At 50.1% G+C, this 257313-nt stretch overlaps 2 protein-coding genes and 2 long non-coding RNA genes across 13 annotated transcripts; 1 reads left to right on the forward strand and 3 right to left on the reverse strand.

The window, feature by feature from the left end:
* Nucleotides 1-9472: 9472 nt before the first annotated feature.
* Glis1 (GLIS family zinc finger 1) lies at nucleotides 9473-217898 on the forward strand. Of its 8 annotated transcripts, none has more exons than XM_011240485.3 (11): nucleotides 9474-10143; nucleotides 18477-18774; nucleotides 146682-146850; nucleotides 150456-151338; nucleotides 197809-197970; nucleotides 202391-202489; nucleotides 205940-206072; nucleotides 210297-210453; nucleotides 214591-214763; nucleotides 215099-215266; nucleotides 217426-217898. In XM_011240485.3, exons 1-11 carry the CDS (start codon nucleotides 10141-10143, stop codon nucleotides 217581-217583), a joined length of 2403 nt encoding a protein of 800 aa, XP_011238787.2. In that variant the 5' UTR covers nucleotides 9474-10140; the 3' UTR covers nucleotides 217584-217898. The 8 variants fall into 8 exon arrangements, with proteins under 8 accessions (XP_017175624.1, XP_011238787.2, XP_006503035.1 ...); XM_006502972.3 differs by having other exon boundaries at nucleotides 9476-10143; nucleotides 202391-202501; XM_006502973.4 differs by lacking the exon at nucleotides 9474-10143 and adding an exon at nucleotides 17418-17531 and having other exon boundaries at nucleotides 202391-202501.
* Gm46866 (predicted gene, 46866) lies at nucleotides 16614-18092 on the reverse strand. Of its 2 annotated transcripts, none has more exons than XM_030253946.1 (2): nucleotides 17117-18092; nucleotides 16614-16918 (listed from the first exon to the last, which is right to left on the reverse strand). In XM_030253946.1, exon 1 carries the CDS (start codon nucleotides 17900-17902, stop codon nucleotides 17270-17272), a length of 633 nt encoding a protein of 210 aa, XP_030109806.1. In that variant the 5' UTR covers nucleotides 17903-18092; the 3' UTR covers nucleotides 16614-16918; nucleotides 17117-17269. The 2 variants fall into 2 exon arrangements, with proteins under 2 accessions (XP_030109806.1, XP_030109805.1); XM_030253945.1 differs by having other exon boundaries at nucleotides 17084-18092.
* On the reverse strand, nucleotides 177872-180192 carry 4930552P06Rik. 2 transcript variants are annotated; one of them, XR_376514.3, is made up of 3 exons: nucleotides 179792-180192; nucleotides 178444-178585; nucleotides 177872-178304 (listed from the first exon to the last, which is right to left on the reverse strand). It is a non-coding gene; the product is annotated as an RIKEN cDNA 4930552P06 gene (long non-coding RNA). The 2 variants fall into 2 exon arrangements; XR_001784387.2 differs by having other exon boundaries at nucleotides 180059-180186.
* On the reverse strand, nucleotides 207489-208872 carry Gm52673. Its single transcript, XR_003955092.1, has 3 exons — nucleotides 208329-208872; nucleotides 208121-208188; nucleotides 207489-207980 (listed from the first exon to the last, which is right to left on the reverse strand). It is a non-coding gene; the product is annotated as a predicted gene, 52673 (long non-coding RNA).
* Nucleotides 217899-257313: the final 39415 nt, after the last annotated feature.

Genomic DNA, 257313 nt, shown 5'->3' on the forward strand with positions numbered 1-257313 from the left:
CTTGAGCCATGAGCCGTACTGCCGCGGCTGCAGTCAGTACCTTTAGTAAGCCTTTATCTGCAATCCTGGAATGAAGGGATGGTTTGTTTGGATTGTCTTTGTCCGCTGCAGCTTCCCAGAGTGCTTCATCGCTAACTGGTATCCTCAGGCGTCCTGGTGCTGTGTTTGGAACAGCTGTGTGGCTGCTGCTTGCCATTGGGTGCTTAGGTCCCACCTGGCCTGCACCCACAGCTTTTACTGGATACTGATCCTGCTGGTAGCGTGGTTTTGGAAATCCTATGGGATATCAACTGGTGGAGAAATGACTGGGAAATGGCTGCTCAGTCACAAGCATTTCACTTGATGGCTTATTGAAGCCATGTTGACTCTTGATTGGTTTATTCTTTTGTCTCCGTTCATTGGTTCCCTCCTCACAAGTATCATTACTCCTGGCTACAAGACAGTTTCCACCCCCAAATGGTATAAAAACAGAAAAGTTGATCCTCTAGGCACAGCACGTGTCAGTGAGCCCAAGGATAGATCACATCTTGGTCCCCTGAAGAACTCAAGCACTGCCAGTTTCTGGTACTCTGCTTGCTTCTCTCGTCCTGCTGCCTGGCTTTCTCCTCCCTCAGCTGCCCTCTAGTTCCTGAGCTAACATGTAATGGAAACTGACCAGCTGCTCCTGAATGCCAGCCGAATTCCTAACGGAAGGCAATTGGTCCAAGTGGATCAAGTGTCTGATTATTCTTGAGGCAAGACCATAGGTCATGATCGGGCTAGTGTGGCTTCTGAGACGCCCACTACCTCCATTGATAAGAGCAAGGTGGAGACAGGGCCCAGAGATTCGGGATATGAGACAAAGTTTGGAACTCAGGGCCTTCAAAAAGTAACCTGTATGTCCTTTTGCAAAAGGATACCAAGGAAGACTGGAGTTGTCAAGCTGAATTAAACGATCTCTACCTGCACCCTCCAGGTTCCTGAAGAAGCGATCGTGAATCCTCTGGAGGAAAACTGATTCCCACAAGCAACAGTTCAAACACAGCATTCACTGTTCACAGTAACCAGGCACAGGAAGACGGAGTAAGAACCAACAAAATCAACAGGCTGTCAGAGGTGCAGAGGGCTTCCCAATGGAGCTGTCAGACATACCAAAGTAAATAAGATTCCTCAGTGAAATTAGAATTCAGGAGAGAACTGGAAACCATGGGAATACACAGAGTTCACAGAATTCATTTTTGTTCATACAAACAACATTTGAAAAAGCCACAGAAGTTCTAGGAAAACAACAAAAAACTAGTCCTGAACGGAGTTTACTAACCCAGAATTCCATATTCAACATTTTTTTTTTTTGAGACAAGTAGCTTAGGATAGCCTACAACTTTTTGTCTGCCTCCACCTCCCACTGCTGGGATTACAGGCATCTGAGACCATGGAGCACCTATGTGGTGCTAGGATTGAACCTAAGGCTTTGTGTGTGCTAGGCAAGCACTCTACAACTGAGCTGCATCTCCAGGACCCATACTCAGCATTTATCTTCAAGCATGGTGGTGTAAACACATTCCATACAAAACCAGAAGTTCTTACGTGAACTCACCTAGGAGGTAGCTTCCCCGCGCCCACACCTACCCCTCAGCCCCTGGAAAATGGGAAGATGGTGAAGGAAGCAGGAAAAGCTGAGGGAAGCTAAGCATGAGCGTTGACTTGAACACAGCATCTCCGCAGGCTTTGAGTATGTAGAGAAGTGGCCTGTACATACAAAGGTAAGTCAGCATTCCGGAGTGAAAATGCTCTCAGGGCTTCCTGCTGTCTGTAAGATAAGAGTCCTGCTGTGTAAGTCGGCTCTTCTCAAGCTCCTAAGTGCCTTGGACCTCAGCCTTTGCCACCGTGTCCAGTGTGGTAGGCTTTGATATATTACAAGATGTGCACTGTAATTTAAGGATAATCACTAAAAGAATATAAATGAGAAAGAATGAAATTAAAAGATCATAAAGCAACCATAATGCTTTTAGTCCCAGCACTCAGGGGACAGAGACAAGTGGGTCTCAGAGTTCAAGGCTAATCTGGTCTACAGAGTGAGTGCCAGGACAGTTGGGCTACACAGAGAAACCCTGACTCAAAAAGCAACAACAAAAACAAAAAGCAAAAACCAGAATTAAACAGTTTAAAATTCGGTTTGCTGTTAGCAAGACACCTGTAAAAAGTACGGGGCTAGATATGCTGGAGATAAAAGGCCAGGAAAAGATAGAAATGCCCCTTTATATATCCAAGTGTCATTAAATAATAATAATACACCTGGTAACAGCCCCAAAATACAAAAAATATTAGCAAAGATGAGTCAGCCTTGAGAGCCACAGTTTATCTCATTGGCTCAAGGGAAGATGGGTGTTCAGCACTGGCCTTAGGGATATGCAGCTTGGAACTGTGTGAGATACTTTACAGACCTACCCGAAAACGGCTGACCCATGCAGAAATTAAAACTCATAAAGTTGGAAGGAATGAAAAAATGAGATCTGACACTGAACAGGGCTTTTCAGTTCCATCAACTAGCACTTGCCCAAGAATATAAAGGGCTTTCCTCTCCAAAAGCCGTCTCCACAAGATGCTTGCAACAGAACTTCCCCAATACGCTCAAATGCGGGGTTTGAGTATGTAGCCCTGGCTGGCCTCAACTTGGTCAAGAAGACTAACCTTAGCTGGCAGTCATGGTCTTGCTTCTGGTCATGTGTGTCCTTCCTTCCTTCTCTCCCTTCCTTCCTTCCTTCCTTCCTTCCTTCCTTCCTTCCTTCCTTCCTTCCTTCCTTCCTTCCTTCTCTCCCTCCCTCCCTCCCTCCCTCCCTCCCTCCCTCCCTCCCTTCCCTCCCTCCCTTCCTTCCTTCCTTCTCTCCCTTCCTTCCTTCCTTCTCTCCCTTCCTTCCCTCCCTCCCTTCCTTCCTCCCTCCCTCCTTTCCTCCCCCTCTCCCTCTTTTTTTTTCTTTGTTGTTTCTCTGTGTAGCCCTGGCTGTTCTGGAACTTTGTAGACCAGGTTGACATCAAACTCAGATCCACCTGCCTCTGCATCCCAAGGGCTGGGATTACCAGCCACCATAAGGTGGTAAGCCACCATAAGATTAAGGTGGGTGCCACCATAGCCCAACCCTTATTTCTTGGAAACACCATTTCCCTTTTTAGTTGAGGCTAGCTTAGAAAGTGCCACCCTGGGGTTATAGGTGTGCCACACTGTGTCAACTAATCTTGCAGTGCCAATAGTCCTCCAAAGAGCAAGCTGCGTGACTGTGAAGGAAGGAAGCATTGAGACAAGGAAACACAAGCCATGCCTCTGTACACAGTTTCAAGAGAAGGTGACAGTTCATGGTCACAGAAGTCGGGATGGCGACAGGGGAGAGGCTGTGTGCTGACTTGGAAAGGAATGAGGCGACTTCTGAGCTTCTGGAATGTGTTGATTTGAATCATGTGAGTGAGTCGAGTATGTAAGGTTTCTATACTTTGATGTACATAGTGCCTCAAGGCGGGAAAATACGTGGAGTCTAACAAAATTACAAGGAAAAAGGTAATTAGAATAAGACACAATATCTTCCAGTTCTAGACAGGACTAGACTTTAGAAGTCAACATTTAGAATGTTTGCGTGGTGCAATTGGGAGAGGACCTGCTGTCCACACAAGGAGCGCCTGGAGAAGAATAGCCATTGGCATTCGTGTAGAATGTTCATACTGCTTCTAAAGCAAGTCTCAAGCAGTTTCTAAGGATCAAAATAACTTAAAAGTATGTCTCACCTGGTATGGTAAGCCTTTAACCCCAACACTCAGGAGGCAGAGGCAGACACATCTCTGAGTTCGAGGCTAACTTGGTCTACAGAGTGAGTTCTAGGACAGCCAGGGCTACACAGAGAAACCCTGTCTCAATAAATAAACAAACAAATTGAAGTATCTCCGTAAGGCAATCAAGGTAGATCCAAATGATAAGAGTTTTCCTTGTTTTGAAATTAGGAAAGATACTTTTAAATCACCCACAGCCCAAGAGGAAAATAATGGTAGATGTTAGAAAACTCCTTTTCAGTGAGTGATTATGTTGAAACATGCGAGATTTCTCTAAATGCATATATTAGAAAAGAAAGGCTTGACATGAATGGGTTATGTATGACTTCAAACACCTAGAGTAACCGTGCTCGCTGCAGCCTACCTCTGCAGTGCCGGAGCCACGGTCATCATGGGGCTTCTCTTCCGGTCTGTGAGTTCCTTGGGTTCAGGGACCGTGGCTAATTCATATCCCCAGTGCCTTTTTTACATGGTTGCTCCTTAATCAGACTTAAACTCGGCACTGTTAGGGATGTCGCTGACCCAAGGACTCAGACTCCGTGTTTCTGAACGTGAACACTTGGTGATAAGGAATCGAGTGAAGCTCATTGGGGCAAGGGGCACGGTCCGTTTTCCTGTTTGCTTAGGAGAAGGCAGAAGGTTGATTATGATAGGAAATTTCCATTTTAACACGGCCAGAAATTAACTAAAAAACAAACAAGCAAACAAAAGTATTAATACAGTGGATACCAAAAAGCACACTGTCCTGTGACGCAAGTTTACAGCTCCTGTTTGACCCCACACCTTAGGAGATGCGCGTGTGCTTTATATGTAAACATCTCAGCCAACGGACTCTGCCTGAAGAAAGGGGTCCCGACAGCTTCCTAGCGGGGTTTCTGGGCCCTGTGTTAAGGGGGTTGCGAGGCAGCGGCCTTTGTAGTGAGCTGTTCACTCCCGCTGAGTCAGACGCGCTCCCTGGGCTCTTCCTTCCTTGGGTAACGTTCCTAATGATGCATTCTGACGTTTTTTCACCGCTTTCTCCACATTTGTCACCACTTCTGCGCTTGGATCTTCATGCTGGAAAATCTGAGGCTTACATGGAAGATTGATTTTTAATGCCCCTTGTGTTGTTGTTTTTCTGCTATAACATTTGCATGCAATTATGGTATTTTAAAAATAGGAGACCATGGAGTTTGCAGGGGAAAAAAAAAAAGACCCTTCTGGGTGGATGAGCCAATGGGAAGGCTGGCCTTTAATTTTGTTAACATCGCAATTACATCGTGGTAACCCTTGTGAAGATTTCTGTCCCTTGTAATGCAACACCTGGTGTTTGTTCCAGCGACAAGGACTAGATCTTGGTAGACTCACCCCTTGCTCAATCTTGGGAAGAGGTGCTTGGGAAACTTGTTTCCACTGGCCAGCAGAGGTCACTATTTCAGAGTGGTCCGAGGGACAGTTTTCCATAGTCCACATGCCTCTTTTGTTTGCAAGAGTGAACTTTTTAAAAAAAATTCATTCTTTTTTTTTCTCCCTGATTCCCAAGTACTTTACAAAGTGAGTTATTCATAAACATTGTGTTGAAACGTAGAGCTGGCTTGAGAAGCCCTCTCTAGGCCACCGCTTACACAGTGAGAATAGTGACCACTTACTAAGCACCTACTACTGCCCGGCAGGCCTGTGCTCTGCCGGCTGCACGCACAGCTTTATGTATGCAGCCTGTCTGCCTTTCAGGCTTCTTGGGCCACTTTGGGCAAGCCGGTGGGGAGAAGTGAAATGATCTATGGTGTGGATCCATATACAGGGAGATCTGTGCTCAAAACTAAGTGCTTAACCATTATGGAATTATTTTTACCAAAGGAATATTTCAGTGGCTTCAAACAACAACCACACAGCTTGTATAAAGTATGTATATTCTTTTTTCACTTTAGAAACATTTATTTTTACCTATGGGCGTGTGTGTGCTTTTGGAAGGTAGAAGAGGGCATCATATCCCCTGGAGCTGGAGTTAAAAGCATTTGTGAATTGTCTGTTGTGAGAGCTGGGAATTGAAGTCAGTCAGGTTCACTGGAAGAGCAGTAAGTGCTTTTAAGCCCATCGCTTAAAAATCAAAATCAAAAACAAAAGCGCCTGGTGGTTAAAGGACCGTGTGCATGCTAGGTAAGCACTCTGTCACTGACTACGCCGCAGCCCTAGGTCTTACTTCTTATTTACTTTATTGTGCGTGTGTATGGGGGTATTTGTGTGGAGGCTAGAGGACAGCGGTGGCTGTCATCCTCGGGAACACGGTCCACTTCCTTTGTGATAGGGTTTCTCTTTGGCCTGGAGCTTACCAGTTATGCTGAGCTGGGTGAGTTGATGGCTACATAGCATTTTTATATGGATTTTGGGACTGGAACTCAGGTCCTCATGCTTGTAACACAAACACTTCACCAAAGAAGACATTCCTCCAGTTCACTTCTAATTGTCAGACGGAGTCTCATTAAAGTGCTGAGGCTGGCCTTGAATTGGCTCTGTAATTCAGGCTAGCCTTGAACTTGAATTTTTCTTGTCTCAGCCTGCACCACCGGGCCTGGTGTCTATGTGTCTGGTGTGTGTATAGTGTGTGGGTATATGTGTATGTGTGGTGCGTATGATGTGTATGTGGTGTGTGTGTATGCTTTGTGTATGTGTGTTATGTGTGCATGGTGTTTATAGTGTATATGTGTTTATATGTATGGTACATATGTGTGTGTGTATAGTGTGTGGGTGTATGTGTATGTGTAGTGTATATGATGTGTGTATGGTATGTGTATGTATGTGTGGTATGCATGGTGTGTGTGTGTGTGAGTGTGTGTGTGTGTGAGTGTGCAGGCCCGTGCATGTGAACAGGCGGAGGTCAGCAGACATGGTTCAGGGGTCATTCTCCTTGCACCATGATTTCCGGGGATTGAGCTAAGGTAGTCAAGCCTATGTGGCAAGTGCTTTTCTGAGCAGAGCCATTTTCTAGGCTTCTCTGGCCTGAGAAGTGTGCATTCTTGAAGCAAAACCATAGAAGTAGCTTGACTTTGTATTTTCTTTTCAGGATTTTAAGGATTATTTACTCAAGCTTCCTACTCAAAAAGAAATTATTTGTTGATGAAATGGAAAGACCAGTTTGCCCTAGTAGGCTTTATATGTTCATGTTGTAAAGTTAATAAGTGGATGTTCCTTGAAGCTAGAGAGACCTATGAGGACAGCTAGGTCACCATTGGGTAGCAAGTGGGCAGCTTGACCCTTTTCCTGGAAAAAAGTATTGTGTTTTGGTAGCTGCTAAAATAGTGCTTTGGATTTCAGACTCTCCCATATTGGCCTGGCACACTGCTGGTCATTAGTCTTCAGATCTTTTTGTGTTTTGTGTTGCTGTTAGCCATCAAAGTTATTCTTACAATATAAAATTATATTGTCTTAGTTTTTATTCCTCTGGTTTTTAAGAAAAGATCTTAGTCTGTAGCCCAGGCTGCCCCTGAACTTGCTGACGATCCTCCTGGCTCAGCCTCTGATGTTTCAGTTCTCAGGGAGAGAAATAGCAGATTTGGTCTCTTCTGGGGACCATTGACAAGAATTGCTAGTGGAATGGTTAATGGATGCAGGTGTGAAGGAGATGCAATTGTTAGTATTGACTCTAAGGATTTGTCCAGCTTGGCTGGTTGAAGGAACAGGTTTGTAGGGAGCAGGGTAGGGGGCTAAGTAGTTAGTCATCTTTGGTTGCATATTCCTGAAGCAACAGCAACAACAAAATGGTGGTGTCTAAGGAGCAGAAATCGCATGTTTCTTTCATTAAAAAAAAAATCGGGCTAGGCTATTGGTACTGTTATGGGATTCCCTGAGCTGTCCAGGATTCAGGCTCCTTCTAGGCAAGGAGGAGAGAGATGGAAGGATTAGTCTCCTTTCCTAAGCAGGCCTGAAAATACATATGCTTACACTCTTGTCTCATTGGCCATAGTGGAGTCACATGGCCATATTTGATGACAAGAGTCTGGGAAATGTCTTTTAGAGGTTGTATGCCATCCCTTAATATAGTTGTGTTTTATTACTTGAGAAGACGGAAGAACGAACAAGGTGGGCATCAGCTCTTCTTAGAATTCAGAAGTGAGTTCCTGTCTCATCTCTAGCACCGGCTAGCTTCGTGACCTTGAGCTGAGGTTCCCACTCCACTAAACCTCCATTTCCACAGCAAAATCAAGGAATTGGCATGAACAGCTCGGAAGATCACTTTTAACTGTAACATTATGAATAAGTCCTTGGGCTTTGTGTACAGAGGGCAGATACAGAGTTTAATAAAAGAGATAAGTGTTGGAGAGAAAGGTTTTGCAAGAAGATGTCTATCAAGCCATTGTGATGGCCTGTACCTGTAGTCCCAGTTATGGGGAGGCTATGACAGAAAGATCACTTGAACTCATGAGTTTGAAGCCACTCTGGGCAACATAGCAAGGACCTATGGGGGAGAAGAGTGGGGAGAAAGAAAAAGGTTTTTCTTTTTTTTTGAGACAGGGTTTCTCTGTGTAGCCCTGGCTGTCCTGGAACTCACTCAGTAGACCAGGCTGGCCTTGAACTCAGAAATCTGCCTGCCTCTGCCTCCCAAGTGCTGGGATTAAAGGCATGTGTCACCACAACCCAACAAAAAAAAAGTTTTTTTTCAAATGCTTTAAAGCTGGTTTTGTAATAGATTTTGTAATTTTGTAGTCAGACTTACTGTTGAATAGGGTTTCGTTCTTGTTTTGAGAATGCTTTGTGCGTGCAGAGAGGACTAAGATGTGCCTGAGAAAAGTGCATAGGCACGGCAGTGCTGTGCGCCCTACGGAGAGTAGATGCTCATTGAGTAACTAAGAAGAAAACTGAGCGGGCGTGACTCATCTGGTCTGCTCGCTCATAGAGGCCTGGGCGCAGCCTCAGTGACCTACTTTTTGACCTCATGAACCAGTTTGCTGTGTAGCTGCCATGTTACAGCAGTCTTGCCTCCCGGGGTGGTTTGGTTTAGTATCAGTAACACAGCGAAGGCGCACACAGGTTTGTAACATGACAGGAAGCAAGTATTCTTAGATGGCAGATGAGGATAGAGTCCCAGAAAGGAGTAAGGGCAGAGGTTGTGTGTGCTTGGCTTGGGGCAGGGATGGGAAAGCAGGGTGCATTGGGAAGTGGCCTTTAGGAGTCTTAGGGGTGGGGCAGCCAGTGGAAGTCATTCTAGGCCTGAGGATTTGAAGAGCCTGTTTCAGCGGGAGACAGGGCATGACACGGGAAGATCATAGTATGTTAGGGTCAAGCCTGTGTTGGCCTGAGCATTGGCCTGAGCGTTGGCCTGCTGCTTTCCAGCCCAAGTCTTTGGAGCTCATTTTGCCATTGCATTGGTGTCTGGATTGAAGGTCTATAGTTATCTGCAGTCGGCTGTGTGAAGGTAGCTGCCACAGGGGCAGGGCTGCACCCCCACGGGCCCCCTTCTCCTTTATAGGTAGCTCTGATGGTCCCTCGGAATTTTTCAAGCTGTCAAAACTTACTGTCTCTGTTAGCAGCATTTGATGTGCATTTTGCATTGTCTTGTTCTGTTTTCCCTGTGAACACAGTGGCTTGCTGAAAACCAATTAAACGTTCTATAGCAAAGCAGCAGCAAGTAATGAGCAGGAGGAAGGAATCTGACTTGGTAGCCTGTTGGTTATGACATCTCTGCTTCTGCAAACCGCTATTAGGGATGAAGAATGCTCTGGCCCACCCAGCCCCTCTTCCCCTCTCCCCCGTGGTCCAGCGTGTCAAGTTTGCATTCTAAACCTCGCCCGCTTCCCAGACCTGTCTCCCATCTCTCCCATCATCCGGTGCCCAGTCCTGGCTCCTCTTTGGCCCTTTGCCTACTCTTCCCACACCCACTCCTGCCTCTTTCTCTTGCCGTTTTCTACACGACAGCTGGGGCTACTATTTTCAGAACAGATCTGACGGTGTCTGTCTCCAGCCTACAGTCCTGTGCCTGTAGGACCTGGCCGGTTCCCCTCCCTCAGTGTCATGTGGTGTCCTGCTGCCCTTACTCCCCATTCCACTCACACCTCTGCTGCCTGGAAGGGATCTGACATGTCCCTGAGCCTCAGGGCCTGTGGACACATTCTCTATGGAACTTGTGAGCTCCACAGCCTGAGATTTTTATCCTCGGAGGTTCTAGCTTAGCCTTCGCCTCTATGGGGCGAAGACAGTCCTTTGCCCTTTAGATGGGGTTTCCCTCTCTGTCTCATATCTCCTCAGCATGGAACATTTCTCCCTCAGGTCTTGTTGTGATTAGCCATCCATTTGTATGACTATCTGAATACCTGTGTGCACCATCAGTTGGAAACACTGTCTATCTCTGGAACCTAGAATGATGCTTGGAGCATGGTAAGTGTCCAGACAAGGCTTGTCAGCATTGGGTGTCCTCCTCCACTGCTCTTTACCTTATTTCTTGAGGCAGGCTTTCTCACTGAACCTGGAGCTCACTAATTAGCTGGACTGTTGTTGGCTATCAGGCTTCTTCTGGGTTCCTCCCCTCTCTCCCTCTCTGCCCTGGAATTGTAGGTGTGTGTCATGCCTGGCTTCATATGTGGGTTCTGGGGAGCAGAAGTCATATGCTTATAAAAGTGTGGCGAGCACTTTGCCCATTCTGTTCCCTAGGCCATGCAGGCTTCTTTTCTGAGAGTCCATGGGATTTTCTGTATAGATAATCATGCGTGTCATCTGTCAATAGAGACTTTATTTCTTTTTCCTATTCAACTTGAATTCTTACGTTTTTCTTGGCCTTGCTGTACTTGCTAGAGCTCCCAGGATGCTGCTGAAGAATGCCCGTTCCTGATCTTAGGGGAAAGTAGATCGTCTTTACACTCAGTGCAGTGTTCATGTGTGATAGTGGCTGTAGTTTTGGTGGGTTTTGTTGTTTGTTTTGTTGAGTCCTTTTTAATCAGAAAGTTCCCTCTAGTCCTAAACTAGTTCTTAGTCTCTTATCATGTATACATACCTTTTATCTAAAACATCCTTGGTAGCATTTTATAACTGTGACTAATAAAGAGATGTTACAGTTTTCTCTCCCTCCTCCGCTCCCTGTGTATGTGTGAGTGTGTGTATGTGTGTGTAGGTCAAAATATCAGAGTCTTACTCTATTACAGATTTTTCCCCTCTGTGTGTATGTGTGTGTACAGGCATGTGTATCAATGTCTTCCCCTGTTACAGTTCTCCTCATGTATGTGTGTCAGGTCACTATCAATGTCTTCCTCTGTTGCTCTTCATTTTGTCTTTTCCGACAAGGTAGCTCACTGGAGCTGAAGCTGGGACTTACTGATCGTCTACACTAGCTGGTCTGCAAACTGCTGCCTCCCTGCCCCTGGGGTTTCTCCGGTCTCAGCCTCCCTAGCTTTGAGATCACAGGCCCATGCTGCCATGCCCAGCTTGTCCTGGAACTCACTTTGTAGACCAGGCTGGCCTCGAACTCAGAAATCTGCCTGCCTCTGCCTCCTGAGTGCTGGGATTAAAGGCGTGCGCCACCACGCCTGACATCCGTATTTTACTTTTAAGAGCATCTTTGGTGTTGGGGAGATGGCTCAGTGGGCAAAGCGCGTGCTATGCAGGCTTGAGGACCTTGGTCCAAATACCCAGAGCCCATGAGAATTCCTGATGCAGCAGCAAAAGTGTGTGCCAGTGCTGCCTATGGGCAGAGACCATGCACACACACACATCTTCATTAGACTCCAGAATGGTGGCAGTGGGAAGTGCCTTATTAATATTAACCAGCTCTCATTCTCTGGCTTGTTTATATTTTCTGCATTTGCAGGACGTCTCTGGCAGCCCTGTGAGGTCAGATATTGCCACTTCTCTTTGGCAGGGGTAGCGTTCAGGAACTAGAGATGGGCTTGTTCCTGTCCCGTCTAGCTGGCTTCACAGTCACAGCCACTACAGAATCCTTGCTCTGGGCCATGTCTGGTAACTGTCCACAGTGTGGTTAGTAATAGAAGCCCTGACTTTGAACTCAGGCACGTTTTATTTTAGTTTTTTTAAATTACATTTTCTTTTAAAGATTTATTTATTTATTTATTTATTTATTTATTTATTTATTTATTTATTTAATGTATGTGAGTACACTGTCGCTGTCTTCAGGCACACCAGAAAAGAGCATTAGATCCCATTACAGATAGTTGTGAGCCACCATGTGGTTGCTGGAAATTGAACACAGGACCTCTGGAAGAGCAGTCAGTGCTCTTAACCACTGAGCCATCTCTCCAGCCCATGTTTTTGTTGTTGTTGTTTGTTTGTTTTTTTGTTTTTCAAGACAGGGTTTGTCTGTGTAGCCCTGGCTGTCCTGGAACTCACTCTGTAGACCAGGTTGGCCTCGAACTCAGAAATCCGCCTGCTTCTGCCTCCCAAGTGCTGGGATTAAAGGTGTACGCCACCACTGCCTGGCTTGTCTCTCTTTCCTTACAAGGGGAGGTTTGTTTGAAATAGGGTCTCTCCATGTAGCCCAAATTTAATCAGATTTCTGGTCTTTCTGTCCCAGCCTTCCATGAGCTGGGGTTCAAGGCCCATACCACCACACCTACCGCCACACACACACCTGCCGCCATACACACCTGCCACCACACACACCTGCCACCACACACACCTGCCACCACACACACCTGCTGCCATACACACCTGTCACCATAGTTTTGTTTCTTTTTTGGCAGAGTTTCACTCTTTTATTTTGCTTTTTTGTTTGTTTGTTTTGTTTTGCCCAGGCTAGCCTTGAACTCCAGAACTCAAACAGTTCTTTTGTCTCAGCCATGCCCAACGGCTCTCAGCTCATCTTTTCACTATCCTCTGATGCAGAAATGTTTTAATTGGGGACGAGTCCAGTTTATCTAATTTTTGATTCAGCTGCTTATGTTTTTATTTTTTATTTTTATTTATTTTTTTTAAAGATTTATTTTTATTCATTATATGTGAGTACACCGTAGCTGTCTTCAGACACTCCAGAAGAGGGAGTCAGATCTCATTATGGATGGTTGTGAGCCACCATGTGGTTGCTGGGATTTGAACTCTGGACCTTTGGAAGAGCAGTCGGGTGCTCTTACCCACTGAGCCAGCCCCTGCTTATGTTTTTAGAGTCACATAAAAAATGCATGGTTGATTTCAAAGTAAATGCTTATCCCTGTTTACTTCCGTCTAATGGTTTTCATTCAGGGTGCCAGTCCATCCTGAATTACCGTTTGTAGATGGTTTGAGAAAGGGTTCACTCTCTGCTATCCTGTTAGCCTCCGAAGAGGGTAGTCTTTCTCCAACGAGTGACTGTGGCACACTTGCTGAACATCAACTGGCCACAGAGTTGGTTACTCTGAACTATGTGTGAGATCCAGCATGGGGCAAACAGCAGGGGCAGAGAGGAGAGGCCGAGTAAGCAGGGAGCGTTCATCTCCCAGGACTCCAGGGCAAGGGGCTGTAGACAGACCTTTTGTCCATCATCTTCTGACTGTAAGCTTGTACTCCTGGGCAGTGCCACAGAGGGGATAACACAGCTCTTACCGGAAGGAGAAGCACTCACTAGAAACGCAGTCACGAGCGAAACAGTAGTCTGTCCTTAATAATCCAGCGTGTGGATTCTTCTAGTCTGAGGACCGACAGGCTGCAGACTACCTCAGCCTTTGCAGAGTTCTCACTCAGACTGTTAAGCAAAAGATGGCATGGGGAGTACTGAGAGTCAAGCAAAGGCTGGGAGTGTGTGCATGGAAAATAGAGTCCTAGGCGGGACACTTGAGAAAGCCTTGTAGGGGATACAGTTGAAGTGGACACTTATGACTTATAAGTAGAAATGCGTAACGTGGATAAGAGGGGAGAGTGTTAGCTTGGGAGAAAAAACCCAGAGCTACAGTGGCATCCATATACATTCTAGGCTCTAGATGGGAACTGTTCGAGTTAGGCAGGCCTAAGGCTTAAACAATATTCTGATTAAAGACCACTGAGATGGCTCAGTGGGTGAAGGTGACAGCTGAGAAGCCTGACGACCTCCACACGGTGGAGAGAGAGCTGAGTCCCACGGGCTGTCCTCTGACCTCCACATGCCATGGATCCTCAAATAAATACGATCCTCACGGGTAGGGAGATGACTGAGTGGAAAGATAGATACATTTTGTATGCAGGTCTAGTCTATGTTCTGAGTTCAACCCACAAGGCCACAACAACAACAAAACCAAAAAACCAAAACAAACCAGGGACTTTTAAGAATTGCCCTCTGACCTCCATACATATGCCATGCATGGCACATGTGCACCTGTGATCCTTGAGGGGCCTGGGCTAATCTCGGTTTGTTTTTTTTTTTTAAAGATTTATTTATTTATTATATGGAAGTACATTGTAGCTGTCTTCAGACACTCCAGAAGAGGGAGTCAGATCTCGTTACAGATGGTTGTGAGCCACCATGTGGTTGCTGGGATTTGAACTCTGGACCTTCGGAAGAGCAGTCGGGTGCTCTTACCCACTGAGCCATCTCACCAGCCCATAATCTCGGGGTTTTTGTTTAGGTATTTGACAAGGGTCATTTGCCTGGAGGGTGGCACGGTAGTAAAGGACAAGAGAAGGGAAGGAACGTGGTGTTTGCACTGGCACACTGTGTCTGGGCCTGGCATATGAACTCGGCTAGTGTGAAAAGTGTATTTACCTGGGTTGTATAAATCTTTCTCTAATGAAATGGGGGCCACACATAGAAAGCTTTAAGAATCTCTGGTCTTGGGCTGTAGAGAATGTCTCAGCAGTTAAGAGCACTGACTATTCTTCCGAAGGTCCTGAGTTCAAATCTCAGTAACCATATGGTGGCTCACAACCATCCATTAAAAAAAAAAAAATCTCTGGTCTAGTCTGCTGAAGTGAGTAGTTAGTTTTGGTTTGCCCCTGTCTTGTTCTTTTTTTTTTTTTTTTTTTTTTTTTTTTTTTAAAGATTTATTTATTTATTATATGTAAGTACACTGTAGCTGTCTTCAGACACACCAGAAGAGGGAGTCAGATCTCGTTACGGATGGTTGTGAGCCACCATGTGGTTGCTGGGATTTGAACTCTGGACCTTCGGAAGAGCAGTCAGGTGCTCTTACCCACTGAGCCATCTCACCAGCCCCGTCTTGTTCTTTCTGACTAAAACATTAATGAGTTTTAATGTCAAAACTATGAAGAAAAAATATACCCCTTATTCAGTTAACCCTTGTGGGAAGCTAAAGAGACTATATCTTGTATAGAAACTACTAACTTTGTTAGATTGTTAGAAAGTCCTAATGTGTAGGAAAGTATAAAAATTAAAAGTACAGCCGGGCAGTGGTGGGCGCACGCCTTTAGTTCCAGCACTTGGGAGGCAGAGGCAGTCGGATTTCTGAGTTCGCCAGCCTGGTCTACAGAGTGAGTTCCAGGATAGCCAGGACTACAAAGAGAAACCCTGACTTAGAAGAAGAAGAAGAAGAAGGAGAAGGAGAGGGAGAGGGAGAGGGAGAGGGAGAGGGAGAGGGAGAGGGAGAGGGAGAGGGAGAGGGAGAGGGAGAGGGAGAGGGAGAAGGAAGGAGAGGGAGAAGGAGAAGGAGAAGGAGAAGGAGAAGGAGAAGGAGAAGAAGAGGAAGAAGAAAAGAAAAAAATTTAAAGTACAGGCTTCTTGTGTCTTCTCGACCCCTTGTCACTGGAAACGGGTCCTTTTCCTTCCTTCTAGGAAAACTGCACAAGCATACCAGGCTTGCACATTCACAAAATCATCCTGCTGCACACAGTGTTGGAGAGGCCCATTGAATGGAGAGTTCAGGCAGCTTACTACTTTGCCTGGCTACCTGCTGTAGCAGACCTGTGAACACTCACAAGGTCCCTAGTAGCTTCAAACACAAGGGCTGGTCAAAGGTAGCAAAGCAGTGAAGAATAAGTAAATGAGTTTGTTGCTGTTGGGAAATTTGGAGAGCTTTTGCCTGCTTGTCCTGTTATTTAAGTGACTCATTTGGCAACTGTTTCCAGTCTGAACTAAATGTACAGTGCTGTGTGTGTGTGTGTGTGTGTGAGTGCGCACATGCCGGGGAGAGCAGAGCAGAGCAGAGCGCTCAGCTCCTGGCCTTACAGACGGGCATAATAGCAAAGCTAGACCTTCCAGCTTTCTTGCTTCTTTGACGCATGAGGCAGAAACTAAGTAGGGCTATTTGTCTAAAGCCACAGACCTGTTGGCCAGAGCCAGGGTCCACACTTTAGAATTGAGGGTGGGGTGGGAGGGGGAGGTTCAAGTTCTGGGCGGGCAGTTGGTCAGTTTCCTCCTTTCTACTCATATCCACTCTGCCCTAAAGTGACAGTCCTCAATGACAAGTCTCCAGAAAGAGGCAAGGCCTCTGAGATGCCCATAACAGCTCATCGCCTGCACAGGTCGGCTGACACCTGCTCTTGGTAATAATGGGAGGAAGACACTGGCGTGGGAGTCGGAAGCCTGCGCTGCCACACCCTACCTACCTTGTTGCTTCTGGCCATGAATGTGGGGGTGGTGTTAAGTAAAATGTCAAGGTACTTCCAATTCCTTCTGCTGTTTCTAAGTCTCCAAACAAATAAGGTATAGGAAATTAAATCTTTTTTTAAAAAACTTTTTTTTTTCTTCCGAGACAGGGTTTCTCTGTATAGCCCTGGCTGTCCTGGAACTCACTTTGTAGACCAGGCTGGCCTCGAACTCAGAAATCCGCCTGCTGGGATTAAAGGCGTGTGCCAGCATGCCTGGCAAATCTTAACTTTTTGTGACTGGAAAAAAAAAATCTTTGTTTTGTTAAGATGCTGGGAAACTGCTTGGGTTGTCTTCCTGTGTGGAACCCCAGTCTGTGAACCAGGCCGGTTGCAGAAACACACTTCCACAGTTTAAGACTAAGGTCCTCTATTCTCAAACATTTTGTGCATAGTGGGAGATGTTGACAGCATGCAGAGACATTTTGGGGCTACCCTAGATCCTTCAGTAGACCCCAGAAAATCGGTCAGAGACATGAACGAACACCCCATTTTGCACGCTTCAGGGATGGGGGCTGACCCATTGCTTCTAGTCACTATGAAGCCTCATCAAGGGCTCTTCCTACAGTTGAGACCCTGCTGCCTGGAGCGCGGAGGACATGGCAAGGAATGGGTACAGGAGAACGCGGAGCTCCTCTCTCGTCTGGATGAACCCTTTCTAGAAAACAACACGAAAGTAAAGTGAGAAAGTGGGCTGAGGCCTGGGTTCAGATGACAAAGGCCAGCTTTGCTATGACTTGCAGTGAAATCTGTGCCACTTGAAGTGAGCTGGTTAGAGTCTGCAAAACCAAAACAACTTGTCAAGCACTTCTGTATTTGTTACCTCCGCTTAGCAGGTACCGCCATTCCCATTTACCCGGGAGAAAACGCGACCCGGGGAGGAGCAGAATCCCGCCGGGGAGCAGAGGAAGCCGGGTTGTGCTGGCTCTGCCTTCGGCTGGCCTCCTCCTCTGGCAGCCGCAGAGTCCGGCGGCGTCCCGGCAGCCGGCGTGCAGGGCTCCGGCCGCTGTCAAAACCTCAGCCTGGGCGCGCGCCGCCCCGCCCAGGCCCCCAGGCGAGCGGCACGCCCTCGAGCCGCCATTGGCTTGGTCCGGCAGCCCCCAAGAGTCGCGGCCCGAGCGGCTGTGGGCAGCAGCGGGCCGCCCCGCCCCCGGGGTGTCGCCCCGTAGGACGCGGCGGCCGTGGCGGTGGCGGCGGCGGCTGCGGGGGCTGCGGCGCCAGAGGAGGCGCGCCGTGCTGTGTGCCCCGCGAGCCGCTGCGCCCGCGGCGAGGTGAGAAGGGGCGCGGCCGGCGCCGGGGACCCAGTGGCGTCCGAATCCGGGAGCTCTGGGGTGGCGCGGGGCTCGCCGAGGGGCGAGGCGAATTTGGGGGCCCTGAGGCCTCGCTCTCGCGGGAATGATGCTGGAAATGATGCTGAGGCTCCGGCGTGAGACTTGCGGCTGCCGGCGGAGCGGAGTGTGAGCCGGTGAATGGGGTGTGTGGCATGGCTGGTCTCGGAGGGCGCATCGACGGGTCGCGAGTGTGCGTGCGAGCCGGCGTGCGTGGGCGACTCTGGCTGTGCGGGCTCCCGGGCGCCGGGGCTCCTGGATTTACGGCTCTCGAGTGCGCTTTGTGGGCTCGCGCAGTGGGCGTGCGCGCTCATCCTCAGCCCGGTGTCTGGCTAGTGGCGGGGCTCGCGGAAATTCTGCGTCTGCACCCGGCGGCGGTGCGTGTTCAGTGCCTGGGCTCTGCTCAGCCCGCCCCGGGGCACCTAGAGGTGCGCAGCCAGGGACCCATCTGAGTCTTTCCCTGCTCCCCTGTGACCCTGCTCTGGGAGTCAGGCTGCTGCCCTCTCCCTGTCCCTTTAGGGAATTCCGGACAGGAACTCCCATCCCATCCTAGTTTACTGCCCTCTCCCTGTCCCTTTAGGGAACTCCCATCCTATCCTTGGTCTTAGTTTTGCCATTCGTCTGAAGAGGGCTGACCCTGGGTGGAAGCGGATTAGGGTGGGAGGGCGCAGGGGATTCTCCGGAACGTGCGGGCCTAGGGCGACGGCAGCGAAAGCGGGACGACCACGGTGCGCGGGGTCAGGTGGCTCAGGGAATGGGGTCGGTGTGGTGACGCTAACTTTTTTTTTTTTTTTGAGATCAGGACTAAATAGAACGTGACTGCCCAAACTGTGATCTAGGGATGGAGTTTCCCGCTTTCTAAAGCTCGGTGCTTTCTTCCCTCCGCAGGAGCCTGGCGCGACCCCCAGCCGTGCGCCCCGCCCCGGCGCCATGCATTGCGAGGTGGCCGAGGCACTTTCGGACAAGAGGCCAAAGGAGGCCCCTGGTGCTCCTGGCCAGGGCCGCGGGCCTGTCAGCCTGGGAGCGCACATGGCCTTCAGGATTGCTGTGAGTGGTGGCGGCTGCGGGGACGGGAACCCGCTAGACCTGCTGCCTCGGCTACCGGTGCCACCACCACGTGCCCACGATCTCCTTCGGCCCCGGAGCCCTCGAGACTATGGTGTGTCCAAGACCGGCAGCGGGAAGGGTGAGTTCCACCGCACCAGTGTGCTGACCGCGGGCATGCTGAGGTCAGGTCTGTGGTACCGGTGTCTCTGCCACCGGCTCTGTAGGGATTCTAGAACTTCATGGAACTTCCTTAAGAGTTCCTTAATGTCTCAGTATCTCTGTAGTTGATTGGGACTCGCCTGTCAGTCTGAACTGATGCCTGGAAGCATCCAATTTAAACCAAATAGGCATGTTTGAGAAGGAGATGTGTATGTAGAAAGCTTACATTACATAATTTTGCTTCTATATGTTTCTGATGAAAGTCGTGTGAAATGTCAAAATTTTATTGTACATTAGTATCTAGTAATTTTTTCTAAGCAACGGAAGGCATATTTTGAACTATCACAGTCTCTCTAAGAAAGGAAGGAAGGAAGAAAGAAAGAAAAGACAAAACCAAATGGAGGATTTTAGTAGGACCTCTTCCTTAGGAACCTCAGTTTTCTCATCGGTCAAATTAGGAACTTATTATGCCAAATGATTTTTCTGACTCCTGACTTAAGTTCTTTTGAGCCTGTAATCTGGGTTGGGTCAAGTGTTGACTTAGAAGTGACTTTTCTGTGCTTGGTGAAGCCAAGGCAGGCCCAGAACCCGCTATGGGCAAATTCAGGGACAGGTGCTGGTAGACTCCTGAAGATATTCACCCAATCATAGTTAATTATTACCGACATGTTATTTATAGGTTTCATGTTAACAGATAATTAACCAGACATTAGAGATTGTTAAGGGATGTGCCGATCTGCCCGACCTGCCCTTTCGTTCCCCATTAGCCGAACCAGCAACTTTGGGGTTTGATCTCATCAGCTGCAGTACCTTTTTGGAATGAAAGCCAGTGTTTTGTAGTTGTAGACACCGCCAGCTCAGCACCTTAATCCAGCTTGCTTGCAGTTGCCAGCCTGGTTGGAAGACATAACTGTAGAGAGGTTTCTCTTCGGCTTTGTAGGAGAGAGGCGCTTCTTGTCTGCAGTCTCTTCTTGAATGTATTGAGTATTTTTGCTGGGATGCATATTTGAGGGAGAGAGAGAGCGAGCGAGCGAGCAGGAGGTTAGTAATGTTGGCTGCAGAGAGCTCCTCCGCTCCTGCGTTCCTTAAACAGTCCTTTCTCACAGTCATACCCATCTGCAGATCAAGGCTGCACCATCCTAGTGATGGTTGTCCCTCACATAAGTCTGTCTCCTTATCATTGGGAGCATTTCATTTGATACTTTGTATATTCCCTGTCTCTGTCCTTCTCAGCCTCAGTATGTTTTGTCCGCCCATTGACCCTATATAAAAGATCTTCACGTCAGGATGTCAGGGCTCCCTTTGGAAAGGACAGGGAAGGTAATCGATGGAAGAAGGAGATCCTTTCTTGGTACCTGAAGCTGGTCTTTCTGGTGACGGCCTCCCAGTGGCTTCTGAGTTGGTTTTCTTCACAGCTGTGAGGCTGTTGGGGGTGGAGTAGATGGCGCCCATTTGCAAGGTGAGAAAACTGAGAGGTCGCATCTGAGATCTGGAGCTCTGGCACAACTCGGGTTAGAGAGAGAGAGGGAAATCAGTCAGAGTCAGGCAAGGACGTCTGCGGGAAGAGCAGTTTTCTCCCAGTCTTCTCAGGCTGCCTTCTTAGAAACGTCATGGGTGAGAGGACACCTTCTCCGAGGCCTCCTCCCACCCAGAGAGTCCCCGGCTTCCCGGGCCTTTAAGAGTGTGTGCAGTCCAGCCCATCCACTCAGGCTTATTAGAAACAGACCAGGAGAGATGCCGACTGAAGCATATTTATTGTTGGAGCTGGAAAGATAAGACATCTAACTGCACTGGGTGGGACAGTTATTTCTCCCCTCTGAGCTCAGGCCTCCTCCTTCAGACTGACTTAGACTGAGATAGCCATGTGTTTGATGACCTCAGCCTCTGGATTCTCATTTGCATGGAGACGGTGATGATGCCCATCACAGGGCCCATAAAATGAGGTGGTGAGGATGCTATATAAACGGAGAAGGTCGCTTTTGTTAATACTTGCAGAGCACCGTGATAGCAACAAGCGGGATCGAAGCATAAGAAAGATTTAAAAATATTAAATGTGAAGGACTCTAATTCTGGTGCACTGGCTAGGAGAGGCCAAGAGGTGCTGTGCCTTGGGTCTTCGGTGGCCTCTGTTAGCCAGTGAATGGAGAGAAGACACCCATGCCTGGTGTGGAGTGAGGGTTTAAATGGTACATGCCTTCTGCCTTGAATTGACCTTAAGCACAGGAAGGGACTGAACTAATGAATATTTCCAGGTCTGCACTGGGAGGGACTAGGCATGGGGTGACATCATGGACTAACGTCGTCATCAGTCGTGATAAGAATCACTATCTGTTTATGACCAAGTCCCATTTATCCAGATTCCAAACAGCTGACAGGGCCAAATTGCCAAACCCTGCATTTTTAAAATTATTATTAAACACCTGACAGTCTTTTGTTAGTCCAGACAAGGAAAGAAGGAAATAGCTTGGCTTTCCTGGGCGGACAGCTTTATGGTCATGGCTGGTGGTGCTTACCCTGCCCAGGCCTTCACAGTGTTCAGAATGGATGTGTGTACATTTCCTTCATCTGTCTTTGCCTACCTCGTGGGCTCTTCCCAGGATGAGGTGGAATGTGTGTATTGGCCGGGCAGACACTGGCTCTCAGGAAACTGACTCCTTTTTATAGATTAGTGGTCGGAGGTTATAGGGTTTGTTCAAAGCTATGGGCAGTGACTGGAAGTTCCCGAGGCCTCTAGCCTCCAGATCTTTATGGTTCCGAAACTTGTACCATCTCCATGTGTTGCTTGAGTATGAGACCTGGCATTCATAAGTTGGGCCCTTCGAACATCCCCAGAGAACTGAACTGCATTTGTTTCTGGTATGTCTCTTGTCTTAAATGTTTGGAAACTGGTAATCGTCTCTCTGCCATGTCTAGAAGGCTTTGTAGTTTACCAGATGATTCCATCTGTCCAAACCAGTTCATGATGTTACTGTTTAACTCACAGCAAGTCAGTGGGCCTGGGCCCTTTCTACCACGCACCGTACACGACAAGCCGAAAGGGGAGGTTGACAATCGTCGAGGATGTGAACTCTGCCATTAGCAAAAAACAGTCCCCATAACATGGCTGTAAATTTCCAAAAGTAGTCAGTCTTGTAGCTTAAAAAGAAAACAAAAGAAAAGAGAAGAAAAAGAAAAAGAGAAGCCAGCCAGCTAGCAAGCAAGCAGTTGTAGGCTGTGTGCCTGATGTCGGGCTGCTGGTGTGGGCAAGACCTGATGGTTTCAGTGTGCTATCTGGGTGAGGTTGTTTCATCACAGCAGGAAGCTACTGCCATGTCCTGAGGGGGTCAGGAGAGGCTGGCACATCTGTAATAGAAAGGTAGAAGTGATTTCTAAAGCGTTTCCCCCCTCTGGGTCTGGTGGGCAATTTGCTTGCATTTCATCCATTTTAAAGTGCTGGTCCTGGGATCCGGAAATAATCAGATCCAAATTTTTTCAGTGCTTGAGGTTTCAAATAAGGGGGAGAAAAACCTGCTGGCCAAATGTCAGGCTCCCCGAGACAAAGAGAAACAAGTACCGTGGGGCACACAAGCGCGATAGGAACGCATCTGCAGTCACAAGAGTTACGGACCCAGCAGATCTCCTATAGCAGGAGAGGTAGCGGAAATGTTATTCCCAAAGATTCCCTTCAAATTTCGTGCAGCTAGAATTTCTTTCCCCTCTCTGCCTTCTCTGGAAGTCAACACTCGGTCGGCAGTCTGGAAAGGGAGCCATCGCTTAGGACTGTGCCTAGCTGGCCCGGGGGTCTCAGGATCCCCTTGGCTGCGTGACAGTGTGACAGGGTGTGTTGCTCATCTCCTGTGTTTCTCGTTTGCGTGAGAAGTAAAGTGAGCCCTCACGCTTATTTTTAATGTGTGTTAAAATCCCATTATGGACATAAGTGCGTGAATCATTTGAAAGCTATATTCTTATGTTCTTTCCTCTGAAGGTTGCATAATTATCATTTTCTTCGGTTTTATTTCATGGAGTTTGGCTAGCATCCTAGAGGAGAAGAGAAACTCAAGTTTGGAATAGGGGTTTCAGTCCTTTTTTGGTTGGGATTAGAAAGAAAAAACAACAAACAAGTAAACTTTATTTGGAAGTCGATCATCAGTAAGAGAATTTTCTCAGAAAATTTGAAGCTGATACAGGGGTACCCTCCCCCTTGCCCCCCCCCCACATACACACACCAAATAAATGATTACCTGTGGTTTGCTAATATTTTTATCCCCCGAGACTAGATTTTAATTGCAATTAATTTGGGCCTAAAGAATAGGTAGGGGCTAGTTTATTTCAGTGTGTAAAAGCACAAACTGTCCAGTTTAAGAAGAAATCAAGCAAACTGCAGTGGGGCTTTGAGAAGTTTGAGTCGCACAAAAAGCACAAACTGTAATTCTAGGCCAAGAAACAACCCCCTCCCCGCCCCAGGCTCGTGAGGTATCTTTACTGTCCCCCCAGTGCTCGTGATCCCAGCCGTTGGAAACGGAGGACTTGTTTATCAACAGCCGCTGCCCAAATTAATAGTTTACAATGAAAAAAAAAAAAAAAGCCTTCGTCTGTCCGGCATTGGAAGCAAAGTCCGGGCTCGGACAGCTGAGTTACTGAGTAAGGAGATCAGGAGAGGGGCTGTGCTGTGGCTGCTTTGGTCTCCCAAAGCCTTATTTACAAGAAACCGAAAGAAAACAGAGGCTGCTGCTGTGCTGGGTGGGGGTGGAAAGAGCGCAGCCCTAACCCAGGGGTCTCACGGTTTCCAGCCACTGCATGCATCTGTTTTCTTCTTTCCTGTCTTCCCCCTTAAACTCAAAAGCATTGTCCTTTGGAAGGTTCCGGCAGAGTGAGAGGATTGTGTTAGTGTTACAAGCTGTGCTTTTAAAGCTAGCGTTTTTTGAGTCAGATGTGTGGAGAGGAGTCCTCAGCTTGTGAACTGAAGGACGCGTTTCCTGTAGGGCCTGAGTTTGATTGGCGACTATGGTTGAACTGCCTAGAGCATACCCGTGCACCATAGTACAGCTTTGATGCACAGGGGTTGGGCTTTTTGCCTTGAGCCTCAGTTTCCCCTCTGTAGAATGGGAGCAGTTTGATTGGATGATCCATATCCCTTTTCTGCTCTGGATCCACATTACCTAAGCTGAGAGAGTTGGGAGGGTCCCAAGCGTCCAGCAAGTCTGTATTTATCTTTGTGCCAGGCTGGGGCTCTGACTGTTCCTTCGAAGTCCTGACTGTTGGAGGTGAATACGGAAGGAAAAGCGAAAGGGAGACCCACTAACCGTTATTGAGCACCTACTGTGTGTGCCAGGTCAGACATGGCATAGCTGTGTGAGTATATTTAATCACACCTGGCATCCCTGTGTGGAGAGTAAAGAAGCGGTCTCTAAGTTCTGCAGAATGGAGGGGTGCGCTAGGAAGTAGGACAGTGACTTGTCCAAGGTTGGGCAGGCAGTGAGCAGTGAGCCTGGCATTTGTGCCATGTTGTCTGAAAGCAAGGCCAGTATTTACCCATAAAGTGGGTCAGCTTTTATAACACTTGTGTCTATGGTTGGCTGAGGACCCCAGTGTCCCCCTTACTGAGTCTCAGCTATCATGCCAAAGTGGGAGACCGCTTGGTTACACATTACTCCCCATTCCCTGCCCCCCACTGCAACACTGAGAGGAGATGGGTTCCCTGTGTGATTTGTGTCCTCAGGAAGCTGGGGTCTTGTGAGGGCTCTTAGGCTGACCATGGAGGCCCCCTTCTCTGAAGCAGGAGCAAAACCCCACCCTCCCGCCCCACCCAGAGTTATTGCAGGTTACACCCTTGGCTGAGGCCATCTCCTGGTATGGAAGACTTCCTCACAGAGGCCAGTGGCTCAGGGATCTATGAAATAGTGATTTTGTTTTTAGCACCTGGTAAGATAAAGGTAGGCTTGTCACTGTGGGCACACCGGGGACCTATTGTCACTGTGGGCACACCGGGGACCTAACTGATCTGAGAATTTGTTTTAGAAGTGGATCCATCCTTTATGTCAAGAGATGAGCTGGTCATAAGAAGCCCAGAGGTCTCCTTCCAGGCTGATCTGGCCTTGTCCCATGTACCCAGAAGACTCTTAACGTTTGTACATTCTGAAGGAGTCACACTTAATTCTGGGAACCGGACTGCAGGAGCCTTCCTGGCCCCCGTGTTGACACTGGTTTTGAAAGGGACCGTGTGAAGCAGCATCAGAGATGTGGCCTGGGTTCTTCCCATTTGGGTCTTTCTAGCCACCACGTTACGTTTTTCTTAGACTCAGTTGCTTTTGTTTTTAAATAACAGGCTTGCAGGAAAATAGAGCTTTAGAAAGAAACCAAGGACCATGAGGCTGGCTTGAAAAAGACAGATCCCATTTGCTGTTTTAAGCTCTCGGGAGGGCTGGGATTGGGTTTACTTTGGACCGCTGCTGGACCATATGAATTACTGCTCTGAGCACTGGGTATTTAATACCTAGTAGAAGTTTGTATAAGAGCTGATGATGTATTTTGCCGACTTTTCCAACCCTGTAAATAAATTACACGTGCCGGCAGAGGCTGCCAGGATCCACTGTGTCAATTGAAGCTTAATTTTTATCCCAAACCACTTAATACGTCTGTCCTAGTGAGCGGAGTAAGCTACAGCAGCGGTGGCTCGTCCCCAGATGAAGGGACCAGCGTGGAGCTGGCGTCTGTGGGTTGGAGATTTTGCCATAGTTGTTGGTGATTAGGTGTTGTCCCTCACCCCCACCCCCACCCTGCTCTCCTCAAGGCAGACAATGATAATATGAATTTAAAAGTATTATAAAACGAAACTGGGTGGCTTCCACTCCGGAAGCCTGGCTCGCCTCCCTCTTCTAGAGGAAAGGGCTGAAATCGTGTCTTTCTATCTTAGCCCCGCTGAGCGTTTTATATCTCATTTGAGCGCAAAGACCAGGTAATACCACTGGCATCTCCACTGCGAAACAAAATAGGGGTTCTAATTTGGACGGACTATTAAATATTTCATGCTTCAACCAAACTCAATTCTTTTTTTCCTATAATAAGTTTAAATATTAATTCTCTGGAATGTCAGATGCCTAAAGCGAGGCACTTACTGATCCGCAGTTTCAAGTGTCTCGAGGAAGGGTTATGAAACAAGATATTTCACTGGGAGGGATGAGCGGCGTGTTTCAGAGATATCTGAGTTCAAGGCAGCAGTCTTCTGATTTACTTTTTAGAGGGAAAAGGTCATAAAATGAGTTGCTTTATGTGCTGACGGATTAAGTGGCTTAGGCTGAAATAACAGCAGGGACTTTACTGGCTTCCCCTGTTATATTTTAACAATGCTTTTTGGGGGAGGGGGCGGGTCATTTCCCCGCCTGCTTGTCTCCTCCTCTCCGGGCCCCCCCTCAGCCAGATGGCTTTAATTCCAACCAAATCCCATGCTGAGGCCAAATGATTGATCAAACAGTCATTTGTACTTACGTAGCGCTTTGTGAGAATATGTCCGCGCTGCAGCTTCTCCTGGGGCAGGCTCTTCGTGGGGCCTTCAGAGGGGTGCTTGGAGGGGTGGGGGTTCAGGGGTGAATGGAAAGCCGACATCCTGGACCGTGAATCCTCAGAACCGCTTTTTAAAAACTTTTCTAATAGTGCCAGGCCTAGGCAGCAGGGGTATCCTAAGTTTCCTAGGCGCAGGACCGTGCTTGCAGTTAGCCAGCGAGTGCCTGCTGATGGAAGGGCTGCCCGATGCGCTCTAGGTGTCTCCTAATTTTAAGCACTCTTATTAAGTTGGTTGGTGTTTTCCAGGAACAGCCACATAGGCACACGTCTGGGTAGGCACAGACTGTCTTGTGGTGCTTTAGCGATCTTGACCCGGCAGCTAGTGGGAGCCTTGCTAACCAGCTCAGGCACCGTCTCGAGCTAGTTTCTTGTCTGTACAGACGTTCTTATGTGCTCCTAGGCAGCTTTCCTCTGCTCTTCTTTTCTTATAAACTACAAACTCTGTTTTAAACTTGTTTGTATTTATTTCACATGCATTGGTATTTTTGCCTGCATGTGTACCTATCTGTGTGAGGGTGTTAGAACCCTTAGAGCTGGAGCTACAAATGGCTGTGATCTGCTATGTAGGCACTGGGTATTGAATCCAGGTCCCCTGGAAAAGGAGCCAGTGTTCTTAGCCACTGAGCTAACTCCTGCCAAGCGGTACACCAAAAGGCTTTCCACACTGAGCCATCTCTCCAGCCCCCCACAAACTTCTTTTTATTTATCATTGTATATCCTTAAATCATTTGGGGGAACAGGGGAGAAAACAGAGTTTTAAGATACTCACTTGTGTCCAGCCCTAAGTCTGACCTGAAGTGTTGTGAAGTGTGTGAGGTATCGGTTGAGGATGTGGGTGTGGAGCATGGTATGGAACAGGCTACCAGGTTCACACTGTGGCTTGGTGGCCTCAACACCCTTAGCCATAAACTGGGGGTAATGATAGTTAAACTTTCATCAGGCTGTGATGAGGGGTGAGGGCTAACATAAGTGCATGAAACCAGACTGGCTCCCAGTGAGTGCTCATTAATAGCCCTGGTTGTTGTCACTGCAGCTTCTGTGCTGCTGTAAATGGCATGGGGACCTCTGGGAAGAGCTTTACTCCCTTTTTGTCTACCATGCTGACCCGACCTAATCTTTCCTACCAGCTTAAGAGCCACCTCACTCTAGAAGTCTCTCTCTCCCGTCTTCTTTCTGCCTAGAACTGTTCATACTCTGTGGCAGTTACTACGTAGGTGAATTTGAGGACAGGGATGGAGTGTCATTGTCTCTTTTGTCACAGAAGCCCAAGCACAGACATGATTCAGGATGGGTGACCAAGAAATTGGGAAATGGTGACCCACTTGCTGCCCTCAAGGAGCCTTGAGCTGTGAGGGAGAATGTTTGATGCTCCTGTTTTCTGTCTCCAAGGATGGACACACAAAGGCTCTCTGTAAGAAAGATTTATTTTATCATTGATTCATGAATATGTGTATGTGAGTGTCGTGCCTTAGGAGGTCAGAAGAGGGCACCAGATCCCCTGAAGCAGGAGTTAGAGGAGGCTGTGACCTGCTATGTAGGTGCTGGGAACTGAACTCTAGTCCTCTGGAAGAACAGCCAGGGATCTTAACTAACCACTGAACCATTTTCCCAATCCCCAGCAAATGTGTAGTGCTCCCGTGAGGTGCTCCACACTGCTGTGCTCAACCATTTATTCCACTCTGTCTTTATTGGCGCAACTAAGAGGCTAACTGGGTTTGAATTCCAGCTACAGCAGAGTCTGGTTTGCTGGTATCTTGATTTTACAGAGGGGTGAGGAATGGTCAGGAAAAGCTGTCTTTTGTTGAGTTGGGTGTGTGTGGCATCAACTCAACTTGTCACAAGTCCTGGTTGTGAGTGGGTCCAGAGGTGCCAACCCCCACCCCTCCCATCCCCCGGTCTAATTGGCTGGGACTTGCTGTCTGGCTCCATCATCCTGCTGAACTTCTTGCTTCTTCCTTTCAAGTTTAAGGCACTCAATGCTCAGCCAGCCCCTCACAGGCCTGTGCAGCCTGCCTCTGTGGTCCTGTCAGGCTGGCATTTGTTCATTCCTGCTGAGAGCAAGCATCCTTGAAGCCATCGGTTTTCTCCATTTGCCTCTCGGAGAGTCGGGTGCCATCATCCCCATTCTACAGAGTGGGCAGCAGGCCTCAAGGGGCAAGTGACCTGAAGCGGTGGAGCGGTGGCTGCCATCTAACTTTCCTTTCTTCTACTCCTTCAGCCACAGCCTGATTCATTCATCATCTTTGAGTAACTTCCTCCTTTCAGCTGGGGTTAACCTGGACCTCCTTCATGTCCTAATCGGTCTTTGGTTCTTCCCTCCCAGGAAGAGGACATCTTGTAGAGCTCCTGGCTTTCTTTCCCAGGGTGCTCCTGACTCGATGGTGGGGTTGGTTCAGAGGATGGTGGTCATTTCCTCTCCAGTGAAGGGGTGTTTCCTGGGGAGTTCCTACGCAGATTTTCAGGGCCACATCTAGAGTGGTTTTGAGCTTCTAAGCTTTACTCGTTCATTGAATATCCACTGTTCAGATATCAGATCTAGCCCTGGACACAGTGGTGGACTAACAGAGCTCATAGCCTGGCAGGCAGGTGAACGGTGGATGAGGAGCTCACACGGGATCCCAGGCCTCCTGTGTGCACTCTCACCAGGGTCTCTCTCCTAAGCAGACTCTCCCGTTCTGCAGCTGCTATCAGCTGATGACCTCAGCCTTGACTTATTCAGTATGAAGTGGACATATGTGCTGGCTTTCCTAGGTGCAGTGGGATCAGGGTTCAAGAGATCAGTAGGGAAACGGGGCTTAGACCTTAGAGGGAGTTTTCCTGAAGACAACTTGGAACTTGAATCTGCAGAATAGCTCTCTGCAGGATGCTGGAGGTGGAGCCCACCTTGGACAGTCTATCCTGGATAGGGACTGTCCTTGCCTTTCTCCTGTAACTTCTCACTAGTTCCTGCTGTGTGAGCTGCTTTCAGAGGCTCTTGTTGCCATGCAACAAGGATACAGAAGAGCTGTTTGCCAGGGTGCTAGCCACTGTTTGATTTTGGCCAAGTGTGCGCTGTGACCTCTGGAGACCCTCCTCCTCACACCCAGCATTTTCAGCACTCCAGAGCCATCGTTACTGTGTGGGCACTGCCAGCCACTCCCGTCACTCCCTTAAAAAAATGGATTCTCTAATTGAATGTCATGAGTATCCCGTGAAGTACATTTATTCCTCCTTAAGAATAGTTACGGCCATGAATTCATTACACAGAGTTAACAACTCAATCTTTGAATTGTTGTAACTGCATTGCATGTACTCAGTAGGCACTGGGCGAGTGGCTACACCATGGATTGCCGAGTGAGCATGCTCTCATGGTTGCAGACAGTTCTGCTGGGCAGCACCGGGGTTGGGTTCTTGAGTTTTCTATCTCTTGTCTGCTTCCTGATGCCCTCTCCTACTTATGGTTTGCTTAGTGCCCTTGGCCTCTACTTTGGGGAACATTTCGGGGACATGCCAACTTAAGGGTGAGCAGCAGACTGGTTGCCAGGCCAGGCTCCTGTTGGGGTCACAGACGTGAGCCCTAGGGTCCGCCTGCTCTGCTCTCAGAGTCCACGGAACTAAAGTGAGGGGAGATCTGACCTGGCTTCCTGGAGAGGTGATGCTGAGTGGGCAGGTCCCGGTGGGTGGGAAGCAGCCCAGAGGATATGCTCATCTCTGCAAGCCTGTCCCCAGGTCAGGAACATGCACAGGGTGTGCTGGTCTCCACAGCCTGTCCCCAAGCCGAGAACGTGCACAGGGAGACCTGTGCAGCACCTAGCGGCGATGGGATCTGGTTTTATCCTTATTGTTTCCTGACTTCTACAAGTTACTTGGCCTTACTCCTAATCCTTATTTGGGAGGTGACTGGCCCTTTGAAGATAATTTAATTCATTAATCTTTATTTTTCTGCTCGTTTAAGTAATGCAGACAGTTTGGAAGCTGTAGAAAGAGATTAAATCATTCTTGGCTTATAATCACACTCCCTGCAAAGCCTATTGCTTACGGTTTGGTATATTTCTTTTCAGTTTTGTTCATATCTAATACATATTAATATGTATTATATTTGAGTTATATATCCTGAATATAGCCTTAAGCACTTATTTGTAAAGTTAACATTCTAACACAATCATTTCCGTGAGATTAAAATTCTTGGTAAACACCCAAAAACGTATTAAATTTCATTGGCTAGGTTATTTTCAATAGGTCACACATTAAAATGGTTTCAAATTCAGAAGACGCCTTTTAGTCCTTAGGGGTCCCAGGTCTCCTTTTTTCTTCACCTGTGTCTGATACCTTGTCGTCAAACTAGAGATGCTTGAGTTTGCCTAGCCTCTCAGAGATACTTTCTGTGTATGAAAACACACATGCATACGTGAGTTACGTATGCACAGCTGTTCACATCGCATGCTAGTAGAGAGGACGAAGCTGGAGTGCATGTCTTCCTGCACAGTCTTCACCTGAGTCGCTGGTATCTTCTCTGGGTGGGGTCTGCAGGGAGGCTGCTAGGCTACTGGGTAGTAACCCTGAGTAGATGGGACCCCTGGACGTTGCATCAGTTTTCACAGGCAGACAGTGCCTTCTCAGAGAACACATTGCCTGCATCCTCGCCTGGGCATCCAGCCCCCTTCCCTGATTTGAAGGTGAACCCGACAGCTGGCTATCTCTCTGATTTCGAGTGTGGTGGAGCCTGCATTGAGTGTTGGCTCATAGTTCCCGTCTCTCCTGCCGAATATTTCTCTCTCTAATTGCGCTTGCCCAACACACCTGGGGCTCTGAGTTCGAGCCCCAGTACCACCAAAATAAATCAATAAATAAGCCTGCTGACATTAAGCCTGGTCTTTAGGTTGCTCACGTCTTTGTGAGCCTGCTGTGTAAAGGAGTTCTTTGTGATGCTTTGAAATGCATTAAAAAAATCCTTTTTATAGTTGGATTGCCCAGATTTTCCATTTTCATCGGTCTGTTCTTTGCCACTCACCGGGTCCCTTTGTTTGCTGTTATTGCTATTTGCGGTAACTTGTTGTATTAATGTTTTAAAATAAAGATTTTATTTTTAGAAAAGGAATGCCAAAACATAGCCTTTAAAATAAGCCAAAGTGATAAAGAGAAGCTAGGTCTGCCAGCCACCCCCCAGAGAGGCAGCCTCCAGCCAGGGTGTCAGTGAGGTCTACCTCCAGGGGGCACCAGTTCTGCAAGCTTGTGTGACATGGTGGCTCCGCTTTGGATCCACTTAGTTATTTTCTAACATTTTCTTTCATACCTATCAGCTATAGTAGTAAAACTATCAACAGCGAGCCCTCCCGTAGTGATTCAGGGTATCCCACACACCATTCCTTTAATCCCGCCAGCAGTCCAGGGAGGTGTGTCTCTTTTTAGTCTGTGTATTTCACTAACCTGCAGGTGAAGTAACAGACCAGAGAGGGAAAGGCATCTTGTCCAGGGTTACAGGGCTGGCAACGGGTGCAGGGATGGTCTCTCTAACACAGAGTTGCCTGGAATGTTGTCCTCACTGCTCAAGTCCTGCCACAGCAGATGGCCGTTTAGTTCTCTTAAACCCAGTCGTCCAGCTGCACGGTCTTTACCTCCTCCCCGTTCTTGAGGCCCTGTGGTTGAACCAGTGTGCAAGTGTGACGAGAGGTTGTCTCTTTGGGTCTGTGATGACCCTAAGACAGCAGGCATGATGGGGGTGCTGGCTGCTATGTCCTGAAGCAGGACTCTGCTTTGAGAGTCTTGCTCAGCATGCACCCCAGAGGGGAGGAAGAGAGAGATGGAAGAGCCCAAGGAGGGGGTTTTCTCTGAAGAGCCGGGGTGTGTCTTTCTACTCATGCCAAGTGGCAGACGGGATTACCTCTTCACGAAGCTTAAGAGACCACACAGGGAACATGGCACGGCCAGAGGAACCGAGTGACAGGTGGTGGATTCATGAGTGACAGCAATGAGAAGGCAAGGCTCTGGTTGGGGCCACTGCCTGCTACCAAAGTGAGGAGATGACCTCTAGAGGTCCTTGTCAAGCCCACCTTGCCCCAAGTGTTTCTTGCCAGGCAGAAGAGGCGGAAGTGTCTCCTAGGACACCGAAGGGTAGTAGCTGTCTGCTGACCCCGGAACCCACAGAAGTGCCTTAGCGGCAGAGTGGATGCCGTCTCCTGTCTCGGAGACGACTCTGTCTGCTGCCCAGTGGACAGTCAGGGACCTGGAACAGTCCGTTCCCTGCCCGGCCTCATGGGAGGAAGATGGCTGTAAGTGGAGTTTGGAGTTGAGATTATTAATCTGGACGGGACATCTTAATTGCTAAACCGGAGGCCGTTCTTAGGACTGAAAGTCCTTGGGACTGAAAGATGTTCTGAGATCTGAGAGTGACCTGGAGTGTCCAGGGAACTCCCAAACTCTCGCAGCTACAGGGTAGGGAACAGGGTGAGTCTTCAGATGGAATGTAGAGAAGGAGTGGTGGGGAGGGGTGGGTGGGACAGTGACAGTGCCTCTTGAGCCTTCCTTCTCATTGGGACATGGTGACCAAGCAGTCAGGTCCTGCACCTCAGGAGCCTTTTCTTTCTGATGCGACCTTTCATTCTCTTCCCTGCCCCCTTTTTCTGTTTTATTTTGTTTCTTCATTTTGATTTCCTTGGTTTTCTCTCCTTCCCTAATTATTTCATCAGCCTGTCAGATGCCTGTCTGTGAGGTGCCAGCTAGCTCTCTCTCTCTCTCCTGTATCCCAACCTGGTTTGGAGGACCTCTCTGAGAATTTTTTCCCAGTCTTCCCTAAGCAGGATCTTTACACGTTGGCTCCTCATCTGTCATGTACCCTGGGAGATGAAGTGGAAAAGAGACTTTAGTGTAAGGATGCCGAGTGGGTCTCAGAACTTCCTTCGAAGACTGAAGAAGGAGGCTTGGTACCTCGAGCCCACTGCAGGCTGTCCAGTGGTGCACACTGCTGTGGGGGAGGGGCCAGCAGCTGATGCTCATCTTGGCCTGGGATCTAAGTGTGGTTTGGAGCTGTGCTCCTACAGCTGTGTTCTAATCAAAGTGTGCGTGGTGTGTGTGTGTGTGTGTGTGTGTGTGTGTGTGTGTGTGTGTGTGTGTGTGTGCCATCAGAGACCAGCTTGCAAGGAGCCAGTTCTCTTCCATCATGTGGGTTTCTGGGACCGACTTCAGATCATCAGACTTGGTGGGAAGCACCCACTGAACCATCATCTTACCTGCTCCTAACCATCGTGCTCGATCAGCGTGAGGTCTGTGCTGTGGGAGGTGGGAAAGCAAGGGTTGTTTGTCATTTGTGTTTTGTAGTTTTAGACAAGGTTTCACTGTGTAGGTCGGGCCAGCTTTGAGCTTGCAATCCTGCCTTCGGGTGCTGCCGTTACAGGCGTGTGTTATCGTGTCTGGCACAGTATTGTTAAATTTTTTTTTAAACTTAACAAATTTTCATTGAGCACCTGCTGTGAGGTACAAATACCTCACGCTGCAAAGACAACGAAGAACAGGCCATGGCCCTGTGCAAGGTTTCAGAGCTTTACATTCTACAGGGGAACATGTGCTCGTCAAATAAGCAGGTTAAATAGGAAGTTTTCCAAGTGGTCCACAGTAAAGAGAAAGCAAGGGATAGGCTTGGGGGCCGTTCTGTAGTGCGGTCAGGATAGGGAAGCTGACGTTGTTAGCTTCTCTGGGTCTTCAGCCTGCAGAAGTGTGCCTGTGTGTGCATGCGGGTGCTCCTTGGTGTGGGCTGGTAGGTGAAGAAAGGTCTTCAGATTCTAGACAGACAGACAGACAGACAGACAGACACACACACACAGGCCATTTTCATTGTGTTTTTCTTGGTTTAACTCCAAAGTTTGCTAGGCCATATTCTCCTCATATGTGTCTTAAAAGGCCTCACATTTGGTAGTGTTCGTGAGAGCTAACACGGACAGCAGTGAATTTGCCCGAATTAATTCATCCTCACAAACCCCAGAGGGAGGTGGTTCTAGTTGTTGTGATGGCCATTTGACAGATGAGGAAACGGAGACCTATGATGTTAAGTAACGTGGCCATGAAACCTGGGTTGTTTGGCTGCAGGGCTGATCCCGTGGATTTCAAGGATGCTCTGCTGTATCTTCAGTGCCTCATGCTGCTGTGATGCCTGGCTCTGATCTGATGCCCCTCCTCTATAAGTCCATCCAGTCTGGTTTTTACGTTTCTAAGTACTCTGTGTCTTTGGTTTGGGATCTCCCAATGGTGTGCTTTGGTGTGGGCTTTTCTTTAATTGGGCTGGGTACTTAGTAGGTTCTTTATTTCTGGATTGTCATGTCTTTCAATTTTAGTTGTCTTGTCCTTTTAAATTTTTTTTCCCCAATACTTTTACTCTGTTGTCATAGTCTGGAACTCTAACTAATTGTATATTTTGCTTTTTGTATTACTTTTAAAATTCTCCTCCCTAGCACCTACCTCTTTGTCTTTTAAATCCGTTTTCTGAGAATTTCCTAGACCTTGTCTCCCATTTTAATTTTTCACTTATTTCAATTTGCAAGATCACTCGGTTTGTCTCATGTGGCTCCCTTTTTATGTATTCCATTTGTTAATATATACAATATTTTGGGGTTTTATTAAACTACCTTTTACCCTATTCTCTGCCTTCCTGTTTCCGTTTGTGTAGTTTATGTTCACTGATCATCGTCTGGTCTCCTTCCAGGCTGAGGGCTTTCCTCATCTGCTCACGCTGCCTTCTGCCGGCGTGCCGATACAGGCTATCCTGACCCTCCACTTTGCAGCAATCATGGCTCTCTTGAGTCTCTGCGTCCTCCTTTCTCAGTACCCATCCTCGTAATCCCGTTTCTTAGACACCCTCCTCACCCTTAGTGCACTGCCACATTCATGGTCAGGCCCCTGCCCTAGTTAGAACCGACTGAGTGTGTCACACAGTGCCAAGGAAGCGACCCCAAATGACCCAGTCTCAGTGAGTGAGCTCAGGGCTGCAGGCATCGTCAAGGCCTGGCTTTTCTGCCTTTGTGCGGTCGGTCACTCCTTATCCCCAGCCCCAGCATCCTGTCCTCACAGACACCTCTCTTCTCTCACAGGCTCGCTGAAGGTCCCAGTCAGCACGCAGACATGTTAGGAACTGGCTGCTCCTTGTCGAGGTCCACTTACTGCCCACCGCCCCCTCTCCCCACCCTGGCCTGTCTATGCGGCTGAACCTAGCTGCACTAATCTCATTAGACCTAATGTCTAGGAAAGGCCCACTTAGGGTCACCAGGCAGCTTCCCAACCCTTTCTCACCGCTCAGGACCAGCAGCTCTTCTGAGTTCAGTTCTGACCCTAGGCACACACAGTTCTGTGTCTCCACCTTCTGGCTTGTGCGGCCCTGACACCTCTGTCCTGTCCTTACAGGATCTCCCTGCTGTGGCTGCCCGGGCTTCTCTGTGCTCCGTTCTGTTTCTAGCTTCAGGGATAGGTTGCTCTTACATTGTGATAGCACAGCATCTGTCTGTTTGGATTCCCGTGGCTGTGTTCTCCCCTGCTCTGCTGGCCTGCAAGGCAGACCTGAAGTCCATCTCTGTTGTCTGTCTTACTCTTCCTCTCTTGCCGCCCCTGTGCTGACATGGCCCTGCAGTTCCATGAGTCAGTTGGAGAGTCTGGCCTCTTGGCAGGACCTTTATGCGGCCTCCTCTGCTGCGTGCGCCTTCAGCTCCCCTTCCCACGGCTGACTCAGGCTTGTGTGTGTCACTTACTGGTGAGCCCCCCGCCCCCGCCCCCCGCCACACAGTCCTTTCCTATTTGCTTCATTGGCTTTCCACCACAGCCCTTGTCATGACTCAGTAGCTTGGTAGCTTGCTCATCCTTTACTCTCAGCGACGAGAACGCCACAAGCAGTTAGCCCTCGCAGGGCCCAGGGCAGAGTCTGCAGGAGTTGGCTATGGTCATCAGGTGGGTGGAGCCCAATGACAGCCCTCTGTTCCTCTTGGCTGTGACGGTGTTGTATGTCCATCTCTCTCCATCTCTACTGTCTCAGGCCAAGGCCATCATGTGTGAGGCTCGGCCACTGCTGCTAGGAATAGATGCATTTCTGATTAATCTTGTGTGTGCCTTAGTTAGCGTGGTGTAGGGGAAGGCTCTGGGGATAGCAGAGAGGGCAGAGCCAGACCTTCATGACCCTGGATTTTGATTCTTTTGAGGACTGGGGTGCTGTGTAAATACTATTGTGCTAATCTGTGTCTGTACTCCAGTGAGGCCTGGGCTACTACATACTGGGTAAGGAAGGACTTTTAGAGACACAGCTGTGAGCATAACCCGTGCTTCCCTTTGTGTGCAGCGCCCCTGGTGGAGATCCTAGGTGTTGCACCCAACGGTGCTCTCCTGTTCATAGAATTAGTGAACCTGCTTCCACCCAACCCCCACCCCATCTTGCTGCTGAAGAAGCTGGCTTCCTGAATGTCTTGCTGGCAGTGTTTGGCTGTTGTTTTTAGGCACAGCTCAGTCTCCTACCAGCTTCAGACCTTGTTTGTCTTCAGAGTGACAACAATAAAAAATCCAAATTGCTGTTTCCAGTCTATATTTTCTCACTAAGTAAATTTTTTTTTTTTTTGCATCTCTGAGAATTTTATGCAATACATTGGAGTCAAACCTCCTCTCAATCTCTACATATTCAGCTTTGTGTCCTAAAACAAAACAAAGCACCTATCCAGTTTAGTATACTCTTGGATGTCTGGTCACCCACTGGAGGGAGGGTGACCTACCAGGGGGCACAGTATTAAGGAAGTAGCTAGGCATCCTTGGCTAGGCATGGGGCTTCCTGCCTACCTTCCTTCTTCAGGCTGGATTTTTGTCTGGCTTCAGATTGTACAGGCCTTGTACATACAGCTGTTGAGGTCACATGTGTGGCTGTCCAACTGTGCCTGGAAACACTGCAGTCGTTCACCTCCCATCCCACGGTGACCCCTGAGCCTTTGGAGGACGGGTGTGATGTGGCTGTCCTGTTGAAGTCTGGATATTCTGTCGTCTCATTCTCTCCGTATCTCATTTGTCCTGAGTCGCTGTGTTAACCACTGTCTATGGAATGGAGACAGTTCTCTGAGGGGGACTGGAGGATGCACTAGTCTACTACAGGCATAAGGATAAGTCGTTGGAAGTCACTGTGACACTCTGGCTGTCTAGTAGGATGATAGTTGTAGGTTCTGCTCTGGAACCTAGGAGCTGTTTTGTCACAGGCCCTTGGTCCCAATAATGTTACCAGACATTGGTTTCTCTCCTTGTGGGGGGAGCTGTAAGTCCATCCAGAGAGTGGTTGGTTACTCCCTTGGTGTCCTTGCCACTATTGCTAGGCTGGCGGTCATTGTAGCTCTCAGGCTTCACAGCTGGGTAACTGTGACTTTGATGGTGACTTTTCTCCCCAGTGGCGTGCACAGCACCACCCAGCATCTCCCTGCACCATGAGACCAGCTTGGGTTCTCCATGTTTCATGATTTGGGTGTGTAGTGTCACAGCCGTGGGGTTTTACCCCTCAGTAATTTTTACCTTGATTAGATCTTAAACTGTGGGCTCACATTACTAAATGTGGGGGGTTACAAAAGACGGCAGTAGTAAGAGTTTCCTGAACATACAAATGACCAAAAATTAGTGCAGAATCTAACATGTAATGAGTCTGAGGTGTTTGGGTGGCACACACCTGTGCTGCCTTGCTGCTAAGCTCATAGCACATGTATTGGCACCGCTGCAACACCAGCGGATGCTGCCCGAGACACCTCAACTCAGATTTGAGACGGTTGTATGTTATAAAATGCGGAGTTTTGCTATGCGTGTAGTTTTGTTTTTGTTTTTTGCTTTTATAGAGGCAGGCATAGTGGTTTAATTATAGAAAACAAAGACTTTAATACTTTCCTACGGTCATTCCTTAGCCTGTACCCAGTTATACATCTCTCGAGTATACTGTGTTAGAATGCTTTTCAGAATTGCTGTGTAAGTTACTGACATGAGTTTTGATTAAAAAAAAAATCAGTAGATGAATTTTCGCTTGGGATTAGGACAGAATTTCCAACCATTTCCGAAATGGCCCTAAACATACTTCTGCCTTTTTGTACTATAGATTTGTGCAGCGTGGCCTTTTCAGCATGGCCTGTTATAAAATCAAAGTATAAATCAATTCTGGGACACGTTGAAGATGGTTATGTAGAAACTCCTTATAGAAAGACAGGCATATGCATCTCATGAGTATACAGACACACTTTCATCTTTGATAAATAGTAAGCTTATGTGTAAACCAGAGAATTGTTTTAAAATGAATTTCTTTATGATTTATTAACATTATATGTTTGGTTTGTTTTTTAATTTGTTTTTTCCTTTATTTTTATGTGCCTGCATGTATGTCTGTGCACCACATGTGTGCAACGCTCATGGAAGCATCAGATCCCCTGGGTGGGGCTGGTGTTATCGATGACTGTGAACCATCCTGTGGGTGCCGGGAATTGAACCTGGGTCCTCTGTAAGAGCAGCAAGTGCTCTTAACTACTGAGCCATCTCTCCAGCCCATTTATTAGTAAACGTTTTGGTTTGTGTCACTGTTTTATATCTCTTTGTGTCTGTGAGTGTGTAAAAATTTCTGAAGCAAAACCAAGTGGCAGATAGGTGAAGTGTGAGAATTCCTGCCGTAGGCAGTGAGCTGGGGAGGAGGGAGGAGGGACCTTAATTCCTCCTGGTCGTGTTCTCTAAGGCTCAGGTGGCTCAGGTGGCAGGCGTGTCATGCAGAGGCTTCAGGGCTTCCAGACCAGGTATCCTTTTGTGGGAAAATCTTCTTTCACGTGTCCACTGACGAGTCAAGAGCTTACTACTGCTGAGGCCCTGCTTTGTGGCAGGACTTATAAAGACCCTGCATCTCCAGCCTTCATAACTGGCAATCACCTGTCACAGTATTGGTGACAGTGAGCGATGTCTAAGCCCATGTTCTAACCAAGACCTTCAAGAGAGCAGGGCCCAGCCTAGGACCCAGCACGCAGGGCAGAGGGTCGGGGTCAGTGAGCAGACCCTAAACGAGTGCCTCTCAGCCTTCCTAACGCTGCGATCCTTTAACACAGTTCCTCATGTCATAGTGACCCCTCAACCATAAAATTACTTCCATTGCTACTCCATAACTATAATTTTGTTATTGTTATGAATAGTAATGTAAATATCTGGTATTCAGGATATCTGATACGTAACTTCTGTGGGGATGGGAGCCATTACCCCACGTGACTCAATCACTGGGATGTATCTCAAACCTGTGCACAGGACTAGGCAGTCAGATACAGGCCTGCCTCCTCCCCTGCCCAGGGCTTGGACCCTGCTGCATTGGGAGTGGCTTCATAAATTGTGTGTGTGTGTGTGTGTGTATGTGTGTGTATGTGTGTGTATGTGTGTGTATGTGTGTGTATGTGTATGTGTATGTGTGTCCACCATTACAGCAGAGCTTCCAGACACACCACTGGAGGGAAGGACAGATTCATGGCCTGGGAGGATGGGCTGCTGTGCTGGACACTGGAAAAAATTAGGTGTTGCCAGCAGAGGTATGGCTGACTGTGACTGGGGCAGGCTGGGAAGGAAAATTGTACTTTGTGCTTTGGCCTTGAATGACCCACTGGGGATGAGAAATGGAGTGGGACCCATCACTCAAGGCCACACTTTTTCATTCAATGAGGGGCACACTGAAGCACAGAGACCCCAAGAAACTACCTTAAGGCCACACAGCAAATCAGAGGGGAGCCTGCACTGAGAAAGCATTTTAAATGTCAGGTCTAGAACCAAGTGCCTCCCTCAAGCCAGTGAAGTCTTCATTTCCCAGTGGGGTTTCCATTAACTAGGAAACAAAGCCTCTAAGAGGTAAGAAGACGCCTAGCTGGGTCCTGTCCTTCTGCGTGCTTGACCACAAGTTCAGAACTCCAGCTGTGCTCCCTACCTGGAGGGTAGGCAGGGCCGTGTGAGCCTCTGCCCGGACCTGGAGGGATGCTCCCAGAGGAGAGTGAGCTAGAGAATGGCCTGGTTAGGCTGGCTTCAGGCAGAGTCCACTGGTGCTCACTAAGCCCTTCCATGGACTTGGATGGGAAGTCCTTCATTCCTTCCCTGATGAGTTTACATGAAGTTCTAGTCGATAGCCTGGAAGGTCCGTGCAGAGTCTGACTTTGTGTGTGTCATGCTGGATTGCAGAGGTGCTGGTGGGTGGCTGAGCCCTGAAACCACAAGTGTTTTCCTTTTGGCCTGTCTGTAATCGGGTGTGGGTAGTTTCCATGCTGGGGTGGGTGCAGCCCGAGAAACCCAGCATAAGGAAGCAGAGGGTGGCGGTTGTGTTGGGGCGGGGACTGACCAGCCTCTCCAGCCTGGCCACCGAGGCTGGCTCCGCCCCACATGTGATTCTGATTAGGGGCCTGTGTAAAAGTTACCTAAACACCACTCTAATTACTCTGTTTAGGAACATTCGCATGTGTGGGAGGGTGCCTGGCACTGGCTTCCCACATGTGCTGGGGGTCTGCGGGAGGCACCGTGTTTGCACGAGCGTGACAGGCACGGGCAGTGGGGAGCCCGTGGGACAAGTCAGGGAGTTCTTCCTTGGGTTCTAGAGTTCTGGCAAGCCCTGAGTAGGACTGGCTGCTCTGCTCGTCCTTGTTAGCTTGTTACCTCTTGCAGAAGCGAATGAACGTATGAACGAACGAATGAACGAATGAACGTTCATGTCCTCTGGGATTAGACCCTCACCTTTCCAATGGGTTCTGCATCTGCAGCAGCCCGTCTGTTTCACGGGCTTGCTGCGAAGGCGAGTGAGCTGGAGCTCTTCAGAGTCCGTGAGTGTGCTGTGAGGACCAGGGTATCCTACAGTTACCAGTGGCGCATACTCAGCTCACACTGGATGCAGAGTAAGGGCAGTGGGCTGCCTCAGTTATATTGCAGGGGATGCCTGCCTGCCACCCTAGGAAAAGAGCTGGTGTCTGGGAAGGGGCAGCAGAGTGCCCCCTGCCAGGTGGATTGCAGCTTTAGGGAAATGTACCGTCCGGCCTGATCTGCAGTCATTGGAGAGCACCTCCCACTTTTCTTTTGTCCAGGGACTCAAGGCTTTTCTCATCTGTACACCGGTGGGTCCTGTGTTTCTTTGTGTCTACCACCAGCCCCGCACCAGAGAGCCTGCCGTCCGTCCAGCCGCCTCCTCTTTTAACCTTGTGGCCCACACATCTGTGTCCCTACATGCTTGATACCCACTGTATTCACCCGCCTACCCAGCCGTTCTTCCACAGACTTTTTTTTCTAAGTTTAAGATTTATATATTTTATTTCATGTATAAGATTGTTTTGTTTGCATGAGTCTCTGTGTACCTTGTGCATGACCCGCCTTGTGCTCTGGACAGCTGTGGGCCTGTGGGTGCCAGAGATCAGACCTGGGTCCTCTGCAAGAGCAAGTGCTCTCGGCCACTGAACCATCTCTCTAGCTCCTGATCCACAGACTCGAGTCAGCATGTTACAGGCGCAGCTCTGATTTCATCTTAGAGCACACATTCGTGGCAGGAGTTGCCCCTATGTTGCGGCTCGAAGGTGACGCTCTCTGTCTGATGTGAAGGAGGACCTGCCAGCGCCTGGGCCGTCCTTTAATGATGAGTCAGGAGTGTAGTTCCAATGACTCAGGCCTCTGTACGCTTGCTTATCATTCATTCGCTCAGTTATCTGTGCTCCAGCTGCCTGACCTGCCTACTCCCGTGTTAAGTACCGATCTTGCCACCTGGCTACTGCCGATAGAGCTCCCACCAGCTCGCTCACCCTCACATCATTATCGTGGGGTTCAGGTGTGGGACACACGTCGGTTCTTGAACTTGATCTCAGAGACCCTTACCCTTCCATTCTCTGTTAGGCAGAAGCGTAAGGTGGGGCCCCAGTTCTTAGTCGTTCAGCCAATCCACCATGTTCCACGGTCACTGAGTGCCACTGTATGTTTGATGACCCTTCTCTGGCAAGGGGGGTGCTGTTATTCGACAGTTTTCAACATGGGCTGTATGTTCTGGTAGAGACAGAATAAACAACTAAAAAATGACCATCAGTGTAGTGAATGCCTCTGTGTGCTGTATGTGGAACAGGCTGCCTCAGGGGAGACCCAGGCTAGACTTGGGCAGAGGCAGGGTGCCTGGACTCTGAGCTGGGTTCTACTCTGGAATGCACCTTAGTGCCAAGTAGTATAGGCAGCCAGAGGGACAGCTGAGGAGGCCTTGCTGGGGAAGGAAAGCCAGCAATTGCCTCAGAGAATGGGCCGGGAAGAAAGTCGGGTCATAGTACTGGGGTCCTGTTAAAACATACATCTTGCCTTTTGTCCCTTGTTACACTCTGATGGCTGGGCACTGAGTGGTGGCCCTACTTCCAACCCACTGGGCAGTGCCTGTGCTGAGCTTTACCCCTGGTACCACATCAGAAACAGTTGTGTTACACAAGATACGATGTTTCCTGAACCACGATTCTGAGGTCTGGGAGTTTAATTAAAACAGGAGCCATACCTCTAGGTATGTTTGATGATAGCATTCTAGAATACACCACATGAGAAATGATCCCTGTAACAGCTCTCCTCCCCACTGCACCACACTGCCTCCAGCCTTTGCTGTCTACCCGAAGGTACGGGAAGAGCTTCCATGGGGCGGGTGGATTTGAGCATTGAAAAGCACCAGCTCGGTGCATGGACCCTATCTTTGTAGTCCTGAGTGGCAGAGCTGGGACGTGACTCTTAGACTCCCCGAGTCCCCAGACTTATCCCCTTTACCCTGTCTGCACTCCTGGACTCTTGGGGGGCTACAAAGGAAGGGAAATAACACCCAAGGATCTACTCCTGTACCCTGTACCCCCCACCCCCATTCTTAAGAAAGATGCCTCCAGAGCACGCCGGCCTTCTGCAGTGGGGGCAGCTGGGGACCGGTGAGCTAGGTGTGCTGTGATCTGACAGGCACAGCCAGGTAGGAAGTCTTCTGTTGAAGGGCTCCATGCTGGCACTCTGCAGACAGGCCGGCCTCCCTGTTAATTTTGAAGCCTTAGAATGTTCCCAAGGATCCCGCGGATTCCTGCTCATGAAACTGCGCAGGTCAGAGGCCACACGTGTTTTGCTTTTCTTACTTGAGGTATTATGTGTTCAAGGTAGATTTATGCTACAACCTTTGCTTATTGACTTGTTCTTTCCCCCGTGAACCTGATGGAACATGACAGACGATATTTACAAGGCACGTGTTTCCGATTAAATCATGTGAGACATTAAAGCCCGATAAATGAAAACCCCTTTGAAAGGCCAAGTTCAGAGGAGGAGGCCATCCCTGGCGGGGCCTTGAAGGTGGAATCGTCCCTTCAGCTGGCTGCAGAAAGTGCTGTGGAGGGCTGGCAGGCCCTTTGCCTGCATGGGGCCATTTGTCACTTTTTCCCAGCCAGTGACTATGGCTGCTTAAAACTCCGAGGAGCCCTGCTCCCTCTCACCTGCCTAGGGCGGCAGGAGGGACAAGATGCTCCTTGAGTACCTACTGTGTGCTGGGCTCTGTTGCCCGAGTGAGGGCTTTCCTGCAGTCTAGCAGGACAGCCCAGAAACTCTGAGGCTGCTGCTATCTAGTAGATGGAATAAGAGTGGAACCAGCCAAATGTGACCACAGTCCCCAGGATGCTCTGCTTTCACTGCCTGTGACCCTGGTCAAGTTTCTTAACCTCACCATCTTGGTCCCTTCCCCCGTGAAATGGGGACAGTAATATTGTCTCTTTAGGTATGCTCCATGGTACCCAGGCCCATGTAGTGTTCATTATTAAGATTATACTTTCTGCAGACACTAAAGGCAGGCAGTTATAGCTGCAATCTAGGCCTTTGGACCACAAAGTTTTTCTCAGTATTACCTAGGTGGTTCTGCCGGGTGATACAGGCCAGTCAGTGACTACCAAGTGTGGCTTGGCTGCCTGCTGCTCCAGGCTGTGGGGCTTCCCTCGTCCTTGTCAGACTGCCCTGGATGATGGGACATCTTGGTAGGCAGGGTTGCCTACTGGAGTCTTTCCATGGAGGTCAATTAAGGGATTTGAACAAATCTGCAAAGTGGAAACAGCTTGGGATTGAGGCTGCACTCCCTCCTTCTCTTTCTCCCCTCTGCCTGACTCCCTGTCTGTCACTGTGCCTTCAGGAGAAGTCTGCTCTCAGGAGGGCACTGACCACAGGGCTGCTATGGGCCTCATAGGCCGTAGGCCTCACCTTGGCTTCCCCTGGATGGCTGGTTGCAGAGGCCTACGAGCTACTGGAGTGTTTTCATTCTTACAGTTCCCGTTTTGGTTATTGGCAGCTTGGGGGCTGCTGTGTGGGAGCAGAGGGTGATGGAGAAGGGTAGGAGTCCTCCTGCCTCAGCCTCGCAGAGGAAGACCTTGCTTTGGAAACTGTGGAAGGGCCTTCATCTTCTCTCACCTGCCATTTTCCTGGAACCTGGGCATTCAGTTTCTAAAGAAACCAGCACAGATTGAGTGAGGTGTCTGTGAGGTGGTAGGCAGTGGCTGTGGAGTCAGCCTGCCTCGTGCGGGCTTTACCACTTGTGGCTGGGTTCCCTAGGCAGGTGGCACCTCTCCCCCTGGGATTTGTGTCCTGTTGCGATAAACAGCTGCGATGGAAATAAGACGCAGTTGGATGGAAGGTTCTGGATTGACACAGACACCATGTTAGGATCTGCTCATCTGCCCCGGGGTGAGCACAGCCTCGGAACAGACCCATGTAGCATGTCTCCTTCCTGTCCCCGTGCACCCGGTGCCCCTTTGGGCAAATTCTGGGGGCTGTGTGAGTTTGAATTCCAGGCGGTCACCTCCCTTCTATAGCCTCCCTTACTTTATCTACAACATTGAAAAAGTTGCCCTCTCTGCTTGGCATGAGTTGTCATGCAAGGAAGCCCCCGGAAACTGCAGATGTCATTGATGGGCATGCTTGCCGTGGGAGGTCACAGCAGGTCACAACATGCCCTTGACCCCCTTCATTCTGCGCCACTCCTGGAGTACCATGGGTCTGCTCCTGTATTCTCTTAGGGGTTCAGTGCTTCTGGGCTCCACAGAGCTTGGGCCTCACCCTATCCTTGGAGAGACCTTGTCTCTTGGACATGGAATGATCCATGAAGGCCCCTCAAGTTCCTTCTAACCTAGAGTCAGTTCTCCTCCTCCAACACCATCCATTGTGATCCACATATAGTGGGGTGTGGCTGTGTGGAAGGAGAAGGGGAGTCCCTTGAGCAAAGGCAAGAGACTGGCTTGACTTTCAGTGAACAAGTGAACAAGCCCTGGTGCTACATCCTGAAATGGAAACTTCAGGGTTCTTTGGAGAGGCAGTTGTCGGATGGTGTTTTGCTGGGGCATACATCTGAAGCAGAGTTTTCCTGAAGTGGACACAGATGAAAGAATAAGGCAGACTGGTGAAGGAACATTTAGCAGAAGCAGACACAGGAGGAAGGATGTTCTGCTAAAGCAAGCCTGTGAAAGGACATGTAACAACACGCATGTATCGGTCTGCCTTACATTGAGTAGTTGAGCTGCATTTGTCAGGACTCTGCAGACTTGGGCTAACCTGATGCACGTGCTGAGGCAAGACCTGTGTTGATGTTTAGAGGTATACATAGGACTCTACAGAGTGATGGAGGCTGAGCTAGGCTTGCTGGGACACTAGTTGTGCAAGGCTTGTGGGTCCCGAGTCTTTGGTGATCTTCGCTTTCCTGAGAGAGGGACAGCTGAGAACTTCTGGTGTTCCCACCAGTCCCTCCTGGCTGTCTCTGCTAGGTCCTGTCACTGCTGTTGCTAATCTGACTCTACCATACTGGACTGCTGGTGTATCTGTGAAGTGTTTGCAAGTGGATGGAGCTGCCACTGCCTCCTAACCTATGAACTGAACTGCTGATTTCCAGACAACACAGTCGGAAGTTGTTCCAAAGAACCTTTCTAAACAGGTCCACTCCCCCTGTATCCTTTCTTTCCCATTACCTCTGGTGGGTGGTAGGCTACAAGGGAGGTTAAAGCATTTAAGAACCATGGTTAAAAATAAAGTTTGAAAAAATTAAAGTTATAACATCTCTTGGTGAAGTTACTCTTCTTCTCTGTGCCTTAGTGTCTGCAACTGTAGAATGAGATTGATAACACCTGCCCTGCTCTGGCTACATAGTTCCTGCAGGGGCTAAAGGCTGTGTTTGCTGAGAGAGGGCAAGAACTAATTATAAGTGCTAGTTATTGGACAGGTTCTGTGGTGAGCATGGCGGGCCTGGGGGATTGCAGTGCCCTGCAGGGAGCAGACAGTTCCCCCAGCTGAGGAGGGGGTTTGTGAAGGCCACGTGTTGTCCTCAGTGCATAGCGTACCGAGGACCAAGGGGGAAGAACTTATTTCTGTATAAAGTAATGCTGATACTCGGGACAGGCTAAACAAATCCCCCTTATTGAAGAATGTCGCTTGGGGCTGGGCCTGATTAAAATTGGAAAATCTAAGCGGCTTAACTGTGTGGTTTTGGTCATGGGCGGATCAGGAGCTCTGCCTTGCTCTGTAGCTCCCTGGCTCTGGTCATGGACTCTGAGGCCACGGAGGGTCAGAGACAGTAATAGGCCCATTCAGCACCCTGTTTAGTTGGGAGGGGGCAGGGCTGGAAGGCCCCTCTGGCCAAGTAAAATTCAGAGCTCCTTGTTCAGAGCTCCGGTGACTTTGAGCTGGGAAGTAAGTGTTGGGGGATTGTAAAAGAATGTGTTCTGTGGACCCAATTTTTTTCTTAGGGTCTCCAGGTCCTGCCCCCTTGTTTGCTCAGAGGAAGGGCTTTTGGGCATCTCTGGTGCCTGGTACTCTGGGAGGTGTTTCTTGTCTATTCAGTGCTATCAATTTCCCTGTCACCTGGGCTGCATCCTGTGCCTGGACTAGTATAGAGTGTACTAGTACCCAGGGCAGAGCTGAGTACAGGCGGTTGTTTGGCGCATTTGTCTCCTGTAGGCTCCATAGGACAGGATGGGCACCGCTGCTTACATCCAACTGGCAGGGGTGCATAGAGGCAGTGTCTGTGGGGGTCCAGCAGGACATCTGCAGCTGGAGCTCCCACCACACTTGGGTGACAAGCCGTGGTGGCTTCTAGTGCCTCCATTCCCTCATGGTATCAGGTGGATAGCAACGCCACACTGGACAAGTCACATTTGGGTAGTTATGCCATTCAAACACTTGCAGATACCTAGGACAGTGGAAGGAGATACCTGTCCCTTGTCTAGGAGAGTCAGGTCAGCCATGGCTCTCCTCTGGTCCTACCCATCAGTGAAGACTGCTATACTCTTGCTAAAACCCAGATATATTCCTGACCTTGGCCCAGTGGTAGATTTATCCCATTTTCCAGTTGAGGACAGAGCCTCGGTGTCCCCTGGCTAGGTGGCCAGTGGGAGACAAGTGCATCTTAGAGTACGTGCCACAAGTCCCGTCTCAGGTCAGCCCTTGTCTGGATGGGGAGGGAGGGACTTGTGAGGTAACCACAGGGAGGCAAGGCGCTTCTAGGCTTCCTGACTGCTTCCCATAAACAGTAAGTGTTGACCATGTGGCTTGCATAGATGGTGGGCAGGTCAGGGCAGTCCTGGGAGGACGCCGGGCTCTCTGATGGCAGTGACAGCACACAGGGACACCAATATAAAGTCAGCTGTGTTTTTTGTAGTGCCTTTCCTGTCTGGTGGTTCCCAGCCAGGGCTCTGGGGCTGGACTGTAGAGCCTGAGCCTCCACTATCCTAGCCACTTGGATCCGTTTCAGTTTGTGCATCCCTATCGTAGGGGCAGTTACACAGCTTAGAGCAGACTTACCCCAACATCAGCTCTCAGTGAGGATGCTCCGAAGGAACGGAGGGGAGCAGGTTCTGGGAGACTCTAGCCCCAGTGGAAGAGAAGACAGTCTCAGATAGGAATTCTGATGCCCCTCAAGTGAGCTACCACTTCCTTCCACCCACCCACATGGCTCTGGGTGCATCCGTGGAAGGTGAGGAGAGCTGATAGGGGTGTGGAGAACCTGGACCGTGTTGCTCTCATGGTTGCATGTAAAATGTGCCGTTCCTCAGAAGTGCAGACGCAGTGACCTTTGGAGCTAGCAGCTACAGCCCTAGGTCCATACCCAGGAGGATGGAAGGTGTGTGTCACACAAACTGGCTCACAAGTACTAAGGGTCGTTGTGCCCACCATAGCCACTCTATGGAGACAGCCAAAATGTCTCTTGGCTGACCCACATATAAACAGAAGTGACCTGGTGGAATGTCAACTCAGCCGTAAAGGTCACGCAGTGCTGGTATCTGTGACAGTGCGGATGTATGAATGTACCTTGGAAATCTCCCACTGTGTGAAAGATGCCAAACAGATATGGGCGTCTAGCAGGAGTTCCACCTGCATGGAATGGTCTGAATGGATGTACGTACAGGGGCTGGGAGGAGGGCAGGAGGGGTGACTGCCAAAGGGGAAGGTTTCTTTAGGGTGCTAGGCAGATGGTGGTGATGGGCATCACCCTGACTATAGGGAAACCGCTAGAGTGCTCCTTCGAGGAGAGTCTTGAGATGAGCATTACAGTTCAATTAAAAACAAGGATGCTGGGTATGTAGCACAGGCCTGAAATCCCAGTACACAGGAGGCTGAAGCAGAAGGACCACTAGTTCCAGGACAGCCTGGGCTACATAATGAGACCTATCACAAATACCAGAAAAACGAAGTCCTCGGCTGAAGCTGTCCCCTGCCCCTTCCCACACCCTGGGACCACTGTCTCCCGTCTTTAGGCCTGCTCCAGAGTAGGACTGGACTTATGATCTTGCCTGCTTTTCTTTTCTTTCTTTTTAGATGGGGATGTTGCTGGAGAGCCCAGGCTGGCCTATAGGAACTTTAATCCTCCTGCCTCAACCTCTGTAGTACTGACTATAACCCAGCTCACCAGCTGGCTTCCTTCTTGACATGCTGTGGGCTAAGAAGCACTAGGCAGAGGGTCTGATGGGAAGAAAACGGAGGTAGAAAACAGGCGCAAGTGAGAAACTGGGGCCTGTGGCTAGCAGCTGAGAGGGGAGAAGGTGCAGGGGGGACATGGGGAGGGAAGGAGGGAGGGATGGAAGGAGGGAGAGAGGAGTAGGGCAGGAGGAAATGAGGGCAGGAAGGAGGGGTGAAGGCAATAGGAGGTGAGGGATGCTGGGGAGTAAGGAGTGTAGGGTTGAGACCCCGACTTCTCAGGCTGAGAGCCTTGTGCCCTAATAGTGCCCCAGATGGTTGGAATATTGCCTTACGTGGTCCCATGGCCCTGGCTGAGCATGTCACTTTGTGTCTTATGGTTTTACTGCTGTGAAGAGACCCCATGGCCAAGGCGTATCATAAAGGGAAACATTTAGTTGGAGCTAGCTTACAGTTTCAGAGATTCAGTCCATTACCCTCAGGGCAGGAAATGTGGTGGCACACAGGCAGACATGGTGCTGGAGGGGTAGCTGCGAGTTCTACATCTGGATCAGCAGACAGCAGGAAGAGAAAGAGTGAGCCACTTGGCTTGGTGTGTGCCCACTGAGCACCCCCCCCCCAATCTCCAGTGATGCACTTCCTCCAACAAGAGCACACTCACAATAATGCTATTCCCTGTAAGTCTGTGGGGGCCATTTTCATTCAGACCACCACACTGGGCTTTGTCCTCCCCGTTGGAGCAGCCTAGCTCAGAGTCCTGGCTTTCAGTCTAGAAGGCCTGGATTTGAATCCCAGCTTTTCCAACTAGTGACCTTTACTCGCTGCTCAGTCTCTGTATGTTAGCTCTCTTACCGTGTGGGTTGTAACAGGCATTCTCTGGGATGGCTTGTTTCCTTCTGCCTAGCCCCCAGTGAGACGGTATTCGAAGATGGAGCCTGAGGAGTTGATGAGGTTTGATGAGGTCCCAAGGATAGGTCCCGTAGTGTCTCTAGGAGAGACACCAGACAACCCACTTTCTGTGTCCTTGTTTCACAGACTTAGAGCAAGAAGGCAGCAGCTACAATCTAGAGGAAGGCCTGTAGCAGAAACCTGCCAGGCTGTACCTTTATCTTCAACTTCTCAACACCCAGATCCAGCTAAGCCCGTATCTGTGGTGTTTTATGACTCAGGCTGCACTGGGCAAGCAGGGTGCTCACTACAGCAGTGGAGGCACCTAGGCCAGCATAGCATATAGAACAAAGCTGGCATACCTGCTATATTACATGTGTGTGTGTGTCCATCCATCCGTCTGTCCGTCCGTATGTCCATCCATGTCTCCGTGGCTGTGATGGTCACCATGGGCCAATCACTTCTTTCTCTCAATTCATGTCCTCTGAAACCTGGGCTACAGTGCTGCCCACAGAGGCTGTGGCCGGTGTCAGATGCAAGGATCCAGGCTGAGGGGCTTTGAACCTGTTAGTTGCCATGTCTGGGAACCTTGAGGTTTTCATGGGGTTGGCATAGAGCAGCGTCAGTGTGTGGGACAGAGTATGGGAAGTTTAGTGAGAATCCTGGGCGAGCAGACTGGACTGGGGTGCCCTGGTTGAGACGCACTCCATGTGGCCTTCTAAGAAGGAGCAGTTTGGGCTGCAGGTCCCTGGTACCTCCACCAGGGTGGCAGCCGCTGAATCAGCATTTCCAGGCTTGGTCCTCAGTTCAGATGTGAGCAGTGGGTTGTCCCAGTCATGCTGAGAGGACAGGACTGACACCTGTGGTTGCAGCGGTGGCTAGCTTTGCCCCCTGAAAACCTTGGGTTACCGAGGAGGGCTCGTTTGCTCCTGCCCAGGCAGCACCCAGGATTTTCCAGATGGGAAAATCCCAGACTGGAACACTTGATTCATCTTCTGGACAGGAGGACTCTGCTGTGGCATTGTCCACGGCTGAGGTCGTGGGCCCCTCAGCTCAGACAGCTCACCAACACCAGTGCGTGGGAGAGCAAGCTTGGGAGAGCGCATGGGCTTTGCCGTGTGTCCTGTTTGTTTGCTGTCTGGTTTGGCCGGTATGTGGGCAGGGCAGCGAGGCCTTGGAATGTTGGCCTGGGTAGCACAGTGGCTTCGCTGGGGCGGAGAAGGGCAGACGTCAGAAATGCCTATAAAGCCTCGAGCCAGGAGGCTTCCAGACGTCAGAGGTTTGGTCACTAGAATAACTCAGTCCTGGCCCCTCCCTGTAGGCCTGCACTTAACAGAGGGTGTGGGCTGTAGTGATTAGAGCTACAGCTGAGCCCAGTTCATCGATGTAGGCCAGTTCTTAACCTCTCTGTTCCTCTGCTCTCTTTCCTGTGCGCTGTGACAGCAGTTGGAGGTGTCTGAGGGTGTTTCTGGGATGAACTAAGATGGAATGTGCCCCTGGATTTGCCACAGTGTCCGGTAGAGTCCGTCAGTACTCAGTACACCTTTGCTGGACAGGTGTGTGGTGTGGAAGACAGCCAGGCCTGACAGAAACCTGCTGCCGCTTCCCCGACTTGATGCTGTCCAGGGCGGCTCTCCTGCCATGCCCTCTGCTGAGGGTAGAGGAGATCGCGAGCCTGCCTCGGGAATAGTCACAGACTTGACTCAGGATTCAGGAACAGACAGCAGCTCCCTGGGGAAAGGCCTGCTAGGCTCACGTGGTAACACTGTGAAGCATGGTCGGGGTCCTGTGAGAGGCAGGAATTCTGGGGAGACTTAGAGAAGTCCTTGGATGCTACAGAGGAACACCCAGAGGATCCTGGGTGAGGTGGCGTGCCCACCACTGCCATTGCTGGCTCCCCTGCAGGTATTCCTCATCATCCTCAGGGTTCTGCTCTCCTGTTGCTCGGGTAACGTGCAGAAGGTCCATGTCCTGCTTCCTCTCGCTCCCTTCCTTATCTGGAGAGAAGGTGATGTCTAGGTCACCGATTGACCTATAAACTCAGCCTGCGAGTGGAGACATAACCCCCAGGAATGCTGAGCACTGTGAGGTTAAGTGGAGGGGTATCCACAGCAGAGCTATGGGTGGGATCAGGGTGCTCTGGTCCTGGCGTTGAGGCTGGCTCCAAAGGAGAGAGAGGGAACCTGGATGCAGGTGATTGAAGGGAGTGGGGCCTTGGACCATAGGTGGGATGGGGATTCCAGGGGTGGAGCCAGCATGAGCATAGGCACTGAGACGGGGGACTGTGAGGGGCAGAGCTCTGGCTGGCAGCACCTAAGGGTGCCAGGACAGAGACTGAGACGGGAGTGCTTGAGTCCCCAGGTCGTGGTACGACAAGGACGTTTGGGGACACACTTTGTAAGGTTGGTGTTCACACTCTAGTGCCTTGGAAGAGCCCGAAGGACATTTATCAGCATCCGGGAGTGGGGCGGCAGCAGGTTCTGTGCTTGCAGGAGGGTAACCCGCTACGGGAAACCATCGTAGAACTCCTCAAGCTTCTCCTGCCGTCCGTCACACAGGAGGCGGTAGCTCTCCCATCGATGCATTAAAACGTGGGTTTCAAGTGGGGAGCAGCGGTGTGTAATTCATTTCTCCTGGTGCTTGATCTGCGCTCCCAAGGGGAGAGAACAGGAAGGAATTAGTGAGCTCTATATTACAACTTAATTGCTTGAAGGAAAAATATTATTCTTTATTGTTAACCATTAGCCGCTTCCAGTTTTATTAAGCTCCAGGCTGCACGGAGCCTCTTGGAGCTGGCCGGCTCCTGAGGGCCAGGAAGCCCTCAGAACTGTCCCACCTCATAAACAGGCCTTGGATCTTACATCTCAGGCACCTGTACTTGGGTGCAGCATCCCTGCTGTGGGTTCTGCCCCAGTGGTCCCAGGAAAGGGGCTAGGCAGCCAGATCTTCTCTCGAGGTAGAGGATGCTGGTTCATGTTTTATAGTGTGTGTGTGTGTGTGTGTGTGTGTGTGTGTGTGTGTGTGTGTGTGTGTGTATGGGGGGGTGGGAGGGCAGTTTTCCTTCTAGGGTACTTGATAGTGCTAGCTGAATACCCTGGTATTTAGCCACACGTTTCTCTAGGCCACGGCTTCTCTTTGTTTCCACTCTAGACTTAAGCTCTTGTGTTCCAGAGTGCTGTTTGGAGGGCTAGCCCTGCCCTGCCATGCCCTGCTATGCCCTGCTGTGACCTGTTGGACCCTGCCACCTTCCTTGGATAAGCAGGCCCTGGGCTTCTCAGGGTGTAGGGTGTAGGGTAGAAACTCAATGAAAGTCCTTTCCTCTATTCATCTTCTTTCACTGCCGGCTCCACACCAGGTCCCTGTCCCAGTGAAGGCCCAGCTGAACCCATGAAGATGGTGTGATAATAAGCACAGTGCAGTGGCTGCTGTGTGCATCTTGGTCTGCCTGAGATGCTGGGACAGTAACACTGAGTAACCTGTGTGTGGTAACTCCTGTCATCCGAAGTCCAGGGTCTGAGGCCAAGGTGACACAGCCAGAAGCAGAGCTGGCCTGTCCGAATCCCTTGTCTGCCTGGGCTTTGTTCATGGGGTGCTCCTGCCCCTCTCATGTGCCCTTAATAGGCACTGTTAGGGGCTAGTCCCACTGGAGCTGTGTGGCTAGGCCAGCAGAGCTCTACCGAGCTGGGGACTGGGTGGGACCAATGGCTTACAGAAGGCAGTGTGGTGCTCTGAGCCTGAGCAGACGCAGCTCTGGTCACTGACTGTTCGCTGTCGTCATTCGTGTTCCTCCCTCTGCCCCATCTTGGTGACACTTACTGTGTGTGGAAGCACCAGACGTACCTGTCTCCCTCACTTGCCCATGCCATCCCCTGCCTAGAGTGCCCACTCTTCTTTGTTGGCTAACTCCTGAGGCCCGTTTCGTGGCCCCCAGAATGCCCTGGCCCTCATGCTTTAACCCCACTGAGCCTCTCAGGCTGCTCCGTGCCTGTGCTGTTGAGCCGCCTAGCCCTCTGCAGGCTAGGTAGCAGGCAATAAGTGTGTTTTTCAGAAGAGGAAACTGAAGCTCAAGGAGATGCCCGTTCCGCTGAGACCATGTCCCCAGCCTGTGGCTAGCCTGCAGCCAGCTGCCTCCTGTGGGGCTCATTTACTGACGGGATGGAAAGTTGTATCTGAGGTGGGGGTGAGAGGCTGCCATGGTCCTGACTGGGACATGGGTCCAGGATGGGGTAGGAGGGCTGGAAGACCATGCTACACTTGGTTTAGCTACTTGGTCTGGCATTACAGACTTCTCAGAACCATCCCAGTGGCTGGCCAGTCTGCCACATCAATAAATCAGGCAATTGATGGTGTCAGATATTTAATGGGAAGGATGGAGAGTGGGGTGCACACAGGCTTGCTGCCACTGCCCCCAGCTCAGGGGTGGGTAGCACCGCTCCCTCCAATGTGACTTTTTGGGGGGGGGGGGTTAGTCTATTTCTGCTCATTTTAGATAGGGAAGGCAGTGACAGAAAATGAAAGGATTCTATCCAAGCCTAGCGTGGTGAGCTGATGAGTTCACTGGGTCCTTTCAGAAGTATGAGTGGCTCAGAGGCAGCCTCAGGACAGAGAAGTCCATCCCAGCATGTGTGATGGCTCAGGAGAGCTGCACACGCGAGTTCCTGCTCTGCTTAACCCGAGGGAGGGGTTTAGAGAGTCTGAGAGTTTCTTCCTAGTGACCCTCCTGCCTCCAGAAGGGGACAGTTCAGACTAGGTGTAACAACTGTACCACATCACCACACAACCGCATATGATAAGCCTTGGGGGGCGCTGCTGTGGTGCCCCAGAATAACCCAATTTAGGTAACTTCTGCACCTTCAGAGGTGCAAGCCTGTGGGGGTGGGGTTGAGAACGGGATCTCGGCATGGGGTGGCGACAGCAGAGGCCTGGAAATCTGGTGCTTAGCCAGTGGTTGATTTGGTGCTAGCCAAGAAGCCAGTGGAGATTCTGGAACCTGAAAGGGACAGGGAACAGAAAGCCAAAGGGAGGGGGTAGGTTGGGATGGAAGGGAGCTGGGGAGTGTGTGCAGAGCAAGTCTGTAGGTGGTACGTGGTGAGAGATACTGGGCCTGAGCAACAGACAGCCCTGTACCTAATGGGTGCAGCTGGTGTTGAGATGGGAGGGAGGCTCTAGGCTACGAGGAGGTTCAGGGCCCTGGCCTCCATGGGAATGCGCATTTGGGGCAGGTTGTGAGTGACAGGAAAGGAGGGCAAGCAAGGATCCTCTCATTAGAGCCGTCTGGGGTATGAGACAGCCCCAGCAGCGAGAAGAACGAAGCCGAAGCCTCGGCAGAGCGTTCATGAGAATAGTGTGGATGGTGAGAGCGCCATGGTACAGCCAGGGGTAGAGTGCTGTGACAGGTCCCCAAACCCTCAGGAATTCCCTGTGGGCCCATGACGTGGCCTACTATCAGCGGTGAGCTCCTGAGGGCTGAGTTAACTTTTCTCTCGGTTCCTTGGCATCCAGTGCTGGCTGCGCAGGGTGAAGAACAGGTTAGCAATCCCCAGCAGGCTTAGCCAGGCAGGTTAGCCTCACCCACGGCTGGAAGCATCACTCACAAGGATCAGCCAGGGAGGGGTACCTGCTGGCATCATGCTGGAGAAGGGTGACTGGGGGGCCCTGGTGGGGCTTCAGCCGTTCTTATCTGAGACATGGCAGAGTCTACTCCAGAACCAGCTGTCTAGTGATCTCCATATCCTGGTGACCCCCAAATCCTGAGAGGAAGGTGGTACCTGAACACAGCAAACATCTCTAGCCTTAGCTTCTGTACCGGAAAGGATCATGATAGAAGAGTTAAGAGATGCCGTGCCAGAGACAGTCAGGCACATTCAGGTCTTCTGCGAGGCTGAGACTATGGGCCAGAAGTGGTGCGTTTGAATTCCTGAGCAAGATGGTGGAAGGAGACCTGCCCAGATGGGACAGACATTGGGACTTGTGCTTTCCACAGCAGCTGGAAGGAAGACTGTGTGCCTCTTTAACCAGGTCCTGTCTCTTTTGGGTGTTATGTCCTCATGACTGCCTCTTAACACAGATATATTTGTTTCCCCTTCTGGGCAGGGTACTTTCCCTAGGCTGTCAAGTTAGCAGGCAAAGGAGCAGGTCTGTTACAGACCCAGGCTCCAAGGCCTAGGCCTTTGTTCACCCTAGGGCCCACAGTGCCTCTCACCTACTTCCCAGCATCCCATGCAGGGCTGGCCTGAGGCTGCCGGGAGAGCCAAGAAGCAGAAGGCCCTTGAGCAGCGACGTCCTTGTCTGGAAAGGTCCTGTGTGTCTCTCAAAGCTCAGGTCAGACATTCCAACCTTGAATTCATCAGCGTCCCCATCCCTCTTTCCCAACCTATAATCCAGCCCAGTCTAGAACTCACAGCCCTCTCGCCTCCCGAGTGCTGGCTTTTGTCTTATGCATAATGGCACACCACACTTTCTTCCATCTCTTTTACCACAAAGTCACCCTGATCAGGTTCAGACATTTCTACTCTGTCCTCTGTTTTCTCCATCCCCTGGGTTGCCTCCCCCAAAGCTGAGTTTCCCAAGAAGAGGACTGAGTGGTTCACTCCTGTGCCCAGCACTGCCCACAGACCAGTGAGGTCCCCTTGCTGGGCTCAGAGGAGTTTCTTCTCTCCCACCTGCTTGTGTCTTGAAAACAAAGCCACCAGTCCACTTCCGGGGAGAGGCGTGGGAGCTGGGGCTGGTGGGAGGGGAAAGAAACTAAGAGAAAAAGGGCAGGATTTGGCTTGGCCGAGGGGTCTTGCATGGGCTCACGCTGCCATTTTTACCCATGTGAACTGAGCTGTAGGGCCCCACCTGAAGGACTCGCATGGGACAGTAGGAGCTAAGCAGGGTCAGCCTGGTGTGACAGTGACCCGGGGACATGTGAATAGAGCAGATGCAAAGGCCATTTGAGACAGGGTGTTTCTATACAAGTTGTGTTTGAAAGAGTCATGGCTGGGGGTCAGCAGAGAACAGCTCTTGGGCCAGCAGTAGCTTTGATGACACCTGGCTGCATGTCGAAGATGAACGGAGGGGCAAGATAGGGGTCCCAACAATGGACACTCATGGACAGGGCATGACTGGGTCCTGTTGGAGCCTGGACATGATGGATGGGACATGCACGGAGGTGAGGGGGTGACTTGTCAGACAGGAGGCCATAGCAGCCTTCTCAGAAAGGACTCACCGGAAGAGCAGGCAGCACACAGGCTCTGTGGGACCTCTCCAGGGATAATTTGGGCTTGGGTGGGATAGCCACCGATCAGATTGTAAGTCAGGTGTGGTATCGCAGAGAGCGCAGCAGATCAAAGCCAGGGCGATTGGGCGCTGATTAGACCCTGCGAGGAGGCCAGACTCATCACCGAGGAATGCACACAGGCCGGCCCACTGACGGGGATAATAACAGATCGTGCTGGCCGCAGACACCGCGGCGCTCAGGACGCAGTCCTCTGTGGCAGGGCAGCCACAAGGAATGGCATGTTTGCAGGCTGCCATGGGACGGGGACTCAAGGGTGGGTGGCAGCATGCAGGGTCAGCTGCATGGCCAGTGCCCTTGGTGGTCTCTGTTGGCCTCTTTGCAGCCTGTGAAGGGGGACTTCTCTGCCAGCTGCACCTTGGCAGAGGTTGGCCCAGTAGCACTTCATCCCTTGTCACTTCTATGTGCCTGCCTGCTCACGGCCTTCCTCTGCAGTGCTCCTGGCATGTTCTCTCCCAGGACTCTGCTCATCTCCTCCAGGAAGTCTCCTATGACCTCCCAGGCACTGTTTCTCCTGTGGGTCCCATGACCTGGTGCTCCCCATTGCGGCTTCTTCAGAGACAGTGGACCTTTCTGTGTGTCTTCTCGGGGCACAGAGCAGATGTCCAACTGGGTTCACAGATTTGGCCAGAGCCATGTCCCTGGAGCCACTATGCCAATGAAGAACAAACATGGGCTCAGATTGGCTTCCCGTTCTCAGAGAAACCCCAAGACTTCTGTGCAGAGAGGCCACCCAGGTGAGGAAAGACAGGTGACTCCCCATCTTGCTGGTATGCAGGCTGCATGCAGAGGCTTTGTGTAGAGGAAGAAGGACGAGGTACCTGGTGGATGAGTCTGGACTTGATCCTGAGGTCACTAGAGGCTCTTGATCTAGGGGACCATCAGAGAATGGACTGTCTGAGGGGGGCCCTGAAGGTTCTGGCTGGTATTTCTGGCTGGCAGAGGAAGAACTGTCAGCCCTGCTGTGATGTGACTTGTACCAGTTATGTCTTGCAGTGTGATGTGATGTTCTTCCATAGTGGTCCCCATCTGGGTCCCAATGGCTGCCTCTGATCTTCAGCCTTTTCAGCTCAGAGGTTAGGAGAGAGCAGGCTGTCCCCTGGGGTCTGCAGCTCTCCATAGGTTGGGCTAGCCTGAAATCAAGCCAAACCTCTGATTTACAAACACTGCAAACCCATCTGCCTCCATGTGTTGGCGCTTTGCTGGGTCTGGGATGCTGTGCAGCTCAGCTCTCTTGGAACAAGGCAAAATGAGCGACACTGTGAGGTCTGGGAGTGACTGCCATGACCCAGGAATGGTCTGTGAAGGGGTGGTTGCCACTGCTGTAGGACCCTAATTTAGGTCTGACCCCCGACCCCTTTCTCCAAACCTGCAGCCCTCAGCCCTTCTTGCCTTCTTGTTCTGTCACAGTCTTGCACCAGCAGGGGGACAATCAGAGTGATAGGTTTTGTTTTTGTTGTTTTTTTTTTTAAGATTTATTTATTATTATATGTAAGTACACCGTAGCTGTCTTCAGACACACCAGAAGAGGGCGTCAGATCTCATTACGGATGGTTGTGAGACATCATGTGGTTGCTGGGATTTGAAATCAGGACCTTCGGGAGAGCAGTCCGTGCTCTTAACCGCCGAGCCATCTCTCCAGCCCAAGAGTGATAGGTTTTAAGAAGCTTTTCAGGTACTTATTGCAGCCCTTCCCCTGCAAAGGGCGTCCAAGGAACTGGAAGCGCAGCAGGGAAAAGCTACGGAGACAGAGAAGCAGGGTGTGCTTCTGAGGGAGTGGCGGGAGGTGTAGACACGCCCCATGCTGGCCAGGACCTCCTGGAGCTGCAGTGGAGTCGGCCATCCTGGTATTCAGCTCTCCTCCAAGCCCATGAGTGTCCAGTGTGGGGAAAGGATTCCGCTGCAAGCCCTAGCAGAATAGCACTGTTTAGGAAACACGTCGTCATAAACTTGGCCACGACCCAGCCGGCTGGTGGGTTTCAGACCTGCATGCGACTGTACAAAGCTCCCATTCTGATCTAGATCCCGCCTGTGCTCAGAAGTCTCTGTAGCATCCTCAGCAACTGGCCACCCACTGTGAGCTAGAGAGGCTCTGGGAACTGGTACCAGCCTCCTTCCCAGGTCACTAATCAGGATTGTAACATGCCCTCCCCAGGCCTCAGACTCACACTCCCGGGCCTCAGACTCACACTCCTGTCCTTTGCCAGGTTCCTGCTGGGGTTGGCGGCTGGGACTGAGGGTGGCTCTCGATAGATTGGAGCTGGCGGACTTATAGGTATAACCCTTTTTCCCTATAAGAGGACTGCCGTAGGCATCTCCTTCATCCAGTCTAGAGAGGAGAATACAGAAGTCTCCTGTACAGTATAGAAGTGGGGCTGGGGACTGAACCAGGGTCCTTTGATGCTCCAGTCTCTGATGTGCAGAGGCTCTGGTCTGGAGACCACCTGCCTGACAGAGGGCATCCTTGGGTACCTAATGAGTATAACTCAGTGGTCATGGGTGAGCACCCAGGATGGGATGGGCTGCACGCCGCAATACTGAGTTTCCCTGCCTTTCTTCTCTGCTAAGGTACTGTTCCCTTCTGCCTCGGTCCTTTTCACTTAACCTGGAGTGTTCTCCCCTCCCCTGGCTTCAGCAGGCTTTGCTCACTTAATATGCACATGTCCTTGTGTCACTATGAACTGCAGGACCCGGCTATTCCCAGCTATCCTGGACTGAAACTGTGAGCCAAGATGTATCTTTGCCATCTTCATTTGTTTCTCTCAAGCATTGGGTCACAGCAGTGCAAGGGTGATAGTTAATAGTCTCTCACACATGTAGGTGCTAAGCTCAAGGCCTGTTGGGCCCATCATGAAAGGGGCAGCCCTTTCCTGGACTCAGTCTCCCCATCTGTAAAATGGTAGGTTTGTGGAGGGATCTTTTCTTTCCAGCTGTGGTAGCTCAGCCAGCTCTTGTTATGCCACTGAGAGAGATTCCGTGTCAGCGACAGTGTTCTGCCTCTTCCCCCCTCGCCTGGCCTCTGGGTCTGCCCTTATTTTCTAGGAACCAGGTCAGAGGGCAATGGTATATTCCAATGAGTGAGGCTAGTTACCCTGTGCCTATGGGGACCAGTACTTACGTCAGTTCCAGGGCCTTTGGCATCTCTAGTGAGCAGTATCCCCTGTGAGGACTTGTCCCGTGAGGCAGCCCGCAGGGCAGTCAAGGATGCGCAGTTTGTCTGGGTCTTGTATTGGAAAGGAGGTGACTAGCATAACCATCTAGCAGACGCTGTGCTTCTCCCGTCGGGTAGAAGGACAGGTCCCGGGTCCGTTCACAACGCCATTTGGCCCAGGGCTGATTCTGCTGATGCTGGCTGGCTGACTGAAGAATGAATATGAGTTGGGGTGCTGAGGGGCTGTAGAGGAGGCAGGAGATCCCCACCTTCACACAGGTGTCCACCTCGGCCTGGGGTGTCCTGCTGTCCAGGCCAGTTTATTCACGCAGCACAGCAATTTCAGATGCCCTTTCTTCTCAGAGACTGGTGGATCCTGGTTAAATTCGCGTGTTGAACAGCCACTGTGTGACTTGAATTAGTGTGTATAAACTCAACACAAGGTGGGAACAAAGGCTGACAGATACACGTGGGTGCCAGAGGCTCTGTGAAAGAGACAGGAAGACCTGCCCCTGCGGGACTTGGAGCCTCCACGGGGGAGGTAAACTCCACCCGAAGTTCCCTGTCCCTGTAGTGTTTGTGTGTATGTAGTATATGTGTGTGCAGGTGTATGTGCAGGTGTGTGCATGTGCTTGTAGAGGCCAGAGAACAACTTTTGCTGTCCACCACCACTACCCTCTCCTCCCCTTTCTCTTTCCCTCTTCCTTCTCCTCCTCCTCTTTCTCCTCCTCTGAAACCGTGTCTCTCAGTGGGCTAGAACTCACCAAGCCCATTGATCTGACTGACTCTACTTCTCCAAGGCTGGGATTATAGGCACACATGCCACCTTGCGTAGCTTGCTGGACCTCTCGCTCTCTGTACATGTGTGTGTGTGTGTTCTCCTCCATTGTTCTCCACCTTATTATTTGAGGCAGAGTTTCTCACTGAGCTTGGAGCTCACTGTTTCCTCCAGAGTGGCTGGCCAGGAAGCCCCTGCGCACCGCCAGTCTTTGTCCCCAAGTACTGGGCGGGTTGCCATGGTGTAGGCTTTTCTGTGGATGCTGGGATCTGAATGTAGTTGCTTAGGTTGCTCCCCAGGGAGCCATTGTTCCGTTCACACACCTGGCTTTATTCCATAGGTTCTGAGGATCACACACAGGTCCTGTGCTTGCAGGGCAGGCACTCTGTATCTCCCCAGTCCATATCTTAAATTCTAAGGTCACGTGTGTTCCACGCACTTGAAGCAGTGCGTGTGTGGAATGCCCAAGCTCCTCCAACCCTTCTCTAGTGCCCCCCACCCCCGCCCCCCACCCCCACCCCCTGGGAAGCAACCTTGCCCTGGAGGCTGGATATTTTTCAAGTCCAGCCCGTCCTGTCAGTGCAAGCTATGCCTGCTCTTTCCTGGCTGCTTGTGCTGGGTGGGACACAGCTTGCCCAGCTTGCATCCATGTCGCTTCTGCTTACAGCTTTGCATGAATTCCCCCGAGTCCCTGTCACAGGTCCTGGCCCTTCTCCTGGTTCCTGTCAGTATAGCATATTCACCTGCTGGCACTGTCCATGAGCAGCCAGGCACTGAGGGTGTTGCAACAGTCCAGTCGAGGAAGGAGGTCTTGCCCAGTCTTGGCTCACCGTGGCTGCACTCCTGGCTTTATGGTTCCAGGGGTGCCTTGTAATTTCAGCTTAGAAGCTCTGTGGAGCTGGGGCTGGGAGCCTCTGCCCAGGTATCAGTGTGGTCCATCCCAGACTTGGCAAGCACAGTGTGCTATGTCCTTGGTACAGATGATCTGGCCAGTGTCTGACATAGGTAGATGTGGTAGAGGGCAGTGGATGTGTGCGCCACCTTTGAGAAGCAGAGGAAATGTTCTCGTCATAGTGAATCAGCGTCCTCAAGTGGGTCTCATCCAGCCTCCTCAGAGAGCAGGGCTTCTGACTCCTCTCTGCTGCTGTGTTATGGGGAGTTAGTCTTCAGAGACATTCGAGTATCATCTGCCCATCCATTCATACCCATGTGACATGTCCTAGAGGTGTCTCATGCTGGCCCTGAGGTAGGGTTTGTGTGCTTGCCGCGTGACTGTCAGAGTCTTGTCTGGTACCAAGTGGGTAGCATTTCTGCTACTCCACTTGGTTCACAGTTCACAGGGGGCTTTTCCTTTCTGTAATGAGGAGGTTTTATTACCTCTGAGTTGGAGGGGAAGGCAGGGGCTTAGCTTCTTGTCCAAGGTGACACAGGTTCCTCTGAGCAGAGGTCTGGCTGTCCCATATTGTCACTGCAGTGTGGCATTGGTGTCAGCAAGTGGCAGGCTGGGTACTCGTGGGATGGACAGCACCCACTTCTTGCCAGAGACCCTGTATGTGTGGATAGAGCGGTCGATGTTTTCCAGTCTTTCTGGGCTCCGTGTCCTTATCTGTGGCATTGACATAATGCTCTTTGCTTACAAGGACATGGCTATTTGATATTTTTCTTTTAAATTAGCAGCAGAGACACATTAGACAACCTCTGAATGAAGTGGAAGCCTACGCCCCTTCCTCTCTCCATCCCTCCTTCCCCGATCCCTCCTTCCCTCTCTTTGGTAAGCTTGCTTCATACTAAGCTATGGGCTGGACACTGAGAACCCAGAGAACCCATGTGTTCCTGCTCTTGGGGCGTTCAGAGACAGAGGTGGTTAAGGAAACACATATTTTGCATCCCCATGTTCTGTAAGTACACGAGGCCCTTCCTCAGGCAGGGTTGCTTCTGGCAGGAGTGAGGGTAGAGATTGTCATCAATGAGGGTCCTCTCCCAGAAAAGATCAATGACTTGCGCTTGAGAGAGCCGTGGAATGTGTGGGCTGGTACCCTCTGCTGAGCAGCATGTCCAGCAGTTCGGACCTCTCTGCAGCCTGCTCTGCAGCAAAGGTGTGCTCAGGGCTGCCGTGAGGCAGCTGGCCAGTGTGCGGTGGCCTTCCCCGGGTGCATGTCTCAGGGTTAGACTCAGTGTGTGCTTCTGAAGTGCCGGTTCTTCCTGGGATGCCGTGCCTCTCGCCGCTCAGGATGAATAGGGCTGTGACTCCTGGTGCCCACATAAGAGAGTTGGGGCATCTGTGGTTCAGGGTGCAGGGATTCTGGGTCCTGGGGTCTTCATGAGTCGTTCTCCAGGTTTCCCCACCCCCAGGCTGCTGAGGCTCCTGCCCAAGCAGCAGATGCTGCAGTTCTGACATTTCCCCTCACATCTGCTTTCTCTCCTCCTTTCATCTGAAACCCAACCAGACTGTCTCAGTAAACAAACAGTAAATTCAACAATTCGGTCTTTTTGAAATGCCTTGTAGTTATTTTAAGGCTATTTGGAGATTTATTTTAAAATAAATAATTGTGGGCCCTGCTTCCAGGGTCATCCAGCTGTGGGGGCACCTGTGGCTGCTGCCTCTTGTCCATTCTGTGTCTCCCACCAGTGTCCTGCTGGCCTTCGGGGGAGATAAGGGGAGGTGGGCGATTACTCCTCCTACGTCCAAACTCCCGCTGCATCTGTGTCTCGACAGAGACAACTGCAAAGGCAAGAAACCCCGTGCCCTGAGGGGAAGACAGACTGGGAGGCAGAGTGGTCTAGTTTTCTTTCTGTTGCTGTGAAAAAACACTGTGACCAAAAGCAACCTGGGAGAGGAAAGGGTGTTTGGCATACAGTTGCATGTCACAGTTCATTGTTGAGGGAGATCTGGGCAGGGACTCAAGTAGGAGCTTGGAGCAGAAACCATGGGATAACACCATGCTGGCTCACGTGCAGGTTCATGCTTTGCAGAAACCATGGGATAACACCGTGCTGGCTCACTCGAAGGTTCATGCTTTGTTTGCTTTCTCATACAGCCAGAGGTCATCTGCCCAGGGACCGGTGCTGCGCATGCACAGTGAGCTGGGCCCTCCTACGTCATCTCACAGTCAAGACAATCCCTTACAGACATGCCCACAGGTCATCCTGATGTGGGACAACCCCTCAACTGAGACTCCTTTCTCACCTAACTCTAAGTTATGTCACGTTGATACTTAAAGTCAGCTAGGATGCGCCATCCCTTTATAACTCTATACACAAACACATCACTTTAAACTATCACCGTTCAACTCCTTATCCTCATCTTAGGTTAACAGATGGCTCAGCAGGTAAGAGCACCCGACTGCTCTTCCAAAGGTCCTGAGTTCAAATCCCATCAACCACATGGTGGCTCACAACCATCCGTAATGAGATCTGAGTCCCTCTTCTGGTGTGTCTGAAGACAGCTACAGTGTACTTACATATAATAAATAAATAAATAAAATACCAAAAACAAAACAAAACAAAAAACCAAAAAAAAAAAAAAACCCCAAAAACAACAAAAAAAAAAGCCCCACAAAAGTTTCACAGTCTTTAAGACTTTCAACTCTTTGGGTGTGAGGGTGAGCTGGCTTGTCATTGGTCACCCTTTTGATTGCCAAAACTGATTTGGCTGTTCTGATGGGTTCTTTTTCATATGAAGCTGCCCATTCTGTAGGAGGACAGCCTTCCCTGAATAGAAGACTGCCAAGAGTATGCAGGCATCTGTGGTCCCTGGGAGAACCTCCAAAACAAGTTCTCAAGACTTTCAACATTTTTAAAATCCAAGGTTTTGCAAGGTGAGGTGGTGCTCACCTTTAATCCCAGCACTCAGGAGGCAGAGGCAGGCAGATCTCTCAAGAGTTCAAGGCCAGCCTCCATAGTGAGTTCCAGGCCAGCTACAGCTACATGGTGAGATACTAGCTCAAACAAACAAACAAACAAACAAACAACCCCAAGTTACCCACTCAGATATCTTTAAAAACCAAAGTCTCTTAACTGTGGGCTCCTATGAAATAAGAAATAGGTCATATACTTACTCATTCTGAAAGGGAAGAACTGGGCATAAGATCAATAGATTAAAGAAAACAAACTCCAGGTGTAGATCTACATTCTTACCTTGGCATAGCATCTGGAACTCATGATCTTCTGGGCTCCAAAGGGCTTGCACAGTCACACTTTCTCAGCTCCTGTGTTGATAGCACACAGCTGATCTCAGGCATAAGCTTCATACTTGGCCCCGTTTTTGGCAAATGTCCCAGTCTCAGCATCTCCAATATCCTGGGGTCTCTACTCCAGTTGAGGCTGTATCTTTACCAATGGCCTTTCCTGGCATCTCTTCAGGGATTCTGAGCCTACCACAGAGTGCCAAGCCTCATCTTCTCTCCCTGACCCTGTCAATCCTGCGGTTTTTATGTCTTCAAAAAAAAAAGTACCATTAGAGAGACTCCCACACACTGCCAGGTTCAGCTGCCGGCTTGAGATGTAGCCTCCTCCTCGCCTGCCATGACAGTGTGCTGACCACGTCCCTGTCCCAGTGAAGCACAGATTTTACCTCAACGATGCTAATCTCTTATTAATCACACCTGATTATTGATCCCTAGTTGATCAGCACACACAGATTCTCAGTCTAAAATATCACACATGTTGTGCCTGCCCCAGTTCTGACAGGAGTCTTTTCTGTGTTCTCTCAACGTTCTTCCAAGCCTCCCTAAGAGTGGACCACTAGATAGGGCTGGAGAGATGGCTCAGTGGTTAAGAGCAATGCCTGCTCTTCCAGAGGTCATGAGTTCAATTCCCAGCAACCACACAGTGGCTCACAACCATCTGTAATGGGATCTGGTGCCCTCTTCTGGTGTCTGAAGACAGCAACAGTGTACTCACATACATTAAATAAATCTTTTAAAGGAAAGAAAAGAAAAGTGGCCCACAAAGCTCTGCCCACAGCACTCAGTGGCTTTCCCAGCCCAAAGTTCTAAATATTTCATAAAAAGTTTACGTCCGAGGCATAAAAGCCAGATAGTCATGTTCGCCATGATACAGTCCACTTGGCTGCACTCCTTTCTGCTGTACGTCCCTTGTGTTGCTGTGAGAAAACTCCGTGTGCAAAAGCACCGTAGGGGAGAAAAGGATTTATGTGGCTTGGACGTCTAGGCTGTAGTCCGTAGGGCAGGAGCTCACGGAGGACTTGACGTGGACCGTGATGGAGTAACACCGCAGTGCCGGCCCGCTTGCGGCCTCACGCTTAGCTGGCTTTCTTATCCTATCTGACCGTGGGATCGTGCCAGCCACAGTGAGCTGGGACCTTCTACACCAGTTAACAGTCAAGACAGGCTCCCACCGGCTTGCATGTAGGCCTGTGTGATTCGGATAATTCATCTGGGGCTCTCTTCTCAGGTAAGTCTAGGCCGTGTCAATTTGACAGTTAGAACTAAGTAGGACAGATGAGTTTCCTGGCTCCAGAAGGCTGGGAAAGGAACAACAGGGCTTGTTTTAGATTTGCTCCCAGGAGCAGGGCCACAGACCCACCCCACTGACAGAAAGAATCAGAAAGTTGGTTCCAAAGAGGCCAGATGGAGTCTTCTGACTGGGAGGGGTTTCTGGAGACCATCCCGTCCACAGTTTTCTCTCCACACTCCCTCTACAGCTGTCCTAGACCGAGGGGTTTCCTCCCCTCTTGTTCTGCTTCTGACTGACCTGTACCCATCCACTGAGGTCTCCCCTGAGCTCCGTGGCCCAGGAACCCGAAATTTCTAAGTTTCAGGAGAATTGCACCAAGGAAAGTCTGGGCTGGTGGTCCTACCCCCTCATTACATGTGACAGATTCTCCTCACAGACATGGACTAGAAAATACCCATGGGCTGAGGCCTGGCTTCCTTCCCAAAGCAGGCAAATTGAAATTGAAATTTCTGGGCCTCGGCTTCGCTGTGTGGTGGGATGGACAGCAGTGGCCCGTCTCCAGGTGGTAATTCCTAGGTTCTGAGAACTGGGAGCTGCTGTTTCTATCTGAAGACCCCTGGCCAACTGTCCACTGACAGGACCCTCTGTGCTGTGGGAATGCCTGTGTTTCTCCACCTCTGTGCATAGGCAGAACTGGGCTTCTGACCCTACACAGTCCACTCCATGTATTTCCCAAGGAGCTAGGGCCAGGAGCAGTGGAGGAGCCCCACACCATGGGGATGCTTTCTAAGTGCCAGGCACTTCAGAGATGTTTATTTCCCCCCACAGCTCTGGCACGAGGAGACCATTGTTCCCATTTCATACATGCGCTGCCTAAGGCTAGCTTGGAAGGAACATGGGGCAAGCACCAGAGGCCAGCTCCTCCCTTGAGCAAGGGGAAGACTGGGAACCTCGGGATGGACAGTTAGCACGGAGAGTTGTGGGAAGGGGGGAGCAGGGATGGCGTGAGAGCAAGCGAGAGACAAGGGTGCTCCTGGCGGGTGCCTAGGCCTGGGTCCAAACAGAGTGAGGCCCAGGCCTTGGGAGACGTCTGGTCTGGGTCCTTCTATTTATTTGCACATCACCAGATGTAAACTAATTTGTTTAGCAAGAAAAAAAACATTTTTATTGCCTTTAAACTGGGCTGTTTCCCTCTGGCTGTCCATCCTGCACTGGTAGACTGGCCAGGAAGCAGAACTTTTGGGAACAGTGTGAGGTGAGGTTGAGGCTGCGATGTCTTGTGTGGGGTGTTTGTCCGCAGCGGTTCCCTAGCAGCGCCTACTCTGCCGCAGCAGCCCGTGCATCCGCAGCCCAGGCATCTCTAGCAAGCTGCAGGCTGCGCTGTGTTCTCCTGTTCTCTTCTGGAGGCTCCTGCTTGGACTCCCAAGAGGAAGCCTGTTTGGTTCCTCCCGCTCTGCTTATTTTGACACGTGGCAGTGTCCATTGTTAACTATCCCACCATACCTCATAGACAAACCACAGTCTTAGGCGGACTGTCAACCCCTTGTGTGGAGCTCATTTCTGTCTGGGCTCCTGTTTGGTGCAGGGGAAAGTGAAAGGCGCCTTAAACACAGGAGGAAGGAGCACTCAGGTTTCAGGGTACTTACTGTGTATGCCAGCACTCAGGTTTTAGGGTGCTTACTGTGTATGCCAGCACTCAGGTTTCAGGATACTTACTGTGTATGCCAGCACTCAGGTTTCAGGGTACTTACTGTGTATGCCAGCACTCAGGTTTCAGGGTACTTACTGTGTATGCCAGCACTCAGGTTTCAGGGTACTTACTGTGTATGCCAGCACTCAGGTTTCAGGGTGCTTACTGTGTATGCCAGCACTCAGGTTTCAGGATACTTACTGTGTATGCCAGCACTCAGGTTTCAGGGTACTTACTGTGTATGCCAGCACTCAGGTTTCAGGGTGCTTACTGTGTATGCCTGCTGCTGGGTTAGGTCCTTGCTGTAGGTCGCGTCTTAATCTTTGGGACTGCAGGGTAGGGATCACCATTCTCGCTCTGCGGACAGTGCTCACAGAGCCCAAGAGTGGAGTGTGAAGGAAGGCTCGTTTGTGCAGAGCCCACTCCTCTCCCCTGCAAGTGCTCCAGAGCGAGCACCTGCACTTGGAGGGGTTCTCAGAGCTCTGGGTGGAGAAGGTGGAGGCAGGAAGATGCCTTGCCTGGGCCCTAGAGGGTGCTAGAGGGTGTGCTTTGAGCTTAGAGTGGGGGGGTTGAAGGAGAGGGAGGGTTGCTTCTGGCCCCAGGACCCAAACCTGGCCAACTGGAAGGGCAGTTCTGTGTCTAGAAAGGGGCCAGGTTCCTGCTTGATCCACCCAGTTTTCCCCTAAGGGATTGGTCTGTGACCAGGACAGTGCGTGAGCTTCTGCTCTGCTGGGTGTGGGGGCCTCTCTCAGTGAGTGAGTATCCTGGGAAGTACAGGGTGAGTAGGTCACAGTGGGACCAATGCAGGCTCTCTAGGGATGCTGTTGAGGCTGCCAGCTGGGGTGCAGTGCCGTGAGTGACATGCGTGGTGTAGGGAAGAGGGGTGAGAGAGGAAGAGAGGCGCAGAGAGATGGGGAGCTTCAAGGAAGCTGTGACCAGCGCTCAGCCTACACAGAGGAGACCCAGCTGGCACAGAGAAGCTCTTCTACTCAGGCTTGGACGGCTACTTGCCAGAGGGTAACTAGGAGTCTGGCTCCACCCAAGGGTCTTTTCCTATCCCTGTCCCTCAAGTGGAGCCACAAAGCTTGCAAGTGATGCTTGTGGTGTGGGGTGTCCCAGATTGCTTCTTCCTCTAGGCTCGATCTAAACCTCAGACCCCAAACCAGAGCAAATGGTGCTAATTTGCTGAATCCCAAACTGAACCCAGGGATTAATTTTTTGTACCTGAACCAAGTCTATGATTTCTTACTGGAAATAAAGAGAGAAGGTTCTATTTAATTTAAAGTCTAACCGCCTTTTCTCCTCTACGATTGCCCGGAGTTGCTTGGACAAGGTCCTGTTGGCTGTTGGCTCTGGGTGATTTTACAGGCTGGGGTGGGGATGGAGTGGGGAGATACAGTCCCCATTGAGAGCTTTTGAGGGCAGGTTTGGAGGAAAGGGTGGTAGACAGTGTCAGCTCAACAGAAGCAGCCAGGGGGCTGGATGGAGTCTGGGTCTTTCTGTTCCCTGCTTGTGTAGTAAGCTCTCTGGAGATGGGAGAGCTGGCCTGTTGCCTGGAGTGAGGGGAGTGGGGCGCAATGCTCTGGAGGTCTGTGCATGAGGTCAGCCACACAAGCTGATCTGGGTGATGCTACCTGCCGGCATGGCTTCGTTTTTCAATATCCTCTTAGGTTTCCCCGAAGACCAAAGGCAAATTAGGGTGTCCCTGCCGGCTGTGGGGCATCATGGTCCCCTTATTTGAGGCTGAACCAGGTACAAACCCAAGCCTCTGATATGGGGGGGGGGTAATGGGTGGGATACAGGCATCTATGTCCACTCATCCTGTCTCTCTGTGTGCTGCACGCAGGTCAGTAAACTTCTCTAAGCCTCATTGTAGGCGTGGGAAAGATGGCCTAGTGACTAAGGGTGCACTCATAGTGTTTCTCCAAAGGACCCAGGTTTGGTTCCTAGCACCCACATCGTGCAACTCACAAACACTTTAACTCCATGTCCAGGGACTTCCAGTGCCTTCTGGCATCAGCAGGCACCACATGTGTGTAGTGGACATAAACTCACACATCACACACACACATACATAAATAAAATAAAAATAAATGAATTTTTTAGAAATCCAGAGAAATAAGACCCTGAGGTACTGAATGTCTTGTCCTAGCTAGGATTAAGGCCACCGCATGGAGTAACATACAGAAGGTGCTCAGAGAGCAATGGTTGTGTGAGTGTGGGGATGAGAGCAGACTCAGGAAAGAGGCCATTTGGGGAATTTTAGCTTATTGAAGTTATGTAGACCCCACTTCTGACCCCAGTCCAGCAAAAGTGGGGGTGTTTGAAAACCAGCTGTTGCTTGGTTACAGGCTTTGTGCCTCTTCAGCCTGTGTGAGCTCCTGGCCTGACGCTAGCGAGCAGTACTGAGTTAGCAATACTAGGTCATCAGTACTGGGTTGGTAGTACCAAGTCAGTGATACTACATGCTGACCTATTACCATGGCCACAGTGAGGAGGGGTCTCAAAGTCTATCTGCTTCAACTCCCCCTGGCTCCTGGAAGCTTGGCTCTCCATATTCTGCTGGGATGACCTCAGGCCTCAGTCTTCCTTCTGTAAAATAGAGCTGTCAGGTCCCTTCTAGTGCTGTAGGGTTGTGAGCTGGCATCCTTTAATGGAGACAGCATTGACTCAGTCTCAGAGGGCTGTGCTGAAGCCCTAGGTTTTGCTTGTCTGCCTCTACTTGAGCCACTTGAGTCTTCCCTTGCACACCTCTTGGAAGAGTGGTTCTCAACCTTCCTAATGATGCAACCCTTTAATACAGTTCCTCATGCCGTGGGGACCCCCAACCATAAGGTTCTTTCATGGCTACTTCATAACTGTAAGTTTAATGTTATGAGTTGTTATATAAATATTTGATATGCAGGATATCTGATGTGCAGCCCCCACAAAGGGGCTGAGAACTACTGTCTTGGAGGTCATGGGCCTTTGTCCTGGACCTGGGCTGGGTATGCCATGATGTCCCCTCCGTGTTTCACAGGGTCACAGGACTCTGGGTCAGACAGGTACTATCTGTGCATGCCTTGGGAGCACAGTTACCTGGTTTCTGTCCCCAGAGACAGAACCTGAGGCACCAGGAAAGGAAATGACTCAGGGCTATGGTAGCTGCCAAGGGTTCTCACCTCCCAGGGCTGCAGGCTTGCTCACCCAGTTCCTGGGCCCTGTCTCCATTGAGCCTCACCATAGAGCAGGCAGGCCCTGAGAATTGTTCTTTTTGGCGGTTTCCAGGGGTGTGGAAGTGTTGGTTGTGACACACACTTCAGGTAGTGCTGGTCCAAGTCGCCCTGACCCAGGGACTGTGTAGTTTCTCTTCCCAGGGCTCCTTTCCTACGTCCCTGCTGAGTAGCAGGCCACAAAGGCTTCGGTGTAAGCTTTAGAGTGTCACTGTCCTGCGTGGCAGAGGGATGTGTAGGGTAGAAGGAGCTTTCTCTTTTTTTCTGGGAAAAATTAGGTCCATGTAGTTGGATTTCATCCTTCTAAATAAATGTCTGCTTGTGCAGTAAATGTTTATGTGTGCCACTCTATCCCAGCCCCTGAGCCAGGAGACAACTGAGAGGAAACCCAGTGTGTGTGTGTGTGTGTGTGTGTGTGTGTGTGTGTGTGTGTGTGGAGTGTAGGCTTCTGGGAGTGGTGGGTGTCCACAGGGAGGGGCCTTGGAAAGCTCCCTGGAGGTATGCCCGAGAGGCAGTCGGGGATTGACGCCAGGTTCCCACCTCTCTCTCTTGGCTGCTTGGCTCACTCTCTCCTGAGGCGTACTCAGAAGGGGCCGGCTTTCCTGAGACAGGCCATTGTCTTGGAGGTGGCCCTGATGCCACTCAGGCACTTTCAGAGCCATAGCATCCCAGCCCCATTGAAAGGTTGTCTAAGCCATGTCGGTGATATCACAAGAAGTATGGTGCGTCGGCCGTGGGCCGAGTTAAAAGCCGTAGAGCGACATGGTCCCAAGTGGAGCGTGTGATTAGGGAGACAGAGCTGATGCGGATCCAGGCAGAACCAGGCTTCCACGGCGTTGGCGCCAATCGGGCTTTATAGGCAGGCAGTGGCAGGGAACACACAGCACTTGCCAGCTTGGGTGATAAGGCTCTGGTGCTGGACTGGCACGCTGGGCTGTGTGCCTCAGCTGTGAGTGGGGACAGGGGAGGAGAACAGAACTGCTGCAGATCCACCCCCTCTTGCTGCCCTGGGTGCCCCGACCCACACTGAATCCAAGCTGCAGGGCTGCCTGGAGGGTCTGTAAGTTAAAGACTTTCATGTGACCCTAACACACCTACCAGGCCAGGAGGGTGTGATTTGACTTGGCGGAGTGCTGCCTGCTCAGCTAGAAACCTGCAGCTGAGCACCTGGCATTGCTTCTAGGCGCACGGCTAAGTAAATAGTCCAAGAAGGGGCATTCTGGGTATGAGGGGAGCAGGGTGGCTTTTCTGCAAGGGAACTACAAGCCAGGGAAAGCTTCCCAGAGAAGGTGACTTTCTTGAGAGAGGTATGGATGTGTAGGCATTCACAGGAATGTGAGAGAGCTCTGTGTAGCGGAGTGGGGCCAGACGGGCGCAGTGGTTCCATTCTGTGCATGGAGGATGGTGGGGCTTGGGCAGGTGGAGCATCTTAGCGCCAGGTGATGGAGGCCAGCTGTTCTAACTGCTCCAGCTGTTTCCCAAGACACCCGCACCCTCCCGGGAAGCTAAGGCAGCGCCTTCAGCTTCAGTCCACTTAGCAACTGGAGCAGTGAGGATGCCTGGTAGGTGCATTAGGGTGGCCCTCATGCCTCCTCCCTCCAACCCCTCCCATGTTCCTCTCCATCTCCCTCATATTCATGGTCTCCTTTTCATTATAATTACACACACACACGTATAAATACTACCTTCTGAGCCTGTTTAGTGTTCCTTGTGTGTATATGATTTCAGGGCTGACCACTTGGTATTGGATAACCAGTTCTGGGGCTCATCCCTGGGAAAGACTAGTTCTCCCATTTTTAGCAGTCCTGATTTGCCTGCAGTTGTCTAAGACGGGGCCACATGAGATCCCCCTTCCATGTTAGCGTGTTCATTGGCATTGCCATTATTCGGGCCTTGTTTAGGCTGCTACATTGTTGAGATCTAATGGGTGTAGCTTCCCGATCATTTGAAGGAGGCAACTATTCACAACAGACTTCCTCATCCGCTGGCTCTTACAGTCTCCACTCTTTCTTCTTCTGTGTTCTCTGAGGCTCAGGTGCCAGAGTTGTGTTGCAGATGTATGTATTGGGGCTGGGCATCCATGATCAGTCCATCTCTGTATTTTGCCCCGTTGTGGTTCTCTCTCATTTTCTCTCTGCTGCAGAGAGAAGCTTCTTTGCCGGTGGGGTGTGTGTGTGTGTGTGTGTGTGTGAGGGCTACACTTCTCTGTGGGTGTAATATTTAGACCATCGTTAGGAATTATACTGGTCTAGTGAAGAGGCAGCCATGGGTCCTCTTTTTAGATTCCATGACGTCACTAGCCCCGATAGTCGGTTAGGTTTCTAGTAGCAGGCATGATTTTCCCTCCTGAGCAGGCCGTGAGTCCACTTAGACGGCTGTTGGTTACCACCAAGCTGTGAAGGCCACTGTTGCACCTTTAGGGGTGCTGATCGGTGTTGTGGTTCATAGACATCATGGCCAGGTAGGACTGTTCGTTGCTTCCCTCCCTTGGCAACTTGCATAGCACTTGCTGGTTCTCTGAAAGCTAGTCCTTGGGGAGGAGGCTGGTCATTCTTCCTGTTGATGCAAAGGGTCCCCTTTCCAGGAGCATTAGCCAGGCCATCACTGGGTCTGTTCTCATTATGCAAGGTACCCAGGTCCCTTTCCAGATATGGCTTCATATGACCCAGCCAGCTCAGCGGGGCTCTGCAGGATAGGTTTTGCGCCTGGACATTTTTCTTCTGGTTAAAAGTATTTTGAGAGCTCATTACCGTGTCGACTCCACACGTAGTGAGCCCGTTGTCCTTCAGAGTCTTCTACTTGTTAGAAATATCTACAGCTGTAAAGAAAGGTTCGTGTAGTTTTAAACAATTCTCCGCTGGCGGCTGTCTAGCAATTCTGCAGTGACTAACTCAGAATGAGAAGCATTCTCTCACACGTTCCCCTCACAGAGATGACAGCAGCTTCCCCTGCGTCTGCTCCCTTTGGACACTGCCCACATTGCGTGCTTTATAGAGAGCTTGAGTCATTTGTAGACCTTGCTGGCCAGGTGATGTGTTGGGTGCCGGAGAGCAAAGATGATCACAGCACCTTGGAAACAACACTTGGTAAAAGAGTATGTGAACATGACTACTAGACCAAGTCGGGTTAGTGTACTGGGAGCCCCATGGAGACAGGAGCTTGCTAGGAGGGCTCAGAGGCCAGCATAGAGTGTGGTGCCCAGCATGGATCCAGGGATGGATGTGATTGGGGCAGCAAGGGAATGCAGAAAAGACAAACATGTACATATGAACAGGAAGGCTGGGATTAGGGAGGACTGGGCTTTCTGATAGAGGACCTAGAGCCCCCTGCCTATCCTGTTTAATATGTACAGTGGAATAGGGATGGATGTGGGGTTGCTGCGTGCAGCTGAATGAGGTGGGACTAGTATATACATATACATGTGATATAAACAAGGAGGCATGCTTGTTATATACAACTGAACAAGGAAGCAGGTCTAGCTTATCTCATTAGGAGGAGCAATCTTCAGGGCTTCACTGTCTGGGGGAGAAAGCTATGGTGGATATTTTCTGCGTATACTATCTACATTCACACATGGGCTCCCCCACCCAAGGGAGACTTTGCCATCCCTCTGATCCTCACCCTAGGGAGAAAGTTTTGCCACTCCCTTGGGGCTGAGGCATCCGAGTAGTCGGTGTGGCTGTACCCATGGCAACAGCGCACAGCTCAGGATTTCCTTCACTCTCCCTTGCTCCCCACGGTGGAGAATTCGGACATCACTGTGGGGCTTGAAACTTTTTCCTGCCAGATTTAATTTAGCTGATGGCCTAGGATGAGCTGAAAGGTATCTTCCGTTTAGAAAATTCAGATACGGGACCCTATAATCTTTTATTAACTCTCTACTGGGTGTTGAAATCTGGGTGTCAGGAAGTGATGAGGGAGACCCTCCCTGGCTTTAAGTAACCAACAGCCCTCCTCTCAAGACAGCATGGATGTCTGAGATGATTACATCAAGAGGTTATTGGGCTTACAAGGGGGACATTGGGTGTAGGTTTGTGGAGTTTTACTCTGGGAGGTCACTGTCCCATCTGCAAACCTTATGCAGAAGAAACTATTGTCTGACTGACTGCCTCCTCATTGAAGAGGTGAGTTCAGACTGATTCCTGCTGGCTGAACCTTTAAAAAAAAAAGAGATTTACTTATTGTTTTGTGTGTATGTGTGTGTGCACCCACACTCATTTATGTGCACCACATGTGTACACTGAACCCTTTGGTCAGAACTGGTTTATCTCCGAATCTGAAGGTCTGGTCCAGAAATGGGATTCCTGTCTGTGCTGAGGCTGCTTGGCCACTTCTATCTTAGGGCTGAGTCATTCGGTTAACAAATCAGACCAGTAATCTCCACATGTTGTCATGGAGCCTGTACAACATCAAGTGTCTGCCACAAATCAGACCAAATACTGTCAGCTGGCCCCACTGGGCCGAGAGCTGCCTGGTCATTGAGTCTTTGGTGGACAGACGGCTTCCTTCCCGAATCCATGCATGTGAAGTCTATTCTACTCACATAACAGATGACCCACTTGGGGCTAAGCTGGGGCTAGTTGCTGGCTGCTGCCTGGGATGTATCCAGCTTGCTTTCTGACAGCCTTAGCCCTCACACACTGCCTGGCATGGAGGAGATGCTCAGGTGGTATTTGTGAGATGAGGGACTAAGAAGAAACTAGTTCATCCTGCATACATGAGCAGAGGGGCCAGGCTATGGCCTAGCCTTATCAGGTAGAAAAGATGCCCCCCTTCCATCCACCTGCCTGCTGTTGAGCCCCTGCTGGAATCCTGATCCTGTGCTGTGAGATGGGTCCATAGAGGGGGCTCAGGTGATCACAGAGGGGCCATGAGGCTCTGTTTAGACTGCCCCTTCTTGAGGGTGCTCTGTCTGTGCACACCTCTCCACAGCCATGTTTCCAAGATAGAGACAAGTTCAGAACTCTAGTGAACATAGAAGAGACCTGGATGGAGGGCCCCAGCAGACCAAGGGAGATAGACTAGTTTAGCTAAAGGCCATCTGAGGGGACATCCAGGCACAATCCAGGGGCTTCCTAGTTTGCTCTGTGACCTTCAACAGTGTTTCTGAGGAATATCCATACAGTAGGAATATTAGGAAGGTCAGGTGGTTCTGGGTACCAACACCATGTGGGAGAAAATGAGCTATAACCTTCACAAATCACGAATAAGAAAATGTTCCATAGGCCAGTTTAATGGGAATATTTTCTTGTTTGTGGTTCCCTCTTTCCAAATGCCTCTAGGTTCCATCAGGTTGACATAAAACTAGCTTGCACCAGCAAATGAGCAAGGGTATAAGTGTTAACTACACAGCTTATACCTCCTTGATATGCAACAGCCCAAGAAGAAGCCCAGGGCCATCTTGGCTCAAGGTTGGTCCCCAGGTTTCAGAAGCACCTGGTGAGAAGGACAGAAGGGAAGGCTACAGTGTGGGGCATCAGGAGGGAACAGGGTCTAATCACTGGCCCTGAAGCTCCCTGCATGGCTGGAAGGCCCCCAGGTGGAAGGAGTTTGGGAGATGCCGCTAAGGGCATGGGGTATGCAGAACTGTTTCCTTGGCCCAGGGCCTCCCTAGGCTTAGGCCCTTTTTGAGTTTCAGAAGATTTGGGGGAAATATTCCAGGCTGGATCCTTCGAGAGGAACAGAGAGGTGGGAAGACGAGGTTGCAGAGGAGACAGGCTGGACCCTGAGGGGACCTGCACTATGTCCTGTGCCTAGGATCTTTGTCAGGCAGAGGGCTTGGGGATGTAAGTCAGCGTGGCTGTCATTGATGCAGAAATACAGCTTTCATCTCATATAGGAGAATAGGTTATTTAAAAATGAGTGACCATGTCCCTAAAACACAGATCCAAGTCTCCCTAAATTCTGTGTTCCAACATGGTAACTGAGTGATCGGATTTTATGGTAAGGGAACGAAGAAAGTCATGATTTAAGGCACTTTTAAAATACATTGGTGGTGGCGCTATTAGGCAGGTTAAGGCCAAGTGGGGGGAAAACTCCGTCATAGGCTTCCAATGTGGCTCCCTCAGCCTCTTGGTTGGTAGAAGCTAGTGGTCTTTATTCATTCCAAAAGGCTTTATGTGTTAGTCACAAGGACATTAGGTCAGACACAGAGATGGGCAAGGAGTGTCTATTAAAGGGTCTGGAGGTAGCTCAGGGCAGAACTGCAGCATCCCAATGTCTCCCGGCCATTGCAGTTATAATCAGTCTTGCAAAAGGTCCAGTGTCCAGTTGCACTGCTTTTGCTCAGACTGACCTGTCTCCGTATGAGCAAGTGCCCAGTTTATGGACTCAGTGTTAGCCTGTCTATGTGTCTGAGGCTTCAGACATGGCTTCAAACACTGAGTCCATGTAAGAAGCATTTGGAGTCTTGTGGGGGAAGAGCAGGCAAGCTGTAGAGATGGAGCAGAGCTGCTGTCAAGAGCGGTGTGTGAAGAGTGGCTGCTCTGTGAGTGCCCTGGATGGTGCCGGGGTAGAATGGACACCAGCAACCTGAAAGCCAGCTTTCTAGAAGGTCAGAGCTTAGCTTTCACATTCCCTGGCTGTGTAACCCCAAGCTGTCTTCTGTGAAATACTTAACCGAGAAGTAGCTGTTGGGGGTGTTGGAAGGAATAACTGTTAACCCCCTCCTCTCCCTAAGTTGTTCTGCCAGGCTCCTGTCCTGAGCGTGTCACCAGAATGAAGGGCCCTCATCGTACACGACCTCTCACCAGCAGAGGCTCAGTTGATCACACCCAGGCTCTTGACACACTAATTTGGTTTGTGTTCAGGACACATCGTTTCCCTCTCCGTGGTAGCATCTCTTTCCCCCACTGCCTACTCTTCAGCCTCTTTTTCACAGGGTCACAGGCTGCACGGCTGCCGTCCTTGTCTACAAGGCCCCTCCTAAGGATCTTTGTCATACACTCATCTTTACATATAATTTGCTTAATCGCCAATTTGTTTTTTCCTCCTTTGGCCTCACCTCTGAACTACAGACTTCTCTAGCAAATATCTCTAGCCTAACTCATTCCTAATCAAGCTGCCAGGCGCCCTAGCCCTGTCTCTCTGTTCCTGCTATTCCCTCATGGCCTTGTCTTTGCTCTTCTATGCCTTACATCTGACTCACCCTGAAGATTTGTTGGCTCTACCTTGACAATGAGGGCAGGGGTATGACTTGGCCGGGCCAGCATCATGCTCACTTGGGTAAGTTCCCTGTAATGTCTTGTTTAGTTTTCCCTCCTCCATCTTAGCTTCTCTGGGGCCGAGTCTAGTCACTCACAAACCCTTGCAGTGTGAGCCACACTGCAGTGGTTTGTAACTACTTGCTTGCAGTGGTGACAGTAACCATGCCTTTCATTGTGCCCTTTGACCTCATCTTGCAGCATCCACCCTGTCCTGCCGACTTGTCCTCAAACAATGCTTGGCTGGTTAATAAAGTGCTTGGCAGGCATCTTAGTTACTTTTCTATTGCTGTGGCAAAACATCATGACCACAGCCACACAAAAGAAAGCATTGTATTTGGGAATTCACAGTACAAGAGGGTTAGAAACCACGACCATCCGTGTGGCAGGGAGTGTGGCAGCGGGCATGAGACAACCACGAGGCTGGGAGAGCTAACTGGTAATGGCACGGAGTTTTAAAAACCACAAAGCCCACCCCTTGGTGACACAGTTCTACCAACTGCTGACCAAGTCTGGGTCTTTGGGGGCCATTCTTATTCAAGCTACCCCAGTGGGTGCCGTGAGTCACTGCAGGATGGCAGGCCAGGATCAAGATGTCTGTTTGCTGCTTCTCTGCAACCCTGCAGTGCCTTGGCCTCCTAGGAGGGTTGTGCTCAGATTGGGTTCCTGTCAGCAGCTGCTGATCCCTGCCTGCCTGGGGGCTCAGCTGTGGGCTAGGCCTTAGAAACTGAAGAAAACAAGGCAGGCCCAAGACCCAAGAGTTCCTTACTCAGTGGTCAAGATAGACCAAGGAGACTAGTGAGGAGCCAGTGGTCACTCAGGCTGAGTTGGCTCTGCTAAGGCCCCGCCTTGGTTAGTATTGATGGTCACAGAGACTAGAGGAGAGATGCAAGGACATTTGGGAGGTAGGGAAAGCAAAGAATGGGCTTGTACCGCAAAAGTGAGCTTCAAGTTTAAACCCTGGCCGTGTTGTTTGTCAGTTGTCACTGTGACCTTGACTGAAAGGTTATTTAGTTTTTCTGTGCCTTAATGTCCTCATCTATAAAATAGAGATGTTGCAGGGTTTGCATGAGAGGAGTTGGGGGTCGAAAGAGCTGCTTTAAAGAGTAAGAATTATGTGAGCATGTGGTACAGCTCAGTAAACCATGGCCTCTGTCATGATCGGTGACTTACTGGATTGGGGAATGGACCAAAGGAATGACTAAGATGATGCTCTAAGTACTTGGAGAGGGGACAGGCCAAATTCAGATGGGAGTGAGAGGACCAGCTCACTCAGTTGGGTAAGGTGATCCTGTAGCGCATCTGGTGGGACCACTGAAGCTCTCTGCCTCCCACTTCCCTTCCCTTCCCATCAGGAGGCAGGCAGCCCCACGTAGGATGAGTTTGGGAACCTGGACTGTTTACTGTCCATCTTGCTCCCCTCCCCCTGTGGAGACAGCAGAGGGATACAGCAGCGGTCATCAGTGGTCATCAGTGCCGTCATCGTTGTGATAACGACAATGATAATGACCCCCATTTGTGCCGAGATTCACATCTCATACAGAGTGTCCTCCTCTCAAGTCCATTACCTCACAGGAACACATGGTTCCAATAGTGGCGAGGGCACATTTCTCTTGGGCCCTAGGAGGCCGCTCTTTGGGAAGTCTGTTTCAAATAACCGGGTCGTACATCTTTACAGCGCTTTGTGCCTTGCAGAGCTGCGTCACGTTCTTCCTCTCTTTTGGCCCTCCCACTCCTTTCGTGGCCCGTGGTCCAAGAAAGAACTTTGCATCTGACAAATGTAAACTGGAGGGCTTGGGGGTGCCAGCCATTTCCAGGCTCAAGAGTCTTCATTTTCAGTTAGTGTTTGTAAGGGCGGGCTGTCCACTGAGTAGCAAGGCAGCCACTTGGCGACAAGGAAGCTCGGTGTCCCTGAGGAGCAGAGGCTGCTGTCCCAACGCAAGGCTTCTTATCGGTCTTCATGCTGAGCCTGGCTCTTTGTTTAAAGGCATCCAGGCTATCTGGGCACTCACCACTGTCCTCCTCAGTGTGTAGCCCTGCCTGCCTGGTCTCATGTGCTGCTAGTGAGCCCTTGAGATCCTAGCCTGTCTGTAGTACCTTCCTAAGTGTCAACCAGGCAATCCTGGTGCTTCCTGCCAGATGGGCCCTATATGGGGTGGTCTGGAGAGATGAGCTATCTGGAGGCATTTCACTGTTGGGAGATTGTTTCCACTTAGAGCTAATTGGGCATGTGGGAGAATTCTGTTTCAGGATGAAACCCAAATAGTGTAGCAGGTGAATAAGCCATTGAGATGGCTGCCTTTGCCACTCCATATGACTGCCACCTCAGTCTGCCCTACTTCCTCCAGGAAGCCTTCCCAGCTGTCTTTACTTGGGGAGAGGTTTTTATGGCTCTTACAGTACAGGGCTTCTTTGCTTACCACCTTCTTGCCCACCGTCACAGTAGCAGTGGCCCACCATATCAGGAGAAGCCTTAGCAATCTCGTTTTGTCTCTTCTCCAGCTTGTTTTCCACGAGCCAGCTAGTGCTATCACATACATAGATGTATATGTGTCTGCATCTTCCTCAGTCCTGCAGCCGTGGGGGCGGGGGGGGGGGAGGGGGCAGCATTGCCCAAGGCCATGCAGGGGAACAGCTCATAGATGAGTCCACTCAGATCTGTAGTACAGCTGCCTCCTGCAAATCCTTCATGAGACCAGACTGTAGCCACTACACCCAGTAGCAGCTTAGCTGGGGTCGCACTTAGATTGGCAACGACTGTTCTCCCATTCTCCTGGGAGTCTGTGCTCCCCTAAAGTTCTGGGGTCCCCACATTCCTGCTCAGCTCGAGGACAAGATCCTTGTGGTCTGGACTGAGTGCAGGGTCTGAAGCTGTATGTGGCCTCTTCTTCCTGCCCCATGTGACCAGCACAGGGCTTGTGACCACTGGGCTGGCAGTCAGGTCAGGTGACTCTGGCTGGAGCTCCTCTTCCTCTGCCCTTCCTCGGCTTGGGGCCGGTGAAGAAGCTCGAGTGGCAAGACCAAATTTCTGACACGACTGTGATCAGTGGCTGGCTGGCAATGTCCTCTCTCTGAGCTTGCTTCCTTGGACACACATGGGGCACACAATTCACAATCCCTGAATTGCTATGACAGTTAGAGGAGATCCCATAGGTGAAGGCCTGGTAACCTGCCAGGCAGGCAGTCATTAATGACTGAAGGACGGATGTGTGGGGAGGGTAGACATGACCAGAAGGACCACAAAGGTCAGGCAGATGGAAGAGACTGTGACCTTGCTGTAGTAAAGCTTTGGTGCCTGAGGGGTTAGAGAAGATGAAGCAAGTTCATCTTGCCAGGTGCTGATGAGATGTCTCTCCAAGTCAGAGAAGACCTGGAAAAGCCTATAGCTGTAGAATGTGAGTAGCCAGGACTTGTGTGATCTTGGACACATTGCCCGCTGTAGAGGGGCTGGGAGTGGCAGAGGCCTCTGTGTCTCTCAGTTGCTTAGCTAGGGCAGGTCTGGATCCCTCCACCCTAGGCGCCTCTGAGGCTGGCAAAAGTCGGCTGCTGAATCTGTACTGGGCCCTCATCAAGGGCTGGCTCTGAGTTCTTGCTGTCTTCACCTTATGAATCCTCACACAAACCCTCTGAGGCTGGACTAACGACTTCCACTTTACAGAGGAGAAAACTGATGCTTGGCGCAGTCACAGCTTGTCTCAGGCTGGCACAGATGGTGAGGGGTTGGTGCTATAGGACACTGGGGCTGGGGCGTGCCCTCCGTGGCAGGTGGGTAAAGTGTCTCCTTGGGTCTGCTCAGCAAGGGAGCTGTATGGAGTGGTACCATGGCTGGGAAGTGAGACCCAGGTTCCAGTCTTGCTGTGTCACTAGTTTATCACAGGACCTGACCCAAGTGCTTTGGCAATTCTGGCTCCAGTTTCCCAAGATTATGTCAAAGGAGATTAAGTGGCCTGTGGGCTGGTGTCCTCTACTCTGAGAGGCCACCAGTAGCTGACTCCTGTGACAGGCAGCCTTACCCTGCTGCCAGCCTACCCTCGCACCAGACAGCTCTCCTCCGAGGGGCTTCTGAGTGCCCCAGGGATTCTCTTCTCCTCCCCCACCACCCTCCTTTTGGTCTGGACTCTGGAAGGCTTTCCTCCCGTTCTTGGTCCTTTTCCTTCTTAAGCCCGTATGCAGCATTAGAAACGATGCTGGGTTCATCCATGATATCTCCCTGACTAGTGCAGGCCAGGTATTGGTCCACACCTGCCAGTTACAAATCACACCCGTCCTGTGATGGCCCCTCTTCACAGAAGAGGCACCTGCATAGGAGAGGGCTACTCAGCCAAGATGGCGGTAAAGAGTCCAGGCCTGCGCAGCTCCGTGGTTCACTACTCTTTGGTCTCTCAGACCTTTATTCATTCATTCTGCTAACTGGCCTCATCATGCTGGCCCTGTGTAGAGCTTGGTGCTTTTCCTGTGCAAGTGTGATACTGTGGCAGATGCGGAGGTCAGCTTGACTCCAGCCATTGTTGGCTTAGCACTGTGGACACAGGAGGAGTGTCTAGCTGGAGCAGGCATGATGATGAGTCAGAGGAGGGCAGGGTTAGCCCCATCTCAGAGAACCCATGCTCTAGAGGAGACTGACATGGCCTTTGGCATGGCCCTTCTCTTCCAAGAAGTCCTGTCTGTCTTCTCCTTCTTGGGTCTTGAGCCCATGGTGGCCACTGGGAAGTCTTTGCCAGAATCCAGCTTTTCATATTGTCCTTCTTAAAGACCACTTGGGGCCATAACCTGTGTTGACCTTCTTATTTTATACATTTGTTATTTTACTAACTGTGAGATACAGTTGCATCCTGTATCAGGTACCATGTTAGCACACACCAGACAAACCCCACGAACCTCTGTCTCCTCCTCCAGCAGCTTCCCATTGTATGGCGGTAACGTGGGGTGGTGAGGGGAGAAGAGGGGACAGCAAACGTCCTGGGTATGAAGGATGAGTAAGAGTTTACAGAGCTTGGGTAACTGACAGGGAACAGCAGGCCCAGCAGCGCACAGCCAGAGAGCGCCGTGGAGCAATGGTCAGCTTAGGGCCCAGGAGGGCATGGGGCTGGAGGGTGTTCAAGGCCACACAGGCCTTTGGATCCCAGTGAGGAGGTGTGGGTGTGACCAGGCCCTTAGCTTAGCATGGTAAAGGAAAGCCAAAGGAACCGCAAGCAGCTAGGAACTCAGGAGGAGAGATTAGGTTGGTAGGAAGCATAAGGAATGAGGACAGGGGCAAAGATGGGTAGCCTGTCTAACCAAACTGACCCCCCTTGGAAAAACCCCAGGGGCCTCAAATTGCTAAAAGGTTCATCAATTTTATGGGTCAGGGATTTGGGGCCAGGCTCCTCAGGCAATCCCTTGGCTCTGTGTGAGGTTCAGCTATCAGGTGTCTGGCTGAGGGTACCGGATAGACTGGTTTATCATATGCTGGCGCATAGTAGGGTCAGGAAGGCTACCCATTAGGCTCTTCCTGTTGTGTATGCTGTATTGTGTGATGTCCAGCAGCGAAGTCAGGGTTCTAGGAGGCTCAGAAGGGAAGGGGTGTCATTCCCATTAAAGCTAGGCCCGCAGCCAGGGAACACTGGGTTCTTGTTTGTTTGTTTGTTTTTGTGGGTTTTCGTTGTTGTTTTTTTGCCTTCAGAGGAAGGGTACCACATGGATGGCTATCTTACTCCACCCCTTTGACCTTTCTAGAAGAGACTTGTGCTCCTCCAAGGACAGGAGTAAGGATGTATAGAGCACGTTACAGGGACTGGAGCCTAGCTGTGTGGGGGAGATACTTAACCTATCGCATAGTTTGGGATATCTGATCTATCAACACTGGCTTCAACTACAGATCCACCCCCACACACCTGGAACACTGTCTGCCTGGTGGACCTCAGGGTCCTGCAGGGTTCAAGCATATTTGCTAATGCCGACAGTGTGTCACTGGTCCTCCAGCTCCCAGCCCAAGGCACGAGGTTCTACGTTTAGCCTAGGGCAGTGTGCCTGTGTGCTCTAAACTCAGCTTTCACTACCTGCGAGTGCTGTCTGTAGTTGAACTTGAAAAGGAGCCGGAGCACATCTGGCCAGAGACGGTATGATCTGTTACTGATGAGGTGTGGGAACCAACCACATCACTGGCTTTTCTTGCCCATGGGTCCCCAAACCTCATGGCATCTCTCAGGCCATGGCATTGTTAGGGACTGCCCATAGACACAGTGTCCTCCAGAGTACCAGCGGAGGTGCACATACCTGCCCCTAAGGAAGTCTGCCTGTGTACCCTTCCCCTGGTCCCTCGACACAGAGCGAGGCCTCTGACAGGATGTGCTTGGGTGTCAGCTGAGCTGGACTGCCATGTTCACCCCTGCGGCTGCAGCCAGCCTGTACCTGAGCTGGGCCAGCACTGGCTCTGGAGCGCTGACACCATCCCTTATCAGACTCACACCACATGCCGGCACTTCACCATCTCCCGCTCGCCCCTCCGACCCCGTCCCTCACCACGGAAGGTTTAATTGTTGCAAATGGGATCCGTGTTCTACAGAAGTCCAATAAATCTGCAGTCTGTCTTCCTGGTAATCCATCACAGATTGCAAATCGCACGAGGAGAAGTCTATAAGATATGTTCTTCATGTCTAGCGTGTTGGGTTATTTTCATGTCTTGTGGTTTGCATTTGGCCACTGTCATTTTAGAGGAATTTCCTGCCATCTGCGTTCAATTGAATTTTCTCACAGATTTGTGCTTGCTTGTAAATACTCAGAGCCGGCAGAAAAGGGAGCTTTGTTCTTGGTGACATTTCAAAAAGCTGTTCATGCAGCTTCATCGGCGATCTGCAGTGCTTATGAGAGAGGGGTGAGAGGTGTCCCTGGGCCTCAGGATGAGATGCGCTCCCCTGCAGGGCGGCCAGCCGGGTCAGCTCTCTACCCCTCCTGCACCCAACGGCTGCACTCCTTCAGTGCTGTGGCCAGTTGTGTTGGGTGTATGCATTCCTTGGCTCTGTGCCCTTCCTCTGTAGGAAGACAGTTGGGCTGAGACAGTTCTGGACCCTAGTGTCCAGAGCTCGTCTGTTCAAGTTCAGCTCCTTGTGATGAGAGACGACCCGGCTCTGTGTGACTGTAGAGAAGTCACTTCACTCCCCAGAGCCTCAGGGTTTGTCATGGGCCTTGGATACTTAGGACTTGAGTGGCCTGCAGCATGCAGCTGGGTCTCCATAGCTGTCATGTCTTCCTTCTAGCCGAAGTTGATCGTCTGCCTGCTATGTGCCCGACCTTCTGCTTGGACAGAGGAAATAAGAGGATGCAAAAGAAAGAGTGGGCCTTGTCTGTGAAGGCTTGGGTGATCATGACCATCCCGTGGCAGGGCGAGAAGTGTCCTCCTGCCCTGCTCTAGTGACAGTGACAAGACTGTTGCCAGATGCCGTTGCGTGCTGCATGTGATCCTAAATTATTTGCTCTTCCGCTCACTTTCAGGGACAGGTGTTTTCTTATCCACTGTTGTATGGATGGGGAAGCTGGGGTTTGGGGATATTACCGGGCCACCGAGGTTGCCTGCCTACTCATGTGACACACAGAGGCATCAGGGAACAAAGGGACTTGTCTAAGGTCACACAGAGGTTCTCATCACCAGGGGTTGAACTTGTAAATGAGAGAAGTTAAGTCTCTCAGGGAGTACACTTTGTCCTGAGGGATCTAAGGGGTAAAAGTGTGGGGACTGATATCTGGAGTGATGACCGCCACTTTTGTGTGCACAGGCTTTGGGGCAGACTCCCCTCTCCTCATGAAAAGACTGAATGACAGACAAAGAAGGGAACTTATTGGAGACTCATCTTGGAGTTTAGGCAGCCAGCCATCTTGGTCTTAGTTTTCTCAACAGAATAATGAGGACAAGCCCCTAACCAGTTGGCTTCCAGGTATGAGTGTCTTGTTGGGCCTGTGCACAGGACCCCTAACCTGGAGGACAGACTTTCTGCAGTCACCTGCTCCTATATCATCAGCATCATTCTTGTCTCTAGAGAAGCAGGCTAGACTCTACCTTAGTAAAAGTCGCCCCCTCCCCAGAGCCTTGCTGTCCTGCCCTCTCCTTCTAATCAGACCGTCTGGGAAGAATCAGTGGGTGCCTTTCTTCCATTTCCCAGCCCCCCTTTCTTCGGAGCCCACTCTTGGCCTTCAAGTCCTCTGGTATACCCCCGCTGCTTCCCCAAAGCCAGCAAAAGCTACCATGTCACTATGGCCACCACATTAGTGTCTGATCTTCACTGCCTTTGAGTGCATCTACTTCCTCCTCATGGACGCAGCTTTGTGATGTTTTGTAGACATCATAATCTTCTCTAGCAGCCCCCTTCTGGGATCTGCCTCACCTCAGTGGCTGTTGGTACTCCCCTGATCTGGAGTGGCTCAAGCTTATTTAAGGCCGTCCCTGTGTCTTCCTGAGAAAGGGGAGGTAGCATTCTCAGATTTAATGAGTTCTGAGCAGAGCTGGGACTGTCCTAGCTGCAGCTTAGCCGTCTTCCGCCCACTCGTAGGTGGAGACTTTTTTGGTCACTGCTCTGTCTCCAGTACCTAAAGCTGTGCTGGGCACTGAGAAGCGCTTAGTACTTGATGGATGGATGCATAGGTGGAGACTTGGAGACCGTGAAGCGCCGTGCTTCCTGCGACAGGAGAGCAACAGTGTTCCCTCTCTGAGCTTCTTGATCTCATGGTCAAGCTGGTTGGAGTCTGACCTATTCCTCACTGAGCCATCTGTGTCTGCCCCCTAGCAGGGCAGAGGCACTTTGGCTAGGAGCCCTTTAGTGGAAACAAAGACAGGTGGTTCCAAGACCCTTATGTCTGAGGACCTGACTCAGGCAGGAACCTCTAACATGGGATCCCTCTATCCTCTTTGCCCCCTGCCAGCAGCCAGGAGGGTTGGGCAGGGGTGAGCCAGGGATGAGATGGATAACGCATAGGTTGGCCGTTGGAGAATGGCACTAGAACACCAGCCTCTACACTCTCCGTGACCTGGTCGCAGCTGGCTTCAGGCCACACCTCCTTGTCATCGAGGATGTCTGTCTCACCTTGATGGTCTCACCAGTTACTGCAGTATCTCCCTGGGCAGAACATCTGCATGCACACCTGTGCTGGTGGAAGCGAGACAGTCACAAAGGAAGCTGTCAGGCAGGGGGAGTGGGGGGGGGGAGGGAGAGGAAGGAGGAGAGGGGATAGAGAAGGATGACGGGTATCAACAGAACGAGACCACGAAAGCCTTCTTACTTTCTCCCGTGGAACGATACCAAAAGACACACTGGAGCCGGACCTCAGGGAGACCAGGGTAGGGGTCTTCAAGCTACCATCTCATTCCTTTGCTGGGCTTCTGCTGGGGATGGTCACAGGAGGAATGGGTGTAGGAGTGAGTCCGTTGGGGACTAGGAACAGCATACTTCCTCTGTAGGAGGAGGGAGAGCCAAAACCTTGAGGTCTGACTCCTTATACACTCATTTGTCCTCATTCAGAGATCAAGCTTGCCTGCCTTCTCTCAGTTGAGCATCCGCTCTACTCCCACCCAGGGCAGGCACGCCTCTCGTCCATCTTTACTCCCTATCTGCCATGACTGGCCAGAGAGACCCTCTGATTCTCCATCACCTGCAGTCTAGCCTCTAGCCTGACTTATTTCCCATGACCCTAGGGCGTTGCCAGAGTAGGTGTGCCATCAGCCTGCGTTGTGAGACATAGCTGTGGAGAGAGAGACCTGGTGAGCTGCCATAGGCTGCCCTTCCTCTCCCCGACTGTCTGTGGTCCTTTAGGAACCTGGGCGTGGGAGCTGCTATTTTATGCCCACTGGAAGCCCAGTGTTGTCACTCGATAGCTTGTATGTAGCTGCGTGACCAGGGTGGAGTGGTTTTGGGTGGTCCTTTTGGTAGCCTTAGGTGGTCTTTGTGTCATTTCTGGTCACAAAGTGCCTCTTTGTCACTTTGGAACTCAGTTTTAAGAGGGTAACCCAGGAGGTTTGTGTCAGAATCAAACCCCAGGACACATGTATCACTGAAGACACATCTTCTTGCTCACTGATTGATCTGTCCTTGTTTGGCTGGGCCCCGAGGACTCATTAGAGTCAGACCTTGTCCCTGTACTTAGGGGGATGTGTGGTCACAGGGCCTGGGGATTGAGGCACATACTCCACCCAGCCTAGGATGGTTTGGACCTTCTAGAGAGGGCCTGGCCGGTGTCCTCTCTGTTGTCATCTCTGGTTTGAATAGCTAGTGGTTGAGAATACATTTTCAGGTAAGGAGATGGGGACTTGATCCCAGCCCACTTCAGGCTCAGCCCTCTTCCTCCTGCCCTGGACACACGGTGTCCAGCTCACATCTGATATCCCCAGCACAGAGCTGGCACAAATATGACCACTGTAGAATTCCAGGCACTTGGCAGCTTTACTGTTTGCAGGGCTATGGTGGTCTCATAGAACAACCCCTCTTCACAGAAACCAAGATCACTGTGTCCTTACCGTGTGTATTAGTCAGGGTTCTCTAGAGTCACAGAACTTATGGATAGTCTCTAGATAGTAAAGGAATTTATTGATGACTTACAGTTGGCAGCCCAATTCCCAACAATTGTTCAGTCGCAGCTGTGAATGGAAGTCCAAGGATCTAGCAGTTATTCAGTCTCACGCAGCAAGCAGGCGAAGGAGCAAGAGCAAGAGCTAGAGCTAGACTCCCTTCTTCCAATGTCCTTATATTGTCTCCAGCAAAAGGTGTAGCCCAGATTAAAGGTGTGTTCCACCACACCTTTAATCCCAGATGAAAGGCATAGCCCAGATTAAAGGTGTGTTCCTTAACTCGGAGATTCAATCTTCTGGAATCCATAGCCACTATGGCTCAAGATCTTCAAACCAAGATCCAGATAAGGATCTCCAAGCCTCCAGATAAGGGTCACTGGTGAGCCTTCCAATTCCGGATTGTAGTTCATTCCAAATATTGTCAAGTTGACAACCAGGAATAGCCACTACAATCCACCCCTTGTCAACTTGACACAAATAATATCTCATGTTCACATGAAACAATAACAAGGTTGTAAATACGCCTAACATGATATAACTATCCCTCGTACAATCGCAAACGCATTAGTAAATTTACAATGGGCATTCATATTACTTTATAATCCTCGTTTCTGCAACTGGTTACGTGGCCTTAATTGGTATTTATAACTACCTTCCTCTACTACCCATTCTGTATTTCCTTCACCTTCAGCCAGCACCTCAGCAGGTCTTGGCTCTTTTCCTGGAGGATTGACCCATACCTTCATTCCTGATGGGTCTGCGTCCTTTGTCATCCTGCTTGGATTAGGCTGTTGTAGTTTCCCATTGACTTTAATCACAGGACATGGTAGTACTAAGAGACGCCCTAAGGGATCTCCTGCACTCCAGACATAATCTTGCTTACCACCATTGTGAAGAGGTAATCCAATTTCTCCATGGTAATCTGGATCTATCACCCCTCCTAACACTGTTATTCCTTTTTTAGCCTGTTGGTTTAAGGGCATTAGAAGCCCAAAATGACCAGGGGGAAGTCTGAGCTTCCAGTTCAATGGAATGTTTGTTGTAGCTCCTGGTAGGAGGACTCCCCTCTCTGGAGCCAAAACTTCTAGGCCAGCAGAACCTAGAGTTATGGGGACAGGAAGCAAAAATTTTCCTAGAGGGTCACTAGGAGTGATAGTAAGTGGAACTATTCCTTTTTCCACCCCTTGATTCCTGGACCCATGAATCCTGGCTATGGGTGAAACTGTACCATATATCGAGCGCTGATTCAAAGCATATACTGCCTTCTGAAGAACTCTACCCCAGCCTTCCAAGCTGTTACCACCTAATTGGCGCTGTAACTGCATCTTCAAAAGGCCATTCCATCTTTCTATCAGACCAGCTGCTTCAGGATGATGGGGAATGTGGTAAGACCAGTGAATTCCATGATTGTAGGCCCACTGTCGTACTTCTCTGGCTGTGAAATGAGTTCCTTGGTCAGAAGCAATACTGTGTGGAATACCATGACGATAGATAAGGCATTCTGTCAGTCCGTGAATGGTGGTTTTAGCAGAGGCATTACGTGCAGGAAAGGCAAATCCATAACCAGAATAAGTATCTACTCCAGTAAGAACAAAACGCTGTCCTTTCCACGAAGGAAGTGGTCCAATGTAGTCAACCTGCCACCAGGTTGCTGGCTGGTCACCCCGAGGAATGGTGCCATATCTGGGGCTCAGTGTTGGTTTCTGCTGTTGGCAAATCTGGCAATCAGCAGCAGCTGTAGCCAGGTCAGCCTTGGTGAGTGGAAGCCCATGTTGCTGAGCCCAAGCATAACCTCCATCTCGACCACCATGGCCACTTTGTTCATGTGCCCATTGAGCAATGACAGGGATGGCTGGGGAGAGAGGCTGATTGTCCACAGAACGGGTCATCTTATCCACTTGATTATTGAACTCCTCCTCAGCTGAAGTCACCTTTTGGTGAGCATTTACATGGGACACAAATATCTTCACATCCTTTGCCCATTTGGAGAGATCTATCCACATACTTCTTCCCCAGATGTCTTTCTCACCAATTTTCCAATTGTGATCTTTCCAAGTCCCTGACCATCCAGCCAATCCATTGGCTACAGCCCATGAGTCAGTGTATAATCGTACATCTGGCCATTTCTTCTTGCAAACAAACTGTAATACCATGTGTACTGCCCGAAGTTCTGCCCACTGTGAAGATTTCCCTTCACCTGTGTCTTTCAAGGTTGTCCCAGAAAGGGGTTGTAATGCTGCAGCTGTCCACTTCTGGGTGGTGCCTGCATAACGTGCAGAGCCATCAGTAAACCAGGCTCTAGTCTTCTCCTCTTCGGTCAGTCGATCATAGGGAACACCCCATGAGGCTATAGGCACATGTTTGGCAGCAGATGGCATTGTAACAGGAGTAGAAACCATAGGCATTTGAGCAACTTCTTCATGTAACTTGCTTGTGCCTTCAGGACCTGCTCTGGCCCGATCACGTATATACCACTTCCATTTGATAATAGACTGCTGCTGTGCACGTCCCACTTTATGACTTGCAGGGTCTGATAGTACCCAGCTCATGATGGGTAGTTCAGGTCGCATAGTGACTTGGTGTCCTATTGTCAGACGTTCAGTTTCCACTAAGGCCCAATAGCAGGCCAAGAGCTGTTTTTCAAAGGGAGAATAGTTGTCTGCAGATGATGGTAGAGCTTTGCTCCAAAATCCCAAAGGCCTTTTCTGTGATTCACCTACAGGGGCCTGCCAGAGGCTCCAAACAGCATCTCTATCAGCCACAGACACCTCAAGTACCATCGGATCTGCTGGGTCATATGGTCCAAGTGGTAGAGCAGCCTGCACAGCAGCCTGGACCTGTTGAAGGGCCTTCTCCTGTTCCAGGCCCCACACAAAGCTAGCAGCTTTCCGAGTCACTTGGTAAATAGGCCTAAGTAACACACCCAAGTGAGGGATGTGTTGTCTCCAGAATCCAAATAGACCCACTAAACGTTGTGCTTCTTTCTTGGTTGTAGGAGGGGCCAGGTGCAATAACTTATCTTTCACCTTAGAAGGAATATCTCTGCATGCCCCACACCACTGGACTCCTAAGAATTTCACTGAGGTAGATGGTCCTTGAATTTTGGTTGGATTTATTTCCCATCCTCTGATACGCATATGTGTTACCAATGAGTCCAAAGTGGTTGCTACTTCCTGCTCACTTGGTCCAATCAGCATAATGTCATCAATATAGTGCACCAATGTGATATTTTGTGGAAGATCCAAACGATCAAGATCCCTTCTAACTAAATTATGACACAGGGCAGGAGAGTTAATATATCCTTGAGGCAAAACTGTGAAGGTATACTGTTGGCCTTGCCAACTGAAAGCAAATTGCTTCTGGTGGTCCTTATGGACAGGTACTGAGAAGAAGGCATTTGCCAGATCAATAGCCGCATACCAGGTGCCAGGAGATGTGTTAATTTGCTCAAGTAAGGAAACTACATCTGGTACAGCAGCTGCAATTGGAGTTACTACCTGATTTAGTTTTCGGTAATCAACTGTCATTCTCCATGATCCATCTGTTTTCTGCACTGGCCAGATAGGAGAGTTAAATGGAGATGTGGTGGGAACCACCACCCCTGCATCTTTCAAGTCCTTGATAGTGGCAGTAATTTCTGCAATTCCTCCAGGAATACGATACTGTTTTTGATTCACTATTTTCTTTGGCAGAGGCAACTCTAAAGGCCTCCATTTGGCCTTTCCAACCATAATAGCCCTCACTCTACAGTTCAGGGAACCAATATGAGAATTCTGCCAATTTCTGAGTATATCTATCCCAATTATACATTCTGGAACTGGGGAAATCACCACAGGATGTGTCCGGGGACCTACTGGACCTACTGTGAGTCGGACATCAGTCAAAACTCCATTAATTACCTGCCCTCCATAAGCCCCTACTTTAACTGGAGGGCCACAATGTTTCTTGGGATCCCCTGGGATCAGTGTCAACTCAGAACCAGTATCCAGCAGACCCCGAAAAGTCTGATTATTTCCTTTTCCCCAGTGTACAGTTACCCTTGTAAAAGGCCGTAGGTCCCTCTGGGGAAGAACTGGAGAAAGGGTAACAGCAAAACCTTTGAGTGTCTTATCAAGATCCTTCCTCAGCGGAACCTGGCCACCCCTTCATTCAAGGGGTTCTGGATCTGCAAACTGTCTCAAGTCTGGAAATTGATTCACTGGCCGAGATTGCTGTTTACCACGATCTAATGTAGCCTTTCTTTCATTTGGCTGTTTACCACGATCTAATGTAGCCTTTCTTTCATTTGTTTGAGAATTTTTCTGCTTATACAGATCAAACAAATATGCAGTAGGCTTCCTATGTATTTCATTCCTGGAAACACCATGATTGGTTAGCCAGTACCAAAGGTCCAACCGAGTCATGCCATTATAAATTTCACCTCTCCTGTGCTGACCATTACTGGGTATGTTATTATAAACATTCTTTTGTCTACGCTGTCCATTATAATAACTAGAATCACCTTGTCTCGGGCGATTCAATGCTGCCACCTGGCCCTTGTTACCTCGGAATCCAACTAAACCCAGTGAATTTAATTCATCTAATTGAGCAGAAGCATCTCCAATGCTAAGATCTGGCACAAGGAAAAGGGAAAGAACAAAACCCTTCAAATGTGCTGGTGCCCCTCTCACCAATTTGCGTCTTATAGAGCTGGTGAAAGGCATATCTTCTGGACCTTCCCATTGTGGACAATTATGCTTTACACAATATATCCACTCTAGCATTGCAATTTCCCTAAGTCTTAAAATCCCTTCATCAACACTAAGCCATGGAATATCAGGCATCTCCAAGTCATTTCCAGTAGGCCATCTTTTGATAAACACCTCAGCCAACCATTCAAACAAACTTTTGACACCTTTTTTAACTATGCGAGCTTCCGTATTAAACCTAGAATCTCTACTCAGAGGACCCATGTCAATAAACTCAGCCTGCTCTAGTTTTATGTTCCTTCCACCCTTATCCCACACCCTTAAAATCCATTCCCACACATATTCACCAGGTTTCTGCTTGAATGAATTAGCAAACTCATTAAGCTCCTTAGTAGTGTAGCGAATTTCCTCATGGACTACACTTTCTACCTCCCCTCTAGGAGCCTGTTTTGCTTTGAGTCTGGTTACAGGTCTAGAAGAAACTATTGGTGGGCCGTGAGCAGACTCTGCAAAATTAATTTCCTCATGTGGCGAAGGCATTATTTCAAGGGGTGGGGCTGAGGGTACTACTTCCTCAGGTGGGGCAAACCCTTGAGAATCTGAAGATTCAAAATTCTCAGCTTCAACATGGTCTTCCCACACATCCCCGTCCCATGTTGTAGGATCCCATTCTTTGCCAATTAGAGCCCTTACTTTAGCTGTCGACACACTCTGAGGCTGAGACTTGAATTTTCGCTGTAGTTCAGCCAACCTTACAATGAGAGTTTCTGTTTGATTTTCTGCAACTTGAGCTCTATTGCTACAAGAGAGAAGATTCTCCTCAAGGACACACTTAGCAACTTTTAGATCGTTTACTTGTGTCTGGAGCCTTTCGATTTTATCACACAACTCCTTCCTTTCATTCATCATTCTTTCCACAGATACTAAGAGCAGCCAGCCAGTAAAATCATTTTCCGATTTTTTCCCCATCTTGTAGAAAGCTTTGTGCACTGAATCACCTAATTCATTAAGAAAATCAAGGTCATTAGCTTCTTTAAGTTCAGAATATAGTTTCAACCATGGGTCTTCAAAATTCTCTGAGCTCCCAGGAGGGAGAGAATCTGGAGAGGTTTCAATAGTTGAAAGTGCTGGTGGATCAACAAGCCAATTCCAGTATTTTAAAAGATTCATCCTTGTACTTCTGTTACTCTAGAACCACTCCTGGTACCAACTTCTGTATTAGTCAGGGTTCTCTAGAGTCACAGAACTTATGGATAGTCTCTAGATAGTAAAGGAATTTATTGATGACTTACAGTTGGCAGCCCAATTCCCAACAATTGTTCAGTCGCAGCTGTGAATGGAAGTCCAAGGATCTAGCAGTTATTCAGTCTCACGCAGCAAGCAGGCGAAGGAGCAAGAGCAAGAGCTAGAGCTAGACTCCCTTCTTCCAATGTCCTTATATTGTCTCCAGCAAAAGGTGTAGCCCAGATTAAAGGTGTGTTCCACCACACCTTTAATCCCAGATGAAAGGCATAGCCCAGATTAAAGGTGTGTTCCTTAACTCGGAGATTCAATCTTCTGGAATCCATAGCCACTATGGCTCAAGATCTTCAAACCAAGATCCAGATAAGGATCTCCAAGCCTCCAGATAAGGGTCACTGGTGAGCCTTCCAATTCCGGATTGTAGTTCATTCCAAATATTGTCAAGTTGACAACCAGGAATAGCCACTACACCGTGTTTGCCCTCAGGTCGCTCCCTAGCCTCAGTACTCAGGTGGAGCCAGGACCTGCTGTCCCCAATTGCTGACTTTGAACAGATTGGGTGACAGCACCCAATTCACTGGTCTTTAGGAGTGAGCCTGTCCTGCCCGGGCCCACCCGGAGACAGTGCTCAGGAATTCGGAACGTGAGATCCACTGGATCTGCATAGACCTCATGTTTCATTTAAGGAAGAGTCCTAGCAATTTTCCTTGGAAATTATGTGGTTAATTCGTGTTTCTGTTTAGGCAGGGATGGGAGTAGGGACCTTATTAGTATCAGTTTGGGAAAAAAACATCGAGGCCTTCACGGCCAACTGCTTAATAGTTTTCATTGAATTAATTTTAAAATGAGAACCTTGTTTTCCTTATTTAATAGTAGAAAACGACTTCCACATTCCGCCCAATAACAAGCTCGGCTATGGGCTCTCCACAAACAATACACACATTAAAGGCATCGCGCTGCCCTGTGTGGAATGAAGAATTTTGTGCAAACTACTTATTATAAGCACACGATGCACTTAACTCGTTTTTTTGTTTTGTTTTAATTTTTATTTTTTACTGTCGTGGTGACAGATCCAGCCCAGAGCTGAACTGTTAAATGGCACAGACGCTGCCCTTTTCAGTCTATGGGGAAAAAAACCCGGAGTAACATTTTAGAAACACCACAGGGTTAGAAGGAGATTGTTAGTTCATTGGGCCCAACATCCCGGGCTCCCTGGGCCAGTGCTCACTGCCTAGGAGAGGGTGGCCCCAGGGATTTCATGGAGGGTTGGTAGCCAAGCTTACGCTGCCAAATAAACATAAGCCTTGCGGGGAGGGGATGCCAGCAAAGGGCCTGGCTCTAGGGTCAGGGCACAGCTTGCTCCACCCCTCTCTTTACCCACCTGTCCCTTCTTCTGCTGGGGCAGTCAGGAAGATAATTTTTATCCTAGTGTTGATGGGATTTTATATTGATTGGTTGACTCAGGGTCCTGTCAGGTGGGTGATGCTATTCTGTTTCCAGCAGTCTCTTCTGGGCATGTGGGCCTTTATATATTTATGGTGTAGTTTAAAGATTTGTTTTTATTTTATGTGTATATGTAGTGTTTTGTCTGCATGCATGTATGTGTAACATGTGCGTGCCTCTTGCTCACAGAGGCCAGAAGAGGGTATCAAATCCCTTGGGACTGGAGTTACAGATGCTAAGAACCAGACGTTGGCTCTCAGGCAGAGCAGCCGGTGCTCTTAACCGCTGACCCACCTTTACAGCCTTTTTATTTGTGTTTTTAATAGAAAATGTATAGAGTTTGATTGAGCACAATTGTTAGCTTGTGTCGTGGTTTTCTTTGGCTCATTCGTGTGCCCGATTGTCTGTCTCCCGGGTCTCCACCCCTCCCTTCCCATCACAACGTAATGAATTACCCCAAACCATGATGTCAGACACTAACAACCTGCGCCTGCCTGCCGGCTCTCCTCTATCTAGTCTCCCTGCCTCTATTTGGAGGTGATCATTTTACTAAATTCTGTTCCCATACATGTGGAGGTGTGCACACCAGTGTATGCTATTGAGTATTACAGTGATTGAAACCACAATGGACTGTTACAGTGTCCCCAATGAGCCCCATTCATGCTGCCCCACTTTTTAAGGAACCACAGGCCCGAGTGGATCAGTTCTAGAGCTACAGATGAATTCTTCTGACCTTGGTGGCCAGGGTCATACGGGGTTTACTCTGGCTTCTCTCGCTTAGCGCTGTCTATGACATCTCTTTGTGTTGCCCTCTGACTCTGGCTTCTGCCTTCTCTACTACAACTGTTTATCTTTTCCCATTGCCAGAGAACGTTGCTTTGTCCCCAGTTCTTGACTTGCGGTAACGTAACTGAAGGTAGCTGTGTGTTATGGTGAGCGTTAACCCATACCTCTCCCATTCAAGTACTGACCAGGCCTGACCCTACTTAGCTTCCCAGGAGACAAGATGGGACAGATTCATGGTCATAGAAATATACTTGTGCCTCTGTTGGGTGGAAAAAATGGGAATGCAATTATTGAACCAGGGGTGTGGGTGGCTTTAGTTTTAGTTTTCTAAAGTGGCGGTGCCATTTTGTCTCCCGATAGCAGAATGGCGGAGCGAGGTAGCATTTGAACAAGGAGCACTCACAGTGTTAGGATACTGGATGTAGCGGGTGACCCTGGTCATTCATTTTCACCGCAGCGTGACAGTCCTTTGGCTGTCCTCCACCCTGGTTGCTGGATACTTACTTGGGTTGTGTTCCCTGTCTCTCTGTGCTGTCATATGACACTGCTGTGTCTCTCCAGGGCGCTTGGGCTTGAAGTTTGAGGACTCTTTTATACCGCTGACAGTTCTTGAGGACTGCCAGAGACTTCTGCTTGCTTCTTTTGGGTGTGTCTCCTGGCCTGGGTAAAGGCTTAGAAACTGTCTCTTTGGGGGGTGTCGCCGTATGGTCTTCTGGTTTCTTTAGTCTGCCAGGCCTTCTTTCGTAACCTGCTGTTGGTTGTGGCTGAAGAGGTGACTCTTCCTGGGGGACATGAGCCCCCTGACTGTCCAGGGTGACACAGTATGCTGAAGGTTCTCTTGCCTCAAAATTTCTCTTACCTGTGGCACATCCATTTTTATCAGACCAGGCGGTCTTGATGGCGTTTTCCTCAGTAAACAAGCACCCTTGAGAACCTAGCTGTGCTGGGGTCTGGGAGATGGCACTGAAGCACACGGAAGAAGTCCCTTGTAGAATGCTGGAACAGAGGAGAAGTCACCAACCATGGATGGGGCCAGGGAGCAAAATAGATGTGTCAGAATGCAGAAAGTTCTGTGGGATAAAACAGAGCAGGTTAAAAAACAAAATGGCCACACACTGTGCGCTTTCACCTGTGTTACTCAGTGGTCCAAGCGTCCAGCATGGCAAAGCTTAGAAGGAACTCCCACACCCTCACTGTACAAGTCCTAGCTGGAAGGCCCGCTCCACGGTCTGTGCACATGCGAGCCGCTCTGCAATGCTCCTCTGGCCTCCACTTCACCCCATTCATTAATGCTTTGATTGAACATGACTTAGAAGGAGCCAAGTAGACTCTGGATAAATCCTAGCTCAATTACCCCTTTGTTGAAGTCAGTTTCTCTGAGCCCTGACTTCTCCTCTGAGGACAGTGGAGATGACAGCAATACTCCGTAGGGTTGCCGTGAAGCAGCTTAGCGCGATACACCCTAGTGTGAATGGTGTGGTCCTTCCTTCCACTCTAGCCTGGAACTTGGAGCTGCGGTTTGTATGCATCTAGATTTTAGTCCATTGTCCTGTAGGACCCGATTGATCTGTGGGCGAAGACAGAAGGGTAGACAAGTATGGTACGTGTCACTTGGTCACAATGCAGTAGAAAGAGAACAGGGACAGGAGACAGGTAGTACTTAAAAGGGTTCCTGGCATGTCCCAGCATGCCTGAGGACACCTTGGTATTTGTGTGATGCATACAACACGGGCATAGAGTAAAACCCCTGTGGCTAGGGCTTTTGTTGCTCAGTCTGTCCCTGGCATTTCCTGGGCTCTTATTTGTGTCCAGCCCATTCTGTGCCCTGAGGAGGGCTCTGTGATAAACTAGGTGTTACCTGGATCTCATGTTCCTGTGGGAGGGACAAACCATGGACCAGCAAATGAGCTAGGTAGTTTCTGTTAGCCCTCCAGTGACTTTGTGTGGGTCTGATGTGTTGTTCCTTTGCTGTTTATACTTGCTATTGCAAAATGCACCTGAGTCTCTTAGAACAGGAGCCTGTGTCTTCAGTGTCCTGAGTGTCTCTGAGGCCTGGAGCCATCGTGTGCTGCCTCCTCCTCCCCCTCTTCTTCCCCCTCCTCCCTCTCCCCTCCCCCATTTGACTGCTAGTTATTATTAGTATTTCCCTGCTGGTAGGATGTTCTAGGAGAGTAGAGATTTCTGTCTGCTCAGTCCAGTGTCATCCCCCAGCCGTCGATGGCAGCTTCTGGCATGTAACAGAGGCTGGAGAATGCTGATTTACTAACTTCTTCAGCAAGATTGTGCCTGCTCGTATGATAGGTGGTGATGAGGAGCGTCAGGTAGGATGGTTGGGTGTGGTGACACACACTTGTGACCCTGACGCTGAGACTGAAAGAGCCAGTGAGCTTGAGGTTAGCCTGCCCTGCACAGTGAGCTTAAGCTCAGTGTGGCCTACATGGTGAGACCTGGTCTCGAAACAGGCAGTCACAAAGCGTAGAGCGGGTGAGAGGATGGGGATGATCATGTCAAGGGGACACTCCTTGCTGGGTCATCATGGGCAGAGGCTGAGTGTGTGGGGGGTGCTCTGTGGGAGGGAGCCATGATTGAATGGCAGTAGAGAGAAAGGGAGGGAGGTAAGCTAACTCAGAGGATCGGTTATCCTCTTGGTGAGCGGAAAGCCAGCACGCACAACCAGGAGATGGAAGCGTGGAGAGACATTATCACCTGCAGCCGAGAGAGCAGCTTCTTTCTGCAGGAAGAGAACATGGGTTTCAGTCATGACACCTATACACATTTATACCAGAGAACACTTCTGGGGCAGGCGTGTTTCTGAGCATGCTCAATGTAATGTCATAGGTCAAGAAGGAAAGAGTTACACATTTCTGGGCATGCTCAGCTTAAAGTAATGTCACACGTGCTTAAAGGGGAAGATGGCTGAGAGGGGTGCTTCCGGGCACGTCAGTATTATAATGTGCTAAATCGTTTCAAAGTTGCCTAAAAGAACGAGTCAGAGTGGCTAGGTGCCTCTGGTTGCTGCCTCAGAAGCTCCGCTAAAGTCTTAGCTGAAAGAAAAATAAGAAATAATAATAAAAATAAAGGATAACACGGGCTGAGAGATGGCTCAGCAGTTAAGAGCACTGACTGCTCTTCCAGAGGTCAGGAGTTCAATTCCCAGCAACCACGTGGTGCCTCACAACCACCTGTAATGGGATCCGATCTTCTGGTGTGTGTCTGAAGACAGCTTCAGTGTACTCACATACATAAAAATAAATAAATTTTTTAAAAAAGAGAAAAAAAAGAGGATAACACAGAACATGTGGTGATGCTAGCATTTACCTCCATGTGCCTGCTGTGCTCAGTGGCTAACAGGATCTGACAAAGGCACCTTTCTGGGTTTGTCAGTTAGCCCTAGGGAGGATCCTGGCTGTCTCCCTTTGACTAGCTGGCTTGGGATCATGCAGGAATGCCTGGCTAGCATCTGGACCCCCAAGGCTGGGCTCCCAGATCATTGAGTTAGAGGCAGGTGAGCCTTCCTTTTCAAACCTCTCAGTCTTCATATGTGATGGGGGGACAGACAGCTTTGAGGTCCTACTTGCTTGTGTGCGTGTGCGGGTGTGCAGGTGTGTGTGTGTGTGTGTGTGTGTGTGTGTGTGTGTGTGTGTGTGTTAGCTGTTTCATTCATCTGGAAGCTGAGGTGGACAGACCCAGTAGCTCACTGTCTGCTGTCTCCTTCTTCCCTGTGGCAGCCATAGACTCAAGGAGTCTGAGGCCTAGACAGAATTGTCAAATGCATACTACCTGTGTGTGATAGAGTCTGAACTAGTACCCTGTCCCAGTAGGTGCCCCCTGCTGTCCTAACTTCAGGTTGAGCTCAGGTCACCCCACCAGGGTTACAAGGGCATTTGGGACAAGCCCCCACCCTATTTCTAATGGGCTGTTTCCTATTATTCCGAAGGTTTGCCCCTAAGACTTGCTGGGGTAAGGTTGAAACTTCACAGAACTGGGAAGAAGAAACCCAAGTGTAAATCAGGTTTATGGCCGGGGATAATGAAGTCTGAGTTCACCGGCCTTCTTGATTTCTTCCATATGAAGCCCTCTGCTTTTGGTCACAGTAGAACATAGTGGTTTCATGTGTCCAGTCCCCGGAGCCCGGAAGGCAGGACATTCAGATGTATCTGTGAGCACCGATTGGCAGCCCCGTGGCTATTACATGATAACAGTCTTTACACCCTCTCTCCCTGCTCGGGACTTGGCTTGTGCCCAACGCAGGTAACAGTGCACTTCCAGGGCGGGGTAGGTCACAGGTGTGCCAAAAGGATAGCGGTAAGACCTGCAGCCAGGCAGACTGGCGGACAATTGGGGAGGGTTTCCCAGGAGAACTGATCCAAGAGAGACAAGGAAGTCGGAGGAGGGTGAGCTGCAGAAGGGTGTGCCAGGCAGAGGAACAGGCATATGAGCACTGAGAGTAGATAGAGGCTGGAGAGGCAAGTCCTCTAATCCGGAGGAAGGAGGGCATTCCTGTGCGGCATACTTGGCCTTCTTGGATGACATGTTGCTTAAGCAGGATGGGAACAGCGTGGATGGGAGTTCATCAGCTCCCACAGGAGATCTGCCTTGACAAAGACCTGGGCAAGCGACAGGAGAGGCGGTGATGGTGATGGACGGCCTGTGAGCTTAACTCCATCCAGTGATCCTAACAGGTACTGGAGAGGTGATACATACATGCAGCCGGCCATGCTGCTTGCCCTCCGTCCAAGCACGGCAGTTGAGTTCTGGGCAACTGTGTTGCTGGTGTTTGTAATTATGGTGGCAATGGGATCCTGCTCATCAGACTGCCTTAGGCTGATTGAGCCTGGTAATGGGGAACAGAAGCAGGGTGCCATATTGCTTGGGGGGGGTGTCTTAAGTGAGTACAGGGTCTCTGGCCCTGTTGGGTCACTGAGGTGCCCTGGCTCTGACTAGCTGGCTTTTTCTCCCTGTACCTGACAGTGCCTCACACTGTGGGCCCTTCTCAGTGCTGGAGTTGAGGGAGGGGCTGACGGCAGTTTCCCATTGAGAGCACTTACACTGTTCACTCCCTGGCACCTTTCTAAGACTAACTCTTCCTTCCCAGACGCTCAAGAGTTAGCATTGTGTCAGAGAGGTGTGCCAAGCATACCGCTAGCCCTCTGCTACCAAGGTCCCACGTCTCTGGGGCTTTATCATCACCTTGGCTCTCATCTTCATGAATCACTATGACAACGCCACCCCCAGGGTAGAATTGTCCATCTATGTCTTTTCAGATGAGGAGCCCAAGGACTAAAGAGGGTTCATATAGTTGGGTACCCAGCCCCCCTCCAACTCTCCTGCTTTCTGAACATTGCAGGACCTCAGAGCTCTTACAGGGGGCAGTGAGATGCTGCATTGAAGAAACCATTCCTCTACTGAGGCAGATCATGCATAAGAGCCATCATCCACAGGGTAGAAGGGAGAGAGGCCAGGCCAGGGATGGGGAAACACGCTGGAAAGAAGTCCACCGCTGCCCAGGTGTGGGATCTGAAAAGAGGAGGACTTACCATTCAGAGACAGCCATGCAGAGTGAGGAGCCAGCTTCTGCTGAGAGCAATACCTTGCCTACTTGGGGAGGGACAGCAAGCGTTTCCCCGGGGCTGCTTTTTAACATGGTGGATGGGTGGGGCCTGGGAAGGGACCCCTGAATAGTCAAGTGGCTTTGCCTCATTCCTCGGCTCTCTGGGCTGAGGGTTGAACATTGATTGACATGAGACAGCCTGAACTGCCCATGCCAAATCCTTGGATTGTCCCAGCACTGGGTTGCTGGGAGCTGAGGACCTTTGGATTTAGGCTTCTCTACGTGGAGAGGGAACAGGGATATTTGCTTCTAAGCTGCTACATAGAAAAGCTGTTACAAAATGGTGCATGCTAGGTAAGGAAGGATTAGCAGTGCCTGAGCTGGAGAGGGGTATGGGGGGACGGTACTTTTGACTTGGTAGGGAGGAGAGGTGGAGGAGATGCTGCCAGTATGCTACAACATGGGGACAGAGTCTGGGGTACCTGTCCCTGTAAGTTGCTAACGGAAACTATCCTGCAGTCTCGTGTTGAATCACTACTGTCCTGGAAAGCCACAGACACCCTGAAGGACAGCAGCCAAGGGCAGAGCAAACATGGGTGTGTGTGTGTGTGTGGGTGTGGGTGTGGGTGTGGGTGCGGGGGGGGGGGGGGCAGCCTAGATGTGATGACTCCTGATCTGGCCTTCCCATGTGGTTCCAAGTGTGCCTTTTGAGAGTCCTTCACCCCTGCCCTGTCTCTCCATCTGTCCAACGGCCTGTGTCACTCAGTACTCACATAGCAAGGGCGACCCTCTGGAGCCAGGCTGCTGCTGGTTGCGGAGGCCCAGCTGGGCTGCTGATTGTTCTGAAGAGTTGAGGGCTCTTTCAAGGGAAACTGCAGTCAATTAGTGGAGAGTGGAATTTGAAAGGCCCAAATCCCTTTTTACCCCAAACTTCAAATCTGGTTTTCGTCAGTGGCTTTGAAAACAAATACCAAAAGAACCCTTTTTTTTTCAAAAATTATTTTTTCCTTCTCCTCTTTTCCCATCCCTCCCTTGCATTCTCTTGTTTCCTGGCCTTTTATCTCTTTGAACAGTCAGCTTTGGTAGCCTGGCCTGGCTCTACTGTGATGGCTGAGCAGGTGGGTGTGTGGCTGCGACAGACCCCACCCTCCCAGTGCATGCCTGAGCCTTGTCTCCTCTTGGTGGGGAAGCCATGTGGACACGGTCTGCTTCTCTGTGCCCTGGGCTCAGCCCAGAATGTGTGTTAGAGCAGGTGGCCTGCAATAGGAACAGGAAGGGACGTGGAGGGCAGGGTGCTCATGGAGAACAAAGAGGACTTAACTGTAGGCAGGCACAGAGCTTGGCCTCAGAGAGTCACCTACGCCTATGTCACCCATTGTTGAGCTGTTCACCCATTCATGCTGTGAATGTCCCCTGAATACCTGCCCCAGGCCAGACCTGATTCCGAGGGTCCCAAGGCAAACTGTCCTAACATCAGCTCCAAGTAGCCTGGAGTCTAGTCGGGAGAGGGCAACAACTGTCGGGAGAACCAGGCATGAGAGGAACAAAGAAGGTCCTGGCTATTTGTAGTAGTCAGCAGAAACTGTGACAGGTGGCAGCTGACCATTGCACTGGCTTCTGATGGGCAAGAAAGAGTTTGCCAAGGAAAGGGGGTAGAAAAGGGCATTCCAGCAGAGTGAGTGAGAGAGCTGAGGCCAAGGTGGTCAGAGGCTAGCCCAAGGATGGATGTGGTGTAAGGTGGCCAGCCCAAGATGTATGTTCTTCATATCTCACTACAACACATATAACACATAGTGTTTTGATATCCCATGAGATCCTGGGACAGGCATTGTGTCCTGTGGACAACTCTGAGGTCGATGGTTGATGCTCCATGCCACTGATGAACCAACAGGCTCACAAAGAGGGAAGCCTATCCCAAGGGCCACAAGTGCTCAGCTGGGGGAAAGGCATTTGGGGGAGGGGCACAGAGAGCCAAGTAACTGGTACCTAGAGGCTTCCAGCAGACAACTAGCATCTAGGGACAACCTCTAAGGACAAAGGGGTAGAGCTTGTGTGTAGAGGTTTCAATGGATACTCAGCAGAAATGTCAGACTTGGGATTTGAACCTAGGACAAAAGCAGTGAAGCCACAGCGTTCACAAGCACAGCCTCTCGCTTTCTCAGTGGGCCCTGAAGCTCTGCTGAGCTCATCCTCTGCTCTGCCTTTGTCGCCTCTCCTCACGCCGCAGTCTTGATGCCCTTAGTCAACTGAGCTTGGTCTCTGGGAGCTGCCTGAGCCAGGCAGGACCATGTGTGTGTGTGTGTGTGTGTGTGTGTGTGTTTGTGTGTAAGACAGGGACAACCAAGTAGCGCCAACCTGGTTTCAGATCCTGGTTCTACCTTGACAACTGTGCCACTTAATTCTCTTCTTCATATAACAGCACAGTGACAAAGCTCCTTCTTTCTGGGGCTGTGCTGAGGAGTAAGGAGACTGTCTAAGTCAAATGCTCGGCGTTGTTTATTTATACATAGCACGTGCTCAGTGAATGGCTGTGTCATTGTAGGATTCCAGACACTCACGTGGTAGTAGGTTTAGACCCAGACGCTGTCCAGCAGAAAGATGGGGACCTCGGAAAGCCTGCCACTCACCCCTGGGTCTGTGATGACAAGCAGAGACCTAAGCTGGCTGTGGTGGAATATGTTCCCAAAGCCAGTGCTCAGAGGAGAAATGGGAGGGTTTGTCACGTGTTTGAAGCCATCCTGAGCTGCAGACTAAAATTCTGTCTCAAAAACCCGAAGGAGGAAACAAACCAACCAACCTGAGACCCAGGGAGGGGCATTGTGGGACCATCCATCAAAGAGATGTAGAGGACCCGCCTCTCTGAACCAGCCTTCCTGGCTTATCCACTCCTCATTTAGCACTACCAAAAGCTGACATCACTGCCCTGTCGTCATACCCCATACTTGAACGTCCTCATCCTTACTGAAGCATCTTAAGGAAGGGCTGGTGCCTTCTGACTCTTTGCCTTCCTGAGGGCTGATACTTGGCTCTGATCTCCATTCTGACCTCTTGCTTCTCCAGGCATCTGACTTCTCATGCTTTGGGGCATTGGCTAGCTGTGTCCCTCCTCTAAGCACTCATAACAGTACCTTGATATCAATAATTTACCAGATGATTAAAGATGTGCTGGGTCCTAAACGTCTCATAGATATTAGTTTAACCCACCCCCACCCCGTTTTGCAGAAATATCACCTGAGGTTTGGCAAAGTATCAGGCTTGAGATTTGAACCCAGATCCAAAGGTAGGTAAGTCACAGTCTTCAGCGATGTGTATAGTCTCTTGCCTCCTCCATGGTCTGGCTGTGAGGGCAGTGGGGTTCTGGGAAGAGTGCTGTGTACTGTAGGGTCCCCCAACCTCTGAAAAAAAACCCTCTGAAGTCCTTGGTACTAGCTTCCTGGTCCTGGGGTCTATAAATATTCACTGAGTAAACCTGCATTTGCTTTGGCCCTGTTTAGAGGGCTGGAAAAATTCCCGCCCTGTCTCCAAGGTAAGACAGGAAAGAAAATATTATCGTCACCCTCTGGTGGAACCAACTCCAGGCCTCTGTCCCACTGAATCACCTGAGGGTCGGGTCGCACCACAGCCACAGAGAGGAGCTGGGTTTCCAACCAAAACAACGCGTGCATCTGCCTGGAATTTAGTGATTGATTTATGGGGTGCCTCCTGCCAGCACTGAGGAGAGGGACAGGCCTTCTCCGAGCATGGCTGAGCACGGCCTCCCAGGGAAGAGGAAAGCCCTTGGGGACGGAGGCCTGGTATGATGCAGTCAGACTCACAACTAAGAGAGGTCATACCAGGCTTTCGAGAGCTTGGCGCTGTGTCCTCTCTGAACACCCTCTCTTGTCTTCTCAGGGCTCCTCATCAGTGTGACCAGTGACTTTCAGCTTCTCTGTGTCCTCTGATGCAGTTTAATCTCCAGATTAATCCTGTGGAGCAGGCAATGAGACCCCATGTTAGCTGGGGAGCCCAGGGTTCAGAGAAACGGGATCTGGTCACAGCCGTTTGTTCCCAGCGGCAGATCCTGCCTTTCAGCCTTTCCCTTGGCCACCTCTGCAGAGCTGGAAGGTCTTAGGAGCCCTGCCTGCCTCTGCCTTCACTCCCTGCCCTGGTGTGGATGCAGCCACGCCTGCCAGGGGCCTGAGAGTTTGGAGTGACTGTAATGTCCCCAGCAGTGTGCGTCCTCATGCAGCCTGCCATTCTGTCTGCTCACACCTCTCCCTTGGCCTTTCCTGCCTGCTCCCTCCTGGGCGCACTCCCTGATCCTTGTCCATTGATTCACTTGGGCTACCATTTTGTCTACCATTACTCCTTTGGGTTTGGATCCTAGAGGATCCCAGGATTGTGTAAGGACTCCTGGTGAGGTGAGTTAGGCAGGACCCCATGGTGGTGTGGAATTGGGACATGGACAGGAGGCTGCCTGCTCCAGCTTCTCTGCTCGGTGCCATTGCTCCATCGTGTCACAGTGGCTCTGCTAGGGCTGGGTGGCAGGCAGGTTGGGGAGACAAAGAGGATGTATCTGTTCATATCTAGCTGACCAGGTCGGCATTCTTGATTCTGCAGTGGCTCCTGGTTAACCCTGTCTGTGGAGGAGGACATGACCATCTGACCATAGAGGACTGAACCCACCTCGAGGAAGCCAGTCCCTTTGGATAGCAGTCTGTTTTGTTCAGCGTCTCCTGTAGCTGCCCCATTATGCAGCTCTAGTATCCTTACCTTATTCAAAGTGCAAATGTTTCAGACTTATCAGGCTTGGAAACACCTACATAGGCAAAACCACCTGAGCACCTTTAATCATAAATAAAAAAATGTCCCCAGAATTAAAAATAAATAATCAACACCCAAGAAATGCTGGATTTTACTGCACTGAGGGTTTATGTCCGTGCATGCGTGCGTGCGTGTCTCTCTCTCTCTCTGTGTCTGTGTTCATCCAGAAGATGACACTGGAGCCCCTAGAGTTACTGGTGGTTGTGGGACTCCTGATGTGGGTGTTGGGAACCAAACCTGGGTCCTTTGGAAGAGCAGGACCTACTCTTAACTACTGAGCCATCTCTCTAACCCCAAGGCTTCTGATTGGGTATTACAGATGCTCAACCTATAGTTGCTTCAAAGAGCCAACTGGGGGGGGGGGGTGTCTCCCTGGCCCTTTTATGATCCATCACCACCGACCAGTTGAGCTGTGGTCAGTACCTGTCAAAATAAAAAGGGAACTCCCTTATTCCAGAGAGAGGCCATTCCTGCTTTCACCCTGCACTGTCCCCAGCACAGTCCCTGGTACAGATCATCTTCTCACCTAGTAGACAGACCCCCCTTCCTTCCCTCCCTCCCCCTTCCCCCCTTCCCTCCTCCCTCCCTCCCAGAGTCCAGTGTCTAGCATTAGATCTTCCAGTTCTGGAAACACCACCAGCTTCTTTCATGTTCCTGTTCCCCTGCACATGTGGGTCTGTTCCGTGACTATTCTCTTCTTCCTGCCTAATTGACTCTTGATTGCCAGTCACCAACAGCAAGCCTCTTGGTAACTGTGGAGTGCTTACATAGAGATAGTAATATTCCTTCCAAAGATGGGGTCATTCTGTATCTGCTATTGGATGTGCTGTGCCCAGTGACACCAGCCAGGGCCTATGGGAACTTCACACATCACATACATAGCATTTGACTCATTCATGAGATTAGCTTAAATACAGGCTGAGGTCCAGGAAAGAGTAGACAGCAAATGAGCCTCTCTGAGACCAGAGAGCTGCTTCTCTTGATTCATATGGATCCTACTCCAGAGACCCACTCGAGGTCTCCTGCCCTGGCACCTAACATGGCTTCAGCACCAATTCTGCTCTTCTTGAAGAATCGGAGGCTCCCCCCCCGCCCCCCCGCCCCCCGAACCCTCCCTTGCCCTTGCTTGCGGGTTTAGGGATCTTGCTCCTAGGGCCCCCCTATCAGTCCAGCAGAGAGCAGCTTGGTCTCAGTGGCCACCAGTGAGGGCCAGCAGAGTAGCTGCTTGTAGCATGCCCGGGTAGTGGGTAAGCCTTTTAGGGGGGTCCTGCTGCCTCACTCCCAGGCCATTCATCCCTTCTTCCTCACTTAGTAGACACTATCTGGGACCTGCTGTGCTGAGGGGCCAGGACCAGAAGGGAATCTGACCCGGTCCTTCCCACAAGGCCCCGATGAGCTGATTTGGGGGTGCTGTGCACACCCAAATGCTGCCGGCTGGGCAGGAATGCTGGGAATTCCTCACAGTGGAGGGCCATGAGAGGGGAAGATGCCAGGATACTGAGCAGGCTCCCAGAAGGCCCCGCAGGTAGCTCCTGAGTGGCTGAGTAAGGAGGCGGGGTGTGGGGAGCTGGAGACGGGTGGGCATGGGCGAGCAGTCAGAGCCCCTGTGTGCTGGTGTCGGAACTCCTGTGTGCTGCGGTCAGGAAAGCCTGGCCGTGGAGTCAGCCTGTGTTGGTTGGTTTTCTGTTGCTATGACAGCATACCCAAGGCAGAGTAACCTAAAAAGAAAAAAGTGTATTTTGGCTCAGGCTCCTGATGGACAGAAAGTTCAAGACCAGGCGTCCACACCTGGGAAGACTCTTGGGCTACTTCAGCTCAGGGCAGGAAGTAGGTGAGTGGACATGTGCAGAAGTGGGGGGTCGGGGGCTGGCGTGGAGCTCAGGGTGGACCGCGTGCTCAGTGTGTGCGACTCTGGGTTAGATTCCCAGTATCATATATAAAACACTAGAACTGCAGCGTTCCCAGAGCTGGGAGCCGGAAGAGCAGGAGTCCCAGGCCATTCTCCGTTGCATAGTGAGTTTGAGGTCTGTTCAGGCTATAGGAGAACCTGCCTCACATAAACGAAGAGAGGAAGAGAAAGAGGCAGCCTGAACTCCCAACAGTTGACGCATTTCCTGGAGAAAGGCATGACTGTTCTGGGAACCTCGTGCCTCCCTCTCCCCACCCCACCACTGTCAAGCTGAGAAATTACGATTTTAACACAAACCTGTCCTTAGTCTTGACATTTATCTTGGGGCTGTCCACCCTGGCTGGTCCCTCGAGGGTAGTGTCAGGCGTGATCATGGTGAGTACCCATACTTTACCGTCACCCTTCCAGTTACAGAGGACGCTTTCGCTAAGACAGAGACGTTTCCTGTTGGCCCCCTGTAAACATCTTTTGCCACATTAGTTTCTCTTCTCTCCAAGCTGACTGTTTCCTTTTAAAATTGAGTGGATTTTGAATTCTTTATTTTTTTAAACTTGCTTGCTTTATTAATTATTAATTTATTTATTTATTGTTTATCTATTTTATTTTGTATTTTAAGCGTGATCTATCTGCATGTATATCTGTGTGCCAGAAGAGGGCATTAGATCCCATTACAGATGGTTGTGAGCCACCATGTGGTTGCTGGGAATTGAACTCCGGTCCTCTGGAAGAGCAGCCAGTGCTCTCCACCTCTGAGCCATCTCTCCAGCCCGTGGGAACATTTCTTTTTTTTGTTGTTTTTGTTTTTTTCTGTTTGTTTGGTTTTTTGTTTTGTTTTTTTAATTTTTTTTTTAGGTATTTTCCTCATTTACATTTCCAATGCTATCCCAAAAGTCCCCCATACCCTCCCCCCCCACTCCCCTACCCACCCACTCCCACTTCTAGCCCTGGCATTCCCCCGTATTGAGGCATATAAAGTTTGCAGGACCAATGGGCCTCTCTTTCCACTGATGGCCGACTAGGCCATCTTCTGATACATATGCAGCTAGAGACACAAGCTCCGGGGGGGCGGAGGGGTACTGGTTAGTTCATATTGTTGTTCCACCTATAGGGTTGCAGACCCCTTTAGCTCCTTGGGTACTTTCTCTAGCTCCTCCATTGGGGGCCCTGTGATCCATCCAATAGCTGACTGTGAGCATCCACTCCTGTATTTGCTTGGCCCCGGCATAGTCTCACAAGAGACAGCTATATCAGGGTCCTTTCAGCAAAATCTTGCTAGTGTATGCAATGGTGTCAGCATTTGGAGGCTGATTATGGGATGAATCCCCGGGTATGGGAGTCTCTAGATGGTCCATCCTTTCATCTCAGCTCCAGACTTTCTCTCTGTAACTCCTTCCATGGGTGTTTTGTTCCCAATTCTAAGAAGGGGCAATGTGTCCACACTTTGGTCTTCGTTCTTCTTCAGTTTCATGTGTTTCGCAAATTGTATCTTATATCTTGGGTATTCTAAGTTTCTGGGCTAATATTCACTTATCAGTGAGCACATATCATGTGAGTTCTTTTGTGATTGGGTTACCTCACTCAGGATGATGCCCTCCAGGTCCATCCATTTGCCTAGGAATTTCATAAATTCATTCTTTTTATTAGTTGAGTAGTACTCCATTGTGTAAATGTACCACATTTTCTGTATCCATTCCTCTGTTGAGGGGCATCTGGGTTCTTTCCAGCTTTTGACTATTATATATAAGGCTGCTATGAACATAGTGGAGCATGTGTCTTTCTTACCAGTTGGAACATCTTCTGGATATATGCCCAGGAGAGGTATTGCGGGATCCTCAATTTTCTGAGGAACCACCAGACTGCTTTCCAGAGTGGTTGTACAAGCTTGCAATCCCACCAACAATGGAAGAGTGTTCCTCTTTCTCCACATCCTCACCAGCATCTGCTGTCACCTGAATTTTTGATCTTAACCATTCTGACTGGTGTGAGGTGGAATCTCAGGGTTGTTTTGATTTGCATTTCCCTGATGATTAAGGATGCTGAACATTTTTTCAGGTGTTTCTCAGCCATTCGGTATTCCTCAGGTGAGAATTCTTTGTTTAGCTCTGAGCCCCATTTTTAATGGGGTTATTTGATTTTCTGGAGTCCACCTTCTTGAGTTCTTTATATATATTGGATATTAGTCTCCTATCTGATTTAGGATAGGTAAAGATCCTTTCCCAATCTGTTGGTGGTCTTTTTGTCTTATTGACACTATCTTTTGCCTTACAGAAGCTTTGCAATTTTATGAGGTCCCATTTGTCAATTCTCGATCTTACAGCACGAGCCATTGCTGTTCTATTCAGGAATTTTTCCCCTGTGCCCGTATCTTCGAGGCTTTTCCCCACCTTCTCTTCTATAAGTTTCACTGTCTCTGGTTTTATGTGGAATTCCTTGATCCACTTAGATTTGACCTTAGTACAAGGAGATAGGAATGAATCGATTTGCATTCTTCTACATGATAACAACCAGTTGTGCCAGCACCATTTGTTGAAAATGCTGTCTTTTTTCCACTGGATGGTTTTAGCTCCCTTGTCAAAGATCAAGTGACCATAGGTGTGTGGGTTCATTTCTGGGTCTTCAATTCTATTCCATTGGTCTACTTGTCTGTCGCTATACTAGTACCATGCAGGTTTTTATCACAATTGCTTTGTAGTACAGCTTTAGGTCAGGCATGGTGATTCCACCAGAGGTTCTTTTATCCTTGAGAAGAGTTTTTGCTATCCTAGGTTTCTCGTTATTCCAGATGAATTTGCAGATTGCTCTTTCTAATATGTTGAAGAATTGAGTTGGAATTTTGATGGGGATTGCATTGAATCTGTAGATTGCTTTTGGCAAGATAGCCATTTTTACTATATTGATCCTGCCAATCCATGAGCATGGGAGATCTTTCCATCTTCTGAGATCTTCTTTAATTTCTTTCTTCAGAGACTTGAAGTTCTTATCATACAGATCTTTCACTTCCTTAGTTAGAGTCACGCCAAGGTATTTTCTATTATTTGTGACTATTGAGAAGGGTGTTGTTTCCCTAATTTCTTTCTCAGCCTGTTTATTCTTTGTGTAGAGAAAGGCCATTGACTTGTTTGAGTTAATTTTATATCAAGCTACTGCACCGAAGCTGTTTATCAGGTTTAGGAGTTCTCTGGTGGAATTTTTAGGGTCACTTATATATACTATCATATCATCTGCAAAAAGTGATATTTTGACTTCTTCCCTTCCAATTTGTATCCCCTTGATCTCCTTTTGTTGTCAAATTGCTCTGACTAGGACTTTAAGTACAATGTTGAATAGGTAGGGAGAAAGTGGGCAGCCTTGTCTAGTCCCTGATTTTAGTGGGATTGCTTCCAGCTTCTCACCATTTACTTTGATGTTGGCTACTGGTTTTTTGTAGATTGCTTTTATCATGTTTAGGTATGGGCCTTGAATTTCTGATCTTTCCAAGACTTTTATCATGAATGGGTGGATTTTGTCAAATGCTTTCTCTGCGTCTAACGAGATGATCATGTGGTTTTTGTCTTTGAGTTTGTTTGTTGTTATATAATGGATTATGTTGATGGATTTCCATATATTAAACCATCCCTGCATCCCTGGAATAAAACCTACTTGGTCAGGATGGATGATTGTTTTGATGTGTTCTTGGATTCGGTTAGCGAGAATTTTATTGAATATTTTTGCATCGATATTCATAAAGGAAATTGGTCTGAAGCTCTCTATCTTTGTTGGATCTTTCTGTTGTTTAGGTATCAGAGTAATTGTGGCTTCATAGAATGAATTGGGTAGAGTACCTTCTGCTTCTATTTTGTGGAAGTTTGTGAAGAACTGGATTTAGATTTTTTTTGAAGGTCTACTAAACCCATCTGGTCCTGGGCTTTTTTTGGTTGGGAGACAATTAATGAATGATTCTATTTCTTTAGGGGATATAGGGCTGTTTAGATCGTTAACTTGATCCTGATTTAACTTTGGTACCTGGTATCTATCTAGAAATTTGTCCATTTCATCCAGGTTTTCCAGTTTTGTTGAGTATAGCCTTTTGTAGAAGGATCTCATGGTGTTTTGTATTTCTTCAGGATCTGTTGCTATGTCTTCCTTTTCATTTCTGATTTTGTTAATTAGGATGCTCTCCCTGTGCCCTCTAGTGAGTCTGGCTAAGGGTTTATCTATCTTGTTGATTTTCTCAAAGAACCAGCTCCTGGTTTGGTTGATTCTTTGAATAGTTCTTCTTGTTTCCATTTGGTTGATTTCGCCCCTGAGTTTGATTATTTCCTGCTGTCTACTCCTCTTGGGTGAATTTGCTTCCTTTTGTTCTAGAGCTTTTAGGTGTGTTGTCAAGCTGCTAGTGTGTGCTCTCTCTAGTTTATTTTTGGAGGCACTCAGAGCTATGAGTTTCCCTCTTAGAAATGCTTTCATTGTGTCCCATAAGTTTGGGTATGTTGTGGCTTCATTTTCATTAAACTCTAAAAAGTCTTTAATTTCTTTCTTTATTCTTTCCTTGACCAAGGTATCATTGAGAAGAGTGTTGTTCAGTTTCCACGTGAATGTTGGCTTTCTATTATTTATGTTGTTATTGAAGATCAGCCTTAGTCCATGGTGATCTGATAGGATGCATGGGACAATTTCAATATTTTTGTATCTGTTGAGGCCTGTTTTGTGACCAATTATATGGTCAATTTTGGAGAAGGTCCCATGAGGTGCTGAGAAGAAGGTATATTCTTTTGTTTTAGGATAAAATGTTCTGTAGATATCTGTTAAAACCATTTGTTTCGTAACTTCTGTTAGTTTCACTGTGTCCCTGTTTAGTTTCTGTTTCCACAATCTGTCCATTGATGAAAGTGGTGTGTTGAAGTCTCCCACTATTATTGTGTGAGGTGCAATGTGTGCTTTAAGCTTTACTAAAGTTTCTTTAATGAATGTGGCTGTCCTTGCATTTGGAGCATAGATATTCAGAATTGAGAGTTCCTCTTGGAAGATTTTACCTTTGATGAGTATGAAGTGTCCCTCCTTGTCTTTTTTGATAACTTTGGGTTGGAGGTCAATTTTATTAGATATTATAATGGTTACTCCAGCTTGTTTCTTCAGACCATTTGCTTGGAAAATTGTTTTCCAGCCTTTCATTCTAAGGTAGTGTCTGTCTTTTTCCCTGAGATGGGTTTCATGTAAGCAGCAAAATGTTGGGTCCTGTTTGTGTAGCCAGTCTGTTAGTCTATGTCTTTTTATTGGGGAATTGAGTCCATTGATATTAAGAAATATTAAGGAAAAGTAATTGTTGCTCCCTATTATTTTTGTTGTTAGAGTTGGCATTTTGTTCTTGTGGCTGTCTTCTTTTTGGTTTGTTGAAGGATTACTTTCTTGCTTTTTCTAGGGTGTGGTTTCTGTCCTTGTATTGGTTTTTTTCTGTTATTATCCTTTGAAGGGCTGGATTCGTGGAAAGATAATGTGTGAATTTGGTTTTGTCGTGGAATACTTTGGTTTCTCCATCTATGGAATTGAGAGTTTAGCTGGGTATAGTAGCCTGGGCTGGCATTTGTGTTCTCTTAGTGTCTGTATAACATCTGTCCAGGATCTTCTGGCTTTCATAGTCTCTGGTGAAAAGTCTGGTGTAATTCTGATAGGCCTGCCTTTATATATTACTTGACCTTTTTCCCTTACTGCTTTTAATATTTTATCTTTATTTAGTGCATTTGTTGTTCTGATTATTATGTGTCGGGAGGAATTTCTTTTCTGGTCCAGTCTATTTGGAGTTCTGTAGGCTTCTTGTATGTTCATGGGCATCTCTTTCTTTAGGTTTGGGAAGTTTTCTTCTATAATTTTGTTGAAGATATTTGCTGGCCCTTTAAGTTGAAAATCTTCATTCTCATCTACTCCTATTATCCGTAGGTTTGGTCTTCTCATTGTGTCCTGGATTTCCTGGGTGTTTTGAGTTAGGATCTTTTTGCATTTTACATTTTCTTTGATTGTTGTGCCGATGTCCCATGAACAGCAGTGACACTGGGGACCAAATCATTCTCTGAGCCTCCAGAGTTTCCCTCTCTTTTAAGTTTCTGGATGCTGCTCCACTTCTGCCTTGACTGCTTTCCCCAACACCACCCCTGAGCATCATGTGCCCACTTTCTTTTCCCTGGGGGATCACAGTGGCTTTATTTTTTCCTTTTGACTTGTAAGGGTCCCACTATACAGCCCAGGCCTCAGACTCATCGACCTTTGTATTCCTCCAACCTCGTCCTCCCAAGGTCTGGGACCACAGGCATATGGCACCATGGCCACCTTCACCATGGCCACTTAACTCGCCTTTGGCACATTGGCATGGGCGCCAGGGTGATTCTGTCACATCTTCTTCTGTTGGTTGACAGTTGGAGATTTTGTCCTGTAGCGTGTGGGGACATGCTCACTATGAAGGTACTGCTAGCCATCTTGCAGTGCATGAGCCAGCTCCCTGGAACAGAGAACTCTCTACCCCCAGGGTTCAGGGGCGCTGAGCTTGACAAATCTCATAAGGAGATATAGCAGTATGACTCTTCTTTTGAAAAGAATTTTTATGTTTATGGGTGCTTTTCTAAATCTGTATATCACATCTGTGCCTGGTACCCAAGGCCAAAGGCCAGAAGAGGTCATCAGATCCCCTAGGCATGGATTTACTGATCGTTGTGAACTGCCATGTGGGTGCTAGGCACTCAAGTCCTCTGGAAGAGCAGCCAGTGTCTTAGACTCTTTGTGTTAAATCATCCAAACTGCATTTCATCCTGATGTGGAGGTAAAGCAAGATCTGTACAAAGCCTTCAGTGCTTTGTCTCTCAGTCTCAGTCTCAGTCTCTGTCTCTCTGTCTGTCTGTCTGCCTGCCTGCCTGTCTCTATCTTGGTCTCCCCCCCCACACACACACATACACACACACACACACACACACACACACACACACACACACTCACACACACACTCACACACACACACGCCATCTCCTTTGTGCCCTCTGGCTTACTCCACTTCAGTCTTGTTGGCTTCTAGCTGCTCTAGAAACATTGCTTTGACCTCTACTGCTTCAGGGTCTTTGCACTGTCCGGTTTCATCTACTCAGCTGTCCCCACCCCCACCTAGACATCTCCTGCTTCAGATGATTGCCTAAATGGGCTTCCACCTAGAGGCCCTCCCTGACACCTGTGTAAAGTGTGCCTCTCCTTCAGTCACCTCCTCCTTATTTCTTTCCTGTTTGGTTTTCCTATTTATCACTAACATTCTGTTTTGTGAGTGTATGTGTGAGTATGTGAGTGTGTGTACGCGCGCGCGCACACACACACGTGAATGCGTGTTCACATACATCACATGATACTGAAGACCATTCGAGGCAAGCTCTTCACTTTTGAGTTCTAGCTCCAACCTGTAATTTACCTATTTTATCTTTTGCTCCCCCCCCCTCCAGAACATGAGCCCCCATGAGAGCAGAAATTATTACCTATTTCATTCCCAGCTACATCTCCAGCTCCGAGAGCAAGCCCTGGCCCGTAGCAGGTGCTCAGGAAAGAATGTGCTGAGCAGATGATGAATGGACAGTGCCGTGCCGAGCCCAGGCACGTACATGAGATGTGTATGATCGTCGTTATTACTCTGCACGCTGCCCGGAGAGATGCTGGAAGCCCTGCCGCAGGGTCTGGGCGAGTGTAACACAGATGGGGACAATTGGTTAACTATTTGGGGAAAAAAAAACCATAAAGTTAAATCCTCACCAAATCATCTCACAAAATCCATTCCAGATGGATTAAGGGGTGAAGTGTGAAAAATGAAGACACACAAAAAATTAGGAGAGATTATAGGGGAGTACTGAGCTGACATCTAGCTGGAAGAGGAATAGGTTTACATAATGGCTGACGAAGGGATTGTAACTAAAAGACTGCTGAAGTGCTTCAGGTTGTAAACGTTTTTATATGTAAAACTTGGTCTTTCGCTCGGTATGCTGTCCCGTGCCTATAATCTCAGCATTGAGAAGCTGAGACAGGAGGATTGAAAGCTTGAGCCTAGCTGGGATACACATCTCAAAAAGTGAGACCTCATCTCAAAAATAATAAATGAATGAATGAATGAATGAATGAATGAATGAATGAATAAATAAATAAATAAATAAATAAATAAATAAAATGGGTATTTGCTTCAAAGACCAAAGGTGATAGTGTTTATATAGACTAAAAGATCCCCAGACCAAAAACAGAGACAGACAGGATGCTCGGGTATTTGTTCCCAGTCGTAACATCCAGGAAGAGGAAGTTGTGCCACCCTTTGTCACCAACGGGCTCACAGCCTCTGCTGGGCTACAGCAGGGATGCTCTCACGATGGCAACTTGACAGCGATGTTCCAGGAGCCTGGCAAGCATCCATCCACTTTGGTCCAGGAATTCCTCTCCTTGGAAGTAATCCTGGGGAAGCATTTGGAGCTGTGGACAGTGATTTATGTGCAGGGGGTGCTCATCCGGGTGTTATTTAATAAAAGCCAAAAATCGAAAGTGTCCGAAGTGCTTGACAACGGGAGAGCCAAGTGTGCATTGCTGACGTGACCAGACGTGTACTATTCAGAGGAGGCCTTTGGGAGAATCCCTGGGAGTAAAAGGAAAGGCTCAGCATTTGATAGGTTTGTAGTTTATAACAAATACTGACAAATGTGACTCTGTAGTAAGACCCCAGGTGTTTGTGCACATGTATGTATACGCATAACCACATACACGGTTGTAAGGAAAATGGATATATCATATTTTCATCAGTCTGAGAGATGGAATCTTTTTTAAAGGTTTCCCCAAGTTCACTAGAGATAAGCCTGTGCAGCAGTCAGCTCTGTGTGTCTCAGGGAAAGGAAAGCCTTGAGTGCAGGCACGGAGTCAGCTCTGTGTGTCTCAGGGAAAGGAAAGCCTTGAGTGCAGGCACGGAGTGGTCCTAAGGCTTCTATGTGTGCAGGAACGCTCTGCTCTCAGCTTTGTAGAATTCCCCAAGTTAGCAACTATTTATAGTCCAGAGGCTCCAGCCTTCATGGACCCTGTGTTCGAGGGCACAGCCTAACAGTGAGCAAATGTAACAGCGTGTGCCGGGAAGGATGACAGCAGGCAAGGCCCCTCACTGGATGTGTGATCCCAGGGACAAGAGACAGCCCAGTGTGCCTAGTGCACTGTCCTGCACAGATAAGGCATCGAGTAAGCTGGAAGGGAAGTGGGCTTGCTGTGCTTGAGCTGTGGGAGGAGGCTGGTGTGGGTGAAGCAGGAAGGGGTGAACAAGGTACCTATTGATGCGCCCCACCCCATCTTTGGATCCAGGCCTGTTCACATCGAAGCTGGTCTCACGCTTCACGCATCCTCGGGCATGCATGCACCCTGTCAACAGGTAGTAAGCCAGGCAGCAAGGCTGAGAGGCTGAATAAAGGACTCTGAGGAGTTAACAGTCTAGGAGCGGGACAGAAGAGCCATCAGTGGCACATGGTCCGACTGCTCTCTTGGCTTATTTATGGGACTGTGAACTGCAGATGTCTGGTGGGGTCTGGTGGTGGGAGGGCATCTGATCTGGGCTATGTAGGAGTGAATTTGCCAAGCTGAAGAAGGCAGAGTGGTAGTTGAGGCCACCACGAAACAGGAGGCATGGGCGGGGTTGCACGGCCAGAGTATGATCAAGAATAGCACATACCTTTAGCTGTCTGACTGGTGTGTGTGCATGATGGTACAGAGTCAAGTTAGAGAGGGTCTGAGGTGCCTAGCTGAACAGTTGAGACTTTTTTTTAAAATATGGTAGACACATGCAAGGTAGAGATGGTGCCAGGCTAGCCACTATGGCATCCCAGAGCCACCAAGATTTTGTCTGAAATCTGGGGCAGGACCTGGAACTGTGTCTCAGGAGCTGCCTTAGAGGTTGTGATGATATGCAAGGGGACTGAGATACCCATGCAAGGTGGGAGGCAGAGCCAGGGTTCAGTCCTCAGAGCCTTCCCCAGGATCTGCCCCTTCTGTTTCTGGGAGCTGGGTTTTGTTTTGTTTTTTTTGTCCCAGTACTTGAGCCTTGCTCATTAAGTGCCCCCTGTCTCTATGCTGTATGCTGTATCCTGCTTTGAGTGAGATCCTCAGCACACAGTGGACTGAACTGGCCTTGGATCTGCCAGATGATAAGAAATATGGGAATAGGAAGTCTTGACAGTAAAGGGGGTCCTGTGGTAGTGCACAGCCCTCTTGATTCAGGCCACGTTAGTTCATCTGCAGACCCTCAGGTTCCTGGTCTGTTCCCTAGAGCTGATAGTTCCGTCGGTGTCTGCGTGCCTGGTACTTTCAGTTCTGTCTTCAGAGTCACTACAGGGCAGGCACGGAGGTGTGTGGAGTGAATTAGTGAGGTGCTCTGTACATGGGAGCTTTCACCCTAGCATCTTTTGCCTGCCCCGGTTTATTTGAGGAGGGCCCCCTGGGGATGAGGCAAATGAAGTGTTATCTTTGTCTTGGGCAAAGAGACCCAGGTTAGGTACTGGCAGGAGCATAAACGTAGGAAATGGCCGTGGGAGGTGCCCTGGAAACATCACCTATGAGGCTAAAGGCCTACACGTGGAAGAACACCAATCTCTTAGGCTCCTACCACAAGCTGGGGAGCTTGCTACTACTGAGTCCCTAGCTCTCCCAAGTCCTCTAAGGCCCCCCTTTCACTACACTCTGTTAGAGGACTTTGGAGTCAGTTGACCAGGCGATGTAGCCTGGAACAGCACACCTTAAAGTCCTCATCCATAAAATGGGCACAGTTCTGCCTCCCATTCTTGGTACCTGGTCTATACAAATTGTATCAAGCTCACAGCCATGTTATCAGTGTTCATTCTATGTCCCTGCTCCTTCCCTGGTCCATCTCTTATCCAGGGGATGCTGGCAGAGGGTTCCTAGAGGGTCGCCAGCCAGGCCCCATTGGCCTTAAATTCTGCTATCTCTTCGAGATAATAAATAGGAACAAAACCCAAATCCATTATTAGCTTCTTCTAGACTGCATGATTTATGGCTTCAAAGTGTCTCTAGTTAATCTGTCGAAAGGAATTTTAAATTTCATCCGTCTTCCCCGCTGGCAGCCCCTTCTACCTTGAATTCAGCTGTTTGACATGTCTAGTACCGGAGTCCCATTTTAAAAACATTTACAGTGGGCCGGTGGAAAAAAAATCGGAGCTGAACGGCAAGCATGAGGCTCAATTTGGCACATCTGCTTTGAATTCCACGCATCTCCACAAGTGCAAATAACTTGAAAGTTCGCCCTGGGAAGAGGTCTGCTGTGCCCACGAGGGCTGCCTTAGGTGACTTTAAAGGAGAGAGGGATAATTACTGAAAATGAATTGTCACTGAAATAGAAACCTCCCGACCGGCCTGCTGACCATCTGCTGCTCACATGTGCAGGCTGCCCGCACCTCCCCCGCCCTGCTCTGGAACGCTGTGCTCGCTGGCTTTTAAATCTCTGCTTCCCAGGGCACTCAGGTGATGTTCTGGTCAAGACGGGATGGAACTGGGGTAGAGCTGCTCCGTTCCAGTCTATGGCTGTGGGACCCAGAATTTGGGTATAGGTGGAGATTGCCTAGAATTTGATCCTGTGCTCCAATGGGAAAGGCTCTGACAGTAGGCCCTAGGGACATGGGGTTGGGTCTGGGTCAGGCAAGCACACTAGAGAACGCATTTACATGGGATATGGTATGTATGTAGGTTAGATGACAACTTGCAAGAGTCATTTCTTTCTTTCCACCATGTGGAAAGTTCTAGGTATTGCACTCAGGCTGTTGGGCTTTAAGCCTTTACCCACTGAGCCATCTTGCCAGATGTGGCATGCTTTTAAATAAGGAGATGTGCTCTCAGGGTGGCAGTGTGGGATGATTCAGTCAGAAGATTTTCCAGAGTGGTTGAGGAAGGCCTCCCTGGCGAGCTCAGAATCCTTTGGGAGTGTCAGCCTCAGGGTATGGAGGCCACAAGAAGAGGCTTTGCAGCAGAGCGCAGCTGGAAGAACACTATCCATGGGTGAGGCTGCTGGCTGTCCAGGACAGCGTGGAGGGAGCTCCCAGCCAGGGCTGTGGTGGCAGCCCCTTGGGAAGTTAGGGGTTGTCTGCTATTTATTTGACTTGTCTCTAGCTGGATTAACAGCCCCACTAGCTACAGCGGTGGGAACTTCAGTATTTGGCCAGGCTCTAGTCACACCAATGAGAGGTGTGGGCACTGAACAGAGGAGGCTGGACCTTTGGCTCTGAGTCCTGTCTGTCTCTTGCTGTCCCCAGAACAGCCCTCTTCCAGCCTGCCATCCCACCGAGAGGCAGAGACAGTGCAATCATTGTCACAAGCCTTTCATGACACCGGTCAGTGGTCACTGGGACCCCCTCAGCCCTTCCAAGATCACCTGGCTATGGCATCTAGGGATGACCCAGACCCCTCTGAGGGAAGGCAGTTCATCTGACTGCAGGCTGCTATGAGCTTCTCTGAGATACTACCATGGCACCCATGACCTGTGGTAGTCTCAGGACCAGGACTTAGCCTGAACATGAATACTGTTTTTGCACCTCTCTGAGTGAGAATTTTAAGTTAAAACCAAGATTTTTAGTTTTTATTCAGCCCAATTGTTCAGCTTGTTGTTGTGTTCATCCATGTCTGTCCACACACAGGTATGTGTGACCCTGTGTTCTCTTGTGGATAGAGGACCTTAGCTAGTAACCCTCTCACCCTGACTCCCCAGTGCTGGGATTATAGGTGTGTACTGCCAAGCCCGGCTTTTAATGGCTTCTGGGGTTCAAACACTTGTACATTGAGCATTTTACCCATGGGGCCATCTTCTCAGACCCCAGTTTAGCAACTTTTTAAGTGTTTCCTATTGGTTTTTTGTTTTGTTTTGTTTTGTTCTGTTTTAAGAACACTTTGCCTGTCACAAGTGTGAAAGTTTGGGGATCAGATCTGAATCAGTTTCTCTTCTGAGCTGCCCCTGGGCTCCTTTGGAACGTATTGAGAAACATGAAGATTAAATAAAGTTATCATGTAGCAATAGACCCATCTCCAGGTACACAGTAGGTGCCTGCTACAAAGCTGTAGGCCTAGGAATTGGGATGCTGTCTAGGGTAGGGAGATAGGACCACATATGTACAGGCATTGTTTATTGAATGACTGACTGAGTAGATGAAGAATGAGAAAATGAATGAGTGATCCACATAAAACCAGAGACAGTGAAACCTATAGAAGAGAAAGTGGGGAAAAGCTTCGAAGATATGGGTACAGGGGGGAAATTCCTGAATAGAACAGCAATGGCTTGTGCTGTAAGATTGAGAATCGACAAATGGGACCTCATAATATTACAAAGCTTCTGTAAGGCAAAAGACACCGTCAATAAGACAAAAAGGCCACCAAAGATTGAGAAAGGATCTTTACCAATCCTAAATCAGATAGGAGACTAATATCCAATATATATAAAGAACTCAAGAAGGTGGACTCCAGAAAATCAAATAACCCCATTAAAAAATGGGGCTCAGAGCTAAACAAAGAATTCTCACCTGAGGAATACCGAATGGCTGAGAAACACCTGAAAAAATGTTCAGCATCCTTAATCATCAGGGAAATGCAAATCAAAACAACCCTGAGATTCCATCTCACACCAGTCAGAATGGCTAAGATCAAAAATTCAGGTGACAGCAGATGCTGGTGAGGATGTGGAGAAAGAGGAACACTCCTCCATTGTTGGTGGGATTGCAAGCTTGTACAACCACTCTGGAAACAGTCTGGCAGTTCCTCAGAAAATTGGACATAGTACTACCGGAGGATCCCGCAATACCTCTCCTGGGCATATATCCAGAAGATGTTCCAACTGGTAAGAAGGACATATGCTCCACTATGTTCATAGCAGCCTTATTTATAATAGCCAGAAGCTGGAAAGAACCCAGATGTCCCTCACAATGGAGTACTATTCAGCTATTAAAAAGAATGAATTCATGAAATTCCTAGGCAAATGGATGGACCTGGAGGGCATCATTCTGAATGAGGTAACTCAATCACAAAAGAACTCACATGATATGTACTCACTGATAAGTGGATATTAGCCCAGAAACCTAGAATACCCAAGATACAAGATACAATTTGCAAAACACATGAAACTCAAGAAGAACGAAGACCAAAGTATGGACACTTTGCCCCTTCTTAGAATTGGGAACAAAACACCCATGGAAGGAGTTACAGAGACAAAGTTTGGAGCTGAGATGAAAGGATGGACCACCTAGAGACTGCCATACCCGGGGATCCATCCCATAATCAGCCTCCAAACGCTGACACCATTGCATATACCATTAAGATTTTGCTGAAAGGACCCTGATATAGCTGTCTCTTGTGAGACTATGCCGGGGCCTGGCAAACACAGAAGTGGATGCTCACAGTCAGCTATTGGATGGAACACAGGGCACCCCAATGGAGGAGCTAGAGAAAGTACCCAAGGAGGTAAAGGGGTCTGCAAACCTATAGGTGGAACAACAATCTGAAATAACCAGTATCCCCAGAGCTGGTGTCTCTAGCTGCATATGTATCAGAAGATGGCCTAGTCGGCCATCATTGGGAAGAGAGGCCCCTTGGTCTTGCAAACTTTATATGCCTCAGGACAGGGGAACACCAGGGCCAAGAAGTAGGAGTGTGTAGGTAGGGGGTTGGGGGGGGGCGGAGAGAATGGGGGACTTTTAGGATAGCATTTAAAATGTAAATAAAGAAAATACCTAATTAAAAAAAAAGAAAATGAATGAGTGAATGAGTGAGTGAGTGAATTAATGAATGAATGGTTTGCTTATTAGCATTTGGTCTACTTAGGTTAGAAGGGTAAGAAGGGTAAGAAGGACTCTATGACTCCATCATTTGAGGCTGTAATGTGAGCTTATTGATGTAGCCTGCCAGGCCCCACCCACACTGGCAGCCCCTCCTCAACTTCAGTGCTTCCTGGACCCCATCTGAAGTACTTAAGAGACCACAATATATCTGTGATAGCCAGAGACTGGCCTTGCCCTTGGGGGCTGTTCTTCTTCTTCTTGCTTATCTTTTGGCAAACAGCCTTTCTGGATTTAGCTTGAGTCATCTCTTGGAGGGATTTGTCTCTGACCCCCTCCCGCTCATAGGCAAGAAAAGTCAGTCTGTGAAGCCGCAGCCTGCCAGCCGGGCCTGGGACTGCCAGCAGCTGGACTGAGGGATTTGTTCCCTCTCAGAATGGACGTGAGGGTGCACTCTTCAGCCCTTTAGTGAATGTTGGTCATGAGCCTTCAGGCAAGCTGGGTCTGCCACTGTTCTTGATTTCCCTGAAGACTGAGTATAAAGCACCCGATGACTAAGCTCAAAGCACTTCCCACTTGCTTCGGTGCATTTCCTTATGTGCATGGGCTCCTCTTTGGGAAAAGTGACTGCACAGGTGCTGGGTTATTTTATACTGAGTTGCTTGCCCTTTAATTCTTAACGTGCACGAGTTCCTTGGGTATCCTTGGCACAGGTCTGATTGATTGGATGTATGTATTGGAATTTCTCTCATTTTTGGCCATGCCTTTTCCCTTTACAGAGAAAGGGGGGTTTTACATTTTGATTCAGTCAAATCTATTGGGTTTTCTTTTTTTGGTTTGTTTGTTTGTTTGTTTTACATGCTTCCTGCCTTTTGTGTTCTAAGAAAACTTTGCCCATCTCAAGGCTGTTGTGTTCTGTTCTGTTACAGTTTTAGCTTTTAGGCTAGATCAGTTGTTCATCGTGAGTTAAGTTCTATATGTGGTGTGAGGTAGAGTCAGGTTCATCTTTTCCATTAGGCTATCAGGTTTTCTAACACTGTTTGTTGAAAACTCTCTTCTCCTCATTGGTGTACCTTGGCACCTCATTAAAAAACGTCATCGGAAGGGCCGGGGCTATGGCTCAGTCAGTAAAATGCCCGCAGTGCTGCAGGCCTGAGCTTGATCCCCAAGCCATGTTAAAGCCACACACAACCGCCTGCATCTGTAAGCCCAGGGCTGGCTGTGGTGTGAAGTTAGAAACAGACGGATCCCTGGTGCTCCTTGGCCAGACAGCCAAGCTGAGTCAATGAGTTCTAGGTGATTAAAAGCGCTTGATGCTCTTTCAGAGGACCCAGGTTTGAATCCTAGTACCCTCTGGTGGCTCTCAACTGTCTGAGACTCCAGTTCCCAGGGATCTGATGCCTTCTTCTGACCTCCACAGGCACCACACACACCTGCAGTAAGCAGATATATATGCAGGCAAAACACCCATACACATAAAAGTAAATAAACAAAACTTTAAACAGATAGAAGATAATTAAGATTTAAAAAGAAAGTGGAGAGCAGTTAAGGAACCTACCCATTTCGGTCTTTGTCCTTCATGTGTATGCATGTACACACGTGTACTCGTGCACCCTCAGACACACTTGCACACATCTTCATGAAGGCATACATAGCACATACATGCCCCAAAAGCAGGGGCGAGAACAATTTGTGCCGACCACACTCCTGCAGGTTTATTTGTAGACTTCTTCGACTTCACTTCAGCTTTTGTGAAAGGTCTTACACCCCTACCACATTGTCTTAATCCCTGCGGTTTTACAGACAATCCTGAAGCCAGATAGTGCGAGTGCTCTCAGTTCCAATGTTATTTTGGTTATTTAGGTCCTTCATGTTTTCAAAGACACATCTGAATCAACCTGTTATATTCTCTTAGCAAAAACGTTGGTCACTAGGATTACATTTCTAGGCCAGTTTGGATAGATCTGGCATCTTTTTTTTTTTTAATTCATTTTGTTTTTAATCATGAGCACGTGCACATGAGTGTGGGTGCCCTCAGGGAGAAGAGCGTCAGAGCCCCTGGAACACAGGGCTGCCGGGAAGACTTGGGTTCTCTAGAGATCAGCACACACTTCTAACCACTGAGCCCTCTCTCCAGCCTCTAGACTTGACATTTTAACGATATCGATCCTTCTGCCTATGCATACAGTGCCTTTCTCCATTTATTAGGTCTTCTTTACTTTCTCTTTGGTAATATTATTTATTTTCCAGTGTAACAAAAGGTCACATACAACTTTTGTTAATTTTATTCATAAGCATTTCATGGGCTCTTTTTGCTGACATAGATAGTATTCTTTTGAAATGATTTTTAAAAATAATTTCTTCTATTGCCTAAAATGGCAGTTACATCGTACATGTTGACATTATATCCGGGGGCATGGCGGAGCTAATGTACTCACTCCTCTTTTGATTGATTAGGGAGTATGTTAGAGCTTTCATGGAAACTGCCATGTCCTCTAAGGTTGATGAGTTAAACTTCTTTTCCCTTCTTTGTGACTTTTCTTTTCTTGCTCAGTAGCATCAGCCCCGGCCACTAGTGGAATGTGAAGTAGACAGTACATGTGGCCGTCTGTGCTTTGTTGCTGGTGCAGGGCACAGCATCCTGTCCTTCACATTGAGCCTCAGGCTTGCTGCCATTTGTCATTGCCATGCTTTGTGGATTGAGGACATTCTCTCGTGTTTGTAGCATTATGCTGAGAATGTCCATCATGGATGGGTTGTGGTCCTGCATCTTCTGAGCTGATCAGGGGGGCTTTTCACCTTATTCTTCTGGCTTCACAAGTTATCTGTTGTTGTAGAATCTGGTCTCTTTTCAGCTGACCTCATTAGATCGTGATGTATTATATTTTCGTATATTATTGAATTATTTTTTTTTAGCATTTCTAAAGAGTAGTCAGCAGAATGTATATAAATATATGTATATATAAGTATATGTGTGTGTGTATGCTATTCATATGAAATTGTAAAGAAAAAATGTTAATAGTTGACTGTAAATCATAAACAGCCCTCGGGCGGATGGAGTAATTAAACTAAGAAGCAGTGAAGTATCTGTGTCACAGCCGTGTGCTAACTGCTAGAAGAAAGGTTATGACGTTTCTCGAGAAGTTAGAAGAATCCCCTGAAAGAGGGCGGGTTGTCAACACAGAGGACAGCATACAGTGCTAGCTAAGACCAACGCTGGGTATTAGTGTTGTGAGGCTGCTGTGTCACAGCAGCCTAGACTTGGTAACTTAAAATGCTGGCGTTTGTAAACAGCACATGTTTATTCTCAGATGACTCTGGAGGCCAGGAGTCCAAAGTCAAGACAACCAATCCAGGCTTCCCCCAGGCTCCAGCAGAGAACTTGTTGTCTGCCTCTTTCTTCTTCAGCCTCCTAATCCTGCTGCCTTTCTCCTTCCTGTGTTTGTCTCCTTAATGGGGTGTAAGGCCAATTGAGATAACCTGGGATGTTCTTACCTTAACATTCTTTAGTTTAAGGGCTGGAGAGGTGGCTCAGCCGTGAAGAGCACTAGCTACTTTGGCAGAGGACCCAAGTTCAGTTACCAGCCTCTATGTCAGGCTGCGTGAAGTTGCCTGGAGCTCAGTGCCAGGGGAGCTGACAGCCTCTTTGGGACTTCATGGGCACCTTCTTTAAGGTGCACACACACACACATACACACACACACACAATTAAAAAATAAAATCCTTAACTTAATTATAGCTACCAAGCTATTTTCCCAGATCCTGAGATGTGGTATGAGGTCTTTCCAAGGAACCTTCCGTCCTTCCTTCAGCCTAACACACGGTAGAGCTTTAAAAGTTTCTGTATGACACGTTGGCATTTGATTACTGAATCAGATGCCATAAAGCCCGATAGTAAATACTAAGAGACTAAAGTTAGCCATCCAGGACCGTTGATTTTGACCAGCGTAGTATTTTTTTTTTCAGTACTGCTTGAATTCGAAGTGAAAGCATATTAACTGAAACTAAACCATCCCCTGCAACATAAATTGTTGTCAGCTTTTATAAATGGTTAAAATAAACAAGTTTGGTCTAACTGTTTATTTGGAAAATTTGGGAAAGAAGCCACTTGGCAGTGTAATTTGTAGCTAATTGGCTTTTGATGAATTGGTCATTTGACACATTGAATTTTGGCCAGCTGGCTCTTGGAGAATCAGTGTTCAGCCTGGGGCTTGGTGCCTGGGGCTGTATGAGGCTCTTGGGGGCAGGCTGTATGCTGGGCCTAAGATCTAAAGGTCACCTTAGACCAGGGAAAGGACCCAGAAGACCTACGCATCCCTCAGTCCTGGCCAGGGCCCTGTTTCCACATAGGTGATATGAGACTTTGGGGACTCAACTAATACCAACACTTGGTTGATTTTAGTGCCTGAGCTGAGTGCCTTGTGGTGGCTATTATCTCATTTAACCACTGCCTGTATAGCACATGTGATCTTTGCTTTACAGATAAATGGAGCACAAGAAGGAGATAGCTTACCTGGCTAAGAGCCGGGTAAGTAGCACTCACATTACGGGAGGCTGTCTGTCTGTCTGTCTCTCTCTCTCTCTCTCTCTCTCTCTCTCTCTCTCTCTCTCTCTCTCTCTCTCTCTCTTTCTCTCTCTCTTGATCGTAGCCACAGGGGCCAAATGAACCTGCTTTCCTTCCTCGCCCTTGCCCTTAGCTCTGATCCGCCAGTTCATTCGTAAACGTTTGCTATGGACTCTATCGCAGTGGCACCTGCTACTGATTCTCCACCTGAGGGAACCGAGGCAGGATTTGATGTGAGACTCAGCCGTGTTCTAGCATCACAGCTGAACAGAAGGGAGGCTGTTCCTCTTCTTCCCACAGTCCTTCAGCCTCCAGCCAGGGCTGGGGGCGACCACGACTTGGCTTCTCTGGCAGTGGGACTAACCCCCAGGCCCCGCCTTCTACCCCCAGCCCTCCTTGTTTATATCCCCGTTAATGGGCCCTTGCAGGCCAGCCCAGCTGCCATGGGAGAGCCAGGGAGCCACCTGGAGCTGTGTCTGCTGCAGAATGTTTACGGTGCATGGAGCCAAAACGAAACAACATCCATCTTGCTGACTGGTCACAAACACTGTGCCCATTCATGGCCAGGCGGTGGATGGTCCTTTGCTTGGCAGTGAGCTGACACAGCTTGGAGGCTTGCAGGACAGCCAGAAAGTGAGGCGAAGGCAGGTGGGCTCGGGTGAAATCACACCCAAACCCAGGCAGCCCTCTTGCCATTTTCCGTTTCCCCCATCCCTCTCCCCAGGTGTGTCGTAAGATGGAGCATTAAAACTTGTCTGGAGAGAGTTCTCAGTCCCCACGGTGGCTTTAGAAGTACAGGTCAGCCTCAGCCACAGACCTTAGGAAGGCCTGAGTGAAGTCATCTGTCCATGTGAGGTGCCTCAGCATGGGACAGCTATCTGACAGCCTACACGAGTCTTGCCTCTGATAGACTCAGCAGTTATACACTAGAGGACCAGTCTACACATTGACCGTAAAGAATTTCCATCCTGGTATGAATCTATCATTGCACTGCCTCTTGTTTAAGGGTCCTGTGACTTAACTGGCCTCTGAGGGCAGCAGTAATATCAGGCACACCCTTGTATTGGCGCGCAGAGTTCAGCAACAGGTGCGTAACACTATCTTTGGCCCAGATTAGGGAAAGGTTTTAGGCCAGGCACCCAAGCCAGAGCAGGAAGCCCCCTGTTAGTGGTGAAGATCCCTGGTGTTATATCTAGGAGCAGGAGGAGGAAGCAGGGTCAGGCTCCTGAAGGCCCTCCTTTGTGTTTTTATAGTGCAGGGATCAGAAGACACCAACACTGGGCAACACCTGCAGTCTCTGTGATTTACAGAAGAGTACATAAAGTCCCAAAGCTTGGGAGGTCACAGGCTGGAACGGCCTAAGACTCTTGGCCTTGCTCTCTGCCCAGAGTTTCCCTGGACTCAGCCTTACATGTGAGGGGGCTGGGTTCTATATGCAGAGTTATGGAAACAGAGCAGAGAACTCAACATCTTTCCCATAGAGGCAAAGAAAGGCAAAGCTTTGTCCTCAACCAACCACCCCTCAGCGGCCCATTGCTTTCTTGCAGCCTGTGGAGCAAGGGCAGGGTCTTATTTGCAGCCTGTGCACCTGAGCACAGCTTCCAGTCGTCTACGTTCGAGCCCACTTCTGCTTGCAGTGAAAATGTGCTCTGCTCACGTGTACTCAGTTTTTGTCTTGTCTCTTGGTGTTTCAGTGGCTCTCATTAGAGCAAAGGAGTTGCCACGTGCCCTGAGCATCCCATGGCAGAAACAGAGATGAATGTGTGTGTGTCTTTTCACAATGCTGGCATTTATTGAATAACAATAAATTCAGAAGGTGCAGTGGTTTTAATAACAACACTTTGCCAGGTAATCAATCCCACATACCTTAAAAATCTGACCAAAGTGAATACAGGTTCTTTTATCCCAATATTAGTAATATCAACTCCCACAGCACACAGGTGAATATCTGTATCTATGTATCTATATCAGTATTTATATGTATATCTGTATCTGTATAAGTTACAGAGTGAATACAGGTTAAAAAGGCTACAGCAGGCGTCCAGAGGTTTCAGAAGCAGGCTGACAGAGAAAATGCATGCAGAGTTTATTGATGAGCTGACAAGCCAAGCCAGCTGCAGGGAAGGAGCTGCTGCTGCTACAGAGATGCAGCCACAGGAGAGTCAGGCTTGAGAGTGCAGATGTGGTTGCTGTAGAGACAAGGGTGGATCAACAGGCCCAAGTCCAGATGTGCAAGGCGTGCAGGAGGTGAATCCAGTGGGCCATGTCTGCAGCAGGAGAGCACACTGAGCTGAATGCCCAAGGAGTCCTCCTGTCCATCCTCGACACAGTGGTGTCAGGTGATGGCTTGGCAGGGTTGTGCCATCACAAAGATGTATGGAGTCCAGATGAGGGAGTGATACCCTTGGTGTGTATGTATGCTACCTGGTCTGGCATAACAAATATGTTCTTGAGTCTGGCTTCACTGGTATGATTTTAATACGCCCACATGCCCTTAAGGTCTCAGTGGATCACAATACATCTATGTGGCAGCACCTTTTCTATTCTCAGAACTAAGTCATTTGCCAGTCTGTGCTGCGTGGATAGTGCCCGGCAGAGAGTGGTGTTTGTGGGTCTCCCAGGCATCATCGAACACCCTCAAAATAAAGTCAAAAGCTACTTAGAGAATGGAGCCTCTCAGGATAAGGGCCAGCTCCAGACACTGTTTTATACAATACAGAGTGACTGAACAGCAGCCATCAGGGCTTCCGTGGGCCCTACCCCGTCACCTGAAAAGCTTCTGAGCTGTCTTTCCTAATCGTCTTCTCTAGTCTCCGAGGCTCCATCTCCCTTGAGACCTAGCCCAGCCATCTCTAGACATTGCTCCGTTCAGCATTCATTCCTTCATTCAGTGGTTCTCCCAATGGACGTTTGTACCCTTACCTGCCAGCTAGCTGCCCCAGTGCAAGGGGAACTCTGGGAGGAAGGGCACACTCAGTGGGGGAAGAACAAGAGGAAGCAGAGCAGAGCAGGCCTGGGGAAGCTATGAACAGTCAGGGGCCATGTAACTCTGGCGTGTGGTGGGAATTATGGGGGATGGGCTTCCGCACCGAGGCCAGACTGAAGGTAGGTCTTCCTTGGTTGGCTCAGAAGTTATGTCCTCGGCAGTGGAAGGATCAGGGGTTAGACATGGCCACATCTGGGCCAGATTTTTGTTATTTAGAGAGATTGCCCTTGCCATGATAGAGTGGTGGTCACATTTAGAGGGCCTGGTCCAGATGGAAGATAGTGGCTTAAAAGCAAGGCAGAGCTGGCAAGGATAAGGGAAAGAAGGGATGGAAAGAGGGAAGAGCTGAGCTGTGGTCAGAGCATGCATTGAAGTCGTCCCCAGAGCTCAGCCAGTGCCAGTATCTGCCAAGGCTCCCATAGGTGCGTGGGCATAGCCTGCACGCCTCAGCACAGACCCAGACTGCCGGTTTCCCTTGCTGGGCAGCATGTTTGGAACCATGTGCCGACCTTCCTGTAGGTGCTGTCAAGTTCAAGACCTGGCCACGGAATCCAAGAACAGACCTTGGGGCTGTTAGACCCAGTCTTGTTCTCAGAGGACCTCTGTGGGGTGGGGTGAGATACACTTGAACCAAATCCTGACCCCGCCATGCTTGCTCTTGTGACCTTGGATGAAGAGTAGGCCTGGGTGAGAGGTGGCCTGCAGGGCACCTTTCTCCTAACAGGATCCTTTTCTGTACTGTCTCCCATCACTCCTGACATGGGATCCATCTATGATGTCCCCTGCCCAAGCTGCTGATTAGAAAAGTTCCGTATAGAGTTGTAATTGCACTCGGAAGAAGAGACGAAAGGGAGGCGCCCGGAAGCACAGCGTTCTCTTATGTGCATGCCCAGGCACCATTGGCTGGGGGAGGGGGTTGTTGTTCACACCTGTGTGTGCCACCTCGCAGCTAGATGGCTGCAGATCTACTAAGTTGCAGGCAGAGTGGCCGAGGTGACATGATTCTCTGAATTGGTGAACAACCCTTGGACGGCTTCCAAACCAAACACAGTACAGCCTTTCCCTAATTTACATGGTAGTTCCAGGCCTGGAAATTTTAGTGTATGTTACAGCCATGAAAAAGGCGCTTTGTTTTCTGTGTAAAATGGACCTATGTTCTGGCTTCCACAACTGGGTCGCTTGTTTACAGATATTTTGAATACCTGGCATGATACTAAACAGTTAGATTAGGACTGACCCACCCTTGGCAGTAAGTTGGGCCTACCCCACTAAATGACAGTGGCCTCCAGATACTATGGCCATCAGAAATCCCCCCCCCCCCGCAGCCCCTGTGATTTCCATTGTGTCCCCTGGAGTGGCCCTCTCCCAACCCTGTTGTAATGCCTGGGCTAAGGGTGTAGCCTGGAGGACATGGAGGGAGAGCGAGGGAGCACCCCCTCTCCAATCACAGGGCTTCCTGGGGGAGGGCCCTCAGAGCTGGGTGGATTCGGATCTGGGGTGGAGCTAGGGGGATTTTTCAGATGCCAGAACTGTGCCTTGCCCTGCAGGCTTTCCCAGCCTTTGGACCAATCTGTGGAACAAGTAAACTTTTCCACAGGGCATAGAGTCCTGAGCCTCTCTGAAGGCCCTGGAACCCTTCCCACATCTTCCTACCAGGCCACATCTCTGCATGGTGGTGCTTCCTGGGGGTGGGGATGGCCTCCTTCACTGGGTGGTGGTAGGGGCTCCTCTCTCCTTGGATAAAGATGCTATAATGGAAAGCATAGCATGTGTTTACTGTTCCTAAGGAATGACGTGGTGGAAGAGGGGTGGCTCAATGACACTGGACCTTATCAAGGGAGTGTCTTAAAAACAAAACAAAAAACAAAACAAAAAAAAAACAGTTCAAGTGTGGTTTCTGCCAAATGTGCTTGCTTTCCCTCTTCCCTGCCATCCTGATTTCAGATTCTGCCAGGGACTGGGATGTTTTTACAGTTACTGATCCTTCTAAGATGGGAAGGAACCACCATCTTCATCCCTACTTTCGAGTTGTCTGGAGCTGGGTACCCTGAACCTCCCCTGCTGCCAGCCCATCTTCCTTCTTGGGTTTTATGTATTTTCTAGCAGTTGGAAGAAACATTACAGCGTTGAGAGAGGAAACATGAGCATAGGAGTTGACTAATGAGCTTGTTTCCAAGGAAGCTGAATTGTGAGGTTGTAAATGGATACTTGTGGCTCGGGACTTGTGTCCATCCTCAAGTTGTCTAGAACCCAACAGCCGTTCCCTCTGGGTGTCTGGCCACCCCATTACTGTCCAACAGCCGTTCCCTCTGGGTGTCTGACCACCCCATTACTGTCCAACAGCCATTTCCTCTGGGTGTCTGACCACCCCATTACTGTCCGACAGCTGTTCCCTCTGGGTGTCTGACCACCCCATTACTGTCTGTGCTTTCTGAGCTTCCATAAAAACAAGTGACTTTTGGTGACCGTTACTGTCCTCCCTGTGTGATGTGGGCCAGGCAGGACGCCTGTGGAGTTCCAGAGCCTCCGAGAAAGTGCAGGGTGGGAAAGGAGAGCTTGGAGCCTGGGCTCTAAGAGTTATCATGGGCTCTCAGGCCCATCTTAATGGAGGCACTGAGCTCTGTGGACCTGAGGCATCACGGGGTGAGTGGAACAGAAGTGGTAGCCAGACACATAGAGAGCTCAGCTTTCAGTTTTGGAACCGTGGAAGCCGAGAGTGTTAAGAAATGTCAGGATTTATTCACTGGGCTACCTTTCCCGACATGTTTTCTTTCCTTGGGTCCCTGACACTCCAGAGCCTCCACTGCCACCGAGGGGCACTTAGCATCTTTTCTGACTGAGCTGGTCAGTGCCCCTGTAACAGGGACAGAGGGGTTCCCTGAGGAAGAAGAGTCTCTGGCCCTGGGAAACCCTAGCAGTGAATCTAGACAAATGTTTCCATCTCCCTTTAGGCTGTGCTCTGGTATTCTTGTCTTTTGGTTGCTTGTGGAGGCCCAGAGCAGCAGGGAGGTCTGCACACGAGAAGCCTGGAGGATGGCCATTGAGAAGCCTGACGGCAGGAATTTAGCTCAAGCCCATTTTTGATGTAGCCTCGAAGATTGTTTATTCATTTCAAAAGCAGTATGCAGTGTTTTAATATGTGCCATGCAGAGATTGTAACCTGTTAGAATTTATACACTGTAAAATTTACCTATGCTTGTGGACAGTTTTATGAGATGGGGCAGTGGTTAGCGCCATGGTTCTCAACCTGTGGGTCGTGACCAACTGGGGTCAAACAATCCTTTCACAGGGGTCACATATCAGATATCCTGCATAGTAGATATTTACACTACAGTTTATCACAGTAGCAAACTTACAGTTATGAAGTAGCAATGAAATAATTTTATGGCTGGGGTCACCATGACATGAGCAACTGTATTAAAGGGTCACAGCACCGGGAAGGTTGAGAACCACTGGTCTAGAGTCACATTGCCTGTTTCCTCTGTCCTGAAAGGGAGCAGAGAAAGATAGAAGCCCTCAGTGCTAAAACCAAACCTCATCTGAAATCTTCCCCATGCGGAGCCAGACTGAACCCCGTGGCCCATCCTATCTGCCATTGCCTACTCAGGATCCATGGCTTCCTGCCAGGACACACTGTCATCACCACCCACGGAGTCCTGCAGGACAGTCCCAGCCTCTTCTGTGACCTTACCACAACCTTCTCCCTGTTGCTTGCTGGGCTTTTCTTCCTGAGCCTTCTGAGGTCACTGGTCTCAGGGCCTTTGCTTACTGTCAGTGCTTGTCCTGAGGTGGCACGTGGCTTCTGCCTTCCTTCTCCTCAGGCCCCTGCTCAGTCAGCCCTTCCCTGACTCTGTCTGGCCTGCTTCTCACTCTCTAGCTTCTTGCCTTTGTTTGAACTCATAACCTGTAGTATCTACCTGATATCACAGGGTTAATCTGTTTCTTTATCTTTGATATTATCTTCTCTTCTACCAGAACGCAAGCACCAGGAGAGCAGAGATTTTTACTTTTTGTTCAGCACATCTGTGGTGCCCAGGGCAGAGGGAAACTGTGTTTCTGGTGTCTCACCCTGGCACACAGTTAGGTATTCAATGCATGTGTGTTAAAAACACATTAGTTGTTAGCATTTGATATAGCAACTCCTTTTCCATTTTTTAAACCATCAAGCCTTTTATTTTTATTTTTTAAATACGTGGAATTTCAAATCCTGCCCTTTTCTGGTGTTTGTTTTTGTGGCATTATGGATTGAGCTTGGAGTCCTGAGTGTTCTAAGCTCTACCACCAAGCTGTATTCCTGTTGGCCTTCTCATTGGATGTAATTCTTAAAAATGTTTTCTTTTGTGATGAAGATTTTTTTCATAAATCCAGAAAAAAATATGCTCTAACGCCCTGTGATGAGGCGGACTCTTCTACTTTGTGTTTGCGACTGGCAGTTGCTTATCCTGTGTCCAGCTCCTCCAAGTAGATGGTGAGGATCCCCTCTCTCACAGAGACTGGGCTGGCAGAGGGGATGGGAACCAACTCCCTCATGACCTGCCTGATGGTCTTAGTTCCTTGTCAGATACATACTTTGTGGCTTACAGACCATTCAGTAAGTGACTCACATGAGCTGGGAAGAGAAACTTGCAGAATATTATTCACAGACTACATTTTTGAGCAACTGAAACTTTTGAGTCATGCTTGCTGCGTCATGGTGGCTGTGTTGTGCTGGTGTCTCACTGTGCCACGTCTGATGCCTGTCAAATTTCTGTTTATGTTCTGTAGTTGGCTTACTCATTGGACGCACAAAAAGCCTCCTGTTCTTTTCTGTTATCGGTGTCTCTCAACTCTTAAGCTAACAGATTTTTATTTTGGGGTGGAGAGGAAGTTGGGAGGGAGGTGAGTGTGGGCACGTATGTGGCACTGTGTGTGTACAGAGGTCACAGAGTCTCAGGAGTATATCCTCTCCTGCCGTGATGTTAGGGATCGAATGCAGATTGTCAGGCGTACACAGCAAACACTTGGCCCACCAAGCCTCTTCTCTTCTCTTCTCTTCTCTTCTCTTCTCTTCTCTTCTCTTCTCTTCTCTTCTCTTCTCTTCTCTTCTCTTCTCTTCTCTTCTCTTCTTTTCTTTCTTCTTCTTCTTCTTCTTTTTTTTTTTTTTGGTTTTTCGAGACAGGGTTTCTCTGTGTAGCCCTGGCTGTCCTGGAACTCACTCTGTAGACCAGGCTGGCCTCAAACTCAGAAATTCACCTGCCTCTGCCTCTGCCTCCCAAGTGCTGGGATTAAAGGCGTGCGCCACCACGCCCGGCTTCTCCTTTTATTTCTAAATGGGAACACCAAGAGTCCTCTGCAGAGAAAACAGAGGTGTTACCGATGGCATAAAGTGATAGAGCCTTTTTGGAGGGCAGTTCGGATGGTAAGTAGGACCATGCTTAAAACTGTGCTTATCTTTGGACTCGGCAATTCCATATCCAGAAAATTATCCTAAGGCTTTAAATATGAATAAATATAAGATAGGTGATCATAGCCTGGTTGTTTCAGTTTTCTCTTTTCTAAACAACTTAAAATACAACTATAAGGAATGAAGTCTGGTGCAGCCAGGAAATAGGATACTGCACGGTTGTTACGATTACTTATTGGAAAAGTGTTTTCACATCTGGACTAAAACAAATTTGGCTTCTATCAGACTAAAGCGTCTGCCTTGGTCTGTTTTCTGTTGGACCATTCATTACCTGAGGATGGGTACTGATCCTGAGCGAGATCCGCCGACTCATGGGTTGGAGGCTGGGAGCTGATACTAAAGTGCCAGCCTCTGGCAGAGGTCTTTTTTACTGCTTCACGGCATGGTAGAAGGCAGGGCATAGCTGGAAGGTCAGTAGAGGGCAAGAGAGAGGAAGAGGGAGGCAGACTCCCACCACGACAAACCTACTCCTCGGGAGAAGGCATTGTCTGTTCATAAGATACGGCGTGAAGACAAACTCCTGTGAAATAAGTACCAGCTAGGAACAGAAACATTGGCTCATGGTGTCACACAACAGAAGTTAAATTTCAACATGGTGGGGTTTGGTAGGTAGGGTACATTTAATGCTTCAAGTCATTGAAGAGCTGACAAGCCAGCCAGGACTCCACATACACTGAGGTGACTGTGCCTGTGGCTGTCATAACTTCCTTTCAGGCATTTACCACTTGCCTAACTCAAGGGAGCTTTTTGCAGCCTTACTGTGCGTGTAGACTGGATTGGAGCTTAGGGCTACCAGGATAAGGCTGAGTTCCCAGGGAGACAGATGTGCTGGGATTGTACCCTGTCATTTCACGTTGTCTTTCCTGCCCGCTCACATTTGCTGGTGCAGAAATGGCACAGGCCAAGGAAGAAGAGTGGGAGCAGAGGCTGGCAGTCAGAGGCTGAGAAGCGAGGCGAACGTTCAGTGGCTTCAAGTTCTAGGAAGACAGATATTGAAATTCAGAGTCAAGAAGAAGGAGCCTGACATCCCCTGCCTTCAACAGGAGCCCCGAAGGGTGCTGCAAAGGATGAGTTGCAAACACAGCCACAGATATGCAGGGGTACAGGATTTGGGACCAGGAGTGGGGAAACCCAACACAGATTCAGAAGTGGTCCAGCTGCTCCCGTTGTTAGACACAGGAACATGGGGTAGAATAGTGGAGTTAAAGTAAGGGAGGGGGAATAGGAATGAGATGTGCCGTGTTGGGGGCGGGGCTGGATGGAGTTGAGAATCCTGTGCTCTTGCCCTGCCAAAGAAGTAGGAAAAGAACTAACCTGTTAGACAGTAATATGTCAAGGTAACTTAAAAAGAGAGGAAGTTGTGTATGATAAGCTAACAGGCAGAAAGTAGAATAATAAAAAAAGTCTAATATGAACAAAGTTGAGGATGAAGAAGGAAAAATACAGAATAGGTGAGACAAATAAATAGTAAGATTATAGATTTAATTCCAAACATATGGAAATTACATTAAATATAAGTGGTGTAAATGGACTAAATTTTCACATTAGAAAGGTTACCAGAGTGCATAAAAAGCTGATGTCATAGACTGTTGTATTAACAAGGTCTTTTTTGTTGTGACGGCTGTGAAATGCTATGGGATGTTATCTACCCACGCGTGCTGAACGTCGCTCAGCTGTTCTGCTTGGGGAGCCTGGTTTACTGATGTTTGTCCTCACACTGGCTCTCCCCTGAGACACGATGGCTTCTTGTTAAACAAGATGACTTCATCTAGTTCCCAGAGCTACCCACCGCATGCAGGAGAGCAGGGGACGCTCCCTCCTGGTCAGGAACTCGAGTCTCTCCAGGCTTCTGACCTAAACCAACTTGTTTATTGTCCGTGCTAACCCCAGGCTGAGAGGGCCAGGTCCTGCTGATTGGCACTGGCGTCAAGAGAACAGCAAGGGCAGGCTGGGTGCACAGCCAGAGCCTACTCCCTGCCGGGCACCTCGTATATTGTGGTGGTGGTTTCAGCTTCATAAGCCGGGCCATGGAGAAGAGAAAGCATGTGTTCTACACAGGTCACAGGGCTCCTAAATAAAGTCAAGATGGAAACCTGGCCAGAATGGCCACAGCGTCCGCACAGCATCCTCCAGACTCTCCTATCTCATTTTTAAGCTTGATAAATAGGGTCCATCTTCTTTCCTGTCTCTATCAGCATGGGGAAGGGACGGATTGGATACTGGGGTCGTGGACTGGGTGTGTTCTCTTCTTTAGGTTCACATGCTGAAGTCCTAACCTGCAGTGTGGGAAGCAATTGAGGTTAGACGGGCTTATGAGTGCCTGAGTAGCAGAACTACTGCGTTCGTAAGAAGACACCAGAGTGTTCCCTGCTCTCTTTCTGCATGTGCGCATGTACCAAGGCCAGACCATGAGAGCCCGTGCTGAGAAAGTAGTGTCTGCAAGCTGCAAAAACCAGCCTTCACAGGAACCCAAACTGCCTAGGAGTGCAGAACCTAAGCCTTCTGGTCTCTAGACTTGAGAGAAAATAAAGTCCAGTTGTTCAACTACTCTGACTATGGTGCTTGTAACAGCCACAGGAGACTCACCCGGGGAGAGTGGTGGGCGCCTCTCCCCTAAGGCATGGAGCGTATCTCCAGGGATGATGGAGCGTGCCTTGTATGCTCACAGCTGTTTAGAGGTGTGACCGTAGACACTTCCCATACTCTGCTTCTGGAAAACACACGTTAGCATATGTCACAGACAGAGCCAAGGGCACAGGACACGCACGTGACAGGCATGCCATCTCTTTTGGTATTCGTCATTAGAAATGAGTAGAAAAAGGCAGGGCAAGAGACTGTTAATTATTTTATCATCCCACTTTTGACAAGTAAGGCTGTATGCAGATACACGCAGGGAAGACCAACCAAGCCCTTTCACTCTCTCCATGTCCACTGCGGTTCTCTGGCAAGTGACCACTGACTACTTCATTATTTTCAATTTTTTTTTAATGTTTTGCAATTAGTATGTAACAATGTGAGGAAAGAATTGGCTCTTCTGAGTGTCTGGATGCCAGCATGTTTAGAGCCACATGTGTAACCATCTTGGACTGTTCGTGGCCTTCACTCAGCCCTGTAAATCTAGCTTAGCTTTAGGGGGCGGGGAGTGGTTTATGCGGCTCTTGTGGTCTGGGATAAAAGGCAGTGGGCAGCTCTAAGCCTGGTACAAGAGTTCAGCGTCAGGAGCTGCTGCTGCGGAGGCCTAGTCCAGGTTACAGGCCCCCAGGTAGCTATGACTACAACAGCACTGCAGCAGGTAAATGGCTCGCCACCTCTCACTTCCTCTCCCCTAGTGGTCCCAGCTACACATCAGGCCTCGCCGTTCCCAATGCTAGGAAAAGAGTATACAGACTAGCCTGGTAAGGCAGGAGTGGCCTGAGAAGTTCTTTGTCTTCTTCTCTGTGTCCCCAGTGAGCTATGGACTGGGCCTGGGAATAGAAGGCGTGGAGCCCTCGGTGCCCTGTGCTCTCTGACACCCCACTGCTAGGACCTGGCACATGAAATTCAGTTCCCATGTTCCCATTGCTCAGAGGGGAAAGTTGAGGCTCAACATAGCCTATGCTCATACTGTCAGGGAAGGGCTACTGGCAAGGCACTCCTGACCTGAGGCTGTCTTTCTGTGGTCACTGGCACTCACTGCCCAAGAAAGTGGGCTCTCTCCTTATGCCTGTCGAAAACAAAACATAGGGCCCCTTTTCAGAATGCCAGCCACTCCAGAAACCATTCCAGGGGCTCTGCATGCGCTGTTTCCTTTGATGTGCACGTCCACCCCTGCAGCTGAGATTCTAAACCCCATTTTTCAGATGAAGAAACTGAGGCTTAGAAGGGAAGATCACTCAGTTTGGAGTCAAGCATCCCCAAAAGGCAATGCTGGACTTGGATGTTATCCTAGGTGTGTGTGTTTAGTTCCCCTGAATTACACCGTCTGACAGAGAGCATACAAGAGTGTGAACTTGGCACAGTTCACAGACACACTCTCTCAGCATTTCCAGCCATCTGTTGCGAACCTAACTATGAGCTCTGAAGAGGGACATATCCTTGGGGAGGAGGGAGGGAGGCAGAGGTGTCTAGAGAACCTACCTGCTGGGTAAGATGGCTAAGCCCCTTCCTCAGCCGGGCCTCTGTTTTCTGTAAGGAGAAGGTTGGGCCAGTTCACATCTGGAGCTAGGTCTGCTAACTAGAGAGACTAAGATCTCTGTCCTGGGGCTATGATGGGCCTTTTTGGGGGAGGGGGGAGCAGAGCTTTAACTGTTCCCACAAGCCAGTGTGGCAGTTCAGTGGGGGTGGAGGGTGGGGAGCGGGTGGCAACGATCCAACTCTGGTGATAAGGATGAGACATCTGGGCCTGGGCTGTGTGCATGGGACACCCAAGTAGCAATTGCTCCCAGGGCTGCTGTGAGCTGGGTGGTGGGGTAGCTTTAGAGGCTGAGACCAGGGAATGTTCTAGGGGAGAGGAGCTTGCATAGGCCTCTAGATTAGTGAGGATGTGCCTCAGCAAAACATTGTGAGAATAGGCTCACTCAGACAGATGGGTGAGCCCAGCCTAGGGGGCCCTAGAGCCAGGCTAGCACCCCTTCCATCTGTATGCCCACCCGGGCTGACGTTCCATTGTCAGTGCCACCTGTAAATGTCTCCCCACTTTGCAGATGTAGGCGAGCATTAACAGTTCCGAACTCTGAATCCCTGGCCCCTTCAGTGATTGTCAGGCCGACAGCCGTGGCTGCCTTTATTGTGTGATAAAATACCTGTCCAAGGTATCTTAAAGGAAGAAAGACTAATTTCAGCTTAGGTCCGTGACCAAGAAGGTATAGACGCAGGAACATCATGACAGCAGAGAGCTTGGGCTGAAAGCCAGGTCTCAGTGTAGCCCTCAGAAGCCTGTCAGCCGTGCCTCCTGTCCCAAGTGCTTCACAGCCTCCAAAAACCGCACCACCAGCTGGGGACCAAGTGTTCAAATACAGGGGCCTGTGAGGGATGTCCCATTCCAGCTACCACATCCCAAGAGCTGGGACCTGGGATCTGATTTCCAATCAAGCCCTATTGGCAGCACAGCCCCACCTGCTCCTGTGTTGGTTTTGGTTCCGCTGTGGCAGAGCTAAGGAGTAGCTGTGGCTCCTCTGGTTGTTGGCTGGTTTGCCTTTTGAAGAAATACTTCGCTGACTGGCGGTGGAGTTGGGTATTTCTGAGCTCTACACTTGCTGTGTGGACTTGGGCAACTTACATACCACTCTGAGCCTGCCTAGCCAGCTCCTGGGGGCTCGGGGGGTTGGTGGTGTTATAATGAAGCTCACAGTTGAGGACTATGAAGTTTTTATAAACTGTGAAGTGTTGTAGCCTGTCCCTGGCCTGGTACCTGGTTGGTTCTGAAAACCTGCTTGTTGGAAAACAGAAATCAGTTACCCCGTTGGCTTTCCTGGTCCCCACAGGTGGCTGCAAATGGCTGCAGGAGGTCCCCTAGCCTTGGATGCTAAATGGCAGCAAGTTTCAGCACCAAACCACATTCCCTGTGGGAGTCACCTTGGACATGGTTCTGTTTTATAGTCAAGGCATTATAGTAACTTGCAAAGCTTCTGTGTGTATAATATGAGCCTCTTGCTTCAGGCTAGCTCACTGGGACTTCGTTCAGGTGGCTGAGCCCCGCATTTGGTGAACCCTAAGCCTGGAGTCTGACTTTGGACCCTGTAGACCCAGTCTGACAGGAGATGGTCTGCTTCTCCAACAGCCTTGCCTGAGCCCCAGGAAGCACAGGCTGAGTAATAGCATCCTTCTTACTCTTTTGAGTGTTCCGTTTAAGCTAAGTCCCCGCCATATGCACTCTATTATCTCCCTTGTCACCACCACCCTATGAGGTAGTTGTTAGCACCATTATACAGACAAGAAAACTGAGGCCAGACCAGGAAATGAGACCAGTTTCTTACTTGGCTTCAGAAGTGTCAGTCCAGGCTCTGCTGTGAATATGCTATGTAGTGACACAAGTCCTTTCCCACTTAGAGCCTGTTTTCTTCATATACTACGGAATATATGGCCAGTTCCAGCCCTGGATTTCCAAGATTTCTTGCCTTTTGTTAGGGGGCTTCATGTGCTAGGAGAAAACCAGGCAGTAGGGTCCGTTTTTGGTTTCCGTGGCTCCAAGGGAGACACGTCGTCTAGGTACCCCACCTTATCAGGATATCCCTATATCAAGGCAGCAGGACACCATAGTATACCTTTCATCCTCCCCTCTCCAGAGACGATCCATCCTTCCTGGAGATGAGAATGAACATGAGAAAGACTGCTCTGAGTCTCATGGTGCCCTTGGGGATGGAGACAAAGACTCCACCAAAGAGGAGACAAGACCTATATTTGTCCCAGCAGACTTGCTGCGTGTGGCAGGCAGGAGAGGCTGTGTCTCTGGGGCCTTTGGTTTGATGGCCAGCCTTCCAGGAAGTGGGAGATGTGGGGATGCCTGGCATGGACTAGTGCCCCAGCTGTGCCTGCCAGTGGTTGCTTTGTGACCTTGGGTGACCAACTGTCAGCTCTGGTGCTCAGCTCTGCCAAGTTCAGAGGTCAGACTTTCCCACAGGGCCCAGTGGAGAATGAGAGGCAAGGAGTTGGGTAGGCTCGCCACAACAGCCAGTGCCAACTTTGACCTCAGAGCCTGTCCCCTCCTTTCCAACATCAGTTGTTTGTTTATTGCAAGGAAAGATCTTGCTGTCTCCAACAGAGAAGCAGCTAAAAGGCCCAAGCATTGATCTACTACTTGGTGCTGATGACTCTAATCCCCTCAGGCTGTCTTTCTTGTGTGACCTTGGCAAAGCAGTTAACCCCACTCTGTCTGCTTTCCCTGGAGTCCTGGTTGGGATTGCTTGTGTAGGGGTTGGGGGCTGCAGGACAACACTCAAGCCTCAAAGTCCAAGTGGTTTGGATTGTGTCCCTGAGCCTGGGCCAAGTCCCTCCATCTCTTCAGCCCATCTGGAAAAATGCTATCATGAGCCTGCCCTCAGGTGAGTACCAGGAAGCCTGAGGAGGAAGGGCTGAATAAGTACAAGACCTGTCACTACTGCTCCCTAAGTCAGTCATTGGTGCTCCCCAAGCCCATCAACAGTCCTCCCTAGGTCAGTCACTGGTGCTCCCCAGGCCCATCACCAGTGCTCCCTGGGTCAGTCACTGGTGCTCCCCAGGCCCATCATCAGTGCTCCCTAGGTCAGTCACTGGTGCTCCCTGGATCTACCTTCCTTCTCTGTACCCTAGTGCTTGCAGGGGGAGGTACATGACCCAGAGATCTCAAGAGGTCCTGGGAGGGAGCTTAGAACCACCCTTACCTTCAGGGTCTGGGAGAGGTCCTGGCAGAGCAGCCCCCTGTGATGCTCTCTGCTCCAAATGCCATTAATGGTCATAAAATTATCCACAGTATTTTAGAGGCTGGTCCCATGGTTTGCCTCAATGGGACAATAAAACTGCACGCAGAAATGATCTGGAAAAGGCGAGGACGGCCAAGCAGAGCCGGAGTTAAATGAACTGCAGCCTGCTCTCATTAACTCAGGCCATTCACATTTGTTACCAGGGATTTCTTTTTAATTAAAAAACAACCAAGTTATTAAAGCATAACCCTAAGAAGGGCTGGCTGGGCAGCCGTCGAAGCCAGCAGAGCGAGCGGTCCGCACAGCAGGATGGGTCAGTGCCGCCAGGGAAATGGCGTGAAACAGATGTTATTTTGAGCTCTCACCCAACCCAGGGCCTTGAAAGCTGTGTTTCTCATCTGTACACTGTAAAATGTGATTCAGAGCTGGGGGAGTTAGTATTGTCCGTCACCGGCACAAGGATAGCCTGTGCTAAAGAGAGTGTCAGCTGAGCTAGGACTGGGGATGCTGTCTTAAAAGACCACATCTTATCACACTCAGTACAGGGGCCCAACACAGATTTCTAGCTGTGTAATTTGCATGAGCCTCAGTTTCCCCGTGTTTTAAATAGAAACAAGCAGGTAGTGGGGAACCCATGGCTTGTTCATAGTGTGTCCCATGTGGCCTCATTGCTGTCCTTGTCCTTAGCTTAGAGATTTCCCATCCTCTTGCTCAGAATTGACAGTACCTGGACTACTTGGGCTTGGTAACGTTGTATTCGGTCTCCAAGGAATTTTAAGGTTTCTAAATGCTGAGACACCTAGGAGTGCTCACCATCCAGGGGCTCCTGTGGGTGCTAGCACTGTGGATCCCACAGTGCCCAGAGGAGCACATGGTCAGGCTCTCATGGAGATGTGCCTGAGACATGGAATGGGTTCTGGGAAGTGAGGAAGTTCATGTCGTGACCCCTAGGCCCCAAAGCAGTATCCCTAAAAGTCCTAGGACAGACAGCCAAAGGATACCTTCCAGATTAACTGCACTTTCCCAAAGATGAGCAGCTGTGCTCAGGGAAGATGGGAGAGGTTTACAGCAAGCGTGTCTGACAATTTTGTTCACTTTATGGGATTTGTAGAGCTGTTCCATGTATAGAGCCTCATCTGAGGCATTCACGGAGCCTATAGAAGCAGGCAGGAGTGTGGAGTATAGGGTTGGTGGGTCATCAGAGAACCACAGGCCACAGATGGATAACCAGACTGTCTATGGTGTGATTTGGGAAGCAGGATAGAGGGGGCTTTGGTACCAGTTGGCAGCAGATGCAGTTGGACTGTTACCTCCCTCCTGCCCTTGGCACATGTACCCAAAACATCTCCAGGTCCAGAACCCACTGGTGGAATCCAACCACTGAGGCAGACCTAGGGCTGTCCCCCAACCCCAAGTCCAGCACATTAGAACCCAAACCCCTGCCTAGGGTCTGTGCTCAGCTCCCACCCTGAGGCGGTGTTTTCGAGCTTCAAGGAACCATCAGGTTGGCTCACCAGTGTTTGAGCTCCTGGAACAGGTGTGTCGACACCACAGACACCCAGTGTCTGCTAACAGTCATTCGCGCATTGGCATACCTGTGCGTGCACGCCTGATCACAATCAAGTGGTCCTGCCAGGTGGTTTTGGGAGTTAAATACGGTGTCCCTGAGCCTCAAATGTGGGGTGCTCAGATAGCTGCAGGGGTTCCCTACTCATTTGGCACCTTACCCACCTCCTCTTTCCTTTTGTTTCCATTCCCCCAGTGAACGGGAGCTACGGGCACAGCTCAGAGAAGAGCCTGCTGGACCTGGACCTGGCCGAGGGTCCCAGCCCCTCCTGCCACCAGGGTCTGTTTCTTCCTGCAGGGACCCCACCACCCCGGGGTCACCCCCCTGTCTGTGAGAAGCTGCTGCACTTCCCCCACCCAAACAGGTATGTGCCCGTTCCTGTCCACCTCACCTGGTCTGCTTGGACACAAGAGGGCCAGGGACTTGTCCGAGTCTGTTTGTTACACAGAGGTGCCTAGTGTAGCCTCTCCTTGTTGGACCAGGGGCTTCTAAGGGACACAAAGATGGCTTAAGTGAAATGCATGTCCCTGTTTCACAAGCTGAGGTGGCTTCTCTGAGAGCATCAGGAGCTTCCACAGAGCAAGGAGGCTGTGGGCAGGCTAGGAAAGGAAATCCTGGAAGGATTCACAGTTCTTAGTGTGGAAACCATTGCTGGGACCCACCCTCTCCCCTTGCATGTCTCCGTGGAAGCATACTGCTCACCCCTGGGGCAGCATGCCTGGAGCCTGCCTCACAGGCGAGAGGCTCTGGATACTAGCCCGGGTACTACTTTGTACCCGGCCACTTCACCGGCTGCGTTGCGCCTACCCCGGGCCACGTGCTGGGCTGCTGCTGGAGTCTTTGGGAATGGAGGCAAGGATCTCCACTTCAGGAATGATGAACAGTGGGAGACACAGATAGGAAGACATTGGGAACTTCAACTCCCCGAGGGGCGGGCTTTTTAGATATCACTTCTATTTTGAAAGACTTTGAAAGATTTCTATTTTGAAAGAATATAGTCATTTGGTCATACTGTCATAATAAATGTCATAGACTGGGATGGCTTAAATACAAGAAATTTATTTCTCATAATTTTGGCAGGCCAGGAAGCCCAAGATCAAGGGGTTAACGGGTTTGGTTTCTCCTGGCCTGTCTCCTCCAGGCGCTGTGAGGCAGTCAAATGGCTATCCCTTTATCTGTGTGGTCTGTACACCCATCTTATAAGGGAATCAGACATATTGGGGCCCTCTGAACCCCACTTAGCTTTAATTGCATCCTTAAAGGCCCTGTCTCCAAACACAGGCTTCCCACATATGAATTGGGAGAGGGCAGTCCATTCTATAACAGGAATAAATATCTTTTAGTCTTCAAGCTGACTACTAGTTAATGACAATCACATGTGTCTATTGCCTGGATTAGTCACTGAGACTCTGGCAGGACACTGTTTGTAGAGGGAGGGCAGGGGCAGGGGGGTGCATTTTGTGTTGGGCTGTGCCAGCCCAAGATGTGATTGCACTGAATAAAGAGTCTTCAACCCAGGTTATAGGCTTTAGGCCACAGAAGCATGGATCCTGCTCCCCCCCCCCAGGTGTAAGACCCTCTTCCCCCCACACCTCTACTGCAAAAGCTGATTCCTCAAGTGCAGCAGCTTTGCAAAGAGTCCAAAACAATGGTCAAAAGGAGGTTTACATCTTTGACTTAGAACTTTGATGCCCTAAAGTAATGACATGTTCTCAGAAAGGCACTTGGCATCGAGGATGCTGGCTTCCCGGTGATGGCATTGTGAGAGTGCCAGGATTCTGACTCATAAAGACTCAGGTTGTCTGCTGTACTTGGTCCATCACTGTGGCTTTGAGATATGAACCTGGTAAAGCAGGTATTCTTTAAAGGTTTGGTCCAGGACCAAGTAGAACATAGTGCCTGTTATTCCACTGTCAAGAAAGAAGGAGTCAGCTCTCCGGGGGTGGGGGGATACCTGGTGCATCTGCATCTTAGTCACTGTGCACTCAGGGCTCTGGGCTCACAAATTCTAGAGAGAATTGTAGAGCTCAGCCCCAAAGCAGCCAGAAAGCCATTTGTCAGGCCTCCCAGGGCAGGGAGGAAAAGCCAGGCCCTGCCACGCCCATGAGACCTCAGGCTGGGACCTCCCACAATTCCCACTGAGGCCATTCAGGTGACTGTCCCTTATGTTCCTAACTCAGTCAGCTACTGAACCATTCATTCCCCTTTGCTGATGTCAGTTCGCTGACCTGGAGACATTTGCAAAAGCTCTAAGCTGGTGCTTCCCACAGCTCCCTCTGCCATCCTGCCTCTGCCAGCGTGGTGCCCCGCTAAGCCGATACTTTCACATGGTCTCCTTCAGTAGAACCTGCTGCTGGCTGTGGCAGGCGAAGTGTCCCTGCCTCTGCGGATAGGATGTATAATTGTTGCTCGGCAGAGATGCTGGGAGGGAAAGAGGCTCAGTGGACAGTTGCTTAGTGTCTAAAAGGCAGACAGTTCTTTGTGCTTCCACTCAAGGAGAGCTTGCAGTCAGTTCTGCACAGGAGATGGAAACTTGGCTCCTGGTCCAGGTCTGATGCTGACTTGCTACTGCATGATGGCCTGGTGGTCCTCAAGCCTCAGGCTGACTCCCTCCTCTGACTCTGCAGGGATACAGGGTCAGAGGCAAAGCTCTGAGTGCCTTTGGGTGCCGGCTCTCCTTCCTGCCCCTTTCCTCACTTCCATTCTCTTCACCTGTCGTCTGGCACCGAGGGGGCAGGGGCTAGCTCTCCAGGCCACCTTACAGAGCTCAGTTCTGGCTACAAGAGCCATGGGACAGTGGTCCTGAAGAGCAGGAGTAATGGCACCGTGCCTAGCCCTCTCCTTCCCAGGGAGCTGACCCTTGACCCCAGCCGTTACCCTCATCTACATTTAGAGGTGTGGCCTCTTGTCTCACAGATAAGGAAGCAGATCCAGACAAGGCGTGCTCATCAGGCTCTGATCGAATAGCCAGAGCTCCAGTTCCTGTAGCTACTGGCAAGGTATTTCTGCCAGCATCACCCTCCATATCTCTCCCATTTTCAGTCTTCTGGTAGCTCTGGTATTCCTACCTCCATCTTACCTTGTCACCGTCCACAGTGGTGCACAGGTCTGTGCAGGAGTTCCGGTCTCCTGTTGGACAGTTGAAGGGTTCTCTTCCGTGGTAAAGATGGCTTCTGTGCCAGCCCACCCTGCCATTCTGCCACTTTCACCATTGATGGGGATAGAGACCCCAAACTTGCCCAGAATGAAGCGATTTGCCCCAGTTTGCCCATCTAGAACAGAGCTGACCCCGACCTCAGAGCTGGTCTCCCAGCTCTCAGACGGTTCTCCCAAGAACTGTAGCTTCCCACACACCTGAGCTCAGAATTCTGGGCCATCCTGCCAAGAATCTTGTCCCCTTGCTGTGACCGTGCCTCAGGCTCCTACCCAGTCACACCAACTCTTGGAGGACAAGCTGAGGAGGGCCAGATGTCACTAAATGAAGGAAAGAGTGTAGACATTAAAAAGCTAAGGGGCGTGTAAGAAGAATTTAAACTCCACTGGACCTGAAGACGCCTGTGGCCTTTTGCCCACAGAAATCACTTGAGGGTCAGTGGAGAGGGTCAAGACTGACTCCAGGGAAGCTAGAGAGGCCAGCAAGATGGTGACAGGAGCAAGGGTGACTGGGGTCTGGCCAAGGGCTGTGTCCTTCCCGGGTTCCTCATCCATGCCTCCTGCCTCCTCTGCCTCCTGCCTCCTCGGCTGGCTACATCCCCTGCCTCCTGCATCCCTCTCCAGGCCACGCCCTTCTCGCATCTGCTTCCTTTCTCTTCCCTGCCCTTGGCACAGCCGGTCCTGGTCTTCCCTGTGTTCTGCTTCTCCACCACTTCTCCCCAGACCCCTCCATATCTCTGCCCTCTGCTTCCCAGGAGCCCTGCCTGACCTCTCCAGTGCCAGCCTTTCATAATCACTCTGGCCACTTTCTTCCAGGTCACCCAGACCTCAGGCTACGTTTGTGAACGGCAGCCTCCCAGCCGCTCAGCACATCAAGCAAGAAGCCCTACCGGACTACCAGGCCATGGTCAGCGCCCACACACCCCTGCCCACCCACTGCCGAGCCCCATCGTCCATGGGTCTGCCCTCAGACCTGGACTTTCCAGACCGAGGCCTCACCAACCCTGCACCTTCCTGCTACCTTCTGGGCAATGAACCCATCTCAGACCTGGGTCCCCAACCCGAGGCCCACCTCCCCGAGGGCAGCCTGAAACGCTGCTGCCTCCTGGGCCTGCCCCCCACCTCTTCAGCCTCCTCCTCACCCTGTGCCTCCTCAGATATCAATCCTGTCATCCACTCCTCCCAGACAGCTCTAGTTAGCTGTGTAAATGGACTCCGAAGCCCACCTCTGCCGGGAGACCTGGGGGGCCCTCCCAAGCGGTCACGGCCCGGGCCTGCATCCAGTGACGGCCAGGAGGGCAGCTTGCAGCTTGAAGCATGCCGGAAGTCAGGCTTCCTGAAGCAGGAGCCCATGGACGAGTTTTCAGAGCTTTTTGCTCCACACCACCAGGGTTTGCCACCCCCTTACCCCTTGCCTCAGTTGCCAACTGGCCCCGGCCTCGGAGGCCTAGGGCTGGGCCTGGCAGGTAGGATGGTTGCCGGTCGGCAGGCATGCCGCTGGGTGGACTGCTGCGCAGCCTACGAGCAGCAGGAGGAGCTGGTGCGGCACATCGAGAAGAGCCACATCGACCAGCGCAAGGGCGAAGACTTCACCTGCTTCTGGGCCGGGTGTGTGCGGCGCTACAAGCCCTTCAATGCCCGCTACAAGCTGCTCATCCACATGAGGGTACACTCAGGCGAGAAGCCCAACAAGTGCATGGTGAGTCCCGGGCTGCCAGGCCCGCTTAGTCTCCCCTCAGAGCTGGACCGTCCACTGCATTTGAGAGACTCTCTTGGGAGCAAGGCAGAGCTCCCACAAAATCCAGGGCTGTGGGTGTGGCCAGGGTATAAGCCGTGTGTGTGTTTCTGTCACTGAGAACCTTGGCAGGGCTCCCTTATCCTTGACAGGTGCCCCGTTCCCCACACTGATGGGTTAGATGGATATAAGATGTCATTTAGCATGCCATGTGGCCTTCTGCACCTAAAAGAAGCCTGGCGAGACTTGCCTTTTCCATGTCACCGGATGGTGGTGGCAGGTGAGGAGTGTGCCCTCCTCCGGCACTGGCCTTTACACAGTGTACTTCCAAGACAGGTTCCTGGGCTTTCTGAGCCTCCCAGTGTTGGCTTCTGTGAGAGGTACCGGGTCCCTAGGGCAGGCTTGAAGCTGAGGTCAAGACTTAGCATAAGGCTCGCACAGCACCAGCAGTGTCTGGCTAGGGTTGAGACAAAGGTTTGGGGAGAAAGAAGCATGAGCATGCATGAGCATACACGCAGAATAACACGATTTAGATGCAGGTTCCCTGACCTCAGTCCCTTCTGGCTGGCCACGTCCATGTTCTGTGATCGCTGTAGTGGAAAGTCCTATCAGAGGCTAGGAGAGGGATCTTAGTCCCTGTACCCACCCTCCCAGTCCAGAAGCAGCAGCCTGGGAACAAAGGGCTGGGGCTTGAGTGTGCTATTCAACACAAACAATACAGACCACCCACACCACACATGCCTCCCTCCCTAGCTACCAGGCATAGACTGAGTGTGTTCTCCAGTCTTGAAGATAAGGAATCTATCAGTTCATAGACAGGCTACAGGTGGGCAGCTTTGAGGAGAGAAGGAGGTAGAGGCTGGGGCTTGGGAGCGATTGTGCTGTGCACAGGTGTGGGGGAAGGGCACTGAGCTGCTGGAGAATATAACTTGATGTCTTTGGGCTGAGGGTATACAGGCAGGAGGGCTGAGGGCTGAGCTAGTCCCTGAAGAAGACGCATGGCCTAATGAAAGATGTGCTTCTCCGAGATGGGGAAGGTCAACAAGTCGATAGGTCAGGGCGGCAGGAGACAGCCTGTCCTTCCCCAAGACAGAGACCATAGTTATCAATCACATATTCTTCCTGTCGGGAATCCATGGTTTCTGTATGGTCCTAGGGAGTAGCCTGAGATACGCAGCAGCCTTCTTGTGCTAGGGCCTTGCATACAGACTCGCAGTGTCCAGGAGTGGCTTGGGAGACGACCTGGGCCATCCTTGAGCCCAGTGGGGGCGCTGGTTGCTCAAAGCAGCCTCAGGATCTTCCTGGTCAAGGTTCTCATAAGATTCCAGCCTCTGTATGACACTAGACTTGGTTCTGTCACGAACCTTGCCCTGAATGGCCACGGCCTTAGGGATGTGTCCTCAAGCCATTAGGGACCAGACTGTGACATCCCCGGATGGAGTTTGAAGAGGCCTGGGGAGGGAGCCCAGAGGGCTTCATGGGACTGGTGTTTGATGCCTATTGGAGATACATTTAGTCTTTATCAGGACTTTCATATACAGAGAATCAAAGGTCAGAGGTCAGATGAGTCTGGTCCGCTACCCACATTCTTGGAACAGTGGTGACTTCACAGCCCCATGTGGCCCTCACCACAGCTCTGTAGATAGGAACTGTTGGCCCCCGTTTTACAGATGAGAAAACAGAGGGTCAGAGAGGTTGCACAGCTGTCTCTAGGTCACACAGCTAGTAAGAGAAAATAATAGAAGCACAAGATGACAGAGGCTCAGAATCAGAATGGTAGTAATGATTACAAAAGCAAGTTTGCAAAATTGTACCACTAGTAACCACTGGCGTGGGATTGAACCTGCATCCCTGTCCACTGCAGTGCCCTTGTTAATTTAGATCCTTCTCTGGGGCCTGCCGGCTGACACTGTCCGGTAAGGCTGTGTGCAGTGGGAGCCTCTATGAAGCCCCACCCCAGGCTGCTCCCGCCCACCGTGGGTGAGCATGCACTCCCTATGGTAGAGTAGGTAACCAGGGCAGCGGGCCAACCCCGGCCCACACCCAGGTGAATTGAACAGCTCCCGTCCCTGTAAAATTATTAATTTCTCATGACAGGCCTGTGCTACTATGCCTGTAACAGACAAAGGAATCTTGGACCTGAGGCCTCTGGAGGACAGGAAATGGATGAGACATTTTGATTGAGGAGTAAATGGCCCACTAAAATAGCAGTTAATCCTTTTAGTATCTCCCCGGCAGCGTTGCCACGGCTTTCATGAGGTAAGCTTGCCTCGCCCCATCGAACTGCAGCACCTCCGCGCTGGCAGCTGGTTTAAATTTAGCCCGTGGAGCCTCTGCCCTACTGGGTACCAGGCATCCTGGGTGTGGAGAGAGGAGCCTGCTCCCCACCATTGCCTCTTAGTCCTGAGCCCTGCTGGCCTCCAGGTAACCCCGCCCTCCCTTGACCCTTCCTGCCCGGCGGCAGGTCCTGCCCTGTTCAGTAGCAGTCAGCCTGAGGAAGCTTCTAGATCTCCCTGCAATATCCTGTTGTGGTTCATGTTGCTCCCATTGTCTCAGTCTTATTAAATCCGGGGCTTCATCTGCGTTACCATAACAAGCCTATGTCCAACCCAAATACTCACAAGGCGCCTCGAAGACGTGGACTTTGAAAAGATTAGTCCCCTGCTTTCTTAGGTTGGTTCCACCAGACAGTCAGAATCCTCATTGTCTGAGCTGCCGAAGCCAGCAGCCAGCCGTGGGGCAGAGGGGGAAAGAGTGGCTTCTCGGGATAGCTAGCTCTTCCCTGCCGTGGGCTCTGTAAAACAACAGCAATGCCCAGAAAGGTCCTTGCTACTGTGAAGAATGTTTAACAGCTCTGTGACTGCTGCATGGGGGGCATGAGCAGAGCCACAAAGCCTGCCTAGAGTCCCACGTACCTGTCTCCCACTTCGACTCTGCCATTTGCCAGCTCTGTGGCTCAGGCAGGTGACTTACCCCCTCTGAACCGTAGAATACTTATTTATAAAATGAGGCATTGACAGTATTTAACTTGTAGGGTTGTTGTTAGCAGGATGCAGGAAGAGTGCATGATTAATCCTGTTCCTTCCCCCCCGACCCCCCCCCCCCCCACTGGTGCATCGATGTCTCTGCTGATGGGAGCAACCTTCTTGGTGTTGCTTTGAGCCAGACCTAATCTGCACAGGTGTGTCCTGTGCTGGTTACAGCAGAAATCAGATGGTTCCCATCCTGCCCAGCCCAGGTCGGCCACAGGGCTACACCTCTCCAGCTTCTACACCTCTCCTGCTGGCCAGTTGGGTCCAGGTGCGTTTGAATGGCAGCCTTGGCACAGTTGAGCGTTAGAGCCAGAGTGAGCCAAGGAAGGCAAAACTAAACCCCAAGGCTTCTGGGTGGACGCATGTTCTCTCTCTCTCTCTCTCTCTCTCTCTCTCTCTCTCTCTCTCTCTCTCTCTCTCTCTCTCGTACACACACCAGAATTACATATGCCTGCTCCTAGTTGCCTTGCCTCACCGGTGCCCCTCCCCCACAGCTGATCTCTGGTGCTTGGGGAGGGGGGGTAAAAGTGGGCAGGATATTCTGAGAGTCTCCTTCTTTTGCAAGGACTCAGTGTGAGCCTAGCTTAGAACAAAGCTGGGCAAACTACAGGACCCAGAGGTCAGCCTCTAAGGGTCACAGTACATGGGAAGTCTCGGGGGAAAGGTGAACTGGACAGCCAGCCGGCTCTCAGTCACCTAGCCTAGGTGCGCCCTACCCCTTACCTTGCATAGCCTCTTCCTTCAGCAGTGCTTGTCCAGTCTTAGCAGGTAGACTGCCTGAGTAAATGCCCAGCTCCTGGCTTTTGAGCGCAGCTTTGAGGCTAACGCTCCAACTCACCACAGCATCATAGCCTCATCCCAGGGATTCCCTGGGGCCCGGAGATGTCTAGATGGACAGGTCTGTTGGTCCTTCCCCATAAGGTCACGCTGGGAGCCATGTGAGGTGACTTGGGAATTCTGCCATTGTGAAAAGCATCCTCTCACGTGCTTATAAGTATTAAGTCTTGCCGTATTCTGCTAGGTGATGGGGGATGAGAGGAAGCCAGGAGCTAAGGATGGAGAACCAAGATCAGTGGTCCCCAACCTTCCTACTGCTGTCACCCTAATGCTGTGACAGCCCCTCATGTTGAGGGTGACCCCAACCATAAAATTATTCTTATTGCTACTTCATAACTATAATTTTGCTGCTGTTACAAATTACAATGTAAAGATCTGTGTTTTCCAGTGGTTGTCTGATTCTGAAAGGGGTAGTGGCCCACAGGTTGAGAACTACTGGCCCAGAAGTGTAGCCTAGGTCAAGCTGATGAAGAGGGTAGCACACTATGAATATCCCTGGGTATTGCTGAGGTGGTGAATCAGTGGGCAAAAGTATTTACTCCGTGTGGACCTGAGTTCAGTGCTCCAGCAACACCAAAGCCCAACAGGGCTACGCACATCTGTGAGTCCAGTACTGGGGACCAGGACGTGGTACTGTGGCAGACCTCAGCATCTTCCTGGCCAGACAGTTGAGCTAAAATGGTGAACCTCCAGGTTTAGTGGAGAAGCAATTGAGGAAGATATTCTGATGCAAACCCCTGGCCTCCACATGCAGCCACACACAGACACACCTCCCACATACACACACCTGCATACACACACACACACACACACACACACACACACACACACACACCAGCCCTATCCTTGGAGCATCCAAGGCACAGGGATGCTGTCCCACTGTCCAGATGGCAAGGGTGTTCTAGGACACAGAGGTCAGCATCCCCATTTACAGTTGGGGAGGGCAGTGAGAACAGCAGTGTTCACACTCAGACTGGGATACCAGGAGTAGGATTTGAACCCAGGTCTCAGCCTGACTCCAGACACGTCCTACCATAGCTCTGGATGGGGAAATATCCAAACTTGAAACTTATTCTGAAAGCTTTCAGGGGCCCTTGCCTGGGTCCTGGGATCACAGAGGAGAATCAAGTAGGTTCAGAAGCCCTCAGCCAGATAGGGAGACAGGCAACTAAGTCGCCAAGGGAGCCAGTGGGCTGTGACTTGGTGGGTTCTCTGTTCTCTCTGAAGGGACAAAAAAATTACCTGAGAACAAGCCCCTGGCCCGGATGTCAGAGTTCCTAGCCAAGTTTGAAGGCTATGTAATGGAGTGTGCTTTGACACCTCTGCCTGGGGAAATCGACAGTAAGAAGTCCAGAGTAGCCACTCTGGCCCTTCAGCTCAGGTCACCAAGTCCCACCGTGCTGTGCAAATGGGTCCTGAGTATCACTTCATTCTAGGGGCGGGCCGTGCCCGAGGAGGGAGACGGTGTTGACCAAAGACAGCTCGTGAGTTGGCATCCAGAAGCGCCCCGAGTGCTAACTTCTTCTGGGGTCAGTCAGTTCCTTGTCCACCTCATTAGGAGACAAGGGAGGCAGGGCCAGAGCCAGAGCCAGAGCCTGAGCCACTAGAGCGTTCCAGAGTCTTGTGGACTTGCCTCCTTCCTGTCCCTCAGGGCTTTCTCCCTTCCTGGGCTCCCATTTCTTAAAGCCTCATCTAGGCCTTGGCTTCTGGTTTCTGTGTCTGCACTGTCTTCCCAACTTGGCTGACTCCTGCTTCCCCTCACGTCCTTGCTCAGTGCTTCCTGCCCAGCTCCTTCCCTGAGCCTGCTGTCCTCCCGGGAGCCCCCTGGTGCGGCCGGTTGTCTCAGAGACTGTGTTACTTTACCCGTTGCTGCGACAAAATGCCTGACAAAAATAACCTTAGGGGTGAGCATCCAGTTTGAGACGTATACAGTAATAATAAGGTATACAGTAATATTCTTAGGGGTGAGCTTCCAGTTTGAGACGTATACAGTTGTTCGCCATGGCGGGAAGACACGGTGGCAGCCCTCACAGCGTGTTGAGGTCAGGAAACTGAGAGATAAACACGCTGGTACCCACTTTGCTCAGACCTTTTGAATTCGGTCTAAGGCCTCAGCCCCATGTGTTACCCACATTCAAGGTGAGTCTTCCTCCACATCACTAGGGGTGTGTTTCCATGGTGATTCTAAATCCAGTTGGGTTGACAATGAAGATTTACCCTCAGCCTTGGTAGCAGAGGAGCAGTCATGGGCCTTTTTGCCCCAGGGCTGGGCCAAGTTCCCTATGAAGCCATGGCCCCAACAAGACCCTAGTACTGTCCTGTCTGCCCCCTTGGCTGGTACTTGAGAGTTTTTCTTCAGGAACACCTGTACCTGGAAGCTGCCGTCAGCTTGTGCAAGCCTGATCAAACCTCTCAGCCTAGATTGTCTTGCCTGTGAAGGGAGGTGACTGAGCTGTTATGTGACTTCAGACAACAGCCCATAAGAAGCTGTGACAAACGATTCTGAATGTTTTGGGCAATTTGCCCTCTGAATGGTGTGTGTTGGTATGTAGGTGTGTGGGTGGGTGTGTATGGGTATGTTGGGGTGGGAGTGGGAGTTCCCTAAAGGAACAGGAAAGACTGTTGTACAAAGGATTCTACTGTGGGCTGGCTTTGTCAGGCTTCTGCCTGCAACCCAATGTGCCTGCTTCTCCATACCTGCACCTATGCCTGCCTGTCACCACTAGGTCCAGCCCCAACCTCCCATACCTGCACCTATGCCTGCCTGTCACCACTAGGTCCAGCCCCAACCTCCCATACCTGCCCCTATGCCTGCCTGTCACCACTAGGTCCAGCCCCAACCTCCCATACCTGCACCTATGCCTGCCTGTCACCACTAGGTCTAGCCCCAACCTCCCATACCTGCACCTATGCCTGCCTGTCACCACTAGGTCCAGCCCCAACCTCCCATACCTGCCCCTATGCCTGCCTGTCACCACTAGGTCCAGACCCTCCCAACACATTATAATTCAGAGCTCATGTAGAAGCTGGATGGTAGCCTTCTGTAATCTCAGCACTCTGGAGGTGGAGACAGATGATCTTAGGGGCAAACTGGTTAGCTAGACTAGTGACTCAGCAGGCTCTGCTTAGTGAGAGACCCTGACTCAGTAAATAAGGTGGGGTGTGATGGAGAAAGACACTGACTTTAATCCCTGGCCCCACTATACACATGAACACACGGACAGACAGACACACTCTCTCTCTCTCCTCTCTCTCTCTCTCTCTCTCTCTCTCTCTCTCTCTCTCTCTCACACACACACACACACATCGCTCTGAGCCAGGGGCTGGTGAGCCAGGCTGGGCAATGGCCAATGCCCATGTTAACCCCAGGTTCAGATCTGTTACTCTGCTCTTTGGTCAACTGTAAGACCTTGCAAGTCACACAATCTCTCTGAGCCTGGATGAAGGGAGGCATGTCGTGAGGGTGAGGTGGAGTGGGGGCTGTGTCCTGCCACTATGAGAAGCTGGAGTACAGGAGCCCTAGTGCTCCCCAACCCAACTGCACGTGTTGATGAGAGTCCCTGGGAGCGGCAGGCTCAAGGGAACTGGAACACCAGCCAAGTGCTGTGAGCTCAGCGCTGCTCTGTGGAATATGAAAAACATTAAGGATTTAAAAAAAAAAAAAACACACACACACAACCTTCTGAATCGAATTTAAAATAACAAAAGAAAAACAGCTTTTGAATTTAATGTAAACGGAATTGAAATGATTCCCTTGTTGGAATGAGTATCAGATAAAATCAACAAGGACTCTGAGAAAGTGTCCAGACTGCCTTTTCCAAGGGATGTCACGGAGATGGCGAGCTCCTCAGTGGAGCATTAAATGGTCCTGTCTCTGTTGTGTGGCTGATGTCTGGCCAGAGCTGGCATTGCCCTCGCAGGGACGGTGTGGGACAGACCTCACCAGGGTACTATCCTGCCAAGTGGGTTCTCCCAGTGGAAGGTACTCCAGAGAAAGGATGGCTCCCCCTGAAGAGACGCCTTCCCTTCCCCAACCTCTCAGCACAGCTTTACTGCTACTCTGGGCCAGGTTTAACCAGAGCAGTAAGGGGATAGATAGGATGGGATGCAGTATGGGACGCAGCCTTCCCCAGGGTACCATGAAAGCTGGGCTCTCACAGATTCGTAGGAACTTCTCAGCTACAGACCAAGAGGAAAGGCATTGTAGGGAAAGGGATGATAATGTTTACCCTTGATGGGTGTGTGGTAGTGCTGCCTTGGGTCTTGATGCATGTACAATGTCTAGCAGCAGAGTGGAGATTCTAATTGAGCCTCAGCAATCATCAGAGTGCAGTGAGCACCTTGCACTCGACCCCAGAGTCAGCGGAGAGTCCCTGAAGGGTCCTAAGTTGGGGAGTGACATGAACTGACATGAAGAGAAGACATCAAAGCCTTTGAAGGGGACTGTCCTAATCCAGAGTCCCTTTTCTCAAGATCCTTCAGAGCAGCACAGCTGGGACTGTGTCCCAGAAGCAGGGCTTGGCTGTCAGCCAGCACTGGGCATCCTCTGGCTGCGCCCAGTTGGCTCAGCATCTGCACACAATTGGGCATTAGAGCCCAGTCCCCATTAGAAACGATGCCCAGCACATTTACCAGTGGGGAATGGAGAGACGTTTCCCATCACGTGGCTAGGTAAAGTTTGCACAACTTTCCTTTGTTTTCCACTGGCCCCCACAATAAATCTTCCTCCTCTGCCAGGATGGGGCCACGGAGATCTGTGAGTGATTAGGGCACGGCTCCACCTCCTTGCCCTGCATTCTTCCTGCATGGGTAGTGGTAGGATGTGCTGATGGATCTGCGACTATGTGGTCTTGCAAGGGTCTGGGAGGTGAGCTATGGGGAGTCAGTCTCCTGCCCTCTCTAACCATGGCAGCTCCCTTGGCGGACCTGCTGTGTTACAGACATAAGCTCCAGGGAACAGGAAGTGTGGTCAGGCTGGCCAGAGGGCTCTACAGGACTGTGCGTCTGGGTAAGACCTGAGATGGATATGAACAAGGCTAGCTGAGTGATATTTGGTGGGAACTGCCTACCAGCCCTTTGCTTTGTAGGATCCATAAGACACCAGGGCCTAGAAGTGACATTTGCACCTCCTCTGGCTGGGTTTTTGGTAGGCAGTATCTGCTTGGGAAATGTGCAGGCCATGGGTAGTGGAAACACTAAAATCTACAAGGTTACAGCCATGGCCAAGTTTCAGTTCCCCATGTCCTTTCCCAACTCTCTACGCTGTGACCCTCCCACGACCTGTAGCTACTGTCACATCAGCACTGATCCATCCAGCTATGCATCGGAGCATCTGTTGACCCACGTGGTTTGGGGGTCCATTTGGTCTGCAGCATCATTGCTGACAGACTTCGACGCTAGGAAACATGGTTAGAACTCCAGGAGTCTTTAGCGTGCCTGGGACTTTCTTAGGCTCTACACTCCCATCTCTATCTTCTCACAACCATGTCCCCTCTGGCATCCAGAACGGGGGAAGGGATTCACCCAGACCACAGCTCTCTCTCACTGCCTGGGTTTATTCCTTTGCTATTTGCAGATTTCAGAAACTGATGTCCATAGAGAGGGTTCGGCTCCCTGCAGGTCAAGGAACCATGTCCCAACATGCCTCCTAGACAGGGTTGTCTGTGGTGCCTACTATGTGCTGGGCCCCATGCTAAGGGCTCACATGCCTCACTGTCAATCCTGAAGCACACTGGCCATGTCATATGCACTGAGAAAGAAGCTTCCAGGTTTTGGCGTGTCACTAAGGGTTCCTTCCAGCCACCACGTCGCCCCAGTAGCTGATCTGAAGGTGCAGGACATGTAAAGATGACCTGCTGAGTTCAAGGCAGGAATGGCTAACATATGTTCAATAGAATCTCCTTTGTTCTGGCAATCTGGTACTCAAGGCACCGCCTGGCTGCCTCCCGGGAGACCTGTTGAGCAGTGGGTTCATGCCTCACTCCTCCTGTACCCTGGAGCAGTGTTGTGACTGATGGCCATGGGTGTCAGGCCCAGAGGAAGCTAGGTGGGTGCAAAGCCCACACAAGCGAGCTGTGCTTCTGCTGTGGGCTCTAGGAGCTACCTAACTGTTGGGACCTCAGTGTCTCTATGTGGGGCAAGGACTTTGATTAGATGAAGTTTATAGCTATTCTGCTCCTGACTCATCCATCCATCCATCTCGAATAGCACAGAGCAGGGGCACGGGGCACGTTCTCTCCCCACTTTCGCAGGCAAACTTATGTGGCTGGAGCTAGCAACTCTACCCCTTTGGAGCCTCATTTTCCCTCATTTGTAAAGTGGAAGACCTGGACTCTAGCATTTTGAGATTTTCTGGAACTCTTCAGAGACTCATAGTTACATCCCCAATGTCCTGACTTGACCTGCTGGAGGAAAGAGTGAACCATAGTGGGGGGAGCAGGCAGGGTCCTCCTGGACCCCAACCCTAGTTCTCTTCCAGCCATGCTGGCCTCTTGGCTGCTTCTCAAACATGCTGAGCTCATTAGAACCACATGCTTTCTGCATAGCTATTCCTTCTGCCCAAATGCCCCTACCCCAGTCTGACCTTTATGCATTCAAACCCCAGCTCCTATGTTCCCTCCTCCAGGAGGCCTTCCCTGACCTGTAGCCCACTCTCTGGTATCTGTATGAGTTCCTACTTCGCAGCCATTAAGCTCCGGGGAAGTTCAAGACTTTTTAAGATTTTTGTTTCTTGCTGTGTTTTCAGTGTTAGCACCAGTTCCCAGCCCATTGTAATGTGACCCACAGGTCACAACGAATGTCACCAAATTAGGGGAGAGTGGTCCAGAGGTGTTGAGGGAAGGTCTTGGGAGGGGCCCAGGTAGGGTATTAGAAGGCTTATAACATATGTGTGTGTAAGGGACTCATCAGTGCCAGATGAGCCTGAGCCGGGCCATCCAGGAAGCCCAGCACCAGCAGCATGGTAGATGCTGAGCACTTCCCAGCCTGGTTCCTTCCTTGCTCCATCTGCTGCACTAGTCCAGAATTCCTGGAGTATCAGACCCCAACAAGACCCCATCGATGGCCCCTTAACCAGCTAGGAAACTCATCCTGGTTCCCTTGATGGTGCTACAGACTGGGGAGACGTTTGCAGTGAGGTCCTTATCCAGTAGATGTCCCGTGTGCAGTCACAGCTGCATCTGGTCACTGAACCACAGAGCCTGGCTTCATGGCCAAGGCCATAGCTGGGGTCCAATTCAGCATTAATTCACAACACAAAGATTCGTGCAGCCTTGGGATGTAGCAGGGGACACAGTGACACTACCTACAGCTGCCATTGTGAAGAGTGGGAAGGAGCCAGCTGTGCACTAGTCCAGAATTTTCTTCAGAGTGTGCCATCTTCTGAGAGCAGAAGCCTGCCGCCGCCTGTGATTCCGTGGCAAATCGTTTGACCTTGGCGGCAGTCCACTTTACGGATGGGAAAAACTAAGGCTGGAGCGCAGTCCCTGGCCTTACCCTGCTCTGGTTACCTGTGTCAGGAGGTTCTCTGTAGAGTGTGAGATGGAAGTCTCCTTTCTCTTGTGTTTACCCTGGAGGCCTAGGAGGCAGCCATTCCTCAATGACAGTCACCTGGGACTACTGGTGGCCTTGGAGCTGATCTCAGCACTTAATCTGCACCCAAGAGGTTTGGCTGAAATGAGAATTGGCACCATAAGCAAGCCCTAGGCTTCTTCCTTGTTGCCTCCTACCTTCAGGAGGGTGGCCTTCTCACAGGAAAGGAAGGGGACCAGAGGTGGGGGTATGGGATCTGGGGGGTGAAGGTGTACTTTGGTCTGAGAAAGGACAAGAATCTAGGCTGCATATAGGAGCAGACAGACTGTAAGGAGCCCTGTCCCTGTGGGCAGGAGTTGGCATGGCCCAGAGTCTAGGTAAGTCCTAGGCCAGAGGTTCTCAACCTGTGGCTCGTGGCCCCTTGAGGTCACCTATCAGTTGTCCTGTATAACATAACTGCATGTCAGATATTTATGCATATCATATTACTGCATATCATACCAGTAGCAAAATTACAGTTATGAAGTGGCAATGAAGTAATTTGATGGTTGAGGGGCCACCACAACACGAGGAACTGTACTAAAGGGCCACACACAGCATTAGGAAGGTTGACAGCCACTGCCCTAGACACTTACAGTGGCGTTGGCTGGGCTACCATCTTGTTCCTGGCTCAGTTTACCTGTCTGCGCTGTAGAAATGATAAAGCCAGCCTGTCTGCCTGGGGTTGTTTACCTACCCTCCCGAAGATTCATCCTGAGACGATTGTTCACCTCTCCATCAGGACACTTGGATAGTGGAGCAGGAAGTGGCTGAAGTTGCAGGCATCACACAGCTACCAGTGGAGAGGCCCAGGGCAGGCCAGGTTTCTGCCACATGTCTGCTGGGGTGAAGAGATGATTCCCCAGCCAGCTCTGCCCTCACCACTGCCTCTCAGTGAGTACTGAGGAAGGCAGGTGTGGTCCCCAGAGCAGGGGGCTCCGGGCTCCAATCAGCTCCAATCGGTAGGAACAGTAGAGCTGCCGGGCGCCCGCAGTCAACACCTCCGTAGGAAGCCTGCTGCTTGCTCCCGGAAAGCACCAGCCCTTTAATTGTCTCCACATTGAGAACCAAGAGTGTCTGCCCTGATGAGTAGCTGGTGAAATCAACCAGGGACCCCCTCCCACAGCCCACGGGGCAGGCGGTGGTTCGGCCTTGCAGAGCTGAGCTGTTGGAGGTGGTTGCTAGGATCCAAATTAGATGCACCTGGCTGGGGGCCTCACTTCCTCCATAAATTCATGATCAGTGGAGAGAGAAGCATGGGTGCAGCCTTGGGCCTCAGGTGAGCCGGGAAGGTGGGACTTGGAAATGTGCATTTCCTATTGGTGAAATGGGAAAACTGAGCCAGACCTCGGGTCTTTAAAAAAGTTGGCATAGAGATGAATGGAAAGGCTGGGTGTGTGGGAGTCCCATCCTCACTGGCCTCCCAGGGAGGCAGGGGGAGCACCACAGAGTCCACTCTGATGGTCTAGCCTGTTCTACTCTAGATCATTCTCTTTCTTAGCAGTGAGTTTTTTTCTTGTCTTTGTAGCTTTTGCAAGAGAGGATCTACATGCAGATACATTGTCACCTGATTAGAGAATGTATGTGGACAATCTAAGCTTGTTTAGTTAACTGGAGTGAACCCTAGGGTTTTTTTTGTCTATTTGGGGGTTTTGTTTGTTTGTTTTTTATTTTGAAGGTTTCTTGTAGCCAAAGCAGAGAGGGCACCTTGTTGACTTGCAGAGTCCCTTTTGTCTAGGAAAGGCGACCAGCAGCTTGTGTGTTAAGGCTGTCCCCCGCCCTCCCCGATTCTGCCCCACTGTGAGGGCTTGTGGGAGCTGATGTGGTTTCCTAAGAAGTCACTCGACCTTGTGTTCCATAAGTTACTCTGCTTGGCCTTTGAGAGAAGCCAAGCGAGTGTGAGTTGTGGAGGTGAGGAGGAGGCACAGTGCTAGGAGATTTCCGCAGCAAACAGCCTCTCTGCAGGCTCCAAGGCTCAGGCTGTGACTTGGGGCTGACAGAGCCACTTTTCAAGGAGTGTGGAGCCTGGTGCACTCCGTGGATCTTAAGAGGAGACACTACGATTGGCCTGGCTGAGCTAGGTCATCAGAAAGCACCAAAGAACCGGTGAGAGGCACCCAGGAAGAGGCAAGTGCGTGGTCCAAGTCTAAAGGGTAGTTGCTTCAGCCAGGCCTGGCAAAGGAGGGGAGCCACTGCCTGCTGGGGAAAGCCTCCTCTGGCTGTATGGGGCCCATGTACCCATGGGTGTTCTTGGCGACTCTTACAGTCTGCGGGCCCTGGGCCTACAAGCGGGAAACCTACATTAGGTTCTCCGGAGCTAATTATCGCATGCCCATAGCCACCTGTAGTCTGTGATGCTGAGGTCTTGGTGCCCTAGGGGTCACCCTGGCAGGGTGTTCCATCTACCGGGCTCCTCGGATCCAGGCTCCTGGAGGAGGCATCACTCTAAGCAACAGTCTGGAGTATTTGGTGTGGGGCACACTTGCCATTCAAGGATGCACGGGGATCTGAGAGGGAGCACGGAGAGGTAGGGACCTGGAGGCGCTGAGTTCCGCCTGAGTTCCTTGAGCAGGTGGATGGATGCCCACGCAGTGACCAGACTGCTTGGGTGGAAGAAGACGGGCACAAGCTGGAGCCCTTGGCCCAATGCTGGCCCAGACTGTGTGTAGTCCTGTGTGTATGTGCACATGTGTGCAGCAGACCACTTGCCCTCCGCAGCAAGCATCCACAGGAACGGGCAGAGGTATGTGGGGATTTGCTCAGAGAGGAGGGGTTACAACGGGTCAGCAGCTGGGAGCTGGAAGACAGACCATAATACTCATCTAGCTGGGTAAGGATGGAGGCAAGGCCAGAGAGGCCCCGTGAATGGAGAGGTGGCCTGCCTACCGACTTCCTCAGTATATGCATGTGGCAGAGACTGCCAGGACATTTGACGTGGGTCTTCTACCTCATCGGCTAGGAACAATTTCCTTTTGTGGATGAGAAAGATGGAGGCACAGAGAAGTTAAGTCACCCAGGAATACACGGCTGGCACTACAGCTCAGATCCAATCTCGAAGGAAAGTGTGAATCTGGGCGGGGCTGTGTGAGGGAAGTGGAGTGGAGATGGCTTAGGGCAAGAGGCTTTACTAGGAGGTCTCGCAGCCAGCTGGCCCGAGATGGGGAGGAAGACCAGACTGGAGAACAGACCCTTGCTGAGGGTAGCATGGGCGTGAGGGCTCAGGGCAGAGCTCCAGAGACTAGCGAGGAGCACTGAGGGGCTTCTGCAGGGGTGGGGGTGTCTGAGGTGGGACGCCAGGCACATCGGGCTCTCCTGTGAGAATGCCATGGCGTCCCAGGTGCAGGGCGAGCAGTGTGATGCTTGTGCTCTTTTGGGCTGTGTATGTGTGCTGCATGAGGCTGCACCTCTGTCTTCACTAAGGTGATTCACTACCAATGAGTTGAGCACCTCCCCTTAGGATAGACTGTCCCCACTTCCGCTCACGTGGAGCCCTGCTTCCCAGTGGTCTTACTGGTCCTAGGGATTCTGGGTGTCTTCTGCCAGTTCGTGACGTACAGTTCGACTTCCCTGATTGCATTTGTCCTCCAGATGAGCTCTTCGCTTTAAAGAATTATCATCCTTCCTCTTGTGGTGTGCTTTGTGACTGTTGCAAGAACTCTTTACCTGAATCTGTCAACAAATTGTCTCGGGTTGTTAGGGATTCATTTTTAAATTTTGCTCCCACTTTTTGAGTTTCAGATAGGTAGAAATCCAGTTTCCACCTGGTCATCCAGTCATTTGAGGGTTTGCTCAATGATTTATCCATCCCCCACATCCTGGTGACAGTCAGTTTCACCCCGGCACATACATACCAGGCTTCTCTGTATTTATGGGGCTGTTTCTAAGGCTTTGGTTGCACCAGTTGGGTTTTCTACCCTACACAAGCTACCACATCACCTTTTTGTCTCTTGGCATTGACTTTACAGAGTTTTAAATTTTAGTGAACTCCACCTTGTGAAACTATTTCCTGTCCATCACCAAACCTAAAGCCTAAAGCTGGTCTCCTCTGCTGTCGTCTAGGGGTTGCATAGTTTTCTGCTTTGTATTTAGACCCATGATCCATTTCTAGTTTTTCAAGCTAATTTTTGTGGCTAATGTAAGGTCTATTCTAGATATTTATTTATCTATTTTATTTTGTATATGGATGTCCAGTTGTAGCACATTTGTTGAGATTACTGTCTACACTGTGTTTCTTTTGCTTCTCTAGCTATATTTGTGTGAATTCGTTTCTGGACTCTTTAGTCTGTTCCACTGATCCACTTGTCTGTTGTTTTGCCCGTACCAAACTGCTTTGCTTAATGTAGCGTCATAATGACATTATAGTAAGAGTTAAAGTGTAGTAGTGTCAGTGTGCTGAGGTTGCTGTGTTCCTTCAGTATTGTGCTAGCTACCCTCCCTGTGTCTTTACCTCTCCTGATAAACTGCAGAATCAATTCATCAACATCCACAGAGTAGGGCCGAGCAGTAGCTCGGTGATAGAGCCTGTGTGTGTGTGTGTGTGTGTGTGCGTGCGTGCATGCGCGCATGCATTCGTGCACACCAGTGGGGGAGCGCATTGTGTGTGGGGGGTGCTCCGTGGTATTTTGACTAGAAGGACATTGAATCTAAAGTCAGATTGGGAAGAACTGCCATCTTTTTGTTTTGTTTTGTTTTTGTTTTTTGAGACAGGGTTTCTCTGTATGGCCCTGGCTGTCCTGGAACTCACTCTGTAGACCAGGCTGGCCTCAAACTCAGAAATCCGCCTGCCTCTGCCTCCCAAGTGCTGGGATTAAAGGCGTGCGCCACCACACCCAACTAAGAACTGCCATCTTGATAGCAGTCTTATCCATGAACATGGGATGTTTCCCCCTTTCCTCTTCGTCAGTTGCTTTTATTTGTTGTTTTCCTCCCGTAGATCGCACGCACGGGAATGCTCCTTCCCTTACGACAGTGTCACTGGCTGATAAACTTTTGTTAAAGTTGAGAAATTATAAATTGAATCTTACTAGTTTGGGGACTTTCTCTAGGCTTATGCCCAACTGCTTCATTTTTAAGGAGTGTCGGGTTTTAAATTTCAGAATTCATTGTTCATTCCTAGTGTCTAGGAACATATAGCTTTTTGTACATTAACCTTGTATCTTACAATTGCTGTGATTTGCTTATGCCAGCAGTTGTGTTTTGTTTCTAGTTTTTACACACACTTCCGTGTCAGCTGTGAATGGCCTCACTTCTTCCCCAGTCTGGGTACATTTTCTTTCCTTTCCTTGTCTTGTTATCCAAGGCTTCAGTACAGTGTTAAGAGGGATGTCTAGAGCCTCAATCCAGGACATTCTTTTTATTCCTTATTTTTCTTAAGAACATTGAGTGGCATCAACTCTTAGACTGATTAGTACACATCCAGAATATTTACATATATAGTATGTGTATTGCTTAATTTTCAAATGTGGAATTAAAGTTGCAGACTTTGCTGTTAACCCTAAGAGCAAAGCCACTGGGTTATAATGTGCTGTCCCTTCTACAGTCACCACTAGTGATGTCACCACGAGTGATGTCTGCTGTGTTCTGATTTCTCACACATGGCTCCTCTGTTCTGATATCAGGGTTTTAAGTGGTCTTGCAGAATGAGTTGAGGGGTATATCTTTTATATTACTGGAAGCATTTATGTAAGACTAGAATGACACTGTCTTTGGACATTTGTTAAAACTTGCCTATAAAACTGTCTTCATTTGATGTTATCTTTGTGATATTTTAAGCTACTGCTTCAATTACGTTAATTGGCATGGAACCATTAAGACCTCTATTTCCTTTGAAGTCATTTCCCGCCTTCAGGAATTTGTTGATTTTGTGTATGTTTTCAAATTCATGGCCATGAATCAGTCACATCTTGCTTTTTCGTCTTGGGTTTTGTTTTGTGGTACTGAGTACTGAACCTAGGGCTTTGCACGTGCTGGACAAGTAGTTTCCCATTGAGCTATAACCCCAGCCCTTTCTTGCCTTCTATTTTGAAACAAGTTCTCTCTAGGTTGCCCAAGCTGGCTCAATTTAGCACCCACCTGACTCAGCCTCCTGAGTAGCTGGGATGACAGGCATTGCCAGGTTTCAATCAGTGTTCTCCTCCTCCTCCTCCTCCTCCTCCTCCTCCTCCTCCTCCTCCTGCTCCTCCTCCTCCTTCGTGTGTGTGTGTGTGTGTGTGTGTGTGTGTGTGTGTGTGTGTGTCCCATATGTGTGTGTACTATGTGGCCAGAAAAGGGCATTGGATCCCCTAGAGTTGGAGTCACAGACGGTTGTGAGCCACCTCTCCAGCTCCGGCTCTTACCGTTGAAACCTCTGCTGGATTTGTAATGACAGTGCTCTCCTTGCTAGCATTGTTCATGTGCGTGCCTTCTCCCTGTCTTCTTGCTCCTTTCCCAGAGGTTTCTCTCACTTCCTGGTCTTTTCAAGAACGAGTTCCTGACTTCTTTGTCTCTGTTGTCTCTGTTTAGACCACATGAGCTTTTGCATTTATCTTTATTATCTCCTTCCTTTCCTGTCTACAGTGAGTCTCCTAGGACTTCAGTTCCAGCTTCCTTCTTCTCCTGGTGGAACAGTCCTGTACAGCGCACCCCTCCCCTCTGGCACCCCCGTCCCTGTCCTCAGAACCCTGGTGCGGCTCTGGCCTCACTGCTCAGCCCCAGATGAATATCACTGTACTCGTTCTGATACTTTGGCTGAGGCAGGAAGTCTTTCATTTTCCAAACATAGGGACATTTCCCCCCTTTTATTGCCTTCTAATTAAATTCCACTATAATTGAAGAGCATTATTTACACGGTCTGACCCTTAGACCTAATATATGGCAGGTTTTTGTAAATGTTGCTGTGTGCTTGAGGGAAAATGTGCACACTTGGTTTTTATTCCATAGAAAGTCTTCTCGTAGTGTCCAAATTGGCAACTTTATTCACTTCTTTTTGCTTAACATATTAGAAATGGAAAGAAGCGTGCTCTCTTCCCCCGTGGTGGTAACCTGCGTTTCCATCCGTGTGGCTGGCTTTCATTGCTGCACCGTTTGGCCTCTAGAAGTATAAAGCTTTTTATCATTAGAAAACGGATCTAGTAAAGTTTTTTTCCCCCTGCAAGCTCTACAGGGTCAGATACTATCGTGGCTGCACCAGCCTGTGGATGGTGTGTGCCTGGGACATCTTTGCTACCCTTTCACTTTATCCGTTTTACATTCTTGGCTTTTAGGTACGATCAGTGGAATTGGCAGGTGGGGATTATTTCATTGTGTTGTTCTTTAGTCAGGTCTCTTTCAATTAGCGTGTGGCCTTTTCAGTGCTGTGGTGACCAATGCATTTGGGCATGTTTCCCTTTTTATTGTTGGTAGTTGTTGTTTAAGGCTGGGCAAGAAGTCAGCAATCCTCTGCCTCAAACTCCCAAATGCTGAGATTACAGGACTGCACCACCACAGCTGGGTCCATGTTTCTGATTTTTTTTTAAGATTTTATTTATTTATTATATATAAGTACACTGTAGCTGTCTTCAGACGCGCCAGAAGAGGGCGTCAGATCTCATTACGGGTGGTTGTGAGCCACCGTGTGGTTGCTGGGATTTGAACTCAGGACCTTCGGAAGAACAGTCAGTGCTCTTACCCGCTGAGCCACCTCACCAGCCCCTGTTTTTTTGTTTTTTGTTTTTTAAAGATTTATTTTTGTATATGAGTACCCTGTCACTCTCTTCTGACACACCAGAAGAAGGCACCAGATCATGTTACAAATTATTGTGAGCTACCTGTATGTGGTTGCTGGGAATTGAACTCAGGATCTCTAGAAGAACAGACTTACATTTTTGCCTTCTGCTTTTTCGGTGCCCCCATTTTTTTCCCTGAGTTTCTGTTAATTGGTTTATTTTTCTGAATTAAGAACAACTATTCGCCCCGCCTCCCGCCTGGAGTCTTGGAAGTTATATACTCAAGTTCTTTTGTTGGTGATTAGCTTCAGATTTTATCAGACATTCTTGACCTAAAAGAGCAGACAGTGAGTGAGCGCTCTGCCTGTGTCTGTAGCTGCATGCAAGCTTCAGGCCACTGCTGGCCACCCGGTCCCTACCGTCCCTGTGTGCCAGCTATTGCGGGGGCTGAAGGGCTCTGACCCTGGCCTTTGCAACTGCCACATGTTCCGAGCGCTGTTGTTTCATGGCAGAGGCGCCGAGCTCTGCCCAGCAAGTGTAGATTCAGCTGCACACCCCCACATCTTACGCAGCTCACACCTTCCTTCCGGGATCGGTTTCCAGCTTCCTGGTACCTTTGCTTGATTGGCAGTTCTTTTTCTCAGTACTCTGACTACATTATTCCCTTAAACCTGGCTTCTGTCTTGGCGATGAGCATGGTCTCGAGGTTGTACTGTGCAGCCTTTCTGGCCTTTGCTCTTATGTGCTTCAACATTTTGGTCCTCTCAAGTCTCTGTACGTTCGCAGCTCTGGTTGGTACACACTCTCTGTGGCCCTCAGCTTTTCTTCCACACCATCTTCCCTCCTGAGGCTCTGACTAGAGGCGTGCCCTCTCAGCCTGGCGTCTAGCCCTCTGGTTGGAATTCAGCTCCTCCTCCTGGGTCAGTGCTGTCTAAGCTACTGTTTACCTAATTTAAGTCACGAAGACACTTTTAATTAAAATTTTTATTTTTAATTCTGAACTTTTCTAATACTGCTGGTTGGTTTTGCCAGCCCCTCGGTATAAGGTCATGTTTAAACTTTTACTTGTGGCAGAGAGTGCACAGCTGATTCTTGGCTGTGGATGTCTTGGCTGAATGGTGTGTCAGTCACTTCCCACCCCGCCCCCTTTTCGAGACAGGGTCTCTCAGTGACCCTGGAGCTTGCTGACTCAGCAGACTGACTGGTCAGCAACCTCAGAAGCCGTCTTGTCTCTGCCTCCCCAATACTGGGATTGCAATGTGACCACCGTACCCACTTTTTCTGTAGAGAGCCGAGGATGGATATCAGGTCCTTGCTTCTGTGGCAAGCACTATGCAGACTAAGCTTTCTCCTCAGGCTCTTCCCACGTCTTGTGGTTCAGTCTTTAAACAGTTCCACACACTGAAACCCACGCTAGGCGACGTCTGACCTTGAGGCTCATTTCCCACCGGGGTTCTCCCATCTGCCTGCCTTCTTGTGTTTATCATCTTCAGTCGTGAGATGGTATAGCATGCCTTTGTCTTGTAAAGGGGCACAGTGGTTCTTCCTTATCCACACGGTGTTGGTTCCAGGACCTCCCACAGATCACAAAATCTGCAGATGCTCAAGTCCCTTATGTGGAATGCTGCAGTGTTTGCTTGTAATGTGTGCCCAGCCTTCAGCTACTTTAAATCATCTCTAGATTCCTCCTTACATCTCATCTATCCCGCACCGTAACTGCTGTGTGCAAATGGCTGTTTTGCTGTCTGCATGGAGAATAATGACCAGAAAAAACAGAACATGTTCAGTACGGATGGAGTTTGGGACTTAGGGGACACTTTTCATCCTTGGATGCTTGACCGTACGCAGGAAGCATTTGAGGGTAGCAGAGGCCAACCATAGTGTTAAATGTTTCTGCAAAACACTGAGAACCCGGTAGTCAGCCACTTCAGAGCCCGACTGTGTCTCCTGTGCAGGCCGAGGTAAAGATGGAGCTGAACCCCAGAACCACCTGCGACCTGCTGCCAACTCCTGTCATCAGGCAATTCACAGCCAGGCTTTAGGCTGCAACTTTCTGGTTGGTTTCTTCCCAGTCTCTCAGAACGTCCTGTAGCCAGCATAGTAAAACAGTCCACAGTTCTGCACGGTTTGGTTGTGTTACGGCAGAATGGCCCAAAACCCATACCCCAGGCCCTGGGGTAAAGTGATCCGCAGTGACTGCAGCTACCCCAGACGCTGTAGAATGGATCTCAGAAGTTAGTAGGAGGCAGAGCATGAAGAAGCGCCTTTTAAAAAACGACCGCGTGCGTTGCTGTTCTGAGTGTTTGCCATGCATTATCACCCCAAGCCCCCTCGCAGATCCAGGCCTGTCAGCACCCGCATCTCACCGTAAGAACAGCAGAGAAGGCCCACCTTCAGCACAGTGTCACGGTAGGTTGCTGTTGGAAGAGGAGGAGGAGTTGCCACCATATCATCTGGCCAGGGAGCAAGGCTGCGTCCTTGTTGAGGGACAGTATGGTGCAGTATGGAGTGCTGGCTGTGACTCAGATAGGCAAGGGATGCGGCTCTCACAGACCTTTTTCAGGGTGACCCTGAGTCAGTACAGCTTGTGGCCTGGCCTGCAGGTACCTCATCCCCTGGCCTCTTAGGAGCAAGCTTGGGGTGGGTGCAGGGATGTTTTTGCTCACGTAGGAGTCCCTATGAAGGTGTGACCCCTGTTGTTTCATTTATGTGATTCCCCTGCTCTGGTATGTCCCCCTGTCCTTTTGTGTCCCATCTTCATGCAGACCCTTTGACACCTGCTTCCTGTCACCTCTGAGGACCGTCTCTGACCTTTCTCGCTGGTTCTCTGTCACTCACTAGGGCCTGTGCCCCAGCAAGTGTTTACCATGTCACCATTTGGTCCGCAGCACAGCCTGTGCGTCTTTGTGGCATGGGGTCACCCCGCTTCTGCCTGCTCACCTGCGCTCTGCTCACACAAGGCTGACCACTGGCCACTCACATGCTCTCGTGTTGCATGAATCATCTTTCTTCCGTGGGCAGATTCTTGGTTAGTTACAAAGGTCTCTGTAACTCTTGTCTGCTTCCCGCTCTTGTTTTTGTGTGACAGGGAAAGGGCCTTGAGACTTGACTCCCCCCCCTCCCCGGGGTTTAAACCCTGCCCTCACCACTTGCTATTGTGTGGACATGACTTCTGTGAGCTTTACCACTGCAGTAGGAAGAGGTGGACCATCCTCCTAGGGGTGTAGAGAGAAGTGCATGGAGAGGGGATGCCCTCCAGCCTCCCTGCCCCCCTCCACTGCTGGCATCTTCCCCCCAACCCAAACAGGCTGGCTCTCCAGGCTTAAGCTGTACTGGCGTCACATCGTATGATGCCACTCTGTGGGGAACTGCTGAGCCCTCTGACTCCCTTCAGCCTCAGCCAAGCCTGGCGTGTTCTGAGACTTCCCCGAGTGTGCCCCTTGCCGGGCCCATTGCTGTGGTGTTCGCCTGACGAGGAGGCAGCTGCCAGCCCACTGTTTACCTTGGGCGCAGGGGCTCCTCTCTGGCAATGTTTCCAGCCACAGAGCGAGGGCAGATTTATGGACTGGGTTACACAGAAATTATTTAAGGCCCTGGTCGGCCAACAATAATGTAAAGACACACAGTGCCTGTTTGGAGACAGATTGCAGTGCCGGTGCCCACACTGCGGTCTGATTTACAGCATAGGCTGACGATCCAATTAGCAGGCACAGCAGGCTTTGAGCTGAGACCATCGCCTTCCAGGATTATGTAGACTTTCCAGGTCCCAGCTATGATGAAATTATAGCTGGAGGCTTGTAAAGTCATGCATGGCTTGTAAATGCAGTGTAGTCTTAACTGCCCTCCTGCTCAGCTTACCTGCAAGGCCCAGGTCTAGATGGTTGTTCAGAAATCCTGGGAGATTATTGCAGATAGACCTGGCTCCCTCTGACTTACTGTGTGACCTTGTATAAGTGCCTAACCTCTCTGAGCCCAATTTTCTTTTCTTTTCTTTTCTTTTCTTTTCTTTTCTTTTCTTTTCTTTCTCTTCTCTTCTCTTCTCTTCTCTTCTTCTTTTCTTTTCTTTTCTTTTCTTTTCTTTTGTTTGTTTGGTTTTTCGAGACAGGGTTTCTCTGTATAGCCCTGGCTGTCCTGGAACTCACTCTGTAGACCAGGCTGGCCTCGAACTCAGAAATCTGCCTGCCTCTGCATCCCAAGTGCTGGGATTAAAGGTGTGCCCCACCACTGCCTGGCCCAATCTTCTCATCTACAACTTGACTAATAGGGCCAAGCGAGACTTAAAAAGAGTGACAGAAACTTGTGAAACCAAAGAGACCAGATGAAGATTGTAGAGAACTCAGCTGCATCCCTAGCGTGCATACCATAATGGAGTGTGTGTTCAAGATCTTAAAAAGAACAAATATCCCATGGCGTCCTCTCTGGTTATCTGCCTAGGGGCAAGACAGAGGAACATGGGGGTACTGAAGACTAAAATACTGCCCACAGTTCTTCAGATAGCAGGGCCTGTGGTCCTGCATGGTCTATGTTAGTCCAGGACTCATCAGCTACTTTCATCTACTTACTTCTGAGGAGCCCTCTAAGCAGATGTAGTCAGGGTCTTCCTAAAGCAGCTGCTTCATGCACGACCACCCCTGTGCCTGGAGCACCCTGGACACATGTTGTTTGCAGATTCATGCTGAAGGCCTGGTAGAGCTGTTGTGTTGCCTGTGCCCTAAGGGAATCCAAGTGTCAACCTCACCAGCAGCCTGCCCCAGCCTGTCACATATGCCCCATCCCCCACACCCCCTCCCTACCCAGAATCCCTCTCACTGAGTCACAAGGACTGAGACCTAATGACCTTGGGAGGGAGACATATGTCCATTGAATGTATGTATGGGTTTCCCTGGTCAAACCTGCCTACAGAAGACTTTTATCTTTGTAAGCTGGGAGTGGGTTCATACCTGCAGCCCTCGATGTAGAAAGCCTAGAAACTTAGCTGGGACCCCAGGGACAAGTCAGCACCCACCCAGGTTCTAGGCACAGCTGGCTTTTCTTTGCTCTGCTTTGCTGTGTGCTGCAAACCCCTGGCTCCTCCGTAGATTCTTCTCGAGTCTGAATTATGGAGGTGGTCCCTGCCCGCAGTGAAGCCCTGCGATTCAGAGGTTCTGTGGTGCTGTGTGCAAACTGAGTTGCTTGGGATATTTTTAGGAGAGTCCAGAAGGCCTCTCTGCTTGAGCAGTCAGGGAAGTCTCCCCAGAGGAGAAAGCACTTGTTCTCCACCTTGAAGGATGAGGGGTTATGGGCTGGAGGAGGAGGAGCAGGAAGTCTTTTCCAGGGGAGAGGGCACTGTGACCAAAGGGGTAGGTGTGTGCATGTGTTTGTGCATGTCAATGAATGCAGTTGTGCATATAAAATATCTACAGTGTAGATTGTGTGGGTGGGTGTGAGTGTGTGTAAATGTACACACATGTCAGTACATGTGTGTACAGTCATGTCAGAAATGTGTATGATGGGATGGATGCATGGCTGTAGATGGTGAGACAGGCGGATCTGGGGAAGAGTAAGAGCCAAAAGCACGGATCTTTGCCCCAGTCTACACTACAGGTGTCATAAGAGCCAAAAGCATGGATCTCTGCCCCAGTCTACACTACAGGTGTCATAAGAGCCAAAAGCATGGATCTCTGCCCCAGTCTACACTACAGGTGTCATAAGAGCCAAAAGCATGGATCTCTGCCCCAGTCTACACTACAGGTGTCATAAGAGCCAAAAGCATGGATCTCTGCCCCAGTCTACACTACAGGTGTCATAAGAGCCAAAAGCATGGATCTCTGCCCCAGTCTACACTACGGTGTCATGCTTTGACCCAAAGGACAGAGGAAGCCAGACTCTGGTGGCCCGGCTGGAGCAAGGCAAGGCCAGCAGTGGGCAGTCACGGGGGACCAGGGGCTTAACTAGCAGCTGAGGGGAGTGAGAGCCCTTCTGACTCAGAGTGGAAAAACTCAGGCCAGCGCTAAGGCTGAACAAATGCCAAGGAAGGATTGTGGCCTGAGGACTTTTGGATTGACAGTCTCTCTCCATGTGTGACAAGCCAGCAGTTCCCAGTGCCTACCCATTCTGTGTCAGGTCAGCCTCTGAGAAAGACTGGACACAGCCAATAAAGGCATGACCCCAGCCCTCAAGAGAGTGTGAACCCAAAACGATGGGGGTCTATACAAAATGTTGGAGGCCAGCAAAACCTCCTACACTTTATTATTTCTGAGAAACCCCGAGGTTCTATGGAACATTCTAAGCCCTTCTAGCTCTGGTCTGATTCTTAACTTCTTACCCCTATCAATTGGGGATTTATATCTTTCCTTCCTCATTTCAGTTTCTAGGACAGGCCTGGGACTGCTGTGTGCTGTCCAGATATCCCAACCCTCAGGCTGTAGGGCACTGTGAAGCCCCAGAACTGGCTGGAGCCTGGACACATGTGGCAGGTTAAAAAGCACTGGCCATATCTTAGAAGGCTATACATATTCTGAGACAGAAGAGTAAAGAAACACAGTCTGATGGTGCCCCACCCCCATGCCTACACCCATGAGAACATATGACTCAACTCATGGGGGAAGATGGGCACCCATTCATTTATTCACTCACTCACTCATTCATTCATTCACACACCCTTTGATGATCGCCCTTTGAGTCAAGCCCCTGTGGGCTCTATGACACAAGTGGAATGTTCGCCTTGATCTTGACAGTGTAGTGGGAAAGCCAGACAGGAGAACAAGGCACATGGGCAAGTGAGGAACTAGTTGTAATCTGTTAGGTGTGGATACAGTATGACCCAGGAGTATTATTGTCTTCAGGAATGGCAAGGATGAGATTAGAAAGGTCAGGAGGGTCCAGGCTGAGTTCATACACACGGAAGACCTAGTGTTTAGTGTGGAAATCATGATGGGTTACAAATAGAGGCCTCTCCAAGCTAAGCTCACTTCGACTGTACTCTGCCCCTCTCTGACCAGGATCTTTGACTGTCCCCTGTCCTTCCCAGGCTAAGATCACTTTGCTGTCGTCTCCCTTCCGTGTCCTTTGACTCTCACCTATGCATCCAGGGCATAAGCTGTGACTTGGTCCAGCCATTCTCTTGCTCATCACACACATTTGACAGTGAGTTCTCTAAGCCCAGCAGACATGGCCTGCAGCAGCCTATGGCAGCCACCAGCCCCTCCAGCTCATCCCTCATCCTCCAGGGCCTGGTCCTGAGCTCCTGAGTAGCTCTGTCCCTCTTTGATTAGGGGCTGTCCTAATGACATTTGATTGGCAGTAACTGGAGTCCACGTCAGCTCAGGCGGAGGCTATTTCTGTGTTCTCTTTGTTCTGCTAACAATGACTTCAGAAGGGCATATGGAATGGATAAGGGGCTATGTAGAAGACAGAACCCTTCAAGACGCTAGAGATAATTAGACAGGAACTATTTAGCTATTTTAACGTGCTTCATTTATAAAAAAGACATATTTACCTAATCTGTCAGATTTTGCAGGAAGTGAATTAGAAAAAATAGTCTGAAAAGTAATTGGAGTGAAAAGATATTTTATGGTAGCTGCTTCATGCTCTAAGTACTATGTGACTGTTTCAAGGCCCCCGTGATGGGCCCCGAGAGCCAGATCCACACTTCCCAAGCGACCCTGAACATCATGCTGGTGCCTAGAACCTCAGAGGCATCTAAGCTTCATCTTGTCGTCTCTCTTGCCTGTCCCAGTGTTGAAAGCCATCTCTGCCCCTCTCTCTGGATTCAGCTTCCAATCCAAGTGGCACAGAAGAGTTGCACAATGCTGTGCCTCGGTTTCTCAATCTGTAAAGTGCAGATGATAAGCACACTGGAGTGATTGGATCCTAGGGACTGGGTGATATAGCATCCATGCTGTCTGGGACCTTCAAGCCCATAGAGACTGAGTAGATACACTTTGTTACCAGACCCAGTCCATAAGAACCTTGTGGGGATGGAGGGCTCTCCTGGTGCTGTTCACGTCTCCCGTGCAGCCCTAGCCAAGCATGAGGCTGCTGACAGAAGGTCTCGGTGGCACTGTCCGTGAGAGGAGGCTGCCCGTGGTCGATGCTTCCCTTCTTCCCAACCTGGAGGGAAACCTTTTCTGCTCAATGCCATTTCTATGTGCTGGCTTCCCACTGGTCACTCTTGGCACGTTCCACAGAGACTCTTTCCAGGCCTCTCCAGAGGCCAAAGGACAAGACCCCAGCTCCAGAGTATGGTCAGGGCTGTGTCACATGCTCTCACACACACAGCAGAGAGCCTTTGGTTCATAGGTGTTCTATACTCCGTGTTTAGAAAGCTCCATGACCTGTGTCCACTGCAGGCTTTCCAAAGCTCTGCCCAAGGGGACAGCAGCCTCATGGCAGAAACAGAGCCTGGTTAGAGATTGTAGGAGCTGAGCAAGCCAGAGACCCCCCCTCAGCTAGCACCTCGCTCTAGAGAGAGAGAGAGAGAGAGGGAGGGAGGGAAGGAAGGAGGGAGGGAGAGAGAGAGAGAGAGAGAGAGAGAGAGAGAGAGAGAGAGAGAGAGAGAAAGAGACTTGGTCACCAGTCCTTAGATGTGAAGTAGATAGAAATCTTTCTGGAACATTCTGGCCTCAGGATCCCTGAGCTTAGAAGAGCTGGTAGGGAGCCTGGAGGTGGTGGCACACGCCTTTAATCCCAGCACTCGGGAGGCAGAAGCGGGTGGATTTCTGAGTTTGAGGCTAGTCTGGTCTACAGAATGAGTTCCAGGATAGCCAGCGCTATTCAGAGAAACCCTGTCTCGAAACACGCCTCCCCCCACCCCACCCCACCCCCCAAAAAGAAAAGAAAAGCAGGTAGAGTCACCCAAGTGTGCTCAGAGATAGTTTTAGACATCCAGAGAGTGGCTAGGCCACTCCCTGCTTTTGTGGCCTTCAATGCTATACTGAGAAAGCATCATCGCCATATCTCTGAGGCTATGATAGGACCTGGGAAGGCAGTGTGTTCTCCTTCAAGGTGGCATCCCCAGGTCCAGAGGACCTACGGGCAGGTTGGTGGGCCTGTGTTGCTGCCTCTGCAATATAACCCCAACCCATCCCTACCCACACCCTTCCCCTAGAGTCCCTGATACCCACAGACTCAAACCCAGACCCTTCATTGATACTAACAACTTAGTTAGCCCTGTGGTAACAGATTTGCATTGAATCCAAGCTCTTCCTCATAGTTCCAATGTTACTTTAGCCATGTCAGTTGTCATCTCTGAAGTCCAATCTCTTTTTGTAAGCTAATGTGTATGTATGTGTGTAAGTAGCCAGGAACCTGCCTAACCTAGTGTTCACTCCTCCGGTATCCACACATTGCCCTGCAGGGCTGAGGTGGGATCTTCTGGACACCTTGAAGAAAGAACTTGGTTCCAAGTCTTGTTCATCTCACAGTTCATCATTTGACCCAGATGGCTGACAGCTCGCCCAGACTAGTAGTGGTTAGTCTGGCTTTCTCTGTACCTGGAGGCGCCCCTGACAGGGAAGGGGGAGGGAGGCTCGCTGGAGCCAGCTGGGACTCTTCCTTGTCCACTCTGACCCAGCACTCACTCACCTTCTGCCACATTTGGGCTGGGACCTTTGAAGTGACTGTTCCCCTAATTAGATAGAGTTCTAGAACTCTGGAGCCTACCATGGTGGGGGTGGGGCGGGGCGGCAAGGTGTCTCTTTTCACTCCCAGCCACCTCCCTGACAAAGGTCATCTTAGTTTGTCACATCACAAGGCCAGCGGTTTTCCTAATCATATTACCCTGTCTGACCTTGTCTGCTCGCTGAATTGGTGTCTGTGTGGCCTCACTAGTTAGTGTGTGACCTGTAGAGGGCAGAGGGCACATGTGTGCCATTTCCCATGCTGTCCATCAGCTGGGGAAATGCCCTGTACCTTAAGACACTTTACAGGTGTATAGTGAATGTGTGTGGGCACATGAGGGCACAGCATCCAAGAACTATGTGAACTGCAGCTGGTGTGTGTGTGTGTGTGTGTGTGTGTGTGTGTGTGTGTGTCCGTCCCTGGAGCAGATTCCCGTCTCCTGGGAAATCTGAGGGAAGTAGCCCAGACCGAGAGACGGTGCCTTCTAAGTACACCTGCCCAGGTACAGGGTGGTGCTATCCTGCTCTTCCACCAGGGCCACCCAGAGCTGTGGGGTGGGTCATGGGGTTTGAGGAAAGGCCAGGAAGGCTGGCAACCCCACAGCTAGCTAGTAATTGCTTGCAGCTTAGACTCCGTAGGCCAAGGTTGTTGTTCTGTGTTTTTAAAAGCCAGGTAAAAGAAATCTGTGTCGGTAGCCTCTTGCCTGCTCAACTCCCATCCAAGGTTGAATGATAAAAATAGAACTAGGAAGCCTCACAAGGGGCCGCCTCCTGTGTGGCTGCGGCTGGGTAGAGGGCCGGACCGAGCAGGGTGGGGGTGGGAGGCTCTTAGGCCATGGGAATGTTTGCTTTGCTTCCCCCAAGAACTGGCTGTGGCCATGTAAATCACCCGGAGGAGATCTAGAGGGTCCCAAATGCATCTGTTGGTTTTCATAAAGAAAGAAAGACAAAGACAACAATCTTTGTGGTCTGCATAAAGTATTTTAATCATTAATGAACAAGAAAGAGCAAACCCCTGGAGCAGGCAGGAATTTGAGGGGGAACTGGTGAGGGCTGCCCATCCCCCTGCCACCTGGGCCCCCTCTGTGCAGAGCAGGGGAAGGCCTAGAAGCAGCAGGAGTGGGGGAGGGGCCGACAAAGGATTTGAAGGGACCTGCGGGGGTTCTACCCACTGTGGCCATACCGTCCATCCTTCATAGCAAGCTGCTGAGCATGTATAAGGCAGGAGAATGCCACAGCAGAGAGTCCGGGGGTGGGGTTTCAGGCTCAGTGACAGTGTACATGCATGTATCTGTATGTGTGGTAACCTTTCAGCTGCTTAGGAAATGTCATTTGTCTACATGATTACATGTCTACTGATTGTGTGTCTACATGACTATGGGGCAACATAATCTGAATAAGTGTGGGGCATTCCAAGTGTGTCGGATGGGTATAGTTACGTTTGTGGTTAGGAAGGCTCGAAGATGTAAAAGTGTGGGAGTGTAAGTGTGAGCTTTAGTGTGGCGTTGGAGAGTTTGTATTCATGTACATCTGTTGGGTGTAGGAGGTTGGTCCCTTATGTGCTCAGTGTGCTGTCCATAATGACTGACCTGGCAGCTTCCTGGCAGCCTAGGAATGGTCAGGACAGAGACAGTCATCCCACTGACAAGAGGGCGTGAGTCTGGAAGGAATGTCCCTTCTGTGGACTTAAGGTCCACTGGTTAGGTATGTGCATATTGGAGATGTGGTAGAAACAGGTACCACATATTCACAAGAACCATTACCCATCTGCATCCAAGGTACTCACGTCCCAAACACTACCCCAGACACACTTCTTAACCAGTGATGCCCCGCGAACCTGGATGTGTATAATACGTGCATTACATATATGCAATATATACTGCGTAGACTGGTAGGATATAGATAGAGAGATGGTAGAGATAGAGATATTACACAGACTACAGGATGTATGTGTTTTGAGTGTGTTTAGGTATAAGTTTCAGGAGGTTGGTATGGTTCTAACATATGCCAATGTATAGGGAGTGTCACAGGGCTGTACAGTATGAGTATGTGCCCACTAGATATACATATGTACTTGGGCATGTGTGTGTTAGAGGAAGTGGGGGAGGATATTTTCAGTGGGTGGAGTGCATATGTAGTGAGTGGAGAAAATGAGCAGGTTTGACTCAGCCTGTGACAGGGTAGTGGGATGGTTAGCTTTGCCTTGAACAACATGTTAGGTGTATATCATGTGCCATATGTGTTAGGTCCAAGGGGTTGGTCCATGTGTGCTGGGTGTGCACTGGGTGTATTTGAAGTACATGTGTATTGTGAGTACATGTTGGGTGTTTGTAAGGAGTTGGTGTGTACTGGGTGTGCTTTGTGCACCTTTGGAGTATAAAAAGTTGGCGTGTGTTCCTTGTTTGTATGTTTGTTGTAGAGGTTGGTGTGTGCATGCTGGGTGCTTATTGTGTATGTGTTGGGTGTGGGAAGATACTGTGTGTGCTAAGCATTCATGTACATCTGTTGGGTGTAGGAGGTTGGTCCCTTATGTGCTCAGTGTGCTGTCCATAATGACTGACCTGGCAGCTTCCTGGCAGCCTAGAAATGGTCAGGACAGAGACAGTCATCCCACTGACAAGAGGGCGTGAGTCTGGAAGGAATGTCCCTTCTGTGGACTTAAGGTCCACTGGATCCAGTGGTGGCTGGGGTACTCTTCTTCAGCAAGAGGCTCCATCTGGGCATAGGTTGTGGGGTGTGGGTGGGCCACCACAGGTTGCAAGATGATGGCTCCTCACTTCCCCAGGGGGCTCAGTAACTACAAGAAGTAGATTACTCTGTTTCTTTATATAAATAGCATTGTCATGAGAAATGTTTCAGAGCAATAGAAGAGGACTCCCAGTCAGGTGGAGGAGACTGCCAGATGGGCCCATTTCTGCCTTACAAGAGGGAGTGCTGAGTTCAGTGTCTAGACTGAGCGAAACCTTGCCAGGCTATCAGCAGGACACTCCACAGAGAAGAGCTAGAGAGAGCTTAAGGCCCAGCTTGCCCTCGTCTTGGATGAGGTTGTACATCTCCCTGGTTCTCAGGTTCCCACTGGGGTTGTTGAAAAGATTATGAATAATTAGGATTGTTAAGTGTAGTGTTATAAAAATAAAATCTCCCAGGATTGCACAGTACACCATGCCATCCTTTTTCGCAGCAGTGTTATAGTCCCTTATGTGAGTTGAGATAAAATGTACCTAGTCAACTATTGGACTAGTCTTCTGCTATTTGTATTTTATAACCAGAACATCCATTAACTATCTTATTACATAAAACTTTGATCTCCAGGCCCACAGTGGAGAATTTGAACCTGTCCCTATGAGTCTGTGTTCATCCATGCCCAGTTAGAACTCTGGAGTCAGAGTTCCCCTGGCTGCTGCAAGGCCAGTTCCCAGGATGTACGTGCCTGAGCCCCCTGTGATGTCATTAGCCTGGAGCATCATTGTCCATGGTTTGCAGGGATGGATCCTGAGCCACAGCCTTTACTCTCTGTAAGAGAATAGTCCTTTTCTTACCCATTAGAGCATGCTTGCCTGTAAGGAATCTAACTCCTTTTGGGATAAAATCAAATCCAGATCCCTCAGGATTGGCCAGAGGGGAGAGGAAATCCCCAAACTGGGCTCAGTCTAATGAATCTAACACCTGCTGGGAGAGCCACACCTCTTTACGGGGTCATCTGCTACTCGAAACCATGTCAACCCCAAGAGGCTCTCCTTCCTAGAAGGAGTTTTGGCAGGGTGGGCTGTTTGTCCTTTGTGCCCCAAGATCTGCTCTGCCACTGACTAGATGGCTGAAATGAGCAGGTTACAGCTTTGTGGCTGCTTGTCTGCAGTGTGGGGACAATGACAGCAGTGACCTGTGGAGCCATGGGAGGAAGATGCTTCTGCCTGGAAAGGCTTCAGCATGGCCCCACGTGTGGTAAGAACTGCACATGTGGCTTTTGTTCAGTTCAAAAGCAGTCACCTCTGCAGTCACAGATCCGGGAAGGGGCTCATACCTGGGCCATATTAATAATCTCATAGCTCTGGGTGGGGGAGGGTATAGGGGACTTTCGGGATAGCATTTGAAATGTAAATGAAGAAAATATCTAATTTTTGAAAAAAAAGAATCTCATAGCTCAATGACAAAGAGACAAACAGTGGGCTTTTTAATGGACAAAGGCTTGAGTGGTGTTTCTCTGAGCAGTCATAGAGAAAAAGATGTTTGATGTCATTAACCAGGAAAACAGAAATGGCAATGAGAAGAGGCTTGGCGCTACTTAATGGCAGTAACCAAAACCATGGTTCTCACACGAGGGCTTGGGAGGTGGGGAGACCCAAGGACCATCCCACGGTGATGGTGCCCTGGCCTTAGAAAACTAGCTGCAATCCTTCAAGCTAACATACGGTTGGCATATGTGTGGACTTTCATTCCACTCTGGAAGATACTGAAGGGAGGATGAATATCCACACCATACGTGAATACTCATGGCCTCCCTGATCATAGCCAAAGTCTAAAGAGCAGCCTAGGTGTCCGCCAGCAGATGGACAGATGGACGCCACACAACCGAATACTTCTGTGTTGTTGTTATTGATGTATGAATTTATTTGTGTGTGACGTCGTGAGAGCATGACTGTCACAGAGCACTTGGGGACGTCCGAGAACGGCTTTTGGTAGTCGGTCCTCTCCTCCACTTACGCATGGGTTCCAGGAATTGAACTCAAGTTGCGTGGCTTGCACGCAAGCAGCTTTACCCACTGACCCCTTGCAGGTCCCCAGAGAACAGTGTGAAGCCCTAAAAATGACTCAGGTGCTGTATACACCACAACACAGCACAGAGGGGTCTTAGAAACACGAAGCTAAGCTAAAGAAGCTGGGCATAAAACCTACATGCGGTGTGATTCAACTTACATGTCAACAAAGAAAATAAAGGGCCAATCTACAGGAACAGAGAGTCTGGCTGCTGCAGTTTCTGGGGACTCGAGAGAGAGAGAGAAACAAGGAGTGAGTGACAGCCAGTGGCACAGGGTTTCTTTGGGTGAAAATGTTCTACAAACCATTGTGGTGATGGTTGCCCAGGCGTGAATAGGCTTGACACCCACCGAATTATATGCTTTAAGTGGTGGGTTTTATGGTTGTGTGTGTTTCTTCTCTGAAGAGCTATTGAAACGCGTCACTGAAGCCTCTGGGTGACCGCAGGGAAACACACCCTGTGTATCTGGCCTCAAGCTTGACCTTTGTGGCTTGGCTTCACAGGGCAGGGGCCAAGGCAGCTCAGCAGCTTCTGAGATGGTGCAAGGGCTGCCCTCAAGCCCAGGCCCAGGGCTGTGGCCACAACACAAGATAGAACGTCAGAGTGGCATAAGTTTGGGTTCTGAAAGATCATTTATGACAGTTTTATGTGGGGACCGGGGTGAGAGTGGCCTCAGTGCCCTGAGCTCTTCCTGGGTGTGATGAGCCCTATTTCTGATGAGAAATGGCAGCCTCGTGCCCTGGTGGTCTCTGATGACTGGCGTGAGCAGAGAGGCACAAGCAATACTCAGTCCTGGCCTACACCTGCGTCATCAGGTTTGTGTTCCGTGACTCAGTCCTCCCGGCGGCAGTGATCGCTGCCGTGGCAATTAGCCAGTGTGTCCTAAGATCGTGGCCTCACCATTCTGCAGGTCCCCGCTGAAAGCCTTGCTGGTTTTAGGGGTGCTGAGTGTGTTGTAGGAGCTTTGCCAAGCCAGACCGGATAGTGGGAGGGAAGCAGGCTCACAGACGTGACTAACTACTGTGTCCTGACTCAGAAGAACCCGTGCAGTAGAGGAGCGGAGTCCAAGGCCAGAGCGCCATCTAGCACTGTGACCATGACAGAAGGGACAACCCTGACAGCATCCACTACTGCCTCTACTACCTGTCACCCTTATCCAGCTGGACGCTGTTGTTGGAGGAGAGAGAACGGGGCCGGCAGTCTGAGCACAGGGCTGGAAGATGAGGTCAGGCAGCCATAACCAATCTGATGCTCAGCCTAGGGCCTGTCTTTGTTGTTTGTGTCTGTGGTGGTAAAGCAAAGAGCCTTCTCCTTCCCCAGCAGTGGGATGGGACAAGAAGGCTCACCCTGACGGACTGGTTTGTTGCCATCAGCAGGCCGTCCGGGAACACCTGCAGTGCATCTGGTCCATTGCCAGGTCAAGGCCAAGGCTGCCCCGTGTCTGAATCTCTTCCTGAAGCAGCAAGAATGAGCACAGAGTCTGGAAGTTACTGTGCTGAGTGTGAGGCTGTGATGGAGGGAGGAGCACAGCTAGGAAGCCTAAGGAATCGAGGAGCATCTGAAAGGGGTGGCGATGAGCTGGAGTAGCCCGGTGACGGGGACGGGGCATTCCGAGTGGATGATGGTGGGAGGGGGCACATGGGTCCTGGCTGCCTGGAGCAGACCACCCTTTACTGCTCCTGCCGCCCTGATCTTGTTTTAGTCCTTACACTAAATCTACTGCAGGGAGGGCCATGTCACCTCTGCTGCAGGACAGGGGTCAGGTGACATGCTCAAAACCTGAGCCAGTAAACATCAGAGCTGGGACTTGAACTTAGCCTAGCCCAGGCCCCACCCGGGTGCCTCGGGAATGCGCTCCAGTGTTTGAGGTTGATGGGTGTTGAGGGTGCGTTTGCCCCTTCCCAGGGCTACGGGGCTACGGTATAGCCACTGCCCTCCTCGTCTGTCATCACCGTTTAATGAAACCTGCCACTCTGTCTCCCTGATGCCTCTGTCATCACTGGCCGCCATGTGTGACACAGGATCCCAGTGAGCTCATCCTTGCGAGCCAGGCATCCATGACCTTCATTCATTCAGTTCATCCAGGGAGTAACTTACGGGTCCCCAGTATAGGCCTGCGGCTGCCAGCACCAGGAGCTCCGTCCCAAGCCGTTTGCCCATCGTTTCCCTAAGCGTCAGCTCCTCCTGGAAGTCACCACGCTGTCCTCGTGTTTTTATGAAAAACTTTAGTGGAAGACCCCGTGCCCCTGTCACATAGGAGTGAGTGTCCCATCCAGACATGACTCAGACCTTCCTACCGACACAAGGAGAATAGGCACGTCCTGTAACCCAGGGTTACGTGCTGAACTAAGAGACAGGTCTAGAATTGCAACTTCAAACAATCCATAAAGGGCTTCACTGACCACTAGCTTTTTACAGCAGAGCGTAGTATGAAATGGGAGACAGTGAGAAGAAAGTTTGAAGAAAGTAGAGCATGGCGAGGGAAAGGTCACCCCTAAGGATACCACTCACACGTCACCCCTAAGGACACCACTCACACTTGACCACTGTGATCATTTTGGAGGGGTTTCCAGGCCTTTCTCTGTCATGTGATAAATGCTCTAAAGAGAGCCATGCTGAGCTTGCTTTTCACAGTGTATTTTGGACATCTAACCTTGAACAGTTGGCTAGGGTAGGGGCTGGGGGCATGAAAGAGTGAATGAATTCCAGTTGGCCCTACTATGTCAACAGCTAGCCAGACCTGGGAATCACCTAGCTTGCCTTTCCCATGTCTCCAGGCACCCAGTTCCCTTCAAATCTCTGCCTCCCTCGGCCTTGGACCTCAGGTTCTGCATCTGTGCTAAGGACTGTGGGTAGCATAGTACTTCAGCTGTGGTACTGTCTCTTCACAAAGCGCTGAGGTATCTCATCCCTGCCACTCTCACAACGGAGCAGGCATGCTGGAGGCCACAGTTAGATGGTTTGTACCAATCATAGCCTTAGAGGGGCACCAGAATCTACTGACACCTGAGTTAGACAGCGGGATATCAGAATCAGAATCCAGACACGGGTGACTCAGAGATCAGTATTTCGTCCACCAGGATGAACATGTGGGAGGAGGAAGACCCTGCCTGGGACCGCAAGGGTGCATATACTGCCAGATCTAGGGGACAGAGAAAGCCTTGGTAAGCCTTTGGGCTGCTGGGGTGTCCCCACCTATCACATGAGCGCCTCTGGAGGCCCAACTAAACTTGACAGATTTCCTGGGCTGAGATAGGCTTAGGTGGCTCAGGACTTTATCCTTAAAGGTACCTGCTGTGACATCCCTATTGCTGCTGAGCTCTGACACTTAAGGGTATTCCAGGATGAGGGAACAGTGTTGTGAAAGTGAAGTTAGGTTGCCCCCGTAGGCTAAGGAGCTGGACTAGCAAGCCTGTGGGGGATCGGGGTGGGGGCAGGCTATGCTTCTATTCTAAGCCTAAGGTGGGTTTTTAACAGTGACAACAGCAGCAAGTCTCAGAATCCATGACCATGGGGTAGATGCTGGGCATGAAAGGTGATGGGTAGAGCAGAATTCAGTAGATCAGAACAGCAACAGGGAAGCCAGCAGGAGAGTGGGGCGGGGTATATGGAGGAGAGGAGGCCTCCCTAGTTTGGATCCTGGACAATAGTTTCCTCCTGGATCAAGCTGCAGACGCCACTTTCTATCCTCAGCCCTGTTGGCAGTCTCGGGGTCCTGCCTGGGCCCAAGTGCTAAGCACCAGTTTCTTTTCTTTGAACTCTGGGTACCCAGGTCACAGCTGAGCGGCTCAGTGCAGAGGCATCTTTCTCTTTTTGTCCTCCTCTGTGTTTGAAGCCAAAGCTTAAGTTTTAATTTCACATTATTCCTGACATAATGCTAATGAGTTCCAGCCGTCCCCTGAGTTGGGGTAGTGAGGCTCTGTTGAGCCAGGCAGCTGGGCAGCTGGCTTCTCAGAAAGTACTTCATGTCTCCGGAGCGCAGAGGAGCGTGGTGCAGCGGGCGCTTCCTCTCAGGGGCTTGCTTATCACATAGACACACTTCTTTGGTTTTCATTGCTGGTGCTCCGGCGTGGTGACAGCCTTGTGTATCTCTCTGGCCCGAGAGAGGAAGCACCCATGAGATAGTGGAAAACCCAGGCCTTTATAGTGCCCCAGCCTGGGCTGGACTATACTGCTAGAGAATTGTGGTTTTAGGAGTGCTCGATATGGCCGTGACCACATTTTCTGGTGAGTTAGTAACTGTTCTTACTCTAGTCATTTCTTTACTGTGGTCGGTGTTTCCTCAATCCCTGTAACACTTTGTTTTTGATTCAGTACAGAGTAAGCACCCTAGTGTTGGGCGTCCGTGGATGTCTCATCTAAGAAGAGTAGTACTGTGGCCCCTCCATCTAGGGGAGTGTGAGATCAGCCAAGCAGGCATAGACAGGGCTGCTGAGCCTGATTGTGGGTGCTGTTGGTGCCTGTGATGTCTTCCTTCTTGTCTGTGTTTCTCCGTGTTACTTATATCAGAGCTCATTCTGAAGCCCACAGCTAGAATGTGAGGAGAATACGTTTAACTTTTAAGTTTGCCGCAGCATGGGCGTCTGTGCCAGGAGCCCACCTCCAGAAACTCACAGAACAGCACCTAGCCGTCTCCACATCCTCCCACAGAACAGCACCTAGCCGTCTCCTCATCCTCCCAGTTCTGGGACATGCAGTCTTATATGTAGAATTGAAGGACCCTCAGTCTCTTAACACTGACACCGGCTAAGCCATGCTGTCCCATTTCTGGTCGATGTCTACTTGTCCCCTGTCTGTCTGATCAAGTCTGTCCTGGTTGCAAAAATCTGTCTTCCCAACTGGTAGGGAACAGACTTGCTTGAGACATGCAGAAACTACCAAAAGGCCAGTTGGGCTAGATAGAGTCCTATCAGCACCCCTAGGGTTTGGCCTCCCCACTAAGGAGATCCTCCCTTTGTCCTGGCCAGAGCACTGTTTGGGAGCTGGGAGTTTTGGGGGACTTTGCTCTTTCCCCCTCATGCTCGCTCCTGGACTAACTTGGGAAACTGTCACTGGACAAACTACCTCCCCACTCTGCCCTGGAATCTGGCTATAGATGAGGAAGGGGAAGGGCTTCCTCGGGTCATATTTGCTCCTTGTTTTTATTTAGTCTTTAACAGTATTTACACACACAGGGAACCACCCTGGACACTCTTGTGTGGGTTAATGGCAGAAGCATCATTTGAATATTAACTACATGACTCATACATACAGGCTGCAGAGTTCTTTCCACTTGGTCCTGAGCTTGCTCAGAAGTCATCTCCACTCTGTCGCCTTTAAGTACTTACAGTTCTCTCTGTTCCACACACACCCACTCTACAGATGAGAACTGAGTGAGACCTAGTGGGGAAAGGCACTTCCCAGGGGACCTGGCCTAGTGACGGGCTTCTGTATGGTAACAGGGTGTCACTGTGGACACTGGAGAATGGGCCATATGCAGAACCATTGACAGCAGATCCCTCTTGACTACTGTGAGCCTCCCTAAGAAGAGGCTACCCCTTAGAGATACCTGGGGTCTAAAGAAAGGATACACTTGGGAGTACAGGAATATATATAGCCTTGGGACCCAGTGGGTGTCTGGATGCTGGTGTGTCATCGGGGAAGCATTGTCTCTAGGAGGCATGGCTTTCTTCCAGAGCACATGTACTGGCTATTCTGAGGCTACCCTTATTCCACACGTGTGTCAGTTTCTGCGTGTGTTGTGTTGCACACAGGCTACATGTCAGTGAGTGTCTCTAGAGCTGGTAGAATTGGCGTGTTTGTGTAGGTGGTAGTATCTGAGGCTTGTGTATCTTTGGGTATATGTACAATCGTGTGTGTGCTGTACTGAATGTCATGAGTTGTAGGGTGTCTCTGTGTGTGTGGGGGGGTGTAGAATATGTATGCAGGGCTTATGTATAAGAGAGCATATCTAGGTCTTGGTGTGTATGTAGGAGTGTGCTGGTGTCCTGGGTCTGTCTTTGACATACTGCTGGGTTGAGAGGAAAAGAGTCCCTTTTAGGGTACATATGTATGTGTGTCTGTGATTCTAGGTCTCTGTCTGGTGGCCTGGTGTGCATGTGTCAGAGAAAAAGCTATTCCCCTGCCTCCCCTCTCTCGAAACCCTGGCCCCAGCCAAGCTGCTCTGTATACCCCTGAAAGGCAGGGCATCTTAGTCCTTGCTGGCTGACAAACAAGTCTCTAGGCTTCTCTCAACTACTAGGAATAGAAACCTGTTTCGTTTGTGGACAAGGCTTTGGGCCCAAGGTGAGCCTGCCCCAGAGTGGTCAGTGTGGTCCTGGTAAGGAAAGGTTCAGGCACCACATCCTCAGAACCGTCTTCCCGGGTCAGGCATGACTCCTTTGTCCCTTCTCCCCTGCTGTGCTCTGTGCCTGCCACTACCACAGTCTGTCAGCTTCCCTGGGTGGTATCAAGGGCTCCTGGTACCTGGGTTAGCAAGAGGAGATTGCCACACTGGCCTGCCGGGCATGAGAATGTGCCTCGCGGTGCAAAGCTTGGCACAGGGGCGAACCTCAACCTCACCCTTATTGAGCTCAAGGACTCTCACCTGCTCTGGGCCCCAGTCTCTACCTTTAATGGAGTCAGGCGCTCTGTCTACCTAATGGGATTGAGGAGATGGTATTTAGGGAGTTTGGTCTGGTCGCAGGTACGTAGCAAATGTGACAGCTGCCGCAGGGCAGAGTTCCCTACTGCATACAGCTGCCTACTTATTCTTTGTGCCCTAAGTTGGACTAGACCTTCCTCCAGAGGCCTCATAGTCTAGAGGCAGAGTCCTGACCAGTGTCCTTCAGCCCCACTTCTCCAGGCCTTCTTTGTCTCTTCCCATCATGCCTTGGCCATCCCCCAGAGGACTGGCAAAGCCTGGGGCTCTGGAGAACCCTGTGAAAGCCACAAGGGGATTATAGGCTGGTAAGCTCACTCGGGGCCAGCCTGAGTCTCTCCCAGGATGAGGGGCTGAGGAGTGGCCCTCAATTCCCGGATGGCTGGCCTTTCAGGCAGGCCAAGCACAGCATTGTTTGACATCTTGGGAAAGAATCTGGCACCGCACACTTCTCCCATCTAAATCATTGTAAAGTAACTTAAAAGTTTGTACAAAAATGAGAAGTTGATCTCTGAATGGCCTGCCAGGCTATTGTAACCCAATATATTTTACCCTTAAACCAGAAATGTGTTTGTTTAGAAGCAAGTCACTGGCAAATGCCAAATCTGGAGGCATTTCCTCCCCTGCCCTGCCTCACGCCTCATTCCCCAAACCTCTTCTTTATTCTCTGCATCCAGCTTCTTCATTAGGGCATGAGAAACCGGGCCTTCCTTCCTCTTGGGCCCTGTGAGCCGCAGGGAGGAAACTTGACATTCATTAGGCACCAACTGTGTGCCAGGTCCTACTCTGGGTCTATCCATGCATTTACTTCTCAGAGCTGTTCACAGTAGTTCCGTTTAGAGAGAAGAAAAATGAGGACGGGGATGGGATATGATTTGCCCCAATTGATGCTTCTATGTGAGTTTCTGCATGGTGTCATCCTACACCTTACGTGTGAAACAGAGCCCTTGATTCTTCTCCAGGGGCCAGAGGGAAAGACATCGTCACCAGAGCCAACTGGGTCCGCCACCCAGAAGGTTCTCCTGCATGATCTCAGCCCTTACCGTGAGCAAAAGGCTCAGAAGGCAGCTTGCTGAGAACCTAACCAGTCCTGCGGATGTTAAGCCTAAGCCAGGCCTAAGAGGTCCTGGGCTTTGACTAACCCCCCTTCCCACCCAGAACTGGAAGGGTCTCTGGGCTGAGCCTGCAGGGGAAGATGCTACCCCCTCCCTGGCTCCAGCAATGGCTCCCCTGTCTTTCATCTTCTGCCCTCCGTACTGTGAGCTGCACGCAGCAGTAATGGATTGCAGTGGACTTTTTTCAATTAGGCTGATTTTCCCCTGCCTGTTACTATAAAACTCCAGATGGTCCGGGGCTTCACGGTTCCTGGGGTATTTTCCCCCATTATTTTAATCTTCTTTCGTAACGCGCCCCACATGTGGGAACAGGGCCTTTCAAGGCTCTGCACTCCACTCTGTGGATCAGCCCTGCTCTCCTCTCCACTAGGCTGCCCGGGTTTCCCTTTCTGTGTGGAGGCACCACAGAGAGCAGTTCCCAACGTCAGTTGAGAATCACAACCTATGTTGGGCCCACTTTGAAATCAACGGGAGTTATGGCCTGGTTTAGGTGTTCTGTGAGTAACCCAAGGCACTGGCCTAAGAGTTCAGGGGTGTGTAGCCACGTCAGTCAGAGACTCCAGGCCAGCTCTGATTGGCTATGTGAGCGTGTTGACATCACCCTTCTGATCCTCACTTCTGTCATCTGATGCAGGGTGAGGCTGGGAAGTCACTTCCCCAGCAGGGTGTATTGCCTTGATTCGGCGAAACACAGCACAGCCCGTGAGTTCACACCACTCACTCTAATTATGTATTTCAGTGTTGATAGACACCTATCTTGACATGTTTTGGGACTATTAGACACCCAAGGTAGCTTTCCCCCAAAAGTCACCTTGTCTATTCCCATGTGTGTGAGCCTTTGCTTCAGGGTAGATGAACCAGGAGTATATCTGGTTAGTTGAACAATGTATTTAACTTTACCCCGAGCAAGAAGTATTCATGGAACTGTCTGAAGGCCACTGATGGCATCGAGACCAGGCCCACAGGATGCTACACGCACGCTTTGGTTCACAAACAGCACCCTTCCCATGTGCCCAGGAGATCTCTGGGCTCTGGACAGGTAAAATGAATTCACCTGAGAGCGTTCCCTCAGGGTGCATAGAGGATGGACTGGTACCACACTGTACAAGATGCTGGAGCACAGCGGTGTGCGAGCTGACGAGTCTGTCAAGGATCACCAGGGCCAGCTCATACTGGCCAGAACGCAGGGGAAAGTGTGTAATAAAGTGTGAGAGAGCCGAGCCCAGTTGTAGCAAGGAAGGATAAGGACATCCTTATCTCGATGCCAAGTCCTCATTCTGGGTGCCACATGGGAATGGGCTGGGAAGAGGCAGGCAGCTCTGTGGTACCCAGGCGAGTCATGCTACAAAGGGTAGAGAAAGTATGAAGAGGTATTGGCGAGATGGGTACCTCCAAGGGCTGGTGGCAGATTGGATGCTGAGGTTAAGGAGAAGGAAGCAGGTTCCTAGCTTGGCATCTGGGTAGAAGGTGGTCCCATCAGCAGAAGCCATGCTGGAGCACCCCAGGTGAGCAGCCTGCTGTCATGTTAGCTATGGCAGTAATAGTACAAGAGTGTTGTGTAAAGTTTTCCAGGATCCTAATGCCAGAGCTCACTGCTCCTCCGTGTGTGTGATCAGAGGCAGTCCCCAGCTCCGGTTTCTGCCTTCCCTCTGCTTTCCATGATGCTGGCTCAGTGGTCCTCTAGAACCCCCGTGCCCCTGCAGCCCGAACCGCCAGTGCTTGCGCCTGCTCTCCCTGAGATGAGTGTCTTAGCACCTCATTTGTCAAAACCCAGGCATCAGGGCTCAGCCCTTAGGAAGGGTTTGGCAATCCCCAGCCCTGCAACTGAAAGGCCCCCCGCATTCTGCCCCTTAGAGCTCTCAGCAGCTGCTGCTCTATGTGGGACAGTAAGGCATTTTGGGCCTTTGTTGTTGGAAGATGGAGTATGGTGAGGGAGTTAGCCAGGTGTGGGATACAGGGGTTGAGGAGTAAGAAGAGGAAAGGGTAGGAGAAAGTAGGGGGACACCAACAGACAGACGGACGGATGCACGTGTTCATGTGCACACTCAGCTCTATTAGAGATGTCGCAGGCCAGAGACTGCCTCAGGACAACCGCCACTTAGCCTGCTCTGGGACCTTAAGCAGCAGCGACAGTGACAAGGTCAGAACTTGCTGTGTGTTATTTCACGTAGGACTCCTGCCGGGTAAAGTTAGTGCCATTCCTCTGGTTTGCAGATAAACTGAGACCCAAGGAACTTGCCTGGGATCACTCAGGAAGTGAGCAGCCAACAGTTGCCAGGATAGTCTGTAGCAGAGGCCATATCTCTAATCAGTGTGCTTTATGCCACTGAGCCTCCACCCCTCATCTAGCTAGGCAGTTATACATACCCAGAAGGCTGTGGGGACAGCATGCTGTGGCAGCACCAGGCCCATTTGAACAAGACACAAGTGTTGACCCGACGGTCACTCTCAGCATCTTCTCTATCTCTGACCTCATCTGACAGGCCACTCCCAGGACACAAACCCTTCCACCACTGTTGCAAGTGGAGTTGGGAAGGCTCCTCCTAGGAGGTGTTGCCTAAGCAACAGAGACGTGTATTTGCTAAGGGGAAAGGAAGGAAAGGGCCTTCAGGGCCTTGTGAACATTAAGAAAAGGCCTTCCGGATGGAGACTCCTGGCAAGTTCTGAGTCATCTCTCCACAGCTGATGTGTGGGCAGTATGGGGTGGGAGAGACGTTTGGGGCCATCCTGGAAGACATAGATCCTGAATTTCTGAAAAATGTATACATTAAATTGTCAGAGTGGGAAGGGAAGACTTCCCAGGAGAGGTGTGGACTGAACAAAGGCACAGATGGGGAAACAGGTGTTCTGAAGCCCAGACAAGGATCCATAGATTCCTGGCGGGAGTGATCCCCAGAGTCTGACAGACTCTCGAAGTCAGAGAAATCACGCAGCTGGGAGTTACTGATCTCCAACAGCCTTCCCCCTAAACCAGTCAGCTAGCAACTGAGGGCCAAAGTGGATGGTGAGAAAAGCCCTGTTTCTGCCCAGGGTCCTTCATCACATAGTGGTGGACTTGGCACAAGGTCATTGCTGGTGAGCAGGGAGACACTGACCACTTAATATTCCACATTCAGGATTTCCTTTGTTCTGATAAAGCAACAGACCCCATAACTAGAGACCCAGGTTGACCCGGCAGCGGTACGCACTGTGACCCACGTGGTATCTATAAAGGGCCATCGTCTCTGACCCTTGTCATTGTGGCTGTACAGGAAGTTCTGCCATGGCCTCTGCTCTTGACAGGCCTCAGTGGTCCTCTGTAACTGAAGCAATGGCCTCCTCTCTGCCTCTTCTCCAAGTCTGACTTGCCACTAGCAGCTAAAGGTGGCTTCTTATATGTATATATACCTGGCACTGTCCCCATTCCTCTAGGTCCCTTCTGATTCTCATAATTCACATATGACTCTGTCCCCCTAGTTCCCAGAGGATGTGTCTGGCCCTGCCCCCACCTCCCATTTCCAGAGTATACATCTGATCAGCCCTTCTGTGATCCCCATGGTTCCTAGTGTGAACAGCTTCTATCTGAGCTTCAGGGCAGCCTAACTCTGACTCCCTAACACAATCCTCCCACAGCATTCCCCAGGGCACAACATACACAAGTGCAGAGGGGCTCCATGGGGGACCTGTGCCCTTTGCATGTGCTAGAGCCTCAGACTACCCATTGTTGCCCACTGTCCTGTCAGCCCCCTGTAGACTGAGCTCTGCTGTCACGGTAATAGGTTCTCAGAAGCATGGTGGGATGAGTGAAGACGTAGGTGCTGCTCGTATGACCAGATACTGTGTCTTCCACACCCCTTTCCATCTCTCCATGCTCTCTCTTCATCCTCAGTAGTCACTGGAAATCAGCAAGCATAGTCACCCTACCTAGGCTTTGACATCACATCTGGCCTGTACCTTGTCTTCGCTGTGTCATGTGACCTTGGTTGGGCAGGTCACTTCACTTTACCGATGTTTTGGAGACAAGGACATTGATGTCACGTGCTTCAGAGGTTTGTAACTAAACACCAGCACCATGCTGGAGCAGCAGGTTGCAGCCACTGTGGACCCCCACCATACCCTGAAGTACACATAGCCAGAAGGCTAGCTGGCTGGCATGGGCTGGCAGTAGGTGACACCACACTAAAGGCTGGAGTCTGTGGCTTCACCCAGCCAGCCAGCCAGCCCCTGAGTTGGACTTTGGAGGCTGAGCACGAGGTTGTTGGATGGTCAGGAGAGATGTCCTTCCTTGCTGAGGGACATGTGTGAACAGAAGCTGAAAACTGCCTGCTGCTAGAGGAGGCCAGGCAGAGAGGCAGGCAGGTGGGAGAATGCCACAGGAATAGGATGCTAGGTGGCAGGCCTGTGAGGAGGGGGACCGCTGGATTCTATTGGTGTGTTGGGGCTCCAGGGCAGCTGTCTGGAGAGCAGGGCAGGAGGCATGGAGGACACACACACATAAGCCAAAGGTATGGAAAGGAGGTCCAGGCTCAGCAGAGGCTGCAGGGACACACAGTTGAGGCCATGGAGGGTGGGCAGGATGGGCAGAGGCCACAAACTCTTCCTGTCCTTTCTCTTAACTCATTTCTTCACACACTCACTGCCAGGAACCTAACAGCCGTAGTGTGTCTACTACATGTCCAGTACCTAGCAAGCAGCCCACTAGATGGTGGGCAGCTAAGTGACATGTGACCCCGTGACACACACATGTGGCTACTGACCAGTCTCACAACAGTTATCAAGGATGGCACCCATTGCCATTCATTGCCCTCCTTGTACGCCCCTGGTGGACTGATGGATAGCCATAGCCTCACCTTTAAAGAGGTACAGATACACCAAGGGCTCAGGGCACCCCAGAGCCCCTCAGGGATGGAGCCCTTCCAGTCCAGGCTGGGCTCCCACTTTCTGGGGTTCTATGCTCCGACACGGTTTGCCTTGGAGTTGCTAATGGGGTGCACAACTGGCTCATGTGTGGGTCCCAAGGTCAAAAGCAGAAAGGTCATCTTGTCCCCCTAGCAGTTTCTAAGTCCAGCCACTTTCTTATGCCTGAACACTTCTCAGGGGCAGTGTTCCCAGAGGCTTAGGAAAGCAGCAGGTCGTTGGTCTGTGCCAGGTATGCATAGGGGGTGCTGATGAGCGATGGGTGGGCCCTCGGGGCTGAGGGCACCCCTCATCAGCCTCTCCTGCAGTTCGAAGGCTGCAGTAAAGCCTTTTCCCGTCTGGAGAACCTGAAGATCCATCTGCGGAGCCACACAGGCGAGAAACCATACCTGTGCCAGCACCCAGGCTGCCAGAAGGCCTTCAGCAACTCCAGCGACCGTGCCAAGCACCAACGCACCCACCTCGACACGGTAGGTAGGCCTGAATGTGGAGGCCAGGGTGGAACAGGGCTGCACGCAGACCCCACTCTCCCAGCAGAGTCTCTGCCTGGACCCACAGGCTCTGCCACACAGGGCAGGAGTGGGTGGGGCATGCTCTTTGTATTGTAGGATAATTAGTAGACTCCCTTTCCACTAAGTAGATAGATTTTTTTTTTCCCGTCATCCTCCAGTTGTAGCAAACACAAATAAGTTGGGTATGGCCATATGTCCTCAGTGAGAATTTAAGATGGGCAGACAAAACTTAACAAGCACCTCCAGTTGAGATTATCCTCCTTGGCCCACGGGGACCAGCCCAGGCCCCAGCCAGGGCCTTTATGGGGAATTGGGTGCTCTCACTCAATCCCACATGCTTTCTTTGGAAGGCCAGCTACATCTACATCCTGAGCAGGCCACTTCCTGCTCTTCCTACTCCTCACTTGTGGACAATACATATGCTCTCTGAGGCTATCTTTCTCCCTAAAGGAGCTGTAGTTGGTGACTCGTGAGATCCAGCCTGACGGTTTAGTGTTGTCTCTTCCTACCTCCCTGCCCTTGCTTATATGTCAGGTAGCAGAGACCCACAGCTCTGTCCCAGGTCGCTCCACTCTCTTCCCCTGTGCGAGTAAGGACATCAGCAGTTGACATAGCACTTTCAGGAAGTCTCTGACCCATGTGACACAGGAGGGAAGTGGGCTTAAGGGTCCTGTGCGTGCTCACGATGGTATGGCCGACTCTGGCAGAGGTGACAGACTCAGTGTTCATGCCAGTCTCACAGGGAGGATCCCAACCCTGTGTGCGGTACAGGGCTGGAGTCTGCTGGAAGAACCCATGTTTGGACTTCAGAGCAGTTCTCTGCCGTGCTCCGTATGTTTGGGTGGCTGGGATGGGGCTTGGCTCTACACTATAGATAAGCCTATCCCATCCAGTACACAGATGAGGGAATGGGGGCCTGAGGGGCTAACTGACCTATTCTTGCAACTTGGAAGACATAAAACAGTAGAAGTTAAACCTGAGAAGACTCAGCCCTCCAATCCCAGCCCTGTACCTCACAGCTGGGAACCCAGATTGAGAAAAGTGAGAGGAAAACTCACAGGAAACTTTGAAGCCAGGCCAGACCCTGGACTGTGCCCCCTCTCTCTTCCAGCCACATAGTGTCACACACCTGCCCCAGTTCAGGCAAAGCTGAGACTCAAGTCAGATTGTTTCTGTGTCCATGGCAGGCAAGATGCAGTTGGCCGGGCCCAAGGTTCTTTATTGGAAAAGCTTGAAGGGCTATGTCTAAGCAGAAGGGACAGAGTAACAAGGAAGAGTCTTTGTCCCCAACTCAAACTCAGCTTCCCTCCTCTTAGAGAGAGATGTCAGTGGCTGAGACCTGAAGTGCAGTGGCTGAGACTTGAAGAGATCTGTGGCTCTTCCAAGCCTCTCTCCTTGGTCACCTCAGCCTTGGGGTCCTTGGCACTTGCCCTTGAGAGATGTAGCTTATACTGCATCACCCCTAGATTTGTCTTGAAGCCACAGTGAGCCTCTGCCCAGGCCTGGGACATGTCCCCATGACCTCTCTAGTTTCCGGTTCCTTCCTCATCCCTGCCCTTACAGTAATTCCCAGCTCTGCTTGATGAGTGAACATAGCCCCTGAGTGCTAGGCTACGTCAGTTTCACACAAGCCCACGGGATTACCCCAGGCCTTCATCTATCTAAGAAGTCTCTGACAGGTCTGTGGGGACACCAAACTCCACTCATATCTGCCCAGACAGCACAGGCAGCTCCTTGTTGCTAGACCATGTCCTAGCCCACACCCCTCAAGTCAGCAGTGGGTTAGGCTCACGCATAGGACCTGTCACAGAGACCCAGCCTCAGTTCCAGCTCTCCCTGGCATCAGAGAGCACAGGGCCCATGGCAGGAATGAAGTTCTCTGGACAGACTGGAGAAGGCAGGCTGCAGCTCTGATTTTGGTACTGCCACTTGTCAGAAAGGTCAGATGAGAACCCCCTCTTACCTCCTGTACCCCAGTTTTCTCAGCGGTAAGAGGTCTGCCTCTCGAGAATAGAGGGTATAGCTGAGGGAAATGATAAGAGGTCTGCGTGCAAACCAGGCAGCCCTTTCTTTCCTAGTCTGTTATGTCAGCCAAATTCTGCCACACCAGTATGGGATTGGCCCTGGCAGCCATTGTTCCAGTGTGGGCCCCAGTTTCCCCATCAGCAGGATGGGCCTCTGTTTATTTGATTGGTCTGTTTAGAGGCCCTGAGAGAAGGTAGTCCCCTAACAGAGAGGCACACACACCTGCTGGCTATGACATCTTCTGTAAAACTGGGGCAATTCTCATGGATGGGTATGGGACTCAGAGGGAACCACAAGTGGCCCATGCGTAGCAGGGCTGTGCCCAGGAAGCCTTCAAAGACAGAATGTCTTCCATGTCAAGCTCACAGAGCTCACACAAGCCCAGTCTTGGAGCTTATTTGGGGATTCCGGGCCTAGGGTTTAGCTGGTAGCTTGGGATAGCCACAGGGTTTCCTGAGGGCTCAAGGGAGCTGGGCCCAAGGAATGTTCAATACACGTCAAGCCCTGGAAAAACAAACATGAAGATGGGCCTTGCTGCCCTGTTTCCAAGCGAGTGTGCCTGCCACAGAGAGCTGTTTGTTTGCTTTTTGACCAAAGCGTGTGGATTTGTATCAGCATTCCCAAGGGACAAGGCCTGGGGCCAGCCAGCTCAGGGGCAGGGCAGGGCTCATGGGAGAGTGTCCTGGGGTTGAATAGGGCTCCTCAGAGAGAGAGAGAGAGAGAGAGAGAGAGAGTCTGTGTGTGTGTGTGTGTGTGTGTGTGTGTGTGTGTGTGTGTGTTAGTGGAGGCTGGGTCTCATGTGAGGAGCTGTGCGAGTGTGTGGGACTCAATGCTGAAGCAGGTGGTGGGGCAGTCCCAGGCAGACCTCCCTGTCCCTCCCCTGCCTTCCTGTTGGCCTAGTCAGCTTCTCACCACTGTCTCTCTCTTTTTGTTGTTCTCCATTCTTTAACCTGGCAATCTCCGTGGCAGCTCCAAGGTATGGTTATGGTCATCTCTTTCTGCTTCTCCCCACCTGGACAGTGGGCACCTCTCCCAGCTCCCCTGCCTCTGGCTGGGGCGGCATTGCCTTGAAGCTTCTGGGTAGCTCCACTTGGTGTGTCTGACTGGACATGACAGTCCCTGGGGCTTACTCTGAGAGGTACCATTTTCTAAACACACATGCCTGCTCACCCGCACACCAGCGTGCCCACACACGCATGCTCACACAGACTTCCATCCTCTGCAGTTCCAGGAGGCAGGCCTGAGGGCTATGAAGGCACTCAGTGTGCTTCAACTATAGGAAGCCCTGTGAACTTCCTGCCTCAGTAGTATCTGGGAGCCCCAAGTACTGGCTGCCCCTCGGCTATGAGATGCATGTGGGCTGTCAGTTGCCCTTCGCTGGTCTTCTGGAACCTGAGCAGAATTAGATAGGTCCCTCACTGGTGCCACGGAGGGACAGTGGAAAGATGGGCAGCACAGGCAGACAGCATGGCCTGTGGGAATCTCAGGTCAATCCAGAAGACAGGATCTGAGCGAGGGTAAAGAGGAGGTGATGTGGGTTGGGTGGGGTAGGAGCAGCATTGTGGGAAACGAGGGAGGACAATGGTAGAAGGGGACCCTAGTCAGTGCCAAGAGCTGACCCAGATCTATCAGAGGTCCATGGAGGGGTGCACAGAGGCAGGACCATGGCTACACTGTGACAGGAGCTCTAGGACTTAGCATGGGAGGAGATTAGGGTCTGGGAGATGGGAGAACCTGAGGCAGGAATCTAAACAGAAGCAAGGGGCTGGCTTGGGTCCCCTGTTGATCTTCCAGGGCAGTGGGATGGTCATAGGAAGTGAGTTTGGCCCATGCCCGTGCAGACAGCACAGCCTTTGGGCCTCCCGGCTTGTGCTTTTTGTGGTCAGATCCCCCAACCCTAGTTACTGGAAGGAGGACCTCGCTTGCTGTGACCCATAGTACCACTTGGACCTGGGCCTGCTGCCTAACAGCAGTCATCCAAGCTGGCCCTGGGATATCCCCTCTTCCTTTCTTCATTCTCCTGCCCAGGACAACTTCTCGTGTGGCCCTGCTCCACATACTGCTTCTATGCAGCTATGCTATGACAGCATTTTCGTCACAGCCAGTGTGAGCTAGACAGACCCATGGGGTTCAGTCAGTCCCCCTTTGCAGACTGGCCTGTAGTCCTAACATGGTGGCAGAATGGGGACCTGTCACTCTCCCCCCCCCAGACCAGGTGACCTCCCCTTATCTGTAGCCTTCAGACTGCAGCCTGCCCCTTACCTACCCCCCCTTCCCGTGGCAGGCCACATAAGGGACCGTCATCTTCAACAGTGGCCTCTTACCTATCCCTCATCCCCCTCTGATGTTACAGAAGCCATATGCTTGTCAGATCCCTGGCTGCTCCAAGCGCTACACGGACCCCAGCTCCCTCCGCAAGCACGTGAAGGCCCACTCAGCCAAAGAGCAGCAGGTGCGTAAGAAGGTAGGTGGCCACAAGCCCAGTCCCATCTCTGCAGACATCTCTAATCCCAGCCACTTGTCCAGCATCAGACCAAGTCTCCCATGACTGCATGCACAGTACTCTCTACACAGGTATACGTGCCCACTTCTCTTCCATCTGCCCATGTCTTTCTCCCAACCAGTCAGTATACCAGCCCACAACCCTTCCCCTATCACCCCAAGTTGATAAGACATTCACCCACCAACAGACTGGTACCCTTAGCTGTGGCACTGATACCCAGCCCTGGGCTAGGCATCACAGGTATAAAATAAAAGATATACCCATTTTCAGTGATGTGAGGCAGACAAGAGGAGGCTCCTTGCCATATGATAATGACAGCAGGGAGGTCACCTCTGGCACAGATAAGGGGCCTTGGCCCATCTTCATGAGAACAGAAAGGTCCCAGGTAAAAGCACCAGGAACCATGAAGAATAGGGGTGTGACTCTGGTCCCACCTGCAGAGTCTGCCCCGGCCACCTTAGTGGCCTACGCTTCTGTGTTTCCTGTTCCTCGGTGGCTGGCTGGGCCATAGGTGCCGGTGTGGACTGAGTGACAGGGCACAGATTCACAAACACAGAAGGGATAGGCAGCTGAGTCAGGTAAGAAGTGTGTGCCTGGCATGACCAGGGCACATGCAGAGCCAGTGTAACTCTATACATAGGTGGGCAGTCCCAAATGCTGGATGCTCTGCCTAAGGTTTGAGCTGTGTCCCAAGGATATTCAATGCCATCTTGAGGGGAAAACAAAACAAAACACCATGGCCTCGAGATGCCTCTGGGGCTGTGTGGAGGAGCGGCGTGTTAGAGTAAAATGGAAGGCTAGAGCTCTGCACTGGGAGCAAGGGAACAAGTGGAAATGCCCTGGGATAAAACGATGGAGACCTGGGCTGGCATGGGGGTAGGGGTGGGGGTGGGGACACATCGAGGGTGGTGCATTCCACCAGGACCAAAAACCTAGGAGAATGTTTTACCCGAGAAAGTCTGCAATACGCTGCTGGGGTCTCCAAGTTATAAAGTAAGGAACAGGCCAGCCACCTTGGAGCATCAGCAAAGCATCCTGGCCTACAGCACTCAATCTCCAAGGGCCATGGGAGTCGGGTTTACTCAAACATCAGAGGCTGTGAGAGTGAAGGGACGGGTGGAAGCCGACTGAAGAACACCAGCAAAGTGAGGAGGGCGAGCCCCTTTACTGGCTTAAGCAGTTGTGAGCAGTGAGCACTGTGGTCCACGCACATGACCTTGAACACGCAGAAAATAAAACAGCAAAGCTGTATGCAGACTGGGGGAGCAGGCGGCTTCCGTCCCATGAACAGGCAGATAGAGACGGCACTAGGAACACAGCCCCCCCGTGATGGAAGTGGATAGGATCGCAGGGCCAGGGGTCTCCATCCTAGAGGCACTGGGGACCCATTTGAAAGGTAGAGCAGAGGAAGGTGGAGTGAGTGCATACAGCTTAAGTGTCATTACATCCTTAGCTCACTGAGACCCGGGCTGGGGAGAGGGGGGCGCTCAGGACCCCAGGGGATACACCATGGTGGACAAGCCACAAACCCAGTGGCTCTTCAACTCAGTGTATAGCTGTCATCCTGCAAGTGGGCCTTTGCTTATGTCCATTTCAGAGACATGAAAACTGAGTCTCAGGGTGCTAATGAAGTAGCCCAGTCACGCAGCCCAGGACAGACAGCTGGGCTGCCAGATCCTGACACTGCCCTTGGCAGATGGGCCTCGGGTTAGCAAGGGATGGTTCAGGCTTCCGTAGGCTGGAACTAGGTGCCAAAGAGGCTGCTGTCCCAGCACACTGGTGCCTAAGGACCTAAGAATCCTGCCCTGGTTTTCCCAGGCCCATGCTTGGCTCACATTGAGCCCCCAGGGACCTGGGCTGCAGATCTGCAAACTTCCCAACAATAAGCATCCATTAGAGCCATCAGGGATGATGGATCTCTCTGGGTAAGGCGACCCTTGTATTATGACAAGCCCTTGGCAGCCCTGCTGCATTTTGGAGAGAATTAGAAATGCTTTTCTTCCTTAATTCTCCTCTCCTGCTGTTCCTAATCCAATCGACATTGCGGTCTGTAAGAACATGCCTTGGCCCTCTTTTGCCAGAAACTTCTTTTACATGGAAAACAGCTGCCGGGTCAGGCGCTGAGAGCCCAGTGTGAGACTGGCACGCCTTTCCCACCTGGTCAGCCCTCCCTCCACCTGGGAAGGTGGCAAGCCCCTCGGGCCTGACTCTGGGCTGCCCAAAGACACAGGCAAGGCTGTGACCTTCTCAGCACCTGTTTTGACCTGGTAAAGTGAGCATTTGGACAGAGCCTTGGCTCTTGGCTGCTAAGCTTTGGGATTCCCCTGGAGAAGGGTCACCTCCCATTCAGGTGCCTGTCCCCTTGTCACCCCATGTCTTGAAAGCCCCACCCTCTGTCTGTCTTAGCTCCACTTGGAGACGTATAGATGCTCCAAGGTGTCCCAGGTGTCATGGACCAGATCATCCCCAGCCAAGCTTTGCTGCTAGCCAGACAGCTCTGGTCCACACAGCAATCCACTGGGCCACTACTGTGACCCTGTGGAAGTCATGCAGCTGGAGCCCAGCCAACCCTACCCATGATGCTCTACAAATGATCTTATGGCTCAGTCATCACCTCACTACTGCAATGGTAGAGGCAGTCAGTGCTCCAGAACACAGGCAAGATGTGAGGCGCAGAGCAGTTATTAATCCACTGACACACAGGCAATAAGAGGTGGCATGGAGCTGGAGGCCAACCCTGGATTCTTTCCATCGTCCCTCATAGTCACAGGGAGGATGGATGGAGCGAGGGGTGAAGGAACGGTTGCTAAGCAACGTCATGCCTACCAGCACAGGTTGCCCTGATGGGAGCTGCAAAGGCCCATTAGTCACACTTAACCACCCCTCCCAGGTTATGCTGAGGCCACTCCTCTAAAGCTGATCCCTCGGGGACCACAAGGAGACCCTCCCCAAGAGACACAGGGGGGTTGGGGATTTAGCTCAGTGGTAGAGCACTTGCCCAGCAAGCTCAAGGCCCTGGGTTCAGTCCTCAACTCTGAAGAGAGAGAAGAGCGAGAGAGAGAGAGAGAGAGAGAGAGAGAGAGAGAGCCCCAACTGGAGCCTGGGAGGCTCCCCTCCCTCCTAACCTGGCTCACTGGGCTAAAGGTAAACCCAGCCTTTCTGGTATAACTTCTTCCTAGGAACAGCCTCCAGTAAAATCCTTGCCCATCAAATCCTGTGCTAGCGTCTCTTCTCAGAAGCCCTTATACTGTCCACTAGCCCACTTTCCTGATGAGGAAACCAGGATAGCGAAGAAGGTCCTACTTCAGGCTCCTGACTTTCCTGCCTTGCCCCCCTGAACAGGGGGTGCCTGTCGCCAGGTGGCCTGACACTCATGCTTGCTCACCTCCTGCTTCCCAGCTGCACACAGGTGCCGACCCAGAGGCTGATGTTCTGTCCGAGTGTCTGTCCCTGCAGCAGCTCCAAGCATCCACACTGTTGCCGGCCAGCAGAGGGAAGGGCAGCCAAACCCTGAGCCAGGAGCTCCTCCCAGGTATGTTCACACGAGGCAGAGCCAGGGCACAGGGGCACAGCCAGTGGATCCTTTCTCTGCCAGGCATCCCTCAGAGGGACTCCGGTGTACTGTCAGCCCAAGAGCACATGGGCAAGACTTGTTGCAGGGTGCGTTGTCTCTTGGACTTCATCGCTTCTGTACCCCACACTTCCAGGATGTCTTCCACAACTCTGCTAAGTAGGTCAATGCCATAAGATGGCGCCCACTCCCCCTTGGTCTGATGGAGGCCTCTTGGATTCGCTCTGGGCACCTACCTGTTCTCACTGCAGTAAGCCTTCTCCCCCTCTTCCTTCACCAAGATGGCTCTTAGCCTGCTCCCAGAACCTGCCTCCTTGTCCCCTCCTCTTGGAAGTCTTTCTTGGGGCTGTCAGTTTCCCTTCTGTATCCCCACAAGCCTGTGGCAGGGAAATTCCTCTGGAGAAAGCCTGAGTCTGCCTCATCCCAGAGTCAGTAGCATCTAGCTTAGGACACAAGCAGAACCAGCCTTGAGGGACATGTGGCCCTGCCTGAAATACTGTGAAGAGAGTCTACCCCTCTGAGTGTAAGCCAATTCTTCCTTGTGGCACATCTGCCTAAGACTCATCCACAGTGGGGCCCTCCAAGAAGTACCAGACCAGCCCCAGTCTGGACTTGAGAAGTCTTGCTCAGTGCCCAGACTCCTTCAGAAGAGAAAGCTGAGGCTTTGAGAGGCTTGGGCAACATAGCCAGAAGCACAACCTACTCCCTGCTGAGCTCTGTGACCCAGCATAGGGCTCTCTGGGCCTGACTCTGAAGGCCCATTTGGGCAACACTTATAGCCAGTGGTCCAGCAAGAACAGCTGCTGCTGGCTGCAGGCACCCTCGGGCCGTGGCAGGAATCCTGGCTCTGTGGCCTGGGAACACTGCCCAGCTGCGGGCAGCATGGCCTTTAGATTCAGTGGGAGGTTCTCGGGCTGCGTCTTCCACCCCTGAGGAAACCACAGCCTCAGAGCAGAGCGCTCAGCTGCCCACTGGGGGTTCTTGAATTACTCCAACCATTTAAAAGAGCATTTTTTTTTCTAATTATATTCTTTCCCCCAACACTGAAGTAATATCAGATTTTAAAACATGTCAGGGCCCTTACCAGACAGCCTTGGAAGACCAGGTTTTCACCCATCTTCAGGCCTACTGTGTGAGGATGCCCTGAGGTGCATACAGGGAGGAGGGATACGCATACCCCAGCTAGGTACCCCAAATTCCAAAAGATCAGAACTAGAAGGGACAGGAAGGGTCTTATTCTCCATTGCTGGGACCCCAAGCTGAGGACTCCAGAAAGGGGCTCCCACTGATGGGGGCACAGCTGCCTGGGCCCTGGGGCCTGCAGCCTCTGTGCATCCACCTTGAGAGGACTCACCAGGCAAGAAGAGCTAACCCATGTAGATCAGCAGCAGCTGGTCAGCCCTGGAGCCTCTTTGTCCTCACTGAGGGACAAGGACCTCAGTAGTTGTCTCTCTTAACAGATGGCATCTCATCTCGCCCCTAGCTACAAGCTACATTATTGAGAAACAAATCCGACAGGACACAGGCACAGGTGGAAGGCCTCTGGCTGATACGCCTGCCTGCTGCCTAGTGTGGATGGAATCAAGTCTTCCTCAGTGCCCCTTCTGGGCCTGCTGTGAGGACAAAGCCGAAAATGCACCCCAGTGGCTGTTCAGGGCCAGTATCTGCTTCCCACTTGGGGATTCACTTGGGGAGTGCCTGCTTGAGCCCAGACTGTCCCAGAGGCTTTGCTCTTCACCGAATGCCACCTCACACAGTTCTTCATACCTGCTATGCTCTGGCTGGTACTGACCTCAGCTCTCCAACCCAGAAAGCAGCAGGAAGGATAGCATGCCAGGCGCTCCCTGGGGCTGGGCTGCACACAGACGCCTGAGGCACAGTTGAGAACAGATGTTAGGGCCAGAGGTTAAGTGCTCATGGCTGATGATTGATGTTGCTGCTTTACAGCCCAAAGTGATATGGTCTGGGGATGCTACAGGCCCAGTCCCCACCTCCATGGCCCTTACAACCTGGTGATTCTTCTGTCCCATCCTCTGTCCGTGTACACGCTCTGTCACTGCCATGCATCTCTCTGGGGCTGTAAAGACAAGGGCATCAGCCAGGACAGCATCAAAGGCAGGGGACAGATTCTAGAAGAATCAGAAGAGTCCAAAACTGAGGGGATGAGGCAGTGATGATATAAGCTTGTCACTGCCTGTTCTGGGAGGGGACACGTACCTGGCAGGCATGTGCCAAGACAGGTAGTGAGGATGTGAGAAGTAGGTGTCAGCGTGGCAGAGGGACCCATCTACATTCCAGCCATCCCAGCTGTCAGGACCTCAGAATTGATTCAAGATGGCAGGCAAGGGGGTAGTGAGGAGAGTGTGAAGCAGAGCGGGCTAAGCAGCATGACGCCATGTGCTGCTCGCACGACCTTCCCCTCCAGGTACCTCCTGACCAAGGCAGGAGGATGCATGCACAGCCAGGACAGGCAGCAATGGGCGGCAGCACTGCTGACCCTGCAGGACACAGCACTGCTGACCCTGGCAGTAGGGTTCTCAAGGCCCTGAAGCAGCACTGGGGGGGGGGGGACATTCACAGGGTGCTTGGTGGCTGCCTGGGGGTCTGGGTATCATGGTCAGCTGACCACAGTGCCTGTAGCAGAGCCAAGGTCCTCCTTGGACACTTTAGACCCCAGCTCAGCTGAAGCCTCTGCCTCAAATAGGCAGTCTCTCCGTTTGGAACATGGTCTGAGTTTCTAAACTGTCAGATTAGGCATGTGGAGAACCTTGCAAGGCACATAAATATAGTTACCAGCCATGATGACCTAATAATGGGACTTTTCTTAGTGCTACCTAGCTACAGTCACCTGTACCACACAAGCAGCTCGTCTGGTCTTCAAGGCAGAGTGCTGCTATCAATAGTGGCAGCTTAAAGGCACTGGGGCCACATTATCATAGCTCCTTGATGCTGCCCCGGGCCTGTACTGTACCCCAGCCCCATTCAGTGCCCTGATAATAGCCTCCTATAGGTTCTGGTCAGAATGTCCCGTCTAGGATGAGACAGCCTTAGAATGCTAAGCAGCTGAGCTCACCCTGAAAGAAACCTGAGTGTTCCCAGGCTAGACCTTAAGTGGTCTTAAAAAGCTATAGTGTGAGCTCCTGTACCCGTACATCCTTACAACTAGAACAACACTTAAGAAGTAACAGCCGGCAGGGGAAGACTGGCCAGCCAGTGAACATCATACCAGCACTGCTGAGAGCATAGGCCTTGGGGAAAGTCCTCCCTCATGTCACCTTCATGCAAGAATCCATGTTCTTGATTTCAAGAACATTAATATTTCTATTCAGATAAGCATATTAGGTTAACAAGAGGGCAAAACTGGTCCCATTCTTTTTCAGGTAAAGTTGGGTGCATCTGAGACCTTCTACTCGTGAGCTGGTGATGTGACTCAGGTCTTGCCTAGCATGAATGGAGACCTAGATATCATCTCCAGCACCACAAGATAAAGTGCAGGCCTTGTGCCTTGTACCTGGAGGAGGGTCCATCCTCTCCTGACAGAGGCTTCTTGGCAGTGTTGCCCTCTGTGGTCCCCAGACCCTCAGCTGGAACTCTGGACCAACATGTGACTGACCTAGAACTGTTGGTCTGTTACCCACCTGTGTGACTCCCATCCTTGAGTGGGGCTCTCACGTAGGATATACAGCCTGGAGAACTCTCTGTAGTAGGTCTTCTTGGGGCCTCCAGAGTCAACCTGACTAGGTCAGCTATTCAGCCATTCCTTTACAGCCGGTCACGGGGGAGTCTCAGGCTCTGCCTGCCTGTGTCTGCAGAGGCAAGGTTTAGTTTATGCAAAGGAAGCCCCACTGTCAGGTTCTACCAAGCCCTCTCCATTTTAAGGTCCCACCTGCTTCTGGGGATACAGAGCCATCCTTGCTTTTCCACGATAGCTCCATGGAGATTTGAAGCAGCTCACTCCAAGTTTCCCACACCATGTCTCTGACAGTCCCCTCTGCCTCTCATTAACTCTGTCATTAGAGTACCCTCACCTCTGTCAGCCACAGGCTGAACCAGAGTGATACCATCACCACTCCTGGTGGAGTGTCCCTCTTGTCATTCTCTCCATAAGCAGAGAGTCATGACTCCTGAGATGTTCTACCCTAGCGAGTAGCCAAAGCCCAGTAACCTATGTTTGGTTCTTTGCAGGTGTGTATCCTGGCTCCGTCACCCCACAAAACGGGCTTGCTTCAGGCATCCTGTCCCCCTCCCACGATGTCCCTTCCAGGCACCACCCACTGGAGGTCCCCACTGGTTCCCACCACCACCTGTCCCCTCTGCCCACAGCTGAGAGCACCAGGGATGGGTATGTATGACAAGCCAGTCCTCGGGGGCCACACCTAAGCACTCGCGTGGGAGGTGGACAGGCAGGTGAGCTGCACACAATCTGTTGTGACTGGCGACAGCAGGCTACATTTATGCATCACTGACTGGGGCCTGTGCTCTGTACCACCTTCTGTGTAAGATGTTGGTGCCTCCCAGGGATGCCCCTACCACCGGAGGCAAATGTATTCGTACTCAGTCTTCCAGCTACCCACATCCTCCCTCCCTGCAGAAGCCTCTAGAAACATCTGCTGCCACCAGGCTCTCAGGAGTACCCCTCAGCATCTCCCTGGTTCTCTGGACATTTGAGACCAGACTTTCCATAGAGAGGCTAACCTGGGTCCCGTTGGAACCCTCAGAGCCTTCCACGGCGCCACTGTATTCAGTGTGTTCCTTGCCCTGTTGCTGGATCTGGGAACATGCTGCCATCCTCTTACATGATCAGAGGGGTCCCAGTCCCCACCCCACCCCCACTTGTGTTTATCACCAATAGTGACTTGCTTGAATTTGTTGCCCATCAACTTCCTCCTTCCTTGCCCTCCCTCTCGAAGGCTGCATAGCCTTGACCGCTGTACACTTAGGACCAGTCCGGCTTTATTAACCACATCTGTGGCTTGCTACTCCTCCCAGGGTCCTCTGGCCATTCATTCATCTGTTCTTTCCTGATCCCTGTGAGCAACTCCCTGGCCCCAGTGCTGGGCCACTGATGGCTTTGTGAGGAGATGCTGGACAGGCGGCACAGTTCAGCCATATGGGGGAGGAGCAGGAAGGGCTGCGGAGACCCAGGAAGGAAGCCAGTGGGCCAGATGGGCTGCCTACAGGCGTAGGGCTAAGCCAGGTTCCAGGGTCTGTCCGGTGGGCAGGTATGGGGAAGAGTGGCAGGGACAAAGGCAGGCATGGTGAGAGCTGGGATATGCTAGGATGAAGAGGAACTGTGATGTGGAATCCTGAGCTGGAGAGAGGCCCCCCCAGAACCAGACATAAGGCTAGTAATAGAGGTATCCTAAAGGTTAGGCCAGGCCAACGGCATGCTGAGGGGTGGTGAAGGGCTGGGGATAAGAGATGGCAGCCTGAGCTAAGGCTGGGCAGATGGGGAGAGAACCCAGATAGCAGTCATGGCACAGACTTGATCCTGGCTAGGTGAGGGAACCCGACTGCTTGAGCTCTCCCTGAACCTCTTCCTCCGTAAAAGGCATTAAAAGGCCTTTCTCCAGGAAGGTGGTGAGGACCACCCACCCTGCCTGGCATTGCTTGTGTCACTTGGGTCCCCTCCCTAGTCTCCCCTGCCCTTTCTGTCCCCATCTCAGGCCACCTGCTTAGCCAGTGGCCAGCCTCAACTAAGACATTAAAGCCAAGGCCGTTGCAGGGCCTGGGCCGGTTGCTTGGCCTCATTCATCACCCGCCTGCCGTCGGCATAAGTACCCATCAGGAATGCCTACAGGGAGAGGCAGAGTGATGACAAGACAGGACCGGAGCCTACCCACCCGCCCCTGGCCTGCAGAGTGGCGAGAGCTGTCCCCAGCCGCCAGGCGCCCGGGTTCCGGATGCCTGCTGGAGAGGAGGGCCTCTCGGCTGACACAGCCTGGGGCTCCCCTGAATGGGTTTCTTTTTCAGCCCCAGAGGAGAAATGGGTGGGAAGGCCTTCGGCTTTCCCGGCTTGCCAAAATCAACAGGGACTGGCCACTTGGGGCTCCCCAGCGGTTTGCTGGGACGTTTAAATAGCTTGACAGAATTATCTGATTCACTCAAAAATATGCTAAGAGGGCCTGACTTCATGACCAAATGTATTTACCCTGGCTCAGAGGAGACACCAAATTTGGTGGGTTTCTTTCCCAGCCTTGCACAAGGAAGGCATGGAGCCCTGGGGCTACCATCCAGGTCCAGGGTAACTTATATAGGCTTCAACTGAAGCTCAAGTGCATGTTTCTGGAGTTACTTGTCTGGCTTCAGAGAGGTACCTGGCTCCAGGTGACTTTCTTGCCATTGGAGTGAGGCAGACCAGCCTGTGCCGGCTGCGTGCAGTTGCGTTCTGTTTAATTTTACTGTCTGTGAAGGTGGCAGAGGAGAATTTATGGCAGGTCTGGACAGAGAAAATAAACCTTGAAGTTGCACACGCTTCCCCCAGACCCGTGCTTGCTTCTGCATTGTACTTCATCCGTGGGGTTTAGAAAGCTACTTTGTGGCAGGGCATGTTGGCCATATACCTGAAAATAAAAACTGGGAGTACTGAGGCAGGAGGATGGTGAGTTAAGGGCAGCCTGGGCTAAACAGTAAGACTCTGTCTCAAAAAGAACCTGTTTGTGGACGTTGGCCATTGTTTGCCACATGCCAGGACCCTTTTGTGGGCTCTGGTTATATAGAAGGCCATGGATGGCCCTCCCTGCAAGGCACAGCTGGGTTTTGGAGACTCCAATGAGAAGGGGGCAAGTCAGACACCCCACAGTTCTGAAGGAAAGAACTTCGTATCTACTGTGTCTTTGCCTGACTGACGCCGGCTAGGAGAATGTGGCCCAGCCTTCACAGTTGGCAGTGGACAGAGGGAGACCCTTTCCCCCATGGTATAGAAACATTAACAGTTGGGAAGGTTAAATCCAGAGAGACAATGAGGACTTGGCTCCTGACCTTCAGACAGTGGCATCTCAAGTGGGTGGAAGATGGCAGTGTATTGGCAAGCCTGTAGGGACAGGCTGCCAGGGCTGAAGGAAGAGGAGGCACCTCCAGTGTGTCCCCGAGATCTCCTGTCTCGCCACTCAGTCCTGCTTCCTTCAGAGTGGACACTGACCTGCCTGCCCCGTGAATCTAGCTTCTAGTAGAAGGATGAGGATAATGTGCCTTGCCTAACAAGGTGGCCTAGAGCCATGGTCCTGATTTTATAGTCTACTATATAGACCAGCGGTTCTCAACCTTCCTAGTGCTGCGACCCTTTAATACTGTTCTTCATGTTGTGGTAACCCCCCCCATCATCATAAAATTATCTTGTTGCTACCTCCAAACTGTAATTTTGCTTCTGCTATAAATTATAATGTAAATATCTGATATGCAACCCCTTGGAGTCGTGATCCACATGTTGAGAACTGTTAATGTAGATGGTTCAGGAAATGCCCCAGGCCAACCTGAAGTCTTGGGGACCTGTCTCCTGCTCTCACCCTCTCTGCGGTACATACATGCACTGTCAGGCTACAAGCCTGAGCGTGGGTTCAGAGTCCCTGAGGTAGAAGTCAGGTTAGGATGGAGATCTGAGTTGGGAGCCCGGCTTGTAGGATCTGCAGTAAAGCACACCTTCAACATGGCTACATTCAAGGCACCCTGCGTCTCTCTTAAAACTGAAGTTTTAGCTCACAAGAGTTTCCAAAGAGCACAGGCTTGAGCCTGGATCCCTTAGGTTACCTTGAATGTAGGCTGTAGCCCTTCCATCACAGGAGCTATGCCATAGGAGACACCAGGCAGGAAGACAGGAGAGGCTCTCTGAAGTACACTGCACAGCAGAGTGAGATGCCAGCCCGCGTGTCAGGTGTGCCAGCTTCTTCTCCTTCCGCATTGCACCATTGATCAATGAGGACTTGTGCACACTGTGCTGGGTCATTCGCTTACATGGCTTTGATTATACTCTCATCAAAACCTGTGAGGCCAATGCCTTGCGACCATGCAGGCAGAAAGCCTGGGCAGCCTCTCTCAACTTTGGTTTCTTGGTCTAAAAAGGGACCTAAGGAATCAGGCTTCAGATGGTCTGTCCCCCCCCCTCACCCAGAATGCCAGAGTGGCACACAGTGGAGGGCTGGTTGCCATCAGCGGTGGATGGTATTTAACCCACGATAGATAGTGGCGGCTGCAGCATGTCAGGTGAACACAGCACCCTGCAGGAAAACTGAGCCTCCCAACATCCCACAAGGTCTGTGTCTGATGGAAGTTGCCAAAAGTTTAAACTCTGGTCTGCAGATTTCCAAGGCCATAGACATCTCTGTTCCTTGTTTATTGGCAGACCTGAATGCTGAGTTCTCAGCTAAACTATAGCTATAGCAGGAGGCTCACAGACACGGTCATGGCATTGTAAATTAGTGCAGGTGCTGAGGCACCTGTTGTACCTCTGTCCTGAAGTCATATGGTACTCTGTTCTTTCCAGCCTGGGGCCCAGTCTCCTTTCACCCATGGTCAGCCCACTGAAGGGGCTTGGTCCCCCACCGCTACCACCAGCCTCCCAGAGTCAGTCTCCAGGGGGACAGTCATTCTCTACAGTCCCCAGCAAGCCTACCTACCCATCCTTCCAAAGCCCACCACCTCTGCCCAGCCCCCAAGGTAAGCTGCATTCAACCACTCGTGACCCAGAGGACTGACACAGGGTCTGGGGGAGGCTGGTTGGGTTCCAAGGACCATATTGGGCTCCTGCCTTAATGACAGGTAAGAGAGGCCTGCTGGTTAGAGGAAGACTGGGTGAGTGTGGTAGATTTGGGAGAAGGCCAACCGTTCCCCCTTGTGGGTCTCCAGTATCGGCCACAGACTTTAGCAGGCCTTCACCTTTCCTGTGCTTTCTCATTCACACCCTCAATGCCTGGACCGGACAACAAGGGGGCTGATCCCCTGATGACCCAGGTGCTTCTGTCTGTCACCACCATCCCTGCCTCCTCTTGCAGGCTACCAAGGCAGTTTCCATTCCATCCAGAACTGCTTCCCCTACGCTGACTGCTACCGGGCCACTGAGCCAGCAGCCTCCAGGGATGGACTGGTGGGTGATGCCCACGGTTTCAACCCCTTGCGACCCAGCACATACTCCAGCCTCAGCACACCTTTATCCGCACCAGGTAAGCTTCCCAAGACCTCCCTTCCCTGAACACTACCAAGGCTGGCCCTGTCTAATGGCCCCATATAGAGATAGAAGCAGAAGCTTGAAGAAGCCCAGTCTACCTGAGCTAGGGTACACCCTTGCTAGAATGACTGTGTTCCTGTCATACCTTTGCCCAGCTGTATCTAAATACTGTCAGTCCCTAGATTCTCTGAATGAGAGAATGGTCCAAATGGTGTTTCATACTGAGTGTTAATCAAGTACATGCTGAGTTCTGGCTCAGCACAGCCTTGGAGCCTGCAGATACCGCTGATCCCTGCTGTAGGAAGAGAAGCAGGAAGGGGTAGGGCCTGGGGCATGCCTGTTTCGTGCAGGACCAGGGAACTGAGAGTGCAGGGATTGGAAATCTGATGCTCTAACCCTGCTGGGTGCAGAGGTGCTGTGGACAGGGGGGGGGCTGCATGCTGCCCAGAGCTGGAATCAGGCTCTATCCAGCAGGCAGAGCAGAACTCAGGACAGCCTATTGGGTAGTTCCTCCTTCTGAATTACCTAAGTCAACCCCTACTCAAGTCAGTCCCAGGGTCCAGATCTAGTGAAGATCCTAAGGCTCAGACCAAAGAGAAGCTGAGGCCCTATGGAGGGCTCTTGAGTCGCCTGTGAGCAGCACAGTGGGGGACAGAGGACCACGGACACTGGACATGGGGCCAGTCAGGGAGGCCACCAGTAAACACAGACCTGTGGCTCCATCATCCCTGGGGGCTTTGCTGTGTGTGCATACACACGTCCTCTGTGTCTGTGTTCTCCCTTGCCATTTTGTGGAGCACATCTGTATGCATGTAGGGCTGGCCCAGGTGGTTCCAGGCATTTTGAGGATTACCCATGGCATATGCGTGTATTCTTATGTTGTACTGACGTTCACATACCTCTCTCACATCGTTACCTACCCTGAGACTCACATCTAACTCCATAGACATACATGAACATACATGCACACGCACATGTGAGACTCACATCTAACTCCACAGACATACATACATGAACATACATGTACATGTGGAGCTGCTTCAGGTTGCTGAGCTTGTATGTACATGGACCTGTGTTTGAGTACAATGAACATACATCTGTGGCTATATATGAGCCACACATATACATGACAAGGCTGTGTGCAGGCCACCTCTGTGATTAGTTACCCACTCTGTGCCTATACTATTCATTGCCACCATCCTGTGTTCCCAGCCCCAACCCAGGGGGGATTTATTAACTTAGCAGTCTGACATTAGAATGGAGAGGGGCCTCTTCCTGTCTGTACCCAGCACCTATTCCAACTGTATTTGACTGCCTCACGGCTAGCTAGCCACTGCCCATTAAAATGTTAATAATCCCAGGATGAACAAATATGTGGGCCAAAAGGCTTCAGGACAGTTCACCCCATACCCATTTCATAGCTGTAGGAGACTGAGACCCACTTACCAAAGCCACATAAAATCATGACAGCAGCTCAGGGACTAGACATTAGCTGGGATGATCCTCTCAGGTCTCTGCTTCAAGGCAAAAACCCTGAGCGGTGACCTCACTCTGGAAGCAGCATGTCTTCCAGAAAAGCCAGGTGTCCCTAGGGCCAAGTGGACTTGCATTTAAGTGCCAGCCCCCTACTTACTAGCAGTGTGACCTTAGACATCTGCCCCTCTCTGAGCCCACCTTTTCACCATAAAGATAGTAAGCCCCATGTCACTGAACTGCTGTGAAGTTAACTTAATTGGTCTTAATGATCACTTACTAGGTTTCAGGAATGCTCCCTTCCCTCTTGAGTCTGGGGGCGGGGGGGGGGGGGCTGGAAGAATAGGCAGCTGGGTTCCTTCTCCCAAACCCTCTAAGAGTAGAAACTACGGTGTTCCCCCCTTCTCCATCCTTTTCCCCCACCCCTGTCTCTCCTTATTCCCTCTCTCTTTCTGTCTATACCAGTCAAATACTGGGGAAGGATATGCCAAGCCAGTCTGCCTGTCTTCCCAGCTTCCCTGGCCCCTTTGGAGTGCAAGACCCCCATGTCTCCTCTCCACCCAGATCATCAGCACCCCCACCTCTAAGCCCCATAAAAGGAACATAACAGGAGAGGCCCCAGATGGGCCACATGCCAGCCTCTGGCACCGCCCCCTCTGACCCCCTGCTTTCTGTGCACAGGCTACGAGACCCTGGCAGAAACGCCGTGTCCCCCAGCGCTGCAGCCACAGCCAGCTGAAGACCTGGTACCTAGTGGTCCTGAGGACTGTGGCTTCTTCCCCAATGGGGCCTTTGACCACTGTCTGAGTCACATCCCGTCCATCTACACTGACACCTGAAGGAAGGGGCGCTGCTCTGCCTGCCTGCCTGGCTCCTGAGCTACTTCACCTACCTGCCATCTGCTGGTGCTTCCCACACGGGGCAGCAAGGCCACACCACAGGGTACTTCCCTACCTGGAGGGCTGTCTGGTCCAGAGCTGCCTGCCAGGAGCTATGGCCCTCTGACAGCCCCATGGCTGTGTCTTCCTCTCTCTCCATAAGGTTCTCAAATCACAGACCTCGTGTATATACAATGTACAGGACCTCTTTTCCGCCGCCCTGCAAGTTTTATATTTTTGGTTTTACAAGAAAAACATTAAAAACTGGAAACTAGACATGAAGGCTTGGTTCTACTTTGAGACCCAGAAGATCTGAGGGGAATGCAATGAAGAGCCCTGTGCACAAGAGGCCCTGGGTACAGCTATGGTGATGGAAACCCTCTTCTCCGATCCTATACAGTGGTCCTTACAGACCCCAGGCCAGTTCCAAGGCAGCAAGCTAGGCGGAGATAGTCCCAGGGCAGAGGTACAGAGAGTCTGAGAGGTACTCAGAGACAGACAAATACGTACATACATACATACTTACATACGCACCACACATACACAGAAGGGGGGTGGGGGGGGAGAGGGGGATGGATCATGGAGCCAGCCTTCCTACCTTCTGCCCTCAGCCAGCTTTGGCTCTGCTGTCTAGACAGTATGCAAGTCAAGGACACCATGGGACTCAACAGCCTTGTAAAGCAAGAGGTAAAAGGCACCCCACAGACTATCTAGGTGCAGAGAGCACTGAGCCCAAGGGGAACCCACACCCACATGTTGCCCCAGCCTATAGAGAAGGCCAGTTCTGAGAACACCATGGCCTGCCTAAATCTCCTGTCTCTGTGTCCAGCCCAGACAACAGACCCCATCTAGTCTGCAGGGAGTGCCTAGAAGTGGGCTTCATGTCATTGTCACCTGAGGAAAAGACGAAGGCAGGCATCCCACTCGGTAGGAGACTGAGAGGGCTAAGTTCCCTCCTCACTCCCACTGTACCAGCTCTCCCCGGCTTCAGAAATGCTCTGGGAAGGGTCTTCTGCCCCCTGAGCAGCAGCCACCAAGATACATTCCCAGCTCAGTCTGTACGGCAGAGGTGAGAGGGGAAGAGCTCGGTGGCCCCCTTCTTCAGAAGGGAAACTGAGGCTCCTTGGTCACCCAGCCATGCTAGATGGCATACTCAGGCCTTCTCTGTCATCTAGAGACACCTCAGTTACCCCAATATGTAAGTCCTTCCCAAAGTCGAGAAGACAGTTGCTCTTCTATGTTCTGCTGTTCTGGGAGTCCGGGGCCCTCTGGTGTCGTAGCCAATGAAACACCAGCATGGTTCACAGGGTCACACCCGGGCCCCTGCAGTCGTCTTGCAGTATTACACAGTCTTCATCCATCCCACACTCCTGGATTGGAGGCAGCTCCTGGTTGTCTTGCTAACATGAGATGAACTTATAGCTGCCTTCTCCCATGACTGCAACAATGTCTTTCATCACAGTTGTCCTTGCGTAAGAGAGCCACTTGTCCCGTTGTGTAGACTGAGGAACAGAGAAGGTACAGTCACACGCCCATGTGATGCAGCTACCCAGTGCTCCACACCCAGGGTGCCGCTGGGCCCTTGAACTCAGGGTTCCCTGCCTCCCACATCTGCCTCAGCCCTAGCCTCCTAGTGTAGGCCCAGTCCAGGCCTCAGTGAGGAAAAACCAACCTAAGTCACACAGCACAAAGGGCCCCTGACTCCCACCCAGGGTGCCCTGCCCACTCCTCCCCTCCCCTACTTTTTATGGAACTAATTAGGCTGTGGCAAATTTCCTTTAACAGGGATGCTCAGGAGTCAATACTGCATGTCATTGTAGGCTCTTAATCCAGTCCAGATAAGCAGAATTAAGCTGTACAATGAGGACATATTTCTATTAATAATGAAAAGGGCTGAGCTCCGAGCACACAGGGAACACACAGAGTGCTGGCAGTTGGATTCCATTTAGTTCCAGAGAGCAGAGAAGGAGGAGACAAAGGCTGTTAGAAGCAGACCAGAGAAGACAGGCAAGCTATGGAGGTACCAAGCAGAGCTCCACGGGGCACCAAGGGCTTGGGACTGCTACGGTTGTTGGGATTCCACCTCCCCATCCCGCCCATTCATTCCAGTCATCCTTAGAGGCTCAGCATGAGCACAGCACAGGAGGCTCTCCATATCTCCAAGACATCTTTGATCCCTTCCTCAGCCAAGCAAGGCATCATGGTCACTCCTCAGCTCTGTCCTTCAGACCAAGGAACCAGGGAGCTACCTTGTCGCCACTCCCAGGGACATCATGACCCTAAGTGGTGGGGAGATGGGACTGTCATTGTCACCCAGGGTAGGCTGGAAGGTCATGGGAGGACAGGCCACAGCTCAGAGGCCCTGTGTGGTGGTGGGGGCGGGGGGCGTCTTTTGACCAATGGAGGTGAGTCTGTCCAATGCCAGGACAACCCAGACCTGACCATGTAGGTAACCAGCTGGAGTTGTCCCCCACTGCTACCACTACCTGGACTCCCTAGGAACCCTGCCCCCTCCTCTTCTCATTCCCCTCTTCCACATGTCCTCTCCTCCCTTCACAGCCCCCACTGTCTCCTGCTGCCATGCTGACCTATGCCTCCCTCCTCACTTCTTGCTGCCTTGAGTCCACCTCCTCCAGTTCACCCTATTGTCTCATTCCTTTCCTCCATTTTTTTTCTTTGACCTGACATAACAGCGTTTGAAATCATCTTTCTGTGACTAAGCCATACTCAGGACAGTTGGGGGAAGAGGCTTTGGGGCAGGGCTTCATTCACTGACTCCTCAGCCAGACCAGCATCTCTGGGATGTTGTGCATTCTGACCCTCTAGCCCTATGACCAGGCCCAGGGATCCCCCCCAGACTGGTACCTGTCCCCCAAGGATTCTAGATGGTCTTTGGGGATCCATGAGTTACCTCAGGACCCACACCATCCGGCAGTGGGCCCCACCTACTGTACCACAAGAAATCCAAGCAGAGGGCAGTTCCTGAGACACCCCTCACTGCTGGCCTCTTCCCACTTCCCCTGTCCAAACAACCCTCATGGAAAGTAGGAAATGAAGTGAGAGCTTCTTAGACCTCAGGAGCTCCCTCTGCTGGACAGGGCAGGGTAGGGTTTGACAAGGTAAAGTTCTGCTAGAAGACAAACCCCAAGGGAAAAAAGGAGGAGGAAGACGAGGAGAAGGAGGAGGAGGAAGAGGGAGGGGGGAGAAGAGGAGAACAATGACAATGACTGACCCCTACAGAATCTCACACACAGTAGGACCATAAAGAATATCGACCAGGATGTGGTGGCGCACACCTTTAATCTCAGCACTTGGGAGGCAGAGGCAAGTAGATATCTGTGAGTTTGAAGCCAGCCTGTTTTACAGAGCTTGTTCCAATTAGCCTGGTCAGCCATGAAGAGCCCACTCCACCATAGACAGTACATTAGAACTCTAAAACACCCCATGCCTGCTGACCCCCAATGTCACATGCAGCTCTAGGCCATTGGATATGCTAAGTGTTGTGACCTACTTTGCAGAGAAAAAGACTGAGGCCGAAGGCAGTCACTGTCTGAGGCCACTTGGCTGGTGTTAACATTCAGTGTAAGTCCACAGCAGCCCTCCTGCCTCGCCCTATCCTGTCAGTCTACATGACAGCTCGGGATTTGAGCCCCCGGACCCGCCTGAGGACTTCTGGCACGCGCCTCTCTCGCCTGTCCAGAGGGGACCATTAGGCTTTTACAAGTCCCGATTTATATACTCGCCTGGGCCATGGGCCCTGCCAGGCATTTATAGGTTTCTAAGTGGTCCTGTCTCTGGGGGAAATGCAAACAGAACAGGAACTAGGAGAGAGCTGCCAGTCCCCATCAGCCAAAGCCTTCCATTCATTCCCAGGGGCCCTGGGCCTGGGGCAACTGCATCCTGCTTAGGAACATGTGCAGAGCTAGACTCCCAGCCGTGGAGACTGTTTTCGAGAAACAGCAAAGCAGCAGACAGCTCCAGGTTGAAGACGCCTAGCTAGCTTAGCTGAGGCCTTGTGGGAGAGGGACTGGGGCTAAGTTCACCCTTGCTCAGTCACCATCCTGTCATAGTCACATTGGTTCCATACAGCCTAGTATACAGTCGGTCTTTAATAAATGCCTCTTTGGTTTTTTTTAATACAAGAAAATTATTTTGTTCTAATTTTTAGTTCCAGACAGCTCACAAATCCACTGCCTCTGACAATACCCAGAGTATATGCAGATACACTCATGGCACAGCTGGAGAGGCAACAACTTGAGGTTTCTCTACACAAACTATTCTTTAATGTCGCTTAAAAATCCAGACTACACGATATGCGTGGGCAGAAAGCCAGCTGAGTGCGTCTCTTGACACTAAAATGTATTAAACAGCAAACAGCCAACCCTTACATGATTCACACCAAAATGATGACACCCAAAACCACGTTCCTTTTAAAGGACAGGTCTATCAGTAAAATATTATATTTCTTTAATACTCTGCCTGATGCTTCATACACTGTGGGAAAGCTAAGTGTGAGTCTGTTCATCGGCTTCTTGGATAGGCCTTTCCCACTAGCTTTTATTAATCAGAGTCACAATTAGGTCATAAATAAACATGTATATTATAAATCCCATGAATAAATGCCTCTTTGAATTAACTTGAGTCCACATTGAACAAGAGCCAGACTAGGGAGAGGCATGCCAACCTCTTCCTAGAAGGCGAGCCTTTAAACACAGGAGCCTAGGGTCCCTGACTTCAACCCCAAAGCCCTGCAAGGAACCACAGAGACGGAGAAGGCTATACTGGGAGACTCTCAAGCAGACTGGAGCCCCAGATGGTGGGGCTGGGGCAAATCTCAGATTTCCAAAGAGCAAAGCCCTCTGAAGTAAATGGATAGCAGTGCTGACCAGGGACTGCAGGTCAGCCTTCAAGGCCCTGGAGGCAGCTGGCTAGCCTCCATCCCGCTATATCCCTGGCAGCTGCACCTTTGCTGCTCAGCTTGGCTGCACTGCCCTCGGGATCAGTCACCTGAGCCAGGTGAGTATCAGAGAAGGCAGAAGAGGAATCCCAAGGACCTTGTGTCACTTTGCCCCCCGGAGGCCCATTTACCCATATTAACAACAATCCGCTAACTCTCCATGGCTTTTCACTACAACTGCAAAGGAGTTCCTACAGCTATGGCGGCCCCATCCCTGATTGGGCACCACCAGGCCATGTGCAGAACTCCCTAAAGGCTCTGGTCCAAGGAAATGGGGATCACTAACACAGACGGCTCCATCAAAAGCGCCCACCCAGTGCAGGTCGAGCATGTGAGAAATAGCCCTCTCCATCTTGGGTAAGAACTGAAGACAAGGATGGAGTGAACCACCCTGATTGCATATGGCTGAGCCAGGACATTGAACTTCTGTCTGCCTAGCTGCAATGCCCCAGTACCCCCTTGGCCAGCTTCTGAACCCCTGCCTTGTGTGTCTGTAGACCCCAGATAGGGAGTCCGCCCCAGTCCACAACCTGCCTCCTCCACTCACCTGTGGAGAACTGCCTTAGACTCAGCACCTCAGCTCCTCATCTGAACAGAGCCATGCCCCTGACCCTTACACCGGGCTGCAAGAGCGCCTGCTGGCGAAGCTGGTGAATCAGGAGAGCCACTGTAACCAGGAGGGCAGTGCCCAGGCAAGCCAGGATCCTCACAGCTTACCTTTGTCATCAAACACAGTTGCCTCTGGCGGTCAGTCTCCCCCAGCGGCCTGAGCCCCAAAAGAGGAGTGGGGTGTCTTCTACCAGAAAGACTGGGAGTTGGAGGACAGCCCTAGGGTGAGAGGCCCTAAGTCCAATGAAGGACAGACTGCCAAAGGCACAGGCTCCACAGGGCCTGAACCCAACCTCATTAAGCAAGACAAAGTTAGTGTGAGCCACCTGCCCTGAGCCTGATTTCATGATGAATCCATGGCCGAGAAAGGATAAAGACTAACTCTTAGAGCATTACTTTTAAAAAAATTATTATATATACTACTTATTTATTTTATATATACAAATGCTCTATTACCATGTTCAACTGCATGCCAGAAGAGGGCATCAGATCCCATTACAGATGGTTGTGAGCCACCATGTGGTTGCTGGGAATTGAACTCAGGACCTCTGGAAGAGCAGCCAGTGCTCCTAACCGCTGAGCCATCTCTCCAGGCCTCTCCTCTACGTTTAATACTAGAGAAACTGAGGTTCTGGAAACCTAAAAGATGATGAAGACCTATGTGCTGACAGCAGGACCCCACAGTCCCCATCCTGGGCTAGTCAAGCACTGACAGAGACCCTGGTGACTCATAGTCACCTCATTGACTCTGGGGGTTCTGCTCCAGAAGCTGGGATGATGTCCCCTCCCTCAGTGGGCAGAGTCAATGCCATCACATTGAGGGCCTGTATGTAGTAGTTAAGTTATAGACAAATGTAACTATTAGTCTTTCTGCTTACACAAGCACCCTTAGCATTCTCCCTGTGACTGCAAACCAAGCTCCGTGCACAAATGGACAGTCAAGACAGGAATGTTGCAGCTCACCTGGGGAAGCGTGGACATTCGGCAGTAGGACTGGTCTTGAGATTCCCAGGGCAGTACTCACATTAGCCCATGTGGACTTGAACGGTGGCCTCTCTGGTCAGCACACCCCCCGCCTGTCTACACAAAGCCTGGGGGCTCAGTTTACAAACTCCAGCTGTGCTCTTCTGCCTTTGTTAGGGTGTGCTGAGGGGGACTGAGAAACTAGGTGTACCGGCCTTGGGCAGAGCAGAGAAGAGGCAACCGTCATCTAGTGATTCGGGGACCAATGACTTCCTTACTTGCCTACAGAGTGAGAGCTGCCCTGGCCACAAACCAGGCCCCTGGTGGGGAGTTTCAGTGCTCAGCACCAGACATGTCCCCAACACGACCTTGCTTCCCCATAGCTTACAAACCTCTGTCTTCTCTCCTAATTTCTTTCTGTGTACTTGGTGTGCTCTTGAAATAGACTCTCCTCCATGGAGCCCTCTTAACGACCACTGGACATGGGCCCAGACATGGGTACTCCTTTTAGCATTTCCCCCCCGCAGAGGTCAGTAAGGGGGGGAGGGTAGAAATGCTTGTCAGACACAGACAGCTGGGGATGCTGCCATTTCCCAGGCTCAGGACACTCACAGGCAAAGCTACCACTTCCAGTTCAAGGCTCTTCTCTAGTCACACCGCCCTACTGCCATCTATAGTCAAGAGCCCACCTTGACCTCCCAAACCTTCAGACCTTGCTCCTAACAACAGAGCCTCTCTTGCAAGCAAAGTGTTTGACAATCACTTCAAAACCCCAGGTTGGGGAGGAAGTAGGAGCCTATGAATCGAGACTAAGACACCAGGCCAGGTCTCCTGGGTTCTGAGCTCGCCAGGCCCTCTCCATGCTAACATGCTACTTATTGGTGAGAATACATATGCTTTTCTTTGCCTAAATCAAAAATAAGACAAGCATGCCTGCTCTTTATTTTTTATTCTACAACTGTCCAAAAGGCTCTAACTAGAGAAACTAGGCAAGAAAATAAGTTAAAAGACACATTAAAACAAACAAACAAACAAACAAATAAAACTATGTTATAGGGACTGGAAAGATGGCTCAGCAGTTAAGAACACTGACTGCTCTTCCAGAGGTCCTGAGTTCAATTCCCAGCAACCACATGGTGGCTCACAACCATCTGTAATGAGATCTGATGCCCTCTTCTGGTGTGTCTGAAGACCACGACGATGTACTCATATACATTAAATAAATAATATTTTTAAAAGGTAAAATTATGATATATTCTTGTATGTAGGGAATCTTAAGTAGCATGTATTCACATGTGTGCACATATACACACAGGCACACACATACACCTATTAAAGCTAATAAATTGACTGATCAAAGTTGCAGGTTACAAGAACGCACAGTAGTTAACTGTTTTATACTAGAAACAAGCAGTTCAAAAATGAAATTAAGGAAAAACATCATTTAAAATAGCATTGAAAAAATGAAATCATTAGGTATGATGGTTTTGCTTTTTATCCCAAAACTTGGTTGGCAGAGCCAGGTGGATCTTTATAATTTTGAGATTAGTTTGGTGTACATAGGGAGTTCTAAGACAGTGAGACCTTGCTTCTGATGTGGCCCACAAAATGGTAACAAATTTAACAGAGTGCATTCTGAAGACCGCACTCATCGCTAAGTAGTTGGAAGACATCCCACATCCACTGGTCAGACAACCATTCTCAGCACATCGCTCTCCCCTGATTGACCCACAGTCAGAAGAGTCCCTCTCCAAACCTCAGCCGGATTCTTTGCAGAAACTGACCATCTGAGCATGAAATCCATATGCAAATGTGTGCGGGCCATAGCATAACCCAAGCAGTCTCAAAAGAGCAGTCACAGGGCTCAGGGTCCCCGCATCGGTTTCCAGACACACTACAAAGCAGGAGGAACCAACGTGACGTTAAGGGAGCATGAGGAAAGTCCGGTAGAGTGGTCGGCACAAAGACAAGCCTCCACTGCCATGGACGATTGGCTTTTGACAAATGCCAAACAATTAACTGGAAAAAGAATTGTCTCTGTGTAAACAGGGACAACTGCATACCCTTGCACAATAGAGTGAAGTTAGACCTCTGACTATACACAAAAGAATTAGCTCAAAACAGACCAAAGACCAAATAAAAGCATTAAAACCATAAAGCTCCTGGGAAACAATATTAGAGGAGACCCTGGTAGCCATTGCAACGATTAAATCTTAAATCTCACGCCAAGAGCCCTGCCACAGACAATGATAAGCTGGACATCACTAAAGTGAAAACTCTGTGTGCGTCAAAGGACGCCATCAAGAAAGCGAAGGGGCAACCCATGGAGCAAGAGAAAAGGGTTTTAAATTGCTTAACTTTAGGAAATTAGCCTCAGAATATAAATCTGTTTTAAGCAGGTAAATAATTTGAATGTTGTTGCTCTGAAGTACATTCACAGATGGACAGTGGCCCTAGCTCATTAGCCACCAGGGGAATGCACACACACATATTCTAAGGGGACATTGCTGTCTACCCACCAGTGTGGCCACCACAGATGTACTGGCAAACAACAGAGAGCCAGGACGTCAGGTGTCACTGGTAGGAGTGTGACATGGTGCAGTTGACCCGGAAACATCTGAGCAGTGCCCTAAAAACTTAATTATAGAGTTTGTATATGACCTAGCCATTTTACTCTGAAGTGGAATAAAAACACCAAAGAAATTAAAACGTGTGTTTACAGAAAATCTTGTGCACAGATGTTCATGGTAGCGCTGCTCATAACTGCTCTCGAGTGGAGGCAAGTTAAGCATCAGCAGTGAGAGGGTAAGCAGACGTGGTACATCCACACGCTGGAATAGTATTCAGCAGTAAAAAGAAATGAAGGACAGACATGTGTGAGCCATGGGGGAAACTTGAGGACACTAAGTGGGAAAAGTGGCTAAGTGGGACAAGGGCAAGCAGGAAAGGCCACACGCTACATGATTGTGTGACTGTGGCAGGCCAAGCTAAGCAAAGTCACAGGGACAGCGGTGTGGCTGGATATGTCCAGTGACTGTCCTTTCAGGCCATGACAGTATTCTAGAATTCCCTGTGATGAGGATGAGTAACTCTGAATATTGGAACCACTGAACTGGACATAGTAAATGGGAAATACATATCGATAGAAACCTCTATTTGAAACAAAAAATGTCTGGGTTGAATTTTTTCCTCACAGCTCTCCCAGTAGTGACAGAGCCATGCAATCTAGTTAACAGCCTGTCTGGCTGCAGCCCCAAGTGACTAATCTGTTATTTTTTCCTCTGGTACTGCCTTTCTCTTGGTTGATCACCTTGGAGATAGAAAATGGACAGATTAGACACTAATTAGAGAAAAAGGAGCATCCTCTAGTGGAAAAGGACGGCCAGAAGGGTGCGCATCGCTACACAGGATGAGGCCCAACTTTTTCCACAAGCAATTCACTTAAGAGAAGAGTCTCAGCTCTAGGGAGGCCACAAGAAAACACCAAGGAAGGCTCTCTTGCAGGCACAGGGCTGCTAGGAGGAGAACTGTGGACTCCTGCCAGCCACCAGTGCCCTAGGGCCTCACACAAACTAAGTCAGAGACCTAGGGTCTCACACAAGCTAGGCCAGTGTTCTAATACTATAGCCACCCCCCCCGCCCCCTTATTTTTTACTTTCTGAGTCGGTCTCATTAAGTTGTCCATGCAAGACTGGAATTTGTGATCTTCATGACTTGACCTCTTGAATAGCTGGGATTATAGGCCTGTGCCACCAGGCCCAGAGCCCTGAGTATCTCGTTCCTTCTCAGGGGAATGACCTGTGCAGAGGGATGGGAGAGTGTATTAGTCAGGGTTCTCTAGAGTCACAGAACTTACGGATAGTCTCTAGTTAGTAAAGGAATTTATTGATGACTTACAGTCGGCAGCCCAATTCCTTACAATTGTTCAGTTGCAGCTGTGAATGGAAATCCAAGGATCTAGCAGTTACTCAGTCTCACACGGCAAGCAGGCGAAGGAGCAAGAGCAAGAGCTAGACTCCCTTCTTCCAATGTCCTTATATTGTCTCCAGCAAAAGGTGTAGCCCAGATTAAAGGTGTGTTCCACCACACCTTTAATCCCAGATGAAAGGCATAGCCCAGATTAAAGGTGTGTTCCTTAACTCGGAGATTCAATCTTCTGGAATCCATAGCCACTATGGCTCAAGATCTTCAAACCAAGATCCAGATAAGGATCTCCAAGCCTCCAGATAAGGGTCACTGGTGAGCCTTCCAATTCCGGATTGTAGTTCATTCCAAATATTGTCAAGTTGACAACCAGGAATAGCCACTACAATCCACCCCTTGTCAACTTGACACAAATAATATCTCATGTTCACATGAAACAATAACAAGGTTGTAAATACGCCTAACATGATATAACTATCCCTCGTACAATCGCAAACGCATTAGTAAATTTACAATGGGCATTCATATTACTTTATAATCCTCGTTTCTGCAACTGGTTACGTGGCCTTAATTGGTATTTATAACTACCTTCCTCTACTACCCATTCTGTATTTCCTTCACCTTCAGCCAGCACCTCAGCAGGTCTTGGCTCTTTTCCTGGAGGATTGACCCATACCTTCATTCCTGATGGGTCTGCGTCCTTTGTCATCCTGCTTGGATTAGGCTGTTGTAGTTTCCCATTGACTTTAATCACAGGACATGGTAGTACTAAGAGACGCCCTAAGGGATCTCCTGCACTCCAGACATAATCTTGCTTACCACCATTGTGAAGAGGTAATCCAATTTCCCCATGGTAATCTGGATCTATCACCCCTCCTAACACTGTTATTCCTTTTTTAGCCTGTTGGTTTAAGGGCATTAGAAGCCCAAAATGACCAGGGGGAAGTCTGAGCTTCCAGTTCAATGAAATGTTTGTTGTAGCTCCTGGTAGGAGCACTCCCCTCTCTGGAGCCAAAACTTCTAAGCCAGCAGAACCTAGAGTTATGGGGACAGGAAGCAAAAATTTTCCTAGAGGGTCACTAGGAGTGATAGTAAGTGGAACTATTCCGTTTTCCACCCCTTGATTCCTGGACCCATGAATCCTGGCTATGGGTGAAACTGTACCATATATCGAGCGCTGATTCAAAGCATATACTGCCTTCTGAAGAACTCTGCCCCAGCCTTCCAAGCTGTTACCACCTAATTGGCGCTGTAACTGCGTCTTCAAAAGGCCATTCCATCTTTCTATCAGCCCAGCTGCTTCAGGATGATGGGGAATGTGGTAAGACCAGTGAATTCCATGATCGTGAGCCCACTGTCGTACTTCTCTGGCTGTGAAATGAGTTCCTTGGTCAGAAGCAATACTGTGTGGAATACCATGACGATAGATGAGGCATTCTGTCAGTCCGTGAATGGTGGTTTTAGCAGAGGCATTACGTGCAGGAAAGGCAAATCCATAACCAGAATAAGTATCTACTCCAGTAAGAACAAAACGCTGTCCTTTCCACGAAGGAAGTGGTCCAATGTAGTCAACCTGCCACCAGGTTGCTGGCTGGTCACCTCGAGGAATGGTGCCATATCTGGGGCTCAGTGTTGGTTTCTGCTGTTGGCAGATCTGGCAATCAGCAGCAGCTGTAGCCAGGTCAGCCTTGGTGAGTGGAAGCCCATGTTGCTGAGCCCAAGCATAACCTCCATCTCGACCACCATGGCCACTTTGTTCATGTGCCCATTGAGCAATGACAGGGATGGCTGGGGAGAGAGGCTGATTGTCCACAGAACGGGTCATCTTATCCACTTGATTATTGAACTCCTCCTCAGCTGAAGTCACCTTTTGGTGAGCATTTACATGGGACACAAATATCTTCACATCCTTTGCCCATTTGGAGAGATCTATCCACATACTTCTTCCCCAGATGTCTTTCTCACCAATTTTCCAATTGTGATCTTTCCAAGTCCCTGACCATCCAGCCAATCCATTGGCTACAGCCCATGAGTCAGTGTATAATCGTACATCTGGCCATTTCTTCTTGCAAACAAACTGTAATACCATGTGTACTGCCCGAAGTTCTGCCCACTGTGAAGATTTCCCTTCACCTGTGTCTTTCAAGGTTGTCCCAGAAAGGGGTTGTAATGCTGCAGCTGTCCACTTCTGGGTGGTGCCTGCATAACGTGCAGAGCCATCAGTAAACCAGGCTCTAGTCTTCTCCTCTTCGGTCAGTTGATCATAGGGAACACCCCATGAGGCTATAGGTGCATGCTTGGCAGCAGATGGCATTGTAACAGGAGTAGAAACCATAGGCATTTGAGCAACTTCTTCATGTAACTTGCTTGTGCCTTCAGGACCTGCTCTGGCCCGATCACGTATATACCACTTCCATTTGATAATAGACTGCTGCTGTGCACGTCCCACTTTATGACTTGCAGGGTCTGATAGTACCCAGCTCATGATGGGTAGTTCAGGTCGCATAGTGACTTGGTGTCCTATTGTCAGACGTTCAGTTTCCACTAAGGCCCAATAGCAGGCCAAGAGCTGTTTTTCAAAGGGAGAATAGTTGTCTGCAGATGATGGTAGAGCTTTGCTCCAAAATCCCAAAGGCCTTTTCTGTGATTCACCTACAGGGGCCTGCCAGAGGCTCCAAACAGCATCTCTATCAGCCACAGACACCTCAAGTACCATCGGATCTGCTGGGTCATATGGTCCAAGTGGTAGAGCAGCCTGCACAGCAGCCTGGACCTGTTGAAGGGCCTTCTCCTGTTCCAGGCCCCACACAAAGCTAGCAGCTTTCCGAGTCACTTGGTAAATAGGCCTAAGTAACACACCCAAGTGAGGGATGTGTTGTCTCCAGAATCCAAATAGACCCACTAAACGTTGTGCTTCTTTCTTGGTTGTAGGAGGGGCCAGGTGCAATAACTTATCTTTCACCTTAGAAGGAATATCTCTGCATGCCCCACACCACTGGACTCCTAAGAATTTCACTGAGGTAGATGGTCCTTGAATTTTGGTTGGATTTATTTCCCATCCTCTGATACGCATATGTGTTACCAATGAGTCCAAAGTGGTTGCTACTTCCTGCTCACTTGGTCCAATCAGCATAATGTCATCAATATAGTGCACCAATGTGATATTTTGTGGAAGATCCAAACGATCAAGATCCCTTCTAACTAAATTATGACACAGGGCAGGAGAGTTAATATATCCTTGTACTTCTGTTACTCTAGAACCACTCCTGGTACCAACTTCTGTATTAGTCAGGGTTCTCTAGAGTCACAGAACTTACGGATAGTCTCTAGTTAGTAAAGGAATTTATTGATGACTTACAGTCGGCAGCCCAATTCCTTACAATTGTTCAGTTGCAGCTGTGAATGGAAATCCAAGGATCTAGCAGTTACTCAGTCTCACACGGCAAGCAGGCGAAGGAGCAAGAGCAAGAGCTAGACTCCCTTCTTCCAATGTCCTTATATTGTCTCCAGCAAAAGGTGTAGCCCAGATTAAAGGTGTGTTCCACCACACCTTTAATCCCAGATGAAAGGCATAGCCCAGATTAAAGGTGTGTTCCTTAACTCGGAGATTCAATCTTCTGGAATCCATAGCCACTATGGCTCAAGATCTTCAAACCAAGATCCAGATAAGGATCTCCAAGCCTCCAGATAAGGGTCACTGGTGAGCCTTCCAATTCCGGATTGTAGTTCATTCCAAATATTGTCAAGTTGACAACCAGGAATAGCCACTACAGAGAGTATGAGAACATGCTTGTAGTATGTAGTCTGGAGCATGCAGGACTCAAGAGGCTGGCCTGTGAGCAGTCAGGCAGGGCATGGTGGAACATAGAGGGGCCCTGCCCCTCCCTCCAGGGCTGGTGAAGGAGTTGAGACAGCCTCACTGGGCTCTTATATGTCAGCCACATCTCCGCCCCTGACTCCACTTCTGTAGCAGGCTCCCTAAGTAAGAATCCCATGAGATAATACTGTCACAGGCCTAATGGAGCACTGGGAACAAACAAGGGTCGCATAAATCTTATCTGCTCTAACGATGATGACACGTCCTTGGCTTCCCTAGGCAGTCTAACATGAGTGAAGTGTAGCTGAAATGGCAGAGAGGCTGGCTGTGACAAAGGAGCTTTGGGAACTGAGGGGGCCAGCGGAGGCCACAACTCCTAGCTGTGGAAGGGGCCTGTTGGGAATGTGTCCCAGAGGAACCAGCACCCAGGCACCCAGTATTGGGGAAAACAAATCAGGGAGAGGTGAGGTAAAAACGGGGGGTGGTGGGAAGGCAGTGATATAACTCTCAGTCCCCCTGGTACCCTCAAACAGCAAAGAGCCAGCCCTCTCCCAAACTCACCTTCCTCTCTCTCAAGACCAGCAGACAGGGGCATCTTGATTCAGAAATGCAAAGCAACTGGACATCCCCTTGGGCAGGAGGCTGGAGAACCTTTCTTGGGGCAACTGACTGCCTCTAGAAAGGGGCATTTTAAGTCTACCCCCAAAAAGCTGGCTTCCCCACTTTAGGCAAGTCCCATAGTCAACCAGTCAGGCTGCAGAGTCACCCACTGTCTCACTGGCATCTCACTTGGGATTTTTAGTGCCTTTTCTCTGATAGGTGTCACCTGCCGGGGATCACCATACTGCCAACAAGGAAAACCTGGAGGAAATGAAATCCGGCAACAGCAGACAGAAGGCAAAGCGAACAAGGTCCAGGACTCATCACCTGTGAGACAAAGCCTCGAGCGTAGCTATGACAGCAGGCCTCTTCAGAGGGGGCAAAGGGGACAGAAACGGGAAGTATGGAGAAATAAATGATACTGTTTGAATATCAACATAGGAAGTTCTGAGAAGAATGGAAACTAGCAAAAGCTCTCCCAAAAGAGAAAAGTAAAATAATAGTGATAATCTTCCAGAATCCAGAGACAAGTCTCTAGCTGGACAATGTACAGTTGTCCTTGTACAATGAAGGACAAGAAGACCTACGCTGACACAGTGAGCAGGTCATTTGGAAGCTTTAGAAAGCCAAAGATAAAGAGAGATCCTAAAAGAGAGAAGAGGGCTGTGAGGAGGGGAAAAGAAAGCCCACAGGGAGCTGTGAAATTTGAATCTGATTTCGGAGCAGCACTGAAAGGTTAGAGGCCCACAGCAAAGGCCTCAAGAAGTCTGAACAAACCACATTTCCAATGCAAACTCCATCCTAATTCAAACTAACCACTGACTGAAGGTGAGCATAAAACAGAGATATAGTCTCAGGCACGTAGGGAGGAAAAGTCATTTCAAATCACCTCTTTTCAGAATGTTACTTGAGGCAGCAAATGGAGAGGCCTTAGCAAGCGTTCTCCCAAGTAAGGACTTCAGGGCAGGGGACAGACAGGGAGAGATCTCTGCAGACAGCTGTACTTCAGGGCCCGAGGGACAGACGGCTGAGCTAGGGCAACAGAGTCGATCTGTGGATGACGGTGGACAGTAACAGGAAGAACTGTGTCGTACGGCTATGAAACGGGATTAGAAAGAATTATCCCTGGGGACAGAGGACAATGAGCCCGAGAAAGGGAACAGTTAGTAACTGTCAAAGTGTGAGAGAGAAAAAAAAAATCAGAACACGTTACTGAGCTGGTTAAATATTTACCAATTCGTGGTAACATATATCTGGAATATGGATTCAATGGAAATATGTGTGTTAAAGCTCCCAGGAGGGGTGTGTGTGTGTGTGTGTGTGTGTGTGTGTGTGTGTGTGTTGGGAATCATGAAAAGAAAGGGAGTATTTTCTACCCTCCTAGATGCCCATAGAACTGTCTCCAGGGACTGGCTCGGGTTTAACACACTGCTAGGCAACCTGGGACTGTGAATGCAGCTGCCCTGGAAGAGGAAAGAAGGTTGGGTTGATGAGGTCATTTGGGGGAGGGGTGCTGGTTACCATAGAAGTACGACTTTTTGAAACAGCCTTATTTTTATTACCTTGAGAAAAATGGAAATCCATATTACGTGCATGTAATCAATCACTCTGAGCAAGAAAGGCATAGAATAAGACTCAGCAAAGCTAAGTGTCCTGCGGTGGACAAGTCCAGACAGGAACTGAGTCAAGCTCAGCGACGCCCAGTGACAGCAGGGATGCTCTCAGGAACCGACCGTGTGAGGACGCGCTGTAAGCACACTCAGACTTCAGAGCCAGCTGGCTCCACCCTCCAGTGCTGGAAAGAGTTTAAACCGTTCGGTCCTGTTCACTTCTGTGGAGTTAGCAGAGCGCAGGAGAGACAGATGACCACGATTTGCGTGTGTTTGATCCTAAGGCTTTTACTTTCAAAGAGAGGAAAAAATACGGGACCAAGGGAACTTCTTCTCATTGACCGTGAATTCTCAGGCCACAGAGCAGTGGAGACGATTTCCATAACGTTCCACCTCACTCGACACACATTTCCCAGCAGCCTTTGATGCTTCAGTGAAGAGGTCCCCAAGTGCCACCCCACTCCCCACATTTGCCCTGTAGCCTCAGCTCCTACACCCCCTCCAATCTGCACTCCTCAGAACAGGTCGGGAGGGATATTTGGGGGGGCGTATATTGAAGGTACCAGGATTCCTGTTAGTGTACACACACACACACACACAAGCTCATCAACCATTGGTCCTCCTAAGCTGGTAGGAGTTATATATCCCTGTTAAGTGGTATAAAGTTCAGAAGCCCAAGCAAAGCCTTGGGTCCTGTCCCTTTTCCCTCACTAGACTATTGCTCTATGGAGCCACTGGTATTGTGTTTTATAAAAAAGAAAAAGAAGCCAGAGATATGTTTGGTGGAAGGGAGGTATGTGTGGGGGAAAGGGGTGCCTCCCTTCCCCCTGAGGAACCAGCCACATGAAGACTATATTATAGAATAGAGTTTATTTAGGGCATGGGGAGGGAAGTTGAGGGGGTAGTAGAGACAGAGAAAGGCAGACACACACACACAGAGCGAGAATGAGAGAGAGAGAGAGAGAGAGAGAGAGTATAGGTGGGCCGTGAGCATGTGGGGGGGAGGGGAATTGGGAGAGAAGGGACAGAGAGGGAAGAGGGGAAGAGAGGAAGAGCAAGAGGAAGAGTAGAGAGTGAGGAGGGGGCAAGCAGCCCCTTTTATAGTGAGTCAGACACACCTGGCTGTTGCCAGGTAGCTGCGGGGCCTAGAAGAAATGTCAACAACCAGGACCCCATTCTGATCATCCACTATAGGTTAGCACTTTCCCTCTAGTCAGGCCTGGTCCAGTATGAGCTCTAGATCCTCAGCTAGGACAGGGGGTGGTTGACTTTTGAATAAAAGAAGAGAGCAGTGAGCATTCAGCCTCCGCCACCCCCCCCCCCCCGGCGTGAGCTGCCACCCCTCACAGTGCCTTATCAGCAGGTGGACACACACCCCTTACATCAGGGCCTCTTGGGGTAACTGCTCTAAACACAAATTTCTGACCTATCTAAAGTCTCCTGGTGCTTAAAGTCCCTGCCCCAGGCTCACCGCCTTCCTCCAGGGGGCAGCAGATAGAATCAGAGTCCACCCACCTCCAGACCCAGCACTCGGCTTCCCATGCTGTGGGGGCTCATGACTGTACATCTGAAAGCACTGGCTCTGTTTCCTCTCTGTATGGTCAGGCTCCTCCTAAAACTCCTACGAGGAGTGAGGGATGGGCCAGGGTGAAACAGCAAAGTCTAAAGCATCCAGGGCACCTTACAGTTAGGAGCCCCGAGGCTGTGGGTGGGCAGTGGAGAGTGAACATACACAATTGCAGGAAGCAGAAGGTGGCAGGGCCCCGGGGGCTTCTCCCAGTCTATGTGCCTTCTGCATCCTGCTCCACCGCAGACTGGAAGCTGGAAGCAGAGGGACTACACTCAGGCAAGCCTTGGGTTGGGTCCTAGCGGCCCCTTGTGGCCATTTCTCTGGCTCTCTCCACCAGCCTGCACCTGCAGGTGGGAAGAAACCTAGGTCCAGTAAAGGCTGCCCAGGGCTGGGCTATGTGGTGAACTTGGCCAGAGGGCTGCAGCCCCTTGAGCTCACTGAGTGGCTTGGGACAAGCCTCTGAGCAGAGCCAAACCAGTAGTCAGAGAAGCTTGGACAGAAGGACCTCAGAGGACGTGGCTTGCCCTTCACAAATTCATCATATAGAGGGAAACTGAACCGTGGATCCTGGCAGGGGGCCACGTGACCTACCTTGGCATGAGCACAGAGCTGGGAGAGAGCCACTGTGTGCTGGAGAAGGGGGCTTCCAGGGCCAGAGGGGCCTGCCCCAGACTCTCATCCCTACCTGACTCCCTTCCCTGACCCCGCCACCCCCAGGTGACCCACCTTCCCTTCACTGTCTCCACTCTTCTCCCTCCCCAGAGCCTTCTTGGATGCCCGCTGCTCACCAGTCAGGTTGGGAGCAGGAGTTCACATCCTAGCCTCAGGAGATCCCCCGAAGCCCCTCTCCCTGCCTGAAATCTCTCTGCCGAGTCCGCACCACAGATGCCATTTCGAGGACCCTCCAGAGCTCGCCATGCTCGATTTCTCAGAACCAAGGTCCCTCCCATGTCCTTTGCACATAAGCTTCATCTCCTTCTTCCTCATCTGCGAGACCCCATGACAGCTGGCCACACAAACACACAACACACGCACACAGATGCACATATACATACACACACATACATATGCATGTAGACACATGCATATACATACATATGCAGATACACATATACACACGTATACATAAACACGCATACACATGCAGATACATGCACCTATAAACACATATATACATACACGTGCAGATACACATACACACACACACACACACAGTAGACTTCTTTACCACCTATTACTATTTGGCCACTTCTAACTCAAAAAATTGTTTTTGGATGGGGGTCTCATTATTAAGCTCTGGCTGTCTCAGAACTCTCTAGACCAGGCTAGCCTCAAACTCACAGAAATCTGCCTACCTCTGCCTTCTGAGTGCTGAAGCTGAAAGCATGCCCCACCATGCCTGGCCTCTTGCTCGGTTTTTAGAAGCTGGATTCACACGCACTCATGGTTCCTTCCTGGCCCACGGAAGGAGCTCTAAACTGTCTTCATTCCTAAATCCTGTGGGCACTGCACTGTCCCGCTCAGCAGCTTGCCAGAAGCACTGCCCAACTCCTGCTTGACTGCATCCCTCCCAGGATGCACCTGTCCCTGTCTATAGCTAACCCTCTACTGTCATGGGCTGGCAGGAGCATCCTTCTCAGTGTGGTGTTAGACTTAGCCCCAGGATCCAGCCCCATCCTGCCCTGCCTGATAGCTCCTCCAACTCCACATCTAAAACTCTCCCTGACCCCCAGTGTTCTTGTCTCTTGAATCAGGGACCAGGCCTTGTCATGATTCTTGGCTGAAACTCCCTCAAGAATGAACCCGGACATACCCTGAATGACACAGGGACACCAGAGCCACACAACAGATGGCACATTTTTGACCTTCCTGGTTGTCCTTCATGCTGGGTTGACAAAGTCTTCTGAAGATGGAATGGGAGAAGACATTCTGGGTCCCCCACCCCGGTTATCAATAGGGAGGGGAGTCTGCTCAACTCATAACCCATCAGGATCTCTCCACATACCAACCCCAAACCATGCCAAGGTACCCTCAACACCAGAGGATACTGTACCTCCCGCCCAGGGCTCCTGACAGTGCTAAAAGGCTTCTTTGTGGGGTGCAGGAAGAAGGTGTGTGTGTGTGTGTGTGTGTGTGTGTGTGTGTGTGTGTGTGTGTGATGCAAGTGCCAGTGTGTACACGTGGAGGCCAGAGGAGGCCATCTCATGCCCTATTCTACAATGCCTCCCCTATTCCTCTGTGAAAGGGTCTCTCTCTGCCTCTGAAGCTAGGCCAGCAGCCATGGAGCTTGGGACATCCTTGTCTTTCCACCCTTCCCCCTTAGCAGTAGGGTTACAGGCACGGTGGTGGCCATGCTCAGCTTTTAACTCTGGCTCTGGGAACTCCAGCTCAAGCACGTCTGTGCAGCAAGTACCCTGGTGTGCAGTCATTTTTCCAGCCCCACGTCAGAGCCTTCTTAGAGACATTTCCCTTGAGAAGCCTTTCCATTTGCCCAGGCTGGTGTGGCTCATCCTGGGGGCCCAGGCCCTGCTTCCTTCCCTGAGATCCTCAGATATGAAAGCCTGTTACTCACTTCAGAGCATTCACACCTGTCACTTTTTCTTCCAGGACCCACTTCTGTCCCATCTATCCACATTCTGATTGCAGTCCGGCCCTTGCCTCTTCTAGCTGACTACAGACCTCCACCTCTCAGACCCTAGTCCTCTTCTATCCCAGCCTGCTGGGCTGGATGACCCAGCCTGCACTCACACCTGTCCCCTAGAGGAGTTGACAGCTATGCCTTCCTATGCTTGCTCTACCAGAGAGATTTGCATGTATCCAGCCTGCATGGCATATAATCACTTGATGATTATCCATGTCTTACACACGGAAGCGAGGCTCCGTGTCCCAGGCCAAGTATCCAGTCTGTGCTGGGAAGGGCTTTCCCAGACCAGAGTTCCACAAGAACCAACAGCCGTTCCAAATGTGGTTTAAATGGAAACCAGCCTTGGAACTGCTCCCCGCCCCCCACCCGTTCTGGATGGAGGCTGTGTGTCCTCTTTCATGCTGTTTATTCTTTTGAACAAATTGTGAGTTTTACAAGACATTCAAAGTCTGTGGTGGCAAACACATGTCCCCGTGGTGAGTGTCACTTGGCTCACTGAAGTGAGGGCTGCGAGTGCAACAGGCGGCCACACGGCCCCTCCTCCTTGGGCTCACATGTGAGGCTCACATCTTGCTGCACCAAAAGCCACCTCAGGAAGAAGCTGTCTCCACCTCGGTGTCCCTTTCACATCCCTCAACCCCACACTCATAGTTCTGCAGAAGTCTCACAGCATCTGAGGGAGGGTGTGGTATGCCTACCTAGGAGAGAGGGGAACAGGTGTGCAGGAAGGAAGAGGGGACAGCCCAGGGCCATGAGCTGGGAGCTGGAGCTCTGGTCTCCTAGCTCCAAAGCTGGTTTCTCTGAAATCCTCAGAGCTTTTTAAGTCAAGGCAGAAGTCCCTTCTGCTTGGCCCCCTGTCCTAAATGGACCTGAGTCTCCAGAGCCCTTGGGAATCTATTCATCTTCCAGGCCTCAGTTTCCCCTATGAAGAACAAGACGATGGGCCCTGAACTCCACAGTCCCCATGTTCCCAAGGAAAGAGCACACTCCCTTCATCATGCACCCCAATTGTCAGGCCACCCTCAATCTGAAGGGATGAGTCTCCTCGGAGGCTCTTCTGTGTCACAGATGCCCTTTGACATACTCTAGGCAGCTTGGGTGGTTTTAGTCCAAACGAATTTTCCAGTCAGAACTGAGTTTCAAACTAAAGAAACAAGAGCCTCACCATGCATAGTAAAGCCTCTAATATGCACAGCTCCTGTGATCTGAGGGGTAAATCTAGGCAAGATGTTTGTCTTAACAGCAAGCCTGTGTGGTAGTGGCATCTCCCCAGCATCCTCCAGCATGCTAGACCTCTTTGCTCCTACCTTCCCTAGTACCCTTAGTAGCGCATTCCCACAGATGCCATAAACCTCATCACTCGCTGGGTCTCACCCCATCCTGTCACCCGGAGCTCCAGCCATGTCCACACAGCCCCTTCCTGAGACCAGACCTGAAGGTTAAAGGACTCACTTGGCCTAATCCTAGAAGCTGCAGGGTCACATTGGGTAAAACAAGTGTCTGAGACAATAACTCTGAGCTGAAACTGGGATGGTAAGAACAGCAAAAACGAAAAAGGGAAAAGAAGAGGAAAGAAGCAAGAAGGGAAGGAATAAAAGAAAGAAGGAAGGGAAGGAAGGAAGGAAGGAAAAGAGGAAGAAAGACAGGAAGGAAGGAAGGAAGGAAGGGAGAGAAAGAAGAAGAGAAGAAGAAAGGAAAGAAGGAAGGAAGGAAGGAAAGAAAGAAAGAAAGAAAGAAAGAAAGAAAGGAAGGAAGGAAGGAAGGAAGGAAGAAAGGAAGGAAGAAAGACAGACAGACAGGAATGAGCAGGCACAAAGGCTCTGCTAGGGAAGGAAGGTGCAGAAAAGGCCTCAGAGGCCTGTACAGTGGAGAGGAGGAGAAGAAAAAGGAGGGGTAGGATGACAGGGCTAGCACTGCCCCCACCCCACCCCCAGCTAAGCCTGCACTGTGGGAGTGCTGGTGAGAGAGTACAAGAACCCTGGGGTGCTTAACAGGAAGTTTATACAGGAATTGAATTGCCACCCACACAGCGTGTGAGCAGCATCCTTTTCCAAGGAAATATTGGCTCCAAAGACCACAGCCTAAAACATCATTTAAAAGACCCTTTAGGAATAGGAGCAGATGTGGTGAAACCTAAAAAACGCAAGCAGATGCATGAGGCTCCCAGATTCAGGACCCTGGACACCATGGCTCAGGAAGTGTGAGCAGGCAGAGCCCCAGGGAGGTCACTGTCGAGGTCCAGGCTTATCTGAAGCTTTATGCAGATAGGTGCTCATCACATACTGAAACTAAGAGAAGTCTGAGCTATGTCTGGACCAATGATGAGTGAGAGTCATGCACTATGGACATTCAGAAGGTTCGGAACTCCAGAGAGCAGGCTGGCAGTGGGGGTTATAGAGAGAGCAACTGAAGCCCTTGGAGGTTTGAAGATCTGATCCGTTTTTAAAGGCCACCCTGACTGTATGGAGAATGTTGGGGGAGGTAAGAGCAAGAGCTCTCTGTCTGTCCACGCTGTTTTGGGGGCCTGCTGACACACTGCCTTTGCATCTCACACACAGAGCCATTTGCCACAATGTTCTGTTACCCCAAAGGCTGATCACGGCCTCACTCTCTGGCTTTTACTAGGAGCCAAGAGGCCAACTTTGGAATGTCTCCATGGCTGCATCTGCACCAAGTGCTACTAAGAGGCACAGTGAGTGCTAAGGGACCTCTCTGGATCATGTATGTGTGTGTGTATAATATATGTATATGTATATGTATATGTATATGTATATGTATATGTATATGTATATGTATATGTACATGGCACTGGTAAAGCAGATAGTTTTCAGTGAGCTCACACATGGCTGTGTTAGGTTCAGGCTACCATGCCAGCTACCCTGTCCAAGAGTTTCATATATGATCAGATTGAGTGGAGTGTCTGGGAAGACAGTCAGTTAAAGTGGGACCTGGGATATTTCCCTCAGAATGGGGGCAGATCTAGGAGGTTTTGGAGCCCAGCCAGGCTCTTCTGCGTTGAAAACTATTCAGCTGTCCACATGGCCCTGCCACAGATTAATACCTGCCCAGAGAACATACATGGCTGTGTGACCCAGATGGCTATCCAGCTGAGCTCCTGTTGCCTACCCACCCTGCTACAATCTAGTCTCCCAAGTCCCATGGACCTGTCCAGGACTCCTTGGGCCCCTTGTTTCTGGTGAGGCTCAGTACGGAAGAGCCCTGGCTAGAGAGTGGAGTGTGACATGAAATAGCATCTCTTCCTCCAGTTCCCTTCCTTCAGGACCCTCCTGCCCCAAAAGTCGATGCTGCCCCATGGCCATCTCTGTACAGCTGGCCTTCTGGGGCCCCTGACACTATGCAACTCCCTGCTTTGCCCTTTTATTAATCCTCTCACTGACCTCCCTGTGAGCAGCTTATTTTGACTGTACCGTGGTTCCTGCTGGGACCCAACGTGATGGAGACAGAGGGCCAAAGCAGTTCCAAGTAAAAGGCCCCAGTGTGCATGACTTTGTGAGCCCCTCCCCTTGAGCCTCGAGTCCCTGTGTGGATGGAACACCCACTTCAATATTATGTCAGACTCTGTCATGGCAGACTGGAGAGAGATCATGCTGCTGGCTTTGAAGAAAGAGCAACTATAATGAGCCCACCAGGCAAGGACCAGGCAGTAGCCTGTGAGAGCTGGAGTGACTCCCAGCTGGCTGCCAGCAGGAAATTGGGATTTAGACTACAAGGACTAGCTTGAATGAACCTGAAAGAGTATGGTTGACCTCACTGAGACAGCTGCTTAGCTGGAACCTTGATTTTGGCTAAGACCAGGGCAATGGACCCAGGCAGACTTTCACCCAGTTCCTGATACAAATAAAAGAGGCAGAGATAATAAACTAGTGTTGGTTTAAGTCTCCATGCTGGTAGTCATTTGCTAAGCAGCAATAGCAGCTAATACCCTGGGTTTTGTCTGCTCCCTCAAATCACAGCAGCCACATTGCAAACTGCTGAATCCATGTGAGCTCCATCGTTCAAGGATGAGACCAGACAGGCACAGGCCGCAGATGCTTTACCCGGTCTCCCCTGGAGCCTGTTCTTGCTGCTTTCCGGTTTCCTTCTAGGAATTACTCTTGGCAAGTTAATAGAAGAAAAACTACTGGAAGACTGGTTTGCCATGGATGTCTATGCTACACAGACCTTGTCAGAAGGCTGGCGCTCCCCTCAGGGTCTTCCCCGTAAGACAGTGAATTTGCTCCTTCCATGGGCAGAGTTTCACCTGATGGTTCACTTCAGTGGGGGGGGGGGGGGGAGCCATTCATGGCCTGGAGCGTCCAGATGCCTAGGAACTTGGAAAATATGGGACTGGAAAGCTGGTGGCAAACAGGTAGGCATCTGGATAGAACTCTCCATGGGGACACAATGCAAGAAGATCCTCATGTTTAAAGTTCCCTTGCTGAGGAAACAATTGGAAGTAACTGGGTAACTAAGAATAGCCATTCTGTTAGACCTCCGTTAACCCTTCTCAGCAAGTCCTCCAAACGTTTGATGGGCTCATGAACAACCTTGAGAACAAATGGCTCTCCATAGGTCGCTGTAACCAAATGATGCACGTGGATGACCTAAGGCCTTTTGCTCTTAGGTGGCCTCCATCTCACTGGGGTTCCCATGAACCCCTCTGCTTTGTTTTGTTTTCATTTTTAGAGACAAGGTTTTACTGTGTAGCCCTGGAACTCACTGTGTAGATGGCCTGGAACTCACTCTGTAGACCAGGCTGGCCTTGAACACACAGAGATCTACCTACCTTCTGTTTTCCCAAGTCCTGGCACTAAAGGTGTGTTCCACCACACTGGTTCTCAGGACCCCTTCGTGCATAAAGGAAGACAAAGAAACAAGGGGTGAGGAGAATAATGGAAGGAGAAAGATCCACTCTAGTGTCCTTTCTTATAAATTATACGAAAGATCCACTCTAGTGTCCTTTCTTATAAATTATATGAAATTAATATGCCCTTAACTTCCTTGGAGTCACCTGAACCCCATCTCCACTGGAGACAGGAGCTTCAGCATGCGATCTTGGGGGTACAGAAGCATTTGGTCTGAATTTACAAGACCGAGGCTTACCACAGGCTCAAAGACACGGATTTGTTCTCACCAAAGCTGATTTAGTTACTGCTGCTGCTGTCCCTGTAGCCACCACACAGGTCCAATGCTGCCCATGGCTCTCAGGAAGCCACAGTGACAGCCAGTTGATTACATTGTGAGCTTTCCCTCATAAGGGGGCAGCAATCATCCTCCTGGACTCTGGATGAGATTCTCCTGCTAATGCGGCCATCTGGAGCTCCACGGGATACTGTGTCTATCTCCACACTGTATGACCTCCAGCCCGGGAACTCAATTAATAGTGAGCAACGTACAATGGTGGGGTTGCACCTGGCAATGAGCCAGGCAGGATAGCGGCATGGCCTGCGAAAATGTGTCTAGCACAAGCTGGGAGAGCGCGCCCTGTAAGGTCGGGGGCCTGCCTATAAGAAAGGCATGTGCCCAAAACAAAGTCGAGTACCGTGTGACCCATGCTATATCTTATCATCCCAACCACTACCTTACCTAATATACAATCCCATGGCTCTCTGTGCAGCCCTACAGTTAGGTAGCCATCACCGCTGCCTAGGCTTTCTCTAAGAATCAACTATGGACTCAGTTTCCCGACTGTGGTGTGGCAGGGCTTGCTGGAGCTCTGCCCAGACTCTTGGTGCTGTGTTTGGATCTCTGTTATTCGACGCGTTCTCACGACCGGCCAGGAAGAACACAACAACCAGAATCTTCTACGGCAAAGCTTTATTGCTTACATCTTATGGGGCCAGAGTGTAAGAAGCAAGAGAGAGAGAAAACGAAACCCCTTTCCTCTTTAAAGAGAACAACAATTGCCTCGGACGCATCACTCCCTGATTGGCTGCAGCCCATGGCCGAGCTGACGTTCACGGGAAAAACAGAGTACAAGTAGTCGTAAATACCCTTGGCTCATGCGCAGACTATTTGTTTACCAACTTAGAACACAGGATGTCAGCGCCATCTTGTGACGGCGAATGTGGGGGCGGCTTCCCACAGTTCCCCCTTTTCTATTAATAAGAGCAAATAGGCCACCCATATTAATGAGAGTGGAGATAGAGGTCAAATCCCCAGTGTGTAGGTAAAGGAGCCATGTACAGGATTAGCTCTTAGGCTCACAGGCTTTTACCCAGAGCAACCCTGACCTGCTCCCGTGTCGTTTTGCCTGGGGGAAGGGAACTAGGACACTGAACCTTCATGAAAGATGACATGTCTCCCTAGAATAGGCTCATATATGCCGCAGAGCCTTTCCATTGCAGTGCTTAGCCTTGCAACTCTCTCGGGCTGCTGAAGCACACTCACTCTATCTCGTGCAATGAGTCTAGCCTCGTGAGATATAAGAGCTGAGTGGCCAGCGACCTATTGCCTAAGCATAGATAACCATATATCAGGGGGAGCTCCATGTTCTAGTCCTGCAAGCGCCTGGGCAATAACCACCTTGTCTCTCTTAGTTTGGGCCTTAAGCTTACAGACCAATCAAAGAAGCAACACTAATCCACAGCAAAGTGTATCTCCAAATAATATTAATCCCACCCAATTTTTTAAAGAAAGAAAATGCTGAGGAGATCCAATTGGGTAATCCTTTGGTCAGGGACAGGTCCAAGCGCGTGGAGTTGACCTGAAGTCTCAATTCTCGAAGGATCTGTTCAAATTCAGCCATCCAATTCTGTAACATATACTGAAAAAGACTTTTTGACAAATTAGCTGCCCTAGTAAATTTAACATACTGAATGGAAATAACACACAATCCCGGAAACTTTTGTTCACAACCCTGCTGAGTTATTTGTCATAATACATCTAGTTGTTTCTGGACAAGATCTATGAGTTGATTAACCAGCATGAGACCTCTCTGTATCTTGACATTAGCTGAGGCCTGTTCATCTATGACTGTAGTCACTGAGGCTGACAAAGTGTTAATGGTGTCAGTCATCTGGATCTGTCCAGACAGAACCAAGGCTGTCTGAATTAAGGCCAAACCCAGTTCCCAGTTAGTGGTAAAAAAGCAGGAGAATACTTGAGCATTATACATCACCGTCATTGGGAGTGGAAATGTCGACATTATCCCCCAACGCTGCTCTCTCTTTATTATTGACGCCCTGGACATCACCAAGACGAGGGACATTAGTATTCCCTTGGTCAGTCTGGATTTTTCGGGTGAGTCTTTCTGGTACCCAAAATGGGTTGTCTTCATTCTGTGGGAAAACACAGATAGCTCCCCTGGATCTTATCAAGATAGGATCCGGGCCATACCATTTATTATCAAGGACATTTTTCCATTTAACCATCTCATTGGGCCTATCTGGCTCTGAACAATGACGTTCAGCCGCAGTATGGCCATGAGCATCAATATTTAAAAAATTGAGTGTAAAGAGTGCCAAAGACACCGACACTCTTGGTGCTCGGGGTACAGTCTCCTCAAAAGTTCCCCTCTTCTGTTTTATAAGATAGGCTTTGAGGGTGCGATGCGCACGCTCAACAATACCCTGTCCTTGAGGGTTGTACGGAAGTCCAGTCAGGTGGGTTACGTCCATCTGACGGCAGAACTGCTGGAATTTTTGAGACGTATAAGCTGGTCCATTATCAGTCTTAAGGAGTCTGGGTTTCCCCCAAGCACTCCATGCCTCAAGACAATGTTGAATCACATGTGAGGCTTTTTCTCCAGTTAACGGAGAAGCAAACATGATGCCAGAACATGTGTCAATGGACACATGGAGATATTGAAGTTTTCCAAAGGAAGAAACATGTGTAACATCCATTTGCCAGACCTGTAGAGGTCGAATACCGCGTGGGTTAATTCCCACATGAGGAACTGGCAAGAACTCACAGCAGCTTTGACATTGAGTAACAATGTCACGGGCTTCTTTTCTTGTCAAGGAGAAACGACTGCGTAATGTTTCAGCCGTCACATGAAAATTATTATGAAAATTTCTTGCAGCCTCTACCGGGGATGATAGGGCAGCAGCCACCACTTTAGTGGCCTTATCTGCCAAATCATTTCCCAGAGCCATGGGGCCAGGTAGGCCTGAATGGGCTCTAACATGAGTAATATAAACAGGAGATCTTCTAGATAACAAAACTAATTGTATCTGCTGAAAAATATTGGCAACTCTACTGGAAGGCTTAATCACTCCAGCCACTTCTAAAAGATTTACTGCATTTACCACATAACAGGAATCTGACACAATATTAAGGGGTTCTAAAAAGGTTTTTAAAACTTCTAAGACCACTAAACATTCTACCACTTGAGGTGAATTTTCATTATATTGTTTGGATACCACTTTACCATTAGCCACATAGGCACCTATGCCAGTTTTTGATCCATCAGTATATACCACAATCCCATTTTTAAGTGGGTTTCTTACTGTTATTTGTGGAAACACAACAGATTGATTTTGGGCAAACTGTAAGATTGGATGTTTTGGATAATGGTTATCTATTTTTCCTGAAAAGGAGGTAACTAAAACTGCCCAATCATTAGATGCGGCTGCCAAGGTTTGAACCTGTGCAGCGGTATAAGGTACAATTAAAAGATATGGACTTTGCCCAAAGTGGGTGATTGCTGCTTTTAGGCCTTTAAGGGCAAGCTGTGCAATTGCATCAGGATACCAATCTATTATTTTAGCTGGGGATACGTTTGGATGGATCCACAACAATGGCCCATTCTGCCACAAAACTGCAGTTGGCAATTGTGCTGTCTTAAAGACACACAAACTGAAAGGCTGCGAATCCTCAATACGTTGTAATTGTGCATTCTGTAAGGCCTTTTCCACTTTTTGTAAGGCCTGGTTAGCAGCTAGAGTAAGAGTCCTAGGGGAGGAGATATGAGGATCTCCTTCTAAAATACTAAACAAAGGCCTTAACTCAGCGGAAGGAATCTTTAAAAAAGGTCTGAGCCAATTAATATCTCCCAACAGCTTTTGAAAATCATTTAAGGTATGGAGGTGATCTCTTCTTATCTCTACCTTTTGGGGCACAATCTTATCTGGGGACACCACAGAGCCCAAGAATTGTCCTGTATCAGAAATTTGGACTTTTTCTGTGGCTATCTGTAAACCCCACTGACTTAAAGTTTTAAGTAGAAAAGGATATGCCTTTTGTAGCATGGTAAGGTCTTTATGGCACAGGAGGATGTCATCCATGTAAAGGAGCAAAATTAAAGAGGGGAATTGTTCCCTCACTGGCAAAAGAGCTTCTTGTACATAAAGTTGACACATAGTAGGACTATTGGACATTCCCTGTGGTAAGACCTTCCATTGATACCTCTTATCAGGTTCCATGTGATTAATAGAGGGGATGGTAAAGGCAAATCTGGGCCTATCCCTTGGACACAAAGGTATAGAAAAGAAACAATCTTTAATATCTATAATGATTAAATTCCAGCCACGTGGTAAGGCGGAAAGTACAGGGAGACCCCTCTGTACTGGGCCAAATAAGTTCATTTGCTCATTAATGGCTCTGAGGTCATGGAGCAGTCTCCACTTTCCTGACTTTTTCTTAATTACAAAAATTGGAGTATTCCAAGGTGAGGTAGAGGGTTCAATATGGCCTAGTTTTAATTGTTCCTCTACCAGTTGAATCACAGCTTCTAGTTTTTCAGAGGATAGGTGCCATTGAGGAACCCACACTGGGTCCCCTGTTTTCCATGGTATGGGTCGTGCTGCCCCAATGGCCGCTAAGGAAAACCCAGACCCTGTCTGTCTTGGTTTCCATTAGGTGAGATGGGCTCTATCCTTCCCTGTTCTTGATGTCCTAACCCTTTTCCTTCTTTATAACCCATCTTTGCCATGATATTTTTTGCTTTAGCTGAATACCCTCCTGATGGGGCGTTTTCATTGGACAAAATAAGGCCCAAATGCTGCATAATATCCCTTCCCCAGAGGTTAACCGGGAGTGGGAGCACATAAGGTATGAATTTCCCTTGCTGCCCTTCAGAGGATTCCCACGTCAAGGCAACGGAGCTTATAGTGGGACATGATTGATATCCTAGGCCCTGTAATGAATGAGATGACTCTGTGGTGGGCCATGCTTTGGGCCACCAATGTGTAGAAATTATACTTTTATCTGCTCCGGTATCAAGGATGCCTTCAAACTCTTTTCCATTAATCTTAAGGCGGAGCTTAGGTCTATCATTTAAAGATACAACCAAATAGGCAGAATCATTTCCTGAGGAGCCCATTTTCTTTATCTCAGGTCCTGCAGATTTCTCCCTGGTATTATCAGGGAGGAGCAGCAGCTGAGCTATCCTATCTCCTTTACTAATAGAAAAAACGCCTTTAGGGCTTGAGCACAGGACCTGTATTTCAGGGGAATGTTGACAATCCATAACTCCAGGGTGGACTACTAAGCCCTGCAAGGTGAGTGAACCTCGGCCGAGAATAAGGCCCATGGTTCCCGGGGGCAAGGATGGTATAGGCTCCACCGGCACCGGCTGAATACTCATTTGAGGCATTAATAGGAAGTCGGAGGCGGCACGCAGGTCCACCCTTGTGGGTCTTCCTGGGTCGTCTCTCTGACTGCTTCCTGGGTCCTGACAAACCGGTTCCCATATCTTTGAGGGCCCTGGGACCGAGGGCCCGATGACCCGTTTTTTGGCACATCAGTTGATTGACTATCAGGTGGGGGAAGAATTCTGCCCTTTATATCCCTCACAGAGCGACACTGGTCAGCTCTATGATAACCCTTGCCACACTTAGAGCAAAGAGTGAGAGTCCCTCCCTGTTTATCTGGAGCTCTGCAATCTTTCTTAAAATGCCCAGGCTTTCCGCAATTAAAACATGTCCTCTGATTATTTCTGCTCATGGAGCGGTTCTGAGATTGAAGGATGGCAGCCGCTAAACCTGCATTGCTGAGAGGTCCCCCAAGCTCTCGACAGACCCTGAGCCAGTCTTGTAAGCCTTTGTTCTTTCTTGGGGCTATGGCCGCTCGGCACTCCTTTGTGGCTTGCTCGTAGATTAGCTGTTCTATGAGAGGCGCAGCTTGCTCTGACTCTCCAAAAATACGCTCTGCTGCCTCTGTCATTCTGGCCACAAAATCTGAGAAAGATTCCTGAGGTCCCTGGATTATCTTTGTTAACTGACCAGTGGTTTCACCTGCTCGAGAGAGCGCCTTCCAGGCCCTAATAGCCGTGGAAGAAATCTGGGCATAAGCTCCCCAATGGTAGTTTGTCTGATCAGCAGAATAAGCTCCCTGACCCGTTAACAAGTCAAAAGTCCAATCTCTCTGCTCTGGAGTCAAAGCAGCTGCGTTTGCTCGGGCCTGCGCCTGTGCAGCTTCGTGCCAAAGCGCTTTCCATTCCATATATTTGCCCATACTAGGGAGAGCGGCTTTTACAACCGTCTGCCAATCAGCAGGCGTTAGTGCCATGCCAGCGAGCCTGTCTAACTGCGCCAAGGTAAAATTAGCATTGGTTCCGTATTTACGAACCGACTCGGCAATTTCCTTAATCTGTACGTATTCTACCGGAGCGTGGACACGCCCACCCTCGGCTCCTTCAAAGACTGGAAATGCCTGTTGTATTTTCTTTTGTTCCTCTCGGGGAATGAATGAGTCTGCGCACTGCCTCTCTGCGCACTGCCTCTCTGCGCATGAGGGATCTTCCCTGCGCCAGTCCCGAGTTTTTTTCTCGTCCCGGAATTCGGCACCAATTGTTATTCGACGCGTTCTCACGACCGGCCAGGAAGAACACAACAACCAGAATCTTCTACGGCAAAGCTTTATTGCTTACATCTTATGGGGCCAGAGTGTAAGAAGCAAGAGAGAGAGAAAACGAAACCCCTTTCCTCTTTAAAGAGAACAACAATTGCCTCGGACGCATCACTCCCTGATTGGCTGCAGCCCATGGCCGAGCTGACGTTCACGGGAAAAACAGAGTACAAGTAGTCGTAAATACCCTTGGCTCATGCGCAGACTATTTGTTTACCAACTTAGAACACAGGATGTCAGCGCCATCTTGTGACGGCGAATGTGGGGGCGGCTTCCCACAGATCTCCCCTGTGTTTTGTCTTATTTCTAACAGTCCAATCTGAACACTCTTCAGACAGCATCCCTTGGCATTTCAGAGTCTGCTGGCCAGGGGCTCAGCAGTGGCAGAATTTCCCCTGCCCACAAGTAACACTTTAAGCAGTTTTCCGTCAGGCAGGGCTGCCCTGGCCCAGGCAGATGTCATGACCTTCTTGACTTCTTGCCTTTCCCTGCCCTTCATTCCCAGCTCCCTCACCTGACCCCACCCAAATCATATTCTTACAATATCACTGCACTTGCAACCTCACCTTTGGCTGTGCCTTTAAGGACCAACCTAAGACAATAACCTTGGGCTCAATCAGTTTGTCCTCAAAGGCTTGCATGGAAGAGCAGCTGTAGTTCTACTAAATTAGGAATCAAGGCTATGTTCTAACTGTGTTTAGCTTCCCAGGCTAAACACTTCCTGATGGACAAAAAGTAGCCACTGGAGGTAGGTGAATTATCCTGGACACCAGGGAGCTATAGGGCTATGCTAAGCACCAGGAAAAGAAGAACTCTTCAGGAAGCTGGGCCGCTGTGAGGTCAAGGAGAGCTGCTCTCATGTCAGATAATAGTGAGAACCGTGAGTCGGTGAGAGCCGTGGTGAGCAGCAGGGTAGCCTGGCATGAAGAATCTAGCCATCCGTGAGTACAGAGCTACCCCATCTGAGGGCCTTGGAGACCTCGAGAGGAAGTGATGGTTACTGACCTGATCCTGTCCGTCAGCTACAGACATGGTTGACTACAGACAGCCAATAATCCTGCTTGGCAGTGGCTTTCTCCCATCCCTGCATCTGAATCAATTCTAGTCTAGGGCTCTGAGCAGCACTGTGGTTGAAATGATATCACCCTAAGATGGCACCACCTGCGTGGGCTTTGCCTCCTGGTCCTCCATGTTGATGTTGAAGATGCCTGGAAGCCTTTCAGACATGCAGTTAGAGAGGCTGAGCTCACAGACCAAAGTAATGCAGGTGCTGTCCAGGCTGGTCCAGGCTGGTCCAGGCTGGTCCTCTGTGCTAGATGTTGAGCCCCCTGGTTTCCTTTCTGTTGCTGCAATGAAACGCTGATCAGAAGCGAGAGGGTTTGTTTGGCTTACATTTCCAGGTCAGAACCCATCACTGAGGGAAGTCAGGGCAAGAACTCAAGCAAGAACTGAAACAGAAACTAAGAAGACACTCCTTACTAGCTCCTTCATGGGCTCATGGTCAGTTGGCTTTCTTATACATCCCAGACCCACCAGTGCCACCCACAGTGGGCTGGGCCCTCCTACATCAACTAGCAATCAAGAAATCCCCCACAGATATGCCCAAAGGCCCACATGGTTGAGACAATTCCTAACTGAGGTTCCCTTCTCTCACATGACTCTAGATTGTTTTGAGTTGACAGCTGAAGCTAACTGTCTCAGTTTGGGTTACTATTGATATGATGAAACACCACGATCAAAGGCAAGCTGGGGAGGAAAGGGTTTATGTGGCTTTCTCATCATAGTCCATCACTGAAGGAAGTCAGGACAGGAACTCAAGCGTGGCTGGAACCTGAAGGCAGGAGCTGATGTAGAGGCCATGGAGGGGTGCTGCTTACTCTCTCAATCATTCATCATGGCTTCGTCAGCCTGCTTTCTTATAGAGTCTAGGACAACCAGCCAGGGATAGCACTGCCCACAGTGGGCTGGGCCCTCCTCATCAAACACTAATTAAGAAAATGCCCTACATACAACTAGATCTTAAAAAGGCATTTTTTTCAACTGAGATACCCTCCTTTCAAATTACTCTAGCTGGTATCAAATTGACACAAAAGTAGCCACTACACTAAGACAAGGAACTTAGAACAAAGAACTTCAGTTAGAAGGGAGGGTCTAGAACCCATGTGATGCCCCCACACAGAGGGAGGCAGACTAGGCACAAGGTAGAAATTAGTAAGGAAGGTGTCAGCTGAAGGCCTTGAGCTGTGGTTCCCAGACCCTTTTAACATCATTCCTTTTGTTGTGGTGATCCTCAGCCTTAAAACTATTTTCATTGCTACATCATAATTATAATTTTGCTACTGTTATGAATCACAATGTAAAACCTGAGCTTTCCAATGGTCTTAGGTGAGACTGTGAAAGAGTTCTTTGATGCCCCCATTGGGGTCATAACCCAGGGGTTGAGAACCATTGGCAGGAGTGAATATATGCAAATGGGGTTAGAAGGCCGAAGGAGAGGAAACAGAACAATATTGTAGGTAGCCCCAATGTGTCACCTGCCAGGAACCCGAGAGGAGGCTGAAACAACAGCCTCTTGGGGAGAGACAGTACACCTAGCAGCAAGAAGATCTGGGCTGACTCCTGCAGTGTGGAGGCAGCAGGGAGGGTCAAGAGGCCTGGAGACATCTAGGAAGTCCCTAGTACAACAGGGGCCAAGCTTCAAGGACTATCTGTCATGGTCAGCAGGACAGGGTCGAAAAGGGCTCTGTGGCCAGCATGAGAGTAGAGAGGAGGAAAGAGTTTTCTGTGGAGGATAGCTCAGACCTAAGTAATAGGAAGCTGGTGCCGGTGAGAAACATCCATCTTGTCTTAAGAGCCCAGCACAAAGCCTGACACACTGTAGACGCCCAAATAATGTACTGACGCTGTAGATGGAGCTCAGGCCCTGTCTGCTGTTGCAGATGGTGGCTGACATCACTCCATGACTGATGTGAATACGCCATGGTAGTAAAAAGAAATCACTCCAATTTGAGGAGAAAAAAAATGTCTAAGAGCCAGATGTAGAAAAACACTGACTTAATTAGTGGCTGACAACTGGAGTGGCAAGTTTCAAACCCAGGTACACTTCGCTCATCAGAGGGAGGTGCGAGGATCTCTCCGTTCCTTGAGGGCAGCTGTTGCAGGGCGTACTGGATAACACTGGGAGACAACTCAGTGCTTGCTGGGTAACCAGACTGTACCTGGAAATGATGGTCTGTGAATGTGGGAGATCGGCCAGGTCAAGTCTATACCAAGTGTCCCGATGAATCTGCTGCCAAGAGGAAGTAAAGAGAAAGAGAAAACAGAAGGGGGAATGAAAAAGTGGAGGGATGGAGAGAGGAGAAGGGAAGGAGAGAGGGAGGAGAGGGGGAGGGGAGGGAGCGAGAGGAAGAGAGGAGAGGAGGAGAGAGGGGGGAAAGAGGGATAGAAGGGGAGAGGGAAAGAGGGAGAGAGAGAGAGGGAGAGACAGAGCACCAGCAAACAGATTTTCTGATTCTCATTTTTAAAAGAAAAAGATGAAGAAAAACCACCACCCAGCAGCTAATTGTTCACAGGCCGGTGCCTGTGCTAGCTCAAATGCAAAGGCTGACATGATAAAATGTTAGCATCTTGCGATCTGCTGTTAATAAAATGTAGCACAAAGGCACAGAGGGGTTTTACATCTGCTAGCAGGATGCTGCACAGCTTGGGACGCCTCTGCAGGCCACCTACCCCATGGCTGGCTCCAATGCTCAGCAGTAGAACCCAGTGCTGGGCTCAGTGAGGCTGTGTGAAGGGAGGGTTCAAAGTTCCAAGAAGGAGAGTTGGGACTGGGGACGCGGGCTTGCCTAGATTCCCTCTGGAGATCAGACTGGCTGGCTACCCATCCCTGGCCAAGGGTTGCTGGGGGCAAAGGGCCAGCACAGTGGCCCTCCCAGGAGAAAGTTTTAAGAAATTATCAGTAAAAACAAAAGATCAGAAACTAGTAGGAGGCTGGCTGCCCACACTGAGTAATTTCTATTCAATAAAATACCACACGGACAATAAGAATGAAGTTCCCTAAGTTCAGGTGCAGATGGAGACGGGGAGAATGAAGGGCTCTGCAGAGAAGATGTCTTGTTCGTCACTAGCTTCTCCCTGTCATCCACTGCTTTCTTCAGTGATGCAAGTAGGTCGAAAGTCTAAGATGAGTGAAGTATGACCCGGTCACGAATAGAAATCAGATATTCTTAGATCACCTTACACTGTTGGGAATATCCGAGGGGCTCAGTTACAGCCGCACTTTTAAGCTATAAATCGGGGCCACTGCTAAGCCTGGCTACTTGGTATTAGTCCAGAAGTACATGTAGGTTGGTCTTTATTTTGACAGGTGTATGAAACGTCACTGATTTCCTCCATAACCTCTTGGTTGATTTTTTTCCATGAGTGTTGCTGTGAGAGGGACTTTGTCAATGGCCTCACCAACTGACAGAGCCCGGTGACACAGAATGACAAAATCAGTGTCAGTCATCTACTGCTGTGCCAGGTCAAGAAACAGATCCCAGTTGGGTGTGGTGGCACGTACCTGCAACCCCGGAACTTTGGAGAAGGTCATAGGAGGAACAGGAGTCCAAGGTCTGGATAGTGAGTTTGAGGTCAACCTGGGCTACATGAGACTCTGTCTTCAAAATGGGAGAAAGAAAAGTGTGGGAGATGTGAATAGCAATGTATCTGCCTGGAGCAGAACACAGAACCCCAAACAGCCCCTCAGAAATATACTTGGTTGGTTTTCCACAAAGGTGCAAAGTATCATGGAAGAAACTAGAGCCACTAGGCACCCACGCGTCCCGAACTGGTCCTTGTCCCTCCACTAAATGAACAAATTGGGCGAGCACAGCAGTTTTGGCGCGGTATTACCCCATTGCTCTCCACAATACTGTGGGTGGGAAGGCGGCCAGTGGTGCGTAAGATCCCTGTGCTATCTCTCACAACTGCAGTGACCCTGCAGTTATCTTTAAAGGTTTTCTCCAGAAAAACCTTGTGTGCATTCAAATCATGCCCGAGTCGAGACAAGAGGGAGGTCTGTGAGGGGAACAAGGAGGAGAGTAACACAGGTGGGGGCGAATCCCGTTCCTAACACACACGTTTATTACCAATTGTGTAGTTTTAGCTGTTACCTACATTTATAATTGACCATTTTTAAAGTGGCCTGGAGAGGACCAGCAAGATGGCTTACAGGGCAAACGCATTTGCCACACAAACCTGAAGGCTTGAGACTCTCAGAGCCACGATGGCACAAGGGGAGAAGAGCCTCCCACGAGTGGTTCACGGCACGTGCACAGGCATGTACACACACCAGCATCAGGCATGTACTATAACAACAACAACAACCGGAGAACATGAACAAATGGCCACAGAGAAATTGTTCTCATAGAAAGCAAAGTGTTTCCCCTAGCAGAGCGTTAGAGTGTTGCTCTTGCTGCAGGGAGACAACCCCACCCTCCCCACCCCATCCCCGGCACAGGCAGGCTCGGGCTTTGTCTCCAGAGAGGTTGCAGAACATCTCTCATCCCATTCTCAAGAAACTCTGAGGGGCTGGAGAGATGGCTCAGCGGTTAAGAGCACTGACTGCTCTACCAGAGGTCCTGAGTTCAAATCCCAGCAACCACATGGTGGCTCACATCCATCTGTAATGGGATCTGATGCCTGAAACAGCTACAGAGTACTCAGATGCGTAAAATAAGTAATTCTTTAAAAAAAGAAAAAGAGAAAGAAACTCTGAGGCCACCACAGTGGACGGCTTCGCTTCAGTGAAATATAGCAGTGAGAGACAGTCGGAAGCCACTTGTTGGCTGTCACTCCATCTTGGTCACACAAACATGGGCAGGCAACCAGTGATGGCAACCTTCTGACCACTGGGTGAGTGTACACCTGGAACCCCACGGGCTTTTTCCGAATTGCTTCCCCACCATGTTTACTTAAAAGTGGGTACCCACCTTAGGATTCTCCCAGGCCCTCTGTGTGGTGGTGAGTGGTGGGATTCTCTGAGGCAGATGACCTCAGGCCACACTGCTGGATGGTCGCAGAGTACAAGCATGTGTTCTGTGTCCCAGAGTTCTCAGAGAGCAAGTAGGACAAAAGGAACCGTTAAACTCTACAGCTGGCGTCACATCTCCTCACTCTGAACCATGCTTTTGCTTGGGGCTCTGCCACTTACAAACTGCGACTTGTGTAAATGGCTCTCTTCACTTCCTTTCCACAGTAGGACTGACACCACGTAGTGGGGCTGCAGGGTGAACAGGAGTGAGTGCAATTCTTGGCTCAGTGTGGGGTTTCAACAGGAGGACGGATTCTCTTCCTCTCACCCCTGAGAGGCCCTAGCAGAGCAAAAATGTACCAGAGTAAATGCAGAGTGATGACTATAGCAGGTGATTCAGACTCCAGTGCCCCTGCAGTCCACAGGACGCTCTGAAAATCACTCATTCACTTACAACTGTGGGACTAGCCAATGTGGAGTCCAGAGGTGGTGACACCGTATCTGGCCTCCGGTAAGTCTGGCGAGGACAAGTCATTGGTTCTTCAGAGCCTTCTAACCCGGGCTTAGGGGTTTAGGGCCAGGTCACAGGCTTTCTTTGAGAATAACAAAAGGATGACTGGGTGACTCGCATGCGCAGAAGCACAGAAAACATGCAATGCCAGGAACACACGGAGGGTGGTATTTGAAGACAAAGAAAAATGGATTGCCCAGAGGCTAGTGATCACATAGATCATGTAGTACAGAGATTACATAGCACAGTATAGGGAATCGTCGGGTTTTTGTTTGTCTTTTGTTTTTTTGTTTCCCAGAAAATTCTCACATCTCTGAGAGTCGCTTCAGCAATTGTGCCCAGGATCCCCCATTACTTGAGCTACACTAGCGAAGCAGCTGTGCGCTGCGCTGCGCCTGGGTAGAGACAGTTGCTAGGCAATAAGCCCCGCCTCCAGTTACCACCCGCTCGCCCTCTCGTGACAGCATCCTGCCACTGCATTAGACGCCCGCGGAGGCTGGAGGACCGGTATATTTATTTATCTTGTACATTGGAGTTAAACCTGGCGTCAGGCCCGCCACTGGATATTCCCTTCCATTCCCTCCTGCTTAAGTCTGGCAAGTTGTGTCCATCCCAGCGCCTGTGCTGGATAGCAAGGAAGGGAAAACCAGCCAGGCGGGCAGCAGGTCCAGCAGGTCCCAGTG

Source organism: Mus musculus, chromosome 4 (genome assembly GCF_000001635.26).
Source record: "Mus musculus strain C57BL/6J chromosome 4, GRCm38.p6 C57BL/6J".
NCBI classification, from domain to species: domain Eukaryota; kingdom Metazoa; phylum Chordata; class Mammalia; order Rodentia; family Muridae; genus Mus; species Mus musculus.

Coding starts and splice junctions, on each gene's coding strand:
- Glis1 (XM_006502972.3), top strand. Junction 206,073..210,296: donor GAGCCAGGAGCTCCTCCCAG/GTATGTTCACAC, acceptor GGTTCTTTGCAG/GTGTGTATCCTGGCTCCGTC. Junction 210,454..214,590: donor GCTGAGAGCACCAGGGATGG/GTATGTATGACA, acceptor TGTTCTTTCCAG/CCTGGGGCCCAGTCTCCTTT.
- Gm46866 (XM_030253946.1), bottom strand. CDS start 17,902: ATGAGCGCGCACGCCCACTGCGCGAGCCCACAAAGCGCACTCGAGAGC.